This window comes from Drosophila elegans, unplaced genomic scaffold, assembly GCF_018152505.1.
Source record: "Drosophila elegans isolate 14027-0461.03 unplaced genomic scaffold, ASM1815250v1 contig_349, whole genome shotgun sequence".
NCBI classification, from domain to species: Eukaryota; Metazoa; Arthropoda; class Insecta; order Diptera; family Drosophilidae; genus Drosophila; species Drosophila elegans.
The window spans coordinates 977,384-1,262,799 of NW_024545729.1; the positions used below are offsets into that span (position 1 = coordinate 977,384).

Genomic DNA, 285,416 nt, shown 5'->3' on the forward strand with positions numbered 1-285,416 from the left:
AACATAGTTTTTATAAAGAATATTAAAATTTTGAATTGCTGCGAAGGTGTATAAATATTTAATTCTCTAAAAATTCTCAAAACTAACTTGTAGTTTGGTAACTGTTTTATCAATTGTTCTTATCCTAAAGTGGTAGAAAAATAGTTTTTACATGTCCACCTGTTTAATATGTTAAAAAAGACATCTGGATTAAACAGACCGACAAACATTATGAAAATCTTATTTGTTAGGTTACTTTTGAACGGAACAAAAATTATAGTTCTTGAAATTGTCCTTTTCACTGCTATTTCTAACCAAATGTCTTTCTTAGTTTAAGGGTTTTAAACTTTTTTTTCGTTGTTTTTCTGAATCAACAATAAGTTGAGAATATTCTGTACTGTATTCAAGTCAATCCGAGTAAAACTAACGGAGTTACAGCATTTCAAACGACCAGACGTGCTACCCAGGTTGTTCACGTCTTTTTTGAAGTTCGTAAACATCAGAACTCAAAATCTACTGAACCGATCCTTTAAAAAATAAACTTTGTGATTACCTTGAAGAATTCATCAGCTTTAAAATCCACATACATTTTTATGTTGAGTGCATATATAGTCCAGTCCTGATGCGCTTCGCCACTACTTAAATGGGTATACGGGTTGCAATAAGATTTCTTTCTTTCCAGATTAGTCTTAGAAGTTTTCGACCCATTCCAATTCATTCCTAACGAAATATAGATAGTGTTTAAGATGCCTAATAACTTTCAACGACTTATCGAAATATTTCTATGCTATCTCGAGTACTACACGTATAAGCAACATACATTCATTTTCATTTTCATCATAATCATGTTTTTATCCTTACTGCTAACACAAAAACGGAATATTAAATTAAACGAAAATCCAAATATTAAGTGTTCATATATGTATCCATTTTTAAAAACAATGAGTTACTCTCAAATTTCTCAATAACTTTTCCTTCGTTCGAAAAGCGGCTATACCGCATCTAAATTTCGAATTATATCCGTATCTGCATAAAAACATGAAAGCTATGAAGACTTTCACCTCAATTATTAGATCGCTTTTCTAAACAATAAACTAAACTCACTATTCTAAAACAATAAACTATTAATATATGTATATTGATGAACTAAACAAAATAAAGAAACTGGAAAATATCATTATACCCTTGCAACGGGTATTATAATTTAATGAACTTATTATATATACACATTAATATATCCGTATATGTTTAAAAGCAAACGAAGCTCAGTCATTTATTTTTTTTTAATCACAATATTTTTTTATATGATGATATAGTTTGGTCGATTTTTATCAAATTCTCAAATAATAAACCAATACTATTTCTTGCAGAACTAAACAAAAATTAGAAAGCCCAAAGTTATAGTATATTTTGGTTTTTGCCCGATTGTTCCTATGGTATTATATATGATATAGTCGTCCGATACAGTTCGTTCTGAGTGCAACAGAAAGACAACTTTTGGGAAAGTAGTACTGTGGAAATGTCTCCTTCACTGCGTTACAAAATTCTGGCTGAAATTGTTATACCCTCAGTAGGGGTATACAAATGGATAGGATAGGATAGTCCGTATGTCTATCTGTCCGTTAGTCTGAACTTCAGATTTACGGTTTTAATTTTATTCAGATCGGACGACAATAACATATAGCTCCCAATCGGAATGATAAATGAAAAAATTATCACTTTACTGTGTTTCAATTTATTTAATATACTTCAAGATTTAGAATTGGAATCTTATTTCAGAACAACAATTATTATTTTATAATGATCGGACAACAATGTCATTTACCTGACATAGGTACGATCGTAAAATTCAGGGAAAAATCGACCTAGCTTAATTGTTTTTATACATGTACGCTTAAGAATCGAAATTTAGTCGCTTACAGAATATTATACTTTTGTATTAGCTGATGGGAATATAAACATTGGCTTGCCGAGGTTTGCCTTTTGTTTCTTCGTCTTAAAATGTTTTAATAGCTTTGACAAGTAAAACGGAAGTTTCTTATCACTGATTATTGTCGAAAATAAAAATGTCTTAAAAAAACCTGATACATTTGTATTTTTTATAAGGTGTTGTGAATAAAAAGAAGAGACCCCAAAGTCGAGTTCCCCAACCATTTTATTAATTCTCTAATAAATTTCAAAAAAAACATTTCACTAAAAACAATTGGGTTTTAGTTAGCGCACTACATTGTCAACAATACAACTTAAGAGCGAGCAGCACCCCGAACACGCGCTAATAGCAGTCCTTTCTAGTGCAGATCAGCGGCAGAGGGCCGACAGAGCGCGACACGAACAGTAATTACCCGCTGTCGGCACACATACATTGACAAGTTTCGCCGTGAAAATGTCTCAGACAACTGAAGTGCAAGCATGGCACAGTATGAGTGCGGATCGCCGCTCTTCATACACGAACTCGGTTTTTCAAGCATGCAGTGACTTCCAAAATAATGGTACGATTCTGAACATTTTTGAGTGTAACGATATAGGGCCTTGTAAACATTTTTTGCCCAAAAAAAGGGTATCTGCGCTGCGAATCTCTGGTTTTATACGGACAGACGAACATGGCTAGATCGGCACGGCTATTGACTCTGACCAGGAATATATATATATATATAACTTAAAGCATTATCTGTCGGTTCATAAAATTATTATTGAAAGTTGTATTTAAAAAAATGTTTGCATCGGTAAGCGAAAACGACTTAATTCAATAAAGAAAAGGGTCATATTTTTGGGTGCGAATTGCCACGTAACAAATAGATTTTAAGCTGATTAGTTCTTCGATGGTATAAAGTGTAACAGCCAGAACATCTGGGCATTGATTCGGGTTGAAATGGCAATAAATCTTTGAAATGTTTGCAACAAGTACATATTTCAAAGCAAGAAACAAGTGCTATGTTTCCGAGCTTCAACAATATCCAGAAACACACAAAAAATCAAACGTTTTTTATTGTCAAAACAACGCAAATGTTGCAAAACAATCAAAAACTGAAAATTTGTTAAACCCTCGTTCAAGTTGAGACTGAAACAGAAAAAGGAAAAATTAAAGGGGTTGCCTTTTATGTACATAAAAAGTGAGCTGCTATCATCATTTCCAGTTTTATTTTATAACTTAATATTATGTTCATGACAATTTAGAATAGTGGTTCAAGAAATAAACAATATCTTGCATATTTCATATTATTCTGTGTCCACTTAGCTGTGAAATATATAGTTTTTCTTTAAAAGAAGTCGCTGTGATTCTCTTATTCCAGTTTAATACTGAAAATATTTCCGATCATTCTGCAGACAATGGGATGTTGAACATGCCGGTTTGGGAACCTTTAACATCCGTCGGCAGTAATACAAAAATAATGAAAGATGATTGCTCAAGCTGCACCCACACAAAACAAAGGTACGCAGCCATACAAACATACAAACATACACACACACACACACACCCGGGGACAGACAGAAATTAAGGAGGAAAAGAGAGGGTCGCTGTGAGAGCATAAGGCACAGCACATTGGTACATTGTTTTATCACCTCAGCTCCCGTCTCGCTCTTTTGTAATTACCACTCTGCGTGGCAATAATTACCCCATTACGGAAATCTCACAGCGAAGAGACTCTCAGTCTCTCTCCAATCTTGCCTTATACGCATGATTCGATTTCGTTTCGTTTGGTTTGGGGTTCGGTTCGGCTTTCAGAACGGCTGAGCCCGAGACGAGAGCGCCGGAGAGCGGCAAAGAGCGGCGGAGAGCGCGCGTGACGTTAGGCTAGTAAACAAGTAAGCCTGCCTCGGCTCAGTCGAAAAAAAACGTTGAATGAGTCAGATGCGGGTCGGATGGTGAGTTCTGAGTTCTAAGTGCTCGGATGAGATGCGGTTTCGATGTAGATCTCCATGGCGATGCCGTTGGCGTGACTGTGACTGTGACAGTGATTGTGGATGTGACTGTGACTGTGACTGTGACTATCCGCTGGTTCATTGTGCTTTGTAAAGCGTCAAAAAGTGCAATAAGAAACAACCAAAAAGTGAAACCCAATGCCCACTGTGATCTCGAAAAGAGATGTAGAATGTGTCTTGCCACCTATGAATACCCAATCCCAATCGCCAGGATAGTGATATCTGCTTTCGAAGTGGGTGCGCGTCGTTATCGCGCGTCTGTCTACCTGATTCTATGCCACTTAGCATTCACACGCTTTGGGTTGTGTTGTGCGCCGAACAGTGATGTTCACAGAAAAAGTTGATAAATTATGGATCTGCAAATGAAGAGAGAAGAAGTGGTAAACTGTAAACAGTAACCAGCAACCAGTGAATTGCGAGGCGAGATTGCAATTCAGCGATTGTCTGCATGAGATGCATCCAGTTCGTTGCTGCTACATGGCGAAATCTAATCAAATCAAAAATTTAATGTATAGGTGCATGGTAACATTGCAGTCCTGTGCACAAAACAATACACTCACCCTTATCTTTATGTACTTGTGTATGTGTGCATAGCAACAATAGCAACAATAACAACAACAAGAACAACAAGAACAACGCCAACGACAACGACAAGAGCAGAATTTCATTTCAATATTACTGAAAAGAGATGGCGAATCGTCGTATCGTATTAAAAAAATATCGAAGCAAACAAAACGGGGAATCCGTCCGGGGAAAGTTTTTTATTTTTAATTGCATTACGGGCCGAGCCGAACAGAGCCGAGTACATCCGATCCGTGCCGAGCGGAAGGAGGGTGCGCGAAAGTAAATCGAAGGAAAGGAACGGAACGGAAAGGAAAGGAGCTAAAAAGAGCGCGCCGCAGGAAAAGGGTGCTAGACTGCTGTTGGATGTTCTCTATGAATTGCTTTCAACGATTTAATGAGCACGTGGTCCACGAGAGTGTATGCAAAAATGAATGCCTCCTCTCTCTCAGGCTCTGTCTCTATTTCTGTCCCTGTCGCGGCGGCTCTCCCCTCTCTGTCTGGCGCTTTGTACTGGAAAGGACGGTACGGGACGGGACGGGACGGTACGGGACGGGATGGGGGGAAGGAGCAGCATTGAAAGTCGGAAAGTACGGGACCAGAAGTTTCCACTTGTGACTGTGCTTGTAACTGTGCGTGTGTGTATAAAAAAGAGACAACTGTCTCGCTTGCGCCATAAGCAGCCAACTAGGAGTAAAAGTGTTGATATTAAAAATGCAAAAACGCAAAAAGTTGGCAAATTAAATCGCTGGGCGTAACGCGCGCGTATACACCCAACCATAACCGTACACCCCTGCACCCCTGCACTCACCCACACACATCATTCGACTAACTCGCTCGTTTCGCTCTCACATACACATGCACGTACACTCATCGACTCGGCGGCAGAAGTATGTGCACATGCAGATGTGCATACATTGTCGTTGTGTACTTTCATATATGGATGTACACATAAGTGTGAGCTATTTAAATTATTTTGCAGTCATTCGTCTAACCGTATGCGAATAGATGTGTGCATGTGCGTGTGCTTGTGCGAGTAAGAAGCCTTGACAAGTCGTCGATAATCCTTTGATCTGCGTAAATGCATACATTTTCATATGCGCGATGCGAAGTGACACAAAAAGCGAAATTAACGCATTTCCGACCGACTCCTTGCCGAAAACGCGCCAACTCTTGTGCCCTCAACGGGTAGCTGCAGCGGTAGGTCGATCACCTTTCGCCTTTCGCCTGTCACCTGTCACTGGTCACGGCAATTACACCCGCACACACGAGTATATACATATACACTCATTCGTACACCAGCGTTTGCACTTAATTTGGCTCTTTCGAGCCCTGCTGTTGCCTGCTGTTCTCTCCCTAACTTCCCTAACTCTCCCTAACATCCTGCCTCGATATCCTGCCCATGCCTATTTGCCACCTGTCCTTGATGGCTTCACACAAGTGCAAAATCAAAACCGCAGGTCCTTAAGGACAAGGTGTGGCTTGAAAACCGTATTTCGAGTACGGGGTTCGGAAACAGAGTTAAATTACGGGTTATTAAAACGTTTACCATTTTCGTAACAAAACAGTAATATCGAATGGAAATTGAGTTGAAAGACGAAATTTATAGAAATTGTTTCACACTGCGCGTTATTTGGGTTATTTTATTTTGAATCCATACTCATTATGTTTTTAATCTAAGACAAAAATAGTTTTTTTTCGTGCACGGAAGCGTTGTCGAAGCGTTGTGATGAGTTGGTAACAGTATTATCTACTAAACTATCCTCTAGGTGCCGCAGGCCAATGAATTAACTCGCCCACGTCTACAAGCGCTCGATTCAAAAGTTCCTATAATATTTAAGCCTAAGGATAAATCATAACATAGTACAAAACTATCGCCGCTAACTTAAAATAATTAACAACTGAACTAGCTAATAACCCTACAAACTCGAAGTCCAATTATCTATGCGCAAATACAAATACGTTCAACTGAAACTGGCAAAACTCTAAATGCCTTCTCCTGAAGGTCCAACGCTCCAGTCAGCTGATAATGGATTCGACTGCTTTCAGACTTCAGGTAAGTCTTTTATTGGAGGGTTTTTTGTTTTTTTGCTCTTAAATGTAGTTTTTGAGATGAGTTAACATTTTTACTGGGGCATCGAACAGAGAAGCTTATGTCGCCGATACAATTATTGAACAGTATTAATTACACTTGGAAAGTTCAATTTCCGACTTAATTACATCTTAATGCAGTGATGTTCCGTACTCAACCGGCCCGATGAACGGCTTTACCTATCTCGAGTATATTTTATTTGACTATATATCAAAATACATAAGATATTAAGAAATAATCATTTTTTATGCTTATAAGCAAACTGATTTTGCAACTGAGAATCTTATGGTTTGTTCTTCATTTGAAATTATCTAAAAGAACAGTATTAAGTTTATTGTCCGACCAAAAGTCTTTAATTTTTTTAAACTTTGTTAATATTAAATTTTATATGGTATTATCAAAAGTTTATATGAGAAAAAGTCCTTTTGAAGGTAAACAGAGGTCTGTCATTGGGCGGTGAATGCTATTTTCGGTTATATCTATCGAGACCAATGTTCTAAATTGAACAATTATTTTATAAGTTATAAGCATAAATACAAATTTTGTATATTTAAAAATTTGAGATATGGTGCGCCCCATTAATCCCTATTATTAATATGGAAACTTCCAGGATCGAGAACGCGGCATTAGTACGACTTTAAACGAAAAAAAGACAAAAACTGTCATTTAACACTTTTTTTTTACACAAATAAAATATTTTAAAAACACTACTGTAACTAAACAAAAAACTAGCTTTGAGTACTTGTCGTTTTCGAGTTATTAATTGAAAACACCGCGTCGAGAACGACTAGAAAAAAAGAACTAATTTTTGACTCCGTTAAACCATAGTAAAATAATGTTGTGTTGGTTTTATTTACCTTGTATTTCGTATACATAAATCGAAATGAAAAACTCGAGGTCATTGTTGGTTATAAGTCTTTGTAAAACAACTCCTTTGATAACTTTCATCAAACTAGCACTTCCTAGGGAGTGATCCCCAAACTAGTTTCATTTGCACGTCACCTCAAACTCTTCAGATTTCTTTGGGTATAATGTAGTTTTCAATGTTTAGACTTCAGTTTGAAATATTAATATTATTTGTTTAATTTTTCAAGATATATCAAAAAAATTTTATTTAAAAAAAACAAAAGTATTTATTTTACACTTATAAATGTATTAGTATTTACAGTATTAAGGAACGCATGTTTAATAATCAAAACAATAGATAATAGGATTATCGGGTCTCATTGACATTCTCATTGCAGCTTTTTTAAGGTACTTCATACGCTTGGCGGGATCGGTTAAAGTTTTTCTAAATAACGTCGGGATGCTTCTATGCTATAATTTTTACTTATCTGCGTAAAAAGTAAGCAATATTGAAAATATTATAAATATTTCTTGAAATCTGACTAGCTTACTATGGAAAACGCGACAAACTCAAGTAGATTTAATGTTGTTTGGATGAAAACAACGTTTTTTCTTTTTTATTTAAATAAAGCACAATTAACTTGGTTTAGATATACATTTTCAGCTTTTTGCGAGGACTGTATTAGCTGTACTGAAAAAAACAGCAACAAAATAGCAGGAGAAAAATACTTAAAAATGTATCATTAATCGATGCATGATTTATCTTTTTTTGTATTTTTGTACTATTTTATGATTGGTTTAAGGATCCTAAACGAACATTGCAATCATTACAACGAACATACAAAAAACTAAAGCAAATACAAAGCCAGCACTTAAAGGTACCATGAATGAAAAAATTCATTTTTCGACTTTCTGTTTAAATATTTCACAACAAAAACAAAAATATGCTGTAAACTTTTTATTTTCTATAAATAAATTTTAGTTTATTAACTTTTAAATTGGGAAATGACCTAGACCCCTAGCCCAAGTTCTTTATTCTAGTCGCTCAGTTTAAACGCTATCTGCATGAACTTTCTCAAACCCACTTTCTTTTGCAGGCAGTAAATCAATATTACCTATAACAAAATAAGGATGTAAATTTTGGAAAGACGAAGTTTATATACTTTTGTAGCTGTTGCAAAAACTAAATATTCTTTATAACAACTATATTCCGATTTTTATGCCTATATAGCAGTAAAGCCTTCATAATTTTCCAATTATTCAATTATTTTTATTGCGGCTATATGATATCGTTGTTCAATTATATTTAACTAAAATTATAATTATAATTATATAATTAAAACCGTATTTCAGAAATAGTAAATTATTCTTTTATACCAAAGTACATTTAAACCAATTGAAAACAGCAAGGTTATAGTTTGTTAAATTTTATTTCACTTTTTCCTATGGTGATATAGTTGTCCGATCCCTTTATACTTTATAGGGTTGGAAATGTCTCCTTCAATTCGTTGCAAACTTCTGACTGAAATTATTAAACCCTCTGCAAGGGTAAAATAAGTAAAAATCCTGTTGTTTTCTGAGAAACAAATCAGAGTTTTCAAACAAATAAGTATTATATTTTTGATATTGTCAAATCTAGCCTGGATTAAATGTGCTTTAAAATGGGTTTCATATGAGAACCGAGAACCGAGACACAGCCAAGCTAAGCGCGCCAATTAAAACGTAGCGGCAAGTGGTAGCAAAACACCCTTTGGGCCCTGTTAATTACAAGCAGCCATCTAATTAGCCAATGACGATGGAGCTGGCCGAGCGAGGGAGAAGGGGTTACTTGTCGCTTTCGGTTGGAGGCTGAAGTTAGTTCAACGAACGAACCGAGCTCTGCCGAAATAAGCCGAACGGAGAAGAACAAAGCGGAGCAGAGCAACACTGAGTTGAGAAGCCCAAATCAGCCTAGTAATTAAGCACAGACAAAGGCAATGATGACGGCAGCGAAACGCACAGAGAGCTTAATGCCCCGCTCTTTTGCTGTTAAGTCTCAGATGATGCCGGCGCAGAAACAGTGGGAAAACGGGTCAGGAACAGCGGAAACGGAACCAAAAGAAGAGTGAAGCAACTGTGCGCGGTTGTCGCTAAAGTGCGACTTGATTGGTCGGTTGTCGCTTGCCGCTTGCTAAAGTCCTCATCTTCTCTGCTCTCCGCTCCTCTCCGCTTCGTTTCTTCTCGCAGTTTCTCTCCTCTTTGTCGACTCCCCAACACTCTTCCGCACCTGCCGTCCCAATCCTTTGTGGGTGTATTGGGTTCGCTGTTAGTGTTTTCGTCATGTGTGGGTGGCTGGATGGCTGGGTGGGTGGTTCATAGAGTAGAGTTAATTGACGCCTTTCGAATCACACCCCATTCGCGTTGTCACTGGCTGGGAGTCGGCATACGTGATTCGTTGCGGCCAGCAGCGCACCACCCCCACCCTCCCCGCCGAGGAGAGAATGAGCATTCGGCTTGGCAAAATGTTAATTACTGGCCAACCAATTAAGCACCAATGTTATACCCATACCCAAACCGCCTCTCTCGCACGCTCTCGCTCGCTCCCTAGCACTTGCTACTTGCTCGTGTTTTGTCTCGCCGCCACCCGTTGCACACACAAGAACACTCGAGCTTTGAGTTATGTACATATGTAAGGTACTGGCACTGGAATTCGTATATGTATGTACATACCATACACACATACGTACATATATAAATGGACGTAATTCGTGGGCGCTCGCATGAGAACCAATTAAATGAAAGTTTTGCCTGGTAAATGGGTAAATAAAGCAAAGCAAAGCAAAGCAAAGCAAAGCATGAGCACTAGCAGCGGATGGGTACATACTTGGCCCCTACTAATTGCTACTTATATTGCTGTTCTGTGGCTCTCCTTGCCGCTCATGCATTTGGACAATGTGGGTATCTAAACAACCATCATCCCTCAATCAGGACCTCAGTTCCGCCTTCGCCCAAGCGATTGCTTCTCGCCAAGGATAAAGTCAAATTTCAAAGGAAAGACGCAAAAATCGATAATGACGAGCAACGAAATTAAAATAAAAAAGACTTCGGAATCACAATAAACAACAAACGAGAATTCCTCCTTTTAGAAGATGGGTGTATGTTCTAGCTGAATGTACATATGTATGTACATGTACACACATATATGTGTGCTCATATATTCTGACTGCTCATGTAACATTTACAGGCCGTGTCTGTGTGTTTGAGTGAGTCTGCCTCTGTGCAGTGGGGGTGAATAGGTCGAATATATGTCTGCATGTGTGCATACAAATGTAAATGAGCTGAATGGGTGAATGGTGGTGATGGCTTGGGCTTGGGCTTGGGTCACATTAGAGCGCCCTCCTTTTACACTGCGGCATACATATGAACATTTGCATGTATGTATGTATGTATGCGGGAACCCAATTAAGGCATGCTCCACCAAAAAATCCAAGTCATTCTCCTTATTTTCCAAATACTATGCAAGATAAAAATTTGTTTTTAACTCAGCATTCTCTTATTTAATGATTGTCTTTTTTATTCGCTAGGTAGGACATTATACAGTTTTGCGATTTTCAACGTTGGCTGCAAACAAGGCAAAGATGCCAGAAAAGTATTTTTGCAGAACCCCATTAACGTTCTCGCAGTAAAATAGCTTGGTGGTTAGGGTGGTTTCTCCCAAAATATGAAATGATTCAAAAAAGTGCGGAAATTAACATAATAAAAAATATCTTAGACCAGCAAAATATGAAGAAAAAATTGAAAGAGAGACAGAGAGAGAGAGAGAGAAAGAAAGAGAGAGGGAGAGGGAGGGAGGGAGAGACGGAGAGTACGAAAAAAAAACAACAGAAGGAGCTCGAAATGTGTGTTTCAATGCTCCTTGGAATACCACGTTCGCGTAATTGTGTTCTTTATGCTCCTTCTTCTTCTCGTACTCCATTTGCCCATCAGCGCCTTAGTCTCCTGTCTCTTTCGCTCGGGCCTCAGACCCACTCCCACTCCGACTCCCACTCCCACACCCACAAGTCCAAGTGCTGTGCTTTACTGCGTTGTTGTTATAAGAGACGACGACGACGACGACGACGGCGACGACGACCCCGGTTAGAGAGGGCCGAAAATATGCAGAAAGAGACACCATCATCTGCTGAGGCAGACGCTGAGATACTGGCGCAGCAGCGCATTATGTATAAATTATTTATTTACATTTACATTATATTTGTACTCGCGCATTGCTCGCTGGGGTGGTGTGCTGTGCGGCGTTGTGGCGTTGTGGGCGTAGATATATTTCTCCCGGGACGAAGACAAACGACGGGTCGCCACAGTGTCTCCTCCAGGAAGCTACAGCCTTTCCCTCCGCTCCCTCCCCCCGCTCCCGATCCCCTCGTTGCAGAGCAAGGCCTGCTGCGTGAGTGCGCATACAATTACAATTAGGGCGCAGAGACATAAACGCACACCAGCTTACGAAAAGGGGTACGCGAAACGAGACCCTAACAACAGCAACAACAACAACGACAACAACAACAACAACAACAAGGATGAAAATGAAAATTAGCAACAAAGCCGAACCCGAGACAAAAAACCAAAACCGAATACTCTGCTCGGAGAACCTGTTTTAATTTTGCTGCTGCTGTGCTGTTGCTGCGGTGGTGCACATTTCTCAAATGGCAAAACTGATTTTTGCTTGGGAGAACTGATGGAAAGGGGGAAAGGGGAGGAAAGCGAAGAGAGATCCGCCTTGGTAATAATGAAGTTTGGCTCTCTCTAGCTCCCGCTCTCTCTTTTCATGTTCGCCAATATTAATTAAAATAAGAGTTTCTCCCTTGCGTTCTCTCCTCGCCTCGCCTCTCCTCTCCTCTCCTCTTCTTCCTGCTCTACCGCCCCCACTTTCCCCCTCAGGAGGACAGAACGTTACGCTCTGTGGTATTGTCTCGCATCTCTTTCTATCTCTTAAGCGCTAACACACACCTATATGCGGGCGAAGGCCATCTATGCGAGCGTGAGCGAGACAGAGTGCGGTGGCAATGATTTAGTCGTTCTCATTGTTTTTTGCTTGTTTGGATAAATGAGATTGGATTGGTAGGGGAGGAGAGTTGATGCTGCTGCTGCTGCTGCTGCTACATTTGCTTGACTTTCCTTTTCTCTCGCGCTTTCAAGGGGTTTCGCTCTTCTCCGCTCTCAATTATCCCAGCTCGCTCGTAGGTAACCCTAAACCTAATCCCGAGCACTGAGCGCGTCAATGAATGTGGATGTGGATGTGGATGTGGATGCGGATGGGAGTGTGAACGCTCGGTAAAAAACAAACAAGCGTACGCGCTGAATAGGCGTGGCGTAAAAAATGGACCGATGCAGACTCTGACTTTGATTGCGACTCAGAGTCAGAGTCAGAGTCAGAATCAAACGACCGACGAGGACCTTGCGATACAAATCTGCATATCATATGTAATTGCCAGCCATTAAAAGTGCTCCCAGCGCATGTGTACAAATACGTGTATACATATGCATGTATGTACATACAGATGTGAGCCTGTTGGCTAAATCTTTGTGCTCGGCTCCTCATATGCAAACATTATGCATGCAGCACACAAACGCCCATATTTCTATCCTTGTGTGTGTATGTGTGTCTGAACGTGTGCGACTCCCTTCCCATTCCTTCCCCCTTTCTTCCCCCTCGGAAAACTTTTTGCTCACACAGAAAGTGGCATATAAATCGCACTCAGCCAGAGACAGTGTGTGTGTGTAGCGTGTGAGCTGAGCATTTCGCACACCACTGCGGTCGTCGACTACCGCATAGCATCTTCTGATTGGTCGTTTAAATGTGCGCTGAGTGCTCCCGCAACCCCCCGCAGCTCCACCCCCGCGCCACATCTTGCCTTCTTGCTCTTCCCTCGGCGACTGCATTAATTACGATTCCCACATACATACAGCAGCCGAGTTCCGAGTAATTTAATTGGTCGAGCCGTTTTCGAGCTGGGAGAAAATCTTAAAAGATTGAAATACAGAAGAGCTCGCCCTCAATCCAACAGTATATCCTTATAATCCATATAACTCTTTCTTATTTAATAAATCTAATATTAAACAAAAAACAACGAGATAATACAGGACTATAAAAACTTAAGTGAATATAATTTCCTAAATAATAAAATAAAGGAATGAAAATAACTTAGGCTTAAAGCTTTTTTCGATGCACTTTATATGGTCGCATTGCTCCAGCTTACGTTCAAGTTGTATATTATAAAATATATCCTCTAGGTTAGGTAGTAATATTTTGGTCAGATGTTTCCCACGCAGAAAACGAGACTTTTAAACCTTATGAAGATCTTGATCAGCACCGCTTCTCTCAGTTTAAAAGTTAAAGGTGTGCAACTATTCCAATAGTTGTCTGTCTTTTAAATATAAATATACAACACTCAAAACGGTAGGGTGCACTGTGAACGGCAGTTTATGTAGTGACAAAGTGATCAGAAAAACTTGACTACTGTCTATAACCTCAGAATTTGACGGTCGATTGGCGGTTTCCTCATAAACGGCGCTAACTAGCTATTTATAAAAGTGGGGTTTTGGTACACCCAACAATAAAAAGTCTCTTTCGGAAATTATTATCCAACAAAAAAAGTAACTTCTTTCCGTTGCTTAAAGACTTTTTCAAATTTTTTTAAGTGAATGTAAAAATAATTTTCTTTTATTAAACAAATAACTTAAAAGTTTCAAATGTTTATTTTAAATTTATTAATTAATTGAACGCGACGAGAAAGCCCTTTCACATACCTTCTAAATTTATATTTTTTAAGTTCCCGAGGTTCAAACGGACGAAGTGACGACTCAGTAATTTTGTATATGTAAAAGTATATGCTCTACTTTGGAAATAATAGTACGAGTTCAACCACGAAATGCTTGGCGAATCAATAAATAAATAGATTTGGAACATTTTCAGTGTGTCGATAGATATTGACAAAAAAAAATATATGGATAAGTCGTAAGTTTCTCCAGAGTTTTACGATTTGTGCCCGTTATAGTGGACATACTTTTAAAATAGTATTGCGTCGTTGGAATCCTCCTGTTCAGTTTTAAAGATCTTGTAGCTTAGGACGGACATGACTGGATCAACACTGATCCTCATGAAGAGGGTATAAACTAAATTGAACCCACAAACAGTATACAAACGACGACATTCAGAAATTGAAATATCGACTAGTCCAGTAATAATAATATATATAAATTAATTCCACATTGAGGATAGAGGTGCGTTCACATAAACATTAATTCAAAAGGCATAACCTTTTCTGTTTTACACCAAATATGTACTTTAATCAAAATACAAATTATAATGAATCTGCTGAGCTCGATTTGATCAACGATAATGATCCACCACGTAAGAGATTTCATTTTTGAGCCTTAAAAGCACAAGAGCGATGGGATTCTTGTATTTTGGTACAATTTTTAACGAAGTAATTGGAAAGATGTCTAAAAATGTTGTCAATGAGTTCAATTTTCTGAAAACGCTCTCGAAGTGGTACACTTTAATCAGATTGGGAGTCTGTAACACAGTGCTATCAACATTACCAGTCGGACTTACAATCCTCAAACTTCTCTAACTTGAAGTCGAATAAAATGTATAAAACGTGGTGCAGTTATACATAAATGTTAATCCTTAAGTTGGTTTATTCCTTAACAGGGAATAATTAATTCAAGGGAATTAATATTACAAATTTCTGGAATATTATTTAGAATTTACTGGTCATTCCAGTCACAAGCAGACTCAAAATAATCCGAGAAAAAGGAAGCAAATAAGTTTGCAATATTCGTCCAAGAATTATCGGTAGCATTGTTATTTGACATAGTTGTCGGTAGGGAAGAAGATTTCTTTAAATTAATAAAGCGCTAGAGCACATTTTGATTGGACTTTAAGCTATTTCCCATTTGAATCTTAATTTTTAAGTTGGCCATTTCATTGCAGGCTTTAATATGCAGATAAAATCGGTTAAGCGTTGGTTGTTTATCTACGAATTTCACCTCGTCCTTTGGCTGGCAAGTGTGAGACACAATCAGCAGGACTCACGTGATGGCCAAGTGGCGCGTCGACAGTTGTGAGTGGGTCAAGATACATGTACGTACGCGTACATACATATGTATGCATGTATGTACGTGTACGTGTACGTGTACGTGTACCTTTAACTTGACCACTGCTTGTTGGCTTGTGTTTGTCTTCGACTTGTGTTGTGTTTGTGTTTGTGTTTGCGTTTGCGTTTGCGTGAGCATGTGCGTGTGTTTTAGCACCTACTCTCCGTTTCATTGAGTTAGTGCTGCTTTTATCTTTACGGTCAATAAAGGTTTCGACCGCTCCCCTTCTAGAAGTGGCTGTTTTCTTGTTCTGTTCTGGTGTTCTGGTGTTCTTGTGTTCTGGTCTTCCTGTTACTTTTCTAAGGTTATAACTTGCGGGAAGGGAAGGGAAGGAGGCAAACACACCACACACCACACCACACACACATACATTCCACATACATGAACTTGTGTAATTCGGCTTGTTGAATGCTGAACTTGATAAATGCCCCAAAACATTCCAAATCGCCTCGAATGCACGGCTTTTGAAACACTATTTACGTAATTCAGAGGTAAGGGACATTATGGGCTCTTCCCGACTTTGGGATACCCACAAATTATAATTATTCACACCATTTGATGGTAAATGTTTTCAAAACGAACTTATCGAATTTTAAAGCATTAACTAATGTAAGCGAGCCACGTTTAAAAAAAAAGTGCGTTTTGTCGGGTATCCTAACAATTTGGAATTTGATCCTAAGTGCAAATAAAAGGGCATCGGAACACGACATAGTAGTTGCTTTAGTAGTATATTAAGAGTATGCTTTACTAGTTGAAAAGTATTTAAGGGGTAGAAGCCTTTTCTTCAAAAGGTCAAGGTCACTATGCTTATTTTGAAATGAAATAGCAAAAAAACGGGTATCAACTGGTCCAGGCACCTTCTTCCAAACAAAAATACTGTGTTAATATATGTTTTACAAATAGTCTTTAGCAGGGGTCGAAAACGTTGTTGAATATTAAAATCACCGTGAAGGAATTAGCTCAATTTATATTAATGTTCTTTATTATGTGTTCTTTATATTTTTAAAATTGTTATTCAAATATAAAAATCACCATGAAAGAATAAACATAATGTTCATGTATGTTCTACATTTTATACGATTTTAATTGTTTTTACCCTTGCAGAGGGTATAATAAAGGACATGAAGAGTAAGGCAAGTACAGGTATATACAAAAAGCATTATTTCGAATCAATAATGTCGTGTTACCATTAATACAAGATCATTGGGTTAATTAATAAACCTCTATTGCTCAATTTTGTCTACATCGCACGATTGAAAATGCTGTTTAATAAATAAACAAAATCAAAACGCCAAACCAAAAAGGGGAACTAAATCACCGATATTTAATTGAATTATAATTACACACTAATTAGCCAGCCTCATTTATTTCGCTGCTCTAATCGGAACCACCCTCGTAACTGTCAAGTTTTAATTGGGTGGCCACGACGATGCGGGGAAGTTGGGGATAAAGCAGACATTGGTTGGCCAATAAGAGCCTGAAATGTTCTTGGTTGGAAGAATAACATAATGAATTTCAGCTTATTTCAAAGTTCGATTTAAAATCAAAGAGATTGATTTCTCACGAAAAAAAAAATGCAAAAGAAAGTTTGTTAAAAGCTGTAGTACTAAGTAAAAATAAATACCATAAAGTATAAAATTGGTTAAGATTAGAGTTTTTTTAAGTTAATTACAATTCAGCAGAGTACAACTCAGAACAATCAAAGCGCGGCTGCTAACGACGGACGATTAAAAAAGAGAAACAACCCGTAGAGAAGTCAGATAAACACTCTGACAGACCAGCCAACATTTTCAACGAATTTTGAATTTAATGTGCCCCTAATTACAGTTACCGTATAATTATTAGAGAAATTATTATTAAATTGGCGAATCATTATTACCCTCTTCTTCGACTTATATCACAAACACTAGCCAACTTGGAAGGGTGCAGACAAATTATGTGTTTGTGTACATCCGTGAATGTGCCAGAGAAAATATCAAGAGGAAGTCAAGGTAGCGTCGAACCCTAACGTTTTTATTCACGCAAGAATTTCTAAAGTGCTGAATCCATTGGTAAATGCTGTATTTTTTATAAGGGTGGTCATCAACTTAGTGATAAAACATGTGGATAATATGAACGTCAAAATTCAGATATACAGCATCCACCGGAAAAACACTTATGGTTCTTTGCTGAAATTCGGGCCGCTGCTCCATACAAGTTCAGCTTGTTGACCTTTCAGCAGTTCAGCTACCCAGAGGCTTATAAAAATGTTATTGCTGAGTATCCAGGGTTGTCGCTCTTTTCTACTAAAATTGAGAAGGAAACACTAGTCCCAAAATGACGTAAAATCACCAAATATACGCAAATAAAGAAGTTTAGGCATTTCCTCGAACTCAAGCAAAAGCTAAGACAACAGGAAAGGAAGCAAACCTGCAGGTCTTGCAAACATGAAACATTCTTTAAAACATTTAATGTTGATTTATTTGCGTATATGTTTAAAAACATGGAAAGCTTTAATGATTTTTCAGCTGATTCATGATTCGGTCGTTCCTGTAGCAGCTAAATAATATCGTGTTCCGTTTTGAATAAAAATAAAGGATTCTTGTAAACTATCAAATTATTACTATGAAAAGTTATTTTTTTTGTATTTTTTTTTATTTGAATATTTTGATTGTTTTCATGGGAGCTATATGATATAGTCGTCCGATTTAGATGATATCTAAAAAAATAAATCGGAAATATTTATTTATATTTCCGATTGGTTCTATGGGAGTTATATGCTATAGTCGTCCGATCCGGCTCAGTCCGACCCATGTACTACCTGCAATAGGAAGACAACTTTTGGGAAAGTTTCAATGACTAGAAGAAACGGACGGACAGACGGACGGACTCTCCTAGTGTTGCTAATCAAAAAAATATATACTTTGTAGGGTCGGATATGCTTCCTTCACTGCGTTGCAAACTTCTGACTGAAATTATAATACCCTCTGCAAGGGTATAAAAAACTGAGTTAATATATAGCACACAGAAAATTCTGACGTTCAGAAATTAAGAATTTGAATTCTCAACTTGAGGATATACTCATTTTGAGTACAGATTTTGCCCAAGAACTCACATTAAGAATATTTGTACTCATTAAAAAAAATCATTAAACTGAGGCTATACGAATACGAATTAACCTATTCAAAGAGAATAGTGCGTGGACGAGTGGTTAAGGCTTACATCTAGAATGCGAAAGGTAAATAAAACTATTTCGTAACTAAAATGACTTCATTTAAAACGTAAATAAATAATAATATGTACAACATTTAATTATGATGTATTATGTTTACAAAGAATAAATTTAGCTCCACAAGTGGACAACAAAATCCGACGCTAGTGCTCAAATTAAATTCTATATGTATGTAAAACAAACAATAAAATTTAAAGAAAATGTTAGTTACATTTTCTACTTGAAAAAAACATATATGCACTCAATTTAAGTTTTTGCATTCTTGAAAATTTGTACTCAAACTGAGTAAAATGGACTAAAAGTGAGAATTTTGGCCTTTGATTTTTTTTGAGTACGAATATTCTCAGATTGAGTGGACTTGATTAATTTTCTCTGTGCAGGCGTAACGGCTATTTGAATATACAATTTGAAATTTGACATTTTTAGCAGTAAACATTTTCTTCTAAATTTTCAGCAATTGAATTGAAATAATCATTTAAGTTTAATCAAATTTTGAAAATATAAGTATAAGTATGTTCTAAATTTGTAATTGTTAAAACCATTTGAAAATGCAACCAACTGTGACCAGCTATATAAAAATAACTGTATACTTGCCGCTAGGATAGTAAATAAAAATTCTAATAACATGAGTTTTAAAAGCCCAATAAAGGAATGTTTTATATTTTTCAAAATGTCGAATTTGTTGTGCAACTTACTTTTTACACATGTTATATAGATAGGCACCTTAAATAAAATGTCATATCTTCACATATGACATTTGTGGGAAAATCAACGAAAAAATATCCTTAACCGAAAATATAATTAATAACATACTTACTAAATCGCTTCATCCGCAGTAACTTTTTCAGTTTTATTTCGATTTACTTGAAATCTTGACATTGAAATCTTAAAGCATAGATTAAAAAAAAAAATTAAAATAAGTTACTTCAAACTTTGAGGACGTGCTATTAAACATTTGTTCATTTCATATTTGCTGTTAATGACCGAAAATGATTAAGCAGATGATACAATTGCAGAGGGTATTATAATTTCAGTCAGAAGTTTGTAACGCAGTGAAGGAGACATTCCTACCCTATAAAGTATATATATTCTTGATCAGCATCACTAGGAGAGTCGATCTAACCATGTCCGTCTGTCCGTCAGTTTCAAATAGTCTCTCAATTTAAAAGCTGTCTGCATGGAACTTTATAAAAGGTTGTCTTTCTATTGCAAGTAGTACATAAGTCGAAACGAGCCGGATCGGTCGACTATAGCAAAAATCGGAAAAATAAATGACAAAAAATTATATCTATGCCGTTTTTAATTTTTTATACCCTTGCAGAGGGTATTATAATTTCAGTCAGAAGTTTGCAACGCAGTGAAGGAGACATCTCCGACCCTATAAAGTATATATATTCTTGATCAGCATCACTAGCAGAGTCGATCTAGCCATGTCCGTCTGTCCGTCCGTCTGTCCGTCTGTCCGTCCGTTTATATGCAAACTAGTCTCTCAGTTTTAAAGCTATCTGCATGAAACTTTCCCAAAAGTTGTCTTTCTATTGCAGGTAGTATATAAGTCGGAACGAGCCGGATCGGACGACTATAGCATATAGCTCCCATAGGAACAATCGGAAAAATAAATGAAAAAAATTATAACTTTGCTGTTTTTTAATTTTTTTTTTAGTCCTTCGACATTTAGTAACGGTTAAATATTTCCGATTTACGGTTTAAATTATATCAAAATCGGACGACTATAGCATATAGCTCTCATAGGAACAATCGGAAAAATAAATGAAAAAATTATAACTTTTCTGTTTTTTTATTTTTTGTTCAGTTCTTCGACATAAAGCAATGGTTACATATTTCAGAATTATGGTTTAGATTTTATCAAAATCGGACGGCTATATGAATAGCTCCCATAGAAATAATAGAAAATATATAAAATAACTATCAAATAATTGAGCTGCTAATCATCATAGCTTCAATGTTTTTAAACATATACGAAGTAAATCATAATTTTAATGTTTTCAAAAATGTTAAATTCTTGCAATAGCTGCAAGGGTATATGAACTTCGGCTTGCCGAAGTTTGCTTTCTTTCTTGTTTTATTATTATTTTAGAATTACGGTTTAAAATTCATTAAAATCGGTCGATTACAGCATATAGCTCCCATGGAAACAATCGCGATATTAACAAGAAAGGAAGCAAACTTCGGCAAGCCGAAGTTCATATACCCTTGCAGCTATTGCAAAAATTAAATGTTCCTGAAAACATTAATATTATGATTTATTTGCGCATATGTTTAAAAACATTTAAGATATGATGATTTGCAGCTTAATTATTCGATAGTTCCTATGGCAGCTATATAATATCGTTTTCCGATTTGAATAAAATTAAAACCGTAATTCTGAACTGTCAAAAAAATGTAAAAAAATTACAAAATAAAAATAACTAAAACCAAGAAGAGAGTCAAACTTTGGCATCCCAAAGTCATGGCTAATAAAATTGAAGAGGTCCACCCTAATTTATATGACCAATCTCCTTCAGCAATAATCACTTTTAATTATGAGTAAAAGAAGCGTCTCGACAACTTCCGCTGCGTTTATACCGCTTCCATTGTTTCCACTGCTTTCGGGTCTTCCTCGACTGGTTTGAATCGGTCGTAGTCACAAAAACCACGTCGATAAGATTATGGCAAAGAAGAAACCCGAAAAATAGTTATATTAATTACTAACAAGGATAGAGGAAAAAGTGTGCACTCAAGAGTAGGTGAGATAAGTTCAGCTTTAGTTTCTAGGTGAGGAATATATAGTACTAATCTTAGGATAAGACACCATTTAGAATTAACATTTTCTGTTCTGTCGCTTTATTCATTTTAAAGATTTTCTGAGACTTTTGTATTAAATACTAAATAGAAAAATTTGATTAAAATTTGATGATGATGATGATATCATTTTCAAGATATCACTTTTGTTAAAAAATAATAATTCATCTTAAAACAAGGGAGAACGTTATAGTCGAGTTTTCCGGCATTTAGATACCCGATACTCAGCTAACAAATTTCATACTAAATAGACCGCCATAATAAACCAAATTAATAACTAAAGAACTTCCAAAATATTACCTCAATTCGATTACTCGAAATTTTTAACAGACTTTCCCGATTAGTGGGCGCGTTTTGAAATAAACTAGCGCTGCGTAGGAATTACTAGAATCTGCACTTCCAAATTCCAAATCTCTAGTTTCCGAGATCTCGACGTTCATACAGACGGACAGACAGACAGACCGACGGACAGACAGACAGACGGACATGGCAAGATCGACTCGGCTACTGATCCTTGAATATATATACTTCATAGGGTCGGAAACGCTTCCTTCTACCTGTTACATACTTTTTAACAAAGACAATATACCCTTTTACTTTACGAAAAACTGGTATAAAAAGGTATACCCTTGCAGGTACGGGTAAATGTAGTATTCCCTAAAACTACTTTGTATCGAATTTTATGCGTAAATGCTTAAAAACAAGGTGTCAATTTTTAAAAATTGTTAAATAGTTCGATGACAGCGTTTTTATAAACTTTGAAATGTGATTTTTAAATTGTTGAAAACGTTGTGTGCGTATATGTGAAGAAACAACGAAGCTAAGTCGATTTATTTTGTTTTTTCCTACTACAGACTACGCAGACTAGTCTCTCACTTTTTATTTGGGGATTTGCTTCTGAACCTAGACAGAGTAGTTTTAATAAAACTTCCTCCTGATAAAATAATTTTAAATAGGCCAATTCCATTACGTTTTTCTTGAGTTATTTTCTTGTTCTTAAATTAATTTGAAATCCAGGAGAACGTAAGAGTTCTCTCTGTGTAGCTGTTGTAGGCAAATTATAAGTCAATGTTGTTACTATCGGCAACTGAAGACGTCTCCTTCGACGCGTTTCCAGCTTGTAAAACAATATAGTTACCTCTGCAAGGGTATTAAGTGTAACGAAAATAACTCGGTTAGTGTATAGTACATACATAAGTACGTGTCTGGTGTTGGCGAGCTGATTTTTAGCTTGGTGAAACTGCCTCGCGACGTACGTTTGTCACGATGGGTGTCACTGCCAAAGTACGTGCCCTGCCTTCACCCTGCCTTCACTCTGCCCGTGTTTTCCCAACTGAAAGAAACGCTGGCTGAGATGCTCTGTGAATTTGAAATAGTTTAACACGCTCTGTGTTTTGTGCGTTAAAACTCACAATTCCGAGTGTACACTTATACATATGCATGTATCGATGACATTTTTTGGACATTGACCCTTAGATTGTGCGTTGCCAAAGTGGTTGCCCCGATGTCTCCTGCTCTTGCGCATATAAACATGAGATCATTTGCGAACTATTCTACTTATAGGTATTATTTGTGACAGTTTTAAAAAGGGCCAATTACGTGAACACAATAATTAATGGCTGCGCGATTTGATCACAGTTAGCGGTCAGGTATTCTACCTTTGGTACTAACAAACAATTTCAATTTTCTGCTGGGTTTTTAATCTTCTTACCCAGAGATGAATGACGTGATCAATAGACTCGACGGTGTCGGGGCGATGAACGATGATGCGTTGTTATTTTTACCGCTACTCATGGAGTACAAGGACACACAGATTCGATGCAATGAGGTTCGCAGGTAGAAGAGATGTCCAATGGGTTTTATAAGCACATTAGATAAAAACACTTTATTTAGAAAACAATGCTATGGCCTTTCCGCCTGCATGATCAAATGATTAACTGTGAAATGTTTGCTTCTCCCTTTCAGTAAACTTCAAATCCTTTGAGGGGTAATCATGCCATTGACTCAGTAAATTGGTAAGTTATACAGTCTACTTAGTACTTTAGTTCGCGTGTTCCAATTAACCAAAATTCAAACCTTTCACATATTTCCTAAAACTTCTTTTCCGATCATCTTTTATTCCTCAAAATATGTAGTTGGTCATTGTTGTTTTATTTCTCCTTCTCGAACTCTTTTTTCTTGGCCCTAACAGTGGTGCTGCCGGTCTGCAAACTCACGTTGAGACTGTATGCTCCCATAGTTACATAGTGCTCACCCAAACACTGTCGTCTCGATTTAACGGCTTAACAGCTCGACCCGTCCGCCTTTGCTTCTGTTCCAAGCAGCCTGGACCACAATCCACAATCCCCAATCCAATTGCGACTCCGTAGCAGTCTCGTCTCGCAAGATCCGTATTGTGTTTTGGCCTATGGAGCTCATACATCACTTTGTTCCGAGAAAAATGAGGCAAAGAAAACAATTCCCTTAATAAAATACAATACATTTTTCTTCAGCTTTGTTTTTGTCCCCTTTTGATATTGTATACATGCGTGTGTGTGTTTTCAGTGCATAAATTCGTTTTATTATTGCTGTTTTACTTCTTCTCAGATGGCCTTACTGGGTCTTTGACTCAAAATCCTTATCCCCGTGGAAATCCTCATTTTCATCCTGTGTGCTGCTGGTCATTGTTATTTATGAATTCATGGATTCAAATTGTGAGCCGACCTTTACTTTAACACAGCCTCATTTTGTTTAAATCGAAGGGTCTGTCTTATGGTTGATCTTTAAGTTGACCTGATACCTTCGAATTTTTAGTATATTTACACATTTTTTTAATATCGCTGTTTAGAATTTCTTTATATTGACACCTAATTTTTAAAATATTAAATCCAAGACATTTTAGTCATAGACCATAACGATTTAGTTATTTTAAATATGAAAACATTACATTTTGGAATTGATTTTAGTATATATGTATTTAAATCAAATAGGAACTATTTTAAATCACATTTTTCACATTAATTAAAATATTTTAATATTAAGTCATGCATTCTAATGTGCATTGTAATTAACATTATGGTGTAATATTTTATTTAAATATGGTATAATAAATTTTGGCTTTTAATTACCATATATTTATTTGTACTATTCCATTTTTTTGATCAGTGTATTAATAGCCTTGCAGAGGTTGTTATGAATTCAGTCAAAAGTTTATATAGCTCCCATGAGAACAAACGAAAAAAAATAAATGAACAAAACTATAATTTCGCTGTTTTTCTATTTTTTTAAGTTCTTCAAGATATAGAAACGCTTTAAAATTTCAGAATGATTTTTTTTAAAAACTCCCATAGAAACAATCGGAAAAATAAAAAAATAAATAAAAACAAGAAAGAAAGCAAACTTCGTGAAGCCGAAGTTCATATACCCTTGCAGCTATTGCAAGAATTAAATATTTTTAAAAACATTAAAATTATGATTTACTTGCGTATGTGTTTAAAAACTTGAAGCTCAATTATTAGGTAGTTATTTTATATATTTTTATTGTTCCTATGGGAGCTATATGCTATAGTCGTCCGATTTTGATATAATTTAAACCGTAAATCGGAAATATTTAACCATTACTAAATGTCCAAGAACTAAACAAAAAATTAAAAAACAGCAAAGTTATAATTTTTTTTATTTATTTTTTCGATTGTTCCTATGGGAGCTATATGCTATAGTCGTCCGATCCGGCTCGTTCCGACTTATATACTACCTGCAATAGAAAGACAACTTTTGGGAAAGTTTTATGCAGATAGATTCAAAACTGAGAGACTAGTTTGCGTAGAAACGGACGGACAGACGGACATTGCTAGATCGACTCTGCTAGTGATGCTGATCAAGAATATATATACTTTATAGGGTCGGCGATGTCTCCTTCACTGCGTTGCAAACTTCTGACTGAAATTATAATACCCTCTGCAAGGGTATAAAAATAAATAACTGCTCTGATTTTCGTTTGATTTGAATACAGTTATTTTGAGGGATATTTAAACTTCAAGGGTAAATAAATTCGCTTGCCGAATTTGGCTTCCATTGTGGAAAATATGTTTGTACGCAATAAAAAAAGGGTCCAGAAATATGCAGTCTTAAACTAGAACTTCGCTTAACGCCATTTATTTAATGTAATTTTCGAATTCAAAACTATCGTTACAAATTTTTTAACCCTTATAGATTTTTGTGCACCAAATTTGAATTTTCTCATTTTAAGTATACAATATCACATCTGGATTTTCTCAGCTTAAAAATACTAAAAATGTATCCCGAATTAGAAATGAACACTACCGATCCTAAGGAACACATACTGTCATCCATCCAAGTAAATATTACGTCCCGTTTAAGACAATGTGATGATTTAGTTTGAGCTTCAGAGAAATTCGAGCACGGAGTATTTATTTGAGTAAATTAAGAATAATCAAAGTATTGCAAATTTGAATTTTTGATATTACCGCTCTTTTCGAAAAAGTTTTTAAATCAAAATTAATAATAATCATAATTGAGCATTGTAAAATGATTGCCTTGTTAAGTGCATTACCTAGGAAATTATAAACAATTCCCTTAACAATGTTCGTTGAACGTACCTTAGCCCTAATTTCGTCTCCAGTCGTTACCTTGTTAAACGTTTTTTGGTTTCATATGTCTGGTGAGCTCAAAATTAACATATTCATGCGGCGAAACAATCGGCGACAATTTTAATGAAGGCTGAAAAGTAAATTTATTGGTTTTTTCTGTACTCCTTTGGTAAATTTCAAAAACAGTTCATCAACTGAAACTTTGTGATCTCGTCTCGATCCCGGGAACGGGAACGGGAACGGGAACGGGAACTCATACCGCTTAGCTTTCGCCTTGTGGCTTCCTTTTTGTCGCGATTCTGTGCCTCCCCAGGTATATCGTATCGATTCATTGATCTTACCGAAATGAATGATTGTGGGGCTCTGGCGGAATCAAACGGCCGTATATATATGTACACATACATGAATAAATACTCCTAAAAACGAATCAACACAAACCCCGTCAGCGACAAAGGGAATAACAATGCAAGCTCAACCTCGGACATCGTCTGGTACCTCCGGACCCTCGGCAAGTGACACTTTTGTTTTATATTCGCAACTTTTTATGCTGGATCTCTGAGAACAAAAGACGATTTCTTAGTAAAAAAATTTTTAAAAAAGAACCGAACACAATCACAGACATACCGATTGTGTATTGTACTTGGTGATTGTACCTTCCCTCGCCGCCACCCTTATCCAGCACATAGCGCTTTTGCGATCTCTGTTCGTATGTTCGTATGGATCAGAGCACCTAAATGTGTACCGCTTTTGCCGCAGTTTCGACTGCTCTTCAGTTTCTGTCTACGATATGGCAAATTTAAATAAGACTATTGTAGAAAATAATAATTAATACTGCAAATAACTCAAATAACCATTGAAAACTGTACGCAACGTGAGTAGGTATACATGCAAAACTCGAATATAACATATTTACCGAGGCTATTTATTGGCTACGAAGCGTTTCGTGCTGCCTGCCGGAGAGCTAAAAATTACTGCGATGACAACAAATGGTAAAATAGAACACTAACAATGTAAACCGAGTAATTACCCTGCTCGACTCGACTGGACAATTATCCGAAATGCGTTTTCCCAACTGCATTATACCTATTTAATAGTAACTCCGGCTCTGATGACAACTTAAATGCTGTGTGTGCGTGCAATTGCACACGGGTACACACACACAGCACCAACACATGTCACTTGAGGTTCAGTGTGCATGAACTACAACAATTGCTCACACACTCACACACTCACACACTCTTTCAAACCAATAAATCGCTTCTGCATGCAAATGCCTTAAAAGGTACGAGCTCGTTGATATGTGTGTGTATGTTAATATGTGCCTGAATGTACCGTACACTAAGGAAAAAATGCATGTAATCTATTATTAAAGCATTTAATTTAGCATATTACTTAATTGCCACAAAGTTGACTATTCTAAGCTTTGTCTTAGGCCTAAAAACTTTTATTAATTTCTATTTTTATAAAATAGGTTTAGGATTAAACAAAGGGTTCGCCCGATAAATTGACAAAGTGTCGTGCTGTGCGAAGGGGCAAACAGAACTTTGAGAATCAGGTTGATTTTACTAACTAACTTCACTAAAAATATATGTTTATGTGTATGCTACAGGTAGCTTGTAGTAAGATTGAAGGGCATATTAAGGTATTCCAGCCATTAGAGGGAGCTCTTATTGAGATTGTAATTTGTAATCATTTCATGCATTGGTACACAAATAGTACACTAATGAAACCGCGAGTACGGAACACAAATTAATTTAACCTATTATGCATTCCCCCGAGATGTGCTGTTATAACAATGTTGTGTACATTGTCGCATTACTTTTAACCGTATTTTAATGAAGACCCTTAAGTTAAGAAATTCAAATCTAACCACACTAATGACTGAAAATCTGCCAAGTGGGCAGCCTTTTACTAAGAGGTCCAATTTTCATGCTACTTTTTGGGCCAGTTTTGAGAATTTCGAAGTTTTACGGCAGTTACAGTGGTTCAAAAAGTCAACTTTAGTCAATTTATATTTTAAATTCACCTACTTATTTAATAAATTCTGATTGGAAGGTGCCATTTTTGATGATTTCTTTAGCAGTTACTGCTTAAATATATTTCCTTGTTTGCTAAATTGCTTTTTTGAAAGTTTCCTGGACCAGCTACAGATGTTTCATTTATCAAAAATATAGCATTGATTCATTTAAAACATGATCAAAAAAAAGTGACAACTTTAACCAAGATTTGAGTTACACCTGTTTTCGGGTGCGCACACAGCGATTTCCCATACAAAAGTTGTGCAAGTAAGACGACGGAGCTCACGATCAAACTAGCCTTGTTACTCTAAAATTTCAAAGCAGCGTGCCGATATTAAAAGTAGTTTTTATACCCTTGCAGAGGATTTTAATTTCAGTCAGAAGCTTGCAACGCAGTGAAAGAGACATTTCCGGGTCGGAGTATATATAGAGTATATATATTCTTGATCAGAATCACTGGAGAGTCGATCTAGCCATGTCAGTCTGCCCGTCCGTTTCTACGCAAACTAGAACCTCAGTTTCAAAGATATCTGCATGAAACTTTCTCAAAAGTTGTCTTTATATTTTAGGTAGTATATAAGTCGGATCGAGCCGGATCGGACGACTATAGCATTTAACTCCCATAGAACCAATCGGAAAAACAAATTAAAAAAATGGTTAAATATTTCAGAATTACGGTTTAAATTTCATTAAAATCGGACGACTATAGCATATAGCTCCCATTAAAACAGCCAAAATATTAAAATTTTTTTTTTAATGTGGCTTTTTTTATTTTTCAATTTTATTAAATATATTTCCTTACATATGATTAATTTGACAGTTCAGAATTACGCTTTTAATTCTATTCAAATCGGAAATCGATACCATATAGCTTTAAAATAGGGTTTTTTCCGATAGGAACTATAAAGTAATTGAGATGCAAATCATCATTGCCTCAAAGCTTTTAAACAAATACGCAAGTAAATCATAATGTTAATGTTTTTAAGAATATTTAATTTTTAAAATAGCTTCCAGGGTTTATGAACTTTGGCTTGCCGAAGTCTGATTCCTTTCTTGTTATATAAAAAAAAAATTGATTTCGGATGCGACAGTCTGTAAAAGTCAAATAACAAAATACCATTTATACATTTTTTTGTGAAAAAATTGTAAATAACCTTTAAATAAGGACCTCTCTTTGGGCATAAAAGCACAGATGTGTTTGGTAACTCAAAAAAAAGGTTTTTTGAGTTCGGACGCGAAGTTTAAAAATGAAAAAGTAAAGCTGAAAATGGGCATTAAATACATTATTATTTAAGTTACTTACATTTTTATCTGCAAACCCTTGGCTAAAAATTAAATACGTGATATTTTCTTGGATTCAAAAGCATCCACAGAAGCCATAACAATTAATTGCTCATATTTTCAAGTCGTGTATCTTAGTGAAACAGTAAGAAATGGACTCTGATGTTATCGCTGATGAGTGTTTCTTTAGTATTGTATTGAATAACATTTTTCTCAACGTTTAGTTTTTGGGGCTTGGTTGACATTTTCCGGGAAATGCACATATAGTACATTAAGTATACCCGCGGTTTTTACGCAATAGACACTCAAAATAATATAGATTATTTTGGGCTCGATAAGTTTTGTACTTTATTTAACGAAGCTGTTATAAATGTGTTCTACCCGCTTCTTGGCACGAGGTTAAGAAAATGTTTTTGTACTAAGCTTTCTTATAGCCTTGCAGCGGTTTCGGCTTAAGGTTCATTAAATCATTTAGTATCCTATTGTAAGCGACGTTACTATTTGTCGTCATGTTAAGTTCAATTGTACAAAATTTGTTTTATATCTAGTAGGCACACACACCAGACTTTAAATATGTATATATAACACGATAAATGAAAAAAGTAACAAAAACAAACTTAGTCAAAAGCTGTTCTCAAACAAAACCAAAGGCCAAAGATTGAATCAAACGCTCAAAGCATGACCTAAGCTAAATTAAATTGGGACACGTAAGGATTCGTTGTCCTTAAGCTATCTGGATAAAACTGTCCCAAAAGTTGTCTTCTTGTTGCGGTCGGAACGAGCCGGATCGAATGACTATAGCTATAGGCCCCAAATCAAATATAAAAAATAGAGAAATTAAAAAAAAATTACAACTTCTCTATTTTTTACTTTATATTTATTTCTTTTGGATAGTAATAACAATAATTCAGAGTTACGCTTTTAATTTTATTCAAATCGGATAACGATATCATATAGCTGCCATAGAAACGATTGAAAAATTTAGTTAAAAGTCTTCATAGCTTCCCCAAAAATTGTATTCCTGTTGCAGGTAGTATAGGTAGTATATAAGTCGGAACGAGCCGGATCGGACGACTGCAGCATGCAGACAGCTTTAAAACTGAGAGACTAGTTTGCATATAAACGGACGGACAGACGGACAGACGGACATGGCTAGATCGACTTTCCTAGTGATGCTGATCAAGAATTTATATACTTTATGGGGTTGGAAATGTATCCTTCACTACGTTGCAAACTTCTGACTGAAATTATACTATCCTCCGCAAGGGTATAAACATGATTGCATCTCTATTTTTCAATTAAAAAAAAATGTTGAGATATAGGGATTGTGTAATAATTTAGAATTACTGTTTTAATGTTATTAAAATGGATAGCAGCGTTAGGAACGATCGAATAATTCATCGGAAAATCATCACAGCTACACTGCTTGATATGCTCAATGAGATACCTGCTTAGTTTACTGATAGTTTTGTTATAGTCATATAGTTTTAATGTCATTTTATCTGTATCGGACAGAGACATAGATTTTTCCTTATGTGCATCATACTGGGGCTTCAAATTTTGCAATTGAATCGAGAAACCTTTTTTTAATATTGACATTTTTATATCCGTTACTGGTAGAGTAAAAGGGTATATTGTGTTACTTTGAAAACAGGTTTGTAACAGGTGAAGAAAGCGTTTCCGACGTTATAAAGAATATATTCTTGATTAGGATCAATAGCCGAGTCGATCTAGCCATGTTCGTCTGTCTGTTTGTCCGTCCGTATGAACGTAGAGATGGCGGACTATAGTCGGTAACCGCGACAATATCGTTCATTCTTGTTAAGTCTGCATTCCCAACACGTGTTGGGTAGCGGTATCAGATATTATGTTTTTAATTATTATAATTCAGTGTTCGTTAGAAGAAACAATAATGGTTGGCTAGAACCGCAAAATAAAATTAAGACGGAGCCTGGCTAACGGTGCCAAAGCAATCATTCCACGCTGTCCACAGCGTCGTCTTCTTGAATATGAAGCTTCAGTGGCTAAAATAAGTTCGTTTCAGCAGTAGAGGCATTGGCATTCCTAAGAAGAAAGAACACAAAATGATTCTATAGGCTAAAGGTGCATTGGAAAAACGCGCTGCTCAAGCAGCTCGAGCTGAGCTGGCGAGCTTGGAGCTGGCTTTGGTCCTGGTTTAGGCCAAGCAGTACGCCAAGAGTTGTTTGCATACCAACTCGACTGTAACCTCCGCTGGGAGCAGAGCCGAAACCACAGTCGAAACCGAACGAAAGGCTATAGTAACTTGCAGGCAGAATCAAAACGAAACACCACCGGCCGCATGCCACTCGATGGTGGTGGCTGATATATCACGGAATTTGTATGTGGGTGTACTGGCTACATAAGCATAAGCAAAAGCATAAGCAAAACCAAAGGCAAAGGCAATGGGCAAAGGCAAAAGCCTGCAAAGGCGACTGAGTGAAACCAGTTGAGGAATATGAAGAACAGATAACGACGACTCCACAGAAATAAAGACATACAACAAAAAGGCACGCGCGAATAGTCCGAACGAATCAAAGAAGGGACGGATGCGGATCGCGGTGTGCGGTGTGGGGTGTGTGGTGTGGGGTGTGGGGATGACAGCAGGAAAACCTTGACTTCCTTTGTTTTGTGCAGAGCCATAAGGCAGTGAACTTTTCTATTTGTGCCCACACCATTCCAATCGAGACAATAATTTTGTAAAGTATGCGTATAAGCTGTGGCATGACACCCACACCTCCCGCGCAGGACGGTTGGAATTAAAAGAAGATGCCTTAGCCAAGTTAGTAAGTTGTTTAATTAAAAAGAAGCAGGCACATAATCATCTCAATAGTTTCTATCTAGTGTACACCTTTTGTAGGGGTAAAACGATTTCTATACCCTTTACTGCTAAATATCCTTTTCACTGCGTTTGAAAACTTTTGAATCAAATTATAATACCCTCGCCCAGGGTATAAATATTTTCTATAAGTCGACTTTATTTCAATATTTATGCGTATACTTATTAAAACAATAATAATTTTAATCGTTGCCTTCGCAGCTATAACAAGTGTTGACCGATTTTTATAAAATTGTAAGATTAAAGAAGTCTTTTAGGAAAGTTTCATATTGGCTATATGGCTATGTCGAATCTTCTAGTGATGCTAATCACTAATTCATGTAAAATTAGATGATGATCATCTTGCATGAAATAGATATTAGTGTTGAAATAGCTAGCTTACTCAGCCTGATGGTAGAAAACTTGGCACTATCACCATTTAGTACATATGATTTTAAAAATAGATTTTCAGATGTATATTTAATCGAAGAACTATATCAAATATATCTTAATTCGGCGTTTATTAACCTTAACTTATTAACTTCTCCCAACAAATTTATGGTTTATTGTAAAACCACAAAATAAAACAAGAAAGGAAGCAAACTTCGGCAAGCCGAAGTTCATATACCCTTGCAGCTATTGCAAGAATTAAACATTTTTGAAAACATTAAAATTATGATTTACTTGCGTATATGTTTAAAAACATTGAAGCTATGATGATTAGCAGCTCAATTATTTAATAGTTATTTTATATATTTTTATTATTTCTATGGGAGCTATATGATATAGACGTCCGATTTTGATAAAATTTAAACCATAATTCTGAAATATTTAACCATTGCTATATGTCGAAGAACTAAACAAAAAATTAAAAAACAGAAAAGTTATAATTTTTTTTCATTTATTTTTCCGATTGTTCCTATTGGAGCTATATGCTATAGTCGTCCGATCCGGCTCGTTCCGACTTATATACTACCTGCAATAGAAAGAAAACTTTTGGGAAAGTTTCATGCAGATAGCTTTAAAAGTGAAAGACTAGTTTGCGTAGAAACGGACGGACGGACAGATGGACATGGCTAGATCGACTCGTCTAGTGATACTGATCAAGAATATATATACTTTATAGGGTCGGAGATGTCTCCTTCACTGCGTTGCAAACTTCTGACTGAAATTATAATACCCTCTGTAAGGGTATAACAAGAATTTAAGCAAACTTCAGCTCGTGGAAGTTTAACTACCCTTACACCTATGTATAACCAACAAATATTTGTATTATTATATATATATTATATATTATATATTGTATTATATATAATACGATATTTATGCCTAATTGTTTCAAGCAACCTAAAGGTTCCGGTTTTGGTTACGGTTACGGACTTTGATTCGGTTTTATCGGTTAAGGATAAGGGTCACGAAACCGGTTGGATACCCTGAAAGAGAGACTTTGAAAAAGTTGAAAACTGTGGTAGGAAGAAGCTAACAATTATTTTGCTCCTTTTCGCACGCTCGAATGTATATGAACTACTTTTTTCAAATATTGTGGGATAATAGTAATAATAAAATAATGGTTCGATGTGAAAAATAATTGGTGTGTCGATAGATCTTGACTTATACCGCCCAATTGCTGTCCTTGACCATGTTTTAGAGAGACATGACATCATAATCAGATAGACAAAAAGACGGACGTGTCTAGATCAATTGGGCTTTTGATCCTGGTCAAGAATATATATACTCAATAGGCTCGAAAACGCATTAGTCCACCAGCTACATACCATTTAACGAGTACGATATGATCTTTTCAGAAGATGATGGCTTTCTTTTTCCTTCCTTACCAATTGTGCATCTACATATTGGGCTTTCCGTGATAAATGGGTTTAATGGTCATCGAAATTAGTATATTGCACGTTAAAAAAATCTTGTCAGTCAACGATAATATGGACAAATTTACTTAGCAATTGTTAGGTTATCGTTATTAATTTAAATAAACCACTATGACTGCATAACTTAATAAACTCTATTGGCATTAAAAGGGTCCGTTTGGCAGCCACCCTCAATCCCATTGTCGTTGATGAGCTCTTTTTGAATAATGCATCGACTTTTTGGCACTCATTCCTTAACGTTACACTAAAACTGTTTTTTCTCAAACTCATTTTCAGCTCCAATAATGGTAATGACGACGGCTCTCCAATGTCCAGTTCTGATGTGGAAACTTTTAACGGCAAAATAGTTTACAATCTCGATGGCAGCGCCATTATTATCGACGCAGACAATGCCAACGGAAGTGGATCGGTGTCTGCTCAAAGTTTACACGCCTTAACTTCGGCTTCAGCGTCAGCAAAGAAACTCTCAAAGGTCAAAGACAGTGGGCAGGAGGAGAAGCGAAAAGAACACCAGCATCAGAAACACCAACAGCATCTACAACATCAACAACATCAGGAAGAAAGCGAGGAACAGGAGCAGGAGCGAACCGATGCTGATGTGGATGTGGAGGCTGGTGGATGTGGTATTGGTGTCGAAGCCTTAGGAGGAGCAACCTACAAATTAAGTCCTAAAATCCATTCGTTTCGTGTGGTGTCCGCGCAAGATGCAAACTCAACTTGCCAGGATCAAATTAGAGCGTTCAAAATCCACAAACCGATTTTAATGTGTTTTATATGCAAGTTGTCCTTCGGCAACGTCAAGTCCTTCAGCTTGCATGCAAACACCGAACACAGACTCAACCTGGAAGAGCTGGACCAGCAGCTCCTTAACCGCGAGTACTCCAGTGCCATTATTCAGCGAAACATGGACGAAAAGCCGCAGATATCCTTCCTGCAGCCCTTGGACAACAACGCCACCTGTGCTGCCAGCGACGACACCGAGAAGCTTCAAGTAGCCCCTGATGGCATTGGCGCCCCTCTGCCGCCGTCTCCGCAGCTAGTTATCGGCAGCGAGAGCAAGTCCAAGCTGGAGCCCGAACAGAAGCTGGAGACTGAGCAGGTCCGGGCAGGTCTGGACCTCGAGCAGAAGCCTGACGGCGATCAGGACAGCAGCAGTAGTAGTAGTAAGATGGCAGCACCTAGTGCATATCTCCCATTATCATCACTATCGCCCAAAGTAGCAGCGAAATCAACTGTGAAACTTGGTTCCTTAAACTCAGCAACAGCAACAGCAACAGCAAAGACTAATAACCTATCGAAAGTATCCTCAACCAGTTCACCTTCACCCACATCGGCTTACGCGTCCGGAGAGCTCTCATCACCCAGTACTGATAATATAAGTATCAATAAGTCAACCAGTTACAACCCGGCAACGGAGCCGCCGTCGTCGTCGTCGTCGGAGGTCGAAGTGAAACTGGGCTCCATGTCCGCCTCACCCCAAACGAATGACTCGGATGTGCCCTGCCAGGACTTCCTGCAGCTGCAGCAGCTGCAGCAGCTAGCGGCCGGTGGCATTTACCCTCCTCAAGTCAGTTCCTTCCATGCCTCTCTAGCCGCGCTGGCCGCCAATGAATCGAACGACACCCGGGTGAAGCTCATCACCGAGTTCCTCCAGCAGCAGCTTCAGCAGCACCAGCAGCACCAGCAGCACCAGCAGCAGAGCTCGCTATTTCCCGCTAGTTCCCAATGTCCCGATCATCCCGACCACAATGGCGTGGACTGCAAGACCTGCGAACTCCTCGACATCCACCAGCAGCCGAAGTCTCCGTCCTCCTCTCACCAGCATCTCTCGCAGTCTCTGCCTCAGCTGCAGCTTCAGGTGCAATCCCAGTCGCAATCCCAGTCGCAGTCCCAGTCGCAGTCGCAGTCGCAGTCGCAGCAGATTCCACATCGCTCTCCTTGCGGTAACAGTGTTGGGCTGGCCATATCGCCCACTGCCTCATCGGTGGCCAGCGTGGGAAATGCGTCGAACGCCACGTCCAGCTTCACAATCGGCGCCTGTTCCGAGCACATCAACGGTCGTCCCCAAGGAGTGGACTGCGCGCGGTAAGCAGTAGCTTTTAAGAGTGGTAAGAGTGGCGTTTCGGGTTTCCGCCCATGGACTTCCTGGGGGATGGATGAGCTCCCAATGTGTTCCCGGTGTGTTCCCGGTGGTTAGACAGACATGGGTCTTGCCGCGAGCGGTTTATTTGGCTGATTGGTGAAGGGTTGCCGTCGAGGCCTGACTCAGTCACCCTGTGTGCAAAATATTGATCTGGCGGAAGGGGTTGCGATTACGTGTCGTCCATGCAGGCCTAATATGCGTAATTATTGAGGTCGTTTGAACTTTTGACTGGAACTGGAACTGAATCTTCTTGGCACTGCCGAACAATAAGTCATTAGGGAAACAACAGTAACGCCAGAGGAACATGATTCGTGCCCGCAGGCCACAGTTCCTCACTGGCTGCTCATTTAAACGCAAATGACGATTGGGATTTGGGTGGAAAGCACTCCGGTTAGTTAGAGCCCACTGATTGCATCACACTTGAATAATGAATAATGATGTTTGCTTTCATATCCCTGCCAGCCGACCGCATCTCTGGTTCCTTGCACAGCCCAAAATACTTATTATTAAATTGGCAAAAAGAATAGTAAATAATAAAGTTTAAAGTTTGTTAAAGTTACATTTTTGCCGAGGAAATTATTCATTGAAACCAACTTGCTACAAACAGAATATTAATAAAGTAATATCTCTAAATATGTTTGTCAAAGTCAAATAGCAATATAAGCCCATAGATCTTACAGAAGTGTAATAAAATTCAACGAATAAAAATAAGATAGCTTCGGCAAGACAAAGTCGGTATTCCCATGGGAGCATTATGACATAGTCATCCAATATCTTATTAATATTAAAACAAATAGAAAAACAGCGAAGTAATAATTTTTTAAATATTTTTTTTTGTAATTCAAAATGTAAGAGTTATACACTACATGCAATAGAAAATGCAAATGACTGACTGAAATTATAATACCCTTTGCAAGGCTATACAAACAGTTGACAAATAATTAAATTTGTTTCAATCAATTTCCTGATCTTTCCTTTGTCAGACACATGCCAATGTTCCATGTGCAAAATTCTATTGAAAATGTTTTCAATCTAAAAGACTTGCCGACCAAAAACGACTGACAAAACTATAGCACCCTCTGTAAGGTATACAACTCAAGTACCATTAAGCGTTTATAAATAGAAGAGATTTCTGGGCTTAATTTTACAGCAAGCATCTATTCCGAAGAGTTGATATTAATGAGTTCCATCCTACTTTTCGTCTGCGATCCAATCCATGCGTATGCGTATGTAAATTATATGCCTGTATATATTTCAATTAACAGTTCGTTGGGAAATCTTTGTTATGTTGCCATACAGATCATAGGGAGAGATATGTTTAATGTGGCAGGAGGGTGAGGATATGATGGCGGCTGAACCAACGAAAATTAAACCAATTGCGCTGATTTCACTTAATAAATGTTCTGCCGTCTGTCCGGCACCCAATTGTCACAATTTAATGGTGTCGCCTGGGTCGAGGCAAGCGACTGTGGACTCGGTATCATTAAAATGATAACTTGTTTGTTGCCGGTGGCACACTAATGAATGTGGAAACGGTTTGAGGTGCCCTCCCCACATTCGAAAGTCGGTTGGTCGGTTGCTATTCAAATTGAGCACAGAAATCACACCTAGAAACTAATATGTGAGGCAAATAAGAGGTTATCTAATTGAATCAAATCAAATCAGCATCACTTTCTTTCTGTTCACCTATTGATTCTTAAGTATTTATGTTATCTGGAGTGTTTAAAACCCATAATGACAACATTATGCTCATTGTTCTTCCTACACAGGTGTGAAATGCTTCTAAACTCGGCTCGACTAAACAGCGGCGTGCAAATGTCCACTCGCAACTCCTGCAAGACTCTGAAATGTCCGCAATGCAATTGGCACTACAAGTACCAGGAGACACTGGAGATCCACATGCGGGAGAAGCATCCCGATGGGGAGAGTGCCTGTGGCTACTGCCTTGCAGGTACTTAACTAACAAGATATGAATATTCTCGAGAGCAAAGATTAATAAAAAGCAACCAAATTCATTCCCAATTCAACCAGAAATTACCTAATACTTTAAAATTGTGTTAATGTTTTTTTCATGTTTTAAACTTTAGTTTTTGGAAATACTGCATGCACTTAAGATAAGTTTTTATGTGTACGGGTATACAGTATCACCAGACGAATGGATGAACACTATGATTTTAATGATTTCAACGTTAACATTATTGTTTTACACGCACATAAATCAAAATTTATATGTTTTCAAGAATATTTAGTTTTTGCAATAGCTGCAAGGGTATATAAGCTTCGGCTTCCCGAAGTTTGTTTCCTTTCTTGTTTTTCATATATTTATGCGGTTGTTCCCATAGAAGCTATATGATATTTATAAATATAAAACCGTAATTAATAAATATTTAAATATTTAAATTTAATATCTCAAAGCATGAACACAAAATTAAAAAATAGCGAAATAGTACTTTATTTATATGTTTTGATTGTTCCAAGGGGAATAATGTGATATAGCCGCTCAATTTTGACAAAATTAAAACCGTACTTCTGAAACAGTCAACCATTACTATATCCAAGAGAATATTAAAAAAAAAATTGAAAAACGATTGTTCGGTTATTGAAATAATAGTAGTAAATAGTAATTTGATAATTTAGTTCGCAAAGGTGAGATTCCCCATAAATTATCTTAATTTGAGAGTCGATCTGCGATCTGTTTATAAGGCTGATTAAAACTTTTCCAAGTTGTTTTTATTTTATTTATAGTCGAATCGGCCATCATATAGCTCCCATTGGAATAATCGGTACAGAGAAAAACAAAACACATCCTAAGTTTATACTAATATATTCTGAAATATAGAGGTAGTTTTTCATTTTAGAGTGAGGTAATTACTATTTTTATAGTATATAAACTTCGGCTTGTAGATGTCTGCCTTTTTTCTTGTTATTTATATTTTGTTGAGACATCCATTTTTTTTTTATCAATATTTGGAATAGATTCGATAAGCGTGTAATTTTAAAATATATTTGACCTAAAGTAAATAAGTGGAAACAAAAGTATCATTTTCTTAGGCTTAAAAAACAATACATTTTACCAGACTGGCGTTGAATTTAGCCTTTCATTTCGAATAGCTCTGATTCTATTATCATTTGTTCTCGTGGCACAGGACAACAGCATCCTCGGCTGGCTCGGGGGGAATCGTACTCGTGCGGTTACAAGCCGTACCGCTGTGAAATCTGCAACTACTCCACGACCACCAAGGGCAATCTCTCCATTCACATGCAATCGGACAAGCACCTGAACAACATGCAGGAGCTGAACAGTTCCCAGAATATGGTAGCTGCAGCGGCGGCCGCAGCGGCGACTAGCAAGCTGCTCCTCTCCAGCTCGTCTCCGGCTCACCAAGGCGCCAGTGCGGGTCCGTCCAACAGTGGATCGGTCGGAGCCTCCGGCGGCGCTGGCTGCAGCGGAGCCAACAGTGTGGGCGGCAACGCATCTCTGGGCGCAAACGCGGCAGCCGCAGGCAGTGGTGCATGCAACCCTGGTGCCAACGCCGGGGGCAGTGGAAGCAGCTCCAGTGGCAAGCCGAAGCCCTCGTTCCGGTGCGACATCTGCAGCTACGAGACGTCCGTGGCCCGCAACCTGCGCATCCACATGACCAGCGAGAAGCACACCCACAACATGGCTGTGCTGCAGAACAACATCAAGCACATCCAGGCGTTCAACTTCCTGCAGCAACAGCAGCAACAAGGATCCAGTGGATCCACTGTCCCTGGACTCGGCTCCGGCGGCTTCATGCCCGAGGTTGCGTTGGCCGATCTGGCGTACAACCAGGCGCTCATGATCCAGCTCCTCCACCAACAGCAGCAGCAGCAGCAGCAGCAGCAGCAGCAGCAACAGCATCAGCATCAGCAGTCAGCTAGTACCAAATTATCACCCTCATCGTCACCCGTGAGCACTCCGGATCAGTTCTCCTTCTCGCCAAAGCCAATGAAGATCGGTCACGGAGCGAGCGTTGGCTTGGGCCTGGGAATGCCAATGGGAATGGGAATGGGAATGAGTCACTCGAACGAGGTGCCCGGCGACTTGTCGGGCGATCCGCATCCACTGACGAAGACGGACAAGTGGCCTACGGCGTTCTACAGCTGTCTAATCTGCGACTGCTTCAGTACGAACAACCTGGACGATCTGAACCAGCATTTGCTGGTGGATCGGTCACGGCAGTCCTCGAGCGCCTCCACCGAAATAATGGTCATCCACAACAACAACTACATATGCCGGCTGTGCAATTACAAGACGAATCTCAAGGCCAATTTCCAGCTGCACAGCAAGACCGACAAGCATCTGCAGAAGCTCAACTTTATCAACCACATTCGCGAGGGCGGCCCCCGCAACGAGTACAAGCTGCAGTATCAGCAACAGCTGGCCGCCAACGTGGTGCAGCTGAAGTGCAACTGCTGCGACTTCCACACCAACTCCATTCAGAAGCTGTCCCTGCACACCCAGCAGATGCGGCACGACACGATGCGGATGATATTCCAGCACCTACTGTACATTGTGCAGCAGAGTCAGATGCTCAAGAAGGCTCCAACCACGGCGGAGGATGATCCCCAGTGCTCCTGTCCGGATGAGGATCAGCAGTTGCAGTTGCCAGCGCAGTCGACCAGAAAGCTGCTCCTCTGTCAGCTGTGCAACTTCACCGCTAAGAACCTGCATGAAATGGTGCAGCATGTGAAGGGCATGCGACACATGCAAGTCGAACAATTCATATGTTTGCAGCGTCGAAGTGAGAACCAAGAAATACCCGCACTGAACGAGGTGTTCAAAGTGACGGAGTGGATTCTGGACAACGAAGGTATGTTCCAATATTGCATAAGTCTTTATACATCAGCTTGGGCAGAACGATCTAACGATCTGCTTGCTATTTAGATCCTTTTTCCTTCGAACCACGTTTTAAGTCGGGTTAAACGCAATTTAAATAAAAGTATATAACAAAGTTTATCTGTTTTAAAAGCAACTGTTATTAAATTTTGTGACTTGGATTATTATTTTCTAAAGTGATTTGCTGCCCTGTGGCATAACATATTGATTGTCAATCACTTATGTATATTTAATAAGTTGAATGGCCTTGAATTTTGTTTGGTACAGTGCCTTCCGCAGTGCTAACAGGCTTAACTGAGATTAGATAACTAACTAGCTTAAAAAATGATATTGCAAATGGTTGTTATACTTAAAAATCCACAGCTGAATCTATTTAAAATTTGGGTTTTTTTTTACTATTGTTAGACCTCTTGTCAGGGTCGTTACATTTGTAAGCAGCAGTTAGCAAAAAAAAACAAGAAAGAGCGATATTGTCGAGTTCCCCGACTATTAGATACCCCTTACTCAGCTGATAAATTGCAAACTTAATATTCGTGGTGGCGCCATCTGTCAAACTGCACTGCCAACACTACAAGAAACCGCCACGCCCTCGCAAATGGAAATGTTCATATTTCTGTTTGTTTAAAAAGGTTGTGTGTTCTTGGCAAAGTTTACAACTTGACCTGCGTGAAGTTCATACAGGTTCATACAGTCGATGCTGATCATAAATGTGTAAATTCATTTTAAAGAGTAAGATCATTTTTTTAAGTTAATTTTTCTATAACGTAAGGTTTTAAACCCGAATCAAAAGCGATTTACTCTTTCTTTAGCAACTATCTCGCTATATTTCAACATTTTTTTTCAGTACACTCTATACCAAAAGTAAATACTTTGGCCAGCCTGCGAAAGATAATCGTAAATTATCAGCATATAATTTTTTTTTTTGGAAATATGCTATTACTGATATTTAAATTATACTCGAAATGGCCTTTCGAAAATGTACCAGAATAGAATAAATTTAATCGAATACACACACTCACACACACATATATATATATATATATATACATTAAATATGTATTCGTTGAAATGATTACGTGCATAAATACAAACGCTGCTCATGATTTTGAAAAATTTCCCCTACCACAAGCCATAACCATATTGCATTGTATAATACGGTTCGTTCGTTCGTAACTCATCATTAAGCGCTGATTTCAGTTCAATTTCTTCTGCCCCGCTCTTCGATTATTATCGTCTTCCTCTTCGCCCTTGCTTCGGCTTCGTCTTCGTCTTCGTCTTCGTCTTCGGCCTCGTCCTCGAACCCATCCTCACGTTCGGAATCATCGTCGCGTCGCGTTTACGTAAATTCTTCTTTGCCTTTGCTCTCGCCTTCGCCCTCTCTTTTCCTTTAGCGACTCATATGCGCTCTGAGATTTATACGCTGACGCTGACCCTTAAGGAAATTATTACAAATTACTTAAGAATGCAAAAACGATTATGTGTATCCATCGAATTTGCAATTAGTGACGTGCACACTTTGCTCCACACCAGTCTCAGTCTCAGTCTCAGTCTGCAGCTTTAGCCTCAGTCTGCAGCTCAGTCTGCAGCTCAGACTCAAGCTAGTCTTCTCTTTACTTCAGTATGGGTATACAATGCCCACAATCCAAAAGGCCAAACAAATTCACTACACTCCACTCCGCAGTGTGAGATTCCCATATCAGATGCGCGGCGTCGTGCAGGGCCGAACCGCAGGCATAGCACCTAACCACAGAACACCGAACACAGAACACAGAACACCGAACACCGAACAGAAAGACCGAAGCTCGCAGATGCAGAGACACAACAAACAGTCGCCGCTCCACCACCACTTCGTACGGCAATACGGCATCACCAGCTCCCCATCACCCCGCACCCCGCACAGCATCAATTTAAAGCCAGGTCAGATTCGCCATCGCCATCGCCCTCACCTTCGCCTTCGCCTTCGCCTTCGCCCTGGTTGTGGTCCTGGTCCTAACCTGGCCACCATCTGCGTACCTGCGCCCACTCCTTTCAAGATGTTGATAATTGCACATGCTGCTCTGCACCAATGTAGGGTGTCTCGGGCCTATATGCAAAAATGAAATACTTGCCAATGCAGACAATGAGGACCAAACGATTTTCGCCGTCTGTGGCTGCTGACTGAAGAGTCTTGCGCCTGCGGATTCAAAATGCACTCCTCTCTGCGATATTTCCCCTTGTCCCCGATTTTTGTTCACTCCATCGAATGCTAATTCTCGTAGTTTTTTTTTTTGATTAGTGAGTGCTTACACCAAACCATTTGGAGTAAGTTGCTTTCACGAAACCTTTACACAAAACCTTTATTCAAAAACATATTTAACTGTTGAAAATAGTTTGGCTCAACAATTTGTATTATAATTTTAGTCAGTAGTTTGCAATGCAGTGAAGAGACACTTCTGATCCTATATAGTATTCATTCATATTATCCCAGCCAGGAGTTTCCGTACCGTCATCCCATTTTTTGAAAGTGCTGCGAGGACTAACTATGCGCGGAGTGAGCCAATCTTAAGATCTTTAAGACTTTTTAACTCTTTGCCACTAAGTATTCGACTGGTTTGGGGATCCAAGAAGGATGTGCTTAGGCAATTGCTTAGGGAATATTTTTTAATTAATACTTAGTTTTAAGTTAAGTTAGCTGATAGCCAGATAAGGATTTATCCATCCATTGGCGAATAAATAAATAAATAAATAAAGAGCCGATCCATTCATCCGCCCGTTCGTCCCTACGAAAACTAGTCTCTCAAGACTTCTCAATCTTTTGCAGGTGGTATATAAGTCGGAAAATAAATACAACAAATTTGAACTTTAAATTTCATCAAAATCGAACGACTATATGATATAGCTACCATAGAAACAATAAAAATATAAAAAAAAAAACAAGAAAGAAGGCAAGCCGAAGTTCATATACCTTTGCAGCTATTGCAAAAATTAAATATATTTGAAAACATTGAAACTATGCAGCTCAATTATTCGATAGTTCCTATGGAAGCTATATGAAATCGTTTTCCGATTTTAATAAAACTAAAAGCTTAATTTTGAAATGCACACCTCCGCAAGGGTATAATAAATACGCCCCAGAAAACAATCGGGATTTAGGTGGTGCCAACTGCCGAGCATTTACTCTTTGACGCTCGTTCCATTTGGGCTGCTTTATTGCTTTAATGCGCAGTTTTAAACCCTTATAGTTTCAGTCCGAAGTTTGCAACGCAGTGAAGGAGACATCTCCGACCCTATAAAGCATATAAATTATTGATCAGCATCACTCGGAGAGTCGATCTTTATGCATAAAACATTCCCAAAAAATGTCTTTCTATAGCAGGGAGTTTATAAGTCGCAACGAGCCGGAACGTTTTTTTATTATTTATTCGAGATAAATTGGTTAAATATTTCAAAAACCGAACGCATATATCATTTATCTCCCATGGGAACAATCAAAATAATAACATTTAATTTTTGCAATAGCTGAAAAGGGTATATGAACTTTGACTTGCCGAAGTTTACTTCCTTTCTTGTTTTTACTTAGGATTTGCTTAGGGAGGTAGAGATGGGGAAAAACAGTGTGTAGTGCTGACCTCGTGACTTTTGGTCGATATTTACTCGGTATTTGGCTTATCGTTCCACTATCGAGCGCAACTATCACCTCTGATAACAAGAAACAATAACAAAAAACAGCTGACAAACGAAGGCGGGAGGTCATAGATTTTAATTTTGTCAATTGCAAGCGAGGTTTCATGTTAAAAGGGAAATTTGACTTATTGAGTACTATAAATCAAAATTTTACTTAGCTTTACTGGTGCTTTTCTAGATTTTGTTAGTATTAATTTTTAAATCAAAACAAACAATTACCAAATTCTTTGAGGTATACGGAAATTCTGCTTCATTGCGTCTAGTCCGATATCGATAGAAAACTCACGTGAGTATAAGTAATGCTCCGACGTGGATATTTGTAAGATTAGATACATTTTTAAGCAATAAACATATAAAGAAAATAACTGTCATCTTTCAGAGTTACATGATCGAAAATAAATTCATTTTATAGTGTCGGATACGCCTGCTTTTACCTGTTACATACTTACTATACTAGTAACAGGTACAATTAAGATTTCGTTTTCTGGCAGCTGTATTATCAGACCTGTTCCAGTTTTCACTAGGAAGAGAATTTGAAAACATTTTCGGATTTCCTTTGACATAGTTGAATTTCCCTTCTTCTTTGGGGATTTATCACTGAATTTTCCTGACTGGCAGCCGTCCGATATTGAAAAAGGTTAGGGGTGTTTAAATTTTACCCTGCTGGTGTCCCTCATCGAATACCATTAATAGAGTACTAATTTAAAGCACAAAATCGATGAATCTAGCATCGAAAACAATTTTTATGTATATGTATTATGTATTTTATGTATACAAAAATCACATAATACTATTATTCATTAAAAAAAAACTGAATATAAGAGTTATTTTTCAATTATATTTTTAATCAATTATAAAAGTTTATACTATAAACAAAAAAAAACTATGGCCTCCTCATTTATGTAGACTTTAATTTAGCCCATGATTTTTTCAACCTCATAACAGTTATTTTCGGTGCCTGCTATGAAGTATATATATTCTTGACCAGCATCACCAGCAGGGTCGATCTAGCCGTGTACGTATGTCCGTCCGTCCGCCCGTCCTTTCTCACCTTCTTTCAGTTTTTAAGCTATCCGCATGCAACTTTTCAAAAAGTTTTCGAATAGGACGACTATATCATATAGCTCCCATAGAAACGATCGGGGAAAAAAGAAAATAAATTATAACTTTGTTGTTTTTCAACTTTGGTTTTAAGTTCTTCGATATTTAATGATGATTTATTATTTTGGAACTACATATAGCTCCCATGGAAAAAATTTTAACTTCTCTAATTTTTTTAAAATTTATTTGAACAGAATGTCGCTTTTAATTTTACCCAAATCGGAAAACGATATCGCATAGCTGCCATAGAAACGATTGAATAATTGAGGTGTAGATAATCATCAATTTAGATGTTCAGATATTTAATTTTTGCAAGAGCTGCAAGGGTAAAAGAACTTGGCCGACCGAAGTTTGCTTCCTTTCTTGGTAAAAAGTCAAATAAGTTATTTTTAACCAAGCTATAATCTTCTTAAAACATCAGAGAACTATATAAAAATATCTTTTGCACTTTAAATTATCGCAAAGAATTTAAAAACAATTTATTTCTGTGCTTGCGGATCTGAATCCGTTAGCCAAATGCTTGGCGGAAAGTTTCCGTTAGTTTTTTCGGAAGATAACAAAGAATTAAAAGAGAGAATCTCGGTCTCGGAAATTCGAATTCGTGCGAGTTTTTCGGAAAACTGGAACAGTGCTGATATACTGATGTCTCCTTTTCTGCTTTGCAAACTTTTAAGTGAAATTATAATACCCTCTAACCTTGACTTGTGAAAATTGTGTGGGTTTATTTTTACTTATGTATAAGCCACAAAAATCCACGGAAAAACGCTTAGAAAGTCGGTTTAAGTGCTGTTGGGATTAAAACTAATAAAAGGCTTTTGAGCAATGCTGCCAGAGAACCCTTTTTGGTCAGCTTAGCCTGGCGAGTCCTTTAAAGGAATCCGCGTTTTAAAGCAATGAAACTTATCAAAAAGTCGTTTTGTTGCAGGTAGTGTATTAGTCGAAACGGACAGGATCGGTTTACTATATTGTATGGAGAATAATGAAAAAATTCAGCGGAATATCGACATACACAAACGCATAAAAATCGATGTTTAGTCGTTTTAAGGAACGTTTAACTTGAAGCTGCAAGAGTATGTGAACTTCGGATATCCGAAGTTTGCTTTCTTTTCGGTTCCTTCTCGATTTTTTTTTTACTAGACTTTAAGCTTCGATAAGTTGGGCCTTTTAATGTTGTTTTGTATCCGATTTTATGAAAATGTTCTGATATCTGCAATATCTTGTGTTTGTGTTTACTTTTCAGAAGTTGCTTTCGAGAGTGGCTTTAACTTGGCCAGAACGGAACCAAATGATAGTACCTCCGATGTCAGCTTTGCGGCAGCATCATCTGCGACTGCCCCCGCCATTCCAGATGGCAGTATTTTTTCACCGACTTCTCCTCTGAGTTGCGCGACATCATGCGGCAAGAGTTTGGGTTACATTGCATCGCCCAGCGCAAATAGCTTTGGTTCAGGTGCCGGTGCCGGTGCCGGTGCCGGTGCCCCAGTCCCCACCACAGTATTCAAGTGCAATCTCTGCGAGTACTTCGTGCAATCGAAAGGCGACATGGCCTCTCACATTGAGACTGAGCACCCATGCGCCGAGAGTGATGACTTCATCAGTATACCAACCAACACCGCTGCCCTGCAGGCTTTCCAAACAGCTGTGGCAGCAGCTGCGCTAGCTGCGGTGCAACAGCGTTGCGCCGCTATCAATGCACCGACACCGACACCGACACCGACGCAAGACGATGTCGAAGCGGACAAGAACTCGGACGCGAATGCTGGCGACGGCCCAGTGGCCATCAAGCGGGAGCGGCTTGAGGAGGAGGACGATCCCATGACCGCCGTAGAGGACACCAAAGAGATTACTTCCCAGGCGCCGGCCTCTTCGGAGTCGCCGAAAGATCCGGACACGGACACTCAAGTCGGAGTGCAGTGTCCCTTGTGTCTGGAGAACCATTTCCGGGAGAAGCAATACCTGGAGGCCCACTTGACAAGCGTGCACAGCGTTACCAGGGACGGCCTCTCCCGACTTTTGTCGCTTGTGGATCAGAAGGCCTGGAGGAAAGGAAGTGAGGGCATCGGCAAAGCCTCCCAAGCTCTGTATACCAATAGCAACACGGAGGAGGCAGCCCCAGCACCTAGTGAAGTCTTCGAGGAGTGCACTTCCAGCCTTTCGGCCTCCAGTACGAACGCAGCCAAGGGCACCACTGCCACCAACACGAGTCTCCCAGTGGGAATGCAGGGGCTCTCCTGCCAGCAGTGCGAGGCTAGCTTCAAGCACGAGGAGCAGCTGCTACAGCATGCGCAGCAGAACCAGCACTTCTCGCTGCAAAACGGAGAGTACTTGTGCCTCGCGGCCAGCCATATAAGTCGGCCCTGCTACATGAGCTTCAGGAGCATTTCAGCCATGATCAGCCACTTCCAGGACTCGCACATGAGCTTAGTCATCTCGGAGCGCCATGTCTACAAGTATCGGTGCAAACAGTGCTCCCTGGCGTTCAAAACCCAAGAAAAGCTCACCACGCACATGCTGTACCACACAATGCGGGATGCCACCAAGTGCTCCCTTTGCCAGCGCAACTTCCGCAGCACGCAGGCGCTGCAGAAGCACATGGAGCAGGCGCACCCCGAGGATGGAGCACCACCAGCCAGGTCGAACAGTCCGCAGACGCCGACATTGAATGCCGAGGAGGGGCACAACCACTCATCGGGGGAGGCCCATGCCCAAGAAAGAGGTAAAGTTACTTCCCAAAGATTAATTAGAATTTCGATTGAGCTCAGCATTAATTTGATCGTCTGGACGACTTGATTGCAGAGCTCCCAGCGACTGATGTCTCAACGCTTCGTGCGGAATCGCAAGCCAGCAAGGAAACTAGGCACTTGTCGCCCAGCCCAATGTCCCAGGACGCCCAGACCCAGCAGCAATACCTCGCAACCTTCGCAGCCTTGCTGAAGCAGCAGCAGTGCAACTCAGATGTAGGCCTCCACCCCGATGCCCTGTCACTGTCCACTGGAGAGTTTTCTCAGCACTTGCAGGTAGTGCCCTCCCCACATGAGGTTTGCGTGCTTGAGGACATGCCACTAATACACATTCTTTCAGGGCCTGCAAAACTTACAAAATCTTCAGCACATTCAACAGCAGTTTGGGAGCGTAGCTGCCGCATCGGGACTACCGATCAATCCGGTGGACATGCTAAACCTGATGCAGTTTCACCACTTGATGTCCCTCAACTTCATGAACCTGGCACCGCCCTTGGTCTTTGGCGCCGGGGCCTCCGGAAGCAACGCTGTTCCCGTGTCGACAGGCCAAAACAACAGCATTACCTCCTCCGCGGCTGCTGTGTCAGGATTGGCTGATGTCCAGCTCGCCAGCGGAGTCAACGCCTTGCCGGTGGACTCGGCTAAGGCTTCGATGGTCTCAGCTCAACCTCAGCACAATGTCAACTCAAACTCTCAGGTACTTGTCATATTAAGATTGTGATTGTCAACATCATTCTGTTTTGATCTTGAAATGAAAAAGATTATAACTTTGTTTTTTTTTTTTCGAGATATAGTATTGGTTTAATATTTCAGAGTTACGGTTTGAATCTAATTATTTAATTAGTCGGACGACTATAACATATAGCTCCCTTGGGAACAATCGGAATATTAAAATAAAGACGTGTGAAAAAAAAACCTTCTTTTTAACTTTTTTGAACAAATTGTTTTAAACATAGTAATGGTTTCATATTTTAGATTAGCAATTTTGATTGTATTAAAATCGAAAAACTATTTCATATAGCTGCTAAGGTCGATCGAATAAATGAGCTAAAAATCGCCACAGCTTAAATGTTTTTAAACATACTCGTGTTTTTAAGCATTCTGTTTGCCGAAGTTTACTTTCTGTACTGTTTTTCATTATATTTCCTTGAAAAATTGTTCTAACATTCTTTAAAAGTTGTATAATAACATGTAATCAAATTAGAAAAAAATATTATAAATGTCGCCGTAAAAAATCATAAAAATATTCGTTTTTTTTGCCTTTAAAACCCTACATTCAGGTTTTATATAGAATAGTTATTAATAAATTCAAAAAATATTAAGAAAATGTTGCTTGACGGTAAACGTTTTTTGCTATTACAGCTGGCCAGCAACCAAAAGCGGGCCCGAACGCGTATAACAGATGACCAGTTAAAGATTTTACGCGCACATTTCGACATAAACAACTCGCCAAGCGAAGAAAGCATAATGGAAATGTCACAAAAAGCAAATCTACCGATGAAGGTAAGGCTTCAAAAGCTTGATAGAGTACGGTTTTACAAAGATATTCTGTTTTAGGTGGTAAAGCACTGGTTTCGAAACACTTTGTTCAAAGAAAGGCAACGGAACAAGGATTCTCCCTATAATTTCAACAACCCACCGTCGACAACTCTTAACTTGGAGGAGTATGAACGCACAGGTCAGGCCAAAGTTACCCCTCTAAATGATACCAGTAGCGTCGCAATAACAGCGCCCATGACGACAGCAACGATTTCATCAGCATCGCCTGCTATTACCAATCTGAGCTCAAAAGAAAACGCAACTGCAAGGGTAACAACGGTTGGAAAGGCAATCGCTTCAGTGCCCGTCTTGTTCCCTGCTACCGTTCCAATCTCAACGCCAGTTTCTCGCCCAGAATCTACGAACTCGAGCGGCAATATATCCGATTACCTTAGCAATAATCTATTTTTTGGACAGCAGGGGGGTAAGGACCAAGGCTTGCCATATCCTGCGGAAGAGCAGATAAAGTCGGAGCCTCAGGACAATATGATTGGGGCCAATGACTTCGCATTCCAAACAAAGCAGCAGCCAAACTTTAACTTTTTAAAGCATCAGCAGGAACTTGGGGACCCGCAAGAACAATCTATTACGAATCAAGACACGGATATTTCGCAGGACCAATCAATACTTGCAGGTTCTTCCATTACGGCTCACTGTCAAGGCCAACAGCAAACAAACATCTTTGAAACGAAATCGGAGAGTGGTAGCTCCGATGTGATGTCGCGTCCTCCTACTCCGAGCAGTGCAGCTGCGGGAAACCTCTACGGCAGTATGAACGATTTGATAAATCAGCAATTGGAAAACATGGGCAGTAACATGGGACCACCAAAAAAGCTTCAGATTGTTGGCAAAACTTTCGACAAGAACTCAACACCGCTCTCCAGTTCGGCGAGTGCTAGCACTCAGTTTGAAAGCAACTCCTCCAACTCATCGAGTTCTTCATCCTCGACTTCAGGTGGCAAGAGAGCTAACCGAACTCGCTTCACTGACTATCAAATAAAGGTTTTGCAGGAATTTTTCGAGAATAATTCATACCCGAAAGACAGTGATCTTGAGTATTTGAGCAAGCTCTTGTTGTTGTCTCCCCGTGTCATCGTGGTTTGGTTTCAAAACGCCAGGCAAAAGCAACGCAAGATTTACGAAAACCAACCGAACAACTCGCTTTTCGAAAACGAGGAGACCAAAAAACAAAACATCAACTATGCGTGCAAAAAGTGTAGTTTGGTGTTCCAGCGGTACTACGAGCTAATCCGACATCAGAAGAATCACTGCTTCAAGGAGGAGAATAACAAAAAGTCAGCCAAGGCCCAAATTGCTGCTGCTCAAATCGCCCAGAATCTAAGCTCGGAGGACTCTAACTCCTCCATGGACATACACCATGTTGGCATTTGTCCGTCAGGCTCATCAGTGGTTTCGCAAGCCGTTTCTGCAGCTCCTCTGGCGGGACAGTTCGCACAGCAATCGTTTGGCGCTCTGCCCTCACCGCAGCATATGTTTGCGAAGTCTGCCTCCCTCACTGACTTCAGCCCTTCCACCACTCCTACGCCCCCCCAACGAGAACGCAGCAACAGCCTGGACCATCCACAACGGCCTTCCAAGTTCGACTGTGATAAGTGCGAACTGCAGTTTAGCCACTTGGAGAAATTGCGAGAGCACCAACTATTGCACCTGATGAATCCAGGTAACATTTTCTCAGATGCAGGCCAGAACTCCAATCCAGACGCCAACTTCGGTCCGTTCGGCAGTATACTGCAGAGCCTACAGCAAGCAGCGGCGCAACAACAACAACAACAACAACAGCCTCAACAGCCTCAACAGCCTCAACACCAACCACCACCGACAAAAAAGCGAAAATACTCGGACAGCTCTTCCAATCCAGATGAAATGCCGACCATATCGGAACTCGAGGCTTCACATAAGAAGCACGAATTCCTGTACAAATACTTTATGCAGAACGAAACGAACTCGGAGCTGAAACAGCAGTTTCTCATGCAAAGCCAACACAAGAAGGCGTTGCAGTTTCAATCCCAAGAGCAAGGAACTGAATCCGACTTTGAATTAGAATTCTTAACCAATTTCTATCAGCAGAGTGAGTTAAAGAAAGTCAGTAACTATGACTTTCTACTGCAGTACTACCGCACTCAGGAGGAGGCAGCCCTGAAGACCAAGTCCAAGCAACAGCATCCGTTTAGCTCCAGTAAGAAGCCAACTATCGAGTTCCTACTGCAGTACTATCAACTGAACGAGTCAAAGAAGTTTTTTCAGTTAGTTGCCTCGCCCCAAATAATGCCTGATGGCCTAGGCTACAAGCCGTCGTCGCCGATGCTGAAAGCTACGACGGACGAAATCATTGACGTTAACGCCGAAACATCGTTGGCGCAGGCAACAGAACTACAGAAAGAGGAGCAGGATGAACAATTCAGCATAGACAGGCCATGCGACGACAATGAGTTGTTCAAGACCAAAAACGAAGTGGAAAAGCTTAATAACAACAACATTAACATTAATATCAACTCGGCTCAAACCGATACAACCGTGGCGAACGATATCGAATCAGTTGAAATGGCAGAAGAGTCGGTGCCAGTGGCTCCCACATCAATAGCAATCAATGACAATGGCAAATATTTGAGCACGAGATCCTTACAAACAGACGACAAGGACAAATCCCAGTACCTACACAACCTTGAGGATTTTCTGGATGCCACTATGATAGAGAACAACTCTCAGACCCTGACTTTCAATGATGACGACAAAGCTTGCCAAAAGGACGAAGCGAGTATATCAATCCATAAAGCAAACGATATGGAGAAACGCTCTTCTGTGTCTCCGGTTAACGTTTCATCCAAACAAAACAAACGTCTACGTACAACCATACTTCCGGAGCAACTTAACTTCTTGTATGAGTGTTACCAATCCGAATCAAATCCAAGCCGAAAAATGCTTGAAGAGATATCTAAGAAAGTAAATCTTAAGAAACGAGTAGTGCAAGTAAGTACCAGCATACATACATATATGCAAAGAACCCAGAAAATTTGCTTAGGATTTAATTCGAAAAGCTGTGAAGGAGATTTAAGTATCACCTTCTTATTCTAATTTTTAAAGATATACTGGTCTAGACATGTCCGTCCGTCCCTCCAAACTTACATATGTATCTCTTAGTTTTCAGCAGGGATGAATCAATATTGGTTTCGGCTAGTGTTACGACCAATAAATATATATAAATATATATAGTAACTGTTTAAGTAATGGTTTCGGCTTTGGTTTTACCGCAACCAAAACAAGTTGTGGTTACCAGTTTAAACAAAACCACACCGTCTTCCGACGATGACTCGGTTCTCGGTTGTTCCTTGTGAATCTCCCGTTATTTTCCTCGGGCATTCCTTTTTGGTGTTTGTGGTACCGTTGCTTTTCTAATGTCGCCATTCTCTATGTGAGTTCGCCGTCACTCAGGTAATCGAACACAATATTCGTTGAAAAGTATGTTACAGATTGAAGGAATCACTTCCGACTATATAAAGCATAGGTATTCTTGATCAGGATCAATAGCCGAGTCGATCTAGACCTGTCCGTCTGTCTGTCCGTCCGTTTCTACGCAACCTGGTCTCTCAGTTTCAAAAGCTATCTGCACGAAACCTTTCCAAACTGTTTATCTGTTGGAGTACATAATTCGGAAAGAGCCGGATCGGACGGCTACAGCATATATCTCCCATAGGAACAATCAGGAAAATAAATTATAAAAAAAAATATATGAAAAAAAAATTTTTAATTCTTTATTTTTACTTTTCTTAATTTTTTGAACATAATAGAATTGCGCTTTTAATTTTATTCAAATCGGAAAACGATATCATATATCTGCCAGAGGAATAATAACGAATATTTAATTTTAGCAATAGCTGCAAGGATATATAAACTTCTGGTTGCTGACGTTTGCTTCCTTCTTTGTTTGGAGAAAACATTAGCAGAACCGGTACCAATGTTTCGGTATCGGTTAAGGTTATTCCGGTTGCTGTATAATTCGATTACGGTTTCTGGTGTCGGTTTCGCTAACGGTTTTGATTAGGATATACCGGTGAATAATAACGTTTACGAATCCGGTCTTAAGACTACACTAATGAAACTTCCAAATATAGGTTATCGAACGACTATATCGTATCAAACAAAAACATTTCTTGACGAGGTAAAATTAACGTGACGATCGCACCTTCAACTCCAAAAACTTCTGATACCAGATTTGTGACGATTATTATTTATGGACCCAACAGTTCGAATATAAGAAACATTTTTTTTTCGCACTTTCACGCACATCTCTCCGGAACCAAAAGACTTTCTTAAATTCTCAGCATGCACAAATTTCAATATTGCGACTATATATAGAGTTTCCTTCTTTTATACATCGCGAATAATCGGCATATATATATACACTCAACCGATTTGATGGGTTTTAAACAGCATACAATCATGATCTAGGGCAAAAACCAGCGATTTATTAACAAAATATTCTATATCTAGTTCCCACTGTAACTTTATTTCGTTAAAAATGACAAAAAATATGTTTCGTTTTAATATGTTATCATATAATTGTTTTTATACAGATGTCCTTATTATTTTCCTATTATTAATTTTTATTGTTTTTTACTTTATTTTTTAGTGAAAATGCAACACAGAACTATAAAATGATAGACAATCTTAAACTTATAGCCCAAACAAATGATTGGGCTACAGACTGATTTTTTTAAGTCATACTCTATAGCTTGCGAAAAAAACATGAAAGGTAAATAATGTAATAGTTGAAATTGTAGTCTTCTAAAAAGCAGAAAAAGCAGCAAAAGCAGCACTCATAACTGCTCTATTTTGCACTATTTTTCCAGGTCTGGTTTCAAAATTCTCGCGCCAAAGACAAGAAATCTCGCAACCAGCGACACTATGCCCACATATCTGACGACAACAGCTATGATGGCTCAAGTGGCAAAGACGTTGCCAGCGACCTGAAAGCAAATGGCGTGTCCGCGGAACAGGATCACGAACTGAATCTTCAGGACTGCCAGCTGTGCCAAGTCACCCAAGTCAACATCCGAAAGCACGCTTTCAGCGTAGAGCACATCTGCAAGATGAAGAAGCTACTCGAACAAACCACCGAGCTTTATGCCCAGAGCAATGGCAGCGGCAGCGACGACAACGATTCCGACAGGGAAAAGAGATTTTACGACTTATCGAAGGCCTTTCTGCTCCAACATGTTGTTTCGAACGCGGCAAGCAACGCCAATCTCACGCCGGGATCTGGACAGGACTCAAATGCTCTTCCGGAGGAGAACTGTTTGCTTAACTATAACACTGCTGGCGGTGATTCGAAGAGTCACATCCAGCACAACATGCCTGCCGAGATCGGCAATGATGAGGTCCGTAAGATCGCTGGTAATCAGGAACTTATGCAGCAGCTATTCAACCGAAACCATATCACCGGTAAGAGTTTCGGCGGGTTAAAGAATTTCGTTTTTTATCTCATCTGTTGATCAGACTTAAATTAACCAGTACAGCTTGCTTTTTATTTTGTATAAACTTGCAATGTCTATTTATTTTTAATTAAACGAGCTTTGTTTTGTTTTTGTTTTGCCGGAAAGATGTTATACGAACATATACGAACAGAAACAGACAATCTTTTAAAAAAAAAAAAACATTGAAAACCTATTATTATAAATATACTTTTAACGCCTCGCAAATTTAAACATAACAAACAAAAATTATAAAATATTTATATATTTAATAGGGTGTAGCTATATGAATATAACATTAATGAGACATTTTATACATATGTATGTAAGAATATGTATCTATGTATATGTGTGTGTAAAACTATAAAAGCGGACTATGTGTTGCATTGTGTGAGGAAGAATGTGGCACGTCAAGTAAACTTTTAGGAACACTTTAAGTGTTAAACTAAATCAACAAATCAGTACATGGTACTTTTCTGCTAATCTTCTTTGCCTTCCGTCTCGAGATTTGCCAAATCCCCAATCTATCCCGACGTTTTTTGAAGCGACCATAAAAAATATAAATCAATGTTTTGGAAATAATCGATATAAACTGAGTTTTTGGTGCTACAATTACCGATATTGACACTTGATGAGTGCCTAAATAAATATATTTAATGTATAAATCAACTACTGCAAGAACCGAATAACATTAGTATACTGAAACATGTACAAAAATAAACATTTTATTTTATTCAAATCATTTATTTCCAATTTGCATTTTTATTTTTATTTTAACAATACTTTGGTTTGTAATGTCAATGATGAAATCTTTTCAATTCGAGTAGTGTTACGCAATCGAAAATGATAACTATGCAATCGGTGAAATCTAAATCAGTAACTCTCATCTTATTAGTTATAGGTGGAAAGTAAATTGGAGTGTTTGTATGGCCTTATAACCGTGGTGGTGGTTAAAACTTAGGTGAGTTGCACTACTCAAACTTATCATGACACACTAAATACATATGTTCTATATTACAGACTACGAATGGAAAAATGACTGCATATTGAGATGCGAAAGATACGTACACGACACAAATACGAACATAAACAAACCATACTACGAAAACTAAAAAGTTCCTATTTTAATGAAATTTATAAAAACATTGACATTCCACGAACCAAGTGAATATACAGATATATGTATTGAAATTCTTGCGAATACCTATTTCAACATTAGTAAGAATTTCTTAGTTATACGGCAGTGTTCCTAACTATTCAAAATATAAATTAGCGATAATCTTAAAGTATACACAATTGTGGCAATCCTAAATAATTCGAAATGGAGGGCTTAATTTTGATAAGTCGAAATACCATGGCAGCTCCAAACAAAATTATATAACAACTAGATACATATATAATGAACTAGATTTAATGACACGTAAACTGAGTTCCTAGCATTTGATTGCTTTATGCCTTTGTTTTCTATATTAGAATGTAATCAATGAACACTAAGATCTGCTTCGGCATGCCGATCTTTTAAATATTTTTCAAAAGTTTAAGATATACAGTGGTTCCTATTAAATTTTCGGAAACTGTACAAGGATATGAACATATAAACAGCTTTTTATTTATTTAATTATGTCATAAATATGCTGAGAGTAAATGTGCCAATATTTTATTTTGCAATGCATGCTTATAGCATAGAAAACATTGTATCTTTGAAGCTATATTATACTCAAAATTGAATGCGTTTCAAATTCTATAAAAAGAACACGTATCCTAACTAATTAAAAAAGGAAGAAAAAAACAAATGATTAAAAAACAAAGTATGAGTTTTAGTTGTTGGTTTGTACCTCTAAATTCCTTTCCATGTTAAATATTTGTTACGGCGAGTTAAACTATTAATTCACATTCAAAAATAATTTTGTATTTTTAATGACGTATATTTGAAATTTATGTTTTAGACTTAAAAGAATAAATGTCAACTTCTAGGCGGAAGACAGGAGTTACTATTTCACAATTGCGTTGATTTTTTATTGAAGCTTCCAATACAGAACTTAGAATTTAAAACAAAGTCTCAGCTTTTTATTGTACCGTTATTTACTATATATAATTTTTTTATATTTTCCCTGCCAATCTAAGAAAAGATATTTTGAGAAGACACAGTTGGCCCAAAAAAACAGTTAAATGATATTTAAACAAAATAGTGTTAGACTGATTCCTTTTTCCAAAACTTTTAAATTACCCATATTTATATGTATTCAATGTCATTCCGCATCACTTACATCCATACGTACTCGTATATGCATAAGTGTATTGTTAACTGCAAAAAATATATACATATGTTGCGAAACATAAGAAAAATGTACTAAGAAGTTCCTATAGAATTTAATAAAAAGAAATACAAATATATTTACGTGTAAGTTCAGAAATACCATTATTTTCTGTTTATCTAATTTTAAATTATGACAGGAAAATGATGAAGAACTAATCAGCATATGTCCATATTAACATTAGAATATTAAAAATGTGTGCAGTGTTTAAAATCCCATAATCATTTTATAAAATAATTATTTTCATACCTATGTACTTAAGCATTCATAATTGCCAAGAAACACAGATTGACATATTTGGACATAATAGCAGTCTTACACTTTCATATATATGTATATGATCATGAAACTATACCCTCGCAATTACAAATATGTACTAGTTAACAAAACTAGTCGGTACGATAAACATATTTGATCAACATACATATGTAACACACAAAATAATATGCGATTTCACAGACGAGATCAGAACTTTTATTGCTCAATAGATAGCCACCATATATACTTTCGTATGTATGTATAAATATATAACATATCACCATAAACATACTAAACTAGACTAAACCCTAAAAAGTTCGGTCTGTTCCTTTTTTCCAAATACAATTTTTAGCAATGACCTTGTCTTTATATTTTTGAATTGACTACATACATAGTTTGTGATTATTATGTTAATTTATCTTGGGTTCTCCACTGGGTTTCCTCTGAGCTAAGTAATTGTACATATATATTTTGTGTGTTAGTGGGAATGCTAAGCGCATTTTTGCCAATCATATACATATGTATGTACAACGTTGCTATTAGTTAATCGATTCAAACAATATTCTTGCTATACAAATACAAATACTTGATTCGTATATTCAGAGTAAGTAAACTTAAACGTAAACGTAATTTTAATGTCAACCTATGTATTAATCAGAGTTACTACAAATATTGGGTAAAACTTGAAAAAAGGAAAAATAAATACATATTTATAAAGTTCCTATATATTTAATAATTGGCAAAAGATGTGCATATATTATAAAATTATAACTTAATAAAGATATGAACAAAAAACACATGTGTTTTGTTCCATGTAAAGCTGGTCAAGAACTTGTGGTATTTAGCTTACATTTATTTACTTTATAACGACAACGGACTATATTTCGTTCTATCTCCTGAGTATCGTACAAATTCTATAAACTAAGCTCCATGGAAGCGCTAAAGTGACATCTCTGGTAGAGCTGGTGACACAATTGTCATCAGCATCGAAGGAAACCATCTTCAACATACAAAAGTACACTTATACCTTCTTACCTTTTGGTTGCACACGGTATTACAATTTTGGTCAGAAGTTTGGAACGCAGTAGAGGAGATATGGCCGATAAATAATAATTATATTCTTGATTAAGATAGCTAGGACGTCTTCTACAAAAGTTGTAGAAAGGCAAAATGAGATTCCTGGGCGTAGCATTTAATTGAGCTCATCTGGGTTCCCGGTGCTGCCATGTAATGACCTCTGTCGCAGCTGCGACCAACACCGACCGGCCCAGGGAATCCTCCCACTCCCACCCCCACCCCCACCCCCACCTTGACAACGTAATGTGATGTTATACTGCATATTTGAAAATCGGCACATTTGCATCGGGAGAACTCTTACTAACACATTTGTGTACTGACAACGGTTGGTCAGTGTGGAAGGCGTAAGCTTAAATTGCGTTGGGGTCACCAAATTAAAAGAGAGTAGAGGCTTGATTGTGATCGGTAGTCGTGCCAAGTCTCTCTGTCCTCCCTTCCATCTCACCATATGAACGTCGAGATTTTAAAGCAACTATAAAATTTGCAGAAATCATGCTGATTCTTTGAAGCATTTGCTGATGAAGTTTATTTATAAAACTGCACATAAGCACTTCAACGGCCTAAAAAGCGAAATTATGTGTTGGAAAAGTTTTTTGTCTTAATATGTTTGTTTTGAAAACATAAACAAGGTCGCTTGATCGTAAAACGATCGTGCAGTGTTTCGGCCACATACCCTCCCCAAAAGACTTGCTCGTGTGCCAATGGATCGCCTCTGGCCGCACAATACGAACCCCTATTGTCAAGTCTGTGCGTCAATAACTATGTATGTCGTTTTCTTAACCTACTCCACTGAAGTGGTTTCTAAAGGGGTATTTGGTATTCGTTGAAAAGTACGCAACAGGATCAATAGCCGTGCGATCTAGCCATATCCGTCTGTCTGTCTGTCCGTCTGTATGAACGTCAAGATCTCGGAAACTATAAAAGCTAGAGATGTGGGACGTGACATGCAGCGTAAATTTATTTCAAATCGGAGCCGAGTACTATCACTGGGAGACAAGTTAAACCGTAGGTGTTGGATCATGTCGGTAGACAGTATTTTAGAAGTTATAGGGTTATTAAGTTCTCAGCCGTCGCTCTGCCGCTGCTCGGCCGCTACTCTGCCGGTAATCTCTGCAGTAGAGAGGCAGAACGAAAGAACTGCTGCATGCACTTAGCTTCTAGCGTTGGCTATGCAGTTCGACGAACGTGTCCCCCACTATTCCTGAATAACACGCACGCAGCTTCCACATGCCGACGATGTAACGTATCTCGGCGTCCACCTTGACAGGCAACTTACTTGTCGGAAACACATCAAAGCTAAGAAAACACATATAAAACTAAAAGCCAATAGCCTTTGCTGGATCCTTTGCCAAGCCAGTCTGCTTCCAACTGTGGGGGAACGGACATTATCCAGCGCGCTCAATCCAAAATCCTGAGAACTATTACTGGGGCTCCATGGCATATTCGGGAACGAGAACATTTACAGAGATCTGGGTATTCTACACATAAAAGATGAATACCCAAACAATAAGCGACCTTTCACACCAAGCTATCATTTCATCCAAACCATCTCGCCAGGGGTTTAATGGGGGTTGTCAACCGAACCCGCCAGACACGCAGTGATCTTCCAGCTCAGCAATTCTTATTATTAGAGCCCCACAAGCTTTTTCATTTAAAATTTAATACACCTATTTTAAATCTCCTTGAAGAGAAGATTCAACAAAAAAATGTATATATAAAGACAAACAAAAATAATTATAGTTTACAGCTAATGCAATACAATAAAAAACAAACCATAAAAGAGTACCGAAACCGTTCTGGTACCAACCATTTTAGGCCGGAATAAGGTAAGGGCTTCCGGCTCCGGTTTTATTCCCTGGTATCAATCACTTTAATTCTTTAAATCTTTACTGGTAATATCGGACATTTCGTTTAATGGAAATGTGGGGCTAAAGATAGATTTGGTCGTCCAAGGTATATGTTTTATATTAAATAGTTGTTTACACGCAATATACACAATTCTTCACAGTCTTCAGTATTACTTACATACATACGTACACATTTATAGCATAGAAGTACAATATATCGCTACTGGATGCCTAATGCTAAGTTTCTTTAGAGCTTGAATCTTCGATTTTGCACTAATATTTTATTGGGTAGAAATAAACATTTCGGTTAATAGAACTGTTAACTAAAACTCACGAGGAGACAGAAGTCAAACATTTTAAATAATGTTTTTGAGAAGACTTATGCATGAATTATATTCAGAAAGACAAAGAAAATTTACTAATTGAGTTTAAAAATCCCGAAAATGTGTGTTTAAATTTCTGTAGGCGTTATTGTTAAAATGAAATCTGCCAATCGAATATAACTTATATCAGTGTAACATATTTTTTATAAGATTGCCTTTTTATATTGGCATAGGTTAAAATGTTCTACTAAACAACGAAAAAGAATGAATATCGAAGTTAGAAAAACATTTTTGAACTTTTTAAACTTCGGCCTGTTAGGTATAAGTTTAAGATAAACCAAATTTACAAATTACTAGTTGGATATTGCTTTCGGTTGATAAGAATTCTACTTTATATTCGTTTATTGTTTATTGATTGCACCTTTCAAAACAGTTTTATTAGTGTTTATGCCTTGTTAATATTAATTTTTTAAATTGTAATTATACACAAAACCAAGTATAAATAATTTAAAGTAACATTTTTTTTCTATAAACTTAAAAATGTTTTACTTTAATTTAAATTCGCAGTATGCACAATAATGCATCTAGTATTAAAGACTTTAGTAGGCTTATAGAGCAATAGTAAAATTTAATTTACTTTATACTTTATAATGTATGTATTTATATACATTAATAATAATAGTTTTTATGCTTACATTCGATCTCGATGCTTGTTTTTTGAATAACAACAGCATTACCGCGTTAATGTTTAGCCTTACTTTGTAATCTTGTCAAATGTAGGAATTGTATTTAAGAAATAAATAAAACTATATATAATTAAAATTGTTATGTCAATTTATACGGAAGTGCTCCAGTTATCGCAAACTTTTTCAATCTTTATGACACTATGTCGTTTTATTGAATTTCATATCAAAAAAGAACTAAATCACAGCGTATCATGTCCTTGTTACATAAAGAATACTTTTTAGCATTGGCATAAATCAAAATATTTTACTAAAAACAAACAAATTTTGTGAAATACTTTTAAAAGCTTGAAAATGTTGATCTAATATGAACGTTTTAACCGCATCAAATGCACTCAAGTCAAACATCCAATGCTAAATTAAAGTTGATATATTTTGATTCGCTAAATTGAAACAAAAACACGTTATCAAATATTTCTCTTAATCGTTTAAAAATTATAATCACACGATTTGCAAACACCCGAGCATAAAATTTGACGATAGAATAAGCAATTGACACTTTTGCGATAACCGGAACTTAAGAGGATACATTTTATAAAAGTTTGCTTTTTTTTTGAGAAATTACTTTAAAATTGTCACTTTATTAATGAGAATTTCTTCCATTATTGTTATGTACGTATTTCTTATCAATTATTAGAGACTTGTTCAGATCAGGAATAACTTTTTTGTCAGCTTTAATAATTACATCTTTAAATAAAATTAACACATTTTATAATTAGACGCGAGACAGCTGTCAGACAATAACGGCGAAGGCGAACTACAGCGTGGGCCCAAATAACTGTCGCACTTTTTCAAAGCTTCGGCACTCTTAAACAAGTGCTTCTATTCTTTTTGTTTTTTCATTTCTTCTTTCTTTATCTTATTTCGTAACTAACGGGGTTTATTGCTGATAAGATCAGTGCAAGTTAGAATTTTGGCGACGATGGAAGCAAAACGGGAGCTAGTGCAAAACTTGCATTTGCAAGGAAAAAAACAAGTGAAATTGTGAAGTTGCTAAAAAATCTCAATGTGAATAGGCGATTTGTTCAGCGCACTGTGGCTCGATTGAAGGCAACTGGAAGTGTTGATATAGCCAAAAAAACTGGTCGGAAAAGAAGTGTTAGAACCCCTAAAATAATAAAGAATGTGCGTGAAAGAATTAGGCGAAATTGTGCGAGGTCAGCTCGAAAACTAGCCAATGAGCTGAATGTGAGCCGCAAAACAATTAGAAACATCATAAAAGATGACTTGGGACTGAAACCTTACAAAAAAAAAAGAATTCATGGTCTGACAGAACGTCAAAAAAAAATGCGACAGGAAAGAAGTGGGCAGTTACTTCGGCGGCACGCAGGTTGCAATACTGTGTTTTCTGATGAAAAGTTGTTCATATTGCAAAAAAGCCTGAACCCGCAGAATGATCGGGTGTATGCAGCAAGTATGGAGGATATTTCAACAGAAAAAATTGCTGTTGAGAGATTCCAAAACACAACGTCTGTCATGGTTTGGGGGGCCATATCTGAAAAAGGTAAGTTACCCCTTCTTTTTATCGATAAAGGCGTGAAAATCAATGCCAAATATTATTTGGATGAAGTGCTTGTGGGCCATTTTTATCCCCATGCATCAAAGCTGTTCGGGAATAAGCCATTTTGCTTCCAGCAAGACTCTGCTCCGGCTCATAAGGCCAAAACTGTTCAGCACTGGTGCAAAGATAACATTCCATGTTTCATGGCTGTTGATGAGTGGCCTCCATCGTCACCAGATCTAAATCCTTTAGACTTCTGCATATGGGGTTACATGCTGGATAGACTAAAGGATTTAAAAAAGATGAATTTGGAAAAGTTTAAGCGACACTTGACAAAAATTTGGAATGAAATTCCTGATGATGTGGTGCGTGCCGCTTGCAATAGTTTTAAGAAACGTTTGAAGCTCGCCCGAAAATACAAAGGGGAAAGATTAGAACTTAAGTCTTAGTAATGTAAGCTATATTAATATATATTAAATAAATAATATTTGTTACTTAAAATATCTCATGGTTTGTTTTTTATTTCAAAAATTAAGTGCGACAGTTATTTGGGCCCACCCTGTACATGTGTTGGGTCGTAAACTGTAAAATAAAGTGCTATGTGGGCCACAGATTTAGGCCTGGGTCCGTTTGAATATTGTTTTGAAACTTTATTATTTACGAGTAAGCTATGCATTATTTATGTGGGAGTAAAATAAAGTATGTTTAAAATAATTGATATTAAGTACAAAAAAATAATTCGATATCGAGTTTCCTGTAAGTTACGTATATAATTTAAGTAAACATTATCATATGTAGTAGTTTATAATTTAAGAAAGTAACGCTTAAATAAGTATTTTAGGCGGAGTCTTTGGTTATCTTATTGTATATATAAGATCTAAAAATTCCTTAAATTAGTATCGGCAAAGCCGGAGATTGATAAATATTGCTGAGATGCGGCGGGACGCGAAATCGTAAGAGTTCACGATTTACATTCACATCAAGTCGCTGTATTCGGATCGTTCCGATTCTGATTCTGATTTCGTTATCGGTTGCTGTGGATCATCTTGCTGTTTCCTTAATCAAAAACTGCCGTACCCACCTATGTCGGACGGCTTCAGGTGATCAAACACGCTCAAGTGATGCGAGGGATGACTATGGTGCGAATGGTGATGAGTATGTGGGTGAGTATAGCTTGGGTAATTCGCCTGCGGCGGGGTGTGACTATATGGATTGTGTCCAAACGGATAATTGGGGCTCGGCACATGCAAAGTCGCAGTGTTAGCTGCCACAGTCGACTGCGCGGCACTGCCGAGACCATAGTGGCCGTGTGCAGCTGCATACTCTCCAGTGTTATGCTGTGCATGTGATCCATATGCAGGTGGACCGTACATTGAGTTCACATTCACGGGGGGGATGTGTGCCACGTGGTGTGCTTGATCCATGTACATTGGATGCGGATGTGAGTGCGGAGGCGGCAGAGGATGGGGCAGCGAATGGGGATTCGGCTCCGCATTCCCCATAGTCACCCCAAGGGCGCTACCGATCAGATGAGAGGCGTGATGAGGATAACCGGACGGGCTGTGGCTGTGAATGGGATAGTCGATGCTGTTGCTACAGTTGTTGTTACTGTTGCCGCTTTCGCTGTTGCCTCGATTTTCGCCACTGTTTCCATACATAGCATCGTTGTCACTTCTTACAGTCGATGCGGAAGCAGCCAGACTGCTTACCGAAAAATTGTTGTTGCTCACATTGCTGTTCTCTCTTGTGGGTCTACATGCTTCCGTCTGCACCGGACTCTCTTGATTGCAACGTTTTGGTTGCTGTTGTTGTTGTTGCTGCTGTTGGTGTTGCTGTTGTTGTTGTTGTTGTAGGTGCTGCTGCTGCTGATGTTGCTGTTGGTGTTGCTGTTGTTGTTGCTGTTGTTGCTGCTGCTGTTGTTGCTGCTGATGTTGCTGTTGTTGCTGCTGATGTTGCTGTTGTTGCTGTTGCTGGTGCTGCAAACCCAACAAGCGACTCTCAACAGCAGCCGCAGCAGCCGCCGCTGTCGCCGAAGATAGGTTGCTGCACTCGTGCTCCCTGATTGCTGGTATTTGATCCACCAGCGACTCGAGGCCACACAAGCTTTTGCGAGCCACATCCGACCCGATGAGGCCTGTTTGAGAGGGATTCTGATGGACTTGATTTCCCAAGCGCGGACCCAGATGCTGATGGTGGTGTGCGGAAATCAGCATGTAGGGATTCGAATTCGGCTCCTCGTAGCGCTGCCAGTTCTCCGCCTGCTCCTGATGGAAATGCTGCATGGGGTGATGCAGGTGCTGTTGTGTCAGACTTTGCGCTGGCTGATGGCTTTGATGGGGATGCGGTGACAGCCACTGTTGGTAGTGTTCGTGAGGATGAGCGGGGTTCACCTCGGCCTCGTGCGCCGGACTATCGTACTGGTCCTTATCCGTTAATTGCGGTTGCGGTTGCTGTTGCTGTTGGCCCAATTCGGGCGCTTTAGTGTGCTCCCCTGGACGCACCTGGGAACTGGAGTGCTCGTCTGGTGGCTCAAAATCGACGGCGGTGCACATGTTTGGCGAACTCGGAGGAGGTGTTTCACCCAAGTGAGGCTGATCCCGCATGTCTAGCCCGACCTCCAGGTTCCCATGCTGGCTCTTTTTCTGTGGCGACAAGTGCTCGATCTGCGGATCGATGCTGGGTGACGTGCCCTGAGCAACGGCCGAATTCGGCTGCCCAACCGGCGGAGTTCCGTGGCCATGCACTTGGGTGTAGTTGCAGTTGAGGGCGGGGGACGCCATCGGAGATGCCGATGCCGTGTACAAAAGGTGCGACGGTGGCGGGGTGTTGTACAAACTAGGCGGCATTTGATGGTTGCTCTGGGGGGACGCTGCTATGTGCTCCATGGAGAGTGGGTGCATGGAGCTCACTGACAACCCTGCTCCAGTGCCTGGATTGGAGTTTCCGTGTTGAAGCGGTTTGACTGTCATCATGTTGTCAATAGCGGGTTTCAGTTTCTTAGGCCGACCCCTCTTCTTTTTCGGAGTCTCAATGCTGCTGCCGCCAGAGATTACCGACAGGTTGAGAATATTGTTGAAGTCGTGATGGGGCATGTGCTGTCCGCCCATGGTGAGTTTGCCGCCTGCGGTATGGTCAATCATATCTTGACCCTTTATCTTCTTTGGACGGCCTCGTTTTTTCTTCTCTAGTGGCTGCTGTGGCAGAGACTGCTGCGCACCAAACACAGACAAGTAGGTGCTTTCATTCGGGGTGGGATTCTGATTGGACACTGATAGCATGGGTCTATCGTCACCCGCATAGGGAAAGGATCCCCGATCAGTGCAGTTGCCAGATGGTGGCACACTGGCATTCATGTGGGGCATCAATTTGTCAGATTGAACTTGATCCGAATCCTCGGCGACAGAAACAACATTTCCACACTCCGCAGCCCCTGCGCTTGGACCACAGTTACCAACGAAGGCTAGACCCGCGTGGTGATCGCCCATGGAAGATTGGTGTGTTTGCTTAATATTGCCGCTGGCTTCCGCCTGTTGTTGCTCGCTACACTGGCGGATGCGCTGGTCAGTAAAGACGCACTCCGACTCATCAATGTGCGGTATCTGCCCGTTTAGGAAGTCGCGAAACTTTTTCAGGGCCGCATAAAACGGAACTTTGTCGGCAGCTCGGGGCAGTTGCGCACAACGTGCTGATGATGAGGGCATCACCCAAATATACTGCAATACAAGAAATGGTTTACTTAATGGAGCTGCACAAAGAAATTTTCAGGGCATTATTATATATGTGGGAGGCGGTACATGCAATAATTTAATAACTTTTAACTCACTTAACAGCATTTTTTTTTTTTTGTTTTGTTTTTTTTAATATTTCTTAAATCATCTAAATTTCGATTGAAAAGCGTATATGTTAAATAATTCTAAATCTACTATATCCCAAAGAACAAAAACAAATTAAAAAAAAGATAAAGTTCTAATTTTTTCCTCTCTTCTCAATTATTCTTATCCAGCTGCAATAAAAAGACAACTTTTGAAAAAGTTGCAGCCAGATAAGAGACTAGCTTGCGTTAAAACGGACAGACGGACATGGCGAGATACACTCTCGTAGTGATCAAGAACATATATACTATATAGTGTCGGAAATGTCTTCTTTACTGTGTGGCAAACATCTCACAAAGATATACAAGGATATATACAAACAATTATCATTTTTAAACTAGAACGTATAACAAGGTTCCTTCTAGGAGTGTTTTCGAACTAGAACTTACGGTGTCGGTGCCATCGACGCGATCAGGTTGCCGACCGAAATGAAATTCCTTTTTTCCTGAAAACACCTCGAATATTAGTTTTCCATTGAAAACGGCTACTTTTGGGCGAAACCTCTGTAGCTTTTCCAGTAAGATTCGACTGCCCTCCTTTATTTCCTTTCTGGTTAGGTCGGCTGATCCTTTTGTGGCTCGCGCCACCATGTTTGTAAATCCGATTCCCTGCTTTAGCAGTTTGTGGTCTTCGTCGGCACTCATCTGCTCCTGTGTAAGTCCCGCCAAGTAAAGACACTTCCAGAAGTGATTACCTGGCCCTGCATAGTGGTGACCCTTGTATGCGGCAAACAAGCCAGGATTTATTCCGACCTGCAAGGCGTTGGAAGGAAAAGTCAATCGTTATTACTATTATTGGTCTCTGCCTATATTGTAAACATTTTTTCGTATGGACATCCGAAATTTACAACTCACTATAACGATATCAAGGTTATCACACAGATGATCTGGAATTGTCCGTTTAATTACTTCCTCCTCGGACATTCCATTGAATCGGTCATGCTTTTTGCGTTCCTTGGGTTTCATGGCTTGCAATAGATCACCAGAACCATCTTCGCAGACTGAAGTTCCGCCAGATGTGCTAGAAAGTAATAATAACACATATGTTCCATTAAACTAATTAAAGTCTTTTGTGAAAGTCCTAAAAGGTTCGTAAGTTGCGCTAACAGCAAGTCAATGAAACAGGGCCGCAAAAAATGTACTTTTGGTTTCATAAAGAATTAATTATAATTAACAAATCAGCTTATTAAGCATATTTTTATTATTTGTTTTTGTGTTTCAATTGGACTAGGTTGAATTTTGTGCATAACTTAAAGATATAATATCTATTTCAGCGAAGAACGTTTTACTTACTCCTGTTGAGTCGTTGGTGTTGATAATTGCGTGGTTTCAGTACTGTCGGCAACCAACTTTTTTTTGCGCCCTCTTTTCTTTGGCGTCGGCTTGGGATGCAAGCCGCATTGAGCGTTATCAGTTTGCTCCAAGATAATTGTACTGTGCTGGGGGTGTTGGTACATTCCTCCGGGTATGCACTCTGGAGTGCCATTTGACGATGGAACTGAAGCGTAGCCAGTCGTTCCAGTACTCACAGTGTCCATGTGGCGATGGGCTGCCGAGTGCATGCGCATTTCCTCACCCATGAAACTGTAGGGATCGACAACAGAGGCATGACTGGGGCACCGCGAGCCCCCGCTCAACTCGATTTGGGTCTGGGGGGCAGAGACCTGCACTTGATTGCCGTTGGATGACGGTACGCTGGGGTCAGTGTGGGCTTCACCAGTTAGAGGATTCTTTGCCAATAGCAACTCATCAGGCTTCTTCTGGTTCTGCGACATAAGCACGATGTTAGGATGTTGCATTTGATGTTGAGGCGTAACCGAGTGGGCGGACGAACTATGAGAGTTCGGGGTTAAAACGTCGCCGGCACTAGTCTCATACCCATCATCTTGATTTTCAGGTTTTGCAGTGCTAGGGGAGAGCGTTCTGAAAAAAAGAATTTAAAAAATATTGTTTTATCAGCTTAGTAGCCAAACTTTATATCTTTTATTTTTGAGCAACGAATGCATCATTCGTTTCAAAAATGATTTCAACTGAAACCAGTTATCGCCCAATCCTAAAAGAGAAATAAATCCCAAAAAAAAATATAATTTTTTGACACTGATCATTCAACAGCAAATGTTTGTCGATTTGGACATAACAACATTTTTCTTAAGACGGCAATAGCGTAAAATTACTTCCTGGAATCGTATCAAACAGCTATATCTTAATGTATGTATGTAAGATTGTGAAGTAACAGAAGGGGAATATCAGAAGCAGAATAAGCAGTATATCAACAGAGATGCAGCAGGTTAAGCAGTATACCAGCAGAGAAGCAGCAGGATAAGCAGTACATCAGCCGAAAAGCAGAAAGCAGTAGAGCAGTAAAGCAGCAGCAGAAATGTATAGAACGCGTTATGGATTATTTTGATGATGGAAGAATAGGCAGTTCCAGAAGGAGGAATTCAGCAGAAGCAGTTAGAAAAAGTGAAGCCGTAAAAAAAAACACAGCAAGTATGTAAGTTACCCATATTGATGGCTGCCCAATCATTTCCTTTAAAGAAGACAAATGCAGCTCAATAGGAGCGTTGGTACCTGTTATTTCACTGGCTACACAACACATCAAAGCAGTGGTGCTTCTAAGCATATTGAAGAGCTGCTGTGCAATAAGAGAAGGCTTCGGCGAGAGTGACAAGTCCATAGATCACCTGAATCGAACTACCTACTACTCAAAGCCCTAGAGGACGAGAGAAATCGAGCTCAGGTAGCCGTATACTTTTTGGAGATAATCTCCAGTGGAAAGCTAAGACAAGCCAGTGTCCACCAGTCGATAGTGAATCACCCTTAAATACGTAAGCAAAAGATTGGACTTGCAGCAACGAAGAGAGCGAAAATACGTTTGTCATCAATCTAGAAAAGAATAGTTTTGTGTTCCCAATAATCCACAATCCTGAAACTTCTCCTCCTATGAAGTTATTGTCAGAAGAAGTTACAAGAGTCCCTCTAGTGATCATAGAATTGCCGAGCTGTGCAGTATATTTTCTCACCACAATACTTAACAGCATGATGAAATGGGGTTATTATCATCAACAATGGAGGAAGTCTATCATCACAACAATCCCGAAAGGCGGTAAGGACAAGCCCCAGCCAACATCATATAGGCCAATTAGCAACATGTCGTGTCTATCAAAGATATTTAAAAAAATTTGCGTCATGTCTACAGCAAAGAAGTTTTCCAGTACGATGGTAGCGTGATTGGACCGTGTACCAACTAACACAGCAAATCTACCGACAACTTGCAACAACATCAACATTTGCTGATGATACTGCCACTTTTAGTCCTGAAAGAGCAACGCAAAACTCGTCAGATCATCTCGTGCTTTTGAACAAATGGCTAGCAGTTTGGCGCATACATGTAAACGATCAAAAGTGCAAACACGTCACCTTTACCCGAAACAGACAAACTTGCACTTCACTATCTCTGAACAAAATCAATATTCCACAAACAACTGAAGTAACAAATCGTGTAGTCCATCTGGATAGACGACTTACTTGTGGTAAACACATCGATTTAAAACTTCGGCTGGCCGAAGTATTTGAGTTTAATAACTACAAAAATGACTACTTACAATTTGAATGCGGCGCTGGGTTCTTCGTGAAAATCATCCATAATAAGATCATGGTACGTTTCGCGCAATGGCTGTTGTTGCTGTGTCGATTGATGTTGGTTTTGGTGAATTTGCTGCTGTTCATGCTGCAAATGGTGTTGGTGTTGCTGTGAAATAAGGACCGGTTGGTGTAAATGTCCATGGCACTCCATGGCACTTTGATGCTGTTGGTGCTGACGTTGGTGGTGATCACTTTGATGTGTGCCAAACAAGGGAGAATTCTGATAGTGAGAGATATAGCTGGAGTAACTTGCATGCTGCTGATGTCGAGGACTGTGTTCGTGCATGCTTTGCTGATGATGGCTTTGTGGAAGATGCTGCTGCTGAATCATCTGTGTGTAAAAATTATTATGCAACTGACTATCCATGGCAGACGGCGTTTCTGTCTGGCCATATTGCTCCTGCGTCGCATTGTCGTGGTGGTGCTGCAATGGCATTGGAATCGCTTGTAAAAATACACCCGCTCCAGAGCTTTCCTTCTCGATTTGAAGCAAAAGTTCCGAGTGACGATGCTGATGCTGGTGCTGATGCTGATGCTGGTATGACAGTTCCGGGGTAGCATTCACAGATTCTTGTTTACTCTCACTGGACGCTGACTCTATGTGCTGCTGGGACTGAGACTGGGACTGAGACTGGGACTGGGACTGGGACTGCCCAGACTGCCCAGACTGGTCATGGTGAGGCGTCCATAAGGAAGTCCTTCTATCATCCAGCAAAATATCACCCGTTTCTGTCGTTACTGCTAACTTAGTAGGAATTCTTATGTTCAAATTGGAAGAGTCATTTACACAACCATCGATTTTATTGTTTGCTAATATACTTGTGGAACTACTAGAGTTGTACAGACCAGCCGTACTGTACTGCAGTTTGGCATCAACGGTCGATGACGATGCCGCCGACGATTCTCCCAGGGCGCCTTGCCTTGGCTCCTCGGACTGCCTGTCCGGTATGCTTGACGAAGAGGTCTGAGGAGCTGGAACTACTAGCTCCACGCTAGTGACCAATGCCTGCTCTGGGGGCACGTAACAGTCGTTATCGAATGGCACCATTTTCTCTGGGCTTTTCTTCTCTGAACTATCCACGGATAATGACCCCTCACCGACGACATTGCAGTTGCTTGGCAGGTGCTTTTCCATTTCATTTGGCTTGTTCTCTGACTTTCTTGCGTTTGGGTCCAAATCAGGGTCATTGATTGGATTGCACACATCATCTCCCTGGCTGCTGTTTAGTTCAAGATTGGACAGCTTCAGGCGTTTGCGACTATTAGACAGGCCAGAGACGTACTTGTCTGGTTCGTCATTGTGGCTTTTTTCTGAATTGGTAAGGTATGGAGTTGATGGCGTCAATGTCGGCACTGTTCCATCTGTCGGGGCCAAGCTTTCATTCACATTTGATGCCATTACAGTGCTAACGGGTTTCGCTGCCCTCTGCACTATGGCTTGATCGGTCAGTGAAAATTTGAAAGCCTGCAAAACGCTGATTAAATCCTGTAAGGCAGCAAAAGATCTTGCTGCTTGTATTGGAACTATTCCTAAGATTAATGAAGCTACTGTAGGCGCGTAAGTGAAGGAACTACTTATCAGTGGGATGTTTTTCCTTTCCACTTGCATCTCCTATTTATAAATCGTCCATTTAGGAGAAAATCTACGGTTGCAATCGATCATTTCCAATAGCATCAAAAACAATCCTTCGTATACTATTTCTAGATTCTTTGCTCCAATCAAATTACTTTCGTCGAGTGTGTTAAGTGCCAGATGCGCTAAAAGCATGCCTGAAAATAAAATGTAAAACACAAATAAGTAAATCAAATATAGTAATAGAGTAATAGGGTATGTTGTATTCGTTGAAAGGTATGTAACAGGTAGAAGAAAGGGTTCCGACTTTTTAAAGAATATATGTAAATATATAGGGTCAGAAATTCTTTTCAATCTCACCAAAATAATAATAACACCCCCTGCAACGGTGGACGTTCGAAAACAACGAAAAAAAAACTAGAGTGACCATATAAAGTAAATGTATTCTTGGTCAGGATCAATAGCCGAGTCAATCTAGCCGTTTCTGCCGGTCCGTCTGTCTGTCAGTTCGTGCGTTTGAGCGTCGAGATCTCGGTAACTATAAGTGTAGGTTTATTTCAAAAATCGGCCACGCCTACTTTAACGCTGGCAAATCACAAAACTCGGTCATGTTTTTTGAGACATGGTGGCAGTTTAATATTCGGCGTATTTGTTAATTCAATCAATAACATTGCAAATCGAACCATTGTTTTCTAAAATGTTAGAAAACTAATTAGAGCATATTTGAAAAAAAAAACAAAGTTTTTATATTTGAAAGAACAAAAGGACTGTAAGCGTGGGCGAGGGTGCTGCCCACTCTTAGCTTGTTGTGTTGACCCTGCGATGCGGCAGTTATCAAGTAGCCAAACACAATATACAGCGAATACAGCGTCCCTTCTGGTTTCAGTTGTTTTTGAATGCAATGGCTAAAAAACCTCGAGGTTTTTGGGACCCACCTGATTATGCACACTTGACTTTGAACTGTGGCTGTAAATAACCCCATTAAGGACTTTTAAATCTATTTCGAGGAGACACTACTTTTCTTGATAATAATACGCATGTGTGTGTATAAGGTTCCTTGCGGGACTAGTAAATACCTTTGATTGAAATATGCATACACATAATATCTAGCAAAACCCCAAAATGCAACGGACCGAAAAATGGCAGTGCAAGCTCTGAATGTGTGCACGTACTTGCATTTATGTGTATGGGTCCACATGTACATATGTATGTGTTTACATATGCATGTGTCCAAACTACTGTACCAGAAAGTTTAGCAAAATCAAAAACAACAGCCAAATGAGTACGCACTCTCGAAAAAGCTCCAATTGCGAGATTGTGTGAGTTTAAGAGATGGTGTGCGTGAGACGAAATATACAGTTACTAGCAGTATACAACGCGCCTTAACCCGCGTGCCAATATGTACATATACAATATCGAACACACTGTAGTCGTGTGAAAACAATATTGACTTTTAGATATTATATTAATCATAAAAAGAGAACTAAGAAAAATGAAATTGTTTTACTGTATCATATGGATTCACTGTACACCACACGAAGTTCAAAAAATAATATGATATCTATATGAATAACAAAATTTTACGTTTTTTGTTTTTCAATAAACTGATCTAAGTCAACTTATTTTGATCAAACTAAAGGAATAGGATCAAATTTTATACACACGATATCTGGGGTTTTAATTTCAAACGAATTTGGTACAAAGCAATTTTCACTTTAATGAGTAAAACAAGAAAAATATATATATTCGAGACTTTTAATTAAAAAAAAACTCCGAAGTAACCATTAGTTTAGATTTTTTTTTATAGAAATCTGTAACAACCTATTTTTAACATTTTTAACAGAAGCTCATTTTGAAAATTGTTGTGTCTACCGATAGATATGACCAAAACACACAGAGTCTAGTAGCTAAAATCGAACATGCCTCAGATTGACGTTCAGCGTTTCGCGATTTGTAGGCGTTATAGTGGGCGTGGCTCCGTTTCGAAATAAAAGTACGCTGCGTAAGAAATACTAGTATCTGCATTTTTTCTCGAAACGACATTTTTGAAAACTGCTGATATCAAAGATCGACTGTAAAAAGACCGATCGGTTTGAAAATAACACCCTGATCATCAGGTATCGCCAATCATTGGTGGACTTTTTAAATGTACCTCATAGCATTGCTACAACGACATGTGAATGGCACGAACAGCTGATCTGGGTTTGCTTACTTTTGAATTCTCACAAATCTTAACAAAACCAGGAAGGAAGAAAACTTTGGCAAGCCGAAGCTTTTATACCCTTGCAGTGCAATTGCAAAAATTAAATATTCTTGAAAAAACTAAAATTTGGATATGCTTTAAACATTGATGATTTTCATCTCAATTATTCGATCGTTTCTTTGGCAGCCATATGATATCGTATTCCGATTTAAATTAAATTAAAATTGTATATCCGAACTATCAAATTATTACTATATTCAAAAATAGAAGTTTCCTTTTTTTTAAATATTCCTATTGTTCCCATGGGAACAAACCGTAAACCGCAATTCTGAAATATTTAAAATTTATTTAACTAAATCTCGAAGAAATAAATAACCCGATAGTAAGCAAACTTCGGCATGCCGAACTTTATATATCCTTGCAGTTATTGTTAAAATGAATTAATCTTTAAAACATCTTAATTTCGATTTCTATGCGTATATGTTAAAAACATTGAAGGTATAATGAGTTCCAGCTAAATAATAATAAAATTAAAAGCCCAGACTGTGGCCAAGCCCGATTGACGGGCAGGAAGCCGTTGCTGTGTGTCTGGTGGGATTGGTAGGGAATCATCCACAATGAACTGATCCCCTATGGCCAAACGCTCTATTCGAACCTGTACTCCCAATAACTGGACCGCTGAAGGTAGCACTCAGAATCCGAAGAGGTGACGCGCCAGAACCTCCAGGAGCTCGGATCAGAAATTATTTTGCATCCACCGTATTGTCCGTATTTCGCACCAAGTGATTACCACCTGTTTTTGTACATGGTGAACGAGCTTGGTATTCGGAAGTTGACAGACAGCTTATATTCTCATTATTTCTCAATATTTTTGTAAAACAAAAAATCTTAAAATTAAGTGGAAAACTTACATCATTATAAGCAAAATATTACAACACATATTAAGTACTTTCATTAAAAAAAATCCAAAAATTTTCTTTTTTCGTAGGTAACTCCTTAAGGGGGAATATTAAGCTTAAAATTTTGTTAGCTTAGTAACGGGTAGTCGGGTAACTAGACTGTAGCGTTCTTTCTTATGTGGCATAAAGTCCAAAGTTATTTTGTTATATTGCCTTAATTTTCTTTTAAATTCCGTTATAGAAATATTTGTTAAGCCCTGGTTTTTTGGGCGCCATTTATAGTCAGCTGATTATGCTAGATTATGTGTGCCAAACAGTTTCATTGACACGTGGCTAAAGTTTTTTTTGCGTCCGTACAGCTATTCTTTGTTTTGATCTGTCAAGGAAAAGCAAAAGTTGCTGAAACTGATCAAATCAAAGAAAATAAACAGGGAATTAGACGATATCGACTTGAGTGCAGCTAGTACCCATTCAATGAAACTACAATTTTAATGAAAATCCGTATCCTCTCGCCTTCGTTTGCCAGCTGTCTTTTGTTGTTCCTTTTGTTAGTGATGCTCGTTTCTTATCCTATGTATATCGATACGCCAAATATTGAGTAAATATCTAGTAAACACCGTGTAAACATCGGTAAACATCAATATATCGTAGAATGAAGCAATTTGAACACTCTTTCTACGTTCTGCCTATACAAAACTTACGTAAAAAAAAATTCCATACTTGAAAAGCAATATCGATAACGATAATGAAGCGAAATTTGCACGAACAAAATATCGTTAAGAATCGGTATTTTCCGGTTCTTTTTCAAAAACGTTCGGGGCGAACGATTTTTTATTTATTTTAAATGTGATACTAAGCCTTATGGAATTCCCTGTGTAACAAAGTAGCATACTTTCAAATAGAAAAAATTTTAATTTTTAAAATTTAATTTGCAATAAGAATTTAAAAATTTTTGAAATTGTTTTATTTTCAAAACTGGAGGTGGGCAAAAAAAATTATTGTTGGGCAAAAAATGGACAAACGATACCGCTTTTCGAAATTCAAAAATTCGATTTTCGACAGTTTTGTTTTCCAAATTACTCGTCACGTTTCGCTGATTTTCGCATTTAAATCGAAATTGAATTGAATTGAACAATCGTGAAAATAAATAATAAAACTTTGCTGTTTTTCAGTTTATTTGTTAGTTTTTAGATATATAGTAATGGTTCATTATTTTAGAATAACGGATTAAATTTGATAAAAATCGGGCGACATATCATATAGCTCCCATGGGAACTATATGAATTTTACAAAATAAAGAAAAAAAATGATAATTCTCTTTTTGTTTTTTAATTCTTTTGGACATTGTTATGGTTTAATAATTCAGAATAACGAATTGGAAAACGATATCATATAGATTCCATAGAAACCATCGAATATTTGAGCTGAAAATCATCATTGCATCAATGTTATTAAACATGTACGCAAATAATTCAAAATTTAGATGCTTTAAAAAATATTTAGTTTTGTAGTATGTGCAATGGTATTAAAAAATCGGCTTGCCAAAGTTACTTGTTCCTTTCATAGGGTGGCAAAAGTGGAGTTAGGTGGTTATTGACCGATTTTACTGGTTTTTTTTTAAGGGGTAATCGAATTCTTTGGACATTTTGCCTATCGGTGGTACAGTTTTGCGGTGACCACACTGTGTACTAAACCATGATCATAACAAGTCTGTTCAATTTGGAAAAATCGGTTCAGATTTTTTAGAAAGATTCCACTTCAGAGGAAATGCACATATTTATAACTTTTCCTTAAAAATAAAAAAAAAAACTTTAAAAAAAAAATTAAAAACAAATTTAAATTTGCCAGTGGTGCAAGCCTCCTCATTTCGTTTCTATCGAGGGTGATACAGAAATCTTTCCGGTTGAAATATTCATGTACACACATAATACGTACGTTTCAATCGGAAATATTTCTCAGCCCCAAATAAATCTTGGAAATATTAATTTACCGGTTATTAAAAATTTAGTTTCTGAAGGAGGGCCATGTGAGTAATGCTCGCTTTCTTGTTGTTGTCCGGACAAAAAAATAAAAAGAGGCAGTCCAACAACAGCTGACGCTCTGCTATTCAGTAACTTATATAACTTTCGGTAAATTACTGGACGTTTTTAATGTTTTACTTATCGTTCGCTTTGACTTGCATATATACGCCGATAGACTAAACAACACAAGTTTACATACCTCTTCGTCCCCACCGAACTTATGTATTTTAATATCTTAAGGATCTGTAAGTTGTTTGACAAATTTTCTATTACTCAAAAAATGCATACTTTTTTATACATGTGTATGTGCGTATATATGTATGTATGTGCATGAGATGAATACAAAAACATAGGGTACGTGCATGTGCACACATAAATGTACATATCAATTTATTTTTACTTATAATATTCTTTATATGCTATGCTGTGCCCACCTATTCGGACTCGGATTCACGGATACGAAATACAAACATACGGACCAGATACCAAAATAAAAGATAAAAGACTAGTCGCCGTTCGACTCGTTTTTTTGTTCACATGTATATGCGTACATATATGTATCTGTTTTACATATGTATTCCTGGCTGTGGTTTCGCTACAGATGATGCTGTTTCTGCTTCTGTTTTCGCTATCCACAGTGGATGTGGCTAATGAGAGGAGCGGGAACGGGAGAGGGGGTGGAGGAATGAGGAGAGAACGACGACACGACCAACAAAAATAAGTTTGTTTGCGTGTATATATTTATGTAGAGAATACTTGTGCAAGTACATGGGCATGTACTCACGTTTCGTTCGACGGTTTGAGCACAGGATAAGAACAAGGGAATTCGCACACATACGTAACAGTTACATTTTCATAAATATCTTGTTTGAAGCACTGCTCCTTAACCTGGCTTCGCATTATATTGCACATTTTGCATAATTTCAATTTCGTATGTATATGCAGACATATGTATGTGCATACATTGTCGTGTATGCATACATACACACGCACATCGGCTTAGCGGGGCAGAGTGGGCACACACGTTTCACTCTGCAGTTAAATGGAATATTGAATCGCACTGGATCTCAGATGTAACGAGGGAATCAAAACAGAACTCTGGATGAGATTTATGATCATTTTCAACTTTCTGTTCATACAATACAAGTACACGACACGAAACGAAAAGCAACCGACACCATAAAGTTTTCTCGATCTGACTTTCTGTTAGTTCGACGTTTTCCTAACATTTCTCTGTTAGTTCGACGTTTTCCTAACATTGTCTGTTAGGAACGACTAGGAAAAAAAAGCTTTGCTGACTTATGTGCAGTTATCTGAGCTTTCTGCGACCGATTACGTTTACGCTTACGTTTTGTTCTTACGTTGCCCCCAAAACGGGATTTTGAGAAACACCCTAGCGCGTTTAGGTCAGTTAGGTCAGCTGCACTCAAATCAACATTTCATTCTTTTTAAAATAGTTTAAGTATAAACTATTTAACTTCTTAACCCGTAACAAAACAGCACTCCAGCAGCATGGGTAGGTTGTCGTTGCGGTAATGCACAATTTCTTACCCGCCTTCCTATTTGGCGTTCCTAAAATGCGTTAAGATATTTCAAAATAACCTGTTCGGGATTCACTCCCGTTCTCACGAATTACAGTATCGTATCCGACGGATAAATAAAATGAGCGAAAGTCGATGTCAGTAGGCGCAGTTGTGTGTGTCGCAGTTGTACGTATTTTATTCTAACTTATTTCTACTTGGATTAAAAAAGTGAAAATAGTCCAAACAGCAATTGGGATGTCGATGTGTCAGCTTAGCACAAAATAGGGCTCTCCCAGTTGAAGTTACCTGAAATTTTCGCCCTGTGAAGTGTCATATTTGTTGAGCTTGGCCAATATGTACACATGGAAAGCTTCATTGAAAGAATAAGACACTATCGTATTTACAGAGAAATGCATTAACTAATTATATAAACTTATTGATTTTGAATAAACAGCATTTACCAACTCAAAATACCGGGAAAAACTATCTGATGTTTAAGAATTTACGCAGGGCAGATAGATATGTATCCGAAAGACCCAGCATGCTGTGTTTTGAATGTTCATAAATACACACATTCGTATGTGTGTGCAAAATAACACTTACTAGTGTTTATGTAAAAACCTTGAACCTTTTTTGTGCTTGCAGCGAATCAATTTAACGAAAGGGGCAAGTGAACAGCTGATTATTGCAGACATATGTACACACACACACTGTGTAAACAAACAATTTCATTTACTAAGAAGTTAAAGTTAAGTTAAATGAATTTCACGTTCCAGTAGTTATATATTTGAATGATGCTGACATAAAATCCTTTACTTTGTGTTCTGTGGCAAAGGCATACCTTATATAGTCAGATATGCGTGTACATATGGAAAAATACATACATATATCTAAAAATTTAAGAGAACTTTGGCAAGCCTTCACGCAGTTTTTTTACCTTGCAGCTAAAACAAATTTTTAAATTCAATGATTTTCCGATAAATTATAATAGTTTGATTTCGAATATATACTTGACAGTCAAGTATTTCTGAAATTTTTTAAATTTCATATCTTAGAGTATATGCATTCAAACATAATGAAGCTATAGTTTTTATTTTATTATTTTACCGACTTTTCCCATGGCAGTTATATGATAATAGTCGCCCCTTAACCTTATTACCTGAAATAGAAAAAAGACTTTTGGTAGTTTTATAAAGTTAGCATTAAAGCTTATAGACTATATTTCTCCTATATATGCTGATTGATTTGTATAGGGTTGGAAACATCTCCTTTACTACGTTGCAAACTTTTGATTGAAATTATAAATTTGTATACTAATAATAATAAGATCGGTCGTTCTCAAAGCCTAAGACTCAGATCGAAAGACACATTTGTTTTAAGTTTATCCAAACTGGGTGTGCTATTGTCTTACTGTCAGTCAGCCGTGTTTGTTGACAAACAGAAAACTTCTATTATAACACAGTATATCTATATGTAAGGAAACACAATAAACAATTATGTTACATTTTTGAACTGCAATCCTTAGTATTGTTTTGAGCTTTTTTAACAAAATCGCAACGCTAGTCCATTTTCTAGCATTTCTGTTGTCGATCTGAGTAAAAGTAAAGTGTCCACCAGTTATTTGCCTTGCGCTCTGCCTGTAAGCTGTCGAACGGATCCTGTCGATCTGATTACAAGTTTAAAGCCTAGTACTCAGATCGAGGAAATCCGTAAGTCAACTAGGAGAGAGAGCGAGAGGCAAATAAACGGCGTACACTTTTCGTCAGTGAATTTTTTTCACCCCGATACTCAGATCGACGAACAAATTGCCAGAAAGTTGCAAAGCGTTGCCAGACTTCTCTAAGCGAACTGACGCCAGGCCCCGGCGTAAAGAATAAACAATTTAATCTTTGGAGGTTAGAGTTGGCAGATCATAGTATTTATCAGATCAATACAATGTTGACAAAATATTCCCAATCCATTTATATGAATTTGCAAAACTTCGGTCACTCTGGAAGAAATAGTTTTTCCGCAGCTTTAAGAAATGGCGATCAATCGGGGTAAATGTAGTTGGTACCAAAACTGCGTTAAAAGCGAAAATTTAATAGCAAAAAAAAAACAGCTAATATAAGAAATCAAGTTATAACTGTTGCATGTTCTCTTTCACGCAGGGTAATGTTGTTCGCAGGATAAACATGAATGGTAACATGATTAATTAGAAGTCGACACATTGAGACGCAAGAGTAGAGGCACTCACACTCAACGTGCACAGAGGGAAAGGAGAGGACGTGACTATTAAACAAGCTACGAAACTGTATATATAGGTCGTTTCGTAATGTCTGATTTGGGAAGCGGAGATGAAGGTATCTCAGGATCAAGTAAGTAAATCACAAGTTTATTAAGACTGCAATACTAAGACTGCAATATTTCAGAATATAATGTCGCAAACATGGAGGGTTCCTCCAGCAGGAACGAGTTCGAATCTTCTGTAAAAGGTATAAAGGTGCCTGGCTAACATCTTTTACCTCTGACCTTTGTTCCTTTCTGTTTGATTAAGGCGGAAGCGGTGTGGAACAGGAATTGGCCACCAAAATGCTTCAAATACAATCCAAACGATTTTATCTGGACGTGAAACAAAACCGAAGGGGTCGTTTTATAAAAGTTGCAGAGGTAAACTATAACTCTAGGAACTGTACCGCTTTCTCGACTCTCGACTCTAGCATTTGCTTTATTTTAAATTCAAGACAAGAAAGAGGGTTATCTTTGAAAATCCAAAGTCCATCAGGCGTGTCCCCTAAATCTATATCAACCGAAAACATAAAATACGAATATAACTGTATAATTGCAAAATACGTTCTTCAATTTTTTTTATTTAAAGCACCGATTCGAATCTCTTTTAAATTTGTTCTACAGCTTCACACCTTAACTATTTTTGATACCCTTGGAGAGGGTATCATAATTTCAGTCAGAAGTTTGCAACGCAGTGAAGGAGATATCTCGGACATATATATACATATATATTCTTGATCAGCATCACTAGGAGAGTCAATCTAGCCATGTCCGCCTGTCCGTCCGTTTCTACGCAAACTAGTCTCTCAGTTTTAAAGTTATCTGCATAAAACTTTCCCAAAAGTTGTCTTCCTATTGCAGGTAGTACATATATATGTAAGTCGTAACGAGCCGGATCGGACGACTATTGCATATAGCTCCCATTGGAACAATCAAAAAAAATAAAAAAAATAAACAAAATCATAGCCTTGCAGTTTTTTAACTTTTTTGAATACTCCAAAATAGAAATGGTTAGGTATTTCAGATATATTTCTTTTTTTTATTCTTTTGGAAATAGTACTAATTTGATAGTTCAGATTTACGATTTTAATTTAAATCAATCGGCATCGATATCATATAGATGCTATAGGAACGATCGAATAATTGAGCTGAAAATCATCATATGTATCATCAACCATATACGCGTACAAATCGAAAATTAAGTGTTTTCATGAATAGGTAATTTTGCAATAGCTGCAAGGGTTTACAAGTATAAACTTCGGCTTTCCGAAGTTTGCTTCCTTTCTTGTTTTTTAATATATTGAGTATTTCCCCAACTATCTCTAAATTTATTTAAATTAAATTTCACTTAAAAAAATTAAATTTAAATCACTTATTTAAATTTGTAAGCCAGTGTAATTAAAAAACCTTATTTTTTGGTCATTTCAAAAGTCAGTGAAGTGCAAAATGCAACAACAAAATACACGGTATCATAGGGTTACAAAATATTTACTGTAAAAGTTGGATAATCAAACCAACAAATTTTTAACTCTTATACATTTAAGCAGCCTTTATATATAATTTTTTTTTAATTTCAGATTGGCGCTGACGGCAGACGAAGCCAAATTTATTTGGCTCTTTCAACTGCCGCAGAATTTCGTGATCACTTGTCGTCATTTAGTGACTACTACGCTTCTCTAGGTATTTACAGATACGAATAATGTACCCTTTAAAAATGTTTTTATAGTAGCCTTTCACTTCCTCGCGATACATTTTTTAAGGATTACAGAAAAATTAAATTCAACTTGTCGTTTTTCAGATTTGTATATCAGAACAATACGAGGAAACATTTTATCTCGTGTTTTTTTTCTATTATTTGTTGGCAGTGTCGTCACTTTTGTCACCTTTTTAAAGTTCTTTTTTTAGATGCTTTCGGAATTTTTAAACGTGTTTATCCAATTCAAAAGAATTATTTCCTAAAAATAGTAAGCAAAGCTTGACTAGCGGTGTCACAGAAATCTCTTCTAATCAAATATTAATCCAAAGTCAAAATTCGGTTTCACCAATATCTCTTCGTAATGTTTAAATAATGGTTGCAAGCTGGTTTAGAAGTCGCTGCGGGTTAAAATAGATTTTTTTAAGCAACAGACCGAATTAAAAATACTTGATTTATGTTTTATACATTTTAAAAGTAAGTCAAATAGTTGCAAAATTTTTTTATCATTATATCATTTCTCTAATTTCTTGCGCGCAAAATAACAAATTTCACTCGAAAACTGTTCGGCAATCCTTTTGGTAGAACATGTCTGGTATCCCTTTTTGAAAGCAACTCGTTGTGAACTAAAATCTGCTGTTTAAGCCAAATAGTCAAAACGGTTTTCGAACAAGTGCTAAGAAGAAGTGCTAAAAAATCTTAAACAATTTTTCATTAATATATCTAGTTTCTAAGTTGTAGTGATAGGGTGTTTATAGGTAGCCAGTTAGAGAGCTTACACGTCTACTTACCAAAAGTGTATAACTGGTGATGATTTATCGATGAAATTCTAGAAAATGTAGTAATGAACTTTGCATTGACAATTTATAGAAGTTATTTAGAGTAAAATTCATTTGCCTTCTAATCAGTAAATCATCACCATCAGATTTTCTGGCAGATGGCGCAAGCTAAAGCCCGATTATTTTCGGGGGATATTTATTGTTTTGAAATTGGTTGCCTGATAAACTGAATAAAACAATGTCCAAGCTTTCTTTCCAGCAATGGTTTGCCTTCAATAAAGACCTGAAGGAATCAACGTGGATTAGTTTTCTCCCTTTTTATTTCATGGATCCTTAGAAAGGACCTCTTGACAATACTATAATTGTAGAGAAAACTGAATTTGAAAAAAAAAACCGACAAACATACACTAAGTATTCTTTTAACGACTTTTTAAACAACTTATTTGAAAACAAATCAGACCATTTGGCTTAAACAGTTTTTTGTAACTCAAAAGGTCTCGCATGCAGCTCAACTTTAGTTTGGCGTGGAAGATATATGAGATTTTTTGCTCTTCAATTATTATTATTAAATTATTACTAAAGTACAAAGCCACAAATCAATTAATTTGCTAAGTTAATCTTAAAAAAAATGCTAAACAAAAGCCTCTAATAGCCAGTTTTAATGTGCGATTTCTGTGGCACCCGTGATACATTGCTCATTTTCAGGGTTGCAACCAGGATAAAAGCAAGGTTTTTTTTTGAACAATCTGTGCCTTAATACTTTTCACTATATAGACATGTAAACATTTAAACATTAACCAACCTTCTCAATGAATGCCCAAATGGAATAAAAACAAACACAATTTAAATGAAATTCTTTAAAGGGTACTTTATTTTCGGCAGCACAAAACCTATTACCTAATGTTTAAGTTTTCCTTTTTGGAGTTAATAAAGTAATTATTAATAAAAAGCTGGTCAAAACACAGGCCCCCCAAACACTGACAATTTACCGGAGGATGGTAAATTAAAGTCCGAAATGATGATAAAAGATTATAGAAGATATTATTTGGACTTGAAGGAAAATGCGCGAGGACGATTTTTACGGGTAAACTTCGTAACTTTATAACACATAGCTTGAAAGGCTCTTCAGCTGTTAATGACGATTTCTTTTTGAGTCGAAAAGATAATTAAACACTTAAAATACAGAAATTTTAACTGTTTTTTCGTGTTTTAATTTGTTTTTACAAAATGTTTTTTGCTAGTTGTTCTGGAATTACACAAACAAAACTAATTTATCTTAAACATCCATACATCATAGAAAACACTGAAAAAAATGTTGGCGATCTGAATCTCTGCTTAAGCTCCTCAGTCTTAAAAAAAATCAATATTATATGTTTCAGTTGGTCCTAGATGGCGAACCTTACCGCACGTTTCTATTCGATATTAAGCCGGTTGCTTTTCCGTGCAACACCAAAATCAGAGAAGTAGAGAGGAAGTAAAAGGGAAATGGGGTAAACAAAATAGAAATATTATAATATAACAGAATATAAAAAAGCAGGGAAAAGTAAAGCTAAAAAAATCACATTCAAATAATTCTGCTTACGCCACTGTTGTCAGCTGTTTTTGGATGGTAGTTAGTGCACCATCTGAATTTCACGTTTTTAGACAATAACACAGGTTTGCAAATTTAAATCGACAAAATCCTGCATAGATCATACCTTGATTTTGCGGTGCAGTTGGACACCCTGATTTGCAAAACTACACTCTAAATTGTGTGCATAGTACCATTTTTTTTTAGTGTAATTAACGTCCATGACCGATTCTATGCCTATTTTCTTGTCTCCTATTCTGTATTCTATATTGTAGAAAGCAAAGTGGGTGTTTGGGATGTTAGGACTCTCCTTAGCAGAAATACGATCTTTAAAAGTTCTGATAAATAATACTAAAAACAGCAAACTCAGAAAAAAGGCATTTTAAAAATGTTTGGTTGAGCTAAAGTAATAACGCGGATGGTGATTAATGTGATTCGTAGTTTGGCGTTTCGTGTGTAAGCTGGAATACCTATTTAACTGTACCTTTGACCGTACCTAGGTACACTTTTGTGGTACCTGTACCTTACCTAGGTAACAAAAAATATGGGGCTGCCTGTTACCGTACCTTGGCAAAGATTTTTATTTATCTTAAGAATATTATCTTACAAATTTGTATTCACTTATGTTTTTTTAACAACTTGATACCACTATATTCAATATGGAATTGTATCATATATTTATTTAATCTTTTTTTACCTTTCGACCTTACCTAGATACTTAAAAAATGATGTATCTTCTAGCTTACCTAATTACCTAATTCCCAAATAACTTATACCTTTGCCATCACTGACAAATTTATAAATACAATATTTAAAAAAGATAAACACATGTGATATCAAAAGTCAAATTAATGCGATAAGGAATAATAATTTCCTGTTGCACTGTCAAATAGTTAGTAATCGTCTAACAATTAAAATAATGCCTCCTAATTTGATTAGATATTGCATATCATTTTAATGCAAGTGGATAGACAACTCTGTTTCTCAGCGATTCACCAGCCAGAGGTTCGACTTTAAAAGATATTAACATTAACGGCTAGGGAGATTTTCTTTATTCGTGATACCGAAACATACATAGTACATTATGCATTAACGAAATCAAATTTTAGGTCTCACAAACCATCACAAGAGGTGGACCTAGATCTCAAATCGCCCTACCAGCTCAAGGAATGATCGAGTTTCGTGACGCCCTTACAGATTTGTTGGAAGAGTTTGGAGCAAACGATGGAGGGTAAAGTATTCATAAAAAAACCAATAATTTTTTCATTTATAACTATACCATGTTTATCTCAAGCGGGCCGTGAAATCATCATTAATGCCAATATAATATTTATGTGTGATATGGGTGCATGACATAGTACTAATAATTCAAATATGCATTGTAAAAAAGTCATACAAATTTTGCTCTGTAACATTTTATTCTTCCTCCGTTTCGTTGTTTGAAATGACCAGTCTATATTTGGTATGGTTTGTGGTTACGGGCATCTAACAATCGGCGAACTCAACTATTGCGTTCTTTTTGTTTCTATTTAATTTAAGCAGAACAAAGTATATAAATGGTGTTAGTATTGTTTTACTTAAACTAATTGCGTGCCTTTTTTTTAAACACCCCTATTTGTCCTCAACCAAGATGGCAGCGCCTTTAAAATATCATTCGATGCCGTTCTTAAAATACTCTTACACAGAGAAAACAAGAAAGAACGCTTCAGTCGAGTTATATACTTTGTATGGTCGGAAACGATTCCATCTACCTGTTACATACTTTTCAACGATCACAATATACCCTTTTACTTCACGAGCAACGGGTATAAGTAATCATGTACATTGCATTCAATCTGACAATATTTGTAATAATATTTTTAAAAAATCCTAGATTAACAATTTTTGGTTTGAGTTAAATTTATTCAGTACATTGTACATTGTACATTGAGTACATTTTAGTCCACTTATGCACCAATGGAATCAGGCTATAAGATATTTTTTCAAGCATTTTGTTTTCAAAATGAGAATTCCCGTTTTCTTTCAATTCAATTGATTAATATAGATACATATGTATAGAGATTTAATTTGAAAACGGTTGTTACCCCACCTCCTGTTGGTCCTTTGTGATCACTTGAAGTGCTATAATTGATTGTTTACAAACATGATAATCTATAATTAATTTTACGTGTTAAATAAAATCATTTTACTTACAAAATACTTGTACGAAAAAGCGCATCCGGACAGGTCAGTCGCTGGACCATGGATTTTGATTAAATTTTGTCTCACTATGAGAACATATTTTTTGTCAAATTCAAAAACATATCCTCAATCTAAGTATTTCTTCTCCTAAAATAAGTAGAAATATCCTCAATGCGAGTTCTTAGGAAAAATCTTCACTCAAAAGGATATATCCTCAATTTGTGTGTTCTGTGTTTCTGTGTTCCTATCAAGTAACGCCGCATAATGTCCTTACTTGAAGATGAAAATCAAAACAAGCGATTTAGGGATTTTATTTTCTCTAGCTGGATTAAACGAGGTCCAAGCGACGGAAACATTTCTAAAGAATGTTTCCCACCTTTTCCCCTGACAAGAACAAAACCCTATCGTGTAGCTCTTTAAATCAACCCAACTTCTAGAAACTGTAGGATAGTCTTCAAATTCAGACCTGAAATATCAACGTGGATGGTATACGAGTTACCATGTATATGACAATAGTTAGATATTTAAAAAGTCCTAAGAGCTTAAAAAATAAAATCACACAAAGTGATCTAAATAGCTTGAGAGTTTATTAGCGATTATTATTTGGCTATAATACCCTTGCTCTTGTTTCCATTTTACTAAAAAAGCTCTAATAAGGATTTTTCATTATCAAATTGGCTTGGTCTTGGGCATGCAAATAAGCATAAAGTGCTAGTTATAAAGATCTGAAATGGGTTGCATTTTTAATCGCTGAACAACTCCCAAACGCAAAATTTTAGAGAAAAGTGTTTCATATGTATATATTATATGTATATCAAAAGTTGCGAAATCTCAATGGAAATAAGGACTTGGAGATAAAAAAAATTCTAAAATTTGAACACATATAATTTCTGAATTATTTTATGATAATGCCAAGCCCTTAATAATTTATTTTTGATGGTGAAAAGCCCTCAAAGATATAAAGTTCACATCCGTAGCTTTAGTCGTTTAGATGTTGTGGGCGCGCGAAATCTAGCTTTTTTAGTCATTTTCCCGCCAGACTATCGGGCTTTCCAAAAAGTGGCAAAACAAAAGTTTTTCAGCTCGAGCTGCTTAATTCAGTAAAATTGGTTTCAGGACAAACAAACAAACAACAGGATGACAAAAGTATTCAGTTTCAAAGTGTAGTCTAAATCTTGTTTATTGAACATCTTTTTGCTCCTTCGGCCCCAATTACCCACATTTCTCCTGAGCCAATTGACTTTCTAAAAGCCTAAGTATCCAAAAACTCTTTTAAAAGCGATACCTTTTGCTTACTATATAATTTTTTAAGATGAGACTGTTATTTGCTGATCCAAACTAGTGGGACTATATATAGCCTTCCGCAGTAAAAGCAATGGAAATACGGAATTATTTGACCGTATCAGTTGGCCTAAACGATGATTTATGAATGCTAATCAAATTTGTGCTTTTATTATTTATTTAGCAGGTTTAAAGGAGATTTGCCTGAAGAGCGGCATATGAAGGTGGATAACAAAAACTTTTACTTCGATATCGGGCAAAACAACCGAGGCGTCTACATGAGGATAAGCGAAGTATGTAAAAAATATATTTTTTTATATTTAAAAATTAATATAAATTTTCCGTTTATAAATTGAAAGGTAAAAAATAATTTCCGAACTTCGATAACTATCCCAGAGAAATGTTGGATTCGCTTTCGAGACATTTTTAATGATTACTGCGAGAAAATGAAAAAATCGTCCGACTCAATTACTGCCGAAATTAATCTACCGACATCCTCAAATAGTCTTAAATAAATAAACATCCCGTGATTTATGCAATCTTACTAGAAGGCATGAAAAATATATTTATTAATGTCGATTGACCAACAAAAATGTAAAGCTTGAAATGTCTGACATAACTAACTAAACTCAGAAATATGCGAATGATTAAGCTTGAATGACACACAAATATATTTATTTAGTAGCATTTAGCGAAATATGTGTTAGTATTATTTAATTTTTGTTGTAAAATAACACCATAAATTAGTTAGAGTTTAAGTAGAAAAAATTAAATTTGGTCTGAGAATGGCTAATATTGCAATAACATGTAAAAATCATACATTTTTTGTTTGGTTTCCCAATGATCGATTTAAATTTGTCAAATGAACCCAAATATGAGTTGCCAGTTTTTAATTGCTTATGCCCAAACAAAGTACAAGGAATCTTAAAATAATTCACTGATTTGTCGTTTACATATATAGTATATTTTAAAAATCTAAAAACGAATTATTAAAAGGTCTTGAGAATACCAATTCCGATATGAAAAAGTATAATGAATAGCGTGAAAAATCAACTTCATAATGAGAACAAGAAACCATTTCATTCTGATCCATTTAGAAAACATGATAAACCTTGATTATTAACATTAAACATTCTACGATTTAGTTTACATTTAGTATTCTAATGGCTAAATGGATGAGCAATTTCCCTTCGGCTCCTCAAGCGGATATTGAGCAACACGATCTGTGTTTTATTTTACAAAGACAATTGGCTTCTGTATTCTCTGATTTCAAGTTTTTTACTCTTAGACTAATCCGTAACCAAGTCCGTCTGTCCGTCCACACAAAAGCCTGGAACTCTGTGACTTCAAAAGCAATAACATGCCCATGCAGATCAAAGTGGTTTCACAATTCTAGTCACGCTCAAGTTTACCCAGAGCTTCAATGGTAGAGAAAAGGAACTACAATATAATGATTCGTGTGGACATATGTCCCTGATGCTGCGGCATACCTTAAATCAGGATATTGAGTTCCAGGTATCTCATAGTCGAGGTCATCTATTGCGTCGTTTCTTTTTTCTCAGTCGGTCTCTATTCTGTTGTGAGTTTAATGCATAAAGGTACACAATTTGTTCTACTTGTTATTGGTAATTCGTGCCACTTAGAGAAGCACTTGTCATGGGTTCTGCCACAGTTTAAATCAGGCTTATGTAATTCGGAACCATTCATAGCAAGTTTACGAAATTGTTAAAGCTTCTAAGATAATATGTTACATATTATAATACAAGTTAAAGTAACTCCTAAACGCGTTTTTAAAACAAAAGTTTCAATGTGATCACGTAGAATAAAAACAAACTTACTAAGTACGATGAAAATGCATAGCAAAATAAAAACATAAATCGAATGCGACACAGGCACCTACCGGATAAATTTCCCAGAGGAATATCGTGTACAGATTGCGTGTGCTAAGTAATAATTAGAGGTATTAATTATTTAGTATTTAAAGTTGTCAGATTTCGAGCTCAATGAGAATTCATTGAACTGTTGTGGGATGTTTGTGAATTAGCTCTCGTTATTATATTTGTAAAAACAAGAGCCAGTTTATTTAAAGAAACAAAAATGCAATTTTCTAATTTATTATAAACTAATTATTATTGAAACTAAAAGCCGAAAACGCCCCACAAATTCCCCTTTTAGAGTCGATGCTAATCAGACTATAAACTCACAGATCTTTATATTTACCGAGCGAATGTAAGCGGCAATATATTACAAAGATCCAATAAATTAGTTAATTATAAAAAGTGGGTTTATCTTCAATGTTGTTTGGCAAAAATGCATATTGTGTATTTTAAGAGTTTTGTGAACATAATATGGAAATAAAGTTGAATTTAAACGGTTATTGCTTGTATTGTTGAACTATAAAAAGTACAGCTTGTTACGCGCTGGTCCCATTAGCAAAGTGGGCAGTTATCGAGATCGCGAGCAAGCACAAAAGACGTAATACAATATATTATAATATAATACAAAAACTAAGACTGAGTACGGTGTAAATATGTTAACTTTATAGTTTTTGGGACAGGGATAGAGAGGCTGAAATACATGTTTGGTTGTAAAGATTATTATTACAAGGAACACGTAAAGGTTCACATGTACAAGTTTAGAGTATGGTAGTTGCAGATGGGCCTAAAAGGCACTTTTAAAGTTAAGCGACTTACCGATTCTATGGAGTCAATATCACAACTGTCAAGATTGTGCATTAAAATAGTTCCAAGCATTCTCAATTTACAAGAGGTAAATTAGGCAATAGTAATCTAATAGAGTAAGATGAAAATCTTACGTTTTGATCCCAGTTAAAACCACGAAGGGCAAAAATAAGACATTTTTTGTGCCGACTCAATACGATCGACGTATACTTGATATTGGGGACTGCAAACGGGAACGCAACAAGTAAATATTGATTTAGATGTATAAGGATCGTCACATTCTTTCGACCATCGCTTAACAAACCCAAGAACACTCATAGCCTTGTTAACAGCAGACTTTATGTGACAGTCGAATTTTAATTTTGGGTCAAGAAGAACTTCTAAATGGTGACCGAAGGTATACGGTCCAGGGACATATTATGAAGAGAATAGCTTATAAATGAAGGCGTACCTTTATAAAAAGTCATTACGTTGAATTTAAGGCAATTCAGATTATAGAAGTCTGATGACATCATCTCTGGAAACCATCAATGTCAGACTGTAAACCGAGTTCCGATTGCAAATCATTATAGGACAAACAAAGTCTAGTATCATCAGCCTACATTAATACTCAAGGATGTATGAAGGAAGATCATAAATTAAATAGCAATGGGCCCAAAAGACTACCCTGAGGCATTAATTAAGATATAATATAAAAAAACAAACGTTCGATTTGGATCGAACCTAAACGGTAGTTCTAAAATAATAATAATAAAATAAAATATACAAATCGAAGAACTAACAAAAAAAAAATATACAATAACAGTTACAATTTTTTTTTCCTTTTTTTCAGGTTTGTTCCTATGAAAGCTATATGATTGCTTCCTTTCTTGTTTGATGAAACAATCGCAATGAAAAATAAAAAAACAAGAAGGGAAGAAAACTTTGGCAAGCCGAAGTCTAAATACCCTTGTAGCAATTGTCAAAATTAAATATTTTTAAAGACTATTTGTAGCCCAATTGGCAGCTATATGAATCGACGTCCGATTTTAAGCAAATTAAAAGCGAAATTCTGCATTTTTAAACCATTAACATATTCAAAAGAATTAAAAAAAAGAATTTTGTAAATGAAGAGTTAAATTTTTTTTTCATTTAATGAAATTTAAATCGTAGTTCTGAAATATTATATATCTCGAAAAACTTAAAAAACATTAAAAATTTAATTAATTAATTAAAAACAACAGTTGTAATTTTTTTAACGTGATTTCGTTTTTATATCATGCTCGTATATTCCCCCTTGTTCTGATTTTAGCCTCTACCTTCAGCATTTTGCTCTTACTGAGTATACAGTCAACCCTCGGCTATAACGATCATCTTATTGTTATGGGCGACTTTAACCTCCCTGCCATATCTTGGATGCCATCAACTGATTCAATTGCTCTCGTTCCCAGCCATTAGTTCTTTCACGGTCTTATTGATCTTTCATTAGGACAACTGAACTCAGTCTTCAACTGCTCCGGAAAAGTTTTAGACCTTATTTTTGTCTCGGAGTTCGCCAATGCATATGTAACTCGAATTAGCCGTCTCTCCAGTCCCGAAGACGCCTACCATCCTACACTTGAGGTTACGTTAGAAGCGTCAGCTCCATTACTGTCATGGCCCGAAATTGAACATTTATCGGAACTCGATTGGTCATTTATGGATTCAAACGATGATCCCTTACCCATTGTAGCCTCCGTGGCTCTCTCGTAGACTCTCTTTTCCTGAAAAACTCCATGTCCAGACTTTTTAAGAAATTTAATAGAAGCGGGCTGCAAGTTGACCAATCGAGGTAGCTAATTGCTCCTTCAAATTTCTTAGTCCGCAATTCCGAATGTTACAATAGTTACCTAAGCCGTTGCAGAATAGAATTCCAAGACAACCCCAAGCAGCTCTACCCATCTTGCCTTCATCTTGGTACGTCATCCACCTCTAGAGACTCCGATTTGGCGAACTTATTTCAAACTTTTTCCAGTCCACGTCCAGTACTCGTCTTTTGGTTACGAAGTTAACACTTCATCCCACCCATACCATCTTCCTCACTCCAACTGTATTAATTACTAATTAGTGAGGATGATGTTTTCAAAATCTGCAAAAAATCAAGACGTGTCCTGACCTTGTATGAAGCTGTGTTATGAAGAATTGTGACGGTGCTTTGTGCAAACCATTATCTAAACTCTTTAAGATACCCCTCCTGTATTCGTATTTCCCTGAAGTTTGGAAGGAATCTTTTAGCAATCCACTTCATAAAGAGGGAAACAAATCGGACATTAAAAACTACCGCGGTATTGCAAAACTGGGCGCGTTCCCCAAGCTTTTTGAACAGCTTATTACCGCTCAGCTACAGCACCAATGCAGCTCAGAAATGTCCCCAACTCAGCATGGCTTTATGAAACGAAGTCAACGACTACAAATCTGCTTGAGTTTACCTCAGTCATCAGAAGCGCTTTTAAAAATAACTATCAAACTGATGTTGTTTTTACGGACTTCAGTAAGTCTTTCGATTCCGTGGACCACCAGTTATTATTGATTCGGATTCCCGATCACGTTGACTAAGTGGATTTCAACATACCTGTCGAACCGGACTCAGAGGCTAGCTTTTAAAAGCACATTCTCTAACTTTGTTCATGTGACCTCAGGTGTTCCTCAAGGGAGCCACCTAACCCCTACTGTTTGGAATTTTCATAGATGACTTGCCTCAAGCAGTTCTATCTTCTCATGTTATGAACCCCAATTGCCATGAACTCTTGCAAGCCGATCTGAGCAATCTGCATTCTTGATGCATCCTGAATTTGTGTTTTTAAGCAACTCGAAATGTGGTTTAAACTGGGAAACACATCGTCACCTACCATCTGCCCCTCCTGATCGTCGGACCTGCCATGGTGTCATGTTCCCTCACAAATTAATAACTGGTCAATTCAAGCTACCTACTGGGTCAAATGCGGTCCTCCACCCTGTAAGGTCTACTCGTCACCTTCGACCTATTGCCCTCGATACTTGCAGGAAGAATTTCGAGGTACACGATCTATTTGGAGTTTTATGTCCGCAATATAACGAACTGTATTTTTTGATATTTTCTGGATGCTCTGTTGATTTAATTGTATCAAACATTCTAACTCACCTGTCCTTGTCCCCTCCCACTTTATGTTCGCAGATATTTGCTAACCTTAATGTAATAACTAAAATATATAAACCAATTTACTTTTTCGATTGTTCCTTTGAGAGCTATATGCTAGATCGACTCTTCTAGTGATGCTGATCAAAATGATATATACTTTATGGAGTCGGAGATGTCTCCCTCACTGCGCTGCAAACTTCTGACTGAAATTAAACTCTGCAAGTTTAAGAAATCATTGTGAATCAGGATTAACTTAAGCCCTTAAGCTTCGAAGTCGGCGTATTTATTGAAACTGTAGGACTTACGGTTCTTACGCATTTAAATGCATCTTGCTTTCCTGAACGTTTTAAGCGCTCGTACAGTTGATTGAAAATTAAAAATACAATAATTACTTTCTGAGCGTATTCATTTTTACTGTTCGTAAGTATTTTCATACACAGATCGGCAATACTACTCGAAAAAGAATTTATCGATCTATCTCCCCAAACACTACATCCAATGTACCAATAATGGCAACGACGTCGGCCAGCATGTGCTGCTTTCCGATTTTTTCCAAAGCTGCCAAGTGGGCGAATCCAGGAGCCTTAATTTTACAGCGGTATGGACGGCTTGATCCATCTGATACGAGGTAAACCCCAAACTCCCCTTTGGGAGCTTCTATTGCCGTGTACGTGGCCCCCGGTGGAACCTGATAGCCTTGGGTAAACAACTTGAAATGGTGAATCAGAGCCTCCATTGAAGTCTTCATTTCGGAGCGCGTCGGTGGCGCGACCTTGGCATCGTCAGTTTTGATTTCCCCAGCAGGCATTTGGTTCAGGCACTGATCAATTATTCGCAGGGACTGGCGCATTTCCTCGACGCGACAAAGGTATCGGTCATAGCAGTCTCCCTTGGTGCCGATGGGAACATCAAAGTCCACCAGGTGGTAGGCATCGTACGGCTGCTGCTTGCGGAGGTCCCACTTTATGCCGGAGCCACGCAACATGACCCCGCTAAACCCATAGTTCAGGGCCTCTTCTGCCGTCACAATACCAATGTCTTCGGTTCGCTGCACCCAGATTCGATTCGTGGTCAACACATCCTCCACTTCGTCTAAGCGCTCGGCAAATTTCGATGCAAACTCATATATATCGTCCATCAGGCCAAGAGGCATGTCCTACAAAAACCGTCAGTTAATAGATACCTTTTAAAAACGTGGGCGAGTGAGTTACCAATGACACGCCACCAGGTCGGATATAGGCAGCATGCATTCGGGCACCAGAAACTCGCTCGTAGAACTCCATCATTTTCTCGCGCTCCTCGAACAGCCAAAAGAAAGGCGTTAAGGCACCAACGTCCAGAGCGTGTGTACCAACAGCCATTATGTGGTTTAGAATCCGGGTAATCTCGGCAAACAAAGCTGCGGCACAGAAGACAAAAAGTTGTATTCTCAAGCTCATGATTTTAATAAGATTTATAAATATTTCCTAAAGTGAAAAGGTTTACTGCCTTTGTGAGCCTAACTCATTTATTAAACTATTCGTAATTCAAAAACTTTAAGCCTATGATTACCAATACTAAAAGATGGTGCTTCTGAAAGGATTTTGTCTGTAGATTGCTAATTTGCAACTTAAAACATCCCATCACCTACCAATTTTGAGAAAACCGCGGTCAAAGTACCGTAACTTGGCTTAAATGATTCCTGAATATTTCGACTTCAATTTTGCACAAAAAATACCTTTGGATCTTTGATTAAAATGCATTTTTCTAAGTTAGCTTTTGACTTTTTTTATGATCTGTAGTAGCCTGATTTATTTAAATTTTGGCATCTGTTATAGATAACTTCTCAGTTGGAACATTGGCTGTAACTCTTGTTTTGGGCAAGTCCCCAAACTGGATATACATAGCAATAGTCAAGACTATTCTGCTCTTCGGAGTATCTATCTTGTGGCCTGCGCTAAACAAGCAGACAATCACAGCAAACCTAAACAAGGTTCAACGGACGGAATATGCATAAGCGGTGCTCTTCGCAGTACCCCAAACAACGTGCTAAACGCTATGTTGAGCCATCCTAGTCTGGATTTGGCCCAAAATAGCAGCGGTTCGATTGAAAGACACTTGACAATGGAAACGCCGAACATATGGTCATGCCATAATTCTCCAGTGCGACAAATCAATCCCAACCAAATCGGATCTATGCAAACCAATTGAATTTGATCACACCCCGTTTAAAATCCCGCTCCCAAGTGGAGAAAACTGCGAGCACGGTCAGCCTGTGCCTACAGAAGCAGTCAGCATGTACACAGACTGCTCAAAGCAAGAGAACGACGTTGGCGGATGTATATACTCTGATCAACTCAACATCAGGAATCTTTTGGGATTCCTGACCACTGCAGCGACTTCCAAGCGGAAGTATATGCCGTCAGAGAATCACTTGTGCTACATGCAACAATACCAACTATCAAAGAAGATGGATCAACATCTACATCTACAGCCTCTCGCTTTTCATTACAGTATAGCATTAACCTGATATGGGTCCCCGGACACCAGAACATCGCAGGCCGAGTAGCTGACGAGCTAAAAAACCAATGCAAGAGTTTAGCGAATCTAGCCTAGCCTACCCAAATATAGACGCGTAAAGAAAGTCTAAACTACTAAGACACAGCTTACAGCAGTGTTCATAGAAGTTGCAGTGAAGATGACAATCACTTTCTACATTGATTATTCCTTGTCTAAGGACTATTATGGGATGCAATTTTTTTATAAACGACTAGCTAAGCCTGGGATGCATTATTACAATATTATCCATTTGCTCCATAAAATTGTTCAACCGCTTTCATTCAAAGCATACAAAAATACGAGTCATAAGAAAATTTTCACATCGACTCAATATAAAATTGTTCACATTTGTTTCTTCTTCGATCTGTCACATTTAACAAAAAAAACTTGAAATCTGACATACGATTACGATACGTCAATACAAACCAAGTACTGAACATTTTTGGACCTTCATAGTGTTTACTGTGAGAGATTTGGGTAAGATTGGTCAAACGGTGATGTTCAGTGAAGTAGAAGTGCGGAAAACAGCAAAAAGGTCCAATAAAGGTTAAATTAAAACTAAATAATATATTTGTGTAATGCCTAATACTTTGTGTACCCTTTTTTTGATATTACTGCTTCGCACCTACGTGGAATTGAGTCGACCAAGTCCTGCAAAGTTTAATGGTAATCTGCGCCCATGCCTTTTGAACAACTTCCCATAGAAGTGGCTTAAAATTCATACTGTCTAGAACGTTTTTCATCAAAAAGACAGTCTGGTCTCATCTATCCACAGGATACTACGGCATTTTGATATTGGCCAAATTTACTGCACTGCTATTTCCATGAAAACAGATGCTCAAGGCAATGGCTAGTAGGTACACATGCCAGCAGACGGCAGAGACGAGGAGGAAAAGGAAACGGTGGAACACCTGTTCTTTTCCTGTCCGGCTCTATGCAGACTAAGATTGATTCACCTAGGCAATCCCTTCATTATATATCTCTCAGAACTTGCTATTACAAGCCTAACAAGAATAATAGCGTTCATGAAAGCAACCGGATGGGAGCTATGCCACATCAGCTGTTTTTAAACATTTATTACAGCCAATGTTCCAACTGTGACGTTAACCGTAACAGATTGCTGTAGTTCCCAATTTTTTCTGAGCCGAGACAACATCGTGTACTACAAAAACTTCTAAAATACAGCTTGCTGCCAAGAACGCAAAACTGAACTTAAGGGTGAAGTTCCTTCTAAGCTTCAGCTTCGGTGGTAAATACACTAAAGTGGGAAGTTTTAGGTCCATGTAGGATCAGGCAACTCGCAAAGGATTCACTCCCAAATTTGTAGTAAATTTGTTTTTTCTACGTTAAGGTGATATCAATCATGACGAAGGCAAAGCGAAGTTAAACATTGAGGTTTCACCACTTATTTTAAGAGTGAGTTTCGGTTCCACTTTCGCAGCCCACTCCAGAAGTCTGACGCTGTCTACTTACTTCGAATATATTTGGCTCGGAGCGGCACCTCGATGTTGAGGAGCTTCTCCACAGCTAGCGAGTAACACTGCTCATTGCACATCATGGAGACGTAGTCCAGCCGGTCGAAGTAGGGCAAAGCCTGCGTGTACGTCTTGTACTCGATGAGTTTTTCGGTGCCGCGATGGAGCAGTCCAATGTGTGGATCGGCACGCATCACAGTCTGCAAAAGCGGATGACGGGATTAAGGTCTGGCTAAAAGATATGCGCCTGTGGGCTCTAACCTCTCCATCCAATTCGAGCACCAGACGCAGGACTCCGTGAGCAGCAGGATGTTGCGGGCCGAAGTTCAGGGTCAGGTTGCGCACGGATTTCTCGACAGGTGTGACCTTGCCTGGTACAGAACGAAAATTGAAGCGTTAGGTCAAGTGGCTAACTGATTACGTTACCAACTAACTGTTCCATGGGGGCACCTTCCAGAGCGATGTAACCTCGTCGGGATACATCACTGGGCCGCTAAACTGCTTCATGAATTCCGGGTCGGGATACCATTTTGCAGCTCCGCGGCGCGTATCATGCTTACTGAAAGTCGAGAGTTGAAAACAAAAAATGAGCATACATTCGCATTATGTAAGCAGATAGTTTTTACTTTATTGCGCTTGTTCCAGCCAGAAATTGCGGCCGCAACTTCAAGTGTGACAGCCCGGGAACCAGCGTGCGCCTCGTTATATTGGCAAACGCCATCCTGACACGCAAATTGTTATTTTATGTTTTTAATTAGCGTTTCACTAAGCTGGTACAATGCATGAGACAGATTAAATCTTTAGGTCGATAGAACAAATCGATAAAAATGTCCCTGGTAAAAGGCTGTTTACAACAGCACTGTTATGCATCTCATATGATATTCACACTGTGCCTTATTGCGGAATGCAAACTTATAGCGTAGTTACACTCACGTGCGTTTCCTATCGATATCGGACCAGACGCATTGTCGCCAAAGTGGACAAATTTAAATGAACATGAGCAATTAAATGAAAGTTATCTCTTTAGTTGTTATTTTAAATACTAATTTAGATTACATTTAACTTATACTTGGTTAGAATATAATCGTTTTTATTTTTGTGTTAGCTGACCATGGAAAACCTGTGTACAAAAAACTGTTTCATTTTAGAACATTTAACTTTTGAAACAGCCACAAGGTCATGTAAGGTTCGGTTTGCCAAAGTTTCCTTTCTTTTTTTTATTTTATAATGCGATGGTGTATTGCTTAAATTAAATGTACTTAAAAGGCGAAGGTTAGCCAAACAAAAAATATTAATTTAATGCTACCTCAGTAATTGAGTAACTTTAATTTGGCAGCTTGTTACACTTTACACCACAACTACATGTAACTTACTTTACACATACATTTTCCACTACTGGGTTTTTGTCTTGACTTAGACTGATTTTGCATTGAAACTTAAAGGCGTGTATTATAGTATTTTGTGTCTTTAATAAGTATATTTACGTTGACTTTCGCGTGCCCAATTATTTTTAATCCGAACGCGGTCACACTACTGACAAGTTTTTTTTATAATAGCTCTAGAAATACAATATTTATAAATATATTTATTGTATGTAATCCATTATAAAAAATTACCGTTAAAATGCGTTGTTTTCGAGTATCTCTCTTCAGTCGCAAACCTGTTCGGGACCTATTCTAAACGCCAAGTGAAAAATGTAATTGTTTTAAAATATACTTGGAAAATCAAGGTGCTATTGTGTTCATATTTGCTTGTGTTTCCTTCTACGAGTATGTCTGACCACGATAAATATCCCGTTACGCACTCCTTCAAACGGTCTTGTTTTTAAGTAGCAAATAAGAATGCTTCCCCAAAGCAAGGAAACCTGTGTACACATATAGAGTTGACTCCACTGGGGACTGTGACTGTGTCGTCACTGTGTATGTATACAGAAATCGTCTCTCTTTTGGTGTATACATACATATGCATCCGTATATGTATATCTGGCTATTCTGATGTTTTAGCAGTTAAAAGGAAAAAAATGATAAAATGTAAATGTTAGCGAATTACAACATAACATTTGTCTGCCCGTCACACAGATACACAGTCGCTGTGTGTGTATAGTTTTAAAGAGGGCATTTAAATCCTTAGAAAAGGTTTCAATTGTAAAGGTTTCAAAGTAAGACATTTCCTACCCTATACTGAATACCTATGTATATATTCTTGATCGGCATCCCCAGACGAATGCCTGTCAAAATTATTTTGTTGAAACTTTCGGGATAGCTCTTTTCTACTAGACATAGTGTAATGAACCAAAGTCGTTCTGAAAAACAAGCAAACGATCAAATACATTTTTGTCAGGTTTGTGTTACAACTCAAGGAAAATTTTATTATGTACCGGCTTAAAAAGTTACTCGCTATATGGATATGTACAGATGTATGTATGTGCGACTTGGAATGTGGAAAGAAGATACTAAGTTATTAATTTATTGAATTTAAATTTGAATTTGTAGTCCACACGTTTTACAGCGAAACTAGTTAGTACATTGCTCAATTCATTGTTAATGGCTTAAAAAGAAAATCGCTTGACGAAAAATGTGGAAAACTGAAAATAAAATAACGTATTTTGTGGATCGCAAAAAAAAAAAGTTAAAAAATATTTTTTTTTTCTTATCAAAATCTATTTTTTTTTAATGAAAATAGCTTGTTTGAATTTAAACACTAAAACTAGATTCTAAAGGCCTTGTACTCGTGCACAAAATGAATGAGTAGATCAATCCAAATCTGTATGTTCTTATTGCATTATTTTGCGTATACCGGATCGGTGAGTATACACATATATTCATCTATAGGACTTTGTCACCTCAGGAGATGGGTTCGAAATTGTATAAACCATCGTTTTAAACAAAATAATAAAAAAGGAACCCATACATCTTTAAAAATATCCAAATTTAGCTGTTCAGTATGGGTAAGATTTGGAATAACTATGTAATAAACTACAAAGAAGCCTAAACCCATTAAGGCAGATATATGACAGCTATTGGATATAATAATCCGATTTTGACAAAGCTCATTGTATTGGTCTGAAAATAAAAACATGCAATTTTATTATGTTTATTATGTTTATGTTTATGTTGTTTAGGACACAATTTCGAAAATATCTTGACCACAAAAAGTCTAAATTCTAAAAATTAATTTTGTACATAATTGCATTTATTTTTTTAGTTCCGAGTTTTCATTTTTCACCAAACAAATATATATGTATTTTAATATTAGGTCATTGATAGTCATAAAGAAATAGTACCGAAGACAAATAATTTATAGGATCGGAAACGCTTTCGAAGACTTTTTAAACCAGTTTTAACAAATACAATAACACCTTTTACTTTTAAAGTAGTATAATAAAGTATATATATACTTAAATATACTTAAATGTACTTAAATATACTTAAATATAGTCAAATATACTTAAATATACCTAAATATATTTAAATATACTTAAATATACCTAAATATACGCAAATATACTTAAATATACTTAAATATAGTACAATATACTTAAATTTAGTATTATGTTTATTTTTAAAATGTTCTATGGACAAGTGAATAATTGTTTCGTTTTTTACAGATGGAGCAAGACACACATTGGTATGTACCGACACGAATACTGCTGTAAACCAATAATCGTATTCGTAAGGCGCAGCTATCTTGAAACAGACCGGGCCTTTTGACAAGCGTTATTGGAGAACTAAACATCGAAAAGGCAAATTGCTGGCGGAATGCAAGACACGCTTAAGGAGCTTCGTGTTAGCTTTGCCTGGACCCAGTTAAAGTCGCAGATTGAAAACAGCAGTATGCTGGGTCGTAAGAGACGCCTAACTTCTGGCCAAGAGCTTGCCGACCCGCAGCCACCTCTTCTATTAGCTCTCCCGAATTCCGATTGCAGCACGCAGTTTCAGCCCAAGGAGCAACGCAGAGTGCAGCTCTACTCCGGAAGTCCATTGAACATCAAGTTGTGCGTGCCAGCGGGTATTGAGAGTGTGCCAAGTGATCGCAGCAAGTCACTGAACACGGCGAAAAACCAACAACCAGCAATGCATCGAAAGTCCAAGAGCAAAAGCAAGCTCCCGTCCGTCTGCAGCCTTTCGCCTTGTCAGTCGTCAAGTGAAAAGGAAACTGATCCTTCCGCGGAGCACTCATCGGCCCTGGAGGAATCGGTTGAAGCATGTGAGGGAGCTTCTGTGGGGATAGGAGTCAAGAAGTCGCTGCGCTTTACTGATATAAAAAACACTGGAAGAAACCAGCGAAACCGCAGCAACAGGACTAGAAACCGAAACCGCTCGTTGTCTGCGTCCCCGCCGTCTGCAGCGGTGAGGTGCAAAATGATGATTCCGTTCCCAACATTCGGCGCCACATCCTTAGTTACTTTGCTCACTTTAATTTGTATGGAAACGGTCCTGCTGTCCACCATGTCCAGCTGCGCCAAAACGTTCTACATGCATTGGAATACATCGAACAGCATGTGAGTATAGCATTACGTTTAAGTACAAAACAGTGCCTGGTTGAACACAAACAAAAAAGGAACTGAATTTTAAATGAATTCCTTAATAATTGAGACCATATATCGTGGACAGTTTCAAAGGTTGTCAACTAGTCAACTTATAAGAAAGGAAGCAAACTTCGACAAGCCGATTTGTATGCCTATACATATGTTTAACAACAGTTGAGTTATGATAAGTTTCCGTCAATTTATCCGATCGTTCTAATTTCAGCTGTCTGATTTTATTTGAAACCCTAATTCTGAGATAACAAACCATTACTTTGTGTTGTACTATATTTAAAACAGCGAAGTGATTATGTTTTGTTCATTTGTTGTTTTATTTTTATGATCGTTTCAATGGGAGCTATTTAATATAGTACCCGAATTTAAGCAAAATAAAAATCGTAATTCTGAAACGTTTAACCATAATTGCCTTAAAGAACTTAGAAAGTTACATTTTTAAAAATTATTTTCCGACTCTTCCTATGGGAGCTACTACAACATATATAATACCTGCAACAGAAGACAATTTCGATAGCTTTAGAACTGAGAGACTAGTTTGCGTAGAAACGGACGGACAGACGTGTTAAGATCGACTCTCCAGTGATTGTGGCCAATAATAAATATAACTTATAGGGTCGGAAATGTCTCCTTCACTGCGATGCAAACCTCTGATACCCTCTTAAAAAACCTCTGTTCTTTTAAAGGAGGTATTCAAATTGAAACTAAAACATTTAGCAATGACACTCATCAAAGGTAAAATAAAGCAAGAAAGGAGACAAACTTTGGCAAGCCGAAGTTTATATAGCCTTGCAGCAATAGCAAATATTAAAAATTCTACATTTTGTTTTACGCGCGTAAATACATTGAAGCTGTGATGCTTTTCAATTACTCGATCGTTCCTAAGACAGACAGAATTTTCTAAACTAAAAAAAACTAAAAGTGTAATTCTTAATTAAACTATTACTATGTCCAAAATATTTAAAAAAAAATTAAAAAATAGAAAACTACTTTAGAAGGTATTACGCAAGTAACTGATCTTGGTGTCCGTTTTAGTAGCAAGTTATGTTTCAAGTCTATATCTGTCATGCCTATATCTGTCAAGTCTATATATGTGTCACCATTGGTAAAGCTAAGGGTGTTGTAGTCCTCATAAAATGTTAGGCCAAGGAGTTTGACGACCCGAATACAACAAAAACGCTGTAGATTTCCATGTTTCGCCCTATTTTGGACTACTGGTGTATGGTGGTATGGTATGGTGTATGGAGCCCCCAATATATTGATCAACAAAAATGAATCGAATTAGTCCAAGAGCAATTTTTTATTATTTGCTCTTCGACGGCTGAATTGGGACTCATTAGGGCTTAAATTAATTGAATTAAAGTCTGAAAACCATCGTCATCTATATTGACGTCGCTGTTCCCTCAAGACTTCCCTATTCACTTCCCTATTCACTTGCCAATTTTTAGATCCAACTTTGCTCAAATTATCTAATTATCTTCAGAGAATTCTTTTGATTGCTTCTTATCAAACAATTATACTTTTTTCGAATCATGTTATATTTACGTCATTTAATTTAAATTACACTTAGTTTAGTACATAGCTTTTATATGTGCGTTAGCAGTTCATTTTCAACTATTAATTAATTAATTATTAAATTAGTTGAGTTGCTTGATTTTCAGGGCAGCAAAATTTATCATTGTAAAAGTGGAGTCTAATAAAGCTTGTGGCTTTAAATTTTAATTGTTTTTCTTTATTTTACTTTAATTAGAATAAACGATTTTTAGCGAGTTTATATCTATTCCCAAGGAATTTTCCAAGCACAATTTGCACACAAACCACTTATTACATTTAAGTTTGCAGATGGGACTGGAATAGTCTATGTGAAGATACGAGAAACGGTTACAATTTTGGGGTCTGAGTTGAGGACATCTGACTCTGTGGGTAGAGCATGCTAGAGATATTATTAGTAACAATCAAAAGCAAAATACGTTTTTAAAAAATATTGTTGTTTACATTCAATCCTGATTAGCAACCAACTGAATTTCCAATTTAATTATATAGTCAAATTTAACTTTAATGGTGATCTGTCTTCCATGTTTAATTATTTCATAAAATATTTGTTCTTCTTTTATCCACAGATTTCGGATTGATAACACCGACCATATAATCGATGTCAATAAAGGCAATCTTGCTTTCGAGTTCGATCAGGTGCATATAATATGCCCAGTATATGAGCCAGGGACTTTTGAAAACGAAACTGAGAAATATATAATTTACAATGTGTCTAAAGTGGAGTACGAAACATGTCGCATAACAAATGCAGATCCGCGAGTAATAGCTATATGTGATAAACCTCAGAAATTAATGTTTTTTACAATAACTTTCCGGCCATTTACACCGCAGCCAGGTGGTCTGGAGTTCCTACCTGGAAATGATTATTACTTCATTTGTGAGTTCGTTTGCATACCTGCCGTTTGAAGATCGTGTAAAATTGAGTCTTGTTTTTCTACTTTACTATAGCGACTTCATCCAAGGATGATCTATATCGGCGAATAGGGGGTCGATGCTCTACAAACAACATGAAAGTTGTCTTCAAAGTGTGTTGTGCCGCCGAGGAAAAGAACAAAACAACGCCGATAAACAAATCCATCTCAGGCGCAGACCCTGGGGGAGCCATCAGTGTTAATATAGCAGCCAACGATGACAGTCACGTCCACGGACAAGGCAACACCATCGCCATTGGAACTAATATTGGCATAAGTGGGGGTCTGATACCAGGAGGTCCACAGTCCGCAGGGGTTCCGATAAATCCGGTCCACGGCAATAGCAATGTAAACGGCATAGCAACTACTATTAATTCAAACATCGACCAGTTCAACCGGATACCGATTCAACCAAATATAATTGGCAACAATGTGGGAAACAACGCCGTTGGACCTGGAATGGTTGCTGGTGGTGGAATAATATTAACTCCTGGCCATGGTCACGGCAACATTAATATGCTGCAACCCGGACGAGGTGGCATAAACGTAGCTTACCCCGGACACCACCACATCCAAACTGGGATCCGGATAAACAATGTGCCGACGCAACACAGCTATCCACCTCACAAGGGTAATATCAACGGCAATACCAACGGAAATGGTAAGTAGGACAAACCGTAATGATTTTATTTTCCTTAATTCTGACCCCAGTTGTCAATTCTTTGATGGATGTCTTAGTAGTGATCAATTTTACAAATTGATTATCCTTTTGAGAAGAGTATTGTAGCTGCTCGACTATTTTAATTCCGTCCCCGTTCGTACAGTTTCTTCAGAACTCGGTATGAAGTGTAGACTTTGCTATGAAGTAAATGAGTCATTTCCGATCTTTTGAACTATATGAATTCTTAACCGACATTACTAGGAAAGTCGATCTAGCCATGTCCGTCCCTTAGAATTTCAACAATCGGGAGAAAAGTGAAAACAAATTATAACATCGTTGTTATTCCCAGTGATATAATGATTTCCCTAAATTTATAAATGATTTTGTATAGCTGCCATTGGATCAATCGAAAAAATTAATATAAAAGTTGCAAAACAATAGCAATATTTTTATAGAACGTATTATATCTGCAACAGTTTTCTTTTTCTTTGATTTAACATTTAGTTGGCTTAATTATTCTTCCTTACCAACTTGGACATCTAGTTTGGAGCCATCTGTGTAGAAGCATATCGTATCTTAATCGGCAAATATGTTAAGCAATGTTGGTAGATCTAGTAAATCTATTACGAGAAAAAACTTAGAAGAAGAGGCCATTTGAACGACACTTTAAAATGCTTCATTTGAAGATGATACTATAAATCTAATCTTCCTGTCAACATAGGCGGGTTGTTGTGTGCCGTAAACTATATGAAGCCCAAAATTTGTTTTGCCTTATCACTTTTTACATTTTTTATTATTTCAATAAAACATTTCTGGTAGCATATGTATTCCGTGCTAAAAGAACTGCACTTAAAGACCAAGAACGAATCGAGCCAATAGTACCATTCGTTACAAAGTACTATCTTAGCAATATTAACATTCGGCCTTGCAGTTAGTTCGTTTGGCTGGTTGCCCGGGCTTCACAAATGATTTCTTTCGCTTCGGGTTGTTGTAAGGAAGCCATGTTTCATCACCGACACACCGCTTTTAACAACCAATTCTTTATCTTTAAACTGAAAGAAAAAAATTATGCTCTGTGGTGCGACACACCCTTTCCATTTTTTCAACGACTGGCGTGTAACCTAATACACAATACAATCATTGTAGAACATTTTTTGGAGCGTACTTTACTTTGATCTCGTTGTGTAGGCTATACAAATCAATATCACAATATCCTTACACACAATTTAGTGGGAGAGAGAGAAAGCGTTTTAGCAAAAGATAGAAGGCATGGTTTTTGCGTTCAGAACAAGTGTAACCATATCTAAACCCGTTACTCGTAGTTACAGAGTGAAGTATATATATTCTTGATCTAGCAGAGTCCGCCTGTCTGCTCGTTTGACCGCCTATATGGACGTCGAGATCTCAAAAACCGTAAACGCCGGAGATTTCGATTTTAACATGCAGATTCTAGTTATTCTTGCGCAGCAAGAAAGTGGCCCCGTCCACTCTAAAGCCCACAAATCGCATAAGTCTGTCATGTCACTCTTATACATGATGTTGGGTCATCTATCGGTAGACACAGAAATATTCAAAATCGAGTTATAATTTCATTAGTTATTTTCAATCATTTTTATACCCTTGCAGAGGGTAACGCAGTGAAGGAGATATTTCCGACCCTATAAAGTATATATATTCTTGATCAGCATCACTAGGCGAGTCGATCTAGCCATGTCCGTCTGTCCGTCCGTTTCTACGCAAACTAGTCTCTCAGTATTAAAGCTACCTGCATGAAAGTTTCCCAAAAGTTGTCTTTCTATTGCAGGTAGTACATAAGTCGGAACCAGCCAGATCGGACGACTATAGCATATAGCTCCCATAGGAACAATCGCAAAAATAAATAAAAAAAATTATAACTGCTGTTTTTTAATATTTTTTAGTTCTACGACATATAGTAATGGTTAAATAGTTCAGAATTACGGTTTAAATTTCATCAAAATTATATATATCATATAGCTCCCATGGAAACAATAGAAATATATAAAAAATAAATAAATAATATAAATTCTTTTTGACTTATTTATAATTTGACAGTTTAGAATTACGCTTTTAATTTTTATTAAAATCGGAAAACGATATCATATAGATGCCATAGGAACTATCGAATAATTCGGTTGCAAATCATCATATGTTCAATGTTTTTATATACATATACGCAAGTAAATGATAATTTTAATGTTTTCAAGAATATTTAATTTTTGCAATAGCTGTAAGGGTACATAAACTTTGGCTTGCCGAAGTTTGCTTTTTTTCTTCTTGTTTGTTTAGACGTCTTTGCGTACGTTAAAACGGAGTTCGTTCATGAAGAACAGCGGAGGACGCACATACTATTAATTGCTCGCACTTAAATTGTGTGATTAATTTGTATGGGGAAATTTGTCAATGTGTGTGCGCCGACAGCGGCTTTACACTGTTCTTAGTGGTTTTACACTGTTCTCTGGCAGCTTACTTTTGTTGTTTGGGAACAAGAAGAAATCATTGGGAGCCAAGTCAGGCCAAGTCAACTCTATGCTTCGACTGCTCATGATATCGTTTTCCGATTTAAGTTAAATTAAAATCGCAAATCTAGACTATCAAATTATTACTGTTTCCAAAATAATTTAAAAAAATACAAAAATAGAGAAGTTACATTTTTAAAATTTATTTTTTTTAATATTCCGATTGTTCTCATGGGAGCTATACGATATAGTCGTACGATTAACATGAAACTTATACCGTAATTCTGAAATACCTAACCATTACAACGTCTCGAAGAAACCCAAAAAAAATTAAAAAGCAGCAGTTATAATTTTTTTCATTTGTTTTTCCGATTCCGACTTATTTTCTACCTGCAACAGGAAGACAACTTTGGGAAAGTTTCATGCAGATAGCTCTAAAACTGAGAGACTAGTTTGCTTAGAATCGGACGGACGGACGGACAGTCGGACAGGGTTGGATCGACCCTCCTAGTGGGATTCGTCGGCAAATTTGCTAAACCCTCGATTTTGCTGTATCGCCATAGAAAAACTCAGTTTATTGACTCATTTTTGTTAAGTAATTTACGTCAAAAGTTGTGAAAAACAATCCAACAAAAACCTCCCTTGAAATTCCATTTTTGGTCGAATTGATTTTCTTGCCTTAATGTAATAAGCTACCAAATTTTTTTCGGTGTTGCTAATTTTCCGAAACACAAGTGGTTTCCCTCGCAAAAGTATCTAAGAATTATAAAATTAGTCCCTTTTAATATTGGATAAACTAACATTGTTGTGTTTTTTAAGTTTTGCCGATTTTATTGAAGGCGATGTTATTAAAGCATATTATATAAGATCGATAGTACTTTATTATTTTTTCTCAAAAGTGAAGTGTGAACTAAATGATTTTATAATAATTCTTGGATCTTAAATGTTTTATCTTTACTTTAACTGTTCGAATAATTGTACAAAAAATTACTTTCAGATGACCACCACCATTACAACAAACATCCCAACGAGGTTGTAAAGAACGAAGAACTAACTTACAATAGTGGCGCAGCGCCTGCAGACAAGCACTTTTTCGCTTTGTGGATCTGGCTCATGTCGTTTTTCTCAGTGACATCAATTGAATCTTGCTGTTTGTCTGCGTATTGGATCAACCCATCTTTGGTACTAAGCATTGCCGCAATCCTCGTGATTCACCATCTAGTTGAAAATGCGCTGCAAGGCGCGTTGCAGCCGTATAGACCTGGAATGGTAGTTCTCAGTCCGACTATGAGCGTGGACTTGTTTGGCCCCACAGCCGCCACCATCGGATATGATCGGTGAATTTGTAGTGAACAAAGAATTTTGAGTTTTCTTGTTCAGCATTTATATTTTAAGAATACCAATATCACTCAACATCTTTTGTCGCTCTTCTCCAACTATGTTAATATGAATAGTGATAAAAGGGAGTGGAATGGAAAGGTTGGAATCACATGATATGCTTACTGATATTGATTTGGAAATGTAATTGCAATTGATCGAGTTACTTTGACTCAAAATTAATATAATAGATCAGATAGAAAGGAGAAAGGTGAAATAGAATTAATAAGTAAACAAATTAAATATATCAAGTACATTAACAGTTAGCTATAGTGCTCTAGATATAACTGTTACCGCTTAAGCAGAGGAGGACGGCAGAATGCAGACAAAGGGTCAGGTATACAAAGCGCTAGCAGTTTAGCTAAATGCATTTGCATATACCACCATCAAGTGCCTAGCCACTATGTCTGCTGTCCTCCCTATAATTGTGTCCTTTTGGTTTTTTGAAATCACTACTTGGCGTGTGTGCGCAAAATACATTCGCAGAAATAATAGGGCAATGTAGCGATTATCAGATCTTTGCAGCTAGAGCTCTAGCTGACTAAGTGACTGCCAGTTAAATTATCATTCCGACATTCTCTTGTATTATCTAGGCACATACTGAATGTAATGTAATGTCCAAATAATTAGTAAAAATGTACTAAAGCAAAGAGATTCGCATGCCTTCGGAATGGCTAAAGTGGATTAGAAATTGCCGTATCACTGGAAATCTAAAGTCCCAAAAATGTGTGAGAACCCACATACACATACTTAATCTTATTGAATCCTGTACGAAGGGTATTTCGACTGAAATTAAAAACAAGCGCTTATTAAGAAAGCACGAAGAAAATTAAATATAAGTCATTTAAATACAGTATGCTGCAGATTGAGGATGACTACGCAAACATATGTAAATGTAATCGCATAAGATCAAGTGAAACTTATGTATGTGTGTTTGGTATGCATTGATGTATATTTAAAATCGTGGTAGGTATTTTGAATATGGTAAAGGTGAAATTCAAAGAACTCAACTATAAGTTTTATGTTCTTTTCCTTTTTGTTTTGTTTTTTATTTAATTTTCCCTTCGAAATAATACAATTTTATTTTGTAAATGAACCAAGCAGTATAGAGAAGTGATTCTTAACATTAAATAAAATATATATGTATATACATACATCATACACATACTTACATATATACAAGAAATGTTTAGGTGAAACGTTATAAACTCTGTAAATTTAATATAACTTAACTTAAATTAAAAATTAATAAAAATGGGGATGGTAAAAAGAAGGTCAAATATAAAAAAGAATTATATTGAGGCATCTTGTGCTACCTTCGTGTGAAAATAAAAAGGTTACAATTTGTATTCATAGTCTATATATAGTGAATAATTCAATGCATTAGAGCGTGATTACATAAGCGTGTCTATAATTTAGTCCGACAAACATGTGTTGAAACTGTAGGTATTACGAAATTTGCCGCAGCGAGTTAACTATTTACAAATTATTATATTAATTAAAGACAGACAGTAAACAGACTGCATCCCATATTTCATCGTTGGAATGTAACTTAAAATCTTAATTTTGCATCGAATTAATTCAAACACAACACGTTTATTGTGCATTTAGTGTAAGCTTCTTCATGTTTTTCGTGTTTTGTATCATTTTCCATAAATCTGTGCTACTAATCTACTGCAATACAGCCTTAAAACTTGAATTCATAACATTTTTTGATTATTCGAACTCTACGCGAATTGTATTCGTATACTGCCACAGCAAACCTGAACACTAAACCGAATTTATTACGATCCAACGGTATCAACCGAAATCTCTAGATTCAGTCCCATTCTATGAGTGAACACGAACACCTTAAATATGCATTGCTCTACTTAGGCCTGTATCCAACCATTGCTGTTGAGCTAATAATGGCTTATAGGGCTACAAAATGTTTGAAATTTTGTAACATTACAAGCCATTTTTAGCTTGACATGAAAACACGAATGCGGACCGTACTGTTACTTAATCAAATACTTAATATCATACTTACAACCAACATTACATACTGCATACAAACAAACATACATAGAATCATACAATAGAACCGTAACTAACTACATAATAAGACAAGAGTCAAAATAATATAAAGAATCGTTAGGATAACACATATTCATACAGCACACATTACATACATACAGTTTTATATGCGAGCAACTTTGACTTTTATTGACTCACAAAAATAACCTATTTTTAACTAGCATTCGGCCGCGTTGTCTGCGATAGTGAACATAGTAGAGATGTTTACGAAGTTCGAACCAATTCACCTACCTTTATTCCCGTCCTGGACAATGTTTCATTTTTCACACAAAAATCGAAATCATGAAAGCATTTTGCAAACATTCTCAGATCGTTTTATTTAAAACCTTTTGTTTAAGTGCACTCTGCTAAAGTTTTTTGTAAACGGTGCTGGAGCAAAAATTGTCTGGTACATTATTGATTGTTTTATTATTTAATAGTAATTATGTGAACCTAACGGAAAGAGTCTTTGTTTGACTCTAATTAAATTTACCTAAAAGAATGTAATTATAACAAAAATTTGAATTGAATCCTATTGGATATAGGTGGACGCCGCTATACTCTGTTTACAAAAAACATTACATCTAAATTCTTGTTTTGTTTCTTAGAATACATCGACGATGCACAAAATAACTGTAAACATAACGATAGGAAACCTTTAAATTGCAAAACACAAGGCCGATCGATCATTTATATGATTTGACATGATTGAACTCAGCAAATTATTACACTAGTAAGCATTTGTATTTGTATGTTACCGGAGAGAAGAGTATAATGTAGTTTTTAATAGTAGCTCAGCATATTTATATCGACTTATACTGTTTAAGGAGTAACATAAGCAAGTGCGTACGACAAAAACTATGTATGAGCATAACAGATAGCCAAGCAGCAAGTAATAACGGAGATGTGACATGCAGATGATAAAATGTATTAATAAAAATAAAAGAATTTTGAATTTACATTTAATTTTAAATTAAACAATTCAATTTATTTTGAGATGGAGTCCAAATTGAATGTACAAGTATTATCGGAAACAGTTCCCGTTGTGACGCACCAACGCTGTGCACATTTTTGGAAAAACCCGTCACTAATATATAATCGCCGTCACTGGCCGTGAATTCTGATGAATGTTACTTTTACAGCTCATTATTGGCCGAGCTGCCAACTCTGGAGCCTAGCGGTATTGACGCTTGGCCAGAAATGTGATCTGGGTAAGTTCAAATGCCACCACTGGATTGTTTCCTTGAAAAGTATGTAACAAGTAGAAGGAAGCGTTTCCGACCCTATAAGGTATATATGTATGTATATTCTTGATCAGAATCAATAGCCATGTCCGCCTGAATGAAAGTCGATTCGACCGGAAACTATGGCATGCAGATTCTAGTAACTCCTACGCAGCCCAAGTTTATTTGGAAACGGAGCCCCGCTCTCTCTAAAACCCAGAAATCGTTACTCTCAGACATGTAAGACCGTAGATTTGTGTTTCGGTCATACCATTCGGTTAACAAACAAATTTTCAATTTTCAAGTCTAGCTATTATTTTAGAAATTATAGTTTTTTTAAGTTCTCTGCTGCCCTCTCCCGCTGCTCGGCCGCTGCTCGTCCGCTGCTCGTTCGCTGCACTGAGAGACAACGAATGAACTGTTATCGGGGGGTGGGGTGCACCCCGCTTTTAGCTTTTAGTGTTGGCTTTGCAGTTCGACAAACGCTCAGCGCTTCAAGCGCTCTAGTTTTAAGTTTTATAGACGGATTCCATTGACGCATTAATACGCATTAAGCCTAATGCGCATTTATTTACACAGGGAATCCCATTAGGCTAATGCAATATTGGCGCAATTTCTTTCGAATATAAAATCCATTTTGTATAAAAATGACTGAAAACAAGAGCGCACGCCGCAAATTCTGCTCGCAGTACCACAATGCATTACTGCTGGATCTCTGGCATGAAATAACTCCCACAAATATGTACGGGGATCCGTGCCCTTTTTAGAAACTGTGGTGGTCTCCATTGCAAACCCGTCAAATAACATTATCAGCCCCCCTTCCTTGCCGTCCAAGTGGGCAAATGCCTCGGTCGCATTATGGATGTCCTGTTGGGCATTAAAGATGTCCGTACACTCGCTCAAATTCATGTTTTTAATTCATTTCGTTTTTATTTGCGAAAATTGAAAAGTAAACAAGCCCAGATCAGCTGTTCATGTCACTCACATATCGGAGTAGCATTAGCTAAATTCTAATGCGCCAATGGCATCAGGCACATTTAATCAGGCTATAAGACTGTAGACCAAAACTTTGGTCACACTAGAAAGAATTAACTTTTTACGCTGAGTACTAGGCTTTACGATCTTACTGTCAATCAGCTCGACTTATGGACAAACGGAAAACAACTCAAATTTGCATTTTGAAAACTACTGTGAAGAGATTAAAGAAATATTGTCTGTTTTAAATTGTCTTTATTATAAACATGTAGGGTCTAGCGTAATAATTCATAAGTTTCTAAATCTTGTAACGCTAGAATACATATATTAGAATGTTAAAATAATAATAAATTTAAGTTAAATACTGTTGCTTCTAAAACCCAACATTTCAAAACTTGTTAATGTTCACCCTTTAAAGCAAAAGTGCGATTTAGTATCCTATTAAACAAGTTTCTGTCTTAAGTGATCTGTATTATTAGGTATCCAGTAAAATAGGTTTCAGTTAACAGCATAAAACGATTTTCGGTTTAAAAGCCATGCCTCTTTATCTGCCCGCCCAAGACCTACAATTTTGAAAAAAAGAGTCCGCAATTCGGACTCACACTGGTTCCACTGAACAGGTTTGAGCAAAAATGATTTTCGCGAGTCTCTACGCGCAGCCTCCCGCAGTGGATGAAAACCCACCACCAATCAGACCAAGAACGAGATGCTTTAAGGACATACCAGGACTAGTACATTGTCGGACGCCCAAAGACAACGCAGATATTTTTGGTGCTTATTCCTACGGGTTCTACAAATATGTAATTAGCTGTCAAGCTAGTAGAAATTTGTTGGCGCAATGTGTTAACGATTCGTCGCATCAAAAGTTCTATACGTATGTACATAAATAATATTTATGTGATAATATTAGGTCGGATTTCCATGTGTTAAAAAAATTTCTTTGAGAGTGGTGGAATCAAGCATTCATGCAAGGTCACTCATATAACTTTTGCGTAAAAAATATTTTAAAGCTGGCTCAAGGTTCAAGGAATGACGTCAAATTGTCAGTTTACTGGTCCTTAGTACATTATTAACACAATCGAGGACCTAACTAAAGAAGTTAAATATGTAAGCAAGGAAGGTCAGTGTGGTAGGATAATTATTGTTCAGTGCGTAAAGTTAATTCTTGCAAAGATGTTAAGCAATAAAGTTCCGTTTTTTTATTAATGTATATAAAAAAAATGTTCCATAATTAACTGAAAAAAAAAACACTTTATCTAAACCGTTTCCCAAATCAGAAAATGAAAATAAAAATATATATCTTGCAGTATAGAAACAGCTGATTTTTGTCTTGATTTGTACAATACGAATCGATTGAAACAATATTAAAGTGGAAAAAACAGCAATAATAAATATTTCAGTCAAATGGTACAAAGCAACGACAAGTAATGTAAACAAATGGGAACAGTTTTTAAGCAGAAAAGTCTCCAACAAGCTATACGTAATTGTAAGGGCTGACCAAAAAATTTTAATCACTAATCAAGTTAAATTTAAATACCCTTCGATGGGCGCCAATTTTGTTAGTGCAAAGTGCGAAAGGCCTGGGCCAAGTGAGTTATGTACTGGTAAGGAACGCTGATTGCCAACTAAGCTTCGCCTTATTAGTGGTGGGTCTGTCGGAAACCTCTTCCAGATACAATGAATACATTTGTTATAATTCTGTTCATAATATTGAAATGCACGTATATAAATATATAGTTCTTTTTCAGTAAGAACTATAAGTAGCTTTAGGGTGCAATGGCGGTGACGAAATTCAAAAGTGGCGGTGTTAAAATTATACCTTTTCAACTTTCTTTAATGTTTAAAGATTTATTGCTCTCACCTTGTGAACAAGTTTTTGAGGCGTACGAGATGGGTAATTGCTTTCAGTTTTGTTCTTGACTTAATACATGCTATTAACTTGATATTTAACTTGCATCTGTGGTTATTCAGAACTGTTTTTCAAAATCAGGATATTGAGGCACCGCTGGGCTTAATGTTGATTTAGTTGAAAAATCTTATAGATCCTTAAGAAAACAAAAGAAAAACAGCCAAAATGTGTGCAAAATTTCTAACTTTTGGCATAATATTGTGATTTATGTTTTATTTTTTTCAGTGCGATCCCAATATATTAAAAACAAAGGAGCTTGTCATGTCATGGGAGAGCATTGATTCTAAGGATCTCCTTAGGTATTAAAACTTAGATATCTTTACATGAATGTACACATATGTATATACAATTGATGTTCACTTTTAGCATCCCACCTAGCCAGAATCTGTCTGCAACACATTTACTAACATCACCTGATGGATCACGTTACCTGTTGGAAAACTCAAACGGTTAGCAATAAAAACTTATGCACTTTCTTGTTAAATAAATAAACATACTATTAGCTGCGTGCTATAACATATTGCGATTATTTATTTCACAAGAATAGAATAAAACATTTATAATAGATTTCGGTGTACCGAAAACACTTATGGAGGTATCTAGTTTGCTGTTAAGCAAAAAAACACAAAATCCATCACAATTCCACACTCCGTATAAAATATATCAAAACCTCAGAGATTTCTTTGGCACCCTCCAACATAGTTTATAGTGAAAGAAAACAACTTTTAAACGTTTTACCAATTATAAATTATAATTATTGTCTTTACTTCGTTAAGCACCTGCTTTTTAGTATTTTAATTTAAAGAGAGGTTTTAATAACTGTATCCGATGTAAGATTACTTGAGAAAGAGTGGTTCAAAAATATAAAAACTTTGTTTTCAAAAGTCGTTAATGTCGGAATAACCGCGACTTCAGCAATTTACAGAAATTATGGCAACGTTATCGAGACGGATTCGATGCCAAAAAAAAAATTATACTACCTCTTCGTCGAACAGACTTTTTCCTTAATACTTGTGTATGCTTAATTTTGTAAAATGATTAAAAGCACATTTACGCCTTAAATTACATTGTGCTCAATAATAAAAAAAAATCAAAGTTTTTTTATTTTATTTTTCTTATTAAAAGTAATGATAATTTTTTGATTTTTATTTTTTTGCTCAAAAGCAATTATTATTCTTGAAAAAAAAAATAAAACTGAAAACTGTGATTTTTAAAATAAAACTTATAACGATAACGGTCCCTGCTTTAGTTCGTATCCACTGCGTTATTTAAAAATAAAATTAACAACTTCTGCACTTTTCTTGTTGACTATTTCGGATTACTCTTCTATAAAAAAAATCAAACACAAATCAATTAACTAAGTGCCAGTCCCATACCCTTATTATGTCAACCAGAGCAAAAGTATCTGTCTCCATACTTTAATATAGTTAACGTCTTGCAGATTTATGTCAATTAGATGAAAGCTTTTCCCGACTGGCGGGATATGGGTCCAGCCCAGACGTCCGATCCCGATCCCTCTGGGCCAGCCAGGGGTTGTTAAGGTCGGGCTCTGTAATTGGTTGCTTTTTGTCGTGTCAACAAAGCCTGAAGCAGTATATAGCAAAACGAAAGGTAAGTGCCTTATCAATACGGACATGTTAATTGGCTGTCTGATACAAAACGCTCTTTAGATCGAGCGAGGACGACGTCTGTATGAGCAAAACAATCAAACGGAGGCCGTACGTACATGGCGTAGTGCGCTTAAAGGGACCTGCCAACGCGAAGACTGCTTCCAGCTTCTGGGATACTTGTATCAGGCTCACATGGACTGGGGAAAATTTCGCGAGGCTATCGAATTTGGTCATCAGCAGCTTGGGTAAGTTGTAGCTAGCTTCGGCATGCCGAATTTAAAACTAAAAGTATATGTATCAACTATATAAGCAAATGGATCTTGCAAGTAGTGCTAACATTTGGAGGCTCAAGTGGCCTGCACTTACAGAATACAAGTGCCAACAACTGTTCCTTTGCATGGTTTAGGTAACTGATCGTAAATTATCCTATAATCGGGATTATTATCTTGTTTCTAATATCCCACGGAGTGGCTTGTTTATCCCTAACTTGGTAAAAAAAATCTTAGGGAGAGCACAATTACCCTGATATTACTTATAGTCAAAGACATTCTTTGACCGCTCGCAGGAGGTTATTTTACATGCTATGTGTATATATATTTTGGGTGACTCAAGCTATGATCAGCTCATATACTTATATGAACAGATAGTATTGGCTTAAAAAAGCTTTAAGTGCATTTATTGTTATCTGAACGTTAGAACTCATCATTAAAGTGCATTTATTGTACAGTTACAAGAGTCTCAAGCTTGCTCGGTTTCTATAGAACGGATAGAATGCCGCAGCTTAAGAGGTTTCATTTTCCTCAAAACAAGAATTTAAATAAACATTTTTAAATGCTAGTGTGGAGAATTCAAATATAAATTGGGTGCCACAGTCAAGTCATTAACTGAAACTATCACTTCCATAAGTCTATCTATAAATCATTATTGTAACTATGAGGAACGAGAGAGTGATTTGTACGCGAAGACCTCCGCCAAAACAAAAGTATTAGGATGGAATAAGGCAGTCCTATTATTACTGTAATAAGGGTAACTTTAAAGTTTTTCTGGTATAAACTAACGTTTACTTATATCACTGGTTTATTTCTATTTAACTGCAATTATTTGGTTGAACTTAATGTAAAACAGTAGTGAATACTCTTTTTCTTTTGATTGTTGTTGTATTCAGTGTGTTATAAAGTTTTAAGAATTAATCGAATCATTGACGTAATGAAACGTTTTCGTTGCAAGATTCGGATTTAGCACACCGAAATATGTATTTATTTTGTAAATTTACTTGCATTATCATACACTTTTGGTGATTAGCAGTGTCATCGGTTGGATCATTCGTCTTTCCGCTTCTACGCCAACTTGTCTCTCAGTTTTATAGCTATCTGGATGAATGTTTCCCAAAAGTCTTCTATTTGTCCTTTATATACAGTTTTTATATCACAAAAAATTAACATATACACGAATTTGTAAACTACCTTCAGAATTTCAGAGGAACTGGATTCGCCAAATATGCGGGCTGAGACGTACCTTAACCTCAGCAGAGCACACGCTTGTTTGGGGGGCTTGGAGAGATCCCTAAGTTATGCTCGGCACTCACTTTACAATGAGTGCGGCACGAAGTGTCGAAGTGGGCTAGTCCACTTGACTGTGGCACGAGTATATCTGGAAATGGGAGGATTCTCTAGGGCACTGGAAGGCTTACAGGGGGCTTACAAGATCGCTACCGCTATTGGAGATCCATCACTAGAGCTACAAGTGTATGTTGCGCTGTCTGAGCTTTTTGGACGGCTTCAAGACAACGACAAGAGCGCAACGTATGCTTCCAAGGCCTACGACCTGTCTCGTTCCCTACAACTGGGTGACCTCAACTCATGCCACCATAGAGCCGCGTTGTTGCGAATGGCTGTATCTCTGCGAAAGCAGGGCGAACTCGGAGATGCACAAGATTACTGTAAGGTAGAGTCAAGTCGGACCATCTACTCATCTCGAGTTCCACACCGTTGACCGTTTTTCCCTTTTAGGAGGCCACAAAGCTATCGCTTATATCTGGGGATCAAGCCACTTACACGAGAAGTGTTCGCGTTATGGGTGACATTTACCGCAAGCAAATGGACATGGACGTAAGTATTACTTTCTGCAACAATAGCTTAACGACTCAATGAGTCCATAATTTCGTTCGTTTAGTAAAGATCGTTATTTTGTAGTACTGATTGTTTTTCAAAATTATGCGTTATTGTTTTTTGGCCTATTTGTGGGATTGAAATTATTTCGGATCTTCCTTTGACCAGCCCGTACACTATTGAAAGGCGATTAACGCAATCATGTAAATCTTACCTAGGCAAACTACTTTTATTTAACATTTATTGATTTTTAAATTTAAATTAAGAATATGCTATGTCAGGTATTTAGGTACTGAAATATTTTTATTTATTTTTGGTTTCAAATTGGCTTAATACCACGCCAATATGCTAGTAAAAAATAGCATAGTTAAACTGCAACTTAAATATAAGTTAATTTCAATATATAATTATGTTTCTTAATTTTCTCAATTGCCAAGATATCATTGACCACAAAATGATAACAATTTTGGTTCCGAAAAACTAGTACCTTTCCCAACACTGATTACACCATTAGGGTGGGTCGAAATCTACTGACGGAATGTTTTCCTAATACAACTCAAACAAATAGTGGAAACGAAACGAATGGCTTAAGAACACTATTGGCTATATATTTGGAATACATTCTTATCTCGTTCAGAGGATCTTTTATACTTCTCTATTTTAGAACACTTTCAACTCATAATTAACAACAAATTATTTCAGCGGGCATTCCGGCAATACGAACAGGCAATGGGTACGTCAGCAAGCTTAGGGGATCGTATGGCTCAAATGGAGGCAATGGACGGAGCGGCCCGTTGCCTGGAAACACTGCGTCTTCAAAACAAGATCTGCAACTGCAGACCACTGGAATTCAACACACGACTTCTGGAAGTTGCAAGCTCCATCGGGGCCAAGGTAAGAGTGAGAGATTTTCATGTATTTGCACCCGTTACTCGAAGAGTAAAAGGGTATATTGTGATCGTTGAAAAGTATGTTACACGTAGAAGGAAGTGTTTCCGACCCTGTAAAGTACATATGTTCTTGATCAGGATCAATAGCCGAGTCGATCTAGCCATGTCCGTCTGTCTGTCTGCCGCTGCTTTGCCGCTGTTCGGCCGTTACTCGGCCGCTGCTCTGCCGGTGATCGCTGATGTAGAGAAACACAACGAATGAACTGTAAGCTTCTAGTGTTGGTTATGTAGTTCGATTGTTTTGTGGGGGAACATTTATTTTGAAGTTTGTTGGCTGAGTAACCTAGTAGTCGGGGAACTCCACTAAAGCGTTCTTTCTTGTTTTTAATTTACTTACTGTAAAACTTTAATGCTCCAAAATTCAAGATTATGTGGTATAATAGATTAATTTACTTTTAGTGAAGAGACTCATTTGGGTATTCGAAAAAAAATATGCACACACTATGAAAAAAAACAAGAAAAAAAGATAACTTCGGCATGCTGAAGATTATATACCCTAGCAGTGATTGCAAAATGTAAAAAATATTTATAACAGCTTTATTCTAATTTGTATGCCTATAAAGCAATGAAGCTATTACGATTTTCCCTCGAATTATATGATTGTTTCTATGGCACATCGTTGTTAAAATCAAAACCGTAATTTTAAACTTTCTTTATATCGAAGCATGCTTAAATCAATTGAAAACCCGAGAAGTTATTTCGGTATATTTTTCTTATGGAAGCTAAATGATGTTGTCGTTCGATTCTAAAAAAAAATAAAATCGGAATTCTGTAACAAACCATTGCTGTAATAAACCAAAAAAAAAACAGCGAAGCAGTTCCTCTTTTATTTATATATATATGTATATATATATATATAGATATAGTCATCCGATCCGTATCGTTCCGGCTTAAAGTCAACATTTGGAACAGTATGATGGAGATAGATTTGAAACGGAGAGACCGACGGACGGACATGGCAAAGTCGAATAAACTGGTGATGCTTATCAAGAATATATATACTTTGTAGAGTCGGAAATGCTCCCTGTACTGTGTTTCAAACTTATGCGGTGTTTGTGCATTTCAGTTTCTGGTCCGCAAGATTCGTTGTCGACTGGCACTCATCTACCGCGCTTTGGGCGACGAGGATCAGTACAACACACATTTTCGTTTGGCCAATCAGACGGACGCTGCGCTGGGCCTGAATTGTGGCGCGTGTGGCGAGTTGTTTGGCCTTCGGCCGGAAAACTTGGAGGCTCTGCCTTGTGCGCACATTCTCCATGCAAGGTAAGCCCATATTAAGATTTCGTTAAAAAAGTTTGTCTGCTGCTATATTTTACCCATTAAAAAAAGAAGAAATTGCCCAACTATAAGCGAAGCCTCTCTGCGAAACTAGAACACAAATGAGGCCACTCATCAACCAAATGACACTTTTTATGGGATTCAACTAAATTTATAGATTTAAGATTTTATTACTTGTCGTTAGTAGGGAGTAGGGAGTCTTAGAGAGAAGATTCAACAAAGAAAACAACCGTCATAGCAAAAAAAAAAAAAATTGTGTTGTTAGTAGTTAAAAGTTATTACTTCTTTTCATTTAAGTCAAGTATTTTAAAACAAACAGTTGGTTCTGGAAAAGTTTAATGTATAATGCTATGTGATTTTTTTCGATACTCGAAAGCTGCCCAAAATAGATCGAGCCCTTACGCTAAAGCTTTCAAAATTGTATATACTCTTTAAACCGACTTTAATATTAACGAGTTATTCATAAAATAAAATAGGGTTACAGCTGGCGCCATAAGCCACACTACCAGTAAAGAGCGAGCAGCACCTTACCCCCGCTACAGCGACACTATCTTAGGTAAAGCAGCGGCAGAGCACACGCGAACAGTATAAAACCTCTGTCGGCACACACACATTGAAAGGTTTTCCCTTGCAAATTACTCACACAAATTAAGTGCGAGCATTCTCAAAATGTGTGCCATCCGCTGCTCTTCCTTCACAAACTCCGTTTTGCAATTGTACAGTGACGTCATAACAAAACATGTTTGCCAATAACTTTTTTGAAAAATTTGTGTCTCTAACTACACAGAGCGTAATAACTAAGGTCGTTAGAGTGTGCGTGGCTCCGTTTTGTAATAAACTTGCGTTGCGTAAGAATTCGTGGAATCTATATATCGACGTTGATGCGGACGGACAGACTAGATGGACATGGCTAGATCGACTTGGCTAATGATTCTGACCAATAATATATAAGGGTGTTAAAAAAAAAATTTAAGTTAAATATGCGCCGTTTTGTTCGATGACTAGTTCCCAACGAGAAGCCAATTTCATAATGCACTTGGTGCGAGGTCGTTGCAAAAGAACCTTCCATCCGAGCTCCCGGGCATCTGGCTCTTTACCAAAGGAAACGCTTCCTTCTACCTGTTACATGATTTTCAGCGATAACAATATACTGTTTTTGCTCGTATAGGGTATAAAATAAATATATTTATATACAAGTTTATGATAGTGTAGAGTTCTTCAGGTAACTTTGTTTTTTCCGTTGTTGCAGACATCTAAAAACAATGCTAGCCCTTAAAACTAAAGCACAAAAAAATGATCAACAAGTAAACTAATTTACACATTAAATTGTTTCAATTTGATTTTTGCTCTTATTCTTTTATGTGGCGTTTCGCAGATGTGCCTACGAAATATTGAGACGTCGGGACAAAAACACACCACGATCATGCCCCGCCTGCAACAAGTTGGTGAGCTCCCGCATACATCTCTGCGGCAACGCACCTGCTGAGAGCGAGAGTACCGACGGAGGCAGCGCCGTGACGGTCACCCTAAATGCCAATGCCCTGTCGGTTGACGGTCTCCTAGGGATGAACTCCGACATCCTACTCCCTTCGGTGGCGTTCTGCCACGTCAACAAACCAGCAGGGGACACCGAAAACAGCACCTTGTTGTCCCCCAAAGTCATGTACCACAGCAACTTGTCGCTGGCCTCGCTGAGTATGCGGGCATCCAGCCTAACGATCGATAGCGGACAAAATGCGACATCATCTGTTTGAAGTGAGAACGAGGACATGTTTTGATGGATGTAGGCTCTGTGGCGGGGATGGTGACATCGAGGGTTCTTTTAAACGTCGGGACATGGGGTCAAAGTGCAATATCAGGATCGTGATTTTATCGCTCGTTATTATAGATAGACTATTTTGGTTTTCGAATTCTAGAACATTGCATTTTAAATGCACAGAAAAGTTAACAACAGTTTAAGTTACTACAATCTAAGCCCTATCGGAGCAAGTGAGAGAGCGGGCATTTTAAATAAGGCTTAAGCTTGAACTCTAACTAATTACTTACCTAAAGTACCTTGCCCAACCTAAAGTATATAAAAGTCTTGTGTATTGTTCAAGTTTTAAGGTTACAACAATTTTCAGGTAATATTAAAATGTTTTCTCACTAGTAAAATGCACACACGAGAAATGTAAAAACTAAAATAAATCGTTACTATGTGTTGTTAACACATATTGTTTTAAAGCTGGGGCCCACAACACACAAAAGCATAAATCTGGTCAATATTTTTTACTCTTCCTACTCTTCGGTTTAATGTAATGTGGAACAAGCAATGGAGCGATGTGCTCCCCAAGCACGTGGAATAATCGCCATCACCACGAAGTGGACCAAAATCGTAATACCTCTCGTTGTGGCGACTTGCACTGTCCCGCCAGATCGCCCTATTAAGCCGTTCCAGACGTGTCTTTGTTCGGTTTCTTAAAGTCCCCTGTCTACATGAACAAACCCAAGACTCCAGAAGCCCTAAAGGACAACTTTCGACACGAGCGAAAGAGTCTGTCTTCTGAAGTTCTTGGCGAAGTGATGAAAAATGTCATAAAACGAGTCCGTATGGCAATCAATCATCATCATCTTTACTTTGTCAAAGAAATTCCAAGGGTTCAAACAAACATAACCAAAAAAGAAAAGGAAATTGGCATCATCGGATAACTTCTTTTGGCCCACCTGCACTTGGAAACTCATATTGTACTACCCAGATATTGCTGATTGTCATATCTTCCGCTTGATCAGCACTTCTCCAGGTACGATAAAATATGGAAAAAGGTAGTTGCGACTAAGAAGGTTATAATCAAGCGATCAATATATTGTGCAGACAGTCAGGAATCCAATAATCTATAATCTATTATTTTACAAGTTTTTAAATAAAAGTATTGTTTTATAAATTTGTCTACACAATGTGCAAATACAATTTTTGTAAGAATGAAAACGGGTTTAGTAACGAAACTTTTCAGCAAACATCACCAACACCAGTCAAGAATATAAACATATTTTAGCTCAAAACTGCCTTTTGTTGGCCAACACACAAATTTAAAATTTTTAAAACAACTTATATAGCGCGTTCCGTTCACAGAAAACCAATCTTCAATGTTATTGAATTCCGACAGGTGTTAAATTGATTAAATTTAAATTTTAAGTTTTTTCAAATTAGTTTTTTTGTAACAGTTTTCAGCACGATGTCCATATAAATCGATGTGAAAGTAGACTGACTAATTTGGTTGTGATTGCTAAATAACTGAATTTAATTAGACTGACAAAGTGAGTCGATCGCTAGAACCATTTTAAACGTCAAATAATTGTTTAAATTACTTTAAACAACTTTTAACCACTTGTCGAGAAACTCTATTTGTAAGATGATAAGCTCAAATTGGCTAACTCTAAATTGTTTGCCAAGTGGATGATAATTTTGATTTTGAATGGAGTATGAATTTAAAAAGCGGTGAGCCTGAAGCTAAAAAATATGTAGGTTTGTTGCGGTGAAGAAATTACAGTAATTTCAGCTAAATTCGAATTTTGTATATTTCAGAGCCCCTTGACGAAAGAGTTTTCATCTCGCCCTCACTTTGCACATAATACAATTTTTAGATAATAAAATAAAATATTCCTATTACAAGAACAAATGCACTTATTGAGCACACGAGTGAGAACCACTGGTTTATAGGTCACAGGTCAAAAAGGCTTCCTTCGTCTCCTAAAATACTCCTCGAAAAGAGTACAATACGAGTACTCAACTAGTAAAGGGTAATAATGTCGAACAAAATTATAATCTTGAGCTGTATAGCCACTTTAGCCCCATATATACATAAAGAGGTACTTACAAGTTAAGTTTGCCTTTAATTTATTATTGCATTGCTTGATTTTTACATAAATACTTAAAATATGAATGTGCCTAAACATGCCCACCCTTCATTCGCGTAGGTTGCTAAATTGTATTTAAACTAAATTGACTAGCATACATCGAGGGTCGTATTCCTATTGCGAAATTGCGTAATATATCCTACAGATATTAACATAATGCCTGCTATATTGACATTTGAGTATTGTTAAGCATTTGGTATCGTTTAATAATGAATCATACATAGTTCTTTGTGGTTTTCTTCCATGAAGTAAGCGGTTTTTATGGAATATCTGCATTCAAACTTAACTGGAAGGGTTTGTTGAATATTTCATTTATTTACAGTTTCTTATGTTAAAACCCGATTTGTAAACTCTTTGTTATTCACGATTTTTAGTCTGTCAGGTCTGACATTTTCACATTTCACATTTAAAATCAATATTTGGCCCGTATTAGTATTAAAAAAACGTAAATACGAAGGTACATTATTACCTTTATAAATGTGAATGATTATGCTAGAGTGTTTTAGTGAAATTAATAATTTTAGGTTAAATATAATATTTGCATAAACTGTTTAAGTTGATTTCTTTTTATATTATTAATTTGACTAGATACAGTTATTTTGACATTGTTATATATGTTTTTTTTCTTTAATTGGGACTCTCCATTTACATTTCTTTAATTTTATTCAAACTAATATATCTACATACATACACATTTCTTCTTTCCAAACACCCTTGTCCATTTGCCTAAGGCCAATTGCCATTAACTGCCAGTGAGGTTATGCTAAACAAAACAGGAGGTCAACTTTATATATGAAAATGTTTGCAAATTGAAATCGTTTAAGAACTGCCTACACTATTACACTTTTGAGACGAGTGCCCTTTAGATTCATACTCTTACTGCATTTTCGTAATGAATAACTAAAAGTCATGCGATAAATGTGATCGTGTGACAATTGAATTCAATGAAAAATATTTGGAACGGTTTCATTAAATCAGCTGTCATCAACTTATCAGAGGAAAATTCATCTAGGTGCTACTCTAGCAAACGTTTTTATATAAATAAGGAAGATAAATATAATAAATATAAATAAGGAAGCTAAACTCTTGTAGACAACAAAAAAACAAATAAGTTAGTGTAATCATCTAAGTTGAAAGCGTTTCAAAGCCACAATGTCCATATAAAATGCTTACAAGACTGCTTTTGACTGTCTACAGCTTAAGAAACCGAGGCTTATATTATTAGCCAAATAAATAATTATATTTTTAAATGAATGCAATGGAGCTATTTATTATCGATGTCCAGACATAAGGACAAAATTCAAGGCATCGACTTTGATTCGTGAAAAGTATCCATATTAGATTGGTAAAGAAGAATCTTTATATCTTTATCTTTAGCTCCATGTCCATATCACTTGACTTGTCCAGTGATACTGGTCAAGAAAATGCAAAAATTTAAAGCACCCTTAGCAAGGGTAAAAATATTTGAGATCAATTATGAAAGCTTATGTAAGACAAAAGCCAAGGTGCGTATTGTTTTTTTAAAACACAATCGAACTACCTAAAATATGAACTCTTGAATATTTTGCCGAAAAGAATAAAATAATGAATATATAAATCGTACATTTTTTTAAAATGCTGCCTTTGAATACAAATCGATTTGCGTAATTTGTATACTGGAAACGATGGAAATTGCTACGTTATTCCGCCCGAAAACGTTTTAATATTATAAAAGTCACGTAGCCTTAACTATCTGAGCAGCACTTTACTCAACTAGTACTTGGTAAAAACATTTACAATGTTTCTGTCCCCGAGAACAGAGCTCTTAGCCTGTGGGTCTATTTTTATTGATTGAGTGATTGAGTGATTGAGTGACAAAACACAAAAACGTCCTAGGCAAGTGGTTTTCACAGACTATTGGAAATCACTCAATAATCACTCAGGCTGGTGAGTCTCAGTCACTTCAGTTGGAATCGGACAGAGTTGAGTTTTCAGACGCCGTGAACCAGTTTCAATCATAATTCTAATTAATGCGAGGGCTTTGAAAGCGGTGACAATTAGTTTTTAAAAATTAAGAATAAAATCACTTTTGCAGGTTGGTAATGAACTTAAAGATGAATAATCTAAATCTAAATCAACAAAACCTATTTTGAACTGGGGCTCTCCTATAAAAAACATAGGCCAAAATGTTTGTTCGACCTTTTGGTCGCGGCAAATAGCTAACCCTTCTGTGCTCAGCAAACTATCATCACCTTCAAGTCGTCCAAGCAGTTGGAGATGCCCATGTCATCGATGAAGACACCAGGCTCCTGCTGCTCGTGTATGTCTGAGCAGAGGCTTTGCTTCCGTTGGCCCTTCCCGTCTGAAAGCTGTTCGTCCCCAAGCAAATGGTCCGACGCTACTTCATCCCGGTCATCTTGATGCGGGGAGCTCTCCGCGCTATTACTGCCATTACAATTACAGTCTGCGTCGCTCCTCCTCAAAATGCGACGAATACTGACCTCCATCGTCCTCCTCGAAGGGATCGTGTGTACCGTGCGAGACTGAGTGCGAGTGCGGTTGCTGTTGCTGTTGCGGTTGCTGTTGCGGTTGCTGTTGCGGTTGCTGTTGCGGTTGAAGTGGCGAGTACTGGGGCATGTTTTCAGCAGATCGGGCTTGTTGCACTGGCGACGTCCGTTTCGGCTATGCTGTCACAACATTTCCCCGGTCGGGTCATTGGTGTCCCCATGGTCGTCGGGGTCCACCAAGTCAAAGTCGTGGCTTTCCAGCTCCAGGTCCATGTCGGTCTCTTCGTCGAAGGCTCCGAGGGGCGACATGGCTGTTGTGTGCAGACTCGAGTAGTTTTCGTGCGTTAAACTATTGCTCGTGGCCTGACTGTGATTGTGACTGTTGCTGTGATTGTGATTGTGGCTGTGATTGTGACTGTTACTGTGACTCTGGCTTTGGTTCTGACTCTGGACGTGGATCTCGTCATCCTCCTGCTCGTCCTGTTGTTGCTGGCGGTTGTGCATTAGGTGCATCGCGTTCTTGGAGTCGTCGTCCCGCCACTTGTCCATCGACCTCCTGCGGGCGTTCATGAAGAAGTTGCCCACGGTAGTGGGCTCAAGACCCAACTGCCGCGCAATCGTCACCTGCATCTCCTTCGAAGGTCTCTTGGTCTCCTAAAAAGTAATACACAAACACGAATCCCTTTAAAAATTGTCTTAATGCTAAATTTATAGAAATGAAGTCCCATTTCAATGGCTGTTAGAAAAAAGCAATTCTGGAAAAAGAATGGAAGTGGCAAATCAACTCTATCAACCAATCATGGGACTGTGTGACTACAGCAAGTTCTTCAAAGCACAAAGTTATGGGGCAACTATTTGCATTAGGCTAAAAAACAGCCTAATTAACTAAGTTAAGATTTAATTAGAAAATGACAAACATTGATTTTATGGAGTATTAAAGCTGGGCTTTAAAAACAGTTGAGCAGTCACAAAAAACACATATAGCAATGGATTATTATTATCTTTCAAACGCATGTTCTTCTATTAAATTACCCTACGATATTGGCAGAGCATATACTAAAAAAAATCCACACAAAAAACTTTTTTTGGCCTTTGAAACCCAACCCCCTAAAGTGAATCGCCAATTTAAGCACATTTTTGGAGCACTCATATTAATACATACTTTGAAAATGGCTTGTAGAGTTCGTCGCTGGAGATCGGTGAAGACCAATCGAGGCTTTTTTGGCTGAGGCATCTGTTCGATCTGAGGCTCTTCCTTCCGACGACAATTAACGACGTTGGTGGCGGAAACGTTAATGACAGGTGTAGTTGCAGACGAGGAGACAGATTCATTGGGCGGAGCTGAGGTTGTGCCAGTTGTGATTCGGCCGGCGAACGATCGTTCCAGAACATTGTTAAATGAAATAAAAGAAGAACCATAAAATATTGTTAGTTCGATTGGTCCAGTAAAGCGTATTGAGGATGAACTGATAAGCAGATTTCTTGTTTTCTTCAAGTGCAGGACTAACAATTATATAATTTGTTTCCTTTCCTCTTCTAAGGCTGTATCAAAAAAAAGCTTCTCATAAAGAAATAAACTGGTATGTCATATACCATCAAACAAAATTTGATAAAATCTGGTTAAGAAAACAAATTAGTTTAATAGATTTTTAGCTAATAGAAGCCGGTTACTAGACGAGTTCCGCAAGGACCAGATCTCCTCAGTAAACATATGTAAATGATCTTCCATTTATGTTCCTATGTGTCATGGAATGGCAATATTTAGACAAAAACCATATCTGCAAAACTAGACTTTTGCTGATCTTTTTGACACCAACTACATATGTTCAAGAGCGAGAAAATGTTTGATAATTACGACAGCCTTTTTAGCTACTTATTCAAATTACAATTTGCTGCAGAAATAGATAATCGGACCCACAAACACTGTTCGCCTTTGGTATAAAATTAAAAACTAATAGATGTAAAACACTAAAAGCGGTCCTTAACTTAACTTGCGCTGCGTGTTAAACACCGAATCTCTGTCTGTTATACATACATATGTACATAGTTTCCGAGATCTCGGCGTTCATACGGACAGACAGGCAAACGTGGCTAGGTTCAGGATCGCAAAAGTTAGCTTCCACCTGTTACTTTCTTTTCAACGAATACAATACAACGAGTGAGAATTGTACGAGTACAATTCTACGAGTAACGGGTATAAAATTTAGTTACAGGGGAAAACTTACCGTTGGGGGTCATCGTAGGCCCGACGTTTAGGTCCAAGTCCGTCGGCATGGTCGCCGAAGAGCTGTTTGACCCTGCTGCTGACACCAGCGGCGTTCCAGCTCCCAAGGGCGCGCGCTGGGGAATTTGGGCAGCTGCCATCCGCAGGGCAGACATGCGCTGGAACTCGGGCTCCTGGAGCCACTTGTACATCCTGCGGAACGTCTCGCGGCCGGACTTGAGCTTGGACCACGGCTTCGGGTTGCGCAGCAGGTCGGACAAGGTGCCCTGTGAGCGGCAGAGCACCCGCTGCGCGAAGATCGCCTGCGGGATGCTGTACCGCTTCAGCTCGGCCGAGATGCGCTGGGCCAAGTCCTTCGTGTTGATCTCCTCCATGTCGCCGGTGCTTCCGCCGCGGCCCGATCCGCCCCCTGCAGCTGCACCCGCCGCCTTGGGCGAGGCGCAGGCCAAGGTCTTGGTGTGCTGGCTGGCCCCCTGGAAGCCGTTCAACTGGGCTGCCTGGGGCTGCTGGGGCTGCTGGGGCTGCTGGTGAAGGGAGCAGACCGAGAGCGCAGAGCCGTGGAGGATGGGGCTGCACTGCTCTGCAGGCACACCGCTGGGCTCCTGGCCCTTGTCCAGGAAGTACTGTGGCCTTTGACCCGGGGACAAGCGGTCACCCAACTTGAGTCCGGCCCCCGCCAAGTCGTCTGCTATGGGGGGCGGTGTCGGGGTGAGGGACACAACCACGGGCAGGTCAGCGGACAGACTGACGATGGTTCCATTCCCGTGCTTCCAGTCGTCCGGCTTCCAGTCCGGGGGGCCGCTGGGAGCGGCGCTCTGGGGCAGGCTGCGGTTCAGGTGCCCACCGCCATGCCGCGCCCTGCGCTCCGGCGGCATGTGGAACCTCGTCTCCAGCTCGGCCGGCATGTGGAGTCGAACCTCCCGGTCGGGGTGCATTTGAAGCCAGTTCCTTAAAGAAGACATTTGATGTTGTAGGGTTAACCCAGCTAAATTGCATATTGTTTTCCTGTGGACCTAATCGCACTTTATTATCATCAAACAAAATCAGACGATCGGCCTTCAACTCAAACAAATTTAAAGTATCAAATTTGGGACGACTGTTATTATTTTAACACAATTTTTTATAATTAGTTTCGTAGTCGGCACATTAAAATCGAGCCTTCTTACCAAACAATTTCAAAGCAGGGTGCCAATTTAAAAAGTAGATCAAATAAATTGAAATAAATTGTTTGATAAAAAGTTTTTTTTAACTGTTTGTTGTTACTACTGTTAAAGTTAAAGTTAGTGAGAAAACGTAATATAAACCAATTATTAAGGTAACATGTCTTACATATAAAACAAGAAAGAACGCTATAGTGGAGTTTTCCACCCCAAATATTCAATATATTTTCCTACAAAAAATCGAAGTTAAGGTGGCGCCATCTGTCGAACTGCAAATTGGCTTGCAAAAGTTTAGCTCATATTTATAAAAAATTAAAGACAAATTTGCACGCCCGTTTTTGAAAAATTTGTAAAAAAGTTTATAAACTTATTAAAATTAAAAGTTTTTGTAATAATTTCAAAACTATGGTTTTTAGACCAACCATAAAAGCACTTGTCTGTAGCTTTACTGGTTTAATAGCTGTTGGTATAGAAAGTTCAGCATCTTCTAGCTTTTTTCCAGCTCACTACCTAGTTTTTCGAAAAGTCGTATACAATTGTTTTAGGTTTTTTTTACCGGCCCAACATATCAAAAAATATTCGAAGGTCCTAGATTAAGCCCTTAACAACGAAAGAACTGTCGCTTCTAGTGTTGTCTATGGAGTTCGACAGATGGCGCCACCCAAACTTCGATTGCTTTGTAGGAGGAATAGTTAGTTTGAACTTTTTGGCTGTCTTGTTAGGGCTAGTTTCATTATAGGGTTGGGTTCGACAATTTTGTAAATGGTTTTAATTATTTAATTTTAGAGTTAGGCTAAGAATTTTTAGAAAAAAAATTCTATATAAAAAAAAATATCTAGGTTTTAGAGTTAGTTAGTTTTTAGGGTAAGCCTTCGTGTTATTTAGAATAATGTTTCTGAAAACAAGTCCCAATTTTACTTAAACATTTATTTATTTATTTAAATATTTCCCTGTAATTAGAACGAAAAAAGTTGTATGTCGAATTTCTAAAATTGAGGGTAAACCAACAGATAATTTAAAAGGTATTGACAAATGCTAATCACACTTTCTTAACATAATTGGTCTAAATACAACCGTTTACCATTAATTATTTTTTGCCCTTGAGATTCCTCAACTTTTGATATATATCACCTGTTTCTGAAAGAACGTTTTCGAAAGTTATTAAGAAAAAAAACCTCAACATTTCTCAGTTCAGAACAGAACGCTGCGCGGGCAAGAGATTCATCCTAAAAGCATGCAATTTGGTAAAAAAAAAGATAATAAAAATAGTTTCAAGTTAGGAACAAAAAAATGTTCACTAAATATTTATGCAATATTTATTCTTTTTTATCAAACTTTTCTTAGTTTAAGCAAACTTATATGAAATCAGATACTTTGGAAAAAAGTGAGCAAGATGTAAGCAAATGTCTTAAAACAACGAAATTAAGAAAATTTGAACGTTTTAGAGCAAGCCAGACAACTTTCTCGTTAATTTTTATTTATATCGAATAAGCATTCGAATAAGCATTTGTTTAGGAATGGAAACATTTAAGGGGAGTAGTGCATAAAATCAAATTTTCCGAAAACGACCTTTTTGCAGTAAGTGCACATAATAACTCAAAATCTACTGAACCACTCGTTTTGAAAAATATTTTACTTTACTTTTTCACATAAATCAACAGGTAATCAGGAGGAGTTTAACATTTTTTTTTCTATTTGTTTCAACAAATTAACGAGATTTTGTATCTTAAATCACTAACCATACAACATGTTGTTGTATGGTTAGTGCTTAAATCTCGTTGTTCATTTCAAAGTGCTCAAAAAGCTAGAAAAAAATCTGTTCCTGATTACCTCGAACAATACATTAGCTTCAAAATGCATATCAATTTTTTTGATTCCGATATTCCGGTCACGAGTTAAGATTCACAGTCACCGTCCTATTTATAATTATTTTTCTTTGACATTTTTTTCTGAATTACTTTAAAAGTTGTGCATTTTTTAGTCGCTTATTTATTGTTTGTGACAAAATTAGATATCAGACATTTTGTATGTGAAAGGCCCGATCGTCACGAATTAACCGCGTTAAGAGGTGTTTTTTTAACAAATAATACCTACAAAATGTTTTTTCCTTATTAAAAATTGTCCCGGAGTGAAAGTTGTTTAAACCATAATATTTTTAAATTTCAAGGTTTGGACAAACCAATCCAAGTCACGACATAAAAAGTGTCTATTGAACCCATTTTATGTCCGGAATCATTATAGACTGTTTTATTCAATACATACGTTCCTCCGTTGACATCCGTGCCGCTGTCGCCTCCAGAGATGTGGTCAGCATAGACGAATTTCTCAGCATTGACATCTGCGTCGCCGCTGTCGCCCCCGGAGATGTGGTCGGAGTAGGAGAACTTCTCTCCGTTCACGTCAGTGTCGCCGCTGTCGCCCCCGGAGATGTGGCCGGAGTAGGCGAACTTCCCTCCGTTGACATCGGAGTGTCCGTGGGCTTGTCCGTGGGCAGTTGGAGTGTCCTTTTTGTGGCCGTTGTGACTGATCTGCAGTTGGGTTGAGCTTGGAACGCGTCCCGACACCGAGGCGTGCAGATCGCACGAGACCAGGTAGTTGTTGGGCGGAGGTGAAATCATCGCGGTCAGCTTTTCGTAGGGGGAGTAGGGCGATTGCACGCCGCCCAGCACGCCGAGGCCCAAGTGGCCACTCGCCATGGGCATGGTGAGGGCAGAGAAAGAACTGCAGTCGTTGTTGCTGCACCCAGAGGAGGCCCCGTTGCCACCAGAGCCCGGTTCAGTGCCCACGGCCTCGGCGGACTGATTGGTGACCTCGCCGCCTTCGGATACTCCGCCTCCTCCCTCCGCTCCGTTGACGTCCGTGTCGCCGCTGTCCCCTCCGGAAATGTGGCCGGAGTAGGCGAACTTCTCGGACATCGTTGATATGGGCGGAAGGGGCTGGATGGGGGTCAGCGTGGCGTACGATGTCTGGCTAAAGCCGGGCGGGGATAGTCGGTCGTTCACCGAGGTCAGCGTCTGGTACGAGCTGTGGCTGAGCAGCTGCCCTCGACTGCGCGAGTCCCGATCGTCGTCGTCCTCGTCCTCTGCATCCATTTCTCCCTCCACTTCCCCCTCCCCCTCCCCATCCCCATCCCCGTCCCCATCCCCGTCCCCGTCCCCGTCCCCATCCGCGTCTCCCTCGCCATCCAGATCCTTGTCGCTGTCCTGCGAGTGAACGATCACCGAGAGGACCTCGCCGTGCAGTCCTCCCAAGCCCATTTCCAGCTGGGCTGATCTGTGGTGCAGGCCATGGAGCGCCTGAGCGTGAGCCTGGTGATGCGGATGATGGCTGGTCAGGCCGTAGTGCTGCTGCTGCTGCTGCTGCTGCTGCTCCAGGAGCTGCTGGTGGTGCTGATTGAGGGTGACCCCCTCGTCGTCACACCCGACGCCGTCGGAGGAAATCTCGTCCATCTCGTCGACGTCCACTTCGAGTCCTGCATTCACGCTCGCCACGTCCACGTGCATCCGGATGCGCTTGTTGGCTTGGAGCTTCTGCTCCTGCTTAATGGCCATTCCCTGGGGGAGAACCGCCTGGGCCGTCGAGTCCACTGTCAGACCATCCAAGCTGATGTCGGACGCCCCAAAGTCCACCGGGCTGCTGTTGCCCAAGCGACCCTGGCACTCCTGGTGCTGGTGCTGGTGCTGATGCTGATGCTGATGCTGATGCTGGTGCCGCTCCTGCTGGAGGAGCCCAAAGGGCAAAGGCATTGTTCTGGGCTGCAGCTGGAGCTGCTGAGGCACAATTTGATACGAGGCCTGCCTACTGCTGTGGCCCATGGCATCGATCACCATGACGACCGAGTCGGAGCCCGATCCGGGCCCAGATCCGGACAAGGTGCGGTTCTTCTTCTCCCCTCCCGCACCCGCACCCGCACCCGCTTCGCTCCTGGAGCAGGCAATCATCGTTTGCATGGACATGGCTAGATCCTCGCCGCTCTCAGGTCCTTCCTCCTGATGGTGGCGCTCCGAATGGTGAGCCACAGTGATGAACTCGGCTGCATCTTCCACTAGCTCCTGGCTGAATGTCTGATGGTCAATTATCTCATTTATGGACTCCATTCCTTATGGATGTGGCTTGCGTTGCGTTACCATTCGAATGCATCTGCAAGGGAGTGGTGAAAACAGAAACCGTTTAGTGCACTTTAGGCCAGGTATTGTTTTTATGTAACTTAGTTTAGATATCTCGCCGTACAACTAGGGGTCCTGCAGCTAAAAACTAGGGAAACTACACATTTAACACCGCAAACCATTACAAATATACTTAAGATAATAACAATAGTTTGATTTATAATAAGGGATTGGCTTAGATATTAGTTATCGGCGGTTAGAAGTAGACTACGTCTTAGTTTATTTTTTGTTATTAGTTGCACAGAACTTTTTTGTCGTTGCCATCGTCGCCGACCTTAAGGGTTGCTTCATTAATACACAAACACAGATACACGTACATATGTGAGTGTATTCTGGCACACACACGCAGGGACAAAGGGTAGGGGTTGCTTGCACTTTTCTAATATTTTCCTCACTTTTACATGTGAGCAAATTGGCTTAAACGGTGGCTCGCTTCGCTTGCTAGCCAGCTAAGGCATGATTTTGAAACGTATTTACATTTACCTAGGATCTGAATGGCCTAAGCTACATCTTCGCAGAGGCGTCTTCGTCCCACTTTCTGCATCTCGAGTCGAATTTATGCATAGCACTGTTACACAAATCACTCAGTAGATATCCTTCCTGACTGGAATGTTCCAATGAATCTAATATCAAATGAAGCCTCACTAGCCAGGATACACTTTCCCCAATAAGGCAGCTTTCTGATGGAGAGCTAGAGACTCGGTCACAACGCCTCGTTTGTTTTCACAAGCGAAACCTTCGGCTAGAAAATTCTCTACGCATGTACGTGTGTACACACATGTGGGTGGTTTTTCAGAAAGTTTGTTATGTGACCGCCGCGCTTTGTGAGTCTCAGCCTCACGCGAATTATACCCAATTCGAACTGAACGGAACCAAACCAAACAGAACGGAACTGAACCGCAGGGAAGTGAACGGCCACAACGCACCACCACCGCGCTAAGGGTTGCCACAGGCACATACTGCACCACAGTCCCCACCCCTAAGGTCGGATCATGCGCACTGTGGCCAGGGGAGCGGGCTGCGATAGCTCACTGCTCCGCTTACTACATTGGAACGTGATGTATTTCTTTGATAAACGGGTTTGCAAAAGCCCCTACTACACACCTTTAAAGGTTTAAATCCAAACGGTTCTATTTGGGAGAGGCGTTCGCAGGTGTTTTTCGACAGTGCGTACCGGATTGGGCGACTTAAGAGGTTGTAGAGCCTTACAGTTCGTCTATATCGTCAATCCCTATATCTGATATCTGCTGATCGGATTATTCCGGACTAGGCCAGCTACTAGGGATCCTTCTCAGTGTCTGGTTGCCAACAAAATACGGAAAATGCGAAACATTAAATGTAATAATCTGTAAATGTTAAAATGAGTATTGGTATTGTAACGTAATGTAATGTAATTGTACTTCTAGTATTTGAGTTTTATTGTACGAATCACAAAGTATTTTAGTTTTAATGTAACAACCACAAAGAGACCGATGAATCTAAAAAGACCTAGTCTTATACATATTAAATACCTTAGGTCTACAAAAACGAAATCCCAATCAGATATTATAATTATTTGTCACATTAAATAGCTTGAGCTTGACGGCAGAGAGAGAAACAATCAAAACGGCTTAAGAAATTCTAGACCACTATAACTACAATAATGTGATATCACTGTGGCGGCCGTCCACGTAGTGACGATGAACACCGGAAAGTGTGCGCAGGAGACTTCTATGAATACCCAAAATACAATCCGATCGTAAACAATGATAAGAAAACGGTTTTTTATAAAAGTTTGAGCATACTGTGACTGTTAGAAAAGTGGTTCAGGAGAATTGGGGTCACCCATTCGAAAGGAAATGGTTTGAATATTGAAGCTGTTGGGGCCGGTGGAGCAAAAAGACTGATTTTTGTGGCATGGTTGTGTTCTGACTTTGAGTACACGTCTAACAACATTTCAATCATCTCAATCCGACACTCCGTTCAAAATATATTCAATATACAAGAATTGGACGGTATTTGTAAATGAAAACATTGTGCTCCTGTTTGTTTGTTTGTCTTAATCAAATGATGTTTTAGGGTCCTGAAACCGTTTTTACTTTATTAAGCAGCTCGATTCAAAAAACTTTTGTTCTATCATTTTTTGAAAAGGGTATTATAATTTAGAGGGTATTATAATTTAAGTCGGAAGTTTACTACGCAGTGAAGGAGACATTTCCGACCCTATAAAGTATATATCTTCTAATTTTATTCAAATCGGAAAACGATATCATATAGCTCTCATAGATATCAAATAATTGAGCTGAAAATCACCATCGCTTAAATTTTTTCAAACATATACGCATATGAATCAAAATTTTAATGTTTTCAAAAATATTTAATTTTTGCAATAGCTGCAAGGGTATATAAACTTCGGCTCGACGAAGCTTGCTTCTTTTCTTGTTCTTTTAAAATTCGCGATTGGGAGTTGTTTAGCGATTAAAATGTCAACCCATTTCAGATCTTTATAATAAAGATTATATGCTTATTTGAATAAGCAAAACTCTATGCAAGGACATTTGATTATGAAAAATTCTTATAGGAGCTTTTGTAGTTAAAATTGCAATATAAGCAAGGGTACATAACTGTGTTCTTTGGATTTTTCAATTTACAAGTCATATGTCGTCGAATCCTGCTCATGCTGTTCTTGAACTTTAATAAAAAAATAGAATTTAAGCGAATAACTACTAACACTCAAAAATACAAAAATAAAATGTTAAAAAAAAATAAATAAACGCCTTAAAAAAACGTAAATTTCTTTTTTTAAAAAGGTAAAGAGAACTAACATTCCTTTAAACGTACGACAGTATACCAATTTGGTAGGGTCAATTATCAAAAAAAGTAATTTCACAGGAGAAAATTATTAGTTCAAATGTTAAAATAGTTTTAAAAATGAATACCTATAACAAAAATTAAAAAAAAAAAATTTAACATAAAAATTTCTTATTTAACCATATATTTTTTTAATCTATCACATTTGTTTTGAGAAATATATACCTATGACCAACAGAGAACTGCTTGATAGATTAATACACTTCCCTAACAGCCTGCTTTGATACTGCTTGCCGACAAGAGGACAACAACTTGCAGAGGTTGTTATAATTTCGGTCATAAGTTTGCAACGCAGTGAAGAAAACATCTCCGACCCTACACAGTATATATATTCTTGATCAGCATCTCTAGGAGAGTCGATCAAGCCATGTCCGTCAGTCCGCCGGTCCGTTTGTCCGTCTATCCGTCCGTCCGTTTCTACGCAAAATAAACTCTTAGTTTTAAAGCTATCTGCATAACCCTTTCCCAAAAATTGTCTTCCTATTGCAGGAAGTATATACATAAGTAGGACAAGCCGGATCGGACGACTATATCATATAGCTCCCATAGGAACAAAAAAGAATAATTGCTTTGAAGCTTATTATTATTTTTCTTTGAAAGTTTTTGACAAATAGTAATGGTTTAATACTTCAAAATTACGGTTTAAATTTATTCAGCTCGGCCGACTATAACATATAGCTCCCCTGTGAACAATCAAAATATAAATAAACAAGAAAGGAAGCTGAGTTTTATTTGGTTTTTTTTGTTCTTCGACATATAGTAATGGTTAAATATTTTAGAATTATGGTTTAAATTTCATTAAAATCGGAGGACTATAACATAAAACTCCCATGGGAGCAATAAACATATTAAAAAAATTTGTTTGTAAATGTAACTTTTCTATTTTTAATTTTTTTTAAATTCTTTTTGACTTATTAATTATTTGACAGTTTAGAATTACGCTTTGAATTTTATTTAAAATGGAAAACGATATCATACAGCTGCCAAAGGAACTATCTAATAATTCAGCTGCAAATCATTATAGCCTCGATGTTTTTAAACATATTTGCAAGTAAATCATAATTTTAATATTTTCAAGAATATTTGATTTTTGCAAAATCTGCAAGGGTATATAAACTTCGGCTTGCCGAAGTTTGCTTCCTGTCATATGTCAAATTGAGTTTAGTTTTGCGTTATTATTTATTTTCCTGACGGGAAAATTTTATTTGGGTTATCTTCCTCTTCTTTTAGGTGTGTTAACTTCTAGAAGGCCGATCAGATGTTTTTGCACCAGCCTGTGTGTCTGTGCCTGTGAAAATGAGTCGCTTCAACTCTTTACAGTTTCTTAATTCGGGAGCAGTCAACGATCAACGACGAACTGCCGTTTTCCGAAAAAAATGTACTTGTTATTAAATGTTATTCTTAAGTTTATAATAATCAGTGAGAACAGTCAGAACATAACTCACTGAATAATCATTATTGTAGAGGAAATTTAAAACTAATCAAAGGTCTGAATTAAAGTTCGAAGTTTCATATCTGTCAATACATCCCAGCGTTCCTATGGGATGTGTGGGCACGGTTTTGTTGACCACTTGTTCCACTACTTATTGTTCCAAAGCCTGTGTCAAATCCTCGTTGCTACCTTGACGTACATTTTTGTACATTTTTTTTATTGTAATTTCAGTGTGCCCGCAATCACTTTCTTCGATACCTAGTATTTTAACTGAATCTTTCTGAACACCATTTAAATAGTGGAGTGAATACTACTTATATTTTTTTGAAAAAATATATATACAAAATCGCATTGAAGATGTTGTCTCCGTCATTTACTATTATCAACCGAAAATCGCTGAAGTTTTTTTTTTAGGATAAAGAGTAATGTCCACGAACCGCTATTTAAAAATACCCGGATGGCTGAAATTTTACTACCCTGCTTGTGTGCATTAAATGAAGGGCTGAGATACAAACATTCAAGTAACCTTTAATTGAGATTTCACTGATTTAAGAACTGTTTTGAATAACTTCTACGAACCTACGCGAAAACCAAAAGTGTTCAAGTCGAAACTAGCGTCCTTTTAGCTTTGTAGCATACATACACACAATCAATTTGTATACATATAATAACGTGTATGTACATATGTATGTAGCTGCAGCGAAAAATGCAGGTATATCGGTATCAATGCAGGTCCATATGTATACGCCTGCATTCATATACATATAATACCAATGAATAGTGACACATAATAATGCATGAAAGCAGGTCCTTAAAGTAATATAGCAATAGGAAGTGATAGATTCGTTAAAACAGAGAATGTGCATTTATTCAAATTCATTTTTTGTCCTGTTTAGCTGGACCTGAAACAAATATTTTGTGATGCCATCAACATTGGGCACTCCGCATCATAGTGCGACAGAGGCAAAAGAAGTTGTAAATTCGAAATAAAACCACTCAGAAACATAAAATGGTACCTACTTGCCATTCTGTTGGCAGCGACGAATTAAAAGACCATTATATTAAAAATAAAACTTCTTCGGAAAAAAATCTGACTTCTCTACAAAATGAAATCATTAGCACACTTCAACCCGCTTTAAAAGTCCTTCAAGCAGCAATAAAAGCGCAAAAAAGATCTCGACTTGTTTCCAAAATGTCATTTTATAGCATATTATTGTTTATCATAATTACGGTTCACTTAAGATTTACGAATGCCGACCAGGGTACGTATAGCTTATAGCTTCATCTTAAATCAGAGAATCGCATTACTATAAACTTAAATTTTTTCTGCAGTTGTGTTGTTGGATACAACCAGAGAAGCGACATTGGAGTGGACCAGGTATCCCTACGGTCCTCAAGCTCAAACTCCTGGGGTATGTATTACGTTGTTTATTATTCTTATAACCAAAACACAGAAGAACAAATAGGTTAAAAACGTAGGGATTAGGTTCAACTACCCAAAAAGATAATAATACTTAGTTAATTGTTTCGTTAGCCTTTAGTTTTAACTACATGAACTAAATAGCATTAATTGTTACAGAATTTTTTTGTGTCTACCGATAGATATGACCGAAACACACTCAACGAGTCAAACACCTACGGTTTAAAATGTCACAGAGCAACGTGACAGAAGTGTTAAGTGTTTTGCGATTTGTAGGCGTTAAAGTGGGCGTGTGGCTCCGTTTTGAAATAAACTTGATCTGTGTAGGAAAAACAAAAAACACGCCAAATCCCAAATATCTAGCTTTTGTAGTTTCCGAGATCTCGACGTTCATACAGACGGACATGGCTTTATCGACTCGGCTATATAAATATACTTTATATGGTCGGCAACGCTTCATTCTACCTGTTACATACTTATCAGGGTTTCGTAAAAAAAATAATATATATTTAGTTATTACTAAATTATTAAAGTAACCCATTACTAGTACGTGAAATTCAAAGCTTTTTTATGGTTAGAATTAACCGATTTATTTTAAATAAGCACCATTTTTTTCTACAATCGCCATATTGATGGTAATTTCATCATACCCCTCTCATAAAAGCCTTCATCCTTATTTGCAAAAAACTGAGTCAGTCGGTTTTCACAATCCTCTTATGTAGCTAATTTTACACTATCCAAATCGTTCGACATTGATAGGAAAAGGTGGTAGTAACTTGGTCCGGACTGTAAGGTGGATGCAAAAGAACCTGCCATCCAAGCTCTCGGAGCTTCTGGCGAGTGGCTATTGACGTGTGTGGTCTAGCGTTGTTCTCATGGAAAATAATTCATTTCCAATTGGCCAAAGCGGGGCGGTTCTGGGCAATTGATTTACTGCTTGAATGACGGTTGAATTCAACGATTTCCATTATTTTGTCGGCATTTTTGACGTGTCTCATCTTTAACATAAAAATTCACAGAACGAAATCGACGAATCCAGAATTGTGCATGGTTGACAGTTACAGTACTAGGGCCATATACTCCGTTTACATTTTCAGCTGCCTGGCTTGCGTTTTCGCCTTTGGCAAAGAAAAATTGTAAAATATAGCGAATTTTTTCTTTGCTGGTCTCCATATTTATCGAGCTCTCAAAGCGTTTGTGTTATCGATCACAAAACTTTCCAATCGACTTAATTTCTTTTTCATTTACTTCTCCATAACTTATTCCACAACCACAATTTTTTTAACTCAATAAGTTTTTAATTTCTTAAAAATAAAAAGATTTACAAAAACATTTGAAACCCGCGATGACATTTTTTTTTAGTATCTGTTTATCCGCTAGTTTATTACCTATGATCGGTTTTATTACCTCTTTGGAACCTTTTTTTTATCACAAGTTATCGCATATTTTTAATAATAAAATATTGACAAAAGCTTTAAGAAAAAAATTCTTTTACGAATTCCCATTTTGTTGTCCTGTGTAATTGTTCTAATGGATGCAGGAATTCTGTAAATCTGTTACATACAATATTTAACGTATGTAACGGATTTAATTTTGTTTTTTTTTTCATAGTTGATAATTTAAATTTCTAAACAATCATTTAAATATATACCTTTTCTAATATTCTAAAATATTTGTATTTACTTTCAGTGGGTAGAAGAGTCATTTACAGATTTTGTAAAGGGCATTAACTGGAGAAGTTACGTTGTTTGTGACGTGGCATATCACAATGTCAACAACTGGCTGTGGTCACCGTTTATAGATCGTGGACCTGCTAACAGGCTTTACATTGAAATCCAGTTTACAATACGCGACTGTTCTTTATTTCCAGGTAAATATTCGTGTTTTTCTTTTTCAGAAATAATCGATTTTATCAACCATTATCAACCATTGTAACTGATGATAGATCGAGTTAGCTATTTATGATAAACTATAACATGTATTTATTTCACCACACGCCAATAAAAAATATTTTTATTTGGTTACTTGTAAACTTAATAATTAAAAGGCGCAAATGTTTTTTAGTTATGCAATAATGGTGTGAATACAATCTAAAGACATATAATTTATCTTTTAACCATTACATTCTTATAATAGTTTACCGCTTGGCATTCGCCAAGATCCAAATTTCCCTTAGAAAATAAATAAATTAATAAAGGGGGAAAGTACCCGTAGAGGCAGAAGAAAAGGATAAACTTATCGTTTAATGACGTTTAGAGGTTTCTTTATAATATAGAACAAAGGCTTAAAGTCAGAGCTTACAGTTATCGACTAAAATCAAAATAAGTCAACTCAAACAGACGTTTGGGTAATAAACTTTTCAAATATCTTTAAGTTTTCTCATTATAGCATTACTATTATTATTAGTATTATCTACTGAAATAGTCAACCGTTGCAATAACTTGACAAGAAAAGAAATACCAAAAACAAGCATTTAAAGACGAGGGGTGGTGGCACTATTATTATTTTGACCGCAACTGTATATGTAAAATAGAACGGAACATAACTAAAGGCGGTCCTTTTATTTTTATATAAGAATCCGTTCTAGTAAGACTTTAATTGCTTGTAATTGTAAAATTGTAATTTCTTCTATTTTATATAGCTTTACAGCTTTTTCGTATGATTTCGTTTTGATTAAGGCACATAAAACACATATATGTACATATACAGCAACAAATACATCGCAAAAGCACTGAACTAAGTTCTAATTGTCGATTGTGTACTTTAATTGTTTTCTTTCAAAAAAATATTACACATGTCTTTACTTTTTTCAGGAAACGCTTTGTCGTGCAAGGAAACCTTTAGTTTACTGTTCTATGAGTTCGATGCTGCCACTCGAGAGCCACCTCCGTGGCAAACAGACAGCTACAGGCTAATCGCTCGCATCGCAGCGGGAGAGGGTCGCTTTAATCAGAACTCCGATGTAGATATAAACACTGAGGTTAAGAGCATAGCCGTGAACAAAAAAGGCGTTTACTTTGCGTTTAGAGATCAAGGCGCTTGTATAAGTGTTCTGGCAGTAAAAGTCTATTATATTACGTGTCCGGCTGTTACCGAGAATTTTGCACATTTCAACGAAACACCCACGGGAAGAGAAATAACTATTATTGAGAAGCAAAATGGAACTTGTGTCGAAAACGCAGAACCTTATGAGGCACCAACGTACCTTTGCAAAGGTGATGGCAAGTGGACAATTCTTACTGGTGGCTGTCGTTGCAAGGCCGGATATGAACCAAATGATTTAAATAAAACGTGCACAGGTTAGTATTATTATTAGTAGTATTATTGCCAATTAAAAAGTTATGTTTTATGTCATGCCATAACCATGGTTTAGACTCATCGAATTAACAAGAAATTGATTTTAGCATTTATGATGGTATATTTTGTATATATTGATTTATAGTTAACATTGAACTGTCAATTTACATCTACAAGGCTATGTACTAAACTAAGTGTAAATTAAATTAAATTATGCAAGACACTAAATGACTAAATATTACATGGTAAAAAAACATAAATGTTTGATGATAAGCAATCAATAGAATTCTCCAAAGATATTACAGGATATACTGCGTTATAATTTCAAAAAAGCACCCGAAAGTGCTCATGGAGAGCAAAATTGGATCTACAAATTGGCAAGTGAATAGGGCAAAAAGTACGAGTAAATCCGGAGGGAACAGTGATGTCAATACAGCAAAGGAGAAGGCAAGAGTTCACCTCACCTCTGAGAAGCTTAGGCAAAAAAATGACTTCGCTGCACATTCTACGATCTTAAAAAGACTTTAAATCAATTAATTATGTTATGGGCGCGCAAAGTTGAACTCTTTTAGACGATTTCCCGCTAAATAAGCTAAATTTTCAAAAGTCAAAAAGTCACAAGAAAAGTAATCAATTATCCAGGACTATAAAACAAGTCCTCAAATTTGTTTAAAACTGACAGACACCCAAAAATTTGTATTTTGATATATACCATAAAAAGTATTTGAATATCTTTTAAACCGAGCATCATATACAAGCAAATTGTCATTCGACGCGTATTAATAACAAAATACTAAAAAAAAAATGGAGTATATTAATAAACTGGGACCACGAGATCTAATTTAAATTAAATTAAATATTTAGTATGCTACTTTCAGCGCTTTTTATCCTGAACCAAATAATTTTTTTAAGTCTTGGTATGCAATCCCGATTCTTCGATTGGTGTATTTCTCGTTAGTGATATATATTCTTGATCAGTATCAATATCCGAGTAGATCTAGTCATGTCCGTCTGTCTGTTCGTCCGCATGAACGTTAACATCTCGAAAACAACAAAATGCTCGAGATTTAGGGATTTGACATGCAGATTCTAGTAATTTCTACACAGCGCAAGTTTTTTTTTACGAGGCCGCGCCTACTCTATCGCCTTCAAATCTCGATAGTCTGTCACGTCATTCTGAGGCATGTTAGACCTTAGCTATTGGACTTTGTGTGTGTGTTCTCGGTCTTATCTATACACAAAAACCGAGCTATTATTTTAGAAGTTATTGAGCTATAAAGCGCTCTGCCGCCGCTCTGCCGGCAAAACCGAAAACAGAACAAAAGAACTGTTAGCGGTGGTTCAGGTTGAACAAGCAAAAATCTATTAATTAACCTTACCCTCTCATCTTAGGTGTACATTTGTAAACCATAATTGGGTTTTAAACTAAGAAATCATATGACATTTTGCATGTAAAACCTATTAGCTTAACACGAATAAGAGAAAACCTATGTTACCTATTTTAAGTTAAATTAAATGATTTGGTATCATACAAATATTACAACTTTTTTAACATAAAACGGAAATGTTTTTTCACAAAATTACTTTTTATTTTCTCATCCCTAATTTCAGAGTGTCCGCTTGGAACATTTAAATCCCCTGAGGTAACAAAATGTACGCCATGTCCACCTAATTCGAATTCTTCAAAAACTGGATCACCATTTTGCAAGTGCATACCAGGATTCTTTAGGCATCCGAATGATGGCCGACATATGCCTTGCTATAGTCCACCAGCTGCACCAACAAATGTTACGTTGTTGTTTGTTGATCAAACAAGTGCCATTATATCCTGGAGCGCTCCAATAAGGAATGAAACACAATCGAGCAAAGCGCAGACAACCAAATATCACAGTGATATTGTGTACAAGATCCGGTGCAATATGTGCAGCCCAAACGTAATGTACAACCCATCAACAGACACATTCAACGAAACAAAAATAACGCTCACAAATCTTGAACCGGTAACGACTTACACTGTGCAGATTCACGCAACTAATAGCGTCTCACATCTTACCGATTCAAACCGGTACTCCAACGAATCGGCATTAATGGGAACCAATGACAATATATTTTCAAATACGTCGTTTTTAAACATTCCGTTGGATTTGAACGAAATAAAAACTGGTCATGCCGACATTGTTTTTACAACTGAGTCAGTTTTGCTCTCAACCGTTTTTAACTTACGCATATTAGCCATAACCAGTAAGGATGCTGATCTGGAGTGGGACAAGCCTGTTCAAAGTGATTCTCCACTTGAGTTTTATGAAGTTCGTTGGTTTCCCAAAGTTGAATTAGAAGCCATCAATAAAACAGCTTTGAATACAAAGGAGACAAAGGCACACATAGAAGGCCTGTTGGAAAACACCGAATATGGATTTCAAGTTCGCTGTAAAACGATAAATGGTTTTGGTTCCTACAGTAATATGATTTATGCACAAACTCTTCAATCCGTTGGCTCAGGTAAATGCTATCTTTGATTTAATAACAATAAATACTTATCATGTTATCTACAAATCGACAGTTTACGACGATTCTATGCAAATTCGATTCATTGCTGGAGCCATTGTGACAGGCGTTCTATTTCTAGTAATTTTCATTATCGCTACAGTATATTTTATGAGATCCAAGCATCAGGATGAACTTGATAAAAAATCTACAAATCATTTGCCTTTACCATTGGACTACGCTAGCAATGAAGGTAAGTTTTTACTTATAGAAATGTATTTTTAGTTAGTAGTTAAAATAAGTCATTTTATCATTTGTAATGCGTTTTTATATATTCACACCGGACCACTCCGTCAAAACTATGAAACATGTAAAGCCAAGCGTCCTTTAACAGCATCAAAAGCAAATGATCGATCGAGCAATTTTTGCATTTCTGTGGGGATAGAATTAAATAGAATTGGGATTTGATATATTGTTGTAGTATGAAATCTCCCACAGTTCGCAAACCGTCTTGGATAATAGATTTTATGCACTTTTAGCTCATATTAACAATATCTAACTAGTTTTTCAAACGATTGCGCGTTTTAAATTTGTTTTTAGAACATCATTATATACCGTAGTGTGGATAAAATAGCGAACCTTTTTTGGTAACAGTGAGTACCTTTTTGATTGTTTCGTTTACAAAATTCGATCTTTCCTAACCCGAAGATTCTAGTTTCTAAAACAAACAATATTGGCAATATGGCGTTAAGTTATAACTCGAATTTGTTTCAATATCTTAAATTTAAGTCGACAAAATCCTTCAGAGACCAAACCTTAATTTTCCGGTGCAGTTGGTTTTATTGAGAAAATGAACCTCAAAATTTGTTGTATGTGGTACCACTTCTTTTTAAGTGTTAATAAGGTTTTTCACTTGTTTTCATTCCTATTTTGTTTTCTATCTCTAGTTCCCTATTAAATCGATTAAACGGCACATTGTTGAGATAAATAGTTGGTTGGCGTCCTTAACGTAGCAGTAATGAAAAAATTTAATCTAACGTCGTTACTACTAAAAACATAGTTGGTGCTTTTGAAAGAAAAACTTCTCTGCAAATGACCAAAAATTCCAGAATGAATTAAAATTGAAATGTTTTCCAAAACGTTAAGTCCTTAACACATTTCCTCGAGTCTCATCTGAAAATATCCTTCTTATTCCTAAACAGAATAAATTCTTACTGGTAATATACTGGTACAATCATCCGGAGGTCGTGGTGGCAGTGGAATTTTGATAGAAAAAAACTGGTTTACAAATTTAAACCGACAAAATTCCTCTAGAGACCAAACCTTGATTTTCCGGTAGTTCGACTCCTGATTCAGAAAAGGACAATATATTTTGTAAGGCACAATTTTTTTTTTAAAGTGTAAAAAATTTGTTTTTTTTCCTATTTTCTTTTTTATCTCCAGATCTGCTTAACCGGTTTCGATCGATACAGAGTTTAAGGATAAGTTTCCTGATATAATAATAGCTTGTTGGCTTTGTTTATGTTCCGTGTTCAAGATAAAATAGTACAAAAATTACGGTTCTAAGGCGTTTTTTTAAGAATTATGTTACGATGTTATGTTTCGGCTTGCTGATGTAAGCTTTCTCTCTTATATTTAAACCGTTCCGGTTTTCAAAGGTCGGATACCCGACTAAAAGCATTCGTACTTGTTACTTTTCCATTGTCAACATATAATCAAACATATTTTCAATACAATATTATTCTTATTTTTATTTTTAGTTAATTCTATGGATACTACTCCAATTGTCAAAACCCTTCACTTAAACGGTATATCTTTACGTAAATTTATATGTCTTTGTTATTTTTTAAGTCTGGATAAGTGGTTATTGGCATGTTTTATGGTGATATTAATTTTTATACTTTTCAGGGTATTATAATTTTAAAACAAATTTGCAAAGCAGTAAAAAACACGTTCTACGACTCTTTAAAATGTAAATATGAGGAACATCAGAGTTATCACTTTTATACGTATCAAAATAACTGTTATTTTGTGTTTTAATTTTATTTTTTCAAAATAAATTGCAACGACATATTTATTTAACAAAATTACCTGTGATTAAAACCTTTTAAAAATAACGCCAAATATACCATTATTAACGTTTTTAATTTCTTATTTTAAATTTAATCTTTCTTTATTTGGTCAATAATTTTTGTATAAACATAAAAACATTTTTTTGTATTATGTATACATTTTAGATGCAATTCTGCAATACTATATAGACCAATATGTTCTTAAGTCAGTCACATTTATTTGTTGAGTTCTTCGGGAAATATTATGTCAGAAATGTTAAGCATCCACCAATCTATTTTTATGGCCTGGCAATGGTATTAAAATTTAAGTCAGAAGTTTGCAGCGCAGTGAAGGAGACATATCAAACCCTATTATGTATATATACTCTTGATCAGCATCACAAGGAGATTCAATCTAGCCATGTTCGTGTGTTTGTCCGACCGTTTCTAAGCTATCTGCAAGAAACTTTCCCAAATTTTGTCTTTCTGTTGCAGATAGTATATAAGTGAGAATGAGCCGATTTGGCCCACGTTATCATATAGCTCCCCTAGGAACAACCAGAAAATAAAAAAAAACTTTAAGCTTCGCTGCTTTTTAATTTTTTTTTTTTATTTATAATAACTATAATCATTATAAGTTTTATAATAAAAATGATTTAGTAGCTTACATTTCAATGTTTTACTATTTTCTTCAATAATTTTTTTTTTTTTGAGTAATTTAATAAAATTTTGAGCATAATTATAATTTTTGATAAAAAAAAAACAACTCATAAATAATAATTACTACAGAAATCAATTTTTTTTACTCAAAATAAAACTCGATTTTTCGCAAAAAGTTTAATTTCCTAACATAGGGATCCCAAAGCTACCCTTGATTAATGATTTTTATTTTTTCGGTTCTAAATAATTCGAATAAGTCACGGTGTCTGTGTTAGAGTTTTCTATAAAACTGTTTCATATCCTTGTATAGGATTCACAAAGCTACAATAAATAAATTAGTAAATAGCCACCGAAAAGCTGCAAAACACCCAACTACTCAAAAATTATGATTTTCATTGAAGAAAATAGTAAAAATATTAACAATTTAAAAACCATGAAAAAATGCATTGATTGGGCAATGAGAATGATTTTAGTACCTATTCACTCATTAATTTCTAGGCTCATTACAAGTGACAGATTTTTTTATTTGAAAACAAAAATAATCATTATTTATTAATCATTATATGTATACTAAATATATCAAAAAAATAAATTAAAAAATTATAACTTCACTGATTATTTATTTAGTTGATTTAGTAGTTCAATTTAGTTGTTATAAAGAATATTTAAATTGTGTAATAACTGGAGGATGTATAAACTTCGGCTTGCCGAAGTTTTCTATATTTCTTGTTGGTTATAAAAATAAGAATCATTTAAATGGTCATATAAATGTTTGTCGTCAATCTTGAAAACTGAAATGGGTTTCTTTCGCGAACAAGTTTGACCAAGTTTCTTATCTACGATATAATTTTACGTCGCCATTTTTTTTCGGATATATAATTCTAATTTTTAACCAGCTGTTCAGAATGGCTGTTTTGTGGTTTGTTTTTGACAAGTTGTAGTATTTTTTGACCATTGTTGGAGGTAACCAACCTAACCTCTTCTAGCAATAAGCTGCTTTTAAGACACAAAAGGTATATCTTATATATGTGGCCGAGAAAACAGAAATGTGTTTCTATTTGCAAAGTGCGCCTTAAGTCTAATATGAAACATGGTTCGGCCATTCGCGAGACAAGGGAGATAAAACTTGGAAAAATTGCTGGTGATAAGGCGGTAACGGGACGAGAAAGGTCTTAAAATTAAAAATCAAGCTTTGAAAAGCTTTTCCGCAGTCTTTATATTCTGTTGATACCAACAGACGAATAGTGCATTTTAAATCCAATTTCCTTAGCTTTCAACAAAACAGTTTTTATTACTCAGATAAATAATTGCGGTGGCACCGTGAGCTTAGGAATCGGGAATCTGTACAACACACTGTGAAACTGCGGACCCATAGCAGGTAGAAGGTAGGCCAGAGGAAAAATGAACAGTTTGTGATTATGTTAATATGTATCAACTCGATCAGTATCAACCGCTAGTGAAAACGCCGTTTGTAAAATGAATTGTTTTAAGCTGTTTCATAGGCGGAAACAAGTATTATGTTTCCAAGTTTCGATTTTTGTACAGACCACAAAAGGAAAAAAAAACCTAATCGCTCTACAACACTTTTGGTTACATGTTGCATAAATATTGTATCACAATGACCAAAAGGTCCCAAAGTGTTCTCTAATTTAAAGATGAGCTATCCGCCTAACCTATCCTACGAGTTGCATATTTTTACACGACCCTTGTCACTTCTACTGTAGCTCTTCCCACCACCGGTTTTAGAGGTATTAACATAACGTTATAATGTGACTATTACTTACGATTATGTGTTATCTAATGCCCATATATACTAGCTACTGGGCTGAATATTTATGAAAAAACAAGGTTATGCCAGATTTTCTAGAATTTAATTTAAATTAACCGAATATACCGAATATTATTTAACTCAAAACATGTTTCTGAGATCTATAAAACTGTATCGAGATAGTTTTGTTGGTTATAGGTTAGAAGGGTTTTAATAGATTAAAAAATGGTGGTTATGGTGGCATCTTCTTTTTATGGTCGTATCCGTCATGGGTTTTACCTGCAATAAAACAATTAAAAACAAATAGTTAAGTTTCATGGAAATAGCTCTCAAATTTAGACTAATTGGCGTAGAAACGGTCTTATATGAATGGGAAATGCCTCCTAAACTGCTTTGCAAACTTATGAATTCAATTATAAAAATAACATCATTATTTACATTATATAATCATAATAATATATCGGATTACTGGTAATTTTATCAAGCTTCTTATTTTCCATTGTCGGTTTTAGTGACGACGCCTCTGTTCGGCAACAGTAGAAGCTACGTGGATCCGCATACATATGAAGACCCTAATCAAGCTATCAGGGAATTTGCTCGGGAAATCGATGCAAACTACATTACTATAGAAGCTATTATCGGTATGTTGTAATTTGTGTTAATCGCCCATTTTACCAATACCAATTACCGTTTACCCTCTTTTTTACTTAGGAGGGGGAGAATTTGGCGACGTATGCCGTGGTCGCTTAAAAATTCCTCCAAATTTTGTGCAGGACATTGATGTAGCAATAAAGACATTAAAACCAGGTAAGTTTAAAAGTCACCCCTTCAAAAAGCCCTTTTCTAAATGTGAAAAATGTTATAACTTACTTTTTAGGATCTTCGGAAAAAGCTCGCTGTGACTTTTTGACGGAGGCTTCCATTATGGGACAGTTCGATCATCCAAATGTTATTTATCTGCAGGGGGTAGTTACACGCTCCAACCCAGTTATGATTATTACTGAGTACATGGAAAACGGCAGCTTGGACACATTTCTTCGTGTGAATGATGGAAAGTTTCAAACCCTGCAGCTCATTGTAATGCTTCGAGGCATTGCCAGCGGAATGGCTTATCTAAGTGATATGAACTATGTACACAGAGACTTGGCGGCTCGTAATGTTCTTGTTAACGCCCAATTAATATGTAAAATAGCGGATTTTGGATTGTCACGCGAAATTGAGAATGCCAGTGATGCATACACAACACGGGTATGTATAATAGAACAATATATTTCTTAATTTAACTTTTGCAATAATGTTTGCTTTGCTGAGTAATATACGGATACGCTTAGTTTTACTGAATATTTCGTTTTTGTTATAGCTCCGAGGCTAATTCAACCTATGCTTGCCAAAATTTATTTATACAATCTTTCGAATTACTTTTCAAATCGTCCCCATGAATTACCATTTTATACTAAACTATCATGTTTTATTTTAAAAGGGTGGTAAAATTCCTGTCCGCTGGACTGCGCCAGAAGCCATTGCCTTTAGAAAATTTACTTCCGCATCGGATGTTTGGTCATATGGAGTAGTTTTATGGGAGGTCATGTCCTATGGGGAGCGTCCATATTGGAACTGGTCAAATCAGGTATAACCCAAATATCCAATTACTTATTAATTATTAATATTTACTATTATAATAAACCTTGCGTAGGACGTTATAAAAAGTATTGAAAAGGGGTACCGCTTACCAGCCCCGATGGACTGCCCAGAAGCCCTTTACCAGCTAATGCTGGATTGCTGGCAAAAGCAGCGTACTCATCGTCCGACATTTGCCAGCATCGTCTCAACTCTAGACAACTTGGCCAGGCAACCGCAGTCATTATTGACAACTCGAAACTCACCCGAATCGGACGGAACGCATATTTTGGATACCCAGCGTGGTCAAAATATATTCATAAGCACTGACCTTTGGTTGGAGCACATTAAAATGTCAAGATACTGTCAGCATTTCAAAGAGGCTAATTTAATTAATGCTCAACAGGTGGGTTATTTGAGTTCTGGGCTCATTGGTGGATTTACTAATCGGAGTTTGTGTACAGATTTCTAGGCTCACAGCTCAACAATTGTCGGATATGGGAATTACTTTGGTGGGACATCAGAAAAAGATTTTACATCAAGCCCGGCAACTGGACACTATAATCTAACCGTTCCCTTTCAGCTTAGTGGTTTAAGATGTACATATAAATAATATATTATAAATTTAAAATACAATATATATATATAGTTATATATATAAATATTTATAAATCCATAAATGACACGTGTGAGATACAGAAAACACAGGAACACATAACATAGTATAAGGATTTTATAGGTTCTCTTAACGAGAACTTTAGAATATATGATAGAAAAAGTATTGTTTTTACGTCGCTTATAATAATGATTACTTTATTTATGTGTAACAATTATTTAACATACAATTTTTCAAGATAATTATACAATAGCGTCGCTTGGATTGCTTAGCTTTTTTTAAAGTTTTTTGTTGTGATAAAAGTGACATTAAAAATTTTTCATTTTCATTAGACTTTAATCCATGGCTTATTTTGCATAAAATATTAAAACTTAATAAAAGCACACTTGTGCATACGGTATGGGTTTTTGACCTAAAGAATAGAATGAACACCATCGTACCATAGCTAAACTACATTTGTTAAGATGTTTTCATCATCTGAAATGACCGGTAAGTCAGAAATTGCAGAATAAACAGATCATCATATCATATAATGACTTAAAAATATACAGAAAAAAAAAACAAACAACAGAGGAAGCAAACTTTGGCAAGCCGAAGTTCATATACCCTTGTTATAGTTATTTTATTCATTCTTTTTATTTCTGTGGGAGCTATTTGATATAGTCGTCCCATTTTGATGAAATTTAAACCGTCGAAGAACTAAAACAAAAAAATTCAAAAACAGCAAAGTTATAATTTTTTTATTTATGGGAGCTATATGCTATAGTCGTCCGATCCGGCTCGTTCCGACTTATATACTACCTGCAATAGAAAGACAACTTTTGGGAAAGATTCATGCAGGTAGCTTTAAAACTGACTAGTTTGCGTAGAAATGGCTCTCGACTCTCCTAGTGATGCTGATCAAGAATATATACTTTATAGGGTCGGAAATATCTCCTTCACCGCGTTGCAAACTTCTGACTGAAATTATAATACCCTCTGCAAGGGTACACCGAGCATTACGCAGTCTCTATACATATTTATTTAATATCGATACGTTTTTTGTTATAAGAACACCAAGGTGACCAACACGCAAAGTTCTAGTCAACGCACATTCACTTTGCTCCTAGCGCTTTTAAGTTCAAAAGGAAAAATATATGTTACATAATTTTCAATGAATACTCAACGAGTAACGGGTATAGATTCGCGCCTGGTAGGTCTTTCTACTGAGAATGAAGAGCATTGGCGTTACTGCCGATTACCAGACCTATTTTGTGCAACTCGCTGCGCAGTCACCTAACTGGTTCTTTCTGGTTTACTGGAATAGGTGCAAAGGCTTACAAGCATATAATAGGGGTTGGGGTAGAAGATAAAATTCGTTAATGTATTTTAGGCGAGCGGCATCTTACACTATTTTTTTTTAGCCTCCACGTCGTTATAAATTTGGGCAAAATACTGGCCTAAGTATTTTAATAGATTTTGCTTTGACGCTCGCAATTGACTAAGTGAGTTTCGGGCCTGTGATCAGACCGCTTTTTGTGCTATTAAATAATAATAAATAAAATAATCGCCCACAAGTAACTAGATTGGGGATGTTGTATAAGAGTTTCGGCGTTACACTAGCCCCTAAGTTGAAAACAGAAACCGACATCAATCGCTTTGGTTAAATTTTTGTTTTTTCGGAGCGGAGTTCTACTTGAGAAACCGATCAACGATTTGCGATAAGATAGATAAAAGTCCTGTGAACGAAGTATGGTCTTATTTGTACAAATAAAGTTAGAATTAAACGTTTTTAAGAGACTCACACAGGCTCATGGAGCTCATACATAACTCAACAATGATTCAATATATGGAGAAATTAATTTCTAGTAAATCTCTTTGGCTGTTAGACAGGCCGTAGGTAGCAGATGGAGGTGCCCCAGGGCCCCGAACAAAAAGGGACCCGCCTGGGCCCCTTCTTACCGGCCATGTATCTCGTATCTCGTTTCCCCAGGGCCCCTGATGCTCAAGTTTTGGACCCGCTGTTAGACCTAGATGGTGGATAAACGTTCCTTATATGCGACACTTGTTTGAATTTACAGGTCGGCGAGTTAGAGGGGGTTTAGTAGCCTGATTTCATTAGCACATTAAAACGCATTTAGCCTTTTATTTATTTAGCGTTTAAAATAAATGTGATAAATAAATGCGTTTAAAAGCCCCGAACGGAAAATACCAATAGTTAACGATGTTTCGTTATGGCCACCACTACAACAGCTTGTTTTTATGTTCAAGGATGGCGCCATTCTTTATTTCTTTCGAATATAAAATCTATTTGAATAAAAATGACTGAAAACAAGAGCAAGCGCAGCAAATCCTGATCGCAGCACCATAATCCTTTTCTGCTGGTTCTCTGGCAGAAAAAAACCGCCCACTTACACGGGGATTTGTGTTCATTCTTAGCAACTTTGGTAGTCTTCTCAGCAAACCCGTCAAACAACACTACAGTTCTTTCATGTCGTCCAAGTTGGCAAATGCTACGATAGCGTTGTGGATATCCTGCTGAGCATTAAAGAGTTCCGTAAATTCACTCATATATATTTCATTTCATTCTCTTTCCACAGAAATCAAAGGATCATCTACCATCCGTTGAACGGTTTTGCCGTTCCAACAATTTTCCAGTTAACAGGCAGATTTATTCTTAATATTTTTAAATTTAACAAACTTGTGTTCAATCAGAATTAGTTTATAGTGATATTCTTTAAAACGACTATATACAAATTAATGATTTCCGAAAGATAAATTTATCTGCAGGTTTATTTGTGTTGGTTGAGTATTTTTCCAATTAGTTTTTGTATCGTGTTTCGTATTTCCTATGGATACTAATAATGTGGTCCAATTTTTATAAATCTAAAAACCAAATCCCTTTTTTGTAAAAATTACAATATCTCGAATATCCAGTATATCCAGTGTTGGAAAAGGTACTAGTGTTTTGGATCTATGTAAGGTACAAGGTATTTGAGAAAATAAGTACCTAGGTATGGTAAAAGGTACTCAACTTGTAAGGTATCTAGGTAAGGTAAAAGTTACAAAAAAAGAACCAAAAAAGAAACGAATAAATTTTTGTTTAGTTTTGAGGTCAATTTGTCATTCACAAAGTTGTAGATGAATTATGATATTGTGTTTACGCTCTGACAATTAAGTCTGGTTGTAGAATGTGTAAAAAGAAACATATTTTATCTCGCATTTGAGGTGGAATTAATTTGTCTTCAAGTTAAAGATAAATTATGCTATTTTTATTAGCATTTTTGCGAAAATAATACAAAATGTAATTAAGTGATAATGAAGCTAATTTGAAAACAAAAATAAATACAAATATTTTAATACCTATATAAATAAAAAATTATAAATAATAACAAATAAAAATAATTGCCTGGGAAAGGTAAAAAGAAGTCTCACATTTGTTTACCTAGGTAAGGTAGAGGCACAAGTATATAGGTACATCCCAACACTGAGTATATTCGGAGTAACCCGGAATACATGTAAAAGACCAACAACAATACTAATGGTCCAGACTGCTCCTACTTAAATAATTCCTAAAATAAAAGACTTTTTGAAAGTTTCATTTAAAAAGCTATAGAATTGAGACTAGAAGCAGGGGACAAACGGTCGGATCGATCCGCTTTGGGATGCTGATCAAGATCACGATTTCTTAATACACGTTTTCGTTATTTCTACACTACACATTGTTTTTAAATTCAACACGATTTAAGTTCTAGCCGGGGGATAGAAAATATTTAACACTTCCAGTATACACTGTTTTTTAGAATTGCATAGCGTATTATAATTCCAGCCAGCAGTGAAGGCGGCATTTCCGACCCTCAGTTAGTTTTAGTCCGATCAACCAGAAATTTTCCAGCAAAAGCTGGATTGCCGAAGTTTGCTTCCTTTATTGTTGGTTTTGTTTTCAAACTTTTAGAAACTAATATTATAAGAAGTTTACCTATCATATTTATATGCAAAAATAAAACAATTTATTTTTTCCGAAATCTTCGCCAATAAAAATGCATCATGGAGCTATTTTTAGTAAAGTATATATATTATATTTTTTAAGCGCCACAATTACACAAAAATTCTGGGTAAATACAGGTTGTGTGTATAAAAAAACGTTAAGGCTTTGGTAGAATTTTTTTAAGAACAGGCACATTCTACAACCTGCATATCACTCCATGTGGAAATCTTCAGCTTGTCGCTGTGATCTTCGTCTACATGCAATATTTCGAGCATTTCAAGTTTTGAAGGGGCACAGCACGGACGTGGTGCACGGCTATGATCCTCTTGCCAAATAAGACTTTGCAATAGGGCGTGGTGATGGGCCGGATTGTGGCGCGGTGGACATCGTCCATGGCAATAGCCGGCATCGAATACTTTTGGCTGCAGTATAAACTCAAACCCCTTGATGTCCTTGAAGGCAACGTCCAACTGATTTCTGCAGCATCGTTGGTGCATTTTATAGCAGTTGTTGTTCCATTTATCCTTCCGCCAAGTGGTGTCCTGATCCGTACGATGGTGCACGTACTCTTCGCTTCTATTGTTAGCCAGCATAATGTGATGAACGTCCAAGTCGCCTTCTTGGTGGGACTTCAGGGAACCGTGTCCGATTATGTTTAGGACTGGCATGAGGTTGAAGCGTTCGTTGTTTGGAGCTGCCGGTTTTGCAGATGCTGATTGCGACGGACTAGAATCGCTTAGTATGCGAGCTCCTACACTCTTACATCTATCACATTGAATTTCTATGCCCAAGTTTTCATGGCTTTTGTTCAACCACCCCCGAACAGCTTTGGTAACGTCGAATTCTATCCACTGAGTTCGGGTTTCTTCCAAACCAATATTTTCGAACTCGATTTTTCGAGACGCTAGCAACCTTCGTCTGTTCGCTGAAAGCAATTGATATACTTTGAGATTTAACTGCCGACTTCTGACTTTTTTGGACTGATTAGAGTTGACATCACCAGCATTGCAATTATTTACTATATTCACCGCATTATCGCTTCCAGAAGTGTGACTAAATTTTCTTTTTTTAGGTCCTTGCCATCGACGGAAAGTTTTTGCCAGGGATGAGCTGTAGAGAAGCATAAGTCTTACATTGGCTTCGTCAATTTTATCATGGTAGATTTTGGCATCTTTTATGTTTGTCAGTGGAAAGTGCAGAAGAATGTTTGTTTTATCTTGTCCTCCGAACTGTGGGTCTTCGTTATTTCTTTCAGTTTTGGAGTGTCTTGGCCTGCCCACACTTTTAAGTGATCTCTTGTGACGCCATCGTCTGTGGCTAATGTCATTGACTTTGTTCGTGACAATGCTTAAAAAGTTTAGGTCTCCTATTGAAGAAGCTCCCATATAGTTATTAAAGTAGTTCGTGCCCTTTTGCTGGTTACTCCTTAGACGATTTAGGTATTCTATATATTTGTTAGCATATTCATCTTGGCTTATATTGACCTGTAAATAGACAAAATCGTTAAGGCCGATTTTGTATACTTGTACTATTTTCTTACCTTTCTCATGTCTGGTATTTTCTTCATCCCAAGACCCTTCAAAACAAGGCGTTTAAGTCTGGCTTCGTCGACGCGTTTTGGATGTGTCACTTGCTTCGGCTGATTATTGTGATTGCTAGCTTCTAATTGAATATCTCTGGCTTCTCTCTTTTGCCTATTTTGAACCGGTGCAGTGTCTTTCCACTCGAATGCTATTTTTTGATTGGTTGTGTGAGGCATGTGATTAGACTGGCTTATATTATTCAGACTATATTTATTTGAACTGACATTATAAAATGAGTCTCTGCTTTGTTTACTAATATTTTTAAGAAAACTGTTGAGAACCTTCTCCGTACTTGATATTTTGGTTTTAGTTTTGGACTGTAGTTGATTGTTCTTTAGGCTCTCTGCTTCGTTTAAACTTTTGAGCGGCGAAATGCGAGTTTGCACATGCTCAGTTTCTTGTTTATGTGATGGAGGCGATTCGTTTGAGCTTGACGTTTGGCGGAACATTCCATGACCACTGACTTGCTGCTGAGTTGGCAACAATAAGACAAATATTAGCCATATTTGTGAGTACTTTAAGGGCCTAGTATAAAACTTGGTAAGTTTAGATGAAATGTGTTTGGTGCAAGGCAGCCGTTTTGAAATATGTTTTACTTTTTTTACGTCTATTATATTCGCAATAGTGTGGCAAAAGTATGTGTAAAAAATAATTTGTAAAATCCGGACAGACTTTGTTGAATTGGGATTCCCAGCTCTACAACTGTGTTTCGAAAATTCGTAGCACTGTGGAATTTGTTGGTTTTTTGGCGTAAAGTTTGGTTCATTGTCTATTATCATGTTTTCTCCACATGGCCATCAAATTTCGTTTGAAATTGATAGTTACAAGATTCTTGTTCTTTCCATTCATTCGATCTCTACTCTCAAACTATCTAGCCTCTTCTTTTGTGTTTATATGCACGCACAAAACTTTGTTGTAAAATGTTTACGTCCACACTTTGTACTTGTTTGTGCACATGAGTTCGGTGAGCATCCGTTGGCTTTAAGGTTCAGGAATTTGTTTTGTCGATTAATTTAAGGAAACAACACAAAACACTTTCGGGAAAAGTAAATAAACGATCAGAGTTCCCCGAAAAGTTGTACATATTTTCGTCTCGTTCGCACTCTCATCCACATTCCCATGCACAATAACACCGAACCAGTTCGGGCGTTGCTTCGCATTCGACTGAAATACCCCACAGCGAATGCTTACTTAACAGCAGCAATATAAACAACATTCTCACACACCCACACATACTCCCACACACACTGGACACTTGCTCTCACAAACACACGCACATGGCCACGTACAGTGTGACGTGAACACTCAACCATCGAGTTCAGTTCATAACCCGCCCATTCCGACCTGGCCGCTTCCATATGTACATCTTTCACGGGTATGTGTATTTCCGATCAGCATGCGTTCTCAATGACTGCATCTCTGCCTTCCGTTTAGCAATGGCTGAATCACACCGGCACCTGGTACAACTTACTTAAACTTAAGTTTCGCTTCAACATTTATTTCCAGAAGATCAAATGAAAAGCCACTCCACTAAGGGAAGAGAATTATAGCGTGATTCCATTGTCGCATTAGTGGACTTTTTAAATGTGCCTGATGCCATTGGCGCATTAGCATTTAGCTAACGATACTCCGACATGTGAGTGGCACGAACAGCTGATCTGGGCTTGTTTACTTTTGAATTTATGCAAATCCAAAAGAAATTAATTTAAAATAATGAATAAGAGTAAGTTTAACTCGGACGACAAGAAAGGAAAGCTGATGGTGTTGAATTTGCAGCGTGCGCTCTTGTTTTCAGTCATTTTTATACAAAATAGATTTTATGTTCGAAAGAAATCAAAAATTGCGCCAACCTTGCATATAGAAAACAGCTGTTATAGTGATGGCACAAAGAAAATATCGTTAAACATCGGTATTTTTTCTTAAAATAAATACATATAAGACATTTTTTAAAAGTTCAGATAACCTTTTAACAACTAATTCATAGCATTAAAATAAAATAAAGTTGGAAAAAGTACTTCTAAAAGAGTTTAATAAGTTTGATAGACTTTCAAAAATATGATCCGTAAAAGAATTTTCAAAATTCGAATTTTTTAGGAGATACAGCTGATTTCGTAAAGTGGCGTCCGAGTCATTATACATAAATCTTTCCTAAACTTTAAACGCGTTTTTCTCGAAAGTTCCTTTATTTTCCCTTATGTTCCTTTAAATTTTAAAAATAAACAAATTTATGAAAATAAAAAACAATATTATGCGAATATGTTTTAAAACATCGAGGTAATATCAACCTACAACTTTTCGGTTAGCCCTCGCTGAAGCATAACGACGTTTAAACCCTTTGAGTTTAAATGGCCAAGAGCGGTTACCATTCAGTAAGTCATTCTTTTGGGTAAATATTTACTTTTCTGTCTTTTGTGAACAATTTTTCTGACTCCCGAGCAATTAAAAAAGCGTATAAAAGCTATTTCCTTGTTTGTATTTGGGTGTGTGCCGGTTTAAAGGAAAAAATGTTTGGAGGAACTTATTGCTCTTAAAAGGGGGTATAAATGCAAACGTGAAGATTGAGGTATTTTTCATAATTTTCGATATGTATAGGTCTTTGTGAAGCGTTTAAAAATGGAGAAAAATCTGTTTATCTTCGCGCTTTACGCTCGGAGCCAGTTTTCATTCCTCGCCCACATGCTCGATCTGAGGCACTTAGAGATCGAATTCAAATTAAAAATTTTCACAGCATATTGTCGAGATGAAAGACTATTTTTTTAAGCAAACAAAAATTGATGTTCAAAGAATTTCGATCTACTTGTATATCCCTAAACTTATCTGGAAACTAAAATTTCACTTGTTACAGGCAACTCCTGTATTTTACACAATTTGAGAGGAAATTTTGTTAGGCTTTAAGTTTAATATCAAGTTGATAACCATTCAAATTGGACAATTTAATGCCGGCGTAAGATTTTTAAGCTGGGGAGTCGCTAATGTTGTTTTGATGGAAAAAAATTGCTTTCCTTTTGTCCAAAGCGGGGAGTTTCTTCTTCAGACGGTCCAATTGTTTATTTATCGAGCTCTCAAAGCGTTTGTGTTATCGATCACAAATTTTTTCTAAGCGGTTTTCTTTAGTACTTAAGCTCAACTTTCTAACGCCACCTACTAAAATTAAATCGGTACAGATCACTAACTTTACTTTACTTTTTACTAGACCTTATATATTAAGAAAGATGGCAACGATATATGGGCCAAAAAATGTAAGCAGAACAAAATGTAGTTATATTAATGGATTGCAAAAACATAAAGCCGCTAGTTTATAAACTCACCCAGAAAAACTTCTTAATATCTTCCAAAAATAAATTTACTTAAAAGGACGGAGAAAAGCAAAAAGTCTAAACCTTATAAAAAAAAGTTACCCACATATGGTTCTTTTTTTCTAAAAATCACAAAAAATATATATAAGTTTTTGTTTTACCCGTTACCCGTAGAGTAAACTATTATTATGCTCTGAGGCGCTTGGCCGCTGCTCTGCCGGCAAAACAATATGCTATGCTCATAAGAAAGGGCCGTGGTGATCACTGATCTAGAGAAACAGAGTGAATGAACTGTGAGCAGGGATTGTAAGCTTGCAGAAAGAATTAAAACTATGGTTTTTTTAATTTCAGAATAAGACTTCAATATTTTTTGTTGTATTCCCAAAACGTCTGAATCTCTGAACCTAAAATGTTGCCTGCTGGAAATGTCTCACTGCTGAATCACCAAACAACCGTTACAGCTACTGATTGAAAATTGTCCCAGCTTTGTTTGTCTTAGCTATTGCTTGAATTCGAGGAAAATGACCAGGAAAAGTAGAAAGACTAACTATTGAATTAAATAACAAGGTATTGATTGTCTAAACTTCTTTAATTGCACATATTTGGTGATTACTTTCAATTTTTGTATAGTGTTGCCTTCTTTATTTTAGTAGGAAGGAGCGACTACCCTGGCTTTTCAGCAATTCAACAGCCTCTGGGTTGCTGCAGTTCTGAAATTTCAGAAAGTTCAATTTGTATGGAACAGCTGATGAGCAGCTGACGAACAGCTTACTGATTCTTAGCAATTCAGAGATTCAGACGTTTCGGTAATACCAAAGATATTTTATTTTATTTTCATATAAACACCATGGTTTGAAGAAGGAAATCTAGACGACCAACTTTCCGAAAATTGCTCACTTTGTGTTATTGTACAGTGCGTTATTAAAATAAATAAAAAAGTTTACCATAAATGAAACGTCCGCTTATTATGGTTTATGTACAAATAACAACTATTTACATATATATGCCATACACTATTACTGTGGACATCCATTCCAATAGGTGACGAACCGCACGGAAAGTGCGTCCCAGTTATAAAAATTGAAAATCTGAAGTACATAAAGTATTCAACTGAAGGAACCGATTGTTCATAAGTTACTTTGAAATCTGTAATTTGAAATTAAAACAACTTGCAAATTTTATTTCAAAACTCTTAAAAAAATTGTTTTTTCTTTTTTGCAGACGAATCACAGCGATTTAAATAAAACGAGATAATAATTTTTGGGTTGTTAATATAGACACGGTAGAAAAGCAGGTGAGAATGTTTCTGAATGGATTATAAGACTCGAAAGTTAAGCTTAGTTCACATAATACACACTGATCTGTTGAGGTCCAGATATATATATCCAAAACATAAGCGGCTGTAACTCAAGGTCTTAACAAGTTTTAATATCTTTAAGGAGTACGATTAAAAGTATTTATAATTCTAAGGTACATTTATCTATTTAAATTTCTTATCATCCATAAACAAGTACTTTTTTTCGGAACGAAGTTGAGTTTTTTGAAATTTTCTGGTTGCAGTGCTTTCGTCTCGCGCTGACATGTTTTATTTATTTATACATCTATTTTTACATACATACAAGCCCAAATATATATAATAGATGCACAGAGCAGCCTTCTGCGATACCACCGATAAAATCCAAATATTTTAAATGGGTCACTAAATTGCTAAGCATTATTTTGTAGGGGACACTTCCATTCAGTACAGTAGATCATAAGAGATGCACACCGAGGATTCCATTTGCTGCACACTGAGGTACTGTGCACTGATGTTAGGTTGTGCCCGTATACCCGACTTCAATTTGGCTCTGGCAGAACCCTCTTCTTAAATCATTATTAAATTAAATTGTATGTACGAATTTCGAACAACCAGCCCCCCTATATTAAGCGTCGCTTATGTTGTCATGTCACTACACAGACGTTCCGATTTGAGGAACAAAGCACCATTTTAGGTGGTTTAGATACTCAGTTTGATGCCAGCAAGTGGCCTGCGAGGGTGCTCTTCTCGTGATTACGCGCAACTCACACGAAATCGGGTCTAGCCTTGAGCTCTAGCGCTCGATCGTCCTAGATCTATTCTCGTCCTTAGTATTCAAAGTACAGTTCCTTCAAAAGCGAACTCTCTCGAAATGTACAGCAACTGCGCAAGCGACGGCGACGGGGGAGGAGAAGGGCGGAAGCACGAATCCATTGAAATGAGCAAAGAATTGGGCCACGTACCAAGTTTACAGCCTAACCCGCCAAAAAGTACGGACGCCCCCAATAAACAGCAGGTAGGTGCAGGACGAGTTAAATAAAAAATATTTTTAAAAATATCTCCTCTTGAGCGGTCAATAATTTTCAAACCCATGCAGATGGTTCTACAATTTTGTCACAAATGTGCAAAGCAATATTCTGCCTGTTTCTACGCAAAATACTCATTCAGTTTCTTAACTACGCAACCCGTTAAAAATTTCCTTTTAGTCGTTCTATCAAATTATGTTAAATCAATATACCCCCCAAATTTCTGAAATGGAATTTTGTAAATAGAGATACTTCTTATTTTCTGAAAGTTGTTTGGTTTCAGAAAATACCGTTCCAAAATAAAATTTTTACCGACCAAATTCGTTTAAAAAACTTGTTAATCTTATAGTATAATAGCAGATAAATCAAAATATTTTTATTTTTTATTCCCAAGACAACAAGCTAATGTGTCCTAACCTTATAATAGCATTACACCCTTAAACTAAGTATCGAATTGGTCCGATTGAGTACAATGTTGATCCATTTACTCCAATTGTTCTGGTACCCAATATACAAATTGTCAAACTGATTTTGATTGCCTTGTTGTATGAACTTACTGGATAGTGCGTTTTCTTGTATTTGCAACCATGGTATACGTCCCCAATTTACAAGAACCTGAATTATTTCATGAGGCGAAGGCACATTTACCTTTAATTGAATCGGCCCGAATCAGCTGTGAAATACCTGGTTGGATAACTGGTCTCCTATCTATATTTCACAATATTTTCTAAGACTTGCTGCTTAAAAACATTTTACTTATTTTAAAAAGCGACGAAGGCAAAAAAATTTAAGTTTAAATGCTGTTACGATCTTTAGTACGTTTTACTCGAAAATATAAACTTAACGTAAAAAAGACACAAAGCATTTTGTAAAATGTGTGTTTGAAGTAAATAAATACTATTGTAGATCGGTCGTTCAAGACATTGAAATTATATCTCGAAGAACTGTGCAAAATTTCATTAAAATCGGTTGAGTAGTTCACGTCTAAATAATCTCCAATTAAGGACAACATTCCAGAGAATATAATAAAATAATGAAATAAAAAGAATTCCATTTTGTGAAACCGTGATACCTATTTAATCAGTTAAAGGTTAAATTTGGGAGATAATATCAAAAAACAATTAACAACATTTTTCTTTAAGAATTCATTGTAACAAAAGGAGCATCGATTCCGTAAGGATATGGATTTCAACATATTAATTTCAAGCGAATTTTCTTGTTAAAACTGACATTTTCCTTAATTGTTACTTCGTTATGACTGACATATGGTTGAATATCAATGCATTTACACCTTTAAAATGTACAAGGCTTTCAAGACAGCCAATGCTAGTACACTAAATTTCGGCTAAATATATGTTTTTTATACTCTTGCTGAATGATTTATAAATTGAGTCAAAACGCAACGCAGTGAAGGAGACATTTCCGACCCTATAAAGTATATACATTCTTGATCAGCTAGGAGAGTCAATTTAGCCATGTCAGTCAATCTATCTGTCTGTCTATCCGTTTCTACGCAAACTAGTCTCTTCATTTTAAAGCTACCTGCATGAAACTTTCCCAAAAGTTGTCTTTCTATTGCAGGTAGTACATAAGTAGGAACGAGCCGGTTCGGACGACTATAGCATATAGCTCCCATAGGAACAATCGAAAAAATAATTTAAAAAAAATTATAACTTTGCTGTTTCTTAATTTGTTTTTTAGTTCTTTGACATATAGTAATGTTTAAATATTTCAGAATTAGGGTTTAAAATTCTTCAAAATCGGACGCATATAGCATAAAGCTCGCATAACAATAAAAACAAAAGAAATAAAACTTTTGAATAAATTTAACTTTTCTATTTTGTAATTTTAAAAAATAATTATTTTCGACATATGAATAATTTGACAGTTCAGAATTACGCTTTTAATTTTATTAAAATCGGAAAACGATATCATATAGCTGCCATAGGAACTATCGAATAATTGAGCTGCAAATCATCATAGCTTCAAGTTAATCATAATTTTAATGTTTTCAAGAGTATACAATTTTTGCAAAAGCTGCAAGGGTATATTTTTGTACATTTTTGAAAACATATACTCAAGTTTCTAATTGTAAAAGACCGATGCTCTACGTGATAATACATAATTGCCAAGATAAATTTTACAGTTTATATTTGCATATGATGCTATGAATATTTTCCTTTTAACGGATTTATGTTATTTTTTTCAGTTGGTGAAAATTGAACAACTCCCAGATCGCGGATCATGGTCTTCGAAAATGGATTTCATTCTGTCAGTAGTGGGACTAGCAATCGGCTTGGGAAACGTTTGGCGATTTCCTTATTTGTGCTACAAAAACGGAGGCGGTGCTTTCATATTACCATATATAATAACGCTGTTTTTAGCTGGAATTCCGATGTTTTTCATGGAGCTAGCTCTTGGACAAATGTTGACCATTGGTGGTCTTGGTGTATTTAAAATAGCCCCCATATTCAAAGGTAAGATTTAAATTAAGCACCAAACAAATAAATGGTTGATGAAATAAGAAACCGGAGACAATTATCTGTTTGCTTCAAGAAGCAAACTTCAAGGAAGTTTGCTTCTTTTTTTCAAATTTTTTTGGAAATTGGCTTGGTTAAATAGTTCAGAATTACTCTTGTAATTTTATTTAAATAAAAAAAAATTTCATATAGCTGCTAGAGGAACGATCGAAAATTTTAAGCTGAAAATCGTCGTAGTTTGTGTTAAAGAATGTTTAAGTTTTGAAACAGTTGCAAGAATATATAAACTTCTGCTTGCCAAAATTTGCTTCCTTTCTGGATTTTTTAATTTTTTTATTTTTTAATAGTTATTATAATATGGGCTTTATTCTACTGTAACGTTTTATTCAACAATTACAACATATCTTTTGGGGGAGAACATGTTATCAGAATAATTTTAAAGTTTATTTGAATTTATTTGAGTCGATATCTCGATCCTTCAGATTAATATCGCATTACACTACCGCAAGGTCAAATGTCCTTCTACTTTAGACTTCTCTGAATAATTTTAAATACGCTCAGTAATAACAGTATTTACCCTACAAATATTATACTGTAATAATTATTTCTTATAGTATTATTTATTAACTTTTTTTCTTCACTTTTTAAGGAATTGGATATGCTGCTGCCGTTATGTCATGTTGGATGAATGTTTACTATATTGTGATTCTGGCTTGGGCGGTATTCTACTTCTTCATGTCCATGAGAGCAGGTATGTAGTAAGTCTATCATGAGCAACCGAAAAATTGATAAAAACTTCGTTGATTTCAAACATTTGCGCGTGTACTTGTTTCAAAATCACTTCTATAGAATGTGACCAAAAATAAGATAGGAAAATAATAAATAATAAATTAGATAAATCGTTGTTTCTCAAAATATACGCATGCCATAGACAACATTACCCAGAAGATTTATTTTTTTATTTATTCGCCAATGGATAAATCCTTACCTGGCTATCAGCTAACTTAACTTAAAAAATAAATATAAATTAATAAATATTCCCTAAGCAATTGCCCAAGACATCCTTCTTGGATCCCCAAACCAATCGAATACTTTGTGGCAAAGAGTTAAAAAGTCTTAAAGCTCTTAGGATTGGCTCATTCCAGTGGCGTAGATAGCTTTTTGATATGGGGGGGGGAATAGTATCCTTTTTTTTTGTAAGATTTATTTTACACTGCGATAATAATTAGCGTTGCACAGTCGTGTACAGAAATCGGTCACATTTTTCACATTGATAAGTTGCATTATAAAACAATTCTCTTATCGAAGAAGAAATTCAAGCTTTCGAGTTTTTTTTGCTAGTTCATCAATGACTTCGTCTGCTGTAATTATATGCAGCTGATGCAGCTGATGCCGTGGCACGCAGTTAACTGAGAGGCACTGTGACTGACTGAGGTATCACTTGGAGGTCGCATTATTGGTCGGTCCGTTAGAAGCGCTGGAGTTATAATATTTTCCACGAACCTTCCTGATGAACAACAAACCGGCAGGCAGACGCCAAAACTGCGGAAATCCTGGGAAACGCAGCGACCGCTGGCAAGCTAAAAGATTCTAGGAAGAATTTGTCGGTTGACAAGAATTCAACAGTATTGAACATAACTCGGGCATTCGAAACTTTAATATGCTGTACTGCACAGTCATCGCGTAAAAATGTGTTTCTTTTTCAATTTTGAGATTATATCCTCTTATAATTCTCTATCTACGCTACTGGCCCATTCCGCGCATAGTTAGTCTAATATAAATGTAAGTTGAGAAGGTTAATCTCAACTTGCTTTTTATTAATATTATGTAAAGCAAATATGAAAAGACACATAATGTTTGACTTTGTCGGCTCTTTCAGCTTTTTTCCTACGGCGTCACTTTTTCTCTCTCCTTCTGCTGAATTCTTCCTTCTAGAACTGCCTATTCTTCCATCATCAAAATAATCCATAACGCGTTCTATACACTTCTGCTGCTGCTTTACTGCTCTACTGCTTTCTGCTTTTCGGCTGATGTACTGCTTATGTTACTTCACAATCTTACATGAATGGACTATGAATATTACCAATTATTACATCGTTGATAAAGAGCAGGTTCGCTATCGAACGCCGATCTACTAGAGTGCAGGTATGCAGTAGGCAGCATTGGCTAGAGTAAATTTTAGGTATTCTTTCTGCAGCCTCTCAATTCTATTGATATGAACAACACCGGAAGGGTTCCAAATAGCTGATAGCCAGATAAGGATTTATCCATTCATTGGCGAATAAATAAATAAATAAATACAGCAAGCATGTTCCACTCTTGAACGCACAAATGCTGAGAACACTGTCAGTCGTGAGTACGGTTCCTTAAAAAGTACAGTGTTTCTTTTGACAAATCCGAACTTTGCATATGTCTTCGGAAGAATATGGTTTATATGGTTAATAAACAAAAATGTACTGTCGAAGAGGACACCAAGATCCATAATCTAATCAGTGATTATTAATAACATATGTAGAAAGAATATTTAAGATACATTTACTGTAGCGAACAACATAACATTTACTTAGGTTGAGAGGCAAATTGTTCTGAATACATTGATAAATAAATTGATTTTGTTCAAGTCCGATTGTAGCAATAACAGTCATTTGAGGAATTCACTGACATGTAAATTTCTCTCCTTCTTTAATATATATTTCAGATGTGCCCTGGAGGACGTGTAACAATTGGTGGAACACAGTCAACTGCGTCAGTCAATATGAAAGACAAAACTTACACTGCTGGGATAAGATGCTTAATGGCACCGCAAAAAAGGTTTGCTCCGTAGCTGCTGTAAACATTACATCTTCCGAACTCACAGATCCAGTCAAAGAATTTTGGGAGTATGTAGATTATCTGTCTACCTGACTATCTTTCTATGTGCGCATCACCTTAGTCAGTTATTCATGAAACTTTTTTTTAAGGCGTCGTGCACTTCAAATATCACATGGCATTGAGGAGATTGGAAACATTCGCTGGGAGTTGGCCGGAACCCTATTACTTGTCTGGATTCTCTGCTACTTTTGTATTTGGAAAGGAGTAAAATGGACAGGGAAAGTGGTCTATTTTACTGCCCTGTTTCCCTATGTTCTTCTGACGGTTCTGCTGGTTCGGGGAATAACTTTGCCCGGAGCATTCGAAGGCATTAAATTTTATATTATTCCCAACTTTTCAAAGTTATCTAATTCCGAGGTATGTTTACAATATTTTAATATATATTTCATTCTATTTTTCCAAAAGGCAAATCTTATGACTTTTGACAAACACTTCGTGATAGGACTCGAACTGAACATTTTTTTTAATTTTAAGATAATTACAATTAAGATAGTTACAAACAGAAGTCACTCTTGCGAAAACCAGTTTAAGCTTAGCTTAGCTTAGCTGAAGGAGATATTTCCGACCCTGTAGAGTATACATATTCTTGATCAACATCTTTAGGGGGTTGATCTAGCCGTCCGTCTGTTCGTTCGTTTCTAAGCTTTAAGCTTAAAGTTACATTCGTTTTAATTTAACCTTTTCTATATGTCGAAGAACCAACAAAGTATTGAAAAACAGCAAAGTTATAATTTTTATTTTTTTTCCAAATGTTAATATGGGAGCTATGTGTTGCACAACGTTTCTTCTTCTTCTTTTAATTATGGCTACAGCTCCGCCAACAGCTCCCTTTCCGTGAGAACTGGCAACAGAATTGTAAATTAATATTTACACATCTGATTTGTTTCGAAATATGGGTCAAACATATTTATTTTTAAATTGTGTGCTGCTGCCATCACAGCGTATTCCCAAAAAATATCTCTGAGTGTCAATTTAACGAGTGTGGTTCATTTTGACATTACACGTGGTATCAGTTTTTTGGGATCAACTGATCCTATATGAGTTTTAAATAGCCATTACGCGGTTTAAAAAATTTAATTTGACTCTAAATAGAATCAATTGGCTGAAATCAGGGTCAATTCGGCACTAACAATCGTTTGTTTCGATTTTAGAAAATGAACGTCTTTTCAGATAGATATTAATTAAATCATTAAAATTAAGTTTAATTGACTTAGCACAAAAGAAACAAAATCCACTTGCAATTTTGAATGCATGTATTTTTTTTGTCTTCAAGAACATTGTTTTGGGGTCATATTGATACTACAATTTATTAAGGAATGTTATTAGGGGCATAAATGATCCTACAAATTCCTCAAGTTAATACCATATTAATACCAAATAATGTCAAATGGACCCTTAAATGAACCCAAGTATAAGGCAATGGATAATGGCATTATTAACACGCAAAATTGCATGTTGATGGTTTGGAAAAAATCAGTCGTTCACAATAGGTGTCAACTTGATGATATTCTTATTAAAAACTTTTTACCACTCAACAGTGTCACATTGAGCCCTAAGTGGGGACATATTGGGTGTATAAATATTATTGAAAAGTGTCCATAATTTATTTTTTTCTAAAAATAAAGAGTTCAAAACACACCAAACAAAAAAGGAACAAAGAAGTTTTTATACCCTTGCAGCTATTGCAAAAATTATATATTCTTGAAACATTTAAATTTCGATTTATATGAGTATATGTTTAAAAACATTGAAGCTGTGATGATGATGATTTTCAGCTCAATTATTCCATCGTTCCTACAGCTATAGGATATTGGTTTCTGATTTAAATAAAATTATAAGCGTAAATTTCAGTCAGATGTTTGCAACGCAGTGAAGAAGACATTTCCGATCCTATACAGTATATATATTCTTGAGCAGCATCACTAGGAGAGTCGATCTAGCCATGTCCGTCTGTTTCTACGCATGCAACTTTCCGAAAAGATGACTTCGTGTTGCAGGTAGTATTTAAGTCGGAGCGATCCGGATCGGATGAGTATGATAGCTGCCACAGTATTTTTTCGTTCTTCGATATACAGTTGTGGTTTATTGTTTTAGAATTAAGTCTAAATTTAAATTTTAACATAACAATAATTTAGAATAACGCTCTTAATTTCATTAAAATCGGAAAACAATGTCAAACAGCTGCTTTAGGAAGGATCGTATGATTAATAGATGATACGATCCATTTCAGAGCACTTTTAGTCGGCGAACAATCAAAGGTTTTTGTTTTGGTTATTGAGCTGATGACTTTAGATGTCTTATCGGTTTAACAAAATGAATCTTAATCTTAGTATGGTAAGATTCCTTTTGCTGGCCTTAAACTGTTAAGTTACAATATAGTTTGTTGTCCTAACTAAGTTATTTTTTTGTTCGTTCTGGCGCATGGTAGTTCTATAAATAAATCGTATATTGTTGACATGCATTTCAGGTCTGGATAGATGCTGTCACGCAGATATTCTTCTCATACGGTCTTGGACTCGGCACTCTAGTTGCCCTCGGAAGCTACAACAAGTTCACCAACAATGTTTACAAGTACGTGGTTAATGCGCAGTCACATCCAATCAAGTGCACCAAATCAATTCATATTTGCAGAGACGCACTCATCGTGTGCACAGTCAACTCCAGCACCAGTATGTTCGCTGGCTTCGTCATATTTTCAGTCATAGGCTTCATGGCCCACGAGCAGCAGCGACCAGTGGCCGAAGTGGCTGCCTCAGGACCTGGCCTGGCCTTCCTGGTGTATCCTTCGGCAGTGCTGCAGCTGCCGGGCTCTCCAATGTGGTCCTGCCTGTTCTTCTTCATGCTCCTGCTGATTGGCTTGGACTCGCAGTTCTGCACGATGGAGGGCTTCATCACTGCGATCATTGACGAGTGGCCCCAGTTGCTGCGGAAGCGCAAGGAAATCTTCATTGCGATCGTATGCGCACTCAGCTACATTGTGGGCTTAACCTGCATTACACAGGTAAGTTTCAAGATTGGGCCATTGCAACGTTGGGTGGACTTCATGGGGTGCGATTGCCTTTTTGCCTTTCAGGGCGGCATGTACATATTCCAAATACTGGATTCGTACGCAGTCAGCGGCTTTTGCCTCCTGTGGCTCATATTCTTCGAGTGCGTCTCGATATCTTGGTGCTACGGAGTTGATCGGTTCTACGATGGAATAAAGGACATGATCGGGTACTACCCAACGGTCTGGTGGAAGTTCTGTTGGTGTGTCACCACCCCTGCTATATGCTTGGTTAGTACCTCCCAAAACCAGGCACTTCTTTTATGATCACTAATTTATCTTCTTTGCAGGGCGTCTTCTTCTTTAACATTGTGCAGTGGACTCCCATCAAATACCTGGACTACAACTACCCTTGGTGGGCGCACGCTTTTGGTTGGTTTACGGCACTGTCGTCCATGCTCTATATTCCCATATATATGTTCTGGTTGTGGAAGCGAACTCCTGGTGACCTCAGTGAGGTATTATGCACTTTTTATGCACTTTAAAATGCTCAATTAAACTATAAACTTACAAACTTGATTCTCTTTAGAAAATCCGAGCTATAGTTCGAATAGACGAAGACGTGCCCCGGTTACGCGAGAAAATGCAGAGAGAAGCTTATGCCAAAGAGGTTGAATTTAATTCCTTATAGACGTATTTAAGTTATTTGATAAAATGTTAGGGGCCTTTTTGTTTACCTATTCATTCAGCTAAATTCGACTTGAAATAGTTTGGTTTACTTGGGAAATCATTTCTAATTTAGACCACTAGTATAGAAACGATTTGTTTGATCTTTGGAATCCACTTTCCTGTCTTCACCTTAATCTTTGCAATAAACCGTTGTAATAATTTTATATTTTTATTAACCCATTCTTTATTACCTGAAAGCTAGTCTAATAATCAAGCACAACAAAATCTAGGGTTTTCAATGGTTATTGGTGTGTTTTATGTGGTACTTACTCAAAAGTAGAACGCTGGATATTTAGAGTGATTGAAATCTTGAATTTCTGAATACTCTGCTTTTGGAGAAGAGTTATCTACATGAGTACAGTGCAGGATTTCAAAACCAATTTAACCAATTCTCCCCTAAGAAAATAATCGATATGTTCTTGGCTTGCCAGTGCCAAGTTCTCATCCATTAGATTAGGTTACTCGATATAATAAATACAAAAGAGGTTTCAATAATTGTTGCAAATGTAAAAATTTAAGCCAAAATGAAATTTGCTCTTTTGTCAGGATCGGGATCAAACTTACCTTTTATCAGTTTGATATATATATTTTTCAAAAACTGGCACAGATTAGAAGGTATTTCGCAATTTAGTAATGTTTAGAAATAAGACATGGGTATCCCACAACGAAATCGCATTCATGTAATATAAGCTTGTCTTTATTTATATATATATTATATATAGAGGTATATAAATATGTATTAATTTATTTCAATGCCCTGATGGTGCTTCGGGCATTGCTCTGTAATTTATCTATAAAATGTCTAAATGTTGCTCAACGTGTCAAATAAATCCAATATCCACTCAACATAACGAAATGCTTATAATTTGTGTTCATCATAGTGTTCATACGCGAAATATTAATACGCTGATCTAAGCTAATTTAATAGTTTGTAATTTTTAGGGGTTATAAAATATCTTAAATATAGTGAACATATGATTCATAGGTAAAGAGTTTGTTTATCTTTTTAAAAACAAATTCTCTTTCATTTTTTTACAAGAAAGGAAGCAAACTTCCTATACCCTTGCATCCATTGTAAAAATGAAAACATTTAAATTTTGATTTATTTATTTGGTAGTTCTGTCTTGTTAATGCTGTTGCTTTAAATTGTTAAAACTCTAAGCGTACATTTTCTTGTAAAGTTCTAATTTATTCATTAAAGAATGGGTTTCTGTGGAATCTTACACTCACTGCAAACTCGATTTAGTTCAGGTCGCTTTTGCTTGTTCATACACCATGAGGCAAAGCGCAGCTCCTCGAACATTTCTATCCAAAAGCAACGGCTCGGTGGTGTATAAATCCATTCGCTTTCAAGAATCACTCCCTGGGTTGCATCGTTATTGACGACTGGTTGAATTGGTCTAGCTTTATGGTGGCACCGAAAATTAAACCAAAACTCGAAAAACGCCACAACCGCGGCCACAAATATGCCAGCCATCAGCACCACAAACACACCACCTGTCAAATTGAAATTTTAAAATAGTATAATAAATATGAACAAAAAGCTAACTTCGAGGACCGAAGACAAGACTATAGCGCTATTATCGGAGTGCTTTCTAGATATTATCGTTACCCCAATTATAGCAAAATTCGATTTGACGTAATGGCAGTTAGATAGGTTAAAGCAAAAAGACAATTTTGGTAATATACGTAGTTTTTTTTATTTCAGACGGGGTTTATTTGAGATATATGTTGCACAGAGTTGCCAGATGTTATCATTATAAGATTGTGTGTGCAATACAATGGAGGAATACGAAATATGATATATGTTGTACAGAGTTGCCAGATGTTATCATTATAAGATTGTGTGCGATGGAGGAATACGAATCAGATGTGAGGTAGTTTATAACAATATTCGACAATATATAACAGCTTATTTCAAATAAACACCATCCAAAACGTTAACAGGCAACATTTACTTTGCATTTAAATATACTAACATCACAGATATTGACTTGAGACTTTTAAATACATAGCGGATATTTTTTGGTTAAAATAGAAAACGGAATACATGCAATTTCTTATTTTGAGTCGTAGGTGGACAAAAGACAATATAGTTTTACAAGAAGGCGATGTAGTTTTGTTGATGGAATCAAGCAATTGGACAAGCAAAACGACAAGCTCAGAAAAAGTCTTAAAAATTGTGACAAAGGCATACAATAAACTTGGAGTACTCCTTAAACAGGTAACTGCCCCAGCCCCAGAGGGTATAAATACTATGTTGACTTATTATTGACGAAATGTCAAGACTATTTTCCAGATTTTATGGCGAAAATGAACGGGTTTAAATTTAAAGTTGCAAATTCTTTTTGAGTTTATCATGCTTATGTACATTATTTTGAATACGTACCTATGCTTTCCAGTCCAAGGGCATTTGCTTTCGATTGCTTGCTTGTGCTCCTTCGGTTGCATGTTTCATCTGTGTTTTTCCACCATTTGTCATACAACATTTGAATATCACCCTTTTCCTGAAGTTCAAGTATAGCCAACGAAATTTTATCCCGCCAAGGAGAACCTTTTGGAGTTGCTATACCATAACCTTAAAAAAGTTTAAAAATACATTCTAAATTTAAAAGATATAATTAGACATGGTATTTAAGGTTTTGTTTTGTTTGTAGCTTAACAAATCTGTAATTATAAAACTAAAATTATTACATAAAATAAATATTTTATAAAACGACCATATTTATACCCGTTACTCGTAGAGTAAAAGGGTATATTGTATTCGTTGGAAAGTATGTAAAAGGTAGAAGGTAGCGTTTGCGACCATATAAAGTATATACATTCTTAATCAGGTTCATCAGCCATGTCCGTCTGTCTGTCCGTCTGTATGAACGTCGAGATCTCGGAAACTAAAGATCTTGAGATTTGGGACTTAACATTCAGATTATGGTAGTTCCTACGCAGCGCGTATTTATTTCAAAACGGTGCCACGCCCACTCTAACGCCCTCAAGTCATGAAAGTATGTGCAATCACTTTGAGACGAGTTAGACAGCAGGTGTGTCTTTCGGTTATATTTATAGGTAGACACCAAAATGTTCAAATTCGAGCTATTGTTTTAGAAGTCCTCTGCCGGAAATCGCTGCAGAACGAAAGAACTTTTAGCGGGGGGTGGGGATGCTGCTCTATCTTAGCTTCCAGTGTTGGCTATACAGTTCGACATAGGGCGCCAATTATTCAATTGCTTTGTAGAAGGATTACTTAGTTTGAATTTTTTTTTTATTCCCTACAAGGTAAGAACCTGCCTTAACGATAACATCTGCTTTATAGGCATACAAATATATAGAATATTCAATTTTTGCTATAGTTGGAACGGTATGTAAACTTCGGCTTCTCGAAGTTAGCTTTCTTATTGTTAAGCAAATGGGCATTAAACTTGACATATTGTTGTTTTAAAGATATTACATATTTGGAATAGCTGCAAGGGTATATAAACTTCGGCCCGATAAAGTTGGCTCAATTCCTAATGCTTAATCTAATTGCCTTTTAATTGGTTTCACCTTGACTTTTTTGATACTCAAATCGAAGTTTTTGAAACTTATAGCCCGGTGAACTGTCCTCTTCACCAGAAAAACGCATTCTCACCTTTCGTGTCCAACAATCCTCCGATTTGCGTCAAGTTGCAGTCTCGCTGCACTATATAATCAAGCATTGTCGATTCCATCAAATAGGCATAATTGCCCTGATTAACGCGCCTTATACCCTCCTCATATGTTGTTGTAAACGCCGTTGGTTTTTTATTGTCCATGCTCCTCCACATTTTTTTGTAAGTTTCTATCATTGAGTCCTAGTAAATGTTGAACGATAAAAAAATGTGATCAAAATGGGTTTAGCTTACCCTAAAAAAGGTCATCGTAGATCCACTTTCCAAAGTGCCGTAAGATATCTCTGTTTGCGATGCCAAATCTTCTGCGTTTTCGATGGGGTTAATCATACGTTCAGTGGTTAAAAAAGCAGCAAGATTAGCCGTGTAAGACGCCACAATAATCAGCGAAAAAAAGCCCCAAATACTGCTTATTATTCGGGTTGATAATGCCCTCGGATAAATGTCGGTTGACTGTTGCATTAGCGTTCCAATGGTAAACCAAAAACTGTCAGTTAGGGTAAACTGGTTGCTTATTGAGATATTATCTAGATCGCATGGGTGAGTGTACTTCCACTCAATAGGTGAAAGTTTCCCCACAATATATATGCAAATTGATACTAGGAAATATGCAATCAGCACATATATCCATATTTCTATAGCCAATGGATTCATAAAAGAAAACAGTCTGGTTGGCTCTGAGGTCGGCACCTTAAATAAAAAGAAACGATGAGCACTTCGATCCAATCAAAATGTATAATAAAAGACGTTTCATACCTTAAATAAAATGCTAATACCCAAATTCATAAATGGTTTAGTGAAATCAATTACACTTTCTCTTGCGTATGTAATAGTCATAGAGCCAACGGCTAAGTCCGCCTTCTAAGTATTTAGATGTGGTTATTGTTAGGAGACAGAAAATTAAGACAGAACGAACATATTTCATCAGCTGAGCGACCATTCCGTTCCATTCTCCAGATTCGGGATCTTTGGCACCATACTTTCTATCGGGTACCAAATCCAATATGTAGTCAAACCCAACCTCGTGGGAAATGGTTTCCAGTATATCAACGCAAAATCCATAAAATCGTTCGTTGCCGGTAAAATTTTTACCGTAATGCATCATTACATATGGAGTTTCCTAGGAATCAACTTTTTAAAGACTTTGAAATTTATGTAATTACTTTCTTTACAGACCAGTATTGTAATGACTACCAGTGTCACATTCATGGAACCAGAATCAAAAAACATTGATGGTTCGGTAATATTTAGATGTCCATGTGGTGTCCATTCACCAACTTTAACAATAGAGTGCTGCTTCAATTTTATTAGGTCCAACTTAAACTGTACTCGCTGACCCTCTTTAAATTGAATAGGACCTGTAAGACCTTTCCATTCAACCTTCAGAAGAAAAATAAAACGTTAAGAAACTATGGATCGACCTTTAAAAACACTTGTATGAGTAAAAATCTGCCAAGTGGAGAACTTGTTCACAACAACAACAAAAAAAGTCCAGTTTAACGGTTTTGAGAAATTTAAAGACTTATAAAAGTTACAAGCGTTCTAAAACATAAAAATTATACACAGAGTACCACTAACAGAGCAGCGACAGAGCATGTTTGTATAGTCTTTGTGTATTTTGTTCACATTCTTTTCAAACATATAAAGTACACGATACTTTGAATGTGTAAAACACGAAGTAAAATCACCACACTTCGTATTATACATGTTTAGCACAGTTGGAATACTGTGTGTATCGAAAACTTTGAGTATAAAACTTTTGTTTTGTACTTTGCGTGTTATTTTACGAACCCTGGTACATATATTCTCGGTCTAGATTGATAGCCGAGTCGATCTAGCCAAGTCCGTCTGTCTGTCTGCAAGAACGTCGAGATCTCGGAAACTATAACTATGCAGAATCTAGTAATTCATTGGCAGCGCAATTTTATTTAAGATCGGAGGCGCGCCAACTCAAACGCCCACAAATGGCAAAAGGCTGTCACGTAAATCTGAGACATATTGCACTCTGTGTGTTTCGGTTATATCTCTCGGTAGACACAACAATTTTTAATATCGCGCAATAATTTTTGAAGTTATTAAGTCCTTTGCCGTCGCTCTGCCGCTGCTCGGCCGCTAATCTGTCGGAAAATGCAGATACAGAGAGACAGTGTAAAAGAACTGTTAGCAGGGGTGTGGGTGCCGCACGCTCTTTGCTTCTAGTTCTGCAGTTCGACAGATGTAACCAACTTAACTTCGATGATTTTGTGAGTTACGAGTATTTACTAGTCGGGAATCTCGACTATAGCGTCCTTTCTTGCATTTAAATAAAAAAAAAAGTAACAAAGCTGTTCCTATCTAAAATTTATAAATTAAAAATTTATTTTCTGAAAACTGATTAAGAGTATAATTTCCCAACTTACCGCATTTAAGTAATTTATTAGACTAAGACCTCCGCTCCACGGAATTTCCTGATCGCAGGTCAAGTTGGACAGGTTTAAAGTGTATGATTGATCAAGTGTCTGCAGACCAATCGCGAAAACGTACACAGAATCGAACATTAGGGCTGGCTCTGACTAAAAGTTTATAAAGTCATGTAGTTTGCATTATTATTTTTTTTTCACAAAGCTTACCTCGAGAGCAACTGATTTCCTTAAATGAAGATTCACATACGGTTTTTGAAACATATGGTGACTATAGGATCCGAGATCCTTTAAAATCTGCTTCACGCCAACATCTCCGATGTCGACCAACCGAAACGATGTTATGTTTACAAAATTGTATTTAAAATCTTCCAGATCATAAGTTTCCAAGTCAAAGCTGGTAAACAAATAATGATACTTGTACTCATTCATTTGCTGCTGCAATATCTATAGTTTTATATAGGAAAAGAGACAAGCAAATATATTATTTGTGTTCGTAAGCGCAATTTTCAAAATTAATTTAAAAAAAATCAAAATAGAATTTACAAGCTAAGAAACCCTGGCAGCAACTACCGTCGCATCAGTTACATCAGCAACTACGTCACTGCGTTGCAAACTTCTGACTGAAATTATAATACTTTCTGCAAGGGTAAAAAATGGTACCCAATTGTACTTACTTCCTCAAATACTTTTTACCTTACCTAGATCCAAAAACACTCTATTATTATGTCTTGCGATCCCTTAATACCTTACAAGTTGACATACGTGTGTAGCTTGCGAATGGCAATTTTTGTTCCCTTTAGCTTTTTCTCAATAAAGCAATAAGGAAAGTACACAAAGATCGTACAGAGCTCATTATACCTTAAAGATACATTCTAAACTTACATTTTTTAATAAAATTGATATCCCATCCGAGTTTGTATCAATTATAATATTGTGAATTTCCTTCCCTTTAAATTCGTTTAATACAGACAGATACGACTTTTGAGAAACTTGTCGCATGTGCACTTCACACTGAACAGAGCGTGAAAACTGATGTAGGTTAATAATACCTGTAAATATATTAAATATGTAATTTTAAACAATAGTATGAGACAATGGATAAGAACTTATCAGAATTTTTAACGAAAATTCTCAAACTCTTCTGTATACCAATCGCTTTTTGAGGAATTTCAGACTTAAAAATTCACGTATCCATAGCCTTAGGCGTTTGGTTGTTGTGGGCGTGTGAAATCTACCTTTTTTTCAGCCCTATAAGACTTCTTAGGGATCGAACCCAGACCTCGCAGCGTCCCAACAATTGACGTGCGACCACTGGGCGACCAATTTGGAAATTTTTATGGCGATTTTTCTTGATTTTAGAAAATTTTGTTAGGGACTTACCGAAGTCTTTTTCGTGCAAAATTCCGAAGCGGGTCCAATTCAGATACTGTATTACATCAATAAAGGCTTGATTAACATATTGCTGCGACGGATACACGTTAATGGAAAAGTCATGGGCAGACCGGCCAATATTTGGAATGTCCAACGCATCACAAATGGAGTTTATATGAGTGGCCAGAACCGAATCAGTTGGACTAAATACGGCTTGAACACCAACACTTACTAGTTTGCACACTAATGTTTGGGAACGGCTACAATTAAAATGATTTTAAATTTTTGTCAAGAAGCTTACCCTTTTGAACTGTCTCAAAAGAATCAAATCGATCTACGTATTCAATGTGGTACTCAACGGTAGTCTCAGGCAAAAGACTTTGGTCCAAGTTTAACTTATGAATTGCGTATCTGAACGCCAACTCCGAGTTGTATTTTCGGGACTGGTTCGAAAATATGGCGCCTGCAAAAAGATGTTACAGACTTGGTTGGAACATGAAAAGGAGTATTTTACCAACTCTTACTAAGGGCGGAACTCCCGAAGCTGATGAAACAAGCTGAAGTAGTAGTAAGGCATTTGCTATGGAATACATTGCGTGAACACGCCCCCTTCGCTTGAAACAACGACTGGCTTAAATCAATTCCTTCTACTTTTGTTCAGCTACTGCGGAAGCCAAACAAATGTAGATAGAGCAAAAAAAGAAAACACCGATATATTTAACTATGAGTTACCCGATGCTTCACTGTTTCATTATACACTACGCTGCTTCCAAAACGGAATAGGTGCGCGATCCTGACAGATACAACCTTATGTAGAAAAATTCTGCGTGACGAATGCCAAAAACACAATAAAATAAATGTTTTAAAATATCAGGTGCGTCCATATATAACATTACATAAAGATATTTTCATAAATCTTAAACTTTGCTCTTACAGATGGTAAAATTAATGATTTTTCTTTTTATCAAGAAAAAGGGTATTCTGTATTCGTTTAAAATTATGAATTTTTTGTTTAGTAACTTTTTTTCGCTAAAGTTAATATATAAGAAGATATCGACCAAAGTAGGTTGCTTTTTAACAGTCATTTTAAAATGAATGGCCGATCTGGAAACATCACCTTGGCAGGGATAAGCAAGCAACCGATACATTATCGCGTTCGTGAATGTTATCGAAATATTATCGGAATGAATATTACCGATGTGCAACATATATATGCAGGCAAAATTAACATTTTTTTTTCAAACAAAAATTACGCGATTCATCATCATTCATTTTTTTGCCTAATACCTTCCTTTACTTCTGCAAAACAATACATTTTTAAAGAAAAATTTACCGAAAATTTGTGATACTAAATATAAATAATATACAACAAAAATAAAAACAATAATAAAAACCATAAGCAAATACAAACAAAATTAAAATTTCAAAAACCATAACATTAATTTAAATAAAAATAAATTAAGATGTTAATCGAGTGTAAAGCTTACATTGTAATCAAAAGCATTACCTATGCGAATAAGCAATTAAGCGATAGTTTTCTAAAATATCGCTAAGAGTTTAGTGATGCCACTCCTGTCAAATTAATCGTGGTCTCATTTTACAATTACGGTTTGAAGGCAAAACTTTTCTGCATTTGTCTCGTAAACTATCAGATTTACGTTAAAAACTCACAAAACATGAAATGTGTATTTAAACTAGATATCCAACATTTTTAAAAGTTTTTTTATGATAAAGTTTATATTATAGGATTTGTTGACAAAAATTAATGTTTTTTACCGTTATTTTCCAAGAAATCGGTCTTGTATCAAACTTTGATTTACTTTTTCGTAAACAGGACCCCAATACATGGAACCAAAAAATTTGAAATTAATCGCCTCCGTTTGTCAGCTGTTTTTTGTTATTTATTTATTATTTACATACCTATGTAAATCCTAGTAAAAGAAGAAAGGAAGCCAACTTTGGCATGTCGAAGTTTACCCTTGCAACTATTTTTATACCCTTGCAGAGGGTATTATAATTTCAGTCAGATGTTTGCAACGCAGTGAAGATGACATTTCCGACCCTTTAAAGTACATATATTCTTGATCAGCGTCACTAACCACTGACATATAATGGTTAAATTATTTAGAATTACGATTTAAATTTCATCAAAATCCTACGACTAGAACATAAAACTCTTATAGAAATACAAAAATATTAAAAAAAATTAAGCTATAAAAAAAATGTAACTTTTCTTTGTATTTTGTAATTTTTTTTTATTATTCTTTTTGACTTATTAATAATTTGACAGTTAAGAATTACGCTTTTAATTTTATGAAAATCGAACAAATCGAGCTTTATAGGTTGAATGCTTTTAAACACATTCGCAAGTAAATCATAATTTTAATGTGTTCAAGAATATTTAATTTTTGCAATAGCTGCAAGGACAATGAAGTTCGACTTTCCGAAGTTTCCTTTATTTGTTGTTAATTCTTGTTAACTTGTTGATTTCGATTTATATGCTTATATGTTTAACTACTCGATCGTTCCTATGGGTGGAGCACCATTGGTACCTTTTGATTGGCCAGGAAGTGGCGGACTCGTAGCGCGTTGTAACAAGGTGGGATCGTCGATTCCATTTCTCCCGTTTTACGGTTGGCGCGCAGAGATTCACAGCAACTGACGTCATGTTAGTTCCACAGCTGGGAGAGCACTGGATGGAACCTGTTTCGCGGAAAAGTTCCCAAACATACATAGATAGCCAGAACGGCGAATACTCAAAGGCAATAAATAACTTCATTGATATTTTTATTGTGATTTTATAATGTATAACCGAATTTTTTCGGTGGGAATGCTTTAATGAAAGCAAAACCGTAATAAGATTATAACTTCCTATAATGAATATAACACAGGTATTTTTCCTTATTGGAAACACAAAAACACTCATGAATAGTAGGCATTTGATCGATATGCACAAGCAGCAAAATAGGACGTAGCCCTAACATATATGTATGTACACAAAAGATATACATATACATGGATCTAGTATATGTTGTCTCTTTGTCTGTCTCTTCGACAATAAAGGCTTCAAATCAGATAATTACATTAGACTTTGTCCCTTAATGCTACCGACACTCGATTTCAGTCATTACTGAAAATTTGAATTTTCCATAACACACATATCGATGCATGTTGCACACATACACAATTTTTGTTATTGTTATTTTACGATATATGAGTTTGCATGCACACATATACATACACAGTTGAGAATATTTCCCCGTTTCCCAAGGTTTAATCTATGGGCGCCAAAGTCAAAACACTTTACTTAAATAGGAAGGTATATGCCATTTGTCATAGCAACCCATCAAGTGTGTCATTTTTTGACATCATATATATGGTGTTCTATATGTCGGATGTTTGTTTTTGCTTTTGTTTGCTTTTGTTTTATATTGATTAAATTTAGACTTACATATACAAGTTTAGATCTATGAACGATGAAGAAAAATAAATCTACGGGCATACAAAATTCTAAGTCCATTCGTCTATCAGTCGATCCACTTTTATATTCTTCACAACATGGTCTTGCTTTCCATACATACCTAGTATCGAATCATTTGAAGCTTTTGGGTGTGTGTCTTGAGTCACAGAATGCGATAGTCAATGGTCAATGGTCAATGACCAATGGAACAGGTCATTGATCTTTTAATCATCAACAATGGAATAAACGAGAGATATATAATCAAACTCAGCTTCTCTGCCTGAAGGCCTGCTTTGACCCTGAAGAGCTTGGTTTTGGCTAGTTTGTCGCCATGTTGAGTTGGTGCTATTTGTCAAGCTAGAAACGCTGGACTGAACACCGCTAATAGTTACATTTGCACTACTCTTTGAGCCAGCACTGTTCGCAGACACTGGCCCACCATTTATGGAATTGCTACTCGCTGTACCGCTTCCTACAGAACCCGTGCCAGAGCTAGCAGCACCACCAGAAGAACTTGAGACAGACCCTCCACTGGAGCCAAGTAGATTCGAATTTGCCACACTGGTGTTCGGGTTGCTGCTGCCGCCACCACTGCCTGTGCCGCCGCCGCTGCCGCCACCACTGCCATTTCCATTATTGCCGTTGCCGCCGCCATTGCCGCTGCCGCTGCCGTTTCCGTTTCCGTTGCTGCTGTTTCCGGACAGACTAGCCCCTGAGCTACTGGCGCCACTGTTGGATGGAGTGCCCACGCCTCCGCCGTTGCCAGCACTAGTTCCGCTCGAGCTCGTAGACGAGGTGGCTTGTGGTAAGTGCTGCATTATGTTCTGCACCTCGTTCTCGCTCGGAGATTCAGCAAATATTGTGGTGTTGGCGAGAACACAGTTGTTTAACGCCATTTGCGCTTTGTTAGCCTCCTCTCGAGTTGTATATTTACATAAGGCAATTCCTTGGTTCAGATATAGGTGAAAGCTAATCAGGGGGCCATGCTGCATGCACAGTGTACGTAAGGTTGGACCGTCAATCTTGAAATAAATAAAAAACGTAATTAAATGGTTAATCTATTATCCGTAATACATCTTATAGAATATTCGTAATATGTGCAAGGCCGAAGTTTGCTGTCTGTCTTGTGATATATAAGGTGCGTTTCAAAGTAAACAGTTCTTTTTGAATAGCGTTATGCAGAAGTAGAGGCCATTTAAAAGGATTCCGACGAACAAGCCAAAGCACCCGTTCGACATGCTTTTGGATAGTGTAAAAAGCTGTAATGAAGTACTATTTCTAAATTGATTTTGCCAAAATGACCATTTGTTCTGTTTTTTTTAAGCCCTGTTTACTTTGGATCGCACCTTTAATATTACAAATACATATTTTAAAAATAAAAAAAGGTAATTTAACTTTGGTATGTCGAAGTTTGTAACTAGATGTGTATAAGAAAAATTTACTATTCCAACAGTTCCCTTTTTTTGGCAGATTTTCATACTGTGACTGACTGTTCCTATGACAGTTATATGAAATACACGTCTGTCAAAATGGTTCAAAATTTTTTTTCTGCTTGCGGCTACCGGTATTATACCGGTTTAAATAAAACAACAATTAAATATTTTTTTTCTAACATAACCTTCTATTAAGGGGTTATATACAGTTAGAAAATCGAAAAAAAGTATATTAAAAAAAAAAATTCGGGGAAAACTATAAAATTTAATTATCTAATATTTTATAGACATACTATGTTTATATTTTAACTGTATTTAACGACTAAGTATTGGAATAAATGTTTATTTGGAAAGAAGCTACAGCTAGCTAATCTCTCAAAAAAGGCTTTTTGCGGTGAGCACTATATCTTTGGACTGGATCCTCCAAAACTTAAAAATCAAACTGATTTCGTTAAAGTATTGCCTAATCTAGTAATTAATCGAAGGAATAGGCGAAATAAAGTTTTTTTACAAAATGGCGATTTTTTAAACAAACAAATATTGATTTTTGAGCAAAATGTCGGTCTAAAATTGCTAATAAAAAATAAAATATCGGAAACTTTTTTGATTAAATTCTAAAAAAAAATATTTTTAAGAAGCTCGTATAAAAATTTTACACTAATCGGTTTAGCCGTTTTCGAGTAATGTTGGTCACCGACTTCCAACACACCATTTTGACTAGAACGCGTTTAAAGTTTGCACTTGCAAGCACTCTGAAACGCCTTTTAAAATTTGGTTTTAACTTCGAAAATATTAACGGGGTCGATATGACCTTTTCTGTATGTATTCTTAAATATATGTACACCTTGGCAGCGGCCGCTCATTACAAGGTGTCAAAAACAACAGTTTGCCGAACTCTGCAGCGTTGCAGTCACATTAAATTATCATATATAATGAAATCACCCCATCTTTTTGGAAAGCTTTATGCAGATAGCTTCAAAACTGAGAGACTTTTTATCGTAGAAATGCTGATAAAGAGTATACATATATACCTTAAAGGGACGAAAATGTTTTCTTCAAACTTCTGAGTGAAATTATAATACAAGGGCAAGGGTATACAAAGGGCGATAATAAGCCCCCAGAAACTGTGCAAAAAAAAATAGATGCATTGCTGGTGCATATTTCGGTTAAAAAAAATAAACTTAAGTAAATCAAGAACCTAACGCAATGAAAAGTACCAACTTTATCTTAAGAAATTTTGTATGGATATGATGTTCGGTAAGGTTTTTAAATAAGTGTTCCTACTATTTTAGGCAAACCTTTATTATTTTGTAACATTTTAAAATTGAGAATATTAAACAACACAGATTCATAAATATGATCGTGGGGGTAAAGGTTATGTGTGTATTCGCCCAGATAGCTCGTTGTGTAGAAACGCACGGACCGACATTACGATTCGGACATTATATACTTAATATGGTCAGAAATGTCCCTTTTGTAATGCAACTGACTCTTACAACTGTGTGGCGGGGTCAGTTTCGGAAATAAGCCTTATGTTTATATATTTGCAGTTGGATACGCTCTTTTTGAAGGTGTTACTTTTCAACGAATAAGTAAGTTTTGGTATGTTATACACGGTATACGTTATGAACAAAGTCCATTAAACACGTGTGAGACAAGTGTTTAATTGTAGTTGCTGACGCTTAAAACATACCTGAGCTGTTAGATTTTTAAGAAGCAACCAACTAGAGCCCCATGAAGTATTACCACCTGTCCAAGTTGTGTTTGTTGTTTGAACACCACCACTTCGAGCCTGTAGCCAGCCATTGGAACCTCCGCTGATGGTCGATGATGTTGACGTACTACAATTTCCTCCATTACCAGACTTATTTGAATTGGCAGTCAATCCTGGCGGGGGACCTCGGGACGATGATTTATTCAGGGGGCTTGTCCAAAGCTCAGAAGTGGCGGCACATTGCTGGCTGTTGTCAGACCAACTATACCCATAAAAAAAAGAAAATTTCAAATTTTGTATTATGGTTGGTGTTTGGTATTTGACATCATTTAAAAATTACCTGGGGAAATTTTGGTTTGGATTAAAACTCCATGTAGACGACGATAAACTTAGAGGCTGCAAATCAGTCGGGGAGTTCTTGCCGGTATTGGCAAATATGTCAGCATCTTTTGGCGTTGAATTAATGGATAGTGGAGATCTAGCAACGCTTCCAGGAGTAATGCTGGGATCGTCTTCTATGCTTTTGATCTGAGAACCCTTAAAAGCAAACTTCTGCTTGGATATGTTTCGGTTTTACGTAATTAAACAGTTTTACCTTCCACGGTTTTCCTGGCTCGAACTCTTGGACCAGGTCGGTGTACGCAGTTGCTGCTGAAGTTGGCTGAGCAACTGACCAGTCTTTATTCTCGTTGTCAGATGAGGGGTCTGGCCAACCGTCCCCAATATTACGTCCAGTTGACCATGTACTATTAAGGAAATTGATCAAACAGTGTAACAAAATCTTATTTTTAGGCTGTGTTAATACGGTTTTTAATGGATTCAGCTGATGAACGTAAAAATGAATCCTTGTTTAAAAAAAAAAAAACAAAATAAACCGAATAGTTTTCTGTTGCTGCAACTGGAGGAATAAAGCTTTATTCAGAGAGTATTTTTCAAAATTTGGAGTTTTTTGTGAAAAAGTGACATTGTTTGTTCCCAAAATCTGTTTGTAAAAGAATGACCCATATGCGTATTTCTTGTAAGTCACTCGGGACACTTAAATGCCCACTAAAAGTTTAAAAAAGTCCTAATTTTAGAATGTTGTCCAAAACCGTCACCTAAAAATGGTTTTATTTTAACGAAAATCTTGATTTTACTTGTTTTAAGTTAAGTTTAAAGTTTTTTTCTTTACTATTACATTGAAGTGCTTTAAAGAAAGCATTTTGTTCAAAATTGGAACACATAATCACTACAAATTACCAATTCAACATCTAATTCAATGGATTGAAGTTTTTCTTATCATATTTGATAAGCATTATAATTTATAATCATGTTTTAAAGAAATGCTTACCCATCACTTTGTAGGCCCAAAGAGCTTATGTTGGTTGAGTTGCTCGTTAAATTTTGTTTAGTTGCACCTGGAGCACGGGAAAATTCCGTACTGTCAGAGTTAATGTCCTTGTCTAATACTGGAAGCTTCCACTGATTAAGTCGGGATTGTTGATTGGACGCTCCTTGATATCCACTTGGCTGAAAACGTTTCAAAAATTTCTTATAGTTTTACATTTTTGTATGTATTGAACACGATGAGGTTTTTTTTTCTAAATTCACGGTTGTGTTGTGTAATGTAATGTGTGGAAATTAATATTATAGCTGGTTTCAGCAATGCTCATCAGATAGTAACGCCCTATTAGCCACAGTTTTAAATTTCCATCCAGTTTCCAGGATGTGTCCAGATGTCTTAACAAAAATAGGAAAACGGCTAAAAAAGCCCGCAACTGTCTAACGATTAAAGCTACGGATACGTGCTATAAATCGTTGAAAACGTATTTTCAAGGGCTATTTTCGGTGCGCTGCTTTGAAGTGTAGTAGCAAGACCGATTACAAAACTACTTTAATAAAAATAAAGTAATTTTTTTTGGTAATATAAAAGATAGTCGTCACAAAATGTGATATCAGAAGTTTTTGGAGTTTTGGATTTTCTTTGAGCTTACCTTATTAATATTGAGCTCTGAAAAGTTGCTTGGCAAGGTATTAATTGCATCGTGACCTCTTAAATAGTCATTGCCTGAGTGTACAGAAGGATGTTGCTGTTGTTGTGGCTGCTGTTGCTGCTGCTGCTGCGAAGTTGGTTGCATATTTTGCTGTTTGACATACACAGCCTGTTGTGCATTTATTTGGTTCTGTAAATTCTGAATTTGCTGCTTGTATTTAGATATCGCCACATTCACTGCCATTGGATTTGCGTTTCCCCCGCGAGCAAGGGATTGTTGCGCTGCTTGGAGATGCTTGAAGCAAAAATTTGAATTTTATTAATATCCAATTAGTTGTATCAATAAGTGAAAATGTAGAAAGTGGACAGAGAATTACCTTTATATTGCTAAGAAGTTGGTTTAGCAGATTAAGTGTAGTTTGTGTTAGAGGTTGAGTCAATATCTGACTAGATATGAAACCACTATGAATGGCCAACTGAATCTGCTGACCAAGCATGCGAATTTGCTGGCCTGATGGTTGATTGTTTGTGTTTGCTGCTATATTTACAGAAGCTGCTGCTGCCACTGCTGCGTTAGATGTGCCCTGGCCAAATCCGACGGAAACGGCGGCCGTGTTCCCAACAGACTGAGGTCCTACAGCAACACTATGTTGGCCTTGATTCAAATACTTTTGAACTTGCAAAGCTGTCATATTTGCATTATTATTTCCACCTCCAGTAACGGCAGTACCACCCATGTTATTCATAATATTATTCTGTGAAAGAAAGAAAGATAATCGTATTTTTAGTTCTAGTTTAAAAAAAAAAATATTATAAATAAGCAACCGTTTCGAAAAAACAGTATGTTTTCTTTTTGTCTAGCCTTTACAGTCGATTAGGAATTTTGCGAACAAATTACTTTCTATTGCTAAAAACGTTAAATCGCAATGTATATTATATGTTATAAAAAAGCAAAGCACAAGCAATGTTTAAAAGTCCCCTACCCATATATTTAGCTTAAAGGAAGCGCTGCCTACTTTTTGGAAATCGTAGGCTCTAAACAAACGGACTGAACAAAAAAATCACCATGATAAATTAAAAACCAATACAATTACCAAAAAAGTAACCAATCAATAAGATAACAATATTGATAATTAAAACTAAGTCTATAAGCTGCAATTAATATTTAATATCATATCCTTTATTGGCAATAAAACCTGAGCAACGTCTATGAATCGGCAACAACGACCTCTTGATGCCGGACCACATATTCTCTACAGGACTAAAATCAGGCGAAAGCGCCGGAAAAAACAAAGGGCATTGTCCTGTTTGAAGACCCATACGAGCTGCATGATGGTCATCATTTAATTACTCAAGCAAGACCATATTGCACTACATTGCACTACACCCTCTATCTTGAATAGTTTTCGTGGTGTACTGCAACTTGTATCCTGCGTTTGTTGGACGTTTGACGTACGATCGAAATTCTCATGCAATTCCTTGGCAACTTGATGCGCTTGGCCATATGTCTCGCATTTAAAAGGTTTATACTGTATGAAATATGTGCGAACTTTTTGCTCTGCCGGATTTGTTTTCAGTTTCTTTTTAGAGTAGTAGCAGACTAGAAAGGACCCTTTGCCTTCTTGCTCCTACGAATCAACCTACTGACTTGAACGGGGTCAAAATATTGTTTTCAGGATTTTTCTGGTGGTTTATGGCATTGTTGATCATTTTATTCAAACATCCAGCCAACCCAGTTCTTTTCACGTCCCATTTTATTTTTAATTATAGAAACAATGAAGTGAAAGTCAAATCTAGCAACCTCATGGCTTTTTCACACAAAAAATCAGATGATTTTTTAAGAACCCCAGAATTTGCTTTTAAAAATAATATATAGAGAGAAATTTGAAGAAAAAATTACGATGTTTTCGCATAGGCGGAATACTAAACCGTATAAAAAAAAAAAAAAAAGCAACTGTATTTTTTATCAATGGCCAAATGTGTTGTAGCGGTGCTATTCATTTTCTCGCAACTGTAGATTAATGGCAACAATACCTTTGATAGTTGAAACTTGAAAGCAAAAGAAACGGATGGGAGTACGATCGTATTTATCCGGTTTACTTACATGAGGAAAAGACATTGAAGGTTGTCCACTGCTGACTGGGTAGCGACCAGCAAACCCACCGCTACTAGTTGAACTCGAGTGGTCAGCATAAGAGCCAAGGGTGTCGTCATGTCGACGCCAGCCATCCATTGCCAAGGATGAATTGGCACGCAGCATATCGGCTGCTTCTTCGATGTTCATATTGGCAGTCACCAGTGCCCGCTCCACATCTTCCTTCTTGAATCCGTTCTCCACAAGAATGCGGTATTGCTTGCTTTGCTTGATCATCTCCGCATTAATGACATTCACCATGCCCACGTTGAGTCCTGCCAGCTTCTGCTGCTGCTGAGATTTTCCAATGATCCCACCGTGTGCGTTCCAATCGGATCCCAGATCAACGCCATCCACCACACCCACTCCTCCCGCAGTGCTCCAGCCCGAAGAGGCCCCAGTAGCTGGCAGCTTGCCTTGCTTGTTGCCCCAACTGACGCCAACTGGTGCTGCGTCGCTCCAAGAGTTTTGTGCGAGTGTCGCGTTGGACTTGTCATCCACCCAGTTGCTGCTGGACACACTTCCTCCGCTGGGGGCGCCCACGTTGTGAGTGTCATCTCCCCAAGTTGTGACAGGAGCAACAGTGTTTCTGCCGCTCACATTGTTTGAGTGCACCCACATGGCGCCTCCGTCTGGCTTGTGCTGCACGCCTCCAACAGATGGTAGCCGAGCCTGCGGTCCAACTACACTGTTCATAGGATTGTTGGGATTGGCCCCCACTGGAACATTGCTATTGCCAACGCCGGCGATGCCGATGCCCCCGGACTGGTTTTGACCACGCATCAGATGACCACCGCGACCAATTGAATCGGTCATGTCTTTCCAGTGACCGCTGGCACCGGGAACACGAGTTTGCTGGCCCCACAACGAAGTGCCATCGTCGTAATTAGGAATACTGCGGCGCTGAGGCGGTGGCGATGGCTCTTCCCATCCACTTATCTGCTTCGATATGTCTTTGGGGCCACCACTCACGCCAACGCCCACCGATTGGGCCGGCCCCCACTGGGTCGGGATATTGCCCGACACAGGGCCAGGACCAGGACCTGGACCTGGACCAGGTCCAGGACCAGGTCCTCCGGGACCACCGGGACCTCCGGGACCGATGCCCGGTCCTGATGTTCCTTGAACATTCGTACTGGCAGTCCCTACGCTTTGGCCAACCATTTTGTTGATATTTTGTATCTGGTTATGCGACATCTGCGGATGATGTCCCCACATTTCAGATGTCCCATTGAGTCGGCCGGATATCCCACGCGGATCTCCGCGAATGGGATCACGCGGATCAATCATTCGGATGTCGCGGGGATCACTGGAAGTGCCCCCAGAAGCGTTACCGCCGCGATGGTCAACATTCCGGATATCCATCGATCCGCCTCCAGCCAAAGGACGAATTTCGCGAGGGTCTCCCCATCCGTTGCCAGCATTGTTGGAGTTTCCACTCCCACCTGCAACGACTCCAGTGTTTCCAGTTAAATTGCTTGATCCGCTACCTGCTGAAAGAAAAAACAAACTCATTAAATGCACCCGAATTAAAAAATAATGAGAAAGAAGCTCAAATCGGCAATCCTATTTTTTTAGTTTACTGTACAGCCAAGAGCTACCAATTCGATGATGAACATTTTTGTTGAAGTCGAAAGTACTTTTAATGTCTACTACTGTTTTTTTCAAAGATTGGGGACTTTAAAGGTCATGTTTCTACTTAAGTTGACACAATTTAACTTTTTTGCACAAATATAGTTGCTTCTTCTAGTTCTTATGTTAATTCAAATTGAAAATAAAAAAATTGACTTGTTTTATACCATTATGAGACACCCCCGGCTTTTAATTTGGCGAAAAAAAAAAAAAAATGTTCATAAAAACAAGAAATATTAGTATTTAGATTATGGCGGTGAGCTTAGGTCTTGACACACTTGCTTTCGCATATTATTACCAGTTGATCCAAGTCCAACGCCAACCACTCCTTGTCCCCATTGAGGACCGCCAGATGAAACGACACCTCCTGGGCCGACATTAACTCCACCTTGGTTTACTCCCACTGCCGCTCCAGATCCCGCGTTGCTGACCGATCCCCCTGTCCACACACTACTGCTGTCGGCCCCATCATCGTCCTCTCCCCAAGTTCCGCCTAGGTTGGAGGACGGTGTATGACCCCAAGAGGGCTTTGGAACTTGCTGGGCAGTCGGCTGACCTCCGTTCCTCAAATTGGACTCCCAAAGGTCAGTTCCATTGTTAATGTTTGGCTTCCACATTGGTGGTCCGGCGGCATCTTTGTTGGTTGGCTCTGGCGAACTGGGGACTTCCCAATTGGTATCCTGGTTGACATGCTGACAGCCCCAGCCATCTTGGGAAAAAAGCGCTTCGCGCATAGTGCTCAAGTGTTCTAACTGATCGTTAGCTTCAAAAGTTGCATTCCCAACTATTCCTGCATCAACTTGATCTTCAACGTCATTATCGTAAGCAATTATAGCAATTTTTATGAACTCTTTAGTTTGTTTTTAGAAAAGGAACGACTTGGCTTTAGTCCTTGTGCTTTCCGTATTCTGTTCAAATAAATAAAAATAAACAACAACAAAATTTAAGACACTATTATTTACCATTATTATACATAACACTAATATACTAATTATACATAACACTAATAAGTAATAATAATAAATATTATTTACCATTATTATACATAACACTTATATAGTAAAAACAAAAATTGCTCTATGTTTATGAACCAGTTTTAGAAACATCGCCCTTAAACTTAAGGCGATTTTTTTTTAGTTTAGGGCGGACTCGACCGCCACATTTGGGTTTGTAGTTGAGCACGATAAAAAAAAAAGCCAACGAGTCATCGCGAAGACCAAAATCTTACATGTCTTATTCTTGAGAGTTCGCAGTTCAATTCTCAATTAAGACATTGCGAACTCATTGCAAATATTTGCGAATTTAGGCTACCCATAGGTAATATATATATATTAAGTTTAAATTTAAAAACACAATTTATTAAATCTAATAAAAAAAAAATATATTTTTTTATTTTGGCGGAATTACATAGATACAAATATAAAAATAGTTTGTCTGTTGGTTTGTCCGTGCGTATCAAAGCGATGTTTTAGGATCCTGACACCAATTTAACAGCTCGAGTTAACTAAAATATACAAAAAGCAGGCTTTGGTATAGCTTTATAGAGACACCCGCAACGGTCATTTTAAATTAAACTGTGCTGTACAATTTTCACGCATTGTCAGAACGAAGTACAATGGTTTTTTCAATTGCCAAGTCATAAAGGACGATTCATGGTCGTAGTGTATTTTCAAACATGTAAAATTAACGTGACGATCGCACCTTCAACTCCAAATACTTCTGATATCAGATTTTGTGACGCTTATTATTTATTTCAGACTGAAATTATAAAACCCTCTGCAAGGGTATAAACTAATTTTTTACTTCCAAATACTGAAAATATAATAATAAATTGAAAACAAAAGAATGCTACGTGATATTATATATTCATTATATATTCATTATATTACTTTTCAAACGAAGCATAATCTATTTTTGTTGATGATCCTGCGATGCCGTATGATGTTCACCGCTAACAACCTTGCGAAAGGGGAGCCAAAGCCTGACTGCCACGCCCCTATATGTCAATACATTTGGTTGAAATTTTTTGAAGATACTTAAAATGTAATTTTTGTTTGGCCTCTAAAACCTAAAAGGGTATGTGTTGTTAAAAATATATAAAAAATAAATACATGTGTAGATATCTTTTTACATATGTAAAAGAAAATATTTTGGGTATTCACCAAACGACAGAATCTCTGAACTGCTGAAATTCGGTCAGCTGTTCCATACAAATTCAACTTGCTGAAATGTAAGCAAAAGCCTTAGCTTCGACAGACAAAGCTAGGGCGACTTACAAACAGTAACTGTAACGTCTGTTTGATGAAACAGCTGTTTGAAAAAGAAACAACTTGGTTCGTTCCCTCAATTGCTGAAAATTTCAAGAATTCAGTGATTTAGTCTTTTAGGGAACACCCAAATGATTTTGTACATCATTTTTAGCATTTGAAGAACAATCGTCAGGAGGTTTTGAAAAGTCATATCCTTATTTCCCGAACAAAATGAGATTTGATTTTTGATATTTATTTATTTATTTTTAGAAAATGTTTGTTTAAGGTGCGATCGTCATTAGTTTTCTATCTTCTTAATAAAAGTTGGCTTTTATTTTGTACCAACAATTTAATAGTACTTCGCTTTAATTCCAATTACATTTGTTTAAGTCATTGATGTGAAAACAACATACTGTGTACATCTTCAAGAAATTTGACATTTATACATATAGTGGGCAAAAAAAGTTTACGAACATTTTATATGAAGTTTCAGCGTTCCCAAACTTTTTTTGCCCACTGTATGTACATATTGATCTTATAACGAACGCTGCACTACCAGGGCTGCTGCACAACAGGCAATTTTGATTTTCTTTAAAAATATATATATGTAAATATGTATAAGTGTATTAATATTTAGGTTCTAATTCACGTGGGAGAAGACATAATTTAAGCAATCTTGCAATATTGAATTTGCACAGTATAGGAAATAATTTTATCCACTGCATATGTAGATACACCACTATTTTGGTATATACATACATACATACATACATATATATGTAGAACTTATTTGACAACTCTGGTCCGGCAGCCATCATTGACGCAATCACCCTATTTTAAGTCTACCTTTTCTAATTTCGCTGTCGCCAGTTAGCACAAATAAAGTTTGATTTTAAAATATTACAGGGGTGACTAAATCAGTTACTTTTACTGAATATGAACAGATAAAATTGTATTTCAACGTATTTCCATACATACATACATACATATAAGGCTTTTTTCTATACTCGGCTATGTAACGTTGATATTTGCAATTAACTAGTATATTCGCGTGTTCATTTGCCTATGTGTACAGACAATACAAGCAAAAACCAGAAATAATTACAAGACGGAGATTCAAGAACCTACCAGAGGGAAAAATGTTATCCTTTACTTAGAACTGCGAATATATTAAATTTAAGCACTTGTTTCTTTGCGAATATACCGAAGAATATTTGCAAGAATTTTTGCTTATACCGACGAGAAGTTGATTTTCTCTATATAAGTACATATGTATGTATTGTTGTGTATGTATGCATGCCAAGCCACTTTGACGATTTCACAAAGTGTGTATATGTAGTAAAACATACACACATTCGGCACTCAATTACAATTTTTCACAATTCACAAAATATATTAATGTCATTTTTAAATTTAAAATTATTTTAAATGTGAAAATAATTTTGAACAGAGAATAATACATTCGTTGTAGTTGAATTTAAATTTCGGTGCACGTTTAACGACGGGGACGGTACAAGTTACTATTGTATTTGGTGAACGCATACAGCTATGGCTGCCGTCGATATTGCCACCTAGTCGGAAACCAAACATAAAATGGTAACTATAGGTGTTAGGAGGCAAGGGTAAAAAAAGTAGCTCAATACAGCTAAAATACATAAGTACAATTTTTTTTTGGCTTGGTACTGATAATGACAACAGTTTTGGCCACAAATTGCCAAATCTGAGATGCTTATACGTCATTATGTAAAATATTTAAAGCGTGGCAACTCTTAATATGGAACAGACATATATGTATGTATGTTCATATAACAATCACTTTCCAATGCATGATACATAAACGAACAGAATTTATTCTGCACTGATACACACATATGTACATATATTAGAAACTATTCGCTTGAATTTTTAAGACCATTTAGGTTATGCATATTTAGGTTATGTCTGCCAGTTTCTTTTTTTGTCAAAAAAAGTCCGTCTTGAAGCATACATGCCTTTTTTCTTTAATTTGATTTGAGTGTCTGCACTAACACAATAACACTTATATAGAATCTGTTGGTACTGAAATTTCCCAAAGCCTTTTGTTTCAATGACACAGCGCTTGTTTTTGGATGAATACGCACACATAAACATTCACTAATCGTGCTAATTCATTTTAACACACGCGCTTGAATTGAATTAAAAATAAACTATACGACGCTCTCGCTCGCTCTTCGTCTGGACAACGACAAGCGATAATATGCTTTTTCTTAGTCAACCGATAGTTTCGATAGTAATTGATAATAATCGAATTAAGCTGAGACATAAGTATATAGGGTACTCCCGAATTCTAAATGCAGACATTCCATGTAGTGAACTTTTTAAATGTGCCTGATTCCATTGGCGCATTAGCATTTCACTGATGCTACTCCGACATGTGAATGACAAAAACTGCTGATCTGGGTTTGTTTACTTTTGAATTTTAGCAAATCCATAAAAAATTTATCAAAAATATTGGATAAGAGTGTGTTTACTCAACGCTTTAATGAAACGGTATTTTCCGGGCGAACGATTTTTAATCGTATTTATTTATCGCATTTATTTTAAATGCAGAATTTATCCCATTGGGATTCCCTGTGTAAATAAATGCGCGTTAGGCTGGTTGCTTTTTAATGCGCCAATGGAATCCGGCTATTAATCACTTATGGCCTAGTTGCACAGAGTACCATCCACCACCTCCTTCAAAGATGGTCCGTAATAGCCCAGTCCCACATCCAAGCGATTTGGGATTTTTCATGGTGGACTGGTGTTCCCACAGAGCCAACATCAACCTTTCACCATCCACCGTCCACCAAAGAAACGGAAAACCTTTTGCCGTGCTAAAAATTTCCCGTATTCCTTAACGGTGGAATTAACGTTCCTAATAGCGTATTTCCACAGAGACCCATCCACTTTCCACCATCCGTTGAAGGGATGGTACATAAGGTTTTCCCGTTCCAAAATCAACCAAGTTAGTCCGCCGTTAAACTCTGACTGACGAATCCACCATCCGATTTCAGTTGATCTTAACAGCTGTAGCTCGTTAAATCGTAAACATAGATGGTTGACCTGTTGACTTTGTTTACGTTTTGATGAGCCACAACTGTTCACATCAGCTGATATCGGAATGTGGATGTGCTCTGTGGAAACAGGAGTTTCACATTTGTTGAAAATTCCAACTGTTTCTAACGGATAGACTGTGTGGTAAGAGGGCATAACCGCACGTTTCTTGCCCATATATAGCCAATGTTTTTTCGGTGCAACTCGAAAGTTTGGCCGCGAACGAATTGGAATTGACCTGACGGCCATCTTCGTATTTGTGAAGCAGAAGCCCTTTTAAAACGATTTAATTTTTTCAAGTGTATAAAAACGGAAACACTTGTAGATTTATGTTATGGATTTTTATTGTTATTAAGCGACTAGAAAATTAATTTATTAAAAGCTATAATAACTGACGAAATATGTTTACAAATTTGCGGTTGTATAATTTTTCTATTTCTAGGTAAAACTTGTTGGAATGCAGAGTAAAGTCTATATATAAAGTAAGCAGAGATCATGAACTTGTGAACTTCATTTGAATAGCCCTTCAGATCTGATAGAAATATCATATGTCAGCTACACGAATTATTACTCTATTTATGAAACACTGCAGTTTTAAAATTACTTTAAGTTGAGCCACACATTAAGCAAGACAATGTTTTTACTCTCAATTGCAGCAAAAACGTAATAAAGTTATTATGACAGGATAAAGCCGAACCATCCCCGAGATTTGCAAACTGCGATTTAGGGTTAATTAACTGTGAATATTTAAATGTTTTGCTTTAGAGTAAAACAATGATTGTTTTGTGGTATGATTATTTGAAAAATGTATGCTTGTTTTATTTAAAAAAGAGCATCAGATGAAATTTTATGTTGTAAATGTTTAGCGATGTTATAAATGGAATCGCTTGTGCATATGTATTTAAAATGAGTTTTACCAATTATTGAGAAAATCAAAACCCTTAGGGATTTCAGGTGTTAAAAGCTTAGCATTTTCATCTTGTCGAATATCTTTAAACTCATTTTCATTATCAGACACGTCGTTCGACATACTGCTTTTTGATCCAAACCTAACCAAGAGTTGCAGTTCTTCATTCGAGTCAAAACATTCCTCATTATTATATACACATATACTTTTTTGGTCGCTTATTAGATTGGTAATTACTTTACTCTGGTTAACGTCAGTCTTATCACAGTCATAAGTATGTAGACTGGGTAGTTTTGGGCTGCGCGAAACGTTCGTCATTAACGTTAAATAAAGCACGTTTGATGCATCAATGGGAACTCCGGGATCAGAGACTGCATCACATTCCTTCAGTGATATTTTTATTTGAGACTTCGTTCGATAACTAAATGGAAATGAATGTTCATCGCGACAACCTCTGGTATTTTCATCATGTAATATTTTTAAGCCAACATTTTGCAAAATATACGTGTGCAGGTCTTTTCCGTTAAATGAATATACAGCGTCACTAAAGCAGAGTTTTTGGTCATTTTTGAAATTATCTGTTTTTATTTGTCGTTTTTGTTCCTCGAGCCTATTATAGTACTTGGTATATATATCGGGATTTATTAAGTGACTGTTTAATATTTTTTCCTGTTCACTTAAAGTCAATGTAAGCCAGGCTTCTCGACTGTACGCAGATTTTACATTATTTACATCGCGCGTAATCTTTTCAGAGAGGGAACTTAATTTTGAAAAGTATGAATGGATTCCTTCATGTGTTGCCATATTTAATCTGAAACAATAAACAATTCATATTTATACACATATAACATATATTTATGTTTGAATCTATGGTGCTTTACAGCATTAATTTTAAATTATACAAAAACTATGCACACCTTGAGATCGATATTATCTTATTTTTATGTATTTGAAAAAGAATACAGGGTAAAAACAAGGATTAAGAAAAGATTTGACAGATGTAAAAGTCTTAATTAAATAAAAGCTTCTTAAAGATGTTATCACTGGAATGTCTTTTTGTTTGGTTATAAATTTACCAATCTTCGATTGGGTTTCTTAAATAGTATTCTTTAAATCAAAAATGTTTTTTGCTTATATATTTTTTTTTATATTTATATATATATACTAGCATGGTGCCCACACCACCCGGAGGTATAGGATACGGCACATTTTTTTATACCCTTGCAGAGGGTATTATAATTTCAGTCAGAAGTTTGCAACGCAGTGAAGGAGACGATTCCGACCCTATAAAGTATATATATTCTTGATCAGCATCACTAGACGAGTTGATATAGCCATGTCCGTCTGTCCGTCCGTTTATATGCAAACTAGTTTAAAGCTATCTGCATGAAACTTTCCCAAAAGTTGTCTTTCTATTGCAGGTAGTATATAAGTCGGAACGAGCCGGATCGGACGACTATAGCATATAGCTCCCATAGGAACAATCGGAAAAATAATTGAAAAAAAATTATAACTTTTAGTTTAGTTCTTCGACATATAGCAATGGTTAAATATTTCAGAATTATGGTTTAAATTTTATCAAAATCGGACGACTATATCATATAGCTCCCATAGAAATAATAAAAATGTATAAAATAACTATCAAATAATTTAGCTGCTAATCATCATAGCTTCAAACAGATACGAAAGTAAATTATAATTTTAATGTTTTCAAAAATGTTTAATTCTTGCAATAGCTGCAAGGGTATATGAACTTCGGCTTGCCGAAGTTTGCTTTCTTTCTTGTTTTAATGTGGTTTCCCCCAAAGCATCAAATGAATCGTTGAAGCTTAAGGAAAAACTTTACCGAAGGAATTTTTGCTTTTCAGTTTAGAAGTGCCATTTTTCGACGTTTGAAGAGATTTTTGGCTAAATTGTAATTTTGGAACGTGTGTTAAAACTAGTAAAAAGCCTTAAGTCTAAGCGGTAAAATTTTTTAAACATTTATAATGTTTTAAACTATTTTTTGGGGAAATCGATAGGTTAAACGGTTTAGCGTCCAGAATTTTGGAAAAGAAAATTGATCTTTTTTCCAATTGGAATCGATTGGGGCCACTTGGGGAGCCTCTATAAATCTTAGCAAATCAGTTCAAAGTTATTAGAATGTAATAAAAATGCATATTAATATTGTTAATCAGTGGATTTGGCTGTGCGTTGATTCCTAGTTTTCGTACTGATAGCTTTATATATAGATACATATATATATATATATATATATATATATTTAAAATTTTCTAAATAAATTTATTTCAGTCTACAACATGTATATTCCGCGTTCTCATAATTTTTTTTCACGGTAAATTTAAAAAAGGGATTTTATCATGTTAATATTAAATATAAATTAATATTTCTTCTTTGTGATATACTAACTAATAACTTGTTCCTTTTTATACCCTTGCAGAGGAAAAGTTTGCAACGCAGTGAAGGAGACATTTCCGACCCTGTAAAGTATATATATTCTTGATCAGCATCACTAAGAGACTCGATCTAGCCATGTCCGTCTGTCCGTCTGTTTCTACGCAAACTAGTGTCTCAGTTTAAAAGCTATCTGCATAGGAGCAATCGAAAAAATAAATGAAAAATATTATAACTTTGCTGTTTTTAAATTTTTTTTTAGTTCTTCCATCTTTAGTAATGGTTAAATATTTCAGAATTACGGTTTAAATTACAAAATCGGACAACTATAACATAAAAATATTAAAAACAATTTTTTTTTTTTTAATTTAACTTTTTTATTTTGTAATTTTTTTGAAATTTTTGTTGACTAATTAATAATTTGACATATCAATATGAATTACGCTTTTAATTTTATTAAAATCGGAAAACGATATCATATAGCTGCCATAGGAACTATCGAATAATTGAGGTGAAAATCATCATAGCTTAATGTTGTTAAACATATACGCAAGTAAATCATAATCTTAATGTTTTCAAGAATATTTAATTTTTGCAATAGCTGCAAGGGTATATGAACTTCGGTTTATCGAAGTTTGCTTCCTTTCTTGTTTTTCTTTTGTTCAATAAAGCTCAGTGTTAAATAAAAAAAATATTTCCCCTAGACCATCCCAAAACAACTAAATTAAGGGGGAACACCCCTTATCAGACAACATTGTTCTTCAATATACATACATACATACATATGTACGTAGTAGCGGAGTTGTTCATCATCTAATACAATTTTGCATTTGTTTTGTTATTTTCTTACAAACTTCTTACCACGGTTATAAGTAATACCATCTGCGAGTACACAGTTTACAAAATTGTTGGTTTTTTAAGGCTGTGAATTACTTGAATACTTGCACAAATCTGTACTATTGGCAAATTTATATTATTTTTATTCCTCCGGCAGATTCAACAAAAATACTAAAACCGAAGGCTGTAAAGGTATCGAAAATTTGTGGTATGTATATCGGATTATTTCGTTTTTTAGTACAGTTGGAATACCGAATATTTTTCGATTATACTAGTTTCAGACAGGACTCGCAACAGGCTTGCCGTCCAAAAATCTCATAAACGTTTTAATTTCCATTATACCTCTGTACACAGCCGCATAGTTGTAGCAAACCAACCTAACAAGAAGAAAAAGAGAACACAAAATGTAATATTCAGTAAAATGGATATTAACGAAAAACTAAAAACAATTTTAACATTAACAAATAAATAGTTTTTTCTAAGATAGTAATTTATCCTCTTATGATGGTCTATGGTGGGTGGTATGGTAACCACAACTTCCTGGTCCATTAATTTCTGCTGGTTTTCCCAGTTAATATCTTCCAGCCTTTTGAAAAATCCACTGTTGCATAAAAGCCGCTTGTGTGAATAGAATTTTATTCTACCACAGTCGATTTTGGGGAACTCATTTTTTTCTACAACACTAAGAATAATAAGTATGAAACTTGATTTAAATCGCATATTTGAAGACTGATGCTGCCATTTAAGCATGTGAATATTACATTTCCTTTTCAAGCACTAACTCTTTTTGCCCTCTTTCCACACAGTCTATCCGTGGGAAACGGTTGGCATTTTCAACAAATGTGAAACTCCGATTCATTCGCCCGCAACTTGTTTAAGAAAAAAATACCGGAAAATACTGATATCAAACGATATTTCGTTAGTGCCACCACTGCAACAGCTGGTTTTATTCGTTAGGATGGCGACATTTTTGATTTCTTTTGAATATTAAACCTATTTTACGTACAAATTACTGAAAACAAGAACCGCTCTATTGCCTCTGGCATGAAAAAACTCCAACATGTACGGGAATCTTTGCTCCATTTTAGAAATTGTGACTCCCCTTCCTTGTCGTTCAAGTTGGCAAATGCCTCGGTCGCATTATGGATGTCCTGCTGAGCATTAAAGATGTCCGTACACTCTCTCAAATTCATGATTTTTAATTAATTTCGTTTTGATTGGCGATAATTCAAAAGTAAACAAACCCAGATCAGCTGTTCGTGCCACTCACAGGCCGGAGTGGCAGTGCCTAAATGCTAATGCGCCAATCGAATCAGGCACATTCAAACAGTCCACTAATGCGGCAGTGGAATCAGGCTATAAGAAAAAAAGCTGTTGCAGAATATAGTAGCTGTTGCAGATATGCTGCCTCTGTGAACAGGCAATTTGCCGCGAAAAACATGCTGAGATCGGGACCGATTACCTTAAGTATCGACTATAATATTTATCGAGATGGATGCTTAAGTGTCGTAAAATTAGAGTCTTAGTTTGGCCACACTTCCAGCAGTCGAAAAAATATGTATACAATTAAATGAAAATACAATATGAGTTTTTGTAATAAGTAACCAATATGAATAATTGCGTTGTTGAGGTGGAGTACGAATATGTTGTGTTAAAAGTAAGTTTACAAAAAGGGATCGCTTATAGACGTACGGATGAGTGAATATTATGTATTAGTATCGCATTAAGCATTTTCGTTTTGCAAAGCATTACAAAAACGATTTTTGTTTCAGATTAATGGTTACGATATTAGCAATTTGCCAAGGTATGAAGCGGTTCAAAAGTTCCTTCAAGCTAAAGAAACCCTAGTAGTTGAACTGTGCAGACAGAAGCACAATGAATTAGATTTAATGTTAGAACCAGACGCCAACACCAAACTATCCGATGTGGACAAAATCGATCCGATTTTGCAATTAAACACCTGCGAGCCAGTCTTTTCTACCCTACTAGCAAAACCAGTCGAAGCAGCCCCATCAGCGTCCACAAGAACTGCCAGTGCCTCTCAACAAGTGGATTCCACCCCCTCGACAATTCCTGCGGCTTCGGAAGCAATCACAACAAAGAATCCTGTCATCTTAACTCTGCGTGCTTTAAGCCATGAAGAACGGTCAGGTCGCTCCGCAGTTTTTGCCGCTTCGAAGGAAACGCAGACCCATACCTCGATCCAAACAGACGTCTTAAAAGATCACGACATAGTTCAGACTCTGACCGACCACTTTATCGAGCAGGAACACCACTTGTTTGAACAATGTTTGGAGCCGGAAATCGATATTGAGGTAGCTAACAACAAATAAATTTGTTTAAATACGTGGCCTTTACACAACAGGACCGACACAATTCAAGCTTTGTGTTTTAGCCTAACGATTATCTCGTTATCCTTTGTTTCCTTTCTTGTTTTACATTTATATTATATTGCTCCCATGGAAACAATCGGAATATTAAACAAAATTAATTTAAAAACATAATAATACATAATATAAATCGAAATTTAAGTATTTTCAAGAATATTTGAATTTAGCAATAGCTGCAAGGGTGCATGAACTTCGGCTTGTCGAAGTTTGCTTCTTTTCTTGTTATATCATAGGTAATTTCTAAAATAATGCAAAATTTATTTACTAATATCAAGCTAATTTGAAAACAAAAAATAAATTTCAGTTCCTAACATAGCGTATTGTGAAGATAAATACAAATCTTTACCTAGGTAAGGTAAAATGTTGCCTCATATATGTATCCCCGGTAAATTGTAATCGTTGAAAAGAATGTTACAGGTAGAATAAAGCGGTTCTGTCCCTTTAAATTGACGAGTCGATCTAGCCATGTCCGTCTGCCTGTGCGTCTGTGTATATAAAACTAAATATATATATATATATATAACTATAAAAGTTAGTTTACAGTTTGTTAGCTGAGTAACGTGTACCTAATAGTCTTTCTTGTGTTTACTAGTTAGGGTATAAGGTATGCACCTTATAGATGATTTTTTTAAATATCTGAAATCGTAATCAATTAATGTATCTAGAGTTCAACTCGTATAAATTAAATAACAACTAAGTTTTGAAGATTTTTTAACAAATTGTCCTATGACAACTATAACCTACAGTTGACCGATTTTTGTAAGGTTCAAATCCAAGTAAAAGTTAAATTAGTTCTATACTCATACGGTTAAAAAGTATGAAATTTTAATTTTCTTTCCAAAAAGTTTAATCAAGTTTAAATTGTTTTTTATTTAACAGGAAGTAACGCTCATTAAGACGGTTGAAAATGCAAACAGTGATCAAATTGGGCTCCTGGTTTGCTCCTCTGGATTTCAATCGACAAACATCGATACGAATAAATGTGATGTAGTGTGCAATGATTCAGAGCACTGCGAGGATGTGTTTATCAGTGGTATACAACCGGAAAGTATAGCTCATCGAGATGGTCGCCTACGACAGGGTGACCAGATACTACGTGTTAACGGTGTGGATGTGAAAAACCAGGACGAGGTGGAAGCACAGATAGCGGATAGTAGCACCGCAGTAACGCTCCTAGTTAGTCGAATTCTATACCCTGTAAGATTGAGTTTGTTTTTACAGTGCCTAATTAAAATGTATTTTAAATTTACGAGACTCCACGTTAATACGGGTATGACAATACAATGTTCGCCTCATTCACTGACGGATTCATTGAAGCTCAGAAACAGAGACAACTATGTGGATACTGCTTGAGATAACGTTAACATTAAATTCAAACTTTGTTGTTTTTAGTTTATCTCGCTAAAAATAGTAAAAATAGTTCTTATACATTGAAGCCTCGCTTTTTCCATACGTTTTGTCGTGAACTCCAATAAATTAGCAAAATTGTACTTTTTAAATACAATTTTGACCATTGATGTATCGCCCCGGTGGTATTTTATCAAATGGTATTTTTTTTTACACAATTCCGTCTAGTATTTTTACTATCGGGTATCGGTTTCTGTCAATTTTCTTCAGTCATTGCTCATTGGAATCGTCATACGTTTGTTTTGCTCACACTTACGTAAAATCGAATAGTTTAAAATAAAATAGCAATGAATGAGGTCAGCAATGAAGTGTCATAAGCGCATAAGCGGTGCAGACGTGTAATCAATTTGCCCTGAAGACGGTTGTCGTTGAAGCAACCGAAAAATATCGAAGGGAAATTATTAAAACATTTTGTTTTTTAATGTTTCCATTATCTCATGACCCTGAGCCGGCTTACAAAAATTTAACTCGCAAAAAGTGATCACATTTTTCATTTTGTCCTTTTAAAGGTTAGCTAAGTATCAAAAATAATGTAAATAATAAATACCACTTTAATTAGGCACTGACTTGAGTTTTAGAAGTTACGCGTTTGACTAATTATGATATAATTAACTTGATTTTAATAGGAAGACGAGGACGACGAAGACATTAATTTTGAATACGCCAATACATTTTTACCAGATGACTACACAAATGTAGTGGATAAATTGGACAAGGTCCTAATAAGTCACGTTCAAACTTTTGAAGAAATATCCAACGAAACCAAATGCTGTCAGTCGCCATCTGATCAGCAGCCATTAGATTCCAATGTCAAAATATCTTCGTTGCCGAAAAAAATGATTGACCAATCTGTAAAGTCGTGTAGTAAAATAAAACTTCATCCAGATGCAATTTTGGACCATCGAACAACTTTAAATCCATCTTCAAGCGAAAGTCAAGTACAAGTCCAATACGATTACGACGAAAGCGAGCACATCTACGAGACCATTCCAGAAGATTCCGAGTCTGAACCACTTTACTGTTCTCCGTATCAGAGTTCAAACGGCAAAACTTCAATGGGTTCATGCTCATCCGCACTAGCGGCGACTCCGGCTGAAGCATTAGAAACGACAATGCAGCAACAAACTCAGCGAGTCGCCCAGTGGTTGGGCTTAAAACCGCATTATCCCAGAGCTATGCATACGCTGGTTGGTCGACCCCCACCATTAAAATTAAGCCAACAACCGACCTGTAGTCGTGTTTTTACATTGCGCAGCACATTGACCAACACAAGCCGGTCCAGCAGTAGTGGAGTTGCATATAGCGGCTATGGAGCAAACAATATTGTTGGTGGAAACGTGGCTCCTGGCGAAGAAGTTGACAACTCATCGAGTGCCTACAACACTGGTGGCTCTAACAATAGTGCCTCGCCCCATCAAAATATACCGAATGTTGATGACGATATCACTGCCAACCAAAAGATAGAAAACTCAGTGACTGATGGCCCCAGAGACTCAGTGGATTCAACTGCTGTGAGCAGTATGTTGCTGTTGCCATTTGGAAAGTCTGGTCGTATTGGTCTTTGTTCTTCCAATTTGCCAACAGCGTATGTCAGCGGTAGGTAAATCAATATTACAGTTCATTGTTATTTCGTTGCAAATATGAGACTTTCCTTACCAGTGTTAGAGAGGACTGTATTAAGCTAGATGGCTTAAAAATTCTTATTAAAATTTTCCCGAAAAATGCTAAAATCAGGCGGAATGCTTCGCAGAGGGTATTATAGTTTCTCGCATCGAAGAAGAGAACTTAAAGCCTTCTAAAGTTTGTATATTCTTGATCAGCATCTCAGCTCAGTTTATCTCTAATATTCCTATCATATCAGTAGTGGTCTAACAGTCAACCGACCGGTTTTTGTGCACTAATTTCTTCACTTCATGACGAGTTGGTCATCTGTTGACGTCGATGGTCGTCCGGAGCGACCCAAGTCATCAATACATTCCCGATCCTCTTTGTCCGAAATGTTGGGTCCAAAAAGTTTAAATTGAAAATTGTCCTTACCTTTTGTCCCCAGTAGTAGTACAAGTTTATAGCGTACAACCACGTTGTGACTCTAATACTCTTAAATGCGATGCTACCATTCAAAAATCGCAACAAATTTATTAGCTATTTCTTAACAAACAAATACTCAAATTTTAAATTGGCGTGTTTTGCCATAACAAAAAGCACATACTTCATTCTCTGTATTTGTTTTAATTGTAAGTTTTCCGCGAATATGAAAAATGTACACAAATTTGACTTGATTTTTGCGACTACCAGTAGCGAAAGTACCCATAGATGAACCGAGATTTATAATTCACAATTACAAAATAAAATAAGATTCAATTTAACATAAAAACAAGAAAGGAAGCAAACTTTGGCAATTGAAGTTCACATACCCTTGCAGCTTTGCAAAAATTAAATATTCTTGAAAACATTAAAATTATGATTTACTTGCTAGTGATCTATACAAGCCTTTTTTTGCTTTTTATTTCAGAGAGTCACAGCAAGGCAAGCTACGAAAATGAGAACATTCAACTCAAAAACGACCTTAAGTTATTGGGAGTTAAGCAAACTGAAGAACCCTATAGCCATTGTCCACAGTTCAACGCGCCAAATTTGAGTAGCTATCACTTCGTAAGTAGTCAGGAGGTAAGTGCTACGACTCGCTAATTTAGCCTGTCAGGTTCTTATTCTTGTGTACGAATTACCCCTCAAATATTCCCTATTCCCTGTTCGTTGCACAAGAATTTTATTTGCACAAGAATCTTAGCGAACATTCAATTGTCGAACATTTTCAAAGGCAGCATGTCAGCAAATCAAACCAACCAACTTTTTTTATTTAATCGAAATTCGCCAGCGGATGGCCTGCTTCAGTAGACAAAGTTAAATATTTAACAGCTTTGTTGGCGTGGCTTTTTCGCAGGAAGTTTTTCTTTTTAATATTAAGTCGAGTTAAGCTTTTCCTAATAGTTTCCGGTAAAGTCACATTCATGGGATCTGCCGTCTGTGCTCTTACCCACCCCAGCTGCCACTTCTATAACCCGATCTAAGTTACACAAGCAAAATGTATTAATTTTTATACTGCACATAGTTTCGTGCCGGATTATTTTAAACTTTATTGTGTGCCCGAAATAAAAAACTGTTGTTTCCGTAGGAGCAAAGCATTTTTTATTGCAAATTCTTCTAGAGCTTTGCTTCATAACATCCCTATACCACTTTTGTAAACAGAATTTTGAATAAAATTCTAAGCACTAAACACTAAAATATACAATTAAAGAGATTTGTGACTATGTTCTTTGAACTAGTTCTCAGTTGCTGCTACAGTCGTTGCCCTAACAGTGTTGTAAAGCATAGATTAATACAAATATACAAACGCTTGTTTCATCGTTGGAAAAGGTGGATGTCATTAGGCGCTGGCTTGTGGCAACATCTGCCGTGTATAGAAGATTACACAGTTTGTAAAATCATTTTGGGGTCTAAGTTTTCGTTTGTGAAATAAGAATTTAAGAGCGGCAATATTCGAATTTGATATTTTAGGAAAGGTTCATCTGCACATTGTAAACCAGTACTATTGGCATTTCATGCATGAAGAGCAGCGGTCACCATAAATACTATCGCATAATCGCACTTAATTTGTGTGAGTAATTTGCACGGCGAAACTTGTCACTGTTTGTGTGTCGACTGCTGTGATTGGATAGTTACTTGGTAATCGCTGTTGTAGGGGGTGCTGCTGGCTCTTAGCTCGTATTATTCGGCAAATATTTATTTTTAAATTTTTACCTGGTTAACGGTTATCTAATAGTCAATTTCATGTTTCTACACCTTTGTAGTACCCTTATAATTTCAGTGTGTGTGTGTGCATTGAAGTTAATAAGACATATTCAATGTAGTCAGTCCGTCTGTTTCTATGCAAACTTGTCTCTCAGTCTTAAAGCCATCTGCTTGAAACTTACCCAAAAGTAGTCTTGCCATAGCAGTAAGTGTATAAGTCGAAACAGGCCGGATCAGACGACTATAATGACATTTAAGAAATTGTAATGGTTTACGGACAATCGGATAAATTCGATGTAGTTTATTTTTTTACACAAATACTCATAAGAAATCAAAATATAGTCGTTTTAAAGAATATTTTATTTCTTTGGCTTGCCAAAGTAATTCTTATAGTAAACTCACTAGCATTCTAAGGGCTATTGCCTTTTTTTTGCCCTTGTGATTGTTAATGAAATTTTTAGAAAAACAAATTTAAACTTAAAGAGCTACACTACAACTATGAAAAATGAGGCCATTTTGTGGAATTTTGTTTAAAGAAAGTAATCGATTCATTGTTTTAAAGTATTCCCTTTTTCGACTAATTTATTTGTTTATAGGTTGCAAATAGATGCCATGAATCCACAAGTTCAAACCGAAATTCTGGACTGCCCAATGGCGAAAACGGTGACGAAATTCCAATGGTTTGGAAAGTAAAGAGACGCCCAGACGGAACGAGATATATTGTAAAAAGACCAGTGCGAAATCGTCACCAAATTGCTATCCGGAAAAACATGCGCTGTAACGAGCTTACCACAACGGAAGAGGATACAGTATCTGAAGTCAAGATCGGTCGGTATTGGACAAAGGAAGAGCGAAAGCGGCACATTGAAAGAGCTAGAGAGAGGCGGCATAATCAGACGCAACAACAGTAACAATAGCTAAAGTAACATTTTCCTCTGTAATCATTTAATTATTATATAGCTTTAACTACAGTTTTCGTAAAGTACATAGAGGAGGGGTCAATAAGGTTGGACACTTTTTGAATTTGAGCATTATCAGTATTTAGCTTTATGAAGCTTTATATTTTGTTTTTTAAATTAAATAAAAAACAAATTCATTTTCCCTAGACACTTTTTGTTTTTTATCTTTCATTTGCTTATTACCTTGTTAAAGCTTAATACCGTTATTAAGCTCAATATTTTATTTTTAAAATGATAGTAAAAACATTTATTTTCCTTTGGGAAAAAGAAAAAAAGAAAGAAAAGAAAAAGCTGTAAAAAGGGTGTCGGTAAGGATACTTTTTAAACTGATTTTAAAATTATCCTAAAAGCGTTCTGATTATTTAGAAAATGTTTTTTTTGTTCATATCGCTAGGAGCGCCCTACTTCTTTGAATCACTTTTACATGCAATAATATCCATTGAAATTTAAAAATGTGTTCAAGCTTGTGCAACTTTTTTTAAAAAGTTAAAAGAAAAATTTTTTTTTGTAAAAATTGAGCTTGGTCACCTAAGAGCATTTCGTTAAAATCAGAAATTGTTGAAGTAGCAAAAATGAAATAAGATTAACAGTCGCATCCTACAGACCCCTCCCATATTCCCTTTTAAATTTTAGTTCGCGATCGCAAAAGATTCAAAACTGCTTGCTTGTCATGAGTCATGACTGACAAAACTTACAGAGATTATAAGAGTTACAGTCTTAGGGTAAGTCTATGTTAGTTCATAATCAAGACTTACATTAATTCCCCTAAAAGTTGTGCTTTATCAAAATGTAGTTTTGATATTTTAATTTTATTTTCAATAGAATTCGTCCATGGTCTAAGCTTTGACGATCTTTTAAAGTTCATAAAACAAAGATGAATAAATGATTGTCAAAAATTTCCGCATATATATGTTTTGTTGTTAATTGTTCCTATACTAGTTATTTGTTAGAGTTATCCCATCCATGCATACAGTCTTCGTTGATGCAGATGAATACGTGCAGCATATAAATACATATTGAGTAATTTTAAAAAATATTTTGTGTAAGCTATAACATAAAATTGTGAGTATTTTCTAAGATAATAAAAATAATATTATTTACTTAAAATAAAGTAAATACAGGTAAAAAGAGTACACATTTTAAATAAAGCCTGTTGGGGCGTGGGTGGTAATGGTCGTGGAAGTATTTGCTATATACAAAATGTTTTATGAATGCTGTGTGAGTTGTGTCGAAGTCGTTGAGGATCGCGGTGCTTTTGGCGAAGGTAAGTAGTTCTCCCAGCATTCTTCTGGAGGCTTCTTCTAGCGATGTCAGTTCCGGGGAGCCCAGGTATTTCTCCATGCCCTTGAGAGAGCTGGGCTGTTACAGATAAGATGTTCCAAGGACTCGCAGGTTCCAGCGCCATCGCATTTCCTGCAACTGCCATTGGTGGTGATGCCTAGTTTGTTAGTAAACAGAGAGAGAGAGGAGAGGACTGGACACATAAGCTGTCGCGGTTGTGCGAAGCATTGCATTGCGGCCGTCCCGCACAACTTTGTCAGCTTGTTTCTTTAAAGCAATAAACCGAATACAGAAACAGTTCTTAAGACTCATTTCAAATAATTAACTTAAAAAGAATTTAAAATCTTATTATACATTTTAAAACTTAAACTGTTTTAACACATGTTATTTTAATAGCGTAACATTGAAGATTAACCTTCTGTTAAGAAAACTTGCTGGAAAATTTGTTCTTTTAACAATTTTGAAAAAATTGGTTTTGGCCAACTTTAGCATAACCAGAAACCCACTGTTCGATCATATGACAAATCTAAATAAGATAAATGGAGTGCTATTAAACGTTAAAATACCGTACCATTAGAATACCCCCATGTAAACCTTACCTAGCCATAAGCTCCAATGTAAATCTTCCCTATAAGTACGGGTCAAGCCTCTCGCCTTTTACTACATGGCGATCCTGCTTAATCTCGCAAAATAAAAGACAAGAAATTACTACTGCGCACTCACTGGCAATCGAGAATACACTTAATCAATGTCCGAAGCCACTGACTAATGAGCAGCACAAGGCTAGGCAACCCGAGGTCCTTGCTGCAAGACGGCGGCAAATAAAACAATACGAAGTAAGGACTCATATTCCCCTGGTTATCAGACCAAAAAAAAGAGGTGGTCAGCTCGCCAATAATCGGCGAAAACGATCTGCACTGGTGGCAAGGCTCAACTCAGATCCTCCACCATTTTTAAGCACAGCCTACGAAATTTGGGCGCAAATAGATGCCCTTTGCGAACAGGAGGAAAGGCGGAAGCAGAGGCAGAGCAACAGCAGAGCACCAACAACGAACGGCAACAGAGGACTGGTGGCAGCAGTGAATAAACAAAAAATATTTTACGTAAAACAAAATAAACAAGTGTGCTTTTAGATGCACCTTAGTGGCAAAAAGCGTTGATCGCCACCACCATATTATTAAATTTAATACTGAATATGGCAAATTTTAATAAACAAAAATGATAGAAGAAACCAAAATAATAATACGAATAAATAAACAAAATACGCATATAATCCTGTTGGGCAACAAATAAAACTGATGTATTCGATTTGCCCTTATGTGAAATAAAAATAAAAATTGTGATGTGAATTTTGAATACGGGATGTGGTTCAGTGTAAATGTTCTATTAGAGAAACATTATACACAACGTCTCACAGCACTAAGTTATCGATAGTTGTCATTTTTGGTTATTGTGCTCCCTATGTAATGCTGATAGCCGGCAAAGTAATTTTGATTGAATTCTGGTGCGCTAAATCAACAATAACAGTATTTTATTCTTATAAATTGTGTTTGCAGTAGAGAATGTTATCCGGAGGGGCTTTCCCTCGTATTTTTGTCATTTTTTCGTTGTCTCTGCATATGTACTCAAAGGCGTGTCGGAATACTGCCGGAATGTGTACCTGGCCATATAAGTTTTCTAGTGTACACACGTAAATTTTGAGCCACTTTACTTGGGTGCCATTGAGTGTTGCTTGTGAAATAACACAAACGTGATATTCTGTGGTACATTTTGTCCAGTTGATCTGATTGCAGGGAAAGTGTTGGCCAAAATGTTACATTTCAATTACAGATCAGCTATTTATATGCCTATATTGTTGTTGGTCTGAGACAGGGGTGGGAGCATAAAAGAAGTTACAAGGGGTGAGTGACACAAAAGTTGTGTGTTAGGGGTTGGTTATGAGCGCGGTATTCGGTGTGTTTTGTGGCATCGCGGATAACAAGATTCGGATGACAAGAGAGAGCAAACACTTTAATTTTGCCTTTTCGAAGCTATTTGCCTTTAAAAATTTGTCTGCAATCCGAGTAAGTCCGCCTGAGTGTGACATTCTACCAAGTATATACCCATGGATGATGAATAGGCATGCCATTACACTCGTGTGTAGCAATTACTCCCATAAACATGCGTATGTATACCAAGTGCACTTTCGGTCTTTTTTATATATTGCAGAGAATCACTAAGGGAAGACACTGCAAATATTTTTTAGCCAGCGCACGGAGTTAAGAAGTGACTTGGTGATTGAAAATGTGGCTAAACGAGGAAGTCCTGTAGTTTATTGACATGTCTGCAGCACACATCAACTCGGAATTCGAATTCAGTGGCTTCAATAGAGTGAGTTCTAGTTCAGCATCCAGCTCCATCTCATCATTCAACTTCTCATCGGCTTCCGTGTCATCGAGCTCCTCCTCATTGCGCGAAAGCGGTATTCTACCGGGCGAGAGTGTCGGCGGCTGCTCGCTGTCCGCGAACTTTGTTACGCTTCAAAAAAAGGACAAGAGTGCTATTGCTGCCATTGCCATGTCGACCCAAGTCACTCCGAAGATCATGAGCAGCATTAATGCGAAGGAGTCAATCCACAAATCGAACCCCGTACACCACCACGAACTGGTTGAGGAGCCCAAAGTCAATGCTGCGTCTCTTCCACTCTCCGACGATCCGCGAACACTGCAACTGGCGCTGGAACTGTCCCTGGTCGGATTCAATGACAATCAAACTTGCTTTGCACAACCTGCTCAAGCCCTATCGCTACCCCTAACCGCACAAAACGACTTCGAGATGGGCGCCATCAATGGAGTGGCCGCGTTCTCCAAAACCGATAGCTCCCTGCCGCCTCCTTCGGCATCCAGTTGCCTCTTGTTACCCGTTGCCGGCACCGTCAGCCTAGAAGATCGATCGAAGAAGTCGCAAAACATGACCGAATGTGTTCCAGTACCCAGTTCCGAACATGTGGCCGAAATAGTCGGTAGACAGGGTAAGTGTAATGGATAATAGGATTTTTTTGTTACTCATTTATGTATTTTTATGCTACTAATGTCATAAGTAGACATCTGATTTTATATAAAACATGAAGAACATTTTTTAAAATAAAATTTATCATTTTGCTCTCAGCATATTTAAGCATTTTCGACTTTTTTTTATATATTTTAAACAAACCTATTAATGTTCAAAATATATGATCATAAGTAAATCACCAAAGCGTTACTAAAGTAAACTTCATAGGTTTCAGCATCAGATATTTTATGACTTTCAGTTGCGAGACATTTCCATTTTCTTCAATCATTCAGGAATTTAATTATTCTTTTCCAAATTCTTACGATATTTAATCGATTATCGGGTCAGCTTTATCCTTCGTCACTGGATATTTGGAAAACGGAGTTCGAGCATAGTGTTCACTCTTGTTTTTTTTAGCAATGAGTGGCTAACCTCAGTGAGCTCAGATAATGCGTCCACAACTCCTCTATTTTATGAAAACAATTTTGAAGTTCGTAGTTCTTTGGTAATTAAATAAAATACAGTACAGTATTGAATGCTCTTATTGCCCGTAGTTCAAATAAAAAGGATACAAAATTTAAAAATTTAATAAAAAAATTTCAAAATTTGTTAAAAACAAAAAGAAATGGAAACAAACTTCGGCAAGCCCAAGCTCATATTCTCTTGCAGCTATTTTAAAAATAAAATTTCCTTTAAGAAGACAATATTTCGATTTTTATGCCTACATGTTTAACAACGGGGAATATATGATGATTTTCTTCTAAATTATTCTATCGTTCCTATTGTTACACATCATTGTTCGTAGTTCTGAAATAAATGAAAAGAAAATATAACCTTCTTCGACATATAGTAATAGTTAAATATTTCACAATTACGGTTTAAATTTAATAAAAATGTACTATATCATATAACTCCCATGGAAACAATAAAAATATATAAACAATTTTTTTTGAAATGTAACTTTTCTATTTTTAATTGTTATTTTTTTTTTTGTCTTAATATTAATTTGACAGTTCAGAATTATGCTTTTAATTTTATTAAAATTGGAAAACGATGTCATATAGCTGCCATAGGAACTATCGAATAATTAAGCTGCAAATCATCATAGCTTCAAGGTTTTTAAACATATACGCATGTAAATGATAATTTTAATGTTTTGAAGAATATTTAATTTTTGCAATAGCTGCAAGGGTATATGAACTTCTTCTTGTCGAAGTTTGCTTCCTTTCTTGTTTAAATTTGAAATTGATTCTTTCAAACTAATTTGTATATTTTTAAAGCGGCCGAGCACTTTGCTTAAAAGCTATATGGTGGATAAATAACTTAATTTTTATACGCTTTCATACAGCTGCAACACGATAAACTAATTTTACAGTATTGCCAACTTAGCTCCCTTCTTATTGTGTTCGATTTTTGACCAACCGATGCGGGTTGAGCAACGTGTATCTTATAGCTGGACTGCGGCACCTTAAGCTTAAAAAAAAATAAAAAAATTTTTATAAATATCTTGTTGTCGTTTTTAGGTTGCAAAATCAAAGCATTGAGGGCTAAGACCAACACTTACATCAAGACACCAGTTCGAGGAGAGGAGCCGGTGTTCGTAGTGACTGGTCGGAAGGAAGATGTGAACAAGGCCAAGCGGGAAATCCTTTCCGCTGCTGACCACTTCAGCCTAATACGAGCATCGCGCAAGCCGATGAGCGACGGCCCCAGCACCGGCATAGTAGGCATTGCGAGTTGTTCCGGAGCTGGTGCAGTTCCACGCATGCAGTCTGGACCCCCATGCATGCCAGGACAGGTAACCATACAGGTACGTGTGCCCTATCGGGTGGTGGGACTCGTGGTGGGGCCCAAAGGCGCTACGATCAAGCACATTCAGCAAGAGACTCAGACCTACATTGTGACACCGTCGCGCGAAAAGGAGCCAATTTTTGAAGTGACTGGCTTGCCGGACAACGTAGACACTGCCCGAAAGCAGATAGAAGCTCATATTGCCCTCCGAACTGGGGCCGGATCTGGAAGCGGGGACGCCGGTGCTATGCCAGGTAGTGACTTGATTGAGGCAAATGAGTTCGAGGCAAATGTCCTGCCGACAATAAATTCGCTAACCCAGATACTAAATGATGATTTGAACTCCGAGATTTTGTCGTCTATATACAAAAATGCGATGCCGTCTGCACAGGACTACGCAAATAACTCAATGAAGATTGTGGGAAATGGTAGCAACTCTTCAAAGCCCATGCCAGGCTATCATGCTGGCCACTGTTTTCAGAAAACCGAATTCTCTGACGTGGAAATGATGGCAACTTTGACACCAACAAGAGTGTCCGATAAGCATCTTCCTGCAAACGAAGTTTCCGTTCCCCTGGCCAAAGCTAATGTTGTATTCCGCAATGCGTCTAACAAAACATTAACCTTCTGCCCTCCCACATCCACATCCGCATCCGCATCGATTCATTCCAACTCCAATGCAAACATCTTAACAAGATCTTGTTCATCTGCTTCCTCGACAACTTCAACAAAGAGCACCAACAACAGCGCCAACACACCTCCAGAAATACTGAATATATGGAAGAATATTAGCGACTCAATCGACGTGGATGAGGGCATAGGCGACTCGCCCAGTATCTGGAATCAGCCCGCAAATATCATACCGACAGCTCACTGCTCCCCCACTATCTCAATTAGTCCTACGGACTCGCTCTTGGGCCTCGCCGAACATTCTGCAAATCAAAAGAACATGCACCTCACAAAAGAACCGACTGTGTGTAACACCCAGCAAAAGCCACAATCCATTCAGTTGCAGTCTAACCCGGACAAGTTCTTAATTCACCGCGAGTGTTTCGTTTGTAATGAAAACAATGTTACCACTGCTTTGGTCCCGTGTGGACACAACATGTTCTGCATGGAGTGCGCAAACCAAATCTGCATTTCCATGGAGGCAGTTTGCCCGGTTTGCAACTCTATTGTTTACCATGCAATGCGCATTCTAGGATAATTTTAGTTGTATTAGTTTCTCAAATCATTGACTATGTTTAAATACGTTTAATTCGTTGGTTTTGTAATTTATTGATGTTTTTGTTTGTGGCTTCCGTGAAGTGCACTGAAATGTAGTTTTTTATTCCTTACAAAATGGTTTGACCTGGAACATTAGCATTTCAACCTAATTTAAGACGGCACGCGCTTTTGAGACGCTTTTGCACGCTGCAGCATTTCGAAAAATTCTAATTGTTATCTAAACACTATAATGGACTTTTTATTATTTATACCCGTCCGCAAACAGAACAACGCTAAAACCAAGCAAAAGAGAACAGAAGCCAAGAACAGCCAATACAAAATTCCAATTTTGAGAAATGGAATTGCATTGTTGCAGTCTAATATCAGCTTAAATTATTTCTGGTTCAATAGTTCAAATGCAAATGCAAGTTTTTTGAACTTATGCGTAGGTAAATTGTAGATAACAACTTGTTGCTTTTTCATTTAAACTTTGTTTTGGTTTAATTACCAATATTTGATGTATGGACTTTTGATTTGCAAACGTTTGTGTCATTAACACATTTCTGACACTTGTACAGTCGCAGAAGGTATTATACTTTCTGTCAGCAGTTTGCAAGTTTGAAGTAGACATTTCCAATCCTATAGGGGATATATATTCCTGATCAGCATCAGCATCTGTCCGTCCGATTCTACGCAAACTAGTCTCTCAGTTTTAATGCTATTTACATAAAGCATTTGCGAAAAATTGTGCTCAACAATTTAGCAAAATAATGTTAGTTAGTAGAAAAGATTCAATTTTATTATCAGTTTTGGATATTGGAGTTTCAATTTGATGACTTATTTTTAAAGGAATGAAGTCGAGCGGATATTTTTTTAAATTTAATATGTTTTACAGAAACCTAATGATAGGTACAAAAGTTATGTAGACATGTATGTATAAACGAGACATTTTTAATTTTATATATATCGTATATTGTTGATCAGCATCACTAGGGGTACCGATCTCGCCGTGACCGTCTGTCCGCTCGTTTTGACGCAAATTAGTGCCTCAGATTTAGAGCTATCAAGATGACTTTAAAATATTTAACTATTACTGAACCCCGAAGAATATTACCACAAAATTTAAAAACTGCAAAGTTCTTTTTTTCCGGTTGTTCCAATGGAAGCTTTATGATAAAGTCCTGCAGTAGAAGAAAAACTTGGACAAACGGATATGGATAGATCGATTCTCCTAGTGATGCTGATCAAGATTATTTACATATATATATTATGTCCGAATTGTCTTCTTAACTGCGTTGTAAACTTTTGGAAGGGTATATAAATTAAAGACGTTCATATAGAAGAAACAGGCGATTACATATTTAAAAAAGAGTTCTAACATTGGTTTTTTTTAACTTTGTTGAGGGTGTTTTAATACTGGTCAAAGAAAAACAAAAAAACGGATGGTCAGATCATAAAAAGTTCAATCTCTTCTCCGCTGGATCTGCGTATCCGCTTACATCTCGCAGAATTTTGTCTGATATCAATGTCTTATTTATATAGATTAGATTTTCTTCAAAAGGGATATTGATTTCTTGATCCGATCCGGCTTGTTCCCATTTATACTACCTGCAATAGAAAGACAACTTTTGGCAAAGTTTCAAAGATAGCTTTAAAACTGATGCTGATCAAGAATATATTTATTTTATGGGATCGGAAAAGCGCCATTCAATGCGTTGGAAACTTTTGACTGAAATTGTAAGGGTTTAAAAATAGAAGCTTATTCTAAATTATCAGTGCAAAACACACTGTAATCCACCTAAAAAGCGATTTCGGAATATGGCAACACATTTCAACTTGTATTATTTATACTGAAATACATGTATCCAAGTAGGAGCATAGTATCTATAAGTAAAATAAATGAAATTGTTCTATGATAATAACGAAATGCATGACACAAGTGAAATAGACCGACCATCCCCTAGATTTGTTTGGCTTAAGGCTCGAATATAGGTTTATAGAAGAGTTAATACTATTAAAAAGCTATCATACAAAAAAAAAATCAAGACTTAAATCCAAAGAACTCTTAGAATTCGCAATTTGTTTTCTATTTTTGCATTTTCGAAGCTTCATTAATAGAAGTTTTTATAAGATTACGCTATCCGTTGAAATTTTGTTTCAGCATATTCCTTAACCCAATAGTGTATTATAAATTTTTAATAATATAAAATGGCGGAGTAAGAGTAGTATTGATTAAAACATTTGGATTATTATTATTATTTATTTATTAACTTCTGTTTTACGAAGTTTGTTTTTTCCCTGGTGCACTTTATTTAAGTTTTGAAGTTAGAAAACTAAAAAGCAAGAACACGCGATGTCTCGGTACAATTACTCGAGTGTCTTTTAACCTTAAAAAAAAGTTTTAAATATGTATTTGAGGTTATTTTCATGAAAAATGGCTTTTAATTAGAAGACAAATACAACTGTACTCACCATTTGTTTTTAAAGGTTACACCTTTTGTTCGTTGTAAATAATAAACGGTGCAATATTTCACACGAAGTTACCCTACAGATATTCCAGAAAGATACAAAATGTTTTAAATGCAATTTTTGTATGACATAATTACACAGGCTTCAAAATTTAAACCGATTTAGGGGGATTTTCCCCGGAGATCAAACCTTTATTTTTGCGGGGCACTTGACCCATGATTTATAAAATTATACTCAACATTTTTATGTATGCTGCAATTTTTTTTAAGTGCAAATAGCGTTTTTAACATGTTTTCATGCCATGTTTTCATCAATGATTTTGCAGGCTCTTATATTTAAAAAAGTGGGATTCTGTTTTCGTTGTTTTTGTCAGATTTTTTATTAACATCAAAGTGGTATTTGAAAACGTGTTTTCACCAAATTTTAATTTTACGCTTAACTTAGCCTAAACCTAAACTAAGCCTTTTTTTTTTCTTAAAATACAGATTCTAGAATAAAAATTTGATGTTTTTAAAAAATGTATTTGTGGTGGCTTAATTTTGCAACATTTTGAAACTTCGTCGAGCTCTATCATCTATGCTAGGAAACCAAAAAAAAATGTACCATATAAAAAATGTTTAGTGTGATTTCTTGAATAAGGGAGCCCAACTGCACCGGGAAATCGAGGTTTGATCTCTGGAAGACTTTGTCGATTTAAATTTGTAAACCAGTGTTGATTTATATGGGGCGAATCAAAACAAATCTTCATTCACAGGGATTATTAATTTAACATCAGTTTAAGGACGGTTCCAAGTCATCTCCGATTGAAACTCAGTTAGACTAGTTCTCAGTGAAATATTATACAGATTTTTAAAAAAGTATTTCAAAAGATTGGCAATCATAAAAAAATTTAGCTGTTTGTTTTTATTTCAAAAATTTTTTGAGCCACTTACCTAAAATATTTTATAAAAAACAGTAACGATTTCTTTCCGAGAAATATTTTCGCTAAACTACTATTAACTATTTGAAAATTGAACTCTTAAATTATTACCTTAGACTTATAATATGGTGCATTATCTGTTTTTGTTCAAATTCTTTGAAAATAAAATTATTATAACTATGCTTTTCATATTAACATTTCAAGTTAATAACTCAGACTTCAGTTAACAGAATTGTAGTAATTAACTCTTGATTTAGTTGTTTATTATATTCTAGAAAAATTTCTAAAGGCACATAATGTATGTAGATCCCAAGGGAAACTAGCAATAGAAATTTCTCATTAAATAAATGACATTTACACAGACGTAATATAAAAGTATATTGGATCGTATAAGTAAATGTTATGACACTAATTCTCTGAAAAATAAAAATTGACTGATAAATTAGCATTAATATTAAGATCGGCACATAACATACATTATATCAATAGATAAAGTCAAATACAAATAGTTGTTTATATTTAAAAATACGATGTATGACCCACATGTGACAACTACCTTAATAAAGCTTACGATTAATGTGAATAAAAAGACTTATACATTTATAGTCAATCATATTTAATATTTATAATACAAGGTAAATTGCGCGAATGTTAAAAACCCCAAAATATTAGAGTTCTGTTTAAATTTTGATGTTTTATATTAAAATTATTTTAGACCTGTGTTATTAAAACTGTGTCCCAAGAGTATATTGATCAATCTAGTCCGATTAATTATAATAGAGGCTTATATATTTTTAAATGTATATAATTTTAAATTAAAATCTGCAAGGTCAAAAATTCAAACGAGTGAGACTAAATAAAGGTTTATTGATCGCGCAAAATGAACATTTTACATTATTTTATAAACTATTACTAGAGTAAATTAATTTCATACAAGAATTATAAAAAATGAGCATTTATACATATACTATATTAATATATGTAAATGTATATTACATATATATTACTATATATAAATAAATAAATATATATATATCACATTATTTATATATATATATATATATATATATTTATGTTATATATATATTACTTAGCCCTAACAAATGTTCTAAGTAAGATACTATTGTAAGGAATTCAATGCGTTCTCATACATGCGAGGAATCAGTATTTAAACAAAATATCTAAGATATTTTAGGACGTATAATTAATTACCAGTTTTGTTTTCTGAAAATATTAAAAAAAGATCTAGGGTGCTTGTTTAGACTTATAATAAACTGGAATCTTATATGATGTTTGATGATAAAGTACATACTTATATACTATTTTGAGAAGATAATCATTACCCTTGTGGAAAAAGGGAAACAGAGGAATAAATACTATATACTAAAATTCGAAATGAGAAATATTGACAACCCAACCCTTCGAGTTTTAAAGATATAACTTAGATTGATAAAGGGCGTTCCCTGGTTGTAAAGGCTGAATAAATGTAAAAATGTAAATCAGCCCAGCAACAATTTCAATTTATTATAAATATTTTACAAAGCTTAATGACCTGAAAATAATACTCGAAAACTTATGCTGGATCGGCTTACACTATCGAAACATCCACAATAAGTTTGAGCAACACATATGATTTTGTATGTTATCAATTTATTTATCGCCGCAGAAATTGTTCAAACAACATATGGACATGGACATGGACATGGACACAAAAACCATTTCCAGAAAAAAGAAAAAGTCTAATGAGATTATTCTAATTCCACAACAAATTCTTAAAAAAAACGAAAATATTGCTTCTTAGGTTGTGCTGTAACACCATAAAAAGGTTCGAAAGAAATAAATGACGTTTAAATATTAGTAAGAAATTTCATAATATTTTACCGACTATCAAAAACTAAGTGCAAGTATGATAAAGTCTTTTTGGGACTTTGACGGCCGTCATATTTTAGTTCTTTTGAAATACCCGAACATTTCTTGTAGGCTCAAAAACATTTTGATTTAACTCCTTAAAAAATTATTTCTAAGAATTATGTACATACGTACATACATACAAAACGGGAGAAAATATTTTTTTACACAGTTTGTAAGGTTTTACATTTAACTTATTATTATTGGCCGCCAATGTATTTACAACGAATATTTTAAAAATGCAATTAGAAACGTACTTTTATAAATAAACAAATTAAAACCAACAATTATTGCAGGACAGAAATATATAAAAAAACGATAAATAAATTATAAATGTATATGTCTATATAAATATATTTATTTATCTAATTTAAAAAAGAAAATACAAAAACATAGATTTAACGTAAGCTCCTCAATACCATAATAATAATATTAACAATAGTAAAATATCCGTATTGTGTTCGACAGAAAATATAATATCTTAAAAGTACATTTCATATATCGACTTAAATCGGCATACTCTTTTTACTGATTAGTATTCACTTTTAAAAGCCGAGGCCCTTAAATTTATATAAGAAATATTTATGCAAATATAAGTATATACATATAGTAATGTATCACTAAATGGTTATATAATAAATTTTTCGGAGATAAATAAGTGTGGTTTCTTATTATTATTAAATTATTTTAAAAATATTTCAGCGTCCACTATTTTGTTTAAAATCATTCGTGCATGTTTAGGTTGTTTTGGGAATGTCATTAAAAACCCTATTTAAATGACTTTGATGGCTTTCTAGCGGTATTATTTATTTTTTTATTCCAAATTTAAAATCTTAAAATCTTTTGGAATTTAAAACAAATTTAAATAAATAAAAAGCTAAATGAACTGCATTGGTCTATACTATAGTAGTAAGCAAATAATTTATATTGAATTCAACCTTGACAAGAAAGGAAGCAAACTTCGGCAAGCCGAAGTTCATATACCCTTGCAGCTATTGCAAAAATTAAATATTTTTTAAAACATTAAAATTATGATTTACTTGCTAATATGTCTAAAAACATTGAAGCTATAATGACTTGCAGCTCAAATATTAGATAGTTATTTTATATAATTTTATTATTTCTATGGGAGCTATGTGATATAGTCGTCCGATTTTGATGAAATTTAAACCGTAATTCTGAAATAATTACCCAATACTATATGTCGAAGAACTAAGAAAAAAATTTAAAAACTGCTAAGTTATAATTTTTGTTCATTTTTTTCCGATTGTTCCTATGGGAGCTACATGATATACTCGTCCGATTTTGATGAAACTTAAACCGTAATTCTGAAATATTTAGCCAATACTATATGTCGAAGAACTAACAAAAAAATTAAAAAACAGCAAAGTTATAATTTTTTTTCAATTATTTTTCCGATTGTTCCTATGGGAGCTATATGCTATAGTCGTCCGATCCGGCTCGATCCGACTTATATACTACCTGCAATAGAAAGACAACTTTTGGGAAAGTTTCATGCAGATAGCTTTAAAACTGAGAGACTAGTTTGCATATAAACGGACGGACAGACGGACATGGCTAGATCGACTCTGCTAGTGATGCTGATCAAGAATATATATATATCCTTCACTGCGTTGCAAACTTCTGACTGAAATTATAATACCCTCTGCAAGGGTATAAAAATGGCTACGAACGAGAGAATTGTTCGCGTTTTCAACATTTCTTAAGAAATTACATTAAGAAGAAACGGTTCGGTCGGACATGGTGCTCTTGTAATCGAATTTTAATGTTGCTACGATTTCCTATAAATACATACATATAGGACTAGAATCTCTAATAAAGTAACGCATAGTGGTCGGCCCATAGGCCAAAAATAAAAAAGAATGAATCGATAAAAAAAAACGATTACTATCAATTATTTGTTTTGTTGTGCTTCACACATTTGCGAAGAAAATATAATTAAAGAGATGGTACAGCACTTGCTTGAAAACATTACAAAAGTTTAAATAAAATGATCCTATTAAAATAGACATCACAGTTGAAGATTGTGTTTTTTTGTCATTTTTATTTGTGGTGCATGTTTAATGTGATTATAACTATTAATATTTGTTTGCCGTGTTTTTTGGTGCTCAAACGAATAAAACATACATTTTCAGTTGGGGTAAAAGTTGTGCTGCCCCCACCGAACACAAATGAAGTTTTGTTTTTAAATAATCAGTTTTCAATAATTTATAGATAAAAAAACAGTTACTGATATTTGCAATCCCTCGTTTAGAGAGGAGGATTTTGTGTCTTTGTGTTTATAAATGAATTACATTTATTAATTAATTTTTTTACATAATAAAAAAAGACAACTTTAACAAATATTTGACTTAAAACGTGTTTTTCAGTGCGCGCTCAGTGATTTCCCATACTCATCCCAAATGTGAACACAAAATACAAAAAAGATCCTTGAAAATCGTACTTTTCTTTTGGTGGCCGACTTGTCAAATTTCCACTCAATAAAAATACGCTCTTGACGATTTAGGTAATGAAAAGGAAAACGTATTTTTTTATTTTTAAAAAGGAAAGCTTAAAAACAGTAAAAGAAAAAATTAAAAACAAATCCAACAAGTCAAAATTGGCATCAAATTTAAAAAAAATTTGTCACGGACAGGGCATTGACCGATTTTAAGGGGTTATACAGTTAAAAGGCCGAATTCATTGATCTAACAATTTGTTCATATATAAAAAAATATTTTTAAGAAGTTCGTGTTAAAATTTGAGACTAATCGGTTTATTCGATTTCGAGTAATGTTGGTCACCGACTTTGAAATTACCATTTTGAGAAAAACCCGTTAAAAGTTTGTATTTGTACTTTTAATCGCTCTGAAACGCCTTTTAAATTTCCGTGTAGCTTTTTAAATATTCACCGGAATGGTATTTAATTTCCTGTGTGTGTATTCTTAAATATATATACACTAAGAAAATAAAATTTAAAAAACAATTTTTTTTTGTAATATTAACTTTATATAACCCCCCAAGTTGTAAGCAAGTGTAGTCAGCCGTTATGGCCACTAGCTCCCATCCGCTTCTGAAGGATAAAAGGCCTTTATTTCTCGCTTCCATAAGTTCTCCAAATGGCCAAGTTCAAAGCTTCTGAAAGGTAGTAAAAGCACCAGCTGCATTCCTCGTGAGAAAGGCGTGGGAACGTCCTAAACTTCCTAAAATCAATCTGCCCATTAGCCCTAGTAGCGCCAGACTACTAACGTTTGTTTCTTTAGATTCAGCTGAATTTGACGACCTACCTGAGTGCACTATTAATTTGTCAAAGGTTTTACTTTACAAAGGTTTAAATATTGAATTCGGCTTAAAGTCGAATCAATTAAGATATTTAGTTGTCTCAGCATCAGCCAAGACTATTAAAAAAACTGTTTTCTTGTATTTTTTTTTAAGGATTTAATGATAAAAATATTCCACATCATGGTGGTATTTGAGTCATTAAGGTTTATTGTAGACATTTTTTTTAGCTTCAGGATGTACGTAGCGTTTAAAAACATGGTTTCAAATAGTTAAATCATTACTAAGTCCGATCTCAGCATGCTCGAGAACTTTGTTATATCCCAAAAAACATTTTTCTTACGAAATCTTATAGTAGACATTTTAAATGGTCCTCAGAAATCCGACCTTTATTGTTTTGAAAGTTTATGTTAATTAAAATTTCGGCAACATTTACATTCTACTCTCAGTGCGAGTCGTCATCATGTGGAAAGGCCGTTTAGCATATCCAACACCTCCAGTTTTAGGGGAAATGTCACCTGGAAGCCAATCTAGATTAGATCAACCTAAAGTGATTAATTGCGTCCAATAATTAGTTGCTCAAACTTTTTTATTTAAAATGTTTTATATTTGGCTTTTTACTTAAAATCACCGGAGTGATATATTCCATATATTCATATTTTTCTCAAGAGCTATTCGTAGGAAGTATGCTAAAAAATACCATATTTAGCAGTAAGCCTTTCCCCTTCTTTAACTGCAAATTGTATTTTAACTTAAAAAATCTTTAGAAGCGACTCCTAACGGTACATATTATATTTAATAATAGCATGCAATCCGATTTTTCTTACGGTTACAAATATATTTATATAATTTTTTTAAATGTGGGGGCGTCTTACTTGCTCTTTCAAACAGCTCAATATTTTCCCCTATGTGCATTTATTTACATACAATTAATATAAGTTCTATTGGTAAACACAACTTTGGGGTTGTCTGCATTCTGTCCGCTAGGAACAGCTGCAACCCTCAACAGACATGTTTGGTATAACACTCAACACCAGATTATGGTTGTCGTCAAAATATAACAAACTTAAGGAACTCATTTTTATCGGCGAGCAACACGGAGTGGCCGACGTCGTTAAAGCTGCTATATGTGTGTGGGGATATTGCTCTAGGTAGCCAACTTTGCAGTCTCCACTGCAGAAGTATGCATCAAAGGACGTTGGTGCTACCACAAAGTGCCATCCAAAGCTGGTGAAGTTAACTTTAAGTGGATATCGACAACATCGCATGTCATGATCATTCTCTGTGCAGTCCATATATACGCTGCGCTTTCTTCGATGCTTTTTTTGTGACCCAATTTCTATGTGAACTGTCTGAAATAAAGGCAGTTAAAATTTAAGAATTAACGAAAAATAGCACCTGAATTGAAAAAATTATCTTAAATGGCCAATCTGATGCAATAGGACAATAAATATTCTGATTCAATTTAGATAGAGTAAAACCATTGTAATAATTATTTTTAAGAGATTAAATCGGTGTCAATCATAGAGAAATCTTGTATTTTTATTTTAAATTTAGAGGTTTCGTACCAATGGATTCTTTGATGTGTTATCGGTAGTCACTACTAAAGGCTTCATCCAGGATTCGGCGCCTTTTATTAGAATGTCCTGCGTCCTATTTGACTCAAGATCAACAAACAGAGATTTTAAGTCAACGTTAACCCATTGCCCAAGTCCCGAAGGAATACTTTTACGAAACTCGAATATCTTGGCTTTATGGGCAAAGCTCGTAGTATTTGCACGTCTCGCAACACGGTGAATGGTCACAACAATATCCTTACTCGGCTGACTTTCAATCTCTTCAATGAGTTCTGGCTGGTGGCTATTTATCCAGTCCCAGCCACGTAAATATAGATGAAGCGTAGCGTATGATAAGTCCGAGTAGGTACTGTCAATTTTAAACCGAAGAACATCGGCCTTGCGATTGTGTCGGACATGTGGTTGAATTTCTAAATGGACGAAATAGAACAAAACAATTTAGTAAAAGTTTATTATTTTGTTAGGACTTCAAATTTATATATATTTAATTCGTTCTTCGCATAAAACAAACAATAGAAGGTTAGTTTTGACAAGTCGAAGCCGATGGCAAGGGTTGTCATGGTACGAAAAAAAAATAAGTATTTTCTTGGGACTTATTTTTAGCAAGCGTTTTTCGGTTTGTTTTTATGTGGTTACTCTTATTTACTCCTATTTCCATAAATGTTCTGATCCGTTTCTAGTGCAGGGGACAAGAAATGTCATTACAAAAAAAAAGGATAATAAAGACGAAACAAAAAAAACAAAACAAACAAAAAAATAATTATTTTTCAATATATTGCATACCTTTTGTTATGCCTCTATGCAATGCTGCCAGAAGCTCCAATGCAAAAATTGCCTTAATTGCTTCTTTTCAATAATATTTAAAATTGCTAAATTTGTCATTAAATTTATATAATTGTATTATACTTAAATATAAAAAGTTGCAAAAAAGTTAGCAAATAATCAATGCTTATATATAGAAAATGTTGATAAAGCATCAATTCTGATGTGTGGATAATGGTTTTAATTAGGACATCGCTTATAAGGTTATAAGTAAGTAATTTTCATATAATGAATAAATACAAATGTACTTACGTTCGGGAAAAATGTAAATGCTGCTTATGTGCGAAAGAATACTTTCGTTATCCTCCGCGTTATGATTAATGGGAATTTCGAATTTTTTATCTTGGTTTTCATTCAGATCTAGTCCATGCATAAATTGAAATTCGTTAACAGTGTTAGCATCATCTCCTTGCATTTGGGAGGACGAACTTTCATCGAATAATTCACTCATGGTGTCGCTCCCAAAAGTGTCGTTTGGTTTCACACTTTCCGGAATTGTTGATTTTGGCATTAAATGAGATTCGTCCGTGTTTGCCATACGACTCCAAACTGGGCTTTTCGAGGACGTATTATAGTCTTTATAAAAGTTGTCTAGTATATTTTGTGGTACTGAAATTGGTTTTGTTATATTGGGAAGTTTCTTTAGATTCAAGCGCATAAGTATGTGCATTTTGATTGACTCCAAACTGTCCTCTTTGGTTTTTTCGCGCAGTTGACGCTGTAGCATGCTTTCGATATTGAGCAAGGTATTGCGGTACATCGACACGCTCTGAACTCTTGTAAAATCTCCTGAAACTGCTGCCGGTGGCAAAGAGGAAGTCTTTTTCCCCAGCTTATTTTGTACTTCCGTTTGGAATAGTGCCGTATTTTCATTACTTTCATTCTCCTCAGAGATTGGTAACGATTCATTTTTTTCGAAAAGTACGTTTGTACTTATGTTTTTTTCGCTACCCAACAAAACAATTTCCGGACTTCCGCTGACATTGGAAGAATTGCTAAAGCTTTTCATTTCTGTCTGCGCAAATGCACAGCGTGCAGCCGCTAAAACTAAAAGCACGGCGACTGCGACGCATTGGTTTACAAGAAAATGGCATCTCGAATTTCCAAATATAATCATTCGGCTGTTTTTTCTCGTTTTGCAGTCCCAAAAAACTTTGCAAGGCACTGGAAAACCTATGTCGTCAGGGTATACTCTTATGTGAATAGCAGTGACTGGCCGGTTTTGTTTAGCTTTTTCATTTAAAGTGCTGGAGTCATTAGTTGAGGTATGATGATATTGGTCGTGAGTCTTCCAACCGCAGAACCCATTGGCCAGCATGATTTTCGTTCAAACCGTTGTGGAGTGCTGAAAGAGGCTAGTATTTATAAATTTGTTGACAGTAATTTATTATTTTAATTTTTTTTTTTACATGTAAAGCTGCTTTATCTTTAAGGGAGCCAATTGTTAAAAGTATATAAAATGTTGTATTTGCTTAAAAGAAGTAACAACTATTTTCGTCACAAAATCGAATAGTGCATGCTAAGCTATAACTCCCAACTGGTTTTAACTGCGTGTTGATGGTAGCCCTTTGCAGGTCGTCAGGCCTTTCTACTAGTATAGGTAAGATATATAATTCCATTTTCGTTCATTTCTTAAAAAATTGTTAATTTATAAAACAGTAAAAAGGTTTTTGGTTACATATTTTTTATAAAAGAAGACCGTTAATAAAGAAACAATCTCTAAATGTCCAAATTTCGTAATTTAAGAAGGTATTTTTATATGTTATGAAATACACTAACTTGCAGTTAGTCATGTCATTATTATTTACTAAGCATTTTTGTACCCTTGCAAGGACATCAGACATTTCCGCCCCTATAAAGTTTATATATTTTTGATCAGCATCACTAGGAAACTCGATATAGGCTTGTTTGTATGTCCATCCGTCCACCCGTCTGTATGTCCGTCAGCCTATCCGTTTCTACGCAAACTAGTCTCTCAGTTCTTAAATTACGGTTTAAATTTGATTAAAATCGGACGACTATATCATATAGCTCCCATGGAAACAATCGGAATAGTAAAAAAAAATATATATAAAAAAACTTCTCTATGTTTTCCTTTTTTTATTTCTGTTGGATATTGTAAAGTGTAACAATACAGAACAATGCTTTTAGTTTAATTTAAATGAGAAATCGATACCATATAGAGCTGCGGTCTAAATAATAGTAGTGCCACCGCCACTCATCTTTAAATGTTTGTTTTTGTTATTTCTCTTGTCAAGTTCATGCAACGGTTGACTATTTCATTAGATTATACTATACTTATCAACCATTTTCTGAAAAGATGACTTTTTTTCCGCCGGTCAAAATAAAATTAGTGTTATTTCCAATTTAAAAATAATGAGAAAACTTAAAGATATTTGAAAAATTTAGTATCTAAATGTCTGTTTGGGTTGACTTGTTTCGATTTTATTCGGTTATTAAAAGCTCTGACTTTAAAACGTTGTTTAAAATTGTCAAGCAGCCTCCAAACGTCTTTTAAGTTTAAAGAGGTAAAATATTAAATATATTGTGGGGCATTAAATGTATGAAGTGTTGTCGATTCTGAATTCGTTAGAAGTTAATCAACAAGTTACTGTGCTATTACTGTTGAACCCTATTGGCATATTTACATTATAATTTTTGTATACATTAAAAAAAAGGAACTTGAACAATGGAACACAGCTAGAAATTAATTGTAATTGTAAATATGTGTTATGTTATTAATAATTATACAGTTCAGAATTACGGTTTTAATTTTATTAAAATCGGAAAACGATATCATATAGCTGCCAAAGAAACTATCGAATAACTGAGCTGCAAATCATCATATCTTCAATGTTTTTAAACATAAAAGCTAATAAATAATAATTTTAATGTTTTCAAGAATATTTAATTTTTGCAATAGCTGCTAGGGTATATGAACTTCGGCTTGCCTAAGTTTGCTTCTTTTCTTGTTTTTTTTATTTTCATTACTTTTTTGAGCAATTATGTTGCCTATAAACTTTGGATTTTTTTTTAATTTTTTTGATTTAATCGTCTGCACACGATTATTTTGACCGACTGAAATAATCCCCATTTAAAATAGGGGTTGATTTTAATGAAATAATCTGAAAAATGTTCCGAGTTTTATTGCTTTCAACTATAAATGTCTAATCTAATAAAATAGTCAACCATTGCATGAACTGGATAATTAAAATAGCAGTAACAAACATTTAAGGATGAGGAGCGGTGGCACTACCATTATTTTATAGCGCAACTGTATCATATCTACCAAAGGAACGATCGAATATATGAGCTGAAAATCAATGCTTTTAAACATATACGCATATAAGTCGAAGTTTATATCTTTTAAAGAATATTAAAGATTTGCAACAGCTGCAAGCGTATATAAACTTCGGCTTGCCGCAGTTGCTTCCTTTCTTGATTTTTTTGACGCTTAGTTTTTTGGCTTTTTTTTGTGACCCTAACGTTTATTGGCTTTAAAAGGAAAACATGTATTTAGTGATATTATAGAAAATATTAAAATACTCATATATTCCTTAAACTGATATGAAATACGTGAGCAATGAAGTCAATATCATCACCATATAAAACCTAAGCAAAAAATTGTACATTAACTTTCGACCAGAGCTGAAGTAGATTACTCCGAACCGGGTTCGGTTCTTTATTTTTTAATTTTGCGTTCCTATCATTTTTAGGATTTTCTTAGCCAGCACGCTGCAATAAAAAATGCCGGTTTTAACTAAAAGCTTAAATTCTTTGTTGATGCGGGTCAACTTGTATTTATTGTATTTTTTGTATTTATATAGTCAAATGCTTAACCATTTTCGTAACATCAGAAATGTTATATATTGAAAGTGCGATCGTCACGACATTTTATCTTGTTAAGAGGTATTTTTGTTTTGTTAAAATATAGTCAATTTCTACTAAAAGAAAATAATGTACAAAATACAGTGCAATACACTACACGACAGTCATATGACCAATTTCAATGAAGTAATTTTATCATTTTTATTGTTGTCTAATACAGTATACTTGTTTTTTGGTATTTCCAGTAACGCTATGGACGATTTTGCATACGGAATGCTAAAGAAAACCTATATTTTAGCATTTTTAAGTGTTAATGTGAACGTAACACAAAAAAACAAGTTTAAAAATCGAATAGGGTTATAATGCTTAATGCAAAGGTACATGTAGTTAAGATAAACAACGAAAATAATATTGACAATATAATTTATTTTAAAAACCCTTTTTTTTGCTTAGCCCCGGTTTCAGCACATTAAACCGATTCGAAACCCGAACCGAAACAAGCGAAATTGAAATGGGTTCCTGATAAAGAACAACCCCAAAAGAACCAAATACCTTCTACAAAAATAGAGGAAAAATGTCTGCATGCTAAGTGGAGTTCGTATGCGCCACAGTTTGTGTCTTTATCATTTGTGCCACAGCTGAAAGCCAAAAGGCGAGGAGGAACTTACTTACTTTCTAGCGCGGCATCAAATTCACAGACCTACTACGATTCTAGTATTTATTTTATTTCTATGTTTAGCAAAGCACGATTTTCAGAATTTATGTTTTTTTATTTTTAAACAAATTACGTAAAAAATATAATTTTTCACTTATTGTTTGCATTATTTTAGCTCATTGCAAAATAAAAAAAAAAACTGCCTCGGGAAACATAGTCAAAGTAACTACGTGTCTAAAGAATACAATTTATCTGATTTCAGATAAACCCGCTCGCCAAAAAGTGACTTAAGCGTGCCCACTGGAGTTTTTACGTGAGTTATGAAAAGCACATTCCAAGGTTTATGTTTATAAACAAAATTTGCAAGTCAAAACACGTATCTTTAAATAACAAAAAAACTTTTCACTTTTGTAATTAGTTCCCCAAATAACCACTCCATTTCTCGCCTCCAGAGTAGAAGATCCGTTGTTGCCCAAGTGGGGAACATTCAGTCCCAGTCAAATCTACCGAATCATCTGCGGCGAAGGGCAAGCCACGATCCTTATAGGATTGCAAAATGTCTTCTTCACTATGATACATAAATTACAATGCTTTCAGCTGGGCTATAAAATATGTTTTTTCTTTTCATTTTACTCTATGTAATAAATATTCAAATTTTAAAGTTTTTAATACATTTTATTTTAAGTTTACCACTCTCTTTGTTTTCCAAGTGAGTTAAGATCTGCCAAGTGGGCCACCTAAAACTAACAGGTCAGATTTTCATGGAACGGACGGGTTAAATAATTTCGAAGTTGTACGGAAGTTACATTTTTGTCAAATTTTTGAAAAAGTAGTACTCTTTATTTACTTGTGATTAGTAGGAGCTCTCTTGATGATATTCTCAGCAATTACTGCTTTAACTTATTTCCTTGTTATACATTTACTTTTTTCTTTAAAACCAAACCAAACCACAGCGAGATGGCCCAGGTGGCAGAGATTCACTCATACATATGTACTTTGTTATACATAACATCTCTCGCGACTAAATCAGTATTAAAGTTTTAAATGTAATTTATCTGGTTTTTTTTGATAACTAAAACTTAACGGTTACCTTTATTGTAAAACAATGGATAAAAGGATTAAATGAAACAAGACAATTATGTGTGTTAAAAAATATGAAACCAAATACATATAACCCAGTTTTGTACATTTTCATTAAAGTAATATTAACGGACAGCTGGACTTGGCAAGATCTACTCTCCTAGGCATGCTAATTAAGAATATATATTCTTGATATGGTCGGAAAAATCTTCTTTATGCGTTGCAAGCTTTAAGCTGAGGTTATAATCACCTCTGCAAGGACATACAAAATATAACAACGCTTAAACTTATACAAATATACTTCGAAAAATAGCAACGGTTCATTTATTCAGAAGGTTTTAATTTTATGAATATCATATAGCTGTATAGGAACGACTAAATTCAGAAGTTTTTGGAGTTGAAGGTGCTATTGTCACGTTAATTTTAACTGTTTTTGTTTGATTTCAGATGTGTTTGTTCTGAAACTACACTCTTATAACTGAAAAGTTCTAAAACACAGTTACAATAAAAGAGTTTTGACTTGGCTAAGTAATAAACCATAGCACACACATGAAATGACCGTTGCGGGCGTCAATAATAAAATTGTTGGCCTCTATTCAGCAAGCAGTGTCAAAGCAAGCTTTTGTACAAGTGTAATGATCATTGAAGTAGAGTTCCGAAACTATCGATAGCATTATCGAAGTATCGAATTTTTATCTTTCTGATCGATAGTTTTTTTTCTCGCTTTCGATGGTGCTGGTTATTTTTTTTTTACAAAACTTAGCTTAGCGAAGTACACGGATTGGTTGCAGAAATGCAAATAATCAGATATTAATCGATTCTTATAAAAATGCTTTGATTTCAAAAAATGCAGTCTAAATATTGTTTGTTTAATATCTTTTGACCGGAGTATCGGATTGAGATGATTCAGACATTTTGCTCCACCGGCACTTTCACCCCTATTTGTGCGGACCAAATGACTTTCTAAAACTCTTAGTATGCACAAACTCCTATAAAAGCAATACCTTTTGATTGCTATATGGTTTATTAAGATCAGACTATTATTTTATGATTTCGAATATTGCGCACGCGTTCCGGTGCTCATCGTCACTATGTGGACGGCCAACCACGGTGATAAAGATGTGCTCCCGCTTTAAGCCGCAGACGGTTTTTAGAAAGTATTTATCCATTTCCGTTTTCAGCATCAACAATTTATGTTGGATCTGGTCTTAGTAAAGTTTTTAAAAATTTGTGTCTCCACAAGTTAGATAAAGTTTTGAAAAGTACAATTGTGACCAATTTCTGAGACACAATTTCTTAATGCGAAACGTTCAGGATATATTGCGCAGTGCTGAGCTTGGGCCTATAACCTTTTCAAGAATTATTATTTTCCAGTGGGTAAATTTGTGTGTGTTATAATGTGCCCAATAAGGTAGAATTGTAAAGATTTTTTAATATCAGAACTCACGCAGAACGCACGGCATGAAGCGAATGTCAAAAACTTAATTCAACTTTCGGTTTAAGGATATTTCAAGTCACTGTATGTTCATACATGTGTATGTATGTAGGATGTCGACGTTTGCTACAGTTAACTAAATCCCTACTTCCTCAAACATGTACAGACCTAAAACTAAACTAAAATTGACTAGTCTTACTGTAAAAGTAGCAAAAGAACTCTAAAGGTCGCGTGGCACCGAATTTTGTAAAATCCCAAGTTCAATCCCAGATTCCTTGCATTGTTTTAAACTGTGTTCGCAGCAAAATGCGTCAATGGAGAAACGACCACCCTAATGTGCAGACAGTCATACGAATAAGTTCATGCTTGTGTACATGCCGTTCATTAACGTTTCACATGAGTCCTCTTGATGACCACTCTATTGTATTCAATTAAAACCATTTATAAACATAATAAATTGTTGTGCTCTTGAACTTCAGTTCATCGTTGAAAGTGCAGTATTCCCCTTTGCAGACAGAAAGCAGCGTAAATCAGACATCATATATGTACCTACATACATGTGTGTGTGTGCAAATAAACATACATACATATGTATGAATATATGTATGGGTGATTTGTATGAAGATTTGCGTGTATGTACATTTATAATATTTTAGCGATAGCAAACATTTATAGAAACACGTACCAATTGTACATAAGTACATATATAATTATCTATTGGTATTTATTTATATTCACACATATGTGCAGTCGGATTCTATTTTGAACACTAAGCAAGTGTACATATGTATGTATTTACATGTACTTTTTAAATGTTTTATATTGAAAAAACAGTTGGGCTATGGTTTCGCACACATTTCACTTGATTCTCGTTTTTAATAATTGTATTATGCATTGCCAAGAAACACATAGTTAATTGAAGTATTGGAGGCTTTCATAAACACAAAATAACAATTCTTTTTCCCAAAGAGAACCGAAACTTGGAAGCCCGAAGCCCGGAGATTCTCTTGTGCTGGCTGTGCGGTTGGATGACGAGGTGAAACTGAGCAGCTGATCAAAAGCGATCGGGACCGGTACATATGCACATATGCACATATGTAAATACGGCTCACCAACCCTTTGCTTGGCGTGACAGTGTAATTTTGAAGTGTGATTAGAAGCGCATGCTTAGAGGGAATTTAGTAATGATTTGTTGTTGTTAATGGGCTTATGACATTACATTGACAATTTCATTCATTGACGGATTCATCTCGGAAAGAGACAACTATATTAGGATTGCTTGAGATTATATTGGTAAAAAGTCCACAGTCACACTTACGTTAAATTCAAACTTTATTGTTAAAATATGCTTATCCCGCTAATTTTAACGCCTTAAGACTTGTAATTTATACCTTTAATGCTAAAAAATATTTGGTCCAGCTTCGAACGCAGCAGTGTTTTAATTTGTAATATGCTTTTAAAACTGAATTGTGGTTGTTCCTATGAATCGAAAGCTTTTTTATTATCTCGGGCAATCTTTTTTTTGAAAGCATTGTATTTTTATTTTTCAGTTACTACAAACGTAAAAATGTTTATGTTATTGTTTTAGTTGAATGTGTGATCGTCATTATATTCTCAACTCGTCTAGAGGTGTTTTTAGATTGATATCAAAAATTGTTGTTTGAAACTTAGTTTTATAATTGCAAAGCTCTAAAACTTAGTTACAATAAAAGATACCTCAATCCCACGACCATGCGTTATCCCTGTACGAGTTGGTTATTGAAAATTATTGACAAGCATAAAAATTGTACAGCACTGTTGTATTTCAAATGACCGTTACGGTCGTCAATAATAAAATTATTGTACTTTAGTCAGCAAACAGTATCAAAGCAAGCTTGTACGGTTATCCCGGTTGCTATATATATATATGGTTTCGGTTACGGATTTGATTCGGTTTTACCGGTTAAGGTCAACGGTTACGAAACCGGTTGGATACCCTGCCTAAAAATATTTTTCAAAACTTGTCACAGATTTCTGCGCATTCAACTAAGCATAAAATGCTAATCATGCCTTACGGCAGAAGAAATATCTTTTTTTTAACTTAATAATTCTGAATTTATTTGCATAAAGTTATCGTTTTTTTTATATACCATGCTCTTATTTTCCACCATCGTCGAAAATTGCATTATTTCATTTGGTTAATGTCATGGATAACGTTTCACATTGTGGTTCGTGTCTTGGTACCCAGTGGTTCTGATTCTGGTTTGAGCGCCTTCTTTTTGAACTTTTTAACACCCCCACTGTTACGCAATTTAATCAAAAACTATCGGTTTCATTAACTTGAGATTTTCACGAAACGTTCTTTAGACGATCCCCAATCTACCTAAGTACCGTGCATATTGGCACAACCTCCACAAGGGCGTCCTTTGTAATTTAATTTTGGGCCCCCTTTTTTGTATGGGAAAAACCTGAGGTTGACTCACTGTTAGGAGATTATCTCAAAAACTGTTGCTTTTATTTTGACGAAACTTTCTGAAGAGAAGCTTGAATTAACGTTTAATATTGTGCTTTAGCGTGCATACTAGCACAACCCGATTTTTAAAATGTATATTTTAAATACTTACAGACTTCTAATAATAACAGCCCCCGAGTCCAAGTTCCATTGTTCCCCGATCGCCGCTAACTCACCGACGCTAATTTGACGTTTATATATACATACATCATATACGACGAATGCGAAACGTTGGAATTTTGTACATGGAGGTGCTTTTTATTTTAAAGTATTTTACAGTTGCGAATGAAGGAAAGCATATAAAATCTTTTCAATAAGTAATTTGGTCAAAATTTCTTCTTGCAAGTATATGAAAAATAAAATAGAAAATAAAAATACAACAATGCCAGAAAACTTCCATGAATAAAACTACATGTATGTTTTTGAAAATATCGCTTAACAGTGGCTAACAGGCAAAATGTCAATTAAACTTCATTGGCCAATTGCGGAATTTGTGTAGTTATACCGGGTATAAAAGCAGAAAGGGAGGTGTAAGTGTGGACCAACTTGATGAATAACACACAATTATTCAGAAAATTGCTTAACAGTTTGGGAAAAATGAACTGGTCTCTGGAACTAGCGGTCGGAACCAAAGTTAACATAACGATGTAAGGGAAGTAACCAATTCAAAAAAAGGCCGTATGTTGCTATATTTCGGCGCCAAAGCTTAAAACAATTTATCGCTAGCCTTAATCAATTTTTTTCAAAATATTAAGGTACACCTACGGGCGCACTTTTTTTAAGTTTTTTTATGAAAAAATGTTCAATACCAATTTCAATTTGCCTAAATTTGACAAAACAAGAAGGAAATCCAAACTCGGCAAGCCAAAGTTGATTAAATATTCTTTAGAACATGCAAATTTCGATATATATGTTTAAAGTTTTTATTATTTTATGCACAATTATTCGATTGTTTCTATGCCAGCTAAATGGCATCGTTTTCCGATTTGAATAAAAATAAAAGCGTAAGTGGGAAACATCAAATAAAAATTGTATCCAAAAGAATTAAAAAAAAAAGAATTAAAATTAAAAATGAACAAAATAAAGAAAGCAAATTTGGGCAATCCGAAGTTTGTATTCCCTTGCATCTATCGCCAAAATTAAATATTATATAAAACATCTAAATCTCGATTTATTGCGTGAATGCTTAAAAACATCGAAGCTATGCCTATTTTTATGTCAAATATTCGATCGTTTCTATGCATTTCTCCAATGTAATCCCTATTTTCCAACAGCTCCTAATCTCTGTTTGGTTTGGGTAAGCCGTACTTTATAAAGGATCTGAACCCATTGATAATGTTAGGTCTTCAAAACAAATAAAATACTTATTTAAAACTTGGATCCATTTTTTCATCTACCATTGTCAATTTAATTTTGTATAATATATTTTCTGAAAGACACAAAGCATCAGTTAGTTGACAATGTGTTACCATTATTGAAATAAGATCGCGAAATTTATTTGGGGTCTGACATATTGCTTATCATCTTCAAGTAAGTATTGTACAAAACATCATTAAAAGTTTTTAAAAAAGAGAATGATGTTGGACTCATACCTCATTGAGTAAAAGTCTCAAATAATAACACTTCCTTATCGTCTTCCAATTTTTCTTTGGAATTTTCTTTTAGGAAGGGGTTTTAGCAAAGGAGTCAGTCTGGCACAGATAAAAAATGCAGTTAGTGTAGTATTGGACGGACTGTTAAGCTTCTTAGCTAATTGTTCGGGATTGCTTGGGTCAAAACATATCCACTAACCATTTTCCAAATGGACACCCAATCGGTAAAAAGCTGGATACTTCTCGTGCAGTGGAAATGCTTGAATCCTCCATACTGCCTTTGAACTACTAATATATCCACCATTTTGGTACACCTGAACTACCTCTTTAAGGCTGTCCACTAAAATTGTTTCTTGGTTAACATATTTGCATATGTATTTAATGGCTTTACTGAGCTGCATTGCTCCACATTTATATGGGCTCTCAAATAGACAGAATTGTATGGAACAACCCAACGATTATCTACGGTCTTACCGTTTATTTCAACAGTACACCCACCAACTGTTGGGGATCCTCTTCGATACTGTCGGGGAAATTTGTTTGTACTTACCCTCTTTCATGTCTGGCGAATTCATATTCATTTTACCGCATAAACCGTGTTAACAATCTCATATTGGGATAAAGGCTTTTGTATTATAATTCAGGAACTTCTGCATATATGTAAGAATCGATTTCATTGGGCATAATTTTAGTTAGCCAAATAAGAATGGGCACCTGTGGAAGTCCACTTTTTTATCATTCTCAGAGCTTCGCCATTTTAACCTTTAAATTAAAAACTCAAGATTTGATTTGTTATTTCCCCCCAATTTGGGTTACAGGTAAATGCAATAATGTAAAAGTAGATGGTAACACTACCATTTGACCAAGTTGAGCCAAATCGGCATCTGTCCCACCTAAGGCGTCTCGAAGATGAATTTAGTTTTCAGCTCTTAACTTCTTTTGAGTTGAAAGAATATAGTTCAGCCGATCTGTTTCAATTTATCAATATCATATCAACCAAGAATTGACTAAACAGTGCTTTGAAATAATGCAAGTAACTGCCTTCAGGGTCTCTAAGCATTATACGATAACTGTAAAAGCTCAATGCAGAGCTCTCTTTTTATACCCTTGCAGAGGGTATTATAATTTCAGTCAGAAGTTTGCAACGCAGTGAAGGAGACATCTCCGACCCTATAAAGTATATATATTCTTGATCAGCATCACTAGTAGAGTCGATCTAGCCATGTCCGTCTGTCCGTCCGTCTGTCCGTCTGTCCGTCTGTCCGTCTGTCCGTCCGTTTATATGCAAACTAGTCTCTCAGTTTAAAAGCTATCTGCATGAAACTTTCCCAAAAGTTGTCTTTCTATTGCAGGTAGTATATAAGTCGGAACGAGCCGGATCGGACGACTATAGCATATAGCTCCCATAGGAACAATCGGAAAAATAAATGAAAAAAATTATAACTTTGCTGTTTTTTAATTTTTTGTTTAGTTCTTGGACATATAGCAATGGTTAAATAATTCAGAATTATGGTTTAAATTTCATCAAAATCGGACGACTATAGCATATAGCTCCCATAGGAACAATCGGAAAAATAAATGAAAATAAATTATAACTTTGCTGTTTTTTAATTTTTTGTTTAGTTCTTCGACATTTAGTAATGGTTAAATATTTGCGATTTACGGTTTAAATTTTATCAAAATCGGACGACTATAGCATATAGCTCCCATAGGAACAATCGGAAAAATAAATGAAAAAAAATTATAACTTTTCTGTTTTTTAGTTTTTTGTTTAGTTCTTCGACACTTAGTAATAGTTAAATATTTTCGATTAACGGTTTAAATTTCATCAAAGTCGGACGACTATATCATATAGCTTCAATAGGAACAATCGGAGAAATAAATGAAAAAAATTATAATTTTTCTGTTTTTTAATTTTTTGTTTAGTTCTTCGACATTTAGTAATGGTTAAATATTTCCAATTTACGGTTTAAGTTTCATCAAAGTCGGACGACTATAGCATATAGCTCCCATAGGAACAATAAAAATATATAAAAGACCTATCAAATAATTGAGCTGCAAATCATCATAGCTTCAATGTTTTTAAGCATATACGCAAGTAAATTATAATTTTAATGTTTTCAAAAATGTTTAATTCTTGCAATAGCTGCAAGGGTATATGAACTTCGGCTTGCCGAAGTTTGCTTTCTTTCTTGTTTATATTAGTTTTTTTAATCGGATCTCGTTGGAGTATATTTACGGCATACCCAACCTGCCCGTAGCAAAAAGCAGTCGTAAGATCGGTGAAGTTAACTGATTCGCTTCAGTAATACCAAAGCTACTTCTTTTGCTTGGGGTGCATTCCAACGACCTTCATTTGAAAATCTCTGCAATCTTCAGTAACCTTATTGAGAGCAATTTTAAAGTCTTTAATAAATGGAGCAGCATTAACTGGAGGGATTTTACTAACTCCTGCTTAACAACTCCTGCTTTACAACTTAAGTCAACCTCTGTGTCGTCCTCACTAATGAAATATATCTGGAGAAACTAAGCATCCGTTGGAGCAGTGATAGACTTGGCCCCGAACTTTAAACGTTATTACCACCAAATGATGTCACTTGAAAGAAACTATTCTACTCCTTTATTTTACCAGAAAAATTAGATCTACTAACCCTCTTTGCAGCGCATTCCTTTGGCCTCATCTTTTTATTTGAAAGCAGCACATAATGTACATATGTTATTCATTGCGCCTACTTAAATGTCTATTTCGCAATCGCAATTGAATGCTGAGTTTTCGGTTATCCATTTTGAAGTTAAGTTTTTTTGTCGTGGATCTCTAACATGCTTTTTTGATGATCAGAGTTAGCAGAGTGCTGTTAACTTTAACTGCTTTGCTCTTGTTATATATGTTTTCTCCTCTTTCGGGTCTTTTGTTTAGTAGGTGGAATAAATTCAGAGTGCGACAATGAATCAGGCACACAAACTACAGGTATGTAAACATCACAGTGACCACTAAAGCGCAGTCCTTTTAAAAAGTTAGCTTATGCTTCAGTTCTTGCTATACAAAAAATATTTCAATTAATCTAATATAACAATTGGAAAATCCAAAAATTCGTGAGCTGTATCCCTAAAGCACTAAAATATTAAAACAATATTTTTCAAATATGTCAGGGTATTGAACACCAAAATAAGGGGGTTCTAAATATAAAAACAAAAATTTGAAAAAGAATATTGCAAATTATTCAATATCTAAATCGATACTTGTATTTTCATAAAAATATATATTTTTTATTGGAAAAATTACTACCTTCAACTAATATTACAATTTTGTATAATATTTAAGAGGTTTAGAACATTCCTAAACCGACCAAGCCTGCCAACAATATTTATAAAATAACAATAGAGCTAAAACAAAAAAAAAAAAAAATTTTGAAATGTGTTTCTAAACTTCATTTGTGAAAAAAATTGAAATTGATTTAATTTTGAATTTATTTCCGGTTGGGGTGTCTTGAAAAATCAGTAAAATTCTATATGAAAAATTGTAGTCAAAATTTAATAACATCGCCTTACTGGTTAAGTCAGCGCGTTTATTATTAAATTTTTAATTGACAGTTTTATATGCATAGATGAAGTGCGATCTTGCGAACTTTCAACCAGAGAGTTCATTTCAGAAGGGTGGCAACGCCGTAAAAAGCCCCCGACGAAAAGTGTCCGCCAGTTATTTGCCTCTCGCTTTCTCTCATGGCTGACGAACGTGTTTCGTCAATCTAAGTACTAGGCTTATACGTAAAATAAAAATATTGACTTAAAGAATATTTAGTTTTTGCAATAGCTGCAAAAGTATATATACTTCGGCTTGCCGAAAATTGCTTTTTTTTTAATGTGTGATCGAACGACAACACTCTATAGCTGCCATAGGGACGAAAGAATACATTAACATCCATTATGCGTATATCTCGCAGTTTTTCCAAATATTATGTACTTATATCACTTTGGAGTTGGCAGTATACTATAGTTGTCGTATGTAAATTTCAGTATGACTGATCTTGTTCACCCCGAAGATCTGGTTATCCGCACCACTTTAACTTAAATGTGATATAATTTGAATTAACTTGACCCTACAAAATTCAACAGAAGATTGGCAGTATGAGGGAACGCAGATCTGGTCTTAAGTACTAGTGTTTGGCCAATAATAATTAAAAAGTACAGGATTCGGGCTCAGCCTCGAATAGTGTACATACTCGTATGTAAGAAAGGTCGAAAAACCCCAGTAGGTCGGTAGGTTCAGCTCGGACCTGGACTTCAAGATCCTGCAAGTTCTGCGCTTTGTTGTTCCCTGTTCGGGCAGATTGAACACTTTGATCTTCTGGTTGTTGTGCACAGCGGGTAAGGTCCTGGGGAAACCCAAAATCGGTTCGATCTCGATCTTGGCAGTGCAACCCCTAGGAGCCGAGAAGGAAAGCGGGCTGCCTGCTATCGATTCTCGTGTGAAAACATGCAATTATGGTTTTATTTGTGCTATTCTGAGTTTGCATTTACAAGTTTATTGTTTTGTTTTCAGAATGTCAAGAGCAGGCCCATTCCTGAGTTACTTTGGCTCTGCAGTTTTTGTGATCATGTGAAACTACTGTTCGAGAAAGTCCTACTGCGCGAAGGGTTTAATTGTGTTTGTATGCTTATAGCCTGCAAATAAATATGTTGTTATGCGAATGAAAATCATAAAATGTTGGGGTTAAAACAACAATTTACAATTTACAATCCCCCATTATTTTACTCAATTATTAAACAACAATTTCAAATTTTAAACTTATTCAATTATCCACCGATCGATCATACTACGTCGCAGGCCATTGAATCAAGTGTTTTCAACATTTGTTAGATGTATTTGCAAAGTATTGTATCACGTATTGTTGAGACCTTCCATAGCTTTGTAGCATCTTTCTATATTGGTATTCTATTTTCTGTAGCTTCAGTCCCTTAAAATCTAAGGACGTTTACTATCAGCATGCACAAAATTAAATTTTCCTTTTTCATACACGTCCACATTGAAAAAAGCACTATTTGTGAAACAGAACTCATTTCTCATTTATTTTGTTTAGGTGTAGCAGACATCCCCCATCCTTTGGAATCAGAAGCACTTGGCAGGGTTGAGCAAGGGGCACTGGGCACTAGCAATCACTTGCCACCACTTTTATTTTGTTAAATTTGATTTTAATCCGCTGATAATATTTTAAGACTTTCTCTCTCGCTCGGTTGAGTTTAATGCGATTTAATCATGCTTCGTACAAAGGGAGTATGTGAATTTGCGTGCCGCTAAGAAAGTGATGATGAGAGGGAAGGTTGTACGAATAAGTCAGATAAAGCAGCGATTTTTAAAAGTATACCTAATAGATATCGAATCAGGATATAAATGTACAAGTTGATATCTAAAAACAAGAAGATACGTTATAGCCAGAATTATCAGCTTATCAATTATTAAGGAAATACGGCCCCAGAAAACAATCGGGTTTTAGGTGGCGCCATCTGCCGAACATTTACATTTGTGGTCAAGAAAATATTTACTTTATATGCGAATATGGTGTACCCTTTCACGCTATAAGTAACGGGTATAATTAAGAATCCAAAGAGAAATTCGATAGGTTTTGGTGTCTATGTAATTTGGCCAAAATATTAATAAGGATGGGCTGATGGTTCTTATTCTATTTATCCACTGAGTCTTTATATTACCGATCAGCTTTTAAATGAAAATTCACTTCAGAATAGAACACTGAAAAACTTTGTATATTTGTATTTGTACATTTTTCGGGGTCGCGAAATTACAAGTACATTCTTTTATCCACAATAGAAAACAAATATTTCGATATCATTAAGTGGATGGATTTAATCGAGTTAAGGTTTTTATAATAGTAATTGAGAAAGATGACTAACATGCTGTTTTTTTTTGCCGATCTTTAGAAGTAGCGAAAGACCATTTACGTGAACAAATTGCACAGGTTTACAAATTACGTTCGACAAAATAACGTTTAGCCTAACCGATTTCAGTCATCGATGTAAAACGTTTAAAACTATTTTAAAAACATATGTTTTTTTCTAAAACCTTAGAAATGTGAGTGTGTAAATTACTTAACAAATGCTTTCTTTCCTCCGGGTTGGTGGCGCTTTCAAATCAACTTTTTTTTAACGAAATGAGCTACTGTTTTTGATCCTAGTTAGCATTTGAGTGCGAGTATTTATCCATATGTGGTATATATCAATAGTTGAGGAATTTCAAATGGAACATTATTTTTTTAAGTTAAAAATTATACGTTTTTAGGGTCGGGTTGGGGTAGAGTGATTAGCATTTGTACAAACATTCCTGATTTCTAAGTCAGGGAGTCCAACTGATCTAGAGTAAATTGTTTAAATTTAGTAAAATTAATTTATTTTTCTAAGCTACTGTTGCTATGGTTAAAGACATCAACAAATTGTTTTCTATCTAGTATATATAGGATATAAAAAACAACTTAAGTTCTTGCGCCTGATCCCTCTCTCGTATAACTATTTTGAAAGTAATGCAATTTTTATTCTTGTATTTATTTGCTTAGTCACAATTCACCTGACGAAACAGAGAGAAACAAAGAAACAAATAAAAAGGAAAAATGTCCCAACAAGTAATCGAATATAATGACCCATATAAACATTTGAAAGTGTGCAATCAAATTAAATATTTGAGATACTAATTACTCCAACGACATATTTGACTAATTTGTCAGAAGGGATTGAAAGGGCGCTGCAATCCTTTGAGCCCAGCGTGGTTTCCTTTAATTACGTGTGCTTTCTAAACTCTTTTCGACCAGTGCGCATTGTCTCACCGAGTGCTTTGGTCCTCTGTTAAGTGATATTCGCCAGATATGAGGCACTGCGAGGTAGGTGGTCGGTGGTCGGTGGTCGGCGGTCGGCGGTCGGTGGAAGGTGGAAGGTGGTTTGGTGTGCCTCGGTGTGCTCATAATAATTGAAGCATATTCACAGTGGTTGCCTCTCCCAGAATGGGGCGTATGTGAACCCCCGCGGGCATTCAGCACCCACACCCGGAGCTGGCTTCCTAGGGATTCCCCTTTAGCCCTTGCCAAAAGGCTGCTGCTTGTTTATATTTGGTTGGCTGGCCAAATGCTTCGCTGGTCATCGCCGGTCCGGGAATGGCTCTCATCTCTCGTCTCTCGGCTTTGGCTTTGGCTTTGGTGATGGTGATGGTGATGGTGATGGTGAGTTAAGTCTGGCGCTGCTTTAATTGTTTAATGGCTCGTTACTTGAATTCCCAGTGGGGGACTCGTGGTGCGACTGTGCTAACTGGTATTCACAAGTGCGATAATTGTAGCGTTTTATTACGGATTAAGCAAATTTTCTGTAAATTATATCTAAGGAACAATGTCACAATGCAAATGAGCTGCTGTTGAGACTCATAATTTGGGACCGAAAAAGAAATCAGAAATAGTTTTCATGTTTTTGTTTTACTTGTATTATTAAAAAAAAAAACAAGCCTGAGCAAATTTAACTATAAAGTATTGGTATTGATAGGTATAGTAAATATATTCTTGATCGGGAACATTAGCCGAGCAAAAGTGTTTGAACTTGCAGGTTTTCCAAACCAAATCTTTTGAAATTACCTTGCAAATTATAGACTTAATCAATTTTTGGGTAATTGTTCTTCCATTTTACTCCATTATTCTTAAATCAAGAAATTTATTCTAAAATTTAGGACATAATATGACAATCATTTCAAGTGGTGCCAATTGCTGGGCTAAACCTTTATCGTTATCTTCTGCTTTCTTCCCCTCTCTCCAATATATGAACTCTGTTTTATACCCTTGAAGAGGGTATTATAAGTTCAGTCAGAAGTTTTTTTCTTTTAATATTCCGATTGTTCCTAGCTGGCCTGAGAGACGTCAGATGGACAGACGAACATGGCTAGATCGACTCTCTCAGTGATGCTGATCAAGAATATATATACACTAAAAAGGATCGGAAATGTCTCTTTCTGACTGAAATTACAGTACCCTCTGCAAGGGTATAAAAAGAAAAGACGCCCACAAGATTTTATAGCCTTCAAACATTTTGAAACAAATACTTGGGAACTTTGAGAATACTGTTCCCAAAATGTTGGATCAATCGCTTTTTGTTTTTTTTTTAATGATTACCACACTGTTACCAAACTGGCAGCTTAATCTAATCGGTTTATACAATATAGTAAAATACTGTAAAATCCTAAGTCTAATCGTTGATTTGGGCAGGAAGTAAGTTTGTGATTTTGATATTAATATTGCGGGTGGTGAATTAGCTACGTCAAAATCCGGTCCGGTAGGTCTTCTTTTAACTCGGTTGCTTGGTTCGGCACTGTTGATAGCAGCGGTGCCAAGTTTTCTGGGTAGGGTGTTGAGGTGTTGGTTAAGCCTTTCCATATATTTACGAGCCAGATCCTGCAGCTTATCTCCAAGTTTGGGTACATAAACCAAAGAGGTCCAAGGAGATCCTTTGAAGTGTCTTCGCTTGCAAAATCCGTATTTTGTTCAGGTTAGATTTTGCAGCGATGCCTCAATCGCTTTCGAATTTTGTTCTTATTTCTAAATGGTGTTTGTTGTACAAACTCAAAACCTTTTCAAGAAACTGAATCCCATGACATATCTCGTTCCGCCTGCTGTGCTCCTTTCCAGATTCAGCGCCAGCCTTGCCGATATAACGCATAACGCTAGACGCCCCGTTCCCATTTGCCGCTTCGCCCACGCCCAAATACAATTGCGTTGCCGTGTGAAGTCTTGCGGACAGGCGATAAGGAGAACGACGCTTTTTTATGTCAGCACAAAAGCAACTGTTGCCGCACACACGCTGGCTGCATGTAATAGCCATCTGGAAAGGCGAGTTTTTCTTCATCTTGGTCTTAATGGGTGGTGGAAAGTCGTTTGTTTGGTGAGTGGCAGGCTATCACCCCTTTGCACCATAATTGTTTAAGCTTTAAGGGCAAAGTTCTTATAATTTGCAAACCTTAAATATATATATGTTAGTCTTTTGTTATCAACAACTAGTTTGTGTTGTTTTGCTAACTTTAAACGGCAATAGTGTATATCTTACACTTGGGAATGGACTATTGTTGGTAACACTGGTTTACAAAGCTTGGTTTTCCGCTCATCCCTGATTTAGAAAATACTTAAAAATAATTAAATAAACATGTTCTCCTTGTCCCTTTTTTAAAGTTAATAACAAAAATTGTATATTCGCAGTTTTTGAACTGTTTTTTTTTAATCCTTGAGATATGATAATAGTTTAATATTTCAGAACTATGGTCTAGTTTCATTGAAATCGGACGACTATATCATATTATCATAGATGGATCATCAACAAAAGCAATAAGCTTTAAACTCAACAACTTGCCGAAAAATAGAATTTATATAATTTTAATATTTTATATGTACACATTATAATTTTGCCAACATTGTAGTTAAGGAAGGAGTCTGATCAGGTTGGAGCCCATCCTCCAGAAACTCATTGGCCGGTTTTTCCGTTACGCTCACCATCTTTTATGTGTATGTGTGTATTATATGCATATGTATTCACTGTCACCATTTAACGAGAGAACCAATTTGGCTGCTCGGTTTCTTTCGGTTTGAGAGCGTTCTATATATATTTTTTTTTTTTTAGTATATAAAAGTCGGAACGAGTCAAATCGGACGACAATCGGAAAAAAAATGAAAAAAAAATTATAGCTGTGCTGTTTTTAAATTTTTTTTAGTTATTCGAGACATAGTAAATGGTTAAACACTTCAGAATTACTGTTCAAATTTCATTAAAATCTTACGACTTTATCATATAGCTCCCATTGAAACAATCAAAATATTAACATAGGTATAATTACATTTTTTTAAAATTCCTTTTGACGTAGTAAAAATTTGATAGTTCAGAATCAGAAAACGGTATCATATACGTAGCTACCACAGCTAGCTTCAATTTTTTTAAGCATATACACAAACAAATCAAAATTTTAATGTTTTCAAGAATATTTCATTTTTGCAATAGCTGCAAAAGTACATGAACTTTGTCCATCGGCTTCTACCCAAATAAATATCTTACTTTAAAAGCTATCCGGATGATATAATGTAAGTGGAAAACTGGCGGATTGGACGATAGCTGTGGTAGTAAAAGTCAATCAAAATATAGCTATGTTAGTTGTACACATGAAGTCTTGTTTGAAAGAAATATGATTTATTTATGAATCCATTTATTTTTGTTGGTATGCAAATTAAAAATTCAAATTCGTGCTAATTTTTAGTGACGATCCTGCTGCCAGAGTTTTACCAACAACGAGGAACTTTGAGATTCGATCTGATGGACTTTTTAGGCATGAACATCATAGTAAGAAAGTGAGTACACAGGTTTAGTTACAGATATGTAAGATGTAAGCCTTAAAAAGACATCGCAAAAGAACCCTTTTTCATGAAGTGTTAAATTTGTAACATGAATTGTATGTGACCTTGTGAATATTATTTATTTAGCTCGTTGCAAACAAATGTTTATAACAAGAAAGGAAGCAAACTTCGGCAGGCCGAAGTTCATATACCCTTGCAGCTTTTGCAAAAATTAAATATTCTTGAAAGCCTTAAATTTATGATTTACTTGCGTATATGTTTAAGATCGAAGCTATGATGTTTGCAGCTCAACATTTCGATGATATCGTTTTCCAATTTTAATAAAACTGTAAAAAAGAATTTAAAAAAAATTACAAAAAGTTATAGTCGTCCGATTTTGATGGAATTCAAACCGTAATTCTGAAATCTTTAACTATTACTGTATGTGAAAGAACTAAAAAAGATTAAAAACAGCGATTGTTCCTATGGAAGCTGTATGCTATAGTCGTCCGATCCGGCTCTTTCCGACTTATGCATGGCTAGATCGGCTCTCCTAGAGATACTGATCAAGATGTAATATATATATAACACCGCCTGCAAGGGTATACAAATGCACACAGGTTCGGAGCCAGAATCTCCACCGTCAAACGCATAAACCCTACTGCTAAGATGTTATCCACTCTTTTTAATATAAGTCCGGGCCGTGGGAGGCGGGCCGAGTCTGCAGCTGGAGCGGTATAAGCGGTATAAGCCGAAGCGGAAAACTTTCCTCTGCACGAGCATGTGCCGTGTCGCTGGCACGTGCCACGTGGCGATGACTCGATGGCTGGTGGCTCGGTGGGTCGGTGGGTCGGTGGCTCGATGGCTGCGATCCTGGCTGAGCAGCAGGGAGGAGATAATGTGATGATTGCAAGGCTGCTTCCTGTCCGGGATTCGCTTTCATGTGCTACGCCACCATGTAGCCCAATAAAGGCATTGTTCCCCCAGCTTCGTTATAAGCATTTTACGGTGTAATCTGTGCATATTAAATCTTAAATATAATAAAGGCATCTGGCAATCGGATGAAATGAAATGATTTCGCTTTACTTCGCTTACAAAACTGCTTTCATGTTACGATTTTTAAATTTTAAACAAGAGATATATGATTTACCTCAAGTGTAAGCTGCTACTTAAAATCCTTTTGGCTAAACTAATCACTTATCATTGCTCAAAAACCTTAAAATTTGAATTTGAAAGTTTCTACTTAGCTTCGTTGCTTGTTTGTATATCACCGCATTGTGTCCATTATACTTTTGCTGCTTAAGCTAAACAGTCTTGAAAATGACAAGTCAACGGATTCCGAAATATACCCCTACAGAGGGTAAAAATATATTGATCAAAATTTTGAAACGCAACTAAGAAGAAATTTGCGACCCCTGATGAATATACGTTTGATTTTATGGCGCGAGTTTGCAAGCAATCGCCTTTTTATATATGTACATATGCAAGCAGATAAAGTTTTTAAACCCCGCCTTTACAGATATGCCTTATAAGTATGGTTCGATGCAGTTTGCGAGTTATAAAAACTATTGACATACAAATTTGCAAATCGTATTTTTGGCCGATCAGACGTCTATATCCTAGAGCAAAACAACTCGCTGTTTGTTTCGCCATTTAGATGGCGCTGTTCCGTTTCGGATCCATCGATTGGGCTGACTATTAATCAAAACTTACATATGTGTGTCTTAAGAGGTACAGTCCCGTAGTGCGATCATTAAACATGGTGGGTACTTAAACTTCCGCTATTGGTTTAATTCAAATTGGTCAAGTTTGCAAACAAACACCAAATGTATAAAGCCATAAGACATAAGACCATTGGGAGAAAGAGCAAACAAGTCTACACTGAGCGAGAATACCGTATACCCTATTCACTTTTCCATATACTTATTACTGGGACTGCTTTCCTTGCGAATTAATAAAAACAACATTTAAAACTAGAAAAAGAGTAAAATGTAAATATAATTTTTTCTTTTAATTAAGTAATATGTATTTTTTAAAGTGTACAATATTTGTGTTTGCAGAAGTCAGCTCAAAAGAAAGAGTATTTTTTATTTAATTTCTTTCAAGAATTTAACCTGTTGTTTTCTACTCAGGAATGCTTGATTGTAATAACTTTTACGTTTAAAAATGTGTAATTATTAAAATGAAGCAAGTGCCGATTATCAATCGTTCCATCTGTGGGGCAATCATTCTATTAAATCGATGTTGCTCATAAACGAACTAATATTTGCATTGGAGAACTGAAAAAGAACCCAATTTGTGTTGCGAACAGATACATTGACCAGGATATTGTTTTTAAACTTTGAGCCTTACATTTAAATCGACTTCATCCCCTGCAGTTTCGCGTGCTGGTATGCGCTAGTTTTTTAATATTTCTCTAAGCGTTTCGAAATGGGCAAACTTCCGCCTTGCCGCCAGCACACTTGCCGTCCTTTTCCGTCCAGTGGCAGCGCATACGCCGGTGCTGGCGTAGAAGCAGGACCAACTTTTCAGCACTCCAGCCTCCCACATGTGAGGCCGGCTGGTGGGTGTTACCGTTACCGTGTTTAGGCTTGTCGACATTTTGCTAAACAACCAAACGCCCTCGCCCTCGCCCACGCCCACACCCAGGCCCACGCCCACTGCCTGCTTTCGCTGCTGAAGCGGAAACGTGCGGGTAGTTAACGGAAATGTAAAGCGCTTATTGTATCGGAATGATACAATTCCATTGGGCGACTCGTTTCCTCACTCGGAGAATGCGAATGCGAATTCGAATTCGAATTCGAATTCAGATTAAGTGCAACATGTGTGTAAGTGGTTGTGGGTGCGGACTCGAGGCGTCCTAAGCTGGCTTTAAACGGTGCTGCGGCATGCTTGGGTGTGCAACTCTGCCGCCGCTCTGCGTGGGCCAAAGAAACTCACTGTGCTTTGTACTTCGTAGTCTGTTGTCAAAAGTAATTCCACGGGCTTATTGTACCTCGTTTTGGAATAAAACTATACTTATTTGGGTTCCTAGCTGCCCCTCTTTAGTTTAAAGGTTCCACCGCCAAGTTATGTTTGCTGTATTAAAACGCAGCTGTGAAACTGCAACGTTCCGCACAACGCCTTCTCGCCTCCTCGCCTCCTCGCCTCCTCGCCTCTCCTCACTCCCATCGGCCGAGTACGGGTGCGAGTGCGACGACTGGTGTGCCCGGCCGCGGGCCAACCACAGCGCTTCCCAGTGGCAAATGGTGGTGAGTGCGCCGGTCGCGCCGACGCTGGCCAATCACAGACGCTTCCTTGGCCTCAATCACGGTCTGTGCCACGCGGGACGCGAGCTGGCCTGCACGAGGGTCGGCCTAGTCGGTTTCTGGAACGGATCCGAGCAGGCAGGTCGTGACTTTACCATTGCGACTCGCGCTCCAAAGGTGAATGCAGTTTTGCCGCCGTGACGGGAAGTGTAGCGTTTGTTGTTCGCCGTGCAAGTGCCATATCGACTCAAATTGCTATCGAATCGATACTGGCAATCGGTACTCATCGGGAATATTACGTACTCCAATACTGCAACACTTCAGCACTTCAGCACTTCAGCACTTTAGGCGATTGAAATAATGATAATTGTGTGTGTGTGTGTTGTGTGCAATCGAAAGTGGTTTCCGGAAAATGAACAAGTGAACTAAAACAAAAGCGCTGCTCAGTTTAATTTGTGTTCTCATATGCGTGACTCTGAAGTCCCCATGGCGCCACCAACAATAGATTTCTGATCTCCACAGGACGCCATTTCCACCGTCACCATCTGCACACATTCACTTTCAAAGCTCGGTCCACCCTGCAAGGGTTCGCGCAGCGTGGTTTCGGCAGAGCACGGCAGAGTCCCCTGTACAAAGCTTGCACAAAGAGAGCCAAAATCTATCGCGATTAGCATTGTGCCGGTTCGGAAATCTAAATCGATATAGTCGACCGCAGATACCACGGCGATCGCGGAGTCCTCCGCAACTCATCCGCTGCGCCCGGGAACGCAGTCATGTTCACGCTGCAACCAACTCCGGCGGCCATAGGCACCGTAGTGCCCCCTTGGTCAGCGGGAAGCTTAATAGAGCGTCTACCGTCCTTGGAGGACATGGCTCACAAGGGTAAGCGTCCACTTTCGCTCGTCTTTGCAAGATCTGTATGTATAGTTCGAGCTTTGCGAAAGATTTCAATAGCTCCCACCCGACGATTAAGTGGCGCTACAAGAAGGAATATTATTTTTTGAACAAAACTATCATGTTCGAAAGATGGTAATTTTTAGGAAATTGAAACATTCTGCTAAAGATAAACTTATTTTATTGTGATGCGCATTGATTACCAGATAGCTTTATTTTCAAAAAGGGTTCGCGATATTTGGTTTTGACTACCGAGATCATATTTGTCCAATAATTAAGTGTACTCGTTAATAGCTTGAGGTAAATGTACGATTTGATAGGGATACATAAATCTATGTTTTTAATTGTTCGACTTCCCAGCTCCAGATTAAAAGGCTAAAATTTCAAACCTGAAGCCGATTGCATTGCTTTGGTCAATTACGGTCAGAAAAGCCATTTAAGTTGGTCTTTTAAAGACATGTCTCATTTCCGATCATATCAATTTACCTTATTTTTTTTCAAACTGAACGTGTTATGATTTGCAACACTTTTCTTAAGTCGGTAATTCTGCGCAACTACTTTTCTTTAAATTATTTATTCAGCACACTGCAACAAAGTATTTCAGCATCCTATAAAATTACATTTCCATGCTGCTTGCCAAACGAGGAAACTTTAAATAGGCGTATTTGTCCTTTTTCGTCATAAATTTTGATTTTTAAAATGTTGTTTGTTGAATTTCGTCACGATTTTCCATTCAACATTTTATATATGCCTCTCACTGCTTTGCAAACTTTTGACATTGCAATGGATTAATATTTCAGAAGTAATTTTTGAAATTTATTAACATTGGAAGACTATATTATATATCTGCCATATAAACGATCGATTATTTCAGCAGAAAATCATTATTGCCTCACTGATTCTAAGCATATATAATTACAAATCAAAATATAGTTGTGGTAAGGATTACTTCATTTTTGCAACAGCTGCAAATTATATTAACGATATTGATTTAAATAAACCTTTCGTTCAAAAGTATGTAATGGATGTGTTTTCGACCCCATAAAGTAAACATAGTTTGGTTCAGGTTCAAACGTAGAGTCGATCTTTTTGTCCGTCCATCCGTATAAACGCTGAGAATCAAAACTATTAAAGCTAGTGATTTGGAATATGACGTGCAAATAACAGATATATAACAGAAAATTTCGATAAAAAGAAGGACTATTTTCTAGAGGCGTTTTGACTTTGATATTCGTTACCTGAGTAACGAGAATCTAATAGTCATTTAATATTATTCAATAAATGATTTTAGTAAATGATAGACTGCAAAATGAAGTTTTGTTTCAGGAGACATTTCCGACCCCAAAAATTATATATATTCTTGATCAGCATCACTCGGAAAGTCGATCTGTCCTTCTGCCCGTCTGTCCATCCGTTTGTCAGCATAAAACAATCCCAAAAGTTGTTTTTCTATCTAGTATATAAGTCGGATCGGGAGACTATATAAAATAGCTGCCTTAGGAACAATCGCGAAATGCAAAATACTTATAACTTTGCAGATAGCTTTAACACTGAGTGAGTAGTTTGCGTAGAAACTGACTAATTTTATTTTAACAAACTACGTTATAGGAGCTTAGCTAAAAAGAAAGGAAGCAAACTTCGGCAAGACGAAACGCATAAAGCCTTGCAGCTGCTCCAAAAATAAATATTTTTAAAACAACAGTATTCTGATTTTTATGCTTTTATGATATCGTTGCCAAATTTTTATAAAATTTAAAATATTCAAATCTATTGCAAACAGCGAAGTTATAATTTGGTAAAACAATCGATAGCACTATCGATACTATCGATACGATCGGTTTAGAAAAATAAATGTTATTTATGGTACTTAAAGAATATTAGTAGTATATTACGGTATATTGCTAGGAACTAGAATTTTCAACTTCCAGGACACACAGCATTTTCGAAAAGTTCGAGGAGTATCAAAGTAGGCTAAGAATTTTAAAATAAAGCGAAGCGTTATATGAGAATACCGTTTTAAAGTTTATGTAAATATGAATTCGTGATAATTTACTTTGTTAATCAGCGAATTTTAAATTGTTTTTATTGATATTTCGTTCAATTTTGTTAAAAGGCAAAACAATTTTCGATACTATCGATAGTATCGATAGTGGTCACCATCGGTATCCAAAACTATCGGTAGTGCGCACTATCGATGTCCTACAAACCCTATAAAAGCGTTATTGTATTCGTTGAAAGTATATAACAGGTAGAAGGAAGCGTTTTTAGGCACAAACAATTTTCGAGCTTTAATTTTAAAAGTAATTGGCAATTTATGTTTTCTGTTGCAAGTTATAATTTTTTTATTTGTTTTTTTTCTATTATTCTATTTTTTTTCTATTAAAAAACAAAACCCGTAGTTCTGAAATATTTGACTATTACTTTAGCTTGAAGAATATTTAAAAAAATATATAAGTAGCGAAGTTGTAATGTGTTCTTAAAGTGTTCATTACTATGTTTTTTTAAAAGATATTTGCTTATGTCTTGCTCACTTTTTTGCATAGTACACTACTTCATGTAATTTTGTTAAATTTAATAACATTTTTAAAATTTGACTTTTAAAAAGTTAAATATTTTCGTAGCCAAATTGGTGGTGCATACGGAAGACAGCCCTGAACTGGGAAAAGTTGCCGTATTGTTGATAAATAACTTTCGAAGTCGCCATGTTCTGTATAACAAAAGTTGAGGAATCTCAAGGGCTATATTAAAAAGTCAAAAAGAAATTGTAAGGCAAAGTTTTTGTTATAATTTCAAAACATTTGTTTTTGAACCAACTATGTTATGGCAGCATGATTAGCATTGCACAACACCTTTTTAACGACATATAGCACTTGTCTGTAGCTTTACTAGATGCCATGGGTGTAAAAAATTTAGTTTTTCGAGCTGATTTGAAACAACCGGCCCAACACATCAAAAATTATTCGAGGTTCCAAACATTTTTTGAAAACGATAAACAGAGGCTCAAAATTTAGCATTTGGAAATATAAGAAAAAGGTATTTTTGAATAACTTTTAAACGTGTCTTTCGACGTCTCTAGGCTTAAAAAGCATCAGATAAGTTAAGGGGTTCAATGACTTTCTTAAAATTGGAGATAAAATAGTTGTAGATAAACCCAAAAATGTTTGCTTTAATGCTATAAAAAATCTAACTAAGTATAGTAATAAATACTGTTTAAACCCAAATTTTAACACGCAGAGGACTGTAGATTCCAAGAGAAATTGTTGATTCCGTTGAAGATATATTTTTTAGAGATGCTTTAAAATTTTAACTTTGACGTCTGGTAACTTATTTTTCTTATTGTTAAGAGTGTTTATCAGCTAAAAAAACATGTAGCTATCTCTTATTATAAGAGCTACACAATCAAAAATGTCGTGAAACATTAAATTTTCGTGTTCTTAGGTATACCGCGGAACCCTTAGCTGAGAACACATAAGTTTGTAAGGGACTTTTACTCAAGAGCACCCATTTACTTAAAAAAAAAGTTTAAATTTGTGTTCGTGTGTTGTTTTCAAACTGTCTGGATAAATTTTTCCCAACAGTCTTCTTTCTAACGTATCGGACGGCAATACAATATACCTGTAAAATGAGAAATGGGATGATAAAAATAAATAAGATCGTTGTTTATAAATTAATACGCATAGATATAGTCGCTTAAAACGGTTAGAAAAATACATTAAAAATGTAACAAAATTGAAGATTTCCCGTTGCCGTTTTAATTTTTTTACTTTTCATAGTTATGCCTTTCAGTTGTAGTGTAAAAGGTTATGTTATATTTGTTTCAAATTGTGGAACAGTTAGAAAGACACGTTCCCAAAACCTATAAAGTATATATATTTATGTTCTTGATCAGGATCAATAGCTATTTCCGTCTGTCTGTCCGTCCTTAACTCCGTTTGAACGTCGAGAACTCGGAAACTATAAAGGCAATAGATTTGGTAGACTTGGTAGTTCTTACGCAGCGCAAGTTTATTTTTCTGTTGGTATCTAGTAATTGCGGAACTCGACTATAGTGTCTGTCGAGGTAGGACAATCACCAAAATGGATTGGCTTTGTTATTAAATTATGTGATGTGTAGGTATATTTTCTATAAATATATTCTAACAATGCCGCGACAAAAAGTCTATGCCTATACTGAAAATTTTATGCAGAAAGCCTTGAATCTAAGCTGTCCAAAGTTTGAACTGACAGATTAAGAACATTTAAACATTTAAGTGCTTTACACCTAAACCTGTAAAATCCTCATAAAGGATATAACGAGATGTAACAAGTGGATAGACGCCCTTTGGACTCTCAAATAAATTGTTGGATATACATAGTTCTGCGATTTTATTTGGTTTTAGGGCTAGAGTCATTTTAAGTCCACAGTATAGAGTTTGTTAAACAATTAACGACGTTTCCATAAATATATCCGTAATGCTTAGTAAAGTATTCAGGCATTTCTGAAGTCCTTATAAGTCTATGCTACTAACAAAATACAAAATACAAATACAAGAAAAACTACGCTGAAAGTGACTACTTGATACAAATCTTACCCCTTTGCTCTGCTCTTTTCTTATAGACAATGTGATTGCAATGAGAAATTTACCCTGTTTGGGTACCGCTGGTGGTAGCGGACTAGGCGGTATTGCCGGAAAGCCTTCCCCTACAATGGAAGCCGTGGAAGCCGGCCCAGCGTCACAGCCACATTCGACATCGTCGTACTTCGCCACGACCTACTACCATTTGACTGATGATGAATGTACGTCTTACAGAGTAAAGCCAAAGCAAAGCCACCCTTTTCACTTACCCCGTTTTCAGATAGCCCCTCCGTCTCCCCATCACAGCCAATTCCGAAACGATTTCCCCACTATCTATCCACCAACCTACACCGAAGTAGTTAGAGCCAGCGTTCGTTTTTTGCCAAACTTGCACATTACACTTTGACCCACTGGTAAAACGAAAATGATTTAAAAGATGTATTTTGTTTAGTTGCGTTGTCGAAATATTTTGCATTCAAATCCGTAGGATACTTCCACTTAGGAACATAGCTTTTACATGGTCTACATGCAATGCTCGTAGGTCGAGGATCTCGGGAACTATTCAATTCAGAGCTATCAGCCAGGCATATTTATGAATCAATTAAATGTACATATAAAAGATACGTCAATATACCAAGATTTATTTGTAATTATTGATTTAGAGAGCTATGCCTCAATTGTAGTCAATGTCATAAAAACTTTAGTGTTGTTACATGAGTGTTAAACTATTGGTTTTGAGACGTACACTACAGCTTAAGACTCAATAAACTAAAAATTATATTTAGTATTGAATTAATACTCATTTTTTAATACTTTCGGTATTTTCGTTATTTTCGAGATGCACTTATTTACTTTCAAATCACGCTATACACAATTTCAGCTATGCAAAATTTGATGACCTTTTTTTCCCCCAGACAGATTTGAACATATATACTTTATTGAGGAGTAAATGTGATTTTCTTTTGATTTCAGCCAACCTTAAGTTTAAAGAGTACCAGAAACAAACATACAATTGCCTTGAACATGCTAGTTTTTCACAGCCGAAAACGATTTGTCGTGTCAGGACTCAAAAGATCTGCTGCCACGAACCCAAAAAATAGAGACATTTCATAACTGTTGTCCCTTGCCAAATATGTGTCATGAAAATTCGTTATTGGCGTTAAAACAGCTCAATGCCTGGGTAAACCCAAAGCATACGGCTCAATGGGATCAGCAGGGCATTGTTCAGTGGCTGACTCGAAATCTCGCACATGCTGCCAATTATAGTCGCACAATGGGAAGAGCTGATCATCGGGGACAATCGCAATCGGCATAGACTTTCAAGACGGCGATGAGCCGAACAATATTTCACGATTTGCGGAGTAGGTTATAGGCATCGGCATCGGCATCGGCATCCCTCAAATCCCATTTCCAATCACATACTCATCCCCACACAGTCGAGCTGTTAAGTACTCTCTGCCAGGTCAATCTATTGTTGTGCTCGTGAATCAACACAATAATTTTCCACCTTTAATGATCTTGAAGTGTGTGTTCGTTGTTCACTGTCGTTGTTCACTGTTCGTTGTTGACGACCGTTTCGTGTCATGTCGTTACAAATGGAAACAATTATTGGCACTGAAAGCCGAAGTCGAGTAAATACAAACACACACAATGCACTCTAAAATGCCAAATGAGCCTCTTTAGCGGCTGCCGGGAACCAGCATTCTACCCAGTATCCAGTACCCAGTACCCAGTACCCAGTCTTTGTTGACCCACCCCGTTTTAGAGACGAGGGAAAGTCTGTCCTGCCCCTGAATGGACGGACCAGTCCCTTAGAGGGTCCAGCTCCAGTACCCTATGGCTAAGCCATTGTTTTGCTCGCCGACAGATTTGTGCTGCAATTACATTATTAATCCCACCGGCAAGATGTTTTTGGGAAATTGTGTGCCCGTGCCCGTAACATTGGCAAATCGAATTTTCGACATGCAATTCCATTTCGAAGTGCCTGCAAATGCTAAACAGTTGCCTCCCGGGATGGATCTGTATTTGGATATTTGGATATTTGGATATTTGGATATCTGGGTAGCTCGACTTGACTGTCTGACAAATGTAATGTGGCGTTTAGGATGCACTCTATTAATCTAAAGGTTCTCTGAGGAGACATATCAATCTAATTGAAGATAAAAAACGCTCAGCTATCATCAGAGGCATTCCGAAGCGATTCTGAAAACAGAAAAGTCACCCGGATTAGCCCTTTGTCAGGAGCTGAATCTGTTATGCGTGTATCTAGGTATTGCTTTTGCCTCGCTGACTTCTTTACCAATAAAGCAGTAAATTGATACGAAGATTTTGGGATTTTATTTCAATAAGTCCCAATACTCGGAAATTTATATAAAACCCTTCCATTCTCATGCTTGACCTGAACACCGAGAGTGCCCTTTTTATGCCTTTTGGCTTTTTCCCTCTGCTCTTCTTCGTGCTTCAGATAAATACACACAGAAAACGTTTTCTTTTCATTTTAAAGCGGAGAAATTGTATACGATTTTCTGACAAAATGTATTCTTCTTTTAATTCATTATTATTAGTTACTGTTTTAAAGTTGGGTCTTAAATGGTAAACCTTTTATTTTGAAATTGCAAGTCTTAAATATAAATATATAAATCAAGCAACAAAAAACAAGTTAAAAATATCTATTGAATGGTGGTGGTTTTGAGTGTAGCATGGTCGCAACATGTTTGTGACAATTTTGCAAATACCAAATTGTTCAGACTAAACAAGGCCCAATTTGGCCGGCGTACTCAAATTGAGATGCTTAGTCCCGGCTTAAAGACGCAGAAAAAGTTATCAAATGGGGTTCGTCCCTTCAACATGTCCATCTCGAATCTCGAATTGGGTCGCCGAATGTATGAATGCATGAATGCATGAATGTATTTTGACGTCTTTAAAAGCGTGACAAACCGAATTATCCGCCTCATTGCCGAAAGCTTGTGTGTTTGGAAGTGTACATCGACGGCAGACACAGTCGAGCAGCGATGAGGCCGATAAGTTGTGGCAATAAACCGATAAACCGAGCCTGGGAACTATAACTTCTATGATATAATTCAAAATAGTACAATCGTAAACAGCGTGCGCTTCCTTGCTCTATTCTCATTGTATTTTGCAGGTCACAGTGGAGTAAACCAGTTGGGCGGCGTTTTCGTCGGTGGCAGACCCCTGCCGGACTCAACACGACAGAAAATTGTCGAGCTGGCCCACTCTGGAGCACGGCCATGTGATATTTCTCGAATTCTGCAAGTTTCCAACGGATGTGTGAGCAAAATTCTCGGCAGGTAGGATCACATTTCTCACTATCATAATTTTATTTTTAAGACCACAAAGTTGGCAAATTGTCCTACGGTGCCGCACCGCAATCGAGGATTTATGTTTATTAAAATCGGAAAACGACATCATATATAGCTTCCATAGGAATATAGCTTCTACTGACAATCATCATAGCTACATTGTTTTTAAGCATATTTTGTTTGGTCCAAAAGCATCCACTGAAGCCATAACAATTAAACTCAAAATTAACAAAATGTTGCTCAGACAAATAGTTGGTGTGTTTTCTATTTCAAAGTCCTATATCTTAATGCAACATTAAGGAATGGACTCTAATTTAATCGTTTATCAAAATTTGACTGTGTCTTTAACTTTTTCCTGGAAATGACAAAATTAAAATGTAGTTATTAAAAAAATGAAGAAACCATAAGATCGTCTTAAAGCAATTCCAATTTTTAATTGGAAAAAAAGCGATATATTCGTTTTATAAAATATTTAACTTTTTACAGCTGCTAGTGTATAGAAATCTCACGTTGCAAAAGTTTGTTCACTCCTGTTATCGGGAGCTGTAACTACAAAAAGTTTGTCGAAGCCAGGCAACCGTCCAAAAAAGTTAAAGACCAGATAGTCTTGTCGTTAAAGCAGATTGACCTCCTCAGCATCTGTAACTTATTTGAACCGCAAGCATAGAATATATTGTATTAAACTAGCCCACTCAGCTGCAAACTGCCTTCCCTTCTCCTGATCTGGCTTCTGAATACGGCTGTAATTTAGTCGATCATAAAGAGAAATGCCTCTTAGAGTAAGCTCTACATCAATTTTGTCCATTCTTAGCCTGGCTTAGATAAGTTTCTGGCAGAATACGTTTGCTCCCGTCCTTGGCGTGTTATCAGGATCAACACATCAACATAAGAGTTTAGTTATTTATGGTATTCTGCTTCGTAAGGAGAAAACTGTTTGTTTATGTAGAAGCTTATAAGTAAAAATACCTCAACATGTCCAATTAGGCAACAGAATTTTAAACACCTTCCGCTGCATTTAATGCCTGACAGGGGTTTCAGTCCTGGATCCACTAATTGGCAGTTCCGCTCCACGTGAAAATGGTATATCACATGTTTGCTAGCTAAGCAAACAAAAGCCTTTTAGGAACACTTAAGGGCACCACCATTATCGTCTCATCAGTGGCGATTTTTGCTAAAAACCCAATCTATTGAAATCGAAATTTGTGACACAAATTGAGGCATCCTTTGATGTGTTAGAGAGCTTTTTTCCCTGGAGTCGGAATTTCTCTCACGGCACTCGAGAACCATGAACAAGTCAGGTCCAAACAACTTTTTTTTAGTTTTATTACCGATTTAAAAAAAATGCTTTAAAAATGCTTTTCAAGCATATTTTGTTAAAAAAGACCATTCTTATACTTTTTAAATGACGTTTTCAAATGTGTTTGCTTTCAAAATACATTTGCTATAGTGGTAAATAACGAAAATAAATAAAAAAAAGTTTGATTATCCATATTATCCATATATGAATAGAAGAAAAATGTCGACGACATTTATAGTAAATAGCATTTATTAAATGCTATGGATTAGTGATCAAATGGTTATCTGAACTTTTAACTAATCACTTAAATATAATCTGTATACAAATTACTACTAAATTAATAGCCCCTTTCCACAGAGACGAATCCACCGTCCACCATCTGTTGAAGGTGGCTTTGCGGTTCCAAAAAGTTCCCAGTTTGTCCGAAGTTGATATTTGAGGGACTAAATTTTGCGATAGTTAGCCGATGTCTTACCGGTGCAACCCTGACAAGCCATTGTAATTTTTGAAAAGTGTCAAACTCCGACTTCCGCGGAGAACTTTCACCATCATCATTCCGATAACAGCTGATCTGAACAGCTGCGGCTCCTCAAAGCTTAAACAAAGATGGTTGACCTGTTGACTTTGCTTAGAGGTCCCAGCCCCCATTTCTCTTTCGTCTACGCCCCTGGTTCACAGAAACTACGATGGCCGCCATGTCAATGTGTCAATGCAAATTTTTTCGCGCCCAGACTTTAGGGCTAAGGGTTAAATATCGGCCATAAACGTGCGGTTAGGAAAATTAATTCCACCATCTAGGAATAACAGGGAAGACTGGGCCATAATATTGTGTCAGGCTGCCAGGCCTTTGGTCATTTGTCGCTTTTTGAGGCGACAAAGAAGTAAGCTTATTTTGTATTGTTGAGAAATCAGTTGTTGATGCTTACAATACATTGAATGGATTTTGGACACTTACGTTACCTCGCCCCATGTGTATTTTAACAGGACACGGGCTTATTTAAACTGTGTCAGTAATCTAAACTTATTACCCTTCCCCAGCTCTATATTGTGTAATAAAGATGATTTTGTTTATCTTTTCAATTTCAAGAACTCGAACAAAACAAGAAAGGAAGCAAACTTCGGCAAGCCGAAGCTCATATACCCTTGCAGCTATTTCAAAAATTAAATATTATTGAAAACATTAAAATTATAATTTACTTGCGAATATTCTTAAAGGCATTGAAGCAATGATGATTTGCAGCTCAATGATAAGATAGTTCTTATGACACCTATACCATATCGTTTTCCGATTTTAATAGAATTAAAAGCGTAACTCTGAACAGTCAAATTACTATTATATCAAAAGAATTTGAAAACCAGAAAGCAAGTAAACTTCGGCAAGCCGAAGTTCATATACCCTTGCAGCTGTTTCAAAAACTAAATACTCTTGAAAACATTAAAATTATGATTTACTTGCGTATATGTTTAAAAACATTGAAGCTATAATGATTTGCAGCTTAATTATTCGATAGTTCCTATGGCAGCTATACGATTGTTCCTATGGGAACTATATGCTATAGTCCTCCGATTTTGATGAAATTTAAACCGTAATTCTGAAACATTTAATCATTACTATATCTCAAAGAACTAACAAAAAAATTAAAAAACAAGAAAGAAAGCAAACTTCGGCAAGCCGAAGTTCATATACCCTTGCAGCTATTGCAAGAATTTAACATTTTTGAAAACATTAAAATTATGATTTACTTTCGTATATGTTTTAAAACATTGAAGCTATGATGATTAGCAGCTCAATTATTTGATAGTTACTTTATATATTTTTATTATTTCTATGGGAGCTATATGATATAGACGTCCGATTTTGATAAAATCTAAACCATAATTCTGAAAAATTTAACCATTGCTATATGTCGAAGAACTGAACAAAAAATTAAAAAACAGAAAAGTTATAATTTTTTTCATTTATTTTTCCGATTGTTCCTATGGGAGCTATATGCTATAGTCGTCCGATTTTGATATAATTTAAACCGTAAATCGAAAATATTTAACCATTACTAAATGTCGAAGGACTAAACAAAAAATTAAAAAACAGCAAAGTTATAATTTTTTCATTTATTTTTCCGATTGTTCCTATGGGAGCTATATGCTATAGTCGTCCGATTTTGATGAAATTTAAACCGTAATTCTGAATTATTTAACCATTACAATATGTCGAAGAACTACAAAAAAAAATTAACAAACCACAAAGTTCTAATTTTTTAAATTTATTTTCCGATTGTTCCTATGGGAGTTATAGACTATAGTCGTCCGATCCGGCTCGTTCCGACTTCAGTACAACCTGCAATAAAAAGACAACTTTTGGGAAAGTTTCATGCAGATAGCTTAAAAACTAAGAGACTAGTTTGCGTAGAAGCGGACGGACGGACAGACGGAGGGAGGGAAAGACGGACATTGACTATCCTAGTGATGCTGATCAAGAATATATAGAATATATATAGGGTCGGAAATGTCTCCTTTACTGCGTAGCAAACTTCTGGTTGAAATTATAATAGCCTCTGCAAGGGCATAATGAAAAATTATAACTTTCACATTCACATGTTTAATTGTTAGCGACAAGAGCGATCGATTGACTAAGTGAAAAATCATCTTGGCCTTACTGTTTTTAGACATGTACGCATACGATCTAAATATAGTCGTTTTAGAGAATTTTTAATTTGTCCAATAGTTGCTTCCTTTCCTGTTTGACTTAAATTATTAAATCCGCTGTTTATTTAACAAAATGTACATGCGTGTTGCTCCTCTCTTGTCAGACTTGAACCATGAAACCACATATAAGTACAATATTTAACATGTAATAATGGCTTTATTTCAGGTACTACGAAACTGGAAGCATACGACCTCGTGCCATTGGTGGATCGAAGCCACGTGTGGCAACAGCCGAAGTGGTTAGCAAAATTTCGCAATACAAGCGCGAGTGCCCGAGCATATTTGCGTGGGAAATCAGGGACAGATTACTTCAGGAGAACGTTTGTACCAACGATAATATTCCAAGTGTAAGTGACTCGTACTGCATCTGATATTTTAACTGTGTTTTAAGACGGAGTATTGGAAAAAACATTCATTTGGAAAGGAGCTGCAGATAATATTATTTTTTCATCGCAAAATTGCGTTGTGATTGTCCAAAGTTTTTCTCTCCCGGATAAAAGTGTTCGGCAATCAGCTCCAAATCGATTCGCTTGTGACAACTCTGCGCAGCCATTTTCTTTTCTCAGGCATTAACATTTTCCTTTCGTTCTTTTTTACATTATTTATTAAGTATGCCAAAAAAGCGAGCCAAATGAATTGTGACAGCGATGCTCATGCCGATGGCCGATGTCGTTGTCCTGCCTGCCTTTCTGCCTGCCTTTCTGCCTGCCTTGTCCTTGTCCTTGTGCTTCCCCCATCGACAGTTGTGTGGAAAATGTGCTCGTTCAGACGGAAGGGAAAATCTTTTATGCACATTAAACGACTAAAAGGGAAATCAGTGCTAGAAAAATGTATGAAAAAATACAATATTAAATAAATACGGCCCGCCGCCACCACAAACCGTTAAGCGTTGAAATTCACGCGCCAGTGCGAGGGGGAACTGCCAAATCACGTTTACATCGGCAATCGGATTCGGATTCGGATTCTCATTCGCATTCGGATTCGGATTTGGATTCGGATTCGGATTCGTGTCGTTTTCGGGCCCGAAGTGGGGTGACCATTTCGACGGGACAGTGTGCATCGTCATTTCTGAGGGTCCGACTAAAAGGACACTGTTGGCGAGTGACAACTACTAAATGTTCGGTTCGCGACGGCACTTGTTGTCCCGGAAGAGGGCAAAATGGCCATGAGGAGGTCACCAGACTGCAGCAGAGGCATACGCTGGCTGGTTCGGCAAAAGACGGAGCTCATTTTAAAAAATGAGTTCCAGTGTTGTTCGCATACCCCCTGGAAAGGACATTCTGCCTAATTTTTCCACTCAACTGCACTTTCCCCTGTTGTTCTGCCTCGCTCACTCGCTCATTTATATGTTTGCCCGATTATTCTCCCTCTGCCTCTCCTTTTTTTCTGATTCTGATTCTGATTCTGCTTCCTTTTATTCTCATTTTCTTTCCTTTCTTTTTGAATTTGTTTGAAAAGCGTTGTCAAGCGCAGGCTCGGCATTAATACAATAAGAAACTGAATAAATTGCAGTCCAAAGCAAACAAAAGTGCCATGTTTTTTCGCCTTTCGATGGCAAAAGCCATTGCCGATCGGAGATGTCTTGCCAAAACTAGACTAGCGCACTGGACGAACTTGGGAACTGTTCGAGAAGAAGACCTAAGCAACACACCATCTCCATTTCAGGTATCGTCCATTAACCGCGTCCTGCGAAACCTGGCAGCCCAAAAGGAGCAGCAGAGCACGGCAGCCAGTAGCTCGGCCACATGCACGGGCACGGGCACATCCACATCCACGGGTGGATCCACATCCAGCGCCAAGGTGGCAGCCAGTGGCAGCGGCTCAACCGGACCCAGGACCGCCCACCCACTGACCCTGACCTCCCCCTCCGCCGATCTCATGCAGACTGCCACGCCCCTGAACTCCTCGGAGAGCGGCGGCGCGAGCAACTCCGGCGAGGGCAGCGAGCAGGAGTCGATCTACGAGAAGCTCCGCCTCCTGAACACCCAGCACGCGGCCGGTTCGCTGGACGCCTCGATAGCAGCCCCACTGGTGGGCCAGGCACCCGGCCACTTTGGGTCCCACTCCAGCCACAGTCACAGCCACAGTCACGGTCTCGGTCACGGTCACGGTCACAGTCACGGCCACCCACTCAACCAGCTGGTGCACGGCGGCCAGCAGGTGCTCCAGCAGCAGCAGCAGAGCTGGCCGCCCCGCCACTACTCGCCCGGATCCTGGTACTCCGCCTCCCTGGGCGGCGGGGAGCTGCCCGTCTCGGCGACGCCCAGCATCGCCTCTTCGGCGGCGTATGCGTCGAATCCGCCGCTCGCCCAGCCCCTCAGTCCGCCGAACGACGTCGCCGGCGCAGGTCTGGCCAGCGGCGGCCACCTGAGGAGCTGCCCCGGGACCTCGGAGGACCTTCACTTGAAAAAGGGTGAGTTCTTGATTTGGAGTGCCTACTGTACACGCACCAAGTAGACCCAACCACACAACTTCGGTAAATTCGGAAAAACACAGAGCTTAAATGACGTCTTACAGTGGTGCTCATAGACTTGAGCCACTGCACAGTGGTCGTTTTGTATGAGAGCCGCGGCCATAAGTATGTTACTTCTAGAGGGGTTATCGCTTTGAAACTTGTACCAAAAATGTAGAAAATGTTATAAATACATAGGACAAGAATTGGCCAGATCGTACAACTATATCCTATAGCTTTCATAGGAACAATCGGGGGAAAAAAAAGAAAAAAAAATTATAACTTTCTGATTTTTACACTTTTTGTTTAGTTCTTTAAAATTTAGTAATAGTTTAATATTCCCGGGATTCGGTTTTAATACTATTGAAATCGGAGAACTATATCATATAGCTTTCATTGATACGACACAGAACAGAACGCAAACGTGAAAACTGGCACTCCTAAGGAAATAATAAGCTATTATTTTAAAGAAAAGAATATAAACACAAAAACGGCAACAAACTATGTACAACAAACAGCAGAAGCACGTCTTTTTTAAAAATTGAGGTTAGGTTACCTTTTCGCATAATTTCAAGACGTTCGGCAACTTTCGGCACTTGACTTAACCTTCTTATATTCTTAAAATGCTAAGAATATTACACAAAAAAAATGATTTGTTTGTACCAAAGAATGCCATCACAACTAAAACTCTAAACAAACTCAGAAAAGACAAACCAAGAAAGCTCACAATTATGTACTAAATACAATATTGATTTGCACAAAACACAACACACACTACATAAAGTTTTTGTTGTAAAATGGAAGTTAATACCTTTATTTGTATTATTAGCACTTTCATTGCACTAAAACTTGTTATAAGCTTACATTTTTTAAGGAAAGCTTCCCTTGCACGTTGCTAACGCTGAAATACCCATTGAATATCATGCTCTCTCTTTCGATGCTATTCGTGAAGAGGACAGATAGAGCAAAACAAAAAGATGAATAAATTCAAATAGCTAGACCAATTATATTAGTAATTGGTACATTTAAATTAATTTAAATTTTGACCGACCACTGTGCACTGCCACTACCATAAACTTTTCTTAGTAACTTTTTTGAACACATATATTTCGTCCTGAAATTTTTACATTTTGAAACTCTGTTATTTAAGCAGCTGATCGCAGTAAAAAATGAATTCGGGGAATTCCGGGGTCTCAAAAAATTGACTAAATGTCAAAAACGAGTATTGCGCTCTGCTCATATACTCAAGCCACCTTGAGCTAAAATCATCAAACTTGTGTTTTTTTCGGGAAAGTTGTGCTAGTTGTTTTCTAAACTAATATATTGAATATTAAATACGTTTCCCAAAATAAATTTGACCGCTATGGCTTAAAATAAAAATTCAAAACCGGCCGAAAAAAGCAAATATTACGAAAATAAACATAAGTATTCTATAAATTTGTAAGACCTTACATTTTTTGCGTGGCAAAGTAAGAAGTGCCAGTGCATTTTATAAGAAACATGGAACCTGGGAAAATATTCCACGTGAAAAGCCCAGAAAAACCACTTTAAACGACGCATTGCCCAAAAAAAACCATTGCTGTCCATTATAAATGTTAAAAAGCGGCTTCAATTCGCCAGAGAGCATATTCAACAAGAAAGGAAGGAAACTTTGGCAAGCCGAAGTTCATATACCCTTGCAGCTATTGCAAAAACTAAATATTCTTGAAAACATTAAAATTATGATTTACTTGCGTATATGTTTAAAAACATTAAAACAATGATGATATGCAGTTCAATTATTCGCTAGTTTCTATGGCAGCTATATGATATCGTTTTCCGATTTTAATAAAATTAAAAGCGTAATTCTGAACTTTCAAATTATTAATAAGTCAAAAAGAATTTAAAAAAAATTACAAAATAAAAAAGTTACTTTTAATAAGAAAAATTTGTTTATATATTTTTATTGTTTCCATGGGAGCTATATGATAAAGTCGTCCGATTTTGAAGAAATTTAAACCGAAATTCTGAATTAATTAACCATTACTATACGTCGATTTTATATTTTATATATTTTATATTTTTCCGATTGTTCCTATGGGAGCTATATGCTATAGTCGCCCGATCCGTCTCGTTCCGACTTATATACTACCTGCAATAGAAAGACAACTTTTGGGAAAGTTTTATTCAGATAGCTTTAAAACTGAGAGACTAGTTTGCGTAAAAACGGACGGACAGACGGACGGACAGACGAACGGACAGACGGACGGACAGACGGACGGACAGACGGACATGGCTAGATCGACTCTCCTAGTGATGCTGATCAAGAATATCTATACTATATAGGGTCGGGAATGTTTCCTTCACTGCGTTGCAAACTTCTGACTAAAATAATAATACTTTCTCTAAAAAGACGATCGGCAAGAGTATATAAACTTTTTAGCTTGTAAAAGATAAACTAAGCAAAACTAGGTACTTTAAATTTTAAACCGAAACGGAAAATTGAACGGTTTCAACTAGTTTTTGGTCGAATGTCGATATAGCGTCAAGTATATACGCATTCAATGCGTTGCCTTGGTTCATTTTACTGGTGTTGCATTAAGTTATAAGTGCATTCAGAGCAAGTTCAGACAAAACTTAAAACATCTGAAAGCCGTAGCACCCTAATTTGCGATTGCAAGCGAATTTTCAATTTTCAATCAGAGCAGAGCCCACGACATTGTGTTTCACTCTATGTACGCACGAGCGAGCTTGGCATTTGCAAATTTACGTTCGCTGATATTTTCTTATTTATCAGTTACAAAAGTCTGCAGCTCGAAAAAAAAAGGCTGACGCGTCGTGCGTAAATGCGGCAAGCACGTGACCGAGTGCAATACACTTGGTTTGGATTGCCTCGAACTTCCCAGGTCTTTAAGATTTTGTACATTTCACATTGAGGACGTTTTTCCGCTACATTGTACATTGTATCTGCAATAATTTTGTTACCCTGAACAATCAGTTATATCCGGTTCTCGGGGAGTAAAATGGTGTATTACGTTCATTGATAAGAAGGTAACAGGTAGAAAGAAGCGTTTCCGACCTGAAGTATATAACATTTATGATCAAGACAAGACAAAGCCAATTCGATCTACATATACATACTCGTCTGTTTGTCTGTCCGTCGGTCTTTCCGTCCATATGAACGTCCAGTTATCGGAAACTATAGAAGCCAGGGAATTGGAAATTATCATTCATCGGATGTTTGCTTCAAAACGCCTACTGTTACCCATAGTAGATACTTATTATTGGGGGAGAATCGTAACGTTACGACATTACTTCTATAGGTTTTCGTCTATTTAGCCAATAATGGCATACAAAACGGGAGTTCAAGTTCGATGTTGTCGATGTGGTACGAGCAAATTGACTGAATCAAAGAGGCCGAATTTCGACAACAGGACTGATTCTCGAGTTCGGCTTAACCAGGAACATGTGTGCTAGAACTGTCAGTGGTATCGCGACTCCTCCTCCGGGTCTCCGGGTCTCTGGGTCTCCGGAGTTTCGTCTTTTCCGAGCGAGTATAGCTGTGGGGCAACCACTGCCGTTACCACTGCCGTGGTTGACAGGTTTACCCCTAACCGTGTAGTTTGCTTTAATGCGATTTACAGACTCATTTTACAGGCGATGACACTTCATTAAACGACAAACCATGAGGGTGGCTGTGGTTAGAGATGGGTTCATGGTCAGGATTTGGACGGGTTGGGGTTGTATTGGATTTGTGCGATGCGATGCGATGCGATGCGGTGGCAAAGATGAGGGGGTGCATAAATAGATTACAAAAATACATATTTATAGAGCAGTGTTCAAATCCTCCTCCTGGAGTTTCTACCTTATCAAAGTTTGTGTTTAACGCATTTAAATGTGACACTGTCGCCACTGACACCACTGACACCACTGACACCACCCTCCCTGAGCCCAGGCCCGGCTCCCGGCTCGAACTAGAGCCGTTCCCAGTTTCCAGACCCCGTCGCAGACACCGTCCCGCTGGTCTGCACTCATGTTTTCCTCATTTAACTCATTTTCCCATTTTCTCATCTCTGTTGCTCGGCATCTGACGCCGTCTGTCAATGTAGCGTTGTTGCCGCTGTCAGAACATTGCAACTCGCCGGCCAGTGACATGTGCTTTGCGGAGACGGAGACGGAGGCGGAGACCCAGGACAAGGTCTGTCCCGCGGCTCGCTCTGGGCTATCAGCGTCTATTTGCCTTGTCGCATCCACTAACAGTCAACGTCAGTTACACTCGAACGTGGTATGGCCTGTGTGTGCTGGAACACACCTTGGCCCGAGCTGACCGCGGCTGACACACAAATGATTAGCGTTCTCCTTTGATGAGGCCGCTAGTGCGGATGTAACAGCTGCTCCAATATCTACCCATTCAAATCAATTCCTTATAGAAACAAAACTTGTACACACGGAGTTTAAGAATAGTACAAAAATTCCAACAATTCCGTCGGAGTTATGAATAAACCAAAGCATTGGAATCACGAATTGATCTCCTTCCAATCAGAAGCTTTTAGATAAAGAGTAAGTGCAACATTTTCATAAAAGGGTCAAAAGTGGAGGATAGAAACCCCTGTAACTTCCGTTCCTCTGATCTCAAACAGACAAAAAAGTTATATCGCCCTCAGGGCAAATTACAATTCGACATATAGTTTAGAAAATGTATACCCAGTTGTAAAAAAATGATATTAAAAAAACAGAGCACATAGTTTTAAGCTGAACGCCATCGAGGAGGGTTCAATAAAATTAAAATTATTCAAACTTAAATTAAAATTATTGAAATTGCATAATATTTATAGTTGGTTTCTTAGTACCTTCTCTCCAAATAATCGGTGATGCATACTTCTAGGCAAAGTGCTTTGAACTGATATGAGATGTAATTTCAACCCTTTTCTTTAAGACTTTATAAAAAAAGAGATTCGCTATAGTTTTCGGACAATTTTTTGTTAAAAATAGAGTCAATATCCACTTCACACTGCTGTAACGAAAAATATACATACAGGAAACTAACTAATTCTGAAAGGTTAAAGGTTGACAACTTCCAGTATTTAAAATCTCCTTATGTTGGCTTAACATTTTCTAAAATGCTAGCGCGGCAGTCAATTTGTTTTTTTTTTCCGCCTTATGTAAACAAAAATTGAAAATCGCAAATAAAGATCGGACTTTAATAAGCTAAGCGCAAAAAACATCAATTTTTCTGGTTGCACAAATAAGGTTTGTTAAAAAATTGTTAAAAATGTCTTCAGCGACTGCCTTACGAGCTCTAGACTTAAAAAACATATATAAAAACCCAGGAGTAATTACTTATTTTTTTGCTACTTAAATTAAATAAAAAACAAGAAAGAAGATAACTTCGCAAGCCGAAGCTTGTATACCCTAGCCGCTACTGCAAAAATTAAACATTCATAAAAACACTTGAATTTCAATTATTATTAGTAATTTTCCCCTAATTTCTTCATGTGAATCCACGCATGGCATAACAAAATCGATCTTTACAAATTAATAACCCACTACAGCGTTCATATTTATTTTAAAAATTCACGTTTGCTATTCTTGCTACTCTTTTCTGCAGAACTTGATGGTCATCAGTCCGATGAAACTGGCTCCGGTGAAGGTGAAAACTCCAACGGTGGGGCTTCAAATTTGGGAAACAATGAGGATGATCAAGCTCGGCTAATACTTAAGAGGAAGTTGCAGCGCAATCGAACATCTTTTACTAACGACCAGATTGATAGTTTGGAAAAAGGTAAGAAAATATGGAGAAAGTTTGACAAAACCTGCCAAAAATATGATAATCTTTAGTCGAGAAATACAAAGGTAAATTTTTTTCAAAAAATACAGTCCTTAGTTTCAATAAAGAATGAAATCTTTACTTTGTATACCCTTGCAGATAATTTCAGTCAAAAGTTTGCAACGCAGTGAAGGAGACAACTCCGACCCTATAAAGTATATATATTCCAAATCAATCAAAATACGAAAAAAAAACAAATTAAAAAAAATGTGTAATATTAAAATTTATGAATTTATTTTAAAAATCCTATGGAGTTACGCTTTTAATTTTATTAAAATCCGAAAATACGTTTAGCTGCCATAGGAAATGAGCTGAAAATCACCATAACTTCAATGTCTTTAAACAAATACGCGAATAAATAGAAATTTAGATTTTGTAAAGGATATTTAAACAGCTGCTAGTGTATGTGAACTTCGGCTTGCCGAAGTTTTCCTCCTTTCTTGCCAGTTTTTTTTAAAGCAATTAACTATGCGGGCTAAAATTAAAAATTATAAGCTTAACTATTTGTATCCATTATAAAAATTCGATGGTTAAATTAAGGCTTAAATCCCATTAAGGTAACTTAGTGCTAAATCACTCTGAGTTTATATAGATTCTAAATGATGCGGTAGATCGTTTCATTGTCGAATTGCAGTACAGTAATTTTAAAGTTTCAGACTCTTATGCAGTCAAATTAATGTTCGCTATTAATCAGAATTAATTTTAAAGTTTCTGACTCTTATGCAGTCACATTAATGTTCGCTATTAATCAGAATAATAATAAATAAGAAAGAAAGAGAACTTCGGCCAGCCGAAGTTTATATACCCTTGCAGGTATTGCAAAATGTAAATATTCTTTACAACAACTTTAATCCGATAAGCACTCAGAGAAGCTTTATTCGGTGAAGTTATTGTTTTTTTGATTAAGTTGTTATTTTATTATAATATAATTATATAATTATATATATATATATATATATATATATATATATATATATAATTATAATAAAATTAAAATCACAATTATGAAGTCTATAGCGATTACAATATTTTGAAAATAAAATTGAAAAACGGCAGTGTTATAATCTTTCTCAAATGTTTCGTTGTGGGCAATGTGATTAAGTCGTCCGATCCTGCTCGATCCGGCATATATACATATATACACAAATAAAACTTTCGGGAAAGTTTTATGTAGAAAGCTTTTAAACTAAAACACTAGTTTCCGTAAATGGCTATATATATATGTATATATATATATATATATATATATATATATTATATTATATAATTTTATATTATATCTTATATTATATTATATATTATATTATATATTATATAATATATATATATATATATATATATATATATACTTTATGCATGCGAAAATGTCTCCTTCATAGCGTTGCAAACTTCTAACTGAAATTGATTTAATTTTTTTGGTTTAAGTAAATAATAACCGACACAAAATTTGATATCAGAAATTCTTGGAGTTCAAGGTCTTTATTCTTACCTCGTTAAAACACCTACTTTGTATGACGCGTACTGTTCCTGAGTTTTTTGATTACTAAAGACATTCCTCTTATAAATCTTCCCTCTATCGTTGCCCAAAGTTTCCTGAACATCACCTAAGAACCTGGGCATCGTTTTAAAAGATTACGTTTTTAGCGAAACAAACTTGTGTATAGATATTTTATGCAGGTCGACAATATCCGTACTGTGATCTACCACAAAGTTCAATTTTAGAAGCAAGTACTTTGTAACCAATGTTTGCACTGTATTCTTTCTTATCTCGACTATAGTCAAGAGAAATATCATACATCAATAGGATAAAGTAATGCTCAATTAATATTGGTACTGAGTTCTTAGTTTAGTTTGTAATATCTGTGACATCAACAAGATCTTAACTTCTGGTAAAAAAAAACATGGCTAGTCGTATACACCCGTAGGCCCAACAAGATTTTGTTCAATGGAAAATATCAAACCCTTGGACGCCCGTATCTAAATAAGAGAATTTTTGCTTACGCTAAGTTTGTTGCCTGTCTTGTTAAACATACTCTAAATGCTTCAAAATTCTTAAACATTGCTTCTAGAGTTTGAACGAACACACTATCCTGATGTTTTTGCGCGCGAACGCTTGGCTGGTAAGATAGGCTTACCAGAGGCGAGAATCCAGGTTTGGTTTTCCAACCGCCGAGCAAAGTGGCGCCGTGAGGAAAAGCTGCGCAACCAGCGAAGGACACCAAATTCCATTGGCGCCAGTGGAACCTCCTCCTCGACGTCAGCAACTGCTTCCTTGACAGATAGCCCCAACAGCATGAGCGCTTGTTCCTCCCTGCTGTCCGGATCGACGGCCAATCCCTCAGTCAGTAAGTACCATCCTGTTTTCCGTACTGTTTCAGAAGGCAACACTACGCCAGCCACCAATGAAATAAAAAATAAAATAAACTATATTTTATTACAATATATATGTATAGTATCAAATTAAAGTAAAGACATCCCTAGTAAAACGCGTTAAAATCCTTTTGGTTGAACTACTTTAACCGAATACCGTATTCAAAAAAGGGTGGTGGCGTTCGTCACGTTTTTTTTAGGCAAGATAGCAAAACCGCTGAAGCTTGGGTCCAATATCTGTAGTTTATCGGCCCTGTTCGAATTTTCACTTTCGAAAGATTTGCACGGAATAAAATTTTATCTTCATTTTTGTTAGCTTTCGAGAAAACTTACGGAAACTTTCCGCCACGCATTTGGCTGACGGATTCAGACCCGCAAACATCGGAATTAGTTGTTTTTAAATAAAAAGTGATAAGTTAAAGTGCAAAAAAAAATTTCAACTTATTCCTTGATGTCTTAAGAACATCGTTGCTTTCATGCCTATTTTTTTGTTTTATCTCCAGTTCTGCTTAACCGATTTATTTCCCGAGAAATGGATCATTTTCAACTTTCCCATACATTTCATAAGGATAGGTATCCGAATATAGATGCTAGAGCTCAACAAAGTTTTAATAAATTGAAGAAACTGAAGTTCCGAGACCACAATTAATTCTTAAAAAATACATATTCCAATACAATAATCTTGAAGATGGAACATTCACGAATCTAACAAGTTATTGACCTCAACATTCAGCCGGTAATTCTAGTCCATCTGCACCGAAAAATCAAGGCTTGAACTCTGGAGGATTTCATAGATTTAAATTTGTAAGCCAATGAAAGCGGCTGACTAAAGTTACAAAAATTTCAAAATGCTTCTTCGATTTTATGCATTAAACTAGGATACCATTAATGCCACTAGCTGAGGGGTCCAGAGGGAGCCCAGCCCTAAAATGAAGCGATAATAAGAACAAAAATTCTTTAAAATTAACTAAGATTAAATCCTTTTCATACCATATATAAACGGGAAAAAAGTACCGAGTCCCAAGAAAATACTGGCCTCCATCTCTTCATAATGCTGAAGGCTAGAATCCAACCGATTCTGAGAAGTTTATTACCCTTTAATTATTCTTGAAAAAACTTAAATTCGGATTTATATGCGTATATGTTTAAAAACATTAAAGCTATGATGACTTTCAGCTCAATTATTCGATCCTTCCTTTGCCGATTTGAATTAAATTAAAATCGTAAATCTTAACTATCAAATTATTACTATTTCGCAAGGAATTTATTAAAAAATTTAAAAAATAGAAAAGTTTAGTTTTTTGTTAAATTTATTTATTTTAATATCGGAGCTATTTGATATAGTCGTCCATTTTTAATGAAATTCAAACCGTAATTCTAAAATACCTAACCACTACTATATTTTGGATTAAACTGAGAGACTAGTTTGCGTAGAAACGGACGGACGGACAGACGGACATGGCTAGATCGACTCTCCTAGTGATACTGATCAAGAATATATATACTTTATAGGGTCGGAGAGGCGTTGCAAACTGAAATTACTCTCTGCAGGGTACAAAACGCTATCATATTGGGTTTGACTATAATTATAAAATGTATTTCTGTTTTGGTTACCTTTCAGATACTATTAATGGCTTATCCTCGCCAAACACATTGTCCACCAGTGCTGGTGCCCCAGCGGTTGGTGCTGCCATTGAGAGTACCGGCAGCCCAACGCCAACCCAGCACATTAGATCCGGGTGCTCCTCTGACTTGGACGCCGGACGACACAGTGAAGACTGCAGAAGACCCTGCTCCTCTTGTCCCCTGGGGGTTCCCAGTCACCAAAGCACGCACCACCACCAGAGCAATGGCCACACCCAAGCCCATGCTCATGCACTTGTTCCTGCTATTTCACCGCGACTTAACTTTAATGGCGGCGGCTTCGGTGCGATGTACTCGAACATGCACCACACGGCCTTGTCGATGAGCGATACTTATGGGTAAGCATATTTGTTCCCTGGAACTTACCGAACCAGACAGTTACACAATTAGATTCTGAAACCCTGCGATTGAATTTAAAATTTACACATTTCTCTACTAATGTTGGCCAATGGTATGGAATATTCCCACAAATATGATGGTTTCTCCGCGCTAGTTGTAAAAAAAATAGTGTATCGCAACAACGAGTAGCGCCATTTTGCCAATCTTTTTCTAGATAATGTAATCTAACCGCAGTCTGTGTTAATATGCTTTTTGTCCCAGATGCTTGAACGTATATAACCGACATTTAGCAAAAAACGGTCAGCCAAGTGTTTGGCTCAACAGAAAAAACGAATCGGTCTTTCAATACCAACAGCTCACAGGAATAAGTGTCTGCAAAAAGTGTTTTTCTTGGTGCGTTCGAAAAAGAAAAACAAAGAGGCTTGATCAAGACTTTATGTAGAAGTCACTAGAAAAGAAGGTCAAGCCATGTTCGACTTTCCGTCCGTCCGTCCGCTTCTATGCAAAATTGTCTCTCGGTTTTAAAGCTATCTGCATAAAACTTTCCCAAAAGTTGTCTTTCTATTGCAGGTAATATATAAGTCGGAACGAGACGGATCGGACGACTATATAACTCCCATAGGAACAATATATGTATATAGTTTACAGGGTCAGAAATGTCATCTGAGTTACAAACTTCTGAGTGCATTTATAATACTCCCTGCAAGGGTATAAACCTTTATCTGTTATGTAACCTTGTGACAATTTAAAGTAAATCTATCCTTTTTAGTTCATATTTTTAAAAGTTGAAAAATGTAATACCCTTTTAAATGCTGACAATCTATAGACAAACTCTTTCTTTCAGAACGGTTACGCCCATTCCGAGCTTCAACCACTCATCCGTGGGTTCCCTGGCTCCGCCCTCACCCATATCGCAACAGGGCGACCTCACGCCTCCCTCTCTATACCCGTGCCACATGACCCTACGACCTCCGCCCATCGCTCCACCCCACCACCACATCGTGGCGAGTGACGGAGGAAGTCCTGCGGGAGGAGGCATAGGAAATGCGCAGTCGGTGAACCTGGGAGCGAGCTGCAGTGGGTCGGGATACGAGGTGCTCTCCGCCTACGCGCTGCCACCGCCGCCGCTGCCGTCGAGCAGTGCGCCCGCATCAAACTTCGCCGCTTCCGCCAGCAGCAGCGGCCACAATAGCATGCCCCAGGAGCCATGCCCCTCGCCCTGCAGCTCCAACTCGAACCACTTGGGAGTGGGCCACGGGTCCGTGTTTGCGACTGACCCGATCTCGCCGGCCGTCTCTTCATATGCACACATGAGCTACAACTATGCGACGGCCGCCAACAATGGGACGCCCTCCGCCGCCGGCGGATCCGCGGCGCACGTGGCTCCAGGAAAACAGCAGTTCTTCGCCTCGTGCTTCTATTCACCTTGGGTCTAGGAACGTAACGTGAGCCAGCAGGAGGAAACTTCATTACGGACTATTTACATAAGTGTAATTCGCCCTCTATCCAAAGGAGGTCATAATAAATCGAATTTACATATCTCTTACAAAATAATAGAGGTTGTAGAAAAATGCATATTTATGTGTAAATTATATAGTTCCGCCCATTAAATCCAATCTATAGTGTAGAATAATTGGTGTAAATTAAATGATTTAATTTTGACAAATGATGTTTCACTCTTATACCCTCTTCCCACGCAGTCACAGTCCACCAGTGGGAATCAGCTGGGATTTTTGGCAAATGTGAAACTCCGATTCTCACAAAGCACATCCACCATCCGATAGCAGCTGTGGCACATCAATTGCATTCTGCGAGACAGCAGCTTTGGTGTTTTATATTAATTTGAAGCGGACATTTTAGGAAAACGATATAACGGAAAACAACAAGGAGTTTGTTCAAAGAGCGCTTTCGAATACATTTTGCTTCGGAACCTTACATTTTTCAATTTTTTTCTGTCACCATAGCATACGTTTTCGTAGGGAATGCTCAAAGTTTCAATGCGAAGAGGAAGAGCTTAGAGTTGCACCGAAAATACATCGCATGAATAAGCCCGTCAAAATCCCAAATTGAGAAATTTTCGGAATGGCAAAAGCTTATGGACCATCCGTTCGACGGCTGGTGAATGGACATCTGTGGGAAGGGCATATTACGCTCAATGGGGAATTTGCAATGGCATATAAAATCTTTCAATTATTTATATATTTTTTATATTTGGTAAGTAAAACAATGTAACGGTATCATTAGACAACCCCAATTTTTTTTTAAGGATTTAAAGGAAAACATTTTTGAAATAGTAAGGTTAGGAAATAAGACATTGGAATCAATTTTCAAATTTCACATTACATTGACAAATTTATTTATTGACGAAGAAGAAACTTAGAAAGGCTTTTTATTCATCTCCGACTATATGGTTTGGAGGCAGTGTAGTTATCATTTCATTAAAAACAAGAAGGGAAGCAAACTTCGGCAAGCCGAAGTTATATACCCTTGAAGTTATTGCAAAATTAAATCATCTTTCAATGTAAATTTCGAATTTAACGAGTACCTATTGTTGGAGTATTAAAAAACAATTAATGAAAAAATTTAAACTTATCTTATATTATAATAATATTATAATTTCTTGATTAGCATCACTAGGAGAGTCGTATGTACGTCCGTCTGTCCGTCCGTCCGTTTCTACGCAAACTAGGGTCTCAGTCGCAAGTAAATAATAATTTTATTGCTTACAAGAATATTTAATTTCTTCAATAGCTGCAAGGGTATATAAGCTTCGGTTTTCCGAAGTTTGCTTGTTTCATCTATTTTACACATGGGAATGGTTTAATAATTCAGAATCACGATATTAATTTTTTTAAATCTGAAAATGATTATATATGGCTTCCATAGGAACGATCAAATAATTAAGGTGAAATTCAAACACATATACGCATATAATTCGAGATTTATGTGTTTTAAATAAAGTTAATTTATTGCAATAGCTGCACGGGTTTTAAACTTATTATTTTCTGTCGTTTCTTTGTGCCATATTCAATAAGGGTGGAAACGAATGTACGAATTGCGTATCAACAATTTTCCTTGCAACTTATTAACGTTCCCATAACAACCACTTTAAAATATGGTTTATGAATACAGCTTATACCAGCTTTAATATTTTGCTCCAATTAAGCTATTGGCAAAGGGATTAGAGCAACTTCAATTCAATTCGTACTAGACATAAATTTGTTGCTATGCTAAGCAAATTGACTGAAATTGACTAAGCAAATAAAACACGACAAACAAAGTAATAATTAATCTCTATTGCCTGTTGAAGAATAACAAACATATTTTTATCCGGAAAATCCCATTTTTCTAGAGTGTAAGCAACTGGGTTTGCGGATGTGAATGTGATCTATTTGGGAGTTTCAGTAATATCCAATTTTGTGACTAATTAGATACTCTCGTAATGAACAATACACATCATTACAAGAAAAATATTAAGTGCTAATTGAGTCAATTTTCAATAGCATTGAAAAAAGCAATGCTAATAAAAATGTTTATTAGATTGTCAAAAAAGTAATGCCTCTGCAAAAATATTTCATTAGATTTTTGAAAAGTAATGCATCTGACAAAATATTTTCGTTAATACTACAAATCTACTACAAAATCGGCATACAACTGAAATTACCCATAAAATAAGGGCAAATTTTCTTATAATAAGAAAAATTGACCCTAAATATTAGAAAAATAGCAAAAATAATTTTTTTAGGTACGAATAGAGCAGTTTTTCTTAAATCTAGGGCGATTTCATCCGAGCATATGCCGAAATTTGTTAAAAAGTTCCCTGGAATCAGGAAAATTGCCCTAAAATTATTAAACCATATTAAAAACTATTAATTTAACAAAAAAACAAATACTATTTATTTAAAACAAGAACATTTCTTTTAATGATTGGACTAGGGGGTAAGAGTCTTGGAACATCATACATCAAATCCCAGACAATGTAATCAAATTATTAATTTTTTGGTTTTTAGGTTTTTTGTCCATTCCTGAAAAACTGTTGGGATTTATGAAAAAGTGGAACTCCGGTTTCCTCAGAGCACATCCACCATCAACCTTATGATTTCAGGTGATCTGAACAGTTGTGGGTCATGAACACGTAAACAAAGACGGTTGACCTGTTGACTTTGTTTAAGTTTTGACGAGCCACAGCTGTTCAGATCAGCTGAAATCAGAAGGCTCTGTGG

General features: G+C 36.7%; 17 protein-coding genes across 46 annotated transcripts; 9 read left to right on the forward strand and 8 right to left on the reverse strand.

Annotated features, from left to right (window-relative positions):
* The first annotated feature begins 3,766 nt into the window (after nucleotides 1-3,766).
* Nucleotides 3,767-58,999, forward strand: LOC108145275 (zinc finger protein 2). 4 transcript variants are annotated; one of them, XM_017270570.2, is made up of 14 exons: nucleotides 3,767-3,843; nucleotides 6,231-6,517; nucleotides 23,511-23,560; nucleotides 34,429-36,237; nucleotides 38,065-38,246; nucleotides 39,442-41,130; nucleotides 47,161-48,636; nucleotides 48,717-48,937; nucleotides 49,002-49,358; nucleotides 50,024-50,164; nucleotides 50,219-53,188; nucleotides 55,069-55,660; nucleotides 56,585-56,650; nucleotides 56,710-58,999. In XM_017270570.2, exons 4-13 carry the CDS (start codon nucleotides 34,460-34,462, stop codon nucleotides 56,599-56,601), a joined length of 9,423 nt encoding a protein of 3,140 aa, XP_017126059.1. In that variant the 5' UTR covers nucleotides 3,767-3,843; nucleotides 6,231-6,517; nucleotides 23,511-23,560; nucleotides 34,429-34,459; the 3' UTR covers nucleotides 56,602-56,650; nucleotides 56,710-58,999. The 4 variants fall into 4 exon arrangements, 3 of the variants coding, with proteins under 3 accessions (XP_017126059.1, XP_017126057.1, XP_017126058.1); XR_001774398.2 differs by lacking the exons at nucleotides 56,585-56,650; nucleotides 56,710-58,999 and adding an exon at nucleotides 54,849-54,971 and having other exon boundaries at nucleotides 55,069-55,170; XM_017270568.2 differs by lacking the exons at nucleotides 56,585-56,650; nucleotides 56,710-58,999 and having other exon boundaries at nucleotides 55,069-56,431.
* Nucleotides 59,000-61,073: 2,074 nt separating this feature from the next.
* On the reverse strand, nucleotides 61,074-79,176 carry LOC108145307. Its single transcript, XM_017270650.2, has 7 exons — nucleotides 78,750-79,176; nucleotides 71,230-73,039; nucleotides 68,918-69,547; nucleotides 68,480-68,645; nucleotides 68,015-68,377; nucleotides 65,684-67,466; nucleotides 61,074-65,566 (listed from the first exon to the last, which is right to left on the reverse strand). Exons 2-7 carry the CDS (start codon nucleotides 72,876-72,878, stop codon nucleotides 64,815-64,817), a joined length of 5,343 nt encoding a protein of 1,780 aa, XP_017126139.1. The 5' UTR covers nucleotides 72,879-73,039; nucleotides 78,750-79,176; the 3' UTR covers nucleotides 61,074-64,814.
* A 203-nt stretch (nucleotides 79,177-79,379) lies between these two features.
* On the forward strand, nucleotides 79,380-91,637 carry LOC108145304 (transcriptional activator protein Pur-beta). 7 transcript variants are annotated; one of them, XM_017270634.2, is made up of 10 exons: nucleotides 79,388-79,481; nucleotides 79,604-79,674; nucleotides 81,639-81,845; nucleotides 81,900-81,962; nucleotides 82,025-82,137; nucleotides 83,334-83,436; nucleotides 85,179-85,312; nucleotides 86,908-87,029; nucleotides 89,445-89,553; nucleotides 89,620-91,637. In XM_017270634.2, the coding sequence occupies exons 3-10, from the start codon at nucleotides 81,803-81,805 to the stop codon at nucleotides 89,773-89,775; spliced, it is 843 nt and encodes a 280-aa protein (XP_017126123.1). In that variant the 5' UTR covers nucleotides 79,388-79,481; nucleotides 79,604-79,674; nucleotides 81,639-81,802; the 3' UTR covers nucleotides 89,776-91,637. The 7 variants fall into 7 exon arrangements, 5 of the variants coding, with proteins under 5 accessions (XP_017126124.1, XP_017126123.1, XP_017126125.1 ...); XM_017270636.2 differs by having other exon boundaries at nucleotides 89,448-89,553; XM_017270638.2 differs by having other exon boundaries at nucleotides 79,390-79,481; nucleotides 85,194-85,312; nucleotides 89,448-89,553.
* Nucleotides 91,638-95,465: 3,828 nt separating this feature from the next.
* Nucleotides 95,466-99,912, reverse strand: LOC108145326 (NADH-ubiquinone oxidoreductase 49 kDa subunit). Its single transcript, XM_017270707.2, has 6 exons — nucleotides 99,717-99,912; nucleotides 99,525-99,649; nucleotides 99,352-99,461; nucleotides 99,089-99,290; nucleotides 96,289-96,476; nucleotides 95,466-96,233 (listed from the first exon to the last, which is right to left on the reverse strand). Exons 1-6 carry the CDS (start codon nucleotides 99,809-99,811, stop codon nucleotides 95,544-95,546), a joined length of 1,410 nt encoding a protein of 469 aa, XP_017126196.1. The 5' UTR covers nucleotides 99,812-99,912; the 3' UTR covers nucleotides 95,466-95,543.
* A 697-nt stretch (nucleotides 99,913-100,609) lies between these two features.
* LOC108145312 lies at nucleotides 100,610-113,624 on the forward strand. 3 transcript variants are annotated; one of them, XM_017270663.2, is made up of 5 exons: nucleotides 100,610-100,819; nucleotides 102,698-103,591; nucleotides 105,751-106,061; nucleotides 106,133-106,756; nucleotides 110,231-113,624. In XM_017270663.2, the coding sequence occupies exons 2-5, from the start codon at nucleotides 102,849-102,851 to the stop codon at nucleotides 110,572-110,574; spliced, it is 2,022 nt and encodes a 673-aa protein (XP_017126152.1). In that variant the 5' UTR covers nucleotides 100,610-100,819; nucleotides 102,698-102,848; the 3' UTR covers nucleotides 110,575-113,624. The 3 variants fall into 3 exon arrangements, with proteins under 3 accessions (XP_017126152.1, XP_017126151.1, XP_017126150.1); XM_017270662.2 differs by having other exon boundaries at nucleotides 100,610-100,786; XM_017270661.2 differs by having other exon boundaries at nucleotides 100,773-100,859.
* Nucleotides 113,625-115,579: 1,955 nt separating this feature from the next.
* LOC108145331 (43 kDa receptor-associated protein of the synapse) lies at nucleotides 115,580-124,928 on the forward strand. Its single transcript, XM_017270712.1, has 10 exons — nucleotides 115,580-115,737; nucleotides 116,998-117,071; nucleotides 117,139-117,221; nucleotides 118,214-118,383; nucleotides 118,443-118,627; nucleotides 119,852-120,326; nucleotides 120,392-120,490; nucleotides 121,193-121,384; nucleotides 122,507-122,706; nucleotides 124,097-124,928. The coding sequence occupies exons 2-10, from the start codon at nucleotides 117,034-117,036 to the stop codon at nucleotides 124,473-124,475; spliced, it is 1,821 nt and encodes a 606-aa protein (XP_017126201.1). The 5' UTR covers nucleotides 115,580-115,737; nucleotides 116,998-117,033; the 3' UTR covers nucleotides 124,476-124,928.
* A 1,643-nt stretch (nucleotides 124,929-126,571) lies between these two features.
* On the reverse strand, nucleotides 126,572-137,293 carry LOC108145310 (homeobox protein onecut). The gene is made up of 5 exons (XM_017270654.1): nucleotides 137,135-137,293; nucleotides 134,748-136,625; nucleotides 131,327-132,273; nucleotides 130,264-130,442; nucleotides 126,572-129,755 (listed from the first exon to the last, which is right to left on the reverse strand). Exons 2-5 carry the CDS (start codon nucleotides 136,580-136,582, stop codon nucleotides 129,285-129,287), a joined length of 3,432 nt encoding a protein of 1,143 aa, XP_017126143.1. The 5' UTR covers nucleotides 136,583-136,625; nucleotides 137,135-137,293; the 3' UTR covers nucleotides 126,572-129,284.
* Nucleotides 137,294-141,197: 3,904 nt separating this feature from the next.
* On the forward strand, nucleotides 141,198-155,301 carry LOC108145302 (ephrin type-B receptor 1-B). Of its 6 annotated transcripts, none has more exons than XM_017270625.2 (14): nucleotides 141,198-141,645; nucleotides 141,830-142,195; nucleotides 142,266-142,345; nucleotides 144,043-144,223; nucleotides 145,167-145,652; nucleotides 147,262-148,149; nucleotides 148,211-148,387; nucleotides 149,895-149,942; nucleotides 153,099-153,254; nucleotides 153,325-153,420; nucleotides 153,491-153,861; nucleotides 154,094-154,240; nucleotides 154,307-154,636; nucleotides 154,695-155,301. In XM_017270625.2, exons 2-14 carry the CDS (start codon nucleotides 141,943-141,945, stop codon nucleotides 154,797-154,799), a joined length of 3,318 nt encoding a protein of 1,105 aa, XP_017126114.1. In that variant the 5' UTR covers nucleotides 141,198-141,645; nucleotides 141,830-141,942; the 3' UTR covers nucleotides 154,800-155,301. The 6 variants fall into 6 exon arrangements, with proteins under 6 accessions (XP_017126114.1, XP_041564552.1, XP_017126115.1 ...); XM_041708618.1 differs by having other exon boundaries at nucleotides 141,204-141,645; nucleotides 153,126-153,254; XM_017270626.2 differs by having other exon boundaries at nucleotides 141,204-141,454.
* A 3,578-nt stretch (nucleotides 155,302-158,879) lies between these two features.
* LOC108145303 lies at nucleotides 158,880-161,567 on the reverse strand. The gene is made up of 2 exons (XM_017270633.2): nucleotides 160,354-161,567; nucleotides 158,880-160,297 (listed from the first exon to the last, which is right to left on the reverse strand). The coding sequence occupies exons 1-2, from the start codon at nucleotides 161,173-161,175 to the stop codon at nucleotides 158,993-158,995; spliced, it is 2,127 nt and encodes a 708-aa protein (XP_017126122.1). The 5' UTR covers nucleotides 161,176-161,567; the 3' UTR covers nucleotides 158,880-158,992.
* A 4,072-nt stretch (nucleotides 161,568-165,639) lies between these two features.
* On the forward strand, nucleotides 165,640-175,926 carry LOC108145309 (sodium- and chloride-dependent GABA transporter 1). 2 transcript variants are annotated; one of them, XM_017270653.2, is made up of 10 exons: nucleotides 165,641-166,004; nucleotides 168,224-168,491; nucleotides 169,144-169,245; nucleotides 171,193-171,373; nucleotides 171,455-171,722; nucleotides 173,833-173,936; nucleotides 173,997-174,366; nucleotides 174,439-174,642; nucleotides 174,702-174,869; nucleotides 174,941-175,926. In XM_017270653.2, exons 1-10 carry the CDS (start codon nucleotides 165,861-165,863, stop codon nucleotides 175,040-175,042), a joined length of 1,911 nt encoding a protein of 636 aa, XP_017126142.1. In that variant the 5' UTR covers nucleotides 165,641-165,860; the 3' UTR covers nucleotides 175,043-175,926. The 2 variants fall into 2 exon arrangements, 1 of the variants encoding a protein (XP_017126142.1); XR_005977422.1 differs by lacking the exons at nucleotides 174,702-174,869; nucleotides 174,941-175,926 and having other exon boundaries at nucleotides 165,640-166,004; nucleotides 173,999-174,366; nucleotides 174,439-174,551.
* A 243-nt stretch (nucleotides 175,927-176,169) lies between these two features.
* LOC108145308 (glutamate receptor ionotropic, kainate 2) lies at nucleotides 176,170-185,178 on the reverse strand. Of its 4 annotated transcripts, XM_041708623.1 has the most exons (14): nucleotides 183,230-183,813; nucleotides 183,012-183,161; nucleotides 182,799-182,960; nucleotides 182,507-182,740; nucleotides 182,009-182,175; nucleotides 181,334-181,570; nucleotides 181,124-181,276; nucleotides 179,901-180,104; nucleotides 179,641-179,844; nucleotides 179,481-179,585; nucleotides 178,959-179,414; nucleotides 178,706-178,907; nucleotides 177,470-177,658; nucleotides 176,170-176,577 (listed from the first exon to the last, which is right to left on the reverse strand). In XM_041708623.1, exons 2-14 carry the CDS (start codon nucleotides 183,088-183,090, stop codon nucleotides 176,276-176,278), a joined length of 2,694 nt encoding a protein of 897 aa, XP_041564557.1. In that variant the 5' UTR covers nucleotides 183,091-183,161; nucleotides 183,230-183,813; the 3' UTR covers nucleotides 176,170-176,275. The 4 variants fall into 4 exon arrangements, with proteins under 4 accessions (XP_041564557.1, XP_041564559.1, XP_041564560.1 ...); XM_041708624.1 differs by lacking the exon at nucleotides 176,170-176,577 and having other exon boundaries at nucleotides 177,617-177,682; nucleotides 183,230-183,816; XM_041708625.1 differs by lacking the exons at nucleotides 182,009-182,175; nucleotides 182,507-182,740; nucleotides 182,799-182,960; nucleotides 183,012-183,161; nucleotides 183,230-183,813 and adding an exon at nucleotides 185,050-185,178.
* An 89-nt stretch (nucleotides 185,179-185,267) lies between these two features.
* LOC108145276 (protein Gawky) lies at nucleotides 185,268-198,456 on the reverse strand. 2 transcript variants are annotated; one of them, XM_017270576.2, is made up of 10 exons: nucleotides 198,220-198,456; nucleotides 195,141-195,750; nucleotides 193,181-194,703; nucleotides 191,454-191,831; nucleotides 191,078-191,371; nucleotides 190,435-190,613; nucleotides 189,700-189,850; nucleotides 189,445-189,632; nucleotides 189,084-189,366; nucleotides 185,268-186,979 (listed from the first exon to the last, which is right to left on the reverse strand). In XM_017270576.2, exons 2-10 carry the CDS (start codon nucleotides 195,574-195,576, stop codon nucleotides 186,182-186,184), a joined length of 4,230 nt encoding a protein of 1,409 aa, XP_017126065.1. In that variant the 5' UTR covers nucleotides 195,577-195,750; nucleotides 198,220-198,456; the 3' UTR covers nucleotides 185,268-186,181. The 2 variants fall into 2 exon arrangements, with proteins under 2 accessions (XP_017126065.1, XP_017126061.1); XM_017270572.2 differs by having other exon boundaries at nucleotides 189,445-189,641; nucleotides 198,220-198,455.
* Nucleotides 198,457-200,963: 2,507 nt separating this feature from the next.
* Nucleotides 200,964-204,493, reverse strand: LOC108145278. The gene is made up of 2 exons (XM_041708627.1): nucleotides 204,329-204,493; nucleotides 200,964-201,884 (listed from the first exon to the last, which is right to left on the reverse strand). The coding sequence occupies exon 2, from the start codon at nucleotides 201,875-201,877 to the stop codon at nucleotides 201,080-201,082; it is 798 nt and encodes a 265-aa protein (XP_041564561.1). The 5' UTR covers nucleotides 201,878-201,884; nucleotides 204,329-204,493; the 3' UTR covers nucleotides 200,964-201,079.
* Nucleotides 204,494-205,814: 1,321 nt separating this feature from the next.
* On the forward strand, nucleotides 205,815-213,977 carry LOC108145322 (slo-interacting protein 1). 2 transcript variants are annotated; one of them, XM_017270698.2, is made up of 6 exons: nucleotides 205,815-205,961; nucleotides 206,077-206,619; nucleotides 207,574-207,891; nucleotides 208,728-209,697; nucleotides 210,614-210,768; nucleotides 212,487-213,977. In XM_017270698.2, exons 1-6 carry the CDS (start codon nucleotides 205,914-205,916, stop codon nucleotides 212,799-212,801), a joined length of 2,349 nt encoding a protein of 782 aa, XP_017126187.1. In that variant the 5' UTR covers nucleotides 205,815-205,913; the 3' UTR covers nucleotides 212,802-213,977. The 2 variants fall into 2 exon arrangements, with proteins under 2 accessions (XP_017126187.1, XP_017126188.1); XM_017270699.2 differs by having other exon boundaries at nucleotides 210,614-210,753.
* A 1,595-nt stretch (nucleotides 213,978-215,572) lies between these two features.
* On the forward strand, nucleotides 215,573-224,505 carry LOC108145313 (RNA-binding protein MEX3B). 4 transcript variants are annotated; one of them, XM_017270664.2, is made up of 3 exons: nucleotides 215,573-215,634; nucleotides 216,339-217,140; nucleotides 218,684-224,505. In XM_017270664.2, exons 2-3 carry the CDS (start codon nucleotides 216,450-216,452, stop codon nucleotides 220,156-220,158), a joined length of 2,166 nt encoding a protein of 721 aa, XP_017126153.1. In that variant the 5' UTR covers nucleotides 215,573-215,634; nucleotides 216,339-216,449; the 3' UTR covers nucleotides 220,159-224,505. The 4 variants fall into 4 exon arrangements, with proteins under 4 accessions (XP_017126153.1, XP_017126155.1, XP_017126154.1 ...); XM_017270666.2 differs by lacking the exon at nucleotides 215,573-215,634 and adding an exon at nucleotides 215,649-216,031; XM_017270665.2 differs by lacking the exon at nucleotides 215,573-215,634 and adding an exon at nucleotides 216,060-216,193.
* Nucleotides 224,506-229,303: 4,798 nt separating this feature from the next.
* LOC108145314 lies at nucleotides 229,304-239,282 on the reverse strand. Of its 2 annotated transcripts, none has more exons than XM_017270670.2 (4): nucleotides 238,815-239,282; nucleotides 231,384-232,476; nucleotides 230,301-230,719; nucleotides 229,304-230,084 (listed from the first exon to the last, which is right to left on the reverse strand). In XM_017270670.2, the coding sequence occupies exons 2-4, from the start codon at nucleotides 232,447-232,449 to the stop codon at nucleotides 229,716-229,718; spliced, it is 1,854 nt and encodes a 617-aa protein (XP_017126159.1). In that variant the 5' UTR covers nucleotides 232,450-232,476; nucleotides 238,815-239,282; the 3' UTR covers nucleotides 229,304-229,715. The 2 variants fall into 2 exon arrangements, with proteins under 2 accessions (XP_017126159.1, XP_017126160.1); XM_017270671.2 differs by having other exon boundaries at nucleotides 229,965-230,080.
* A 17,206-nt stretch (nucleotides 239,283-256,488) lies between these two features.
* Nucleotides 256,489-282,821, forward strand: LOC108145319 (paired box protein Pax-6). 4 transcript variants are annotated; one of them, XM_041708641.1, is made up of 9 exons: nucleotides 256,489-256,694; nucleotides 261,304-261,483; nucleotides 264,405-264,570; nucleotides 268,749-268,929; nucleotides 270,248-270,995; nucleotides 276,622-276,795; nucleotides 278,910-279,185; nucleotides 280,832-281,192; nucleotides 282,020-282,821. In XM_041708641.1, exons 1-9 carry the CDS (start codon nucleotides 256,586-256,588, stop codon nucleotides 282,627-282,629), a joined length of 2,805 nt encoding a protein of 934 aa, XP_041564575.1. In that variant the 5' UTR covers nucleotides 256,489-256,585; the 3' UTR covers nucleotides 282,630-282,821. The 4 variants fall into 4 exon arrangements, with proteins under 4 accessions (XP_041564575.1, XP_017126179.1, XP_041564576.1 ...); XM_017270690.2 differs by having other exon boundaries at nucleotides 282,038-282,821; XM_041708642.1 differs by lacking the exon at nucleotides 261,304-261,483.
* The last annotated feature ends 2,595 nt before the right edge of the window (nucleotides 282,822-285,416 follow it).

Excerpts from the sequence above, each read along its gene's own strand:
- LOC108145310 (XM_017270654.1), bottom strand. The coding sequence starts at position 136,582 with ATGGAGTCCATAAATGAGATAATTGACCATCAGACATTCAGCCAGGAG. Across the intron at positions 132,274-134,747 it reads ACGGATGTCAACGGAGGAAC|GAACTGGCTTCAAATGCACC; the intron begins GTATGTATTGAA and ends GTCTTCTTTAAG. Across the intron at positions 130,443-131,326 it reads GCCTACGATGACCCCCAACG|CTCCGCCCAATGAATCTGTC; the intron begins GTAAGTTTTCCC and ends GCACAACCTCAG.
- LOC108145326 (XM_017270707.2), bottom strand. The coding sequence starts at position 99,811 with ATGGCGTTTGCCAATATAACGAGGCGCACGCTGGTTCCCGGGCTGTCA. Across the intron at positions 99,650-99,716 it reads GCTGGAACAAGCGCAATAAA|TAAGCATGATACGCGCCGCG; the intron begins GTAAAAACTATC and ends CTCGACTTTCAG. Across the intron at positions 96,234-96,288 it reads GACCTGGTGGCGTGTCATTG|GACATGCCTCTTGGCCTGAT; the intron begins GTAACTCACTCG and ends CGGTTTTTGTAG.
- LOC108145275 (XM_017270568.2), top strand. The coding sequence starts at position 34,460 with ATGTCCAGTTCTGATGTGGAAACTTTTAACGGCAAAATAGTTTACAAT. Across the intron at positions 49,359-50,023 it reads ATGTCAACTCAAACTCTCAG|CTGGCCAGCAACCAAAAGCG; the intron begins GTACTTGTCATA and ends TTGCTATTACAG. Across the intron at positions 50,165-50,218 it reads AAGCAAATCTACCGATGAAG|GTGGTAAAGCACTGGTTTCG; the intron begins GTAAGGCTTCAA and ends ATTCTGTTTTAG.
- LOC108145278 (XM_041708627.1), bottom strand. The coding sequence starts at position 201,877 with ATGGCAACACATGAAGGAATCCATTCATACTTTTCAAAATTAAGTTCC.
- LOC108145313 (XM_017270664.2), top strand. The coding sequence starts at position 216,450 with ATGTCTGCAGCACACATCAACTCGGAATTCGAATTCAGTGGCTTCAAT. Across the intron at positions 217,141-218,683 it reads CGAAATAGTCGGTAGACAGG|GTTGCAAAATCAAAGCATTG; the intron begins GTAAGTGTAATG and ends TGTCGTTTTTAG.
- LOC108145308 (XM_041708623.1), bottom strand. The coding sequence starts at position 183,090 with ATGTATTCCATAGCAAATGCCTTACTACTACTTCAGCTTGTTTCATCA. Across the intron at positions 182,741-182,798 it reads TTTTGAGACAGTTCAAAAGG|TGTGCAAACTAGTAAGTGTT; the intron begins GTAAGCTTCTTG and ends CCCAAACATTAG. Across the intron at positions 176,578-177,469 it reads CCTTGGACTGGAAAGCATAG|GTGGTGTGTTTGTGGTGCTG; the intron begins GTACGTATTCAA and ends TCAATTTGACAG.
- LOC108145276 (XM_017270572.2), bottom strand. The coding sequence starts at position 195,576 with ATGCGCGAAGCGCTTTTTTCCCAAGATGGCTGGGGCTGTCAGCATGTC. Across the intron at positions 194,704-195,140 it reads CGTTGGACTTGGATCAACTG|CAGGTAGCGGATCAAGCAAT; the intron begins GTAATAATATGC and ends TTTTTCTTTCAG. Across the intron at positions 191,372-191,453 it reads AACTTCTTAGCAATATAAAG|CATCTCCAAGCAGCGCAACA; the intron begins GTAATTCTCTGT and ends TTTTGCTTCAAG.
- LOC108145319 (XM_041708641.1), top strand. The coding sequence starts at position 256,586 with ATGTTCACGCTGCAACCAACTCCGGCGGCCATAGGCACCGTAGTGCCC. Across the intron at positions 270,996-276,621 it reads GGACCTTCACTTGAAAAAGG|AACTTGATGGTCATCAGTCC; the intron begins GTGAGTTCTTGA and ends TCTTTTCTGCAG. Across the intron at positions 276,796-278,909 it reads GATTGATAGTTTGGAAAAAG|AGTTTGAACGAACACACTAT; the intron begins GTAAGAAAATAT and ends CATTGCTTCTAG.
- LOC108145322 (XM_017270698.2), top strand. The coding sequence starts at position 205,914 with ATGAATAATTGCGTTGTTGAGGTGGAGTACGAATATGTTGTGTTAAAA. Across the intron at positions 209,698-210,613 it reads GCCAACAGCGTATGTCAGCG|AGAGTCACAGCAAGGCAAGC; the intron begins GTAGGTAAATCA and ends TTTTTATTTCAG. Across the intron at positions 210,769-212,486 it reads ACTTCGTAAGTAGTCAGGAG|GTTGCAAATAGATGCCATGA; the intron begins GTAAGTGCTACG and ends ATTTGTTTATAG.
- LOC108145312 (XM_017270663.2), top strand. The coding sequence starts at position 102,849 with ATGCAAGACACGCTTAAGGAGCTTCGTGTTAGCTTTGCCTGGACCCAG. Across the intron at positions 103,592-105,750 it reads TGGAATACATCGAACAGCAT|ATTTCGGATTGATAACACCG; the intron begins GTGAGTATAGCA and ends TTTTATCCACAG. Across the intron at positions 106,062-106,132 it reads AAATGATTATTACTTCATTT|CGACTTCATCCAAGGATGAT; the intron begins GTGAGTTCGTTT and ends ACTTTACTATAG.
- LOC108145309 (XM_017270653.2), top strand. The coding sequence starts at position 165,861 with ATGTACAGCAACTGCGCAAGCGACGGCGACGGGGGAGGAGAAGGGCGG. Across the intron at positions 171,723-173,832 it reads CAAAGTTATCTAATTCCGAG|GTCTGGATAGATGCTGTCAC; the intron begins GTATGTTTACAA and ends CATGCATTTCAG. Across the intron at positions 173,937-173,996 it reads TTCACCAACAATGTTTACAA|AGACGCACTCATCGTGTGCA; the intron begins GTACGTGGTTAA and ends TCATATTTGCAG.
- LOC108145331 (XM_017270712.1), top strand. The coding sequence starts at position 117,034 with ATGTCATGGGAGAGCATTGATTCTAAGGATCTCCTTAG. Across the intron at positions 117,072-117,138 it reads GATTCTAAGGATCTCCTTAG|CATCCCACCTAGCCAGAATC; the intron begins GTATTAAAACTT and ends GTTCACTTTTAG. Across the intron at positions 118,628-119,851 it reads TTTGGTCATCAGCAGCTTGG|AATTTCAGAGGAACTGGATT; the intron begins GTAAGTTGTAGC and ends AACTACCTTCAG.
- LOC108145314 (XM_017270670.2), bottom strand. The coding sequence starts at position 232,449 with ATGCTGGCCAATGGGTTCTGCGGTTGGAAGACTCACGACCAATATCAT. Across the intron at positions 230,720-231,383 it reads CATTTACATTTTTCCCGAAC|AAATTCAACCACATGTCCGA; the intron begins GTAAGTACATTT and ends TCGTCCATTTAG. Across the intron at positions 230,085-230,300 it reads ACACATCAAAGAATCCATTG|ACAGTTCACATAGAAATTGG; the intron begins GTACGAAACCTC and ends CCTTTATTTCAG.
- LOC108145302 (XM_017270625.2), top strand. The coding sequence starts at position 141,943 with ATGGTACCTACTTGCCATTCTGTTGGCAGCGACGAATTAAAAGACCAT. Across the intron at positions 144,224-145,166 it reads CGACTGTTCTTTATTTCCAG|GAAACGCTTTGTCGTGCAAG; the intron begins GTAAATATTCGT and ends TACTTTTTTCAG. Across the intron at positions 154,241-154,306 it reads ATTGGAACTGGTCAAATCAG|GACGTTATAAAAAGTATTGA; the intron begins GTATAACCCAAA and ends AACCTTGCGTAG.
- LOC108145303 (XM_017270633.2), bottom strand. The coding sequence starts at position 161,175 with ATGATAATAGACAATGAACCAAACTTTACGCCAAAAAACCAACAAATT. Across the intron at positions 160,298-160,353 it reads AAATACCAGACATGAGAAAG|GTCAATATAAGCCAAGATGA; the intron begins GTAAGAAAATAG and ends GTCTATTTACAG.
- LOC108145304 (XM_017270635.2), top strand. The coding sequence starts at position 81,803 with ATGTCTGATTTGGGAAGCGGAGATGAAGGTATCTCAGGATCAA. Across the intron at positions 81,846-81,899 it reads TGAAGGTATCTCAGGATCAA|AATATAATGTCGCAAACATG; the intron begins GTAAGTAAATCA and ends GCAATATTTCAG. Across the intron at positions 85,313-86,907 it reads CGCGAGGACGATTTTTACGG|GTCTCACAAACCATCACAAG; the intron begins GTAAACTTCGTA and ends ATCAAATTTTAG.
- LOC108145307 (XM_017270650.2), bottom strand. The coding sequence starts at position 72,878 with ATGCAAGTGGAAAGGAAAAACATCCCACTGATAAGTAGTTCCTTCACT. Across the intron at positions 69,548-71,229 it reads CCCAGCGCCGCATTCAAATT|AACGCTCTCCCCTAGCACTG; the intron begins GTAAGTAGTCAT and ends TCTTTTTTTCAG. Across the intron at positions 68,646-68,917 it reads ACACCAACGACTCAACAGGA|CACATCTGGCGGAACTTCAG; the intron begins GTAAGTAAAACG and ends ATTACTTTCTAG.